Source organism: Atractosteus spatula, chromosome 2 (assembly GCF_055471065.1).
Source record: "Atractosteus spatula isolate fAtrSpa1 chromosome 2, fAtrSpa1.hap1, whole genome shotgun sequence".
NCBI lineage: Eukaryota > Metazoa > Chordata > Actinopteri > Semionotiformes > Lepisosteidae > Atractosteus > Atractosteus spatula.
Genome location: NC_142707.1, coordinates 47730237 through 47984529, shown reverse-complemented (window position 1 = coordinate 47984529; position 254293 = coordinate 47730237). Strand labels below are relative to the sequence as shown.

At 38.1% G+C, this 254293-nt stretch overlaps 3 protein-coding genes across 3 annotated transcripts; 2 read left to right on the top strand and 1 right to left on the bottom strand.

Annotated features, from left to right (window-relative positions):
* Positions 1 to 11060: 11060 nt before the first annotated feature.
* On the top strand, positions 11061 to 178336 carry me1 (malic enzyme 1, NADP(+)-dependent, cytosolic). Its single transcript, XM_088905921.1, has 14 exons — positions 11061 to 11189; positions 72271 to 72404; positions 77445 to 77594; positions 102442 to 102517; positions 104086 to 104247; positions 141611 to 141714; positions 162277 to 162386; positions 164442 to 164539; positions 164916 to 165029; positions 168811 to 168916; positions 169675 to 169817; positions 172593 to 172766; positions 175858 to 175956; positions 177878 to 178336. Exons 1-14 carry the CDS (start codon positions 11061 to 11063, stop codon positions 178043 to 178045), a joined length of 1767 nt encoding a protein of 588 aa, XP_088762047.1. The 3' UTR covers positions 178046 to 178336.
* Positions 178337 to 182522: 4186 nt separating this feature from the next.
* Positions 182523 to 184997, bottom strand: LOC148839781 (RWD domain-containing protein 2A-like). Its single transcript, XM_088939684.1, has 3 exons — positions 184857 to 184997; positions 184175 to 184394; positions 182523 to 183541 (listed from the first exon to the last, which is right to left on the bottom strand). The coding sequence occupies exons 2-3, from the start codon at positions 184373 to 184375 to the stop codon at positions 182867 to 182869; spliced, it is 876 nt and encodes a 291-aa protein (XP_088795810.1). The 5' UTR covers positions 184376 to 184394; positions 184857 to 184997; the 3' UTR covers positions 182523 to 182866.
* Positions 184998 to 206222: 21225 nt separating this feature from the next.
* mchr2a (melanin concentrating hormone receptor 2a) lies at positions 206223 to 217925 on the top strand. The gene is made up of 5 exons (XM_088908402.1): positions 206223 to 206407; positions 206811 to 207020; positions 214622 to 214816; positions 215746 to 215865; positions 217378 to 217925. Exons 1-5 carry the CDS (start codon positions 206223 to 206225, stop codon positions 217700 to 217702), a joined length of 1035 nt encoding a protein of 344 aa, XP_088764528.1. The 3' UTR covers positions 217703 to 217925.
* The last annotated feature ends 36368 nt before the right edge of the window (positions 217926 to 254293 follow it).

Below are 254293 nucleotides of genomic sequence, written 5' to 3'. Positions count from 1 at the left end.
AGTACCACATGGATTTGTACTAGGACCACTGCTTTCCTTGATTTATGTCAACAATCAAGACTTCAGAACAGTTTGTAAACTACTCATTTCTGTAGATGAAACAAATTACAAAGATTGCCAAACACTGTAAAAAGCAGAAAATATTTAGAAAAAATTCAAAACTTGGCAGACACCTGGCAAGCAAGTGCTTTGCAAGCGTTTTGCATGCACATAATAAAAATGAACTATAAATACAAAATGGGAAATACTGAGATAGAGGAGGCTACTTATGTTAAAGACGTCAAATTTTAATGTGACAAAATTGAAGAATTCAATACAAGGAATTTTATGTTAAAATTGTAATAATTCACTCATTAGACCTCCTTTAGAATATTGTGTATGAAAATAAAAACGAAAATTGCTGCTCTGGAATCTGCAGAGAAGAGCAAGCAGCTGTCATTATTCTATCAAAAAGTTGTACATATTTTTTGAAGTGCCTTTATAATAGCTCTGTGGTATACTAAAAAAGCAAAATTGTTAATAATCAGTCTCCGTCTGCACAGTGAAGCACAACTCCTGCCCTTCAGGATTGAAGCCTTGTGTGATTTATTGCTGTAAAGTCTGTGAAAACTCATTAATTAAATTAGGTTGACTCAGGATTTCCCTGAAGAAAATTAAATCTAACCTGGGGAACCAAGTAGTTTTCATAGACCAGTGTTTTCTCTTTTACTTTTGCCTTGTATTCTACAACAGACTCCTTTCTTGTTGCTGTATTTTGCTCCTGAGGATGTGTTTTCTGTAGACAATTGACTTCCTACATAATGGATGACTTTCTGCTTGAAAACTGAACACAAAGCAGGAGAAAAGCCAGCCGCTGAATGGGTAACAAAGCTGAATTCACCAAGTTCAAGAGGCTTGTTTGATTTAGAGGTCAGTGCCAGTGTGAGAATATTAATGACACAATAGAACAAGTAGAGATTAATTTCATGCTGAAAAGTAGAAACATTTTGACGGTAGAGCCCTTTTCAGGTGGCTGAAGGTTGGGTGAAGAAGACATTTCCTTACATAAACATGTCAGTGTTCCACTTGCCTCTAAATCGAACTATTCTGTAACTGGCAACATCACTTTTGTTGAATGGGTTACTGCAACAGAGAACTTTATTTGTGTACACAGATTGACACAGCATGTTTTTCTCAAATTCAGTATTATTCTAAATAAGATTAAAAGTGTCTGTTGTAATACTTAAAATAAATTGGTAATATAAAAAGTATTTTCCCTTGGAGTCATTTGTTTTGTTTCTGTTTCTGACTTTCAAGAAGAGACAGTGTTTGGTTGACAAAAAGGACTGTGTAACGTTTCCTCATTGTTTCAGTGTGATTTAAATGATGTATAATTGGAGTGTCTGTAACACTAGATTATATCAGCCCACATGAAATCTTGATATAATTCAGGGGTGCCATTAAAACATCCCGAAGCAGGTGTTTTCACAGCTTACTATACAATCAGATCTGTGAAAAAATGCTGTAGTCTGATACTATAAATGCCATGTTCAAAATCTAACTAATCCCTTGTAATTTTGGCATCCCTGATCATTTCCTTCTCAAATGTCTAGTCTTCTGCTGTAGTACCCTACAGGACAAAATTAAATGTTGCACTGATAGAATTAAAGTATTTCAAAGGGAACAATAACATTGGTGGTTCTGAACACCTGTCTCAACATAAAATTTGGAGGAATGTAAACCCTTGAATACTTTGGAAATTTCTAAATTACAGGCTTTACTCCTTTTGTAATAGTAAATAGTGTGGAATTTCCTTTTGTTGCAGGCATATCTACAGTTAAATTTAGTTAGATTTAAATGGAGCATATAATATGTTAGCTGTTAGCCTCGAAATGATTGCTATCTATTTAATTATTAGTCAATCTATCTTCTACCTTATCATTTAGTTAAGGCTTTGGGACACACTAGAAATAATTGGTGCCAGGAGTAGTTACAGTATTTTATTTTTCCTGAAGGACATTTGAAAACGTCTTGGTATTTTTCCACTAAATGGGACAATGCACATTAACTGATGAAAGCCATATAATCTATTGGTGTAAGAGCAGCACAAATAAGCACATAACAAATCTTGTTTACAAACAACAGGGGTTGCCTAATACCTCCTTTCCTAACAACTCCTTTCCTAATATATTATTTTGAAACACCTCCTTTCCTAATACATGCTTTCCTAACACGTCCTTTCTCTACTGAGCTGAGTCAGTGCTGTACCTGTACTTACCTATCGTTTACTACTGCAGGTCAGGCACTGTATGTTTATGATGCGCTACACGAGCTGTGGTTTATTCTGAATATTTTGTCTTGACCCTACTGTAAAGATGTAAACTACAACAAAGAGCTGATGGGATTCCATAAGCATCTATTAAGAGAGAAGTGAGAGTAACACTCCAAATGTAATTTCTTACTTTACTACCGAAGTTCCTTAACCAACCAGTACTACTTTTTAACCAACACAGCACCTCTGAAGGACATTCAACTTGATTCTAACATCTTGGTTTAACAGATTCTTTATCAATAAGCTACCTCGAACCGAAGTCATAGTTTTCTTGGAACAATCTTGCTTTTTCTTGATGCCAATTATTATTGGTTAGTCTATTTCAGTTAGTTTTTGATTCAGTTTAGCATCTCAATGTTTTTTTCAAGTATTATTGTATTTAAACATTGAAAATAAGTCAGTAAGTAAGCTGTAAAAACCCTACTATATATCACTGTGATCATCACCCTCTTATCTCCATGTTTTCTGTTTCTTCCATTCTTAGTCCAAGTACAGATTGTGCTATCTTAAATGTCTGTTTATTGTTTAGAACAAACTTTATCAAAACTTTCTAAAATCTGTTTTTTATCTTTTATTGCTGTTGCCTTTTCAAAGTACTCTAAGAAAATAATAGAGCAAGATACAGTATACTTTTCATAAAGCCCAGTTTACTATCCCTTAGAATCATATTGGTATAGAGATGATACTCTAGTTTAGCTCGAAGAGTTGTTACCATAGCCTTGAATGTAATAGAAGGAACACTAATTGTCTATAATTTTAGGGTTTACTTTGGTCACCCATTTCATGAATGGATGATACAGTACATAAACAATGCAGTCAATGAGTGTTACCACTGTCTTGAGAGACCATTGGAAGAGTTTTGTTAATGGCCTATAAAATAACACCTCTTGAGTCTTGTGACACTTCTTCATCCTCTATGCTATTCTTTATTTAATACAGAATTTTGTCTTTGCTCGGCCAGAGGCAGGGTGTCTGTTTCTTTCTTGGTTAACACCTGTGCAAAATATTCATTTATTGTATTATTGTTATTTTATTGTATTTGTTTATCCATGTTTCAGTAATTCAAATGACATAATTATTACCTGCTAATGCAGTTAATCTCTGTACTCTTTAAATTTTGTTCTTAATACTCCTATCATTAAGGTATTAACATTTAATCACCTGGTTCTTTGATGCTTTGTTTTTTACCCTTGGGTGCTCTTTTTAAGTCCTATCCCTATGTGGCTCCTTTGCACTTTAAATGTTCTTCGGTTGCCCTGTTGATCCTAGCCTCCGGCTGAGCAGGGCCTGTTTCATTCAGATGTAGCCCATCATGTCGGTACAGATGGCCTTTGCCATAGAAGGCTGAGAAAGCTGTATCTATCTTCAGCACAACGGGTTCTCTGCCACGTGTGGTGTAGATGGATTAATGCTTGCAATTACTTGACTTTTCGTGGTGTAGGCAGAAGCCCTGAGAAGATCTCCCATTTTGCTCCTGTTATTCAGTGTGTTTCCACAGTCTTTGAATTTGTTTTAAGTGAAAAGTGTGCTGTTGATGCTGAAGTCATTTGTCCCGTGCTAGGAACTTGTCTACTCTTTGGTGCTAGCCACCACAGCTCTCGTTAGAGAGCATAATGTTGACTTGGTGTTTTTACTGCATACTTCAATCGCAGTGTTTAAGTCACCTACAGCCAATACTTCTGCACATTAAATGTAATTTGCGTGCTGTATATGTATTATTTAATGGTGTCCTAACAAAAGCATATGAAATCATTTAAACAAATCAAACTTTGAGAAAGGGAAAAAAATAAAACATTGAGGTATTTTCACTTCTTCAGCCCAGCCTCATGCACCCTTTAAAACGTTCATTTCTGTTATTTTTAAGGTAGCCTTTTATATTTATGTTGCCTGTTCTTCTGAGATCTATTGGGAAGAAACAAACATTCTGTTAAATAGTCATCAGTTTCCTTTTTGAGGGCGGGGGGCTGGGGGAGGGGGGACAAAGGGACAGGACCCTGAGAATCCTGGGAACAGGTCTGGTCTTGTCAATGTACGGTCGGGTAACACCGTGACAGGAGCCTGGCAGGGCAGCATTCACGCAGCAGGATTTACAATTGTCAGTCCTTTAGCCTCATTAACAGCATTCACAGACACAACTCTCAACATTATTAATCATTCTGAGTGTAAAATCATTGCCTTCAGAAGTTACTCAAACATAGTTTCACGTTCCCTAGGAAGCTCTGGGTTTGTGGGCACTTAGACAGCACAAGACTGTCAGAGGTCACTCTTCGGCACTAAACGAAAGGTACTTGAGGAACGGGGGTCACTGACCCAGGGCATAATGGATATAGGGAGCTGCACACAACAATGGATTAACCCCTGAGGAAGATGGGCAATTGGCAGAGGATGGAAAGGAAGGAAAAGCAGCTTGCTTTAGGCTGGGCCAAAAAAGGACATTTAACAAAACAGGACCCACTAGCCGAAATTAGTATTAGACAGATAAAGACAGCCTAACATGAGGAGGCCTAACTGAGAGGAGGCCATTAAGGCTCCATAGGTCAATTCATAAGTGTTTTTACGTTCTTAAGAGGCTATAAAGGAACTGAATTTCAGATGAATTTGGAAAGACTTTCCATCAGTGCTGCAGGCAATACTGACAAGTGCTGACACTGCCAAAAGAATTTAACATTCTATAATAGACTTTTTCCAGCAGGATGTTATGTCTAGGTTTCCCAGTGTAATTGTTTTTCATTTAAAGTAGCATTTTCTTTTTTGTGTTTTGTACAATACTGTTACGACCCCAAGTGTCTAGGGGTAAAGGGGTGTAACATTTAGGATAATTCTTTTGGAAGCAGGTGGGTTTTGGTGAGGGACTAGGAAGCGTGATAACAAGGGTAAGGAACTAGAGTGGTGCCAAAGGAAAGAAAATAAAAAACAAAATGGAGCTGGCTAGGACAGTGAGGGAAAGCTAATCTGACTACAAAAGAAAACCTGAAACACACGGTCTTCGGCGTCTTCAACACCCTAGCTAACCTGCACTGACTACCCAAAACCATACAAGACAAACGGCACTCACCCGTACTAAACTAGTGTACTAATACAAAATCAACTAAGTGTGTAAGTATACCCAACAACCTAAACTAACCTTATATACAAAAGTTCACACAAAAACACATGTGAACCAGGAATACAAATAAGGGAAAACAAGAGTAATCAACAGGAGCAGGGTACAAAAGAACACAAAAGTTGAACATGTAACACTGGGGCAAGGTAATGGCAAAACAAGGATGAACACACAAACGAAAGTACAAAGAAACTAACAAAAAAACCAACAAAACAACAAAGCCGAAGCTATACGAAAATACACACACACAAAGCAAAACAAACCAACAAACAAAGCCAAAGCAATAACCAGAAGCGAAGCGAAGCGAAGCGAAGCGAAGCGATAACCAAAACCAAACAGGACCGAAGTCAAACAAAAGGCCTCTCTTTGCTGAAAGCCTCCATGTTATATAGTGAATAAAATGTGTTCTGATTGGCTGAGGGCTGATTGATGATGACATCATATTGAAACAGTGGTGTGATGGTTGGCCAATGGGGAAGGGAGAACAATCAAGGGTCAGCAATGTGGACATAACAGAAAAAACACACACAGAACACACACTGGGACGTAACAATTACAAAAAGACAATTTTCCTCAAATGCATCCAGAGAAAGGACGCTCCTTACTGTTGTGTCGATCACACAGCTTTAAACGGGATCGTTAGTTTGTCATTGATGTGGGGGGTTCGCTTCAGACTGTATAATGTTTCAATAGCAGATAGGATATAAGGCAAGAGAAAGCTGTGAAAAAGAGAGAAGGATGGATTTTTTTATTTTACAACAATACAGTTCTAACTTCTAAATAGTTTGAAAAATGCAAACACTGAATAAATAAAACGATTTAGGTCCAAGTCCTGGAAATCATACAGTTAGGAAAGTAAACATCTTACACAGCTGTCATTATGGGCTATTCAGAATCAAAAGTAAAACACAAAGCAGAGGACACAAGTGGGAAAATGTACTTAAATATGAGTAAAAATAGGTATTTTCTTACTCAAAGGTGTTGTGGGAGACTGGAACAAGCCACTCAACTTTTGTTGATGCCGACACCCAGGCTTATTTCAAGAAATGACTGATTAAAGATCAGCTTCATTCTTTTCTACCCCCAAAATATGTACTTGTCTGTTACTTTAATGTCATTGAATCACGCATGCAAGGACATCACCTGTAATTTATCACCACATTCTCTGACCTTTTAACACTACAAAATCCCTCTACACAGATTGAGTAGTGGCAGAGTTTTTTTTTTCTATTACTTCCTGGATGCTTACACAGAGAGAAATCCACCTTGAGCTTAGCACTGTACTTAAATTGTAGAAATACCATAAAGGATATTCAATCTGTTATTTCCGTTATTGTGAATAAATGTATATATGTATGCACATGTCTACACAGATGAATTAAACTCATTTGACTTGACTGTCACTTAATTATGTGAACATGTGAGACTGAATTGTATTAAGAAGTCAGTAGACAAGGACAATATAAACCCATGCATATTTTTGGAATTTGAAGAAATGACATGCAACCAGAATCAAGCTTTACTGAAGAGATGGGTCAGGCCTTTAGCCAACCACTGCTTTGCCACCTGTGGGGTGAGTGTCAGTCAGTATTCTGCGTGGCTGGTAGTACAAGCTGAAGGACAAACTGTGACCTAGCATAACACTTACACCAAGGCCTGTCTAATATGTCTATCGCCGCTCTTATGTAACTACAGGAACAAGGGAGTGTCTGTCTGAATGTTCATGTTTGCCTGGTGAAATACTTTACTTTTTATAATACTGTACCAACATTTGAATGAAACCCATTCATTACCTTAGATGTATTCTTCTGCTCTTTGTTGTTGGCAATGAAATGGTTGTACTTGGGTTTTTTTAAAAACCAGAACTCCTGAAGCCAATTCTCTAAGATGCCACACACTGTCCAATCCTGTATGTCCTGATACACATACTGTATTGGCATATAGGAAGTCAATATACAAGGCTTTTATTAGTGAATATCATCAGTTGGATTACTCACTGACATTATTTTAATAGCCATTTTATAAAGTATTCAGCTATTGTAATTAAATCACCATTAGTCATGGATGCCAGTATTCAGTTATTCTTTTCACCTGTCAGCATGCACTACTTGTGTGGGAGCTTGATTCATAGCAAAAATGACCTTGTATTTTGTACTCGAAAGGCTTGGCTCTTAACTTCATAGTGCATTGACTCAGACACAAAGCATATTCTGTAGTAATATTAAAGAAATGCATAGGGACCCCGAAATGGGACAAACCTGTGAGAATTTTTCTTGTTTTCAATAATTGATTTGTAGAAGAGTGTTAGTTCTGTCTTCCTTAAAGTAGCTGAGTTTCCTAAGTAAATACTGTAAGTCTCTATTGGCCTTTTTTTTAATAAATGGTGTCAGAACATTTGTCCCATCTTAGATTTTTGTCTATGACCAATCCCAAGTACTAGTAGTCATTTAGAACCTTTTTAATCTGACAATTAATTACAGTGGCTTGGAGGGGTGTTGCATGTTTGCTAAAATCAATGATTAGTTATTTTATTTTCAAAACATTTCATATCAAACAGAACTCAACACACATTACTCCTATCCTGGAGTCCTTGCAATGGCTTCCTATCATGTTTCATGTTGACCTCAAAATCCTGATGCTCATTTATAAGGCTCTGCATGGCTTGGCACCTCTGTACCTGTACCTGTTTAATTCTGGTCTCCTGTCTGTCCCCCAAGCACGTCTAAACTCTTTGGGTGACCGGGCCTTCTCCTGCTGCGCCCCAGAGCTCTGGAATTCTATCCCTAAAGATATCAGAGAGTCACCTTCCCTGAACACTTTCAAATCTAGACTCAAAACCTTCTTTAGAAAGGATTTTATTTAACTGGTTCTCTGTCTGCTCCTTTATTTTCCTACTGTATTCCAAACCCTCATTGTAACTGTAGTTCTGCTCTGCCTTTTTCTCTGTAAAACATGTCGAGAAGCCACTTTTAAAGATGCTGTATGAAAATAAAATTTATTATTATTTAGTAAAATAATTAAGAATGGGCCGAAGCCAGCAGCCATATCACCCTGCAACTCAAAACTAGCAACCCACTGAAGCTAAGCAGGTGTGAGCCTGGTCAGTACCTGGATCGGAGACCTGCTGGGAAAAACTAAGGTTGCTGCTGGAAGAGGTGTTAGTGAGGCCAGCAGGGGGCGCTCACCCTGTGGTCCAGGTGGGTCCTAATGCTCCAGTATAGTGACGGGGACACTATACTGTATATAAGCGCCGTCATTCGGATGAGATGTAAAACCGAGGTCCTGACTCTCTGTGGTCATTAAAAATCCCAGGGTGTTTCTCGAAAAGAGTAGGGGTGTAACCCTGGCGTCCTGGCCAAATTTCCCATCCCTCCTAATAATCCCCCTCTATGAATTGGCTACATTACTTTGTTCTCCTCCCCCCCCCCCCCTCCCACTCCGACGGCAGGCGGAGCGACGCGCTGGTTGGAGTATTTCTCGGTTGCAGTTAATGGCAACGTCAGCTCAAAGATTTGGTTCAAACCACCAAATGGAGACGGGCGTGCCGACAAGCTGACCCTGCAGCTGCAGGATTAACGATAGGAAAGAGAGAATTAAGAATGGGCCAGTGATGATTTGCTGAATCTTTAAAAAAGCTGTCCAGTGCTGTGCCTGTTTGTAAGTTTGCACATAGAAGCATTACTGTACAAATTGTACAAATAATGAGGACAAGACACAACCCTGTGTGATCCAGTAGAAGTGTAGTGCATATCAGGTAACCATTTACCCACTTACCACTCTAGAAGCCATCTTATCAGGTTATTTTTTAATAAGATGTTCTTTAAGAGTTTCTGTGCAAGCATCTGTGTTTGTATTGTATTAAAAGCAGAGGAAAAATAAAAATATAAGATACAAATATATATATATATTATAGGATTACAAATATATTTGCTTGGTCAAGATGCTGATAGTCCAGATTTAACAATGTGAGTATTGTGCCGTCTACTCCCCTCCCTTCTCTGTAGGCAAACTGCAGGGGGTCAGTAAGGTTCTGTGTGCTCTTTGTAATGTGTTGCTTCACTATTCTCTCCAGAGCAACTGGCCTGTACTGTAGCTTTTAAGCTCATTTGGCCCAGCAGATTTGGAGACTTGTATAATGATACTGCAGATTTCTTCCTTAGAAAGAGGATGATTTGTAAATTTAAGATCAACTGAAAAAGCAGACAAAAAATATCACATAGCTGATCTGCACAAGATTGCAGAACTTGTTGTTATTACTCGGCAAATCTTGTTGCCGAACTCATGATAATTACTCATATGCAGATGTTTTAACATACTGTTTATGCTGTACATGAAGCTATGCAACCCTATCAGTCTTAGTGTTATGCATATAGTGTACGTATAAAAACCCACATACTGTATTGATAACATCAAACCATAGAGGGGGATTCTGTTTGACAAGGTACACATATGGATAAAAATCTTTTTTAAAATGACTACTGGAGTGCCAGAGATTGGAAGAGTATCCGAGTTTGGGGGATGTGACACACATCTGATCTGAAAGCTGTGAAATATTACACAGAGCTTCTGAACAGCCGACTCTGCCTCTGCATATCTGCTGATCTTTCAACACAGCATTGTCACATATCTGTAGCCTTGAGCTCTGTTGGCTGTAGTCCCAAATACCTCAGCAAAGCACTATGCACGTGTTGCAGCCTTTTTATTTCTCAGATGCTAATATGAAATGTTACTAAACAGTATCGTGAAGCTCAAATAAGTCGGTTGTTTGCCATTTTAAATGTGCAGTATAATACTGTAAATGGTTGATCGTATGAACCAGTTTTTAGTATACAGTAACAATTTTAAAATGTGACTTAAGTGTGATTTCTTACATCCTCTTCCTGGTGAAGTAGCAAACGTCCCATTAGCCTTGAACATCTTTGAGATTGATGTCACAGTCAAAACTGGGATCTTCTGGATTTCTTTATACTGTAGCTCTTACTGGAGCTGTTGATGTTTGATTGACTAAATCAGGGGGCTGCTGTACAGTGTAAAAACCTTACACTGTACAGCACTGTACATATAAATGCTGGTATGTGTAACTCCACATACAGTTTCTTGAAAAACATCTTCAGATTGCTACTGTAACTGCTAATTATTTCACACAGAGAAAACGAAATAGTTTCATATACAGTATCTTAAAGTAGGGCTTAGGCATAACTAAAATGAGTGGACGACACTGTCTTTGCTCCAGGTAATATTTTAGAGACCTTTAAAAAACGCGGGTTTTTAAAGTTTCCCAAGATCATTGAGGTTAAACATTCTACGTATTTTAACGGTCGGGTAATTATTTTTAAATTAACGGTTAAAATCACATAATCATCGAAAATGAAAAAAAACACCGATTTTGTTAATACTTAATTCGTCTTTATATATTTCCTGTTAATTATTAACAGGCTCAATTTCAACAAGCAACCTTAATACCCCTGATCCGGTATATTGCCAATTTGCACATTCAGCTGTATATAAGTTAGCTAATCTGGTTGCTTTTTGCACAATCATCACTTTGCCAGTTTGCTTATCTAGGACAAACCAGCGCCTTCCTGGTTACAAACTATCAAAAGAGATACATTTTTCTTTAAACTACTGTCAAAATAACAACAAAAAATGTCACACGGATCAGTAAAGCAAGAGTCTGTCTGTTGGGAAACGCAGGAATCGGAAGATCATACTAAAACCTTCATTTATACGAAGAAAAGGGGCTATGAAATTATACGCAACTCGCACCTGAATAAGGTAACGCCTTTCGCATATCGTTTGAATTTTAATCGTTTTATTTTGACTTGCTCTTCCTTTGATATAATTGAGTCACTATACACGTATCGAAATTGTGACTTGTTTTTAAACGTGGATCAAAACGATCACCGCTTAGATACAGCCACAAAGCGTCGTTTGTGGGAGGGAGGTGGTGGGGGATATAAACTTTTCATCCTTGCAGTCTGTTTACATAGCATTTGTATACTAAGGGCTTTTTCTTTAAAATGCTGGATTTAACGCACAAGGAGTTCTGTATCAAATAAGCTTTAAAATCTCTTAAATATCATAAAATGGATTCTGAAGATGCACCTTAATTTTACCTTGCTTTTATTTTGCTGTGTTTTAGAATATCCCTTTTCTCCTTGATAGTCAAGTATCATCCTATATACAGTAATCACGAAGCTCTATTTTGTTGTATTCAAATACAGCCGTGAGATTAATTGCGAGGTGAAGTTCGTAGCCAGTGCTGTATTTGTAACCAGAAACACAATACAAAGTTACACTCTCTTGCTTTTCAGTCCATTCACCCTGAAGAATTGCATCTTCAATTGTTGATTGTATTATGAACCATGTACTATACTTTGAACAAGTTATTAAAAAAAATACAGTTGCAGCAACGGGTTCAGTATTTCTGAATTTATCCCACGACACCTGCAGGTTACTTTTTTTTACGCCCCTCCCTCTCCCTTACAAAGGGCAACGTGCAAATGACAAAAGTATAGCTTCCGTTTGTCAATTAGGATAGCACTCGCCTAGCCTATAAAGCGTTTTTTGAAAACCCAACCACCTCATTATTTTTCGGAGTTAAAACTCCAATTCCAAATCCCACCTAATACGTTTTCTTTTAAAACGTGTTTATCATAACCTATTGTGTATTGCACCTATTTTTCTATTGAGCCCAACGTTGGAGATTTGATCCCAACAATATTCCACTCACATAAGTAATGATTTACAATCTGAAAGTTTTAACAGGCAATATTTCTCATGTGCGTAAGTGGGGAAAGTTCTGTCTTGTTGCTGCTGTGTTATTACGATTGTCAACTCTGCAATGGCTAACACCTTGCTTAATTTGGGAGGGGACTCTCCAACCCTGGTCCTCGAGATCTCCAATCCAGTAAGTCAGATGTTTTTAAAGATGTCACATAATTTTATGAGTCACCTGTTTAAGGGTGACCCGGCTCCCCTCAAACCTGTTGAATTGGGGTTCTCCAGGAGCAGGGTAGAAGGTCCCTGTTTTAAATAGGCAGCAAAATGTAGTACCTTTTTTGCTGAGAACTCTCCATGGTGCTGGCCCTTCACTGATAATCCAGAAAGGGGCACTTACCTGCATCTCTTCCACATGACTGTTCAAATGCAAGTTGCAGTCAGGGGTTGGGGGAAGGACTTGGTATGTACCAAGACCTTGTAACTCAATAGTTTCTGCAGTGGAGTCAATACTTTGAGAAAAGCTGTGTTATGTTTTAAAGTATTAAGGTGGGGGGGTCATTTGCTCTGTATTAGACTTGAGTCTCTCCTGAAACTGGGGCAAACATCATGGGTTTCTGCAAGGCCAGTTTCCGTTTATTAACGGTGAACACTTCTTGGTGTTCAGCAAAGAGGAGGTGAAAAGAGAGTACAGAAGAAACCCAAGTGGAACAGGAGATAGCTCACAGTAAGGGGATTGCTACAAAAGGGTCCCAGGTGTGTAATTCTTGTTACTTTTTTTGCTTGTCCTACCCATGTACTGTGATTGCTGAACTTGTTGCATGTAAAGCAAGGTAGTAGGAAGCTTGGAACGGGTGCAGAGAATTATTTTACTAAGGGTTGCTATAGAAATCTAATAATTCTATAAATAACTACACTTGGTAAAAATGAGCCTTTTACCTTACCAAAATATGACTAGTTAACTATTGCACTAAAATTCTTAAAAAATGCTGTTGGCATCCACCCCTATTCAAATAGGTGGGGTGGAATTGAATAGTCATTTTATAATAAATCAAAGTATCCTCTTGTGTTTATGATCCAGTGATCATGTGCAAATATTTCTAGAAGGATTAAAGCATATTTCTTGGAATAGCATGGATGGAATAGCAGGCCTTGAGCTCTTAGACTAAAGTTGGGATGAACTTTATACATTGTTATAATCCTTGTTTCCACTTGTGCCCTCATCTCCTTATTTCACAACTGGTCCCTTCCCCCCCCCCCCCCCCCCCGTCTTGGCAGTAGTAGATTGTTTTTTTTTTTGCCAAGTTGGTGTATGTAGACCTACAATTGATCTTTGAGTTGGGGTTCATTTTAATTTCTAATTCATCTTCCATTTGAGAGATGTAATGTATCTCATGTCTGATTAGAAGTTTACAAAAATTCAGTTTGGTGAGTTCTTGGGGGGGGGGGGGTGGAAGTTAATGAGTAAACTGCATGTTAAATACGTATTGATAACAGATGTGATTGGTGCTTTTGGTTTGAAGTAAAAAAAAAAAAAAAGGAGGGGGGTGGTGGATCAATTAGCCTGTTTATCCCATAAAGAGCTATAATAGCTAGACATTTGTTGGTGGGAGACAAACTTATTAAAAACTTAAAATGCGTGACTTGTCATTTAGAAATAAACCACTTGGGCAGCCTTCTTGCTTGACCCTTTCTGTGTACAGTATATATAAGTTTTGCAGTCTTTGGGACTCATTGTGAAGAAACCTTATTTAAATATGAATGGGTACTTCCTCCTGAGACTTCTAGAGGAGTTTCAAATGATTGCAATCAGGATTTCTGCAAGTGTTGGGGAAAAATTGAGAAATGATCAACAGTGGTGCATTTAATAGTCATTGTGTGAAAAGTACAGAATAGGAGAAGCCATGCTAGCTCTACAGTGTTAACTTGCTTATAATGATGGGTTAAATTCCTGAGTGTCCTGCCCAGCTGCTGGATAAGTTTGATGGATGACATGGCAGCCAATGTCCAATTAATCTTGAAGGGCCTTCAATCCTGCCGTGAGGTTACAAAATGGGACCTGAAATTGGAATAGTCTGATCAGAGAATGCGTAGCTTGTTGTGTGACTGTATATAGTCTTACATCTAAACACATGCAGAGAATGATGGTGTGATATTTTCCAAACCTGATCTGTGTTAGTTAATGTAGTGGTTGGTAAACAATCATTTAAGGATTCAATTAAAATAACAAAAACTGAGCTTCTCTGAAATGAAAAGCTGGTATCCTTAGGAACACCGCTTACTGAACAAGGACCTAAGTGGATGCTGCCCATTGATCCTACTGTACATCAAGCGATTGGGGCATAATCTTGCGGTCTCTTGACTTCCCATAATTCTGGATTTAAAAGCAGTCTGGTCCTTGACAGGGATTGTATGTGTATAATCGGCAAATGCTCAGCCGTTTTATTGACTGCCTGTCTGTTTTTAAAGTAATAGTGTAGAAAGAAAGGCCCAAAACATTTTTTTTTTTTTACTCTTTTGGAATTCAGTCCATCTACTGCTTAACATCTTGTTTTACTGCAATACTTAAATCCAAAATGTTGCATTACATAAATGTATGTATGTAGCTGGTTACAGAAATTGCAATTCTGGCTTTTAACGGTTGCACAATTCTGTACTACACAACCACTATTTCTAATTGGCTGATAACTCTCATGCATATATATATATAATCCAACAGGGAAACCAATCACATGATTTTTTTTTTAGGGAATTTTGTACTTAATTTAAAATTACTTCAAATCATTTACCATTGTTCGATGTTGATTATGGCTTGATCTGCTTTACTATTGGCTCCATTTGTAGTCGCTACTGTTGTGAGCCTGCTTTGCCTTTATTCGTGTTTCTATTGAATCCTTATTTTCCTTTTATTTCAATAATGCTCTTTATCCACAGTGACTTGCATTTAAACCCGTTTATCGATCTGTGGGGTGGGAAGTTACTTTAGGATATTGTTGCAACATCCTGTTAAAACATTGTAATTTCCAGAATTGTAGAGTGCAGAGTCTGCATCTACTCCACATTGTATTTGTAATGTAGTTACACACTGTATCAATTTCACTGGGTTATTAAATTTTTTTACTGTAAACATAGCCACTATGCACTATGATAGTGTATCCTTGTCAATGCACTATACTGTATAATATATGGGAGGGAAAATCTTCAAATGGATCTGATGTGTATGGGAACTGCTGCAAAAAGTAACTTATGCAGTCCTAAATGTGGGGACAACAAATTTCATTCAATAGTCCCCAATTTTGGTTTTGCTGGAACAAGGAAATTGGAGGGGAGAGTAGGAAATAACTGTAAACTTACTCCACTAGTACATACAGTTGTGCTCCTGTATTTAAAAAATGGTATATTGTCTATGTAAATGGGCTTGAAAATGTACTAAAGAGATGTCAAGCTTATAGCATGGCCCTAGCTTTAACCAAGCTTTTTTCTTCAGACAACAAACTAATAGATTTCACTTAAACCAGCTGTGTACACATGAAAATTCTGAACAACCAAGTGTTTTCATTCATTCATTTTGACCTTTCTTTGATACTGTAAGTATATCAGTATTTTAGGTCTAAGTTTACTTGACTTTTCACGAGACAGATTTTGTCCTTACAGTTTTAAGAACTGTCGTAGACAGGATATTATAGGTGTGCTTTGTAAACACCCCTCCCCCCCCAATACATTTAGAACAAAACAAAGAGGCTTCTATCAACTCGACTCAAGAGGTGTTGGCTACCTCTTTCAGGGCTCTAGTGTCCCTTCTCTTGCATTAATGAGTTGCCCATCTGGAAATTGACTTCCACAGTCTGTATGGACTTGGTACACATGACTTCAAACATCTGAAAAGACGACTATCAATGTTGAGTAAAATATTGAAAATTGTATACATTCACTTTATGAATGGAGACCAAGAACTCAAAATTAAGCCTCAATCATCCACTGTATTTCATCAGCCTTGTACTTAATGAATATGGCCTCTTTTAGACACAAACTATGAAGCTTTCCTAATTTTTATAATTGTGCTAAATGTCCAGCGGTTAAGTCGCTCCCCCCCTCCCAAATAACTTCTGCTTTGCCCACAATTACAAGAACACCCATTAATCATTCCACATTGGAAGTTCCCAATGCTACTGAATGATGCTGAAAAGTTATTCTATCTTAACCCGAGAAAGGACACTCCAAGTTGCCTAAATCTGAAAGAAGAATACTTACTCTTGAAGGTAGAGTAAGAGTACATGTGATTTGGAGTATAGTATATTGCTACTTTTTTGTTTGGAACATGTCAGTAGTTGAAAAGTCTCAGCTATATCTTGGCTGTCACCAGTTTTGTTTTGGGATAGTTGTGGCAGAATTATTTGTTCTAATTGGATAAAGAGGCAAGACTGAGTTGAAATGATTGCATTTTACAACCCATATAGCACATATTCTACATGCACTTGATGCTGATAGGGCTGTGTTTTTAAAGGAACAGGATGGCTTCAATTCTGTGTCGCACAAACCCTTTAAGCTGTCACCATTTTTAAACTGGAAGCAATCGGCTTCATCTTGAACATCTTCAGTGCTGGCAGTTTTGTTTTATTTGCAACTTTTTTTCCAGTTTCCCTTAAGCTGTTCCAATAAGATGCCGAAAGGGAAAATGTTTTTACTCTTAACCCTTGACATCTCGTTCCCATATAACAATGCTTTTGCCTTTTAAGTCTTTGTTAGTAACTGGCAACATTTTCCAAAAGCAGTTCTAAGAGTTCTTTCAAATTAACTTGAAGTTTTTTAATCAGCATGGCAATTTCTTTAGTGGAAGTAGGCTCCAGTTGTAGTAGGACAACTGAAACTAGGCACCTACATTTATCCACTCATACAGTAAGTTGGACAGGTATACTTTCCTGGTTATACAAGTCTGGCATTTTATTGGGGGAGAAAAACATACAAAACAATACTCCCCCTTGAACTGTTATAATACTACTAATTCCTTACACTTGTATAGTGCTTTTCTGGATGATGTGACCGCAGCTACTGTATAGTGCACCAGTGTGCTCACCACACGCCAGCTATTAGTGGTGAGGAGAATAAAGTAATGAAGCCAGTTCATAGATGGGGATTATAAAGAGGCCATGATTGGTAAGGGCCAATGGGGAATTTGGCCAGGACACCAGGGTTACACCTCTACTCTTTTCAAGAAACACTGGGATTTTAATGAGTCAGGATCTTGGTTTTATGATGACAGTTTTTTTTAACACTACAGTGCCCCTGTCACTATACTGGGGCATTAGGACCCACACAGACCATGGGGTGTGTGCCCCCTGCTGGCCCCACTAACACCTATTTGAGCAGCAGCCTTGGTTTTTCCCAGGAGGTCTTCTATCCAGGTACTGACCAGGCTCACACCTGCTGAGCTTCAGTGGATTGCCAGTTCTGAGTTGCAGGGTGACATGGCTGCTGGCCTACAGGTATAATTCTGTAAATGTATAGTTAAACTGACTGTTGTGCCTGATGGGTAAAGCTGTTCATTTCACTATTCCACTGAATTAGTGATGCATCGTCAATAAGGCTTGGACCTCCCATAGAGGGATATTGTCCCAGGTATGATGTTGCAAAACCTGTTGATAAATAGAAAGCCGGTCCATGCAGCTTGTGGTTTAGAATTCCATGTAACACAAATGAGAATGGCTTTACCGTCACTTTTCCGTTTAATCCCTATTTAAAATACTGGAGAAATGCCGTTGAATACAAATTACTATTGGCACTAATAGTATTTGAGCTTTTAATGCCTCTCTGTACAAATTTCTCCTCTAATGCCTATAGTGGTGAGTTAGGATTGAACTCAACTGAGATAATCTCCATAACCCAGTAAAGGATAATAAATCATTACATGCACTTTGTTCAATTTTTCTGAAATGAAATTACTGTACAAGTCAAAATGTGAGAGTGCTGTCCTCACAAGTGCATCCTCTTGGAAGGGTACAGTCCCATGGTGTGTGGCCCTTGGGTGTCATATCAATCACTACCCTAGGCAGGCTCCAGGCAGGAGGTGTTAAGAGCTCTTCTTGACTGATGGATTGTAAAGTCTAACATAAACTTCATGGAGGGGTGGAGAATCGCCATACATCACTGTCAAACAAATATGCAGCTGACAGTCAGAGTAGAGGGGTGAAATGTAAGGTGCTTTTGCTTTCTGACAGCTGCTGTGGCCCACTATTCAAATGTAGTACTTGTTTTGTTACCTTTTACTTTTCCTGATGTATCGTTTATTTCTACTTTTTGATGGAGATGCAGTGCATGTTTTTTCCCCCCACACCTCCATGTCCTTGTACTAAAAGATGGGGTGGGAGGGGGGCTTCCAGTTGTAATGATGTCATTTTATTTATTTTTCACCTGGTCTTAATTTCACCCTAGATTGTTGAAGCAGCTAATTCATCTGGAAATCCTGATAAGATAGTAACTAAACTCTTCATACATTGTCACTGAGTTATTATACACCTCTTAAATTATTTTACTGTGAATTTTACTATCCAGATATAACAAATTTTGACTCAAGCTGCTAAAAGGTATTTCTGATCTAAGCACAGCTGGTTTTGCTTAAGCATTGCTGTGGGAGGTTAATATGTGAACCACTTCATATGATAAGTGCTTCTGTCATGTATAGATGCAGAGTTTAAGCTGTAAAATGTTCCATTTATAACCAATGCAGAGATTGATCTCCCCCTCCCCTTCATGAATCCATAATTACAAGGAAATTGATGTTGAACTTTAAGTAAACAGTCTTGGAATTTCCACTGCAATATTTTAAGGTTATTTTTCCTAAAGACTGACACCACTGCAGAGGGATTGAAGCTTGTAAAGTGAATAATGAGTGTCAATTTCAGAATGCATTCCTTGAGGAAACCACTGTGCTAGCTGCATGTTGACTTATGAGTTCTCAAGAGGGCATGAGAAATTCTGTTGAATGGGTGTACTGTATTGCTAAAGTAGTTATTGATGGGTCATATTGTATTTTTAAACTTACACGGTATTAAAACTTCTCAATGAGTAAGGCATATTGTTTGACAAAATTGCAGGAACAGTTTAACACCTTTCATAATTAACGAGGCCAACAGGCACTGCAGATCACATTATAATTAAGACATTTAAAGAGTAAATGTCTTTTGGAAAGTAACTTTACAGGTTGGCTTCAGCTATTAATATATCCCCAGTGGACATCCGTTTTTAAACAATGTAATATAGCCTGGAGATTTGTTTCTAAGCTCTTAAATCTAGAAAAGTAAATTGATCTTTCAGAGCTTTGATCATTCAGCATTTTGAGCATGTGCAAAAGCCTTGTACAATCACTGGTATGGTAGTTTTATTTTTTTACTTCTTGTAACCAAGTTGCATAGAATATGCTTTTTGTATTCCTCCTCTCCTTCAAAGTGCAGGCCTATAGAAGCAGAATAAAAACTATTGCTTTCTGGTTTTTGTACCATGCATTTCCTCCCAGATTTGTTTAATTCTGGGATCAAATCGGGGAATTTTATCAATTTTGAAGGCACAGAATGTACAGTATATACAACATTTCTTGTGATTACAAAAAGGTTAAACTACTGTATGTGGTTTATCTTGCACATTATATACTATAGGATGCCAAAAGTTTTTCGTTAGAGGTGGGATTTCTCCCTACCTAAAAATAATTAAAATGTTACTGTAAATCTTGCTGACTTGAAATGAGTAATCTTAAATCTTTTCTTAGTGCATTTAATTTCTTTTATGTACAGTATGGACATTCTTAAAATGTGTTGGTACCAAAACTGAACAAAGAAAAGCTGAGATGGTTAAAATTAGCCGATTCGAATGTGCTCTCTCAAAAAGTTTTAGGAAAAACATTAACCAGGATTTTATAAAGCTCTTACATTTTCATTTGTCAGGATTGGTCAGCTCCCCATGCAAACTGGTTGCCAAGCAGTATTAATCTTCCTAATCGGTGTTTTTTTTTTATTGATGCAAGTGGTTTAGTCACTGTGCACTTACAAGGTCAGATTTAAACTTAATACATAAGCTTGATAATCTAAAGCACAGCTATAAAGCTATGTGGAGCTCTATGGAAGCTAAAGGTTTTAAATTGCGGTGTTTAAGATTCTAAAAACTGGAAGTTGGTGGAAATACATTTGTATTCTTTTAATATTGTTGCAACCTACTGTAGCAGGGCTGTGCAAAAATAACCTGAACATTGTGTAAAGGATAAGGCACGTATTTCTTCTCCAGCACAGTTCTGATGAAACCCAAATAGATCCATCTATTAGTTTAAGACAAATAAACCACACAATAACAATAACATCTTGCAGACTTAGACATGCGGAATTCTACCTCAAATAAAAAGGAACACCATGAAATACCTTAACATGTTAAATACAGAAAGAAAGCTGCATCTTAATAAATCAATCCAAAGCATCATTAAATCTTCCTTCCTACAATTTTGATTCCCATTCACCTTAGGGCATGCATTTTCCTATTCTACAAATGCATTTCCAAACAAAGAGAGAATGGGTTCATTCTGGGAATTCCATAACAAAAAAAAAAAAAACTCCCTTTAATGTTTCTATGACATTGTACTCTTCAAGGGTTCCTGAATAAGGCCTTGAGTAGTACAGTCAAGATGTGAAATGCAAATGTAGCTAAACTGATGCAAAGCTTGGATACACCAATATTGAGTAATCAGACTAGGCTTTTTTATTTAGTTTGTTCTTAATGGTGGGGAAAATATGAAATCCAGCAAGCCATTTTTTTTTCTTGTCAGTGTAACATGAAGCAACCTTCCCTGCAGTTTAGCTGCTTTTCAGAACACTGGATCAGCAAACTAGTTTTCTGTGTGTTTTTTTGCATGTTTTATTGAGGTAGATGCAGACATAGCTGTTTTACTTCAGCTTACAGATTTCTGTGTATTTGGTTACTCATGCTGCTAAGAATTTACATTGAAGGCATGATTCAGAGCTTTTTGTCTGTAATGTTCATCTTGGATCTTCAAAATTACTGGTCTAAAGTCACTTATTTCTGGGGTGAAACCAATGATTAGCTCAATCTCAACATTTGTAGTGGTTTTTAATTTTTGGTTTCCCTTTACTAAATTACTTTTATAGTTCCCAGAATTGAATGATAGCTGTATTGAGAACATATATTTAAGAGATCCAATGTGGCAATGAAGTGTAAAACTTTTTTTTTTGTTGTATGTAGGACTAAGTGTGGTTCTTGTGTGGAATACGAAGGAGATCTTACAAATATTCTGAAGTTGGCCCTTTCAGTGGCTTGAATGACCAGCATGATGTTTGCATGTGACTATTAATTGGTTGGGCAATAAATTACTCCTTTTAAAGGAGTCTGATCCAGTAGCCCCAGTCTGTTGTCTTTAAGATTAGCCAACTTGAACAAAAAATGTAAATGTGCTGTAAGCCTATGTATTCGCTAAGAACATCAGTTCTTATCCTGATCAGTGTTTTTTTAAGTAAAAGGTTATTTTCTGTGAAGCAAAATGAATGTAAAGTTGAACACGTTAATGACAAAGAATCCCTAAAAATTAGTTCATTAGACTTCATTGGTACACAAGATGGACTAGTTACTGCAGTATGTCACATTGGTTCTTTTCCTAAGGCTATAGATTACCTGGAATGGTTGATTGTTTTAAAGAATCTTGTGAGATTCCTAAATCTGTTTCTTCTTGCACAAACTAAAATGTATTAAGTTATAATAGAAAACACTAGCACATCCTTGGCTATAAGGATCAGTTTAATCATACTTAATCAGTTCTTATGCTCCATCTTAAACACACATGCCCTGCTTTACTGAAGTCTCATAAACCACTACTTGGCAATATGCTATTTGCATCTCCAACCATGCCCTTGTTACCATAATTCCAGTCCCGGAAACATGTTCATGCTACTCTGCATGCAAATCATTCCACGGAGCTTTATGGGGCTTATATACTGTAGCTAAAAAAGCAAATTTTTAAAATGCTTGCCATTAATCCCTGATGTACTTGGAAGAATTTTCATCTGAGTAATGGCCTATTCCGACGCTCCAAATGGTTTTGTTATAACCACATACTGTAACATTTCCATGAACTGAGAGATGAGGAAATCTTTGCATACTGCTGATGCAGAGCACAACACTTCTGTAATCTGACCTAGAATCTAAATGTTGATTGGTCTTTTGCACTTTGACTTCTATGCCTTAGGAAAGTTTTTTTTTTTTTTTTTTTTTTCCCCCGCTGGAATTTTTTTCCATCATAGCCGTAAGATGTTTAGACACTGAGGCCTGTTATAGGACTTTGGATGATGCCTGCTGCCATGAATTTTTTATTTATCTATATCAGTGCAATAAAGCGGAAGTGCAGTTTTTGGTCATTTCTGTCGAAGGTATAATATATCTGGTCCTGCAACTTGGCAAAAAGCAGCATTGAAATTTGGTGAATCCTGGGAGTCTTGTATTTCTCCAAACACCTGTGTTTTTAGCAACATAAATCGGCAAATTATCCATTTCGTTATCACTCTAGCTTTCAATTTAATACTGCTTGACAACAGTTGAGCAACACAATTGAATTGAATAATTGAAACGCAACACAATAGCAAAAACTTGGATGAGTACTAGAAAGCTAGAGGGATACAATTATCTTGGACCATGTAAACGGTGAGCTGGTTATTAAGATGTGCAGGTCCTTGTGGCATAATTAATCATTATGGTCTTGGCACATTGAAATGGCAATGGAGAAACTACTGCATTTGATTCACAAATGGATGAGCTACACAGGCCTGGGAGACATCTGAAAGGAAAGCTGGTGTTAAAACTCAATGTCCATATACCCTCTTGCTAGTAATTTCAAGTTTGGTAAAATGCTTCACTTGTTAAAAATGTGGCTCCTTTTTTTTGCACCACATGGTGTAGTTTAGGTAAAACCAGCTAATTTACAAAAACTAACACGGTTATTTACAATAAGTGTATAACGAAGCAGTCTTGGGTTGGGGGGGGGGAAACGGACTTAATCACCTGGATCTCTAATAAATGGATTCCAATTGCACCCAAAATAGACGCATAAAGCATTCTCTTAAAATAAAAGACCTTGGCTTTGGATGAAACTGCTCTCTTACCCTGAGGGATCCTTTCTCTACAGTATATTAATAAATGCATCAAAATGGGACTTGATACCAGCTTTCTAGGCAAGCAAATAGTAAAGATTAGTGAGTTTGATGTACTGTAGAACATGGTATGGCACCACTTGATAAAGTAATAAGGCCCAAGCTTCTATAGAGTAAATTAACATGCAACAACCATTGCACTACAGAAATATATTTACAAGGTTAGGCTCTGGACCTGTAGAGAACTACAAAATCCAAAAGATACTGTCCTTCTCTTGCAGTGGTTTTGTGATTCCTTGCTTCCCTTTTATCCACTCATCTGTTCCTGTACGTACTGTATACTGGGGTCCATTCCTATGGAGGCTGGATTAAAGACCTTTAGGAATGGGCCAAACACTGCTGAATATTTTTGATATTGCGGTCTTAATTATTTAACAGTGAAGTCGGTTATTCTGTGAAAAACATTAGCATTCAATTTGATCTGTATTTGCCTTATTTACTTGTCTCAAGGCCCTGTTAACTATTGTTTAAATACAGGAAATATCCTTTGTTGCAGACTTTCAAAATAAGGCAGTCCATCCAACAACTGGGATTACCTTGTTTGCAGTTCAAGTTTGGCTGCCCACCTTTCCACAGCGGTTTTAAGGGTGTGCTATGGCGCATGGCTTAAAATCTGCGGACAACCACAGCAACCTTGCAATACAGCATCTGGTTTAGTCAACTAGAAAGCTATCTGGATTCTTTAAGGCTTTATGAAATATTTTGTCACTTAAAACCCTGCACTTAAGGTTTTTCAAGCTGGCATTTAATTGCATATGTGTGACTTAATCTTTACGTTTGATATACAGTATTTAAGAATTGTGACAGCCATCACAGTTTTGAAACCTGTTGGGTCGTGGGCTCTGGATTAGAGCACCTGAGCTCTAGACAAAGTTGACCTTAGTTTCCGTGCATTTAGGCAAAAGTACAAATTGCTAGAAAACTTGAAGACCTTTCTTATAGCCGTTGGCAATGATAAATTCATCAATATCATCCATCCTTACCCATAATGATTAGCACTTCAAATATCAGTAGGACTCCTTATTTATTGGAGATGCCACTACTTACTGTAAGTGATAGTTTTAGCACAAATGCTTGTGCTAATTTTCAATTTTCTTTTTTTCTTAAAAAAGAATGGTTTGAGTATATGCAGTTGCCTTGAATTAAGAATTTAAAATCAGTTTTTTAACAATCATTTATTAGTCTCTCGTTTTATTTTGTTCCGTTAATGAAACTGAAATTTATGGCTCTGTTCCAGGGTGCACTTATTTCTTATTATATAGAAGAGGTGAGCTCTCAAACACAACTGATATTTCCAAAATAACACATTCTAATTTTTTATTAATGACAAGTTAGATCAGCCTGTGGAAATTACATTCCAAGCCTGTTACCTGAAACTTTTTGCACTGGACTGATATGTTCTTGAAAGTTCCTCAAGCAAAGCGAACACATTTTTAATCAAGCATATTTAAATTTCTGTGCTTTTTGATGTACATAATACTACAATAATGCGGCCTTTTAATTGTAGTAAGTTATTACATTTGGCATCTGTAATAGAAATGGTATTTACAGCTGTTTCTTTTAACTTTATCTTCCAGTTACAAACTCCTAGTAAAGGCCCACCCAGACTGCAGCCTTTTTAGCACCAGCACAAAATGTTAATTCTGGCATGATTTGTTTGTTGGAGAACACTTTTTTTACTAATAACACAGGAATACAAATTCACCACCACCTTGTGTAATATTCCACCTGATACATTTGGGTTGGTTACAGTGAGTAGGTGAATTTGGTCTTCTGTCTGCTTTTTGTAAACCTGACAAAATGCATTAATCCTGTAATTAAACTTAAGCTAATGGTTTAATTGAGAAGGACCAATCATTCAATGTATGAGCAAAAAAATCTATACATACTGTAGTAATAGGTTCAGATAGCAGGTGCATATCTTGTAACACTTAAACACCAAAGCCAGAGTATTATGGGCAATATTATCTGCCCTTAATTGGTATGATGAACACTTTAGATCTAGCAGAAAAGAAATTAGATCCGAACTTTTATTTCCTGATCCTGGGACAAATCTCCAACTTATTTTACTTCTATGAAAACTTCCACTCCCTTTTTAAAAACTGCCTTCTCAATTAAACCTTTTCTGAGGCTTTTAATTGTTTGTGTTACAGAAGGAAGTAAATATAGTTGAAGTGATGTGCAGTACATCGGTGGTAATTGCACTTTTTTTACATGTTCAGCAAACAAATATTGAACTTTTTTTTTAGATGAGTTTCTACCCTTGGCTCACTTTTGCCTTAACCAGAATAGAGTCCTTACTCGGCACTATTTACGGTCCAGCTGCATCTCATCTGATAGGTTTGATTCATCGCTGTTCTTGGATCACAATGCTGCATGAATAATTCTTTTTGTTGTAATACAAACAATTCACGAGGTATATTTGTTCTGTTAAACTGTGGGGAAACTTTGAAAACCCAACTGCAAGAACAGATTGTATTGTATGCTGTCTAGAAAAGATGTGCTGTACAGTTAGCCCAGTTAACAAGAAAATCAGTAGAGCTGGTAACCTAAACTTGCATATGGAAAGACTTGACTTTTCAGAGTTTTTTTTTTTTATGGTCAAGGCAGTGGGTAGCTGCATCAGCATGCATAGGCTGCAAAGGAACAAGTAATAGGTTTATTCCATGCTGGGGGAAAAAAAGAAAGAAAATGCAACGTTTTGGCCGTGGAGCCTTCTTCAGGTGGTCCTTCAAAATTGGTCTAGTCTGATGTTATTCTTGCTTCATTATACAGTACTTATTAAATGTTGAATAGTTAATCATAATCTCCAGTGTAACCTACAGTAATTATAATGGTAGTCATGGGCTTCTTTTTCTGGAACTTTGATTTTGAGCATTGATGATACTGGACACCATCCTTTCCGGTGTGTTATAAGGGAGAATCGGAAACAATAGTTTTAAATTATATTGATAGCTTTGTGTAGCTCATGCTAGTGTTATATCAAATATGAATGCTTACAGTGCCCTGTAGACTAGCATGGACTCTTGAACAGTTCTCGCACTTTGCTGTAAAGCTTGCTGTTGTGACTTTTTAATTATATACATACAATCTACATTTATTTAATTTTGAATATGAAAGAAATGGGAAAAGAGACCCTTAGGGACCCCGAAGAGTAGTGTTGGGCCAACCTAAATTTAAGTGCACAACCATCATAATGAGACAGGGTTTGAGTGTACTCTTTGTGCAATATTAGGCACTTATTCCAAGATTGTGAACCGTGATCTTTAAGGGTTCTTAGTCAAACAAAGATCAAGGACCTTTCAATGAAAGTCAGGGGATAAAGTTATTTAAAAGCATAGATCAGGAGAAGAGTACAAATAACCTGGGCTTTCACAGACTCTCAAGAAATGGAAGTTGCATTGTACTTGGAGCAGGCTGTCCCTCCAAACTGAGTAGCTGGGCAAGGGGGCAAATGAGATGCCACCATGAGGACAAAGAATTGGATATTAATTTTAAAAACTGTATGCATCTTGTACAGTATTTTCACACAATGGAATTTGAATACTTTTGCATGGCATTTTTCATTGAAACAAGGTTGCACTTCATGTAGGATTACAACTTTTAATCCACAACCAATTTTAAATGGAAAAATATTAGTTAGAAGTTGCATCACAAACTTTGTGGCATATCAAATGATAAAGATGTCATGTGCTGTGATTTGCAAACGTTTAGGAAGCACTGACCTAGATAATAAGTACTTTGAGTATTGTGGGAGTGACTAATGTTTATATTTCTGCTGACTCCTTGCATAATTGAAAAATCTGGAGTTTTCCCAAGAACTTTGAGTACATGTCTTTGCGTTCTTTAATCTGATGCAGACCTATAGTTTGGCAATAGCGGTCTTATTTCTCCAAACACTGGTCATTTCAAGTATCTTTTTCTGTATAAATATTACACGATTTGATTAACATACCTGAAGAAAATCCACTTGTGTTTTTGCATTTGCTTAGTTTTCTAGAAAATATTAGAACTTTACAACTTAATGTGCTTTCACGACAACCAACCAGATAATCATAGTTACATTCCAAGTCAATATATCAACCTGTTTGCCACTTTTACAATATAACATTTTTACTTTATGCCACTTTAGCGGTTTGTATTGTCATAACCTTTCTGAGCATTATATCCCTGAACAGCTTCACCGGACTGTCCTGTACTCTGACTTGTGGATGTCCCTAACGGATCATGTTTCCTGGTTTGTTCTAATAGTCTGAATGTGGACATGGAACTTTCCACACTGGGGAATTTTTCAGGTGGCTGTCTTTTTATTAAACTGATGGGAATCAAGTGGCCATTTTGTTAGTGACGTATGGTTCTACATTTCTCTATGCTTGTCAACTGACTTGTTTTGGAATATCTGTTCAGATTAATCAATGCTAAGCTGCTTCTTATTTAAAATATCCAAAATTTATTTACATGACCTAAAATACTGAATGACAAAAACAATTTTGTTGTACATTATACTCAGACTAAATTAAATCAAGTATATCAAAGAATATCTGAAGTTCCTCTTCTCTTGCATGGTAGATTACCCCTTCCCTGGCCTTTATTCATACTAGTAATGTTCCTTAATCTTTCCCAGTTCAGCAGGGTACCTACAACTGGTCCTTTCTCCCCTCATTTGCTGTTACTGTCAAGACTTCTACTTGCTCTTCAACTACCCCAATGCTGGGGGTGCAGGAGCAGTGGACATCTACTTGGTTCAATTCTTCATGCTCTTCCTATTGTAGAGTTTCTCTTTATACATAGAGCATAGAGACTAAAGAAAATCGCTACATACCATGTGGTCAGTTTGCAGCGTATTGGTACCAACAAGTAAAAAATATCGGTATCAAGGAGTTAGTGTTTGTACTGTGACCAACTGCATTAGATATCAAGAACTATTTCTACTGTTAAAGCAAAGTTTAGTATTTTGAGCTCAAACCCTCTCTGAACAAAGTATTAAAAATTTTAATAGGATCATGCATTTGCTACAGACATTGGTAAACTCATTGTGGAAAAATCCCACGATACATTAACAACTTCTTAATCATTTTGGCTACATAAATTTTAATAAAAGTTCTTAACAGACATTGTACACCTTTTAATATTGTGATGGAGATTTTTATGGATTCCCCATATCTAAATCACATGATAATATTGTATCCATCTCTTTTTGGTTTTTGTATGGATCAGCTTATAAACATGGATCCAATGCAGTGAAATGAGTGTAGAATAAACTCCTGATTTAGGAATCATGGCTTTGAATAGTTTTTTTTTCTATTCCTAGAGTTGCTGGCAGTATTCCAGTAAAATGCTTTCCCACAGCAAAGTAATGTTATTGCCTCATACTTTCTAAACTTTTTAAAAAGTGTACAGGACAAGTAAAAAGCAAAAGTTGTCAGAGTAACTGACTCTTGCATGAAGCGATAGGAAAAACAAAAAAATCCTCCAGTTAAAGATGTTCATTATAACCTAGGATAGTAACAAAACTAAACAAAGAGAAAACATTTATCATAGTTTGAGTCAAGGGCATGCTTTGGAAAACATTAATACATTTGTTCTTAAGTCTTGACTTCTTTAACTGTCTAGTGATTTATTGCAGAATTTTGTAATATTTCTTAGCTGTGTGACATTTGATTAAATTGGACAAATACTTTGGACTAGCTTGAGGAATAGCAGATATAAATGAGGGTGAAGGTGTATCAGTTGAAATTCTTTCTGAATTACTTAATTCATTCATTGAGGGCAAGAGTCAAAACTGATTTTAGCATGTTTAGAGAGGAAGGCTATATTGCCTTGTAGTCAAGATAAGTTCTTAATTTCTCTTGGCTAGAAATAAGCTTAGCCATGCTAAAATTGAAATAATGGTCTTAATTAAGAACAAATGCTGACATGCACAATTGTTTTTAGTCTTTCCTTAGATCTGTTACTTGACCATAAACTTAAAGTAGTAAATGGATCATGGGTATAAAAAAAACTCATAAGTGACCCTCTAAAAGGATGACTTTATTTTGAAGTAAATGCCAAGTAGTCTAAATTATACATGACTACCAACTAAAGATTAAATGGATTTCTGCTGCAGAAGAAAATCTCCAGAGCAGTCTTTCACAGTCTAGTAAGTGGCTGCATAGTTGTATTGTAATGGAGAGGTGACAAATTTCAACTAGCACAAAGTTGGAAGTGTTTTTATGATGAAGGCTACATGCAATCTGTTTATCCAGTTATAGTTTGCTTGACCTGGTGATGTTACTGGTTTGATGCCCTTTCAGTTGTAGTGAAATCGGGCCATTTAAGAAATAGTCCTAATTTAATAATTGGTAGTGTATGGATTTGCCTTTTCTTGAACTAAGGCTCCTGTTTAGCTGGTTTTGCTGCACCAATATTGCCAATATGGATACTAGTCCCATAGGTCTTCAGTCCTGCATCTTTTCTCCAAGTTTGCTACACCAATCCAACCTTGGGTCAACTGTCTCTTGAATCAACCTACTGTATATACAAGAGCCACTGTGATGGCCCATTCTGAGGTCATCCCACTTGCTTGGGCACTGCCATGACCATAAGGCCAGGTACCTCCTACTTTCAATCTGTTACTCCAAAGAATGGTTCCTTCCATGGCTCCTGAGGAAGGGAAAGAGAGGATCTGGGAAAGTAAAGCATCCTGCCCAACCCAGTCATGCCTTCAGTCCCACCAATGTATTCCGTATTCACATACTCCGTCAGTTCAATTCAGGGTGCAATCATTAAGTTGGTCTCTGTCACAAAACCAGAGACCTTAACCTCCACTCCGCCCTGAACTATTTGTTGTTACCTGCATTAGTAAGAACTTCTCAACAGTACAATCTTTCCGATTCTTTTCTGGTTTGTTGTCCTTTTGTTCGGGTCAAAAGACAAACACTTTGTCATATGGACATTTTACCTGTAATTGCTTTATGTAGCATTTGGGGAAGTGCAGCCAGCTTCGGATTCAAATTGGTCAGCTTTTCAAAGATTGTAGCATCTCTCTGACCCTTTGCTCATGTATGAGCAATTTTTTTTTTTTTTGGCTGGATCTTGTTGCTAAAAAGATAAAAGGCAACTCATTAGCAAGTGCCAGTTTGGACTCTTGTGAAGCTCGTTCAGGACTGCTATTGGCCTGTTTTCTATTTCTCATTTTTGTTCACTACAGGATAGCTCCCTTTGAAACAAACCACAAGAAGTCTGGTAAAGTTTTTTTTTTCCCTCTAAAATCTTCATTGCCAGGATCTATGGTACTGCTTATTTTCAATATTGTGTAACTATTTGTGTTGAATACCTGGTTTATGTTGTGGTTAAACACATGGCTCACAAATTTTCTATTGCCTTGAAGTTATGCTCAACCCTAGTCTAGAACTTTTTTGGGGTGCACAGGCAAAAACCAGTTTTATCTGGTACCGTACATCTATAAGCTTTGGACCTAGAGCAGAGGGGAGAAAATGGTTTGAGGCACTTTGGCCACACATTTAAATCTTTTGGGATTTCTCTGTAGGTTTTTTTTTAACTGTACCATATTGTTGCAATTCTTCAAAGCATCTTTGATAATGACTGTAGTACACAAGAGAAATCTAAATGACTCCTTAACCCAGGTTTCACCTGCAACCAATTCACAATTTGCACTGCTCATTCTGTTACTCTGAACAATATTCAGAAGTATAATTATCCAGTCTCCATTCTTCCACACAACTAGATGGTGATTCCTTCTGTCCTTTTATCTCTCTAAATTTTCACTTCCAACATTCATTTGCTGTACTTTTCTCCTTACCTGTTGCATATCCATTCTAATAGTCTCCTTTTACTGACAACCCTATGGCTACTGGCTGTCTTTTGGAGTACTTTGAAGTTACAGCCTTTAATTCGTGTTACAATTGCCTGCCATTTCAGAGAAAATAACCCAAATCAGGCAAGACGTGCTTATTCTATGAATTAGTCACTAGTTCTCCCCTTTTCGTAGGCCACTAAAGTCTTCTTAGTGCCATATCCTTATCTAGTCATTCCTTTTGGATTGGCTCGGCATCCTCTGACGCTTAACCTGGATTCCTTGATACTATAAGAAGTTTCTTGAAGCCTATCAGATGTGCATTGGACTATATCCGATCTACTGTACCGAAGACACTCTAAAACCTGCAACTGAATACTGTATTGAGGTTATGGGATTCTGACGACTTGGTTGACGGAAAGGAAACCTGTCAAGCAAAGTCGGCAAAACTAGGTTTTAATTCAGCCCACTGGGCAAAGCCTAAACTTTAACCATCACATGTAGCAAACTGGCATGCTCTTGAATGAATGTATTGGCTCATTTTATTTGAAGTGAGCCGCATTTAGACTGCAAGATCAACACCAGTCTTTCATTTTTGTTTCTTAATGCATTTTTGTAATGAAGTGTATAGTCTTCACTACAGATTTTAACCAATGTCATTTGTGGCAGTGCATTAGTTTATTTACAATGAAGATTCCCTTGAAAGGTCTTGTCACTGACTTGACATTTAACATTGCTGCTTTCGGGCTCTTGGGTCCTAGACCAGGAAGCCTTTGGTTTCGGTTTGGATTTTTCACTTCTACACTTTCTCAGGATGCTAGGTTTTCCTAAGACATGCTGGCTAAGTTGATTATCTGTCAAGTGATTGGCTGAAGTCCCATCCACCATGTAGTCTTCCCTTGTGCTCGGCTCTCTGGGTTGCCATAAACCTTGCTGGTTTAAGCTACTTTCTGATAATGGATAGGAAAAAACCTAAAGTTTAGGTTAAGTACACAACTGCTTTCCCTTAATGTTACTAACCTGTCGTGACATTGATAATGATATGCCCAAGTTAACTCTTAATTGATGTATACAGTCTTGCTGAGACTGGGAAGCAAATTACTATACAATGTACATCCACTTAAAGGAAGTAATGGATTTAAAGGGTTTTGTTTCCAAGGCAATTTACAGACTGTAAATGAAAAACAGATGGAACAGCTGTTTGTAGCTGAATGCTGACAAGCTTAAGTTTTCTTCCGATGTTTCACCAAAGCAAGCAGATGTGCTTACTTGACAAACATTTCCTGTATATTGTGCGTCTCTCATTTTCTATGGGATGGGAACAACTAAAATAACCCTAGGGTTGTTTTTATAAAATTAAAATTTAATGAGCATCCACTCTGCTAAACTTTTTGCTGGCTTTAAGTTGAAGAATAATATTTATGCTTTTCCATAAGCTCAATGGTCAAAGGAACTCTAAAAATTTCTCTCCCATAAAAACAGAAGACCTACAGTAACACTTCTAGATAGTGATGTTATTTATAAAAAATCCTGATCAAACTCTACAGTAGTTTGATTCCTCTTTGAAAATGAGAACTCTTAACTACAGCAATGCTAAAAATCTAATGCTTATGAATTAGGCCAAAAGGTAATTATAATATACCTCTTAATCATCCAGATCGTCTGGTGATTTGATAAAAGGATATTCATTTTGGAAAAATCATCCTTCAAGGGCCAAATGCATAAAAGGACGTGACCTTGTGACTTCTAGTGGAAATGCAACTGACCTAATGATACTCTTTAGAAAAATATATATGGGCTCAATAAAAGTGTCTCGTACTAACCTGTTCACAAATGACAATGTATCCCAAGAGATTGTCAATATGTATTATAATGCATCTGATCCTCGTTTTTTTAACTTGTAATAAATCACTTATTGGTCTATAACTACTTCATACGGTTTCATTACCTTGATTATTGCAGTACTTTGAGCAACCATTGGACTTGAATCAGTGGCTTATGGATAGCATTTCTCATTTCCTTAGGACCTACAAAACTTATACCTTTGTACCCTGGGGATGTATCTATTTTCAGTGACTGTAGTACCTGGTGCTTGCTTCCCTTACATTTATTCTATTAAACTTTGATTTTCCACTGCCTGAGGCTTGACTTTCCTTAGTGAGCACCCATGTGATAAAATTCATTTAGAATGTCACCCATATCTCTCAAAGCTTCTAATTCTCCAAGACTTCATAAAGGATGACTTGGGTGGTTTTCTGTATTTGTACAGAAACTCCATTCTAATTTTAGGAACAAGTAATAGGTTTATTCCATGCTGAAGAGGGGAAATGCAACATTTGTTCTTCTCTTTTCAGTATGGAATAAACCTATTGTTCCTTTGCAGACTACACATGCTGACGCAGCTACCTACAGTACCTGAACCATTCTAATTTTAGTCTTTATTGCAATATCCGTTTCCAATGTCACTTCACTTTTGCTTGTAGTTCTTTAGATTTTTTTTGACAATTATAATCTTTTTAAATCATTAATGGTATAGATCTATGCTTCAAACAATGTTTAAATTTCATGCAGATAGCACTCCAGGCCTGTAATTGAACCCAGGGCCACAGTGATGAGAGACTGCAATGCTAATCAATGTCACCTGCCACTTTTGCCAATCTATCCTATTAAGCTCTTTTAAACTTATTCTGTGCTCAGCAGTTTGTACAACCTACAGAGCACAGAACCCAACTAAGGCCATTGTTTTGTATTGGTGAACAAATTTCTTAATTGTATGTAGGAGTCTCGTGTTCATCTCTGCCTACAATGCTTTCATTTACTGTATAACGTAGTTATGAAATCGAATCAAACTCTAGGTTGTACAAGCTACCACCCCTATAGCATGTTAGTGCTCTGCATCTAGAGTGTAGAGTGGTGAACTCTTACTACACCCTTGCTGGCTTCAGGTAGGTCTATCCTACAGCTTTATGCTGGCAAGGTGGTTTACAGGAAGCTCCTCCGGAAGCGCATCTGCTTTTGCTACTTTGTTGTTGGACAAAGGTCACACAGCAAGCTAAAAATTGGCCTGAAACACTTTGATTACAGTATATACATCAAACTGGGCTACAGGGGGCTCTGCACAGACGCATGAGGTAAAATGTTTAAGTACACCTGCAGTTAGCAGTTTAGCGATCGCCACACAAGAATGTCCTCAAACCATGCCAAATAGGGCTGTGTCCTCAGTCCCAGCTGATGTGCTGTCGAAAGAGCATTGGTAGTACTTCAAATACTTAGGCCCCCTTGGGAGGGAATTAACATGGAGGAAAACCACACATGGATTTTGAACTGAGCCTCTGATGGTCTGAAACTTCTGGGATCTTGGAATGCCTCTCAGGCCAGGTTTGTTCTGATACTGTGAACATCTAAAACTGGATAAGGAAGGGGTGTATTTGTTTAGGATTCAACTGTTATCTTTTTACTTGTTTTGAATTTGATTGTATTCTATACTCAATTTTGTTTGACTGGTGTTTTATTACGGTCTTTGTTGGCCAGTGTCTCTTTAGCAAAAATGCTGAATCCTTAGTTTCTTAGTGTGCATATTCAGTTATAAGATGACTATATGATTTGAGATTAAATTAAAACCTGTTGAAAGTAACTAACTGTACAGTGTAATATTGCTTTAAGGTTTATTGCATGCTACAAAGTTGTGCATTGACCTTTATCACCAGGGTTTTAAATTGTGATTCACACAAAATAATTTTGCTTATATGGTTTAACTTTCTGCCAGCAGCAGTTTCCTGTGCTTTGTTCTATAATAATGCTGACAATGGGGAAATTTTAAGACCTCTCTATTTAATAAAATCTGACTTTTTTTTAAAGTCTTGGGAGGAGTGGAGGTTATATGCAGGATGGTATATGGAACATTAACAAGACAGTCAAACGAATGATGGTCTAAGATACACCAGTAAAGTACAAAACATGTCATTCATTCTATGATCTTACAACAATATTGTGAAATGCCACAGTTTTGCTTGTTTTTGTTGATTTAAACATGGAGATTCAGAAAAGTAACTTTTTATGGTTAAATTTTGATGTGTTTTATAACTTATTTGAGAATAAACTGTCATTGTAAGCAACATTTTGAAATGTGAAATTGAGGGCATCTTTGTCACTGGTAGTGCCTTATGTGGCCTGCAAATGGCAGCTGAAGAACTCGATCACTGTAAGAGCAATAAAAAAATGTTTTGTTTCTAGCAAGTCTGTCAAAAGCTGCCTCAAAGTTGATTTGTCAGAGCTAATATTGCACAAAATCTGGGAGTTAAACATCTTGAAATATAGCAGTTGTGTGTCGTAAAAAAAATGCAAATATCTACAGAATGGTGTGCACCGTACCTGTTTTGGTCTAATAAATTTTAGTGATACTTAACCCAGTTTAGTAATGGTTGTCTAGAGACTTTAGTAGGTTTATCAGGAATTCCTTAATTTTTTAGACTTATTTATGCAGATAAGCAAATTCTAATGTTTTCTCAACACCAGACACCTGTTTTTCCAAACGGATAAACCACGCTTCCCCAAAACTCAATTTGTATCGGTAAACAGAGCCATTGCTGTCTAGGACATCTGCAAGTTTTATATGAATTAATTCTGTGCATGTATGCATTTTTATTTCCCAGTAAATTGCATGTTGACAGCTCTTTGATTACTTTACACTGTAATCGCTTGTTCTTTTCTCCCATTAATGCTTAGGCTTGATAAGTATAACAATTAGTGTCTAGGACTCTAATGCTCAAATATGAATGTTATTGATACAGTAGTTGCATTATTTTTGCTTTGTTGATAACACATTGTAATGCAAACCATGCAGTGCTTTAAACCTTTCAATCCCAGATTCATTGTATTAACTAAAACATTTACTGTACCTGAAATGGTTAAAGGGTTTTAAAGTTTCTTATTCCATCTTCAAATAAGATTCACTTGTGTGCATTTAAATTAATCTATTCTATGAGTTTTGTGGGGTTTTTTCCTGCTATGAGAACACCTTGGAGTAGTAATTTGTGAAACCTACAATATGGGCTGTGCTTGAATTTTCAAACTCGATTTGACACATCTCAATTTGGCATAGATTCATAATCCTTCTGCTGCCATACCCATTCACAGTGAGTCTACTACTAAAAGCTTACTATAAATGCTATGGGTGGACTAGTGCTCATCTCCTTTTCATAAAATTGAATTTGCTTCTGGGTAGCATGGAGGTTAGAACTGTTGTCTCCTGTATCTTGGGTGCTGGGTTTCATTACTTGTCTGTGGCATGTTCAGAGTGATATTACTGTGGTGTTCTTGCAAGAAAACCAGAGCACCCAATCTCAAAGGCATGCTTACTAGTTTTTTAACCGTAGGTGTCTGTTGGTGCCTAGTGATTAACTGGGATCCCATCCATGGAAGAGGTCTTTGAAATCCCCCGTCACATAACCTTTTAAAGTTTGATTGTTCAGGCATGTTTTTGAGCAGCAGTATTCCTAGGATGTTAAGGCCTGGAAAGTCACTTTTTTTTATTCCAGTTTGCTATTTAAGCTAAGTATGTGGTTACTGCTTTAACCAGACATTTAGTAGCTTCTCCCAGTACTTGGAGCAGTTGCTTTAAAGTGACCTTGGGTATCTGTAGATGCATGCATTGGGATAGACCCTGACTGGCTACTTCTGGTCCTGGGGGGCCAGTGTAAGTCCGTCCTTTACTGTAAGGAGGAGCATTGCCCTCATTCATTTTCATGAGCTCCCTAACCACCAGCGCTCTTTGCGTTTTAAGTGGACACCGAAAACAAAGTATAAAGATTTTTCAAAAAATGTTCATAAAATATAGTTTAGTTTGAAGCAGGTATTTTATTGCAATTGGTGAACTAGATTATTGCCTTGTATAAAATGTGTAAATGAATACAAATAGTTGTCTTTTTGTAAAGAGGAGGATCAGGCCTTCCCATGGTTAAAAGGATTTAATAACTTGGCATATGTTATCAATTCAGACTACCAGTTGAGTCACAACAGTACATTCTGGATCGAATAATGTTTATGACCCAGCTGGCTATTTCTTGAACTTGAATTGATATGGTATTGTTGTGAAGGTAAAGCATTATAAGCACACTCTTCCTCTCCCCATCAGCTCTGCAGTGGTCCTGTCTCTAGATTTCAAAGCCTTGGTCTCTGAAGCAGAGAAGGCTTCTCGAATTGAAATAAGCTTTTGCATATAAATTTTAAAGCTAGTCAGCAGGTTAACGCAGTACTTCCCAGTTTTGGAAATTATGCCTAAGAACTGGCATACATCTATAGATTGTGTGCCATAGTGGCCACAGCACCTGTTGTTTTTAGTTACAAATTACATTACACTGTCCCCTGCTCTGTAACGGCAAGTTTATTCAGTTTTTTATTCAGCATTGAACTTGATATCCTCACATTATGAAACCTGCTTTTAATTACTTTTTTCATTTGTGAAGTTCCACTACCGCAGATGTATTAAAATGTTCCGTTACTTTTTTAGCCTCCCATATGATTCTTAAGTATGCAAAAAGAGCCTCCTTTCAAAATGGTTAATTGAAATGTCTTGACTAATTTAAAGTTACAAGTTAATTCCTCCATTTAATTACAATTTCTCTGCAAGATGTAAAGATTAACCTTTATATCATGGAAATTTTTTTTGGTCAAAATGGTGGTGAGTGGTAAGAATATTCAGTTGGGACTACTAATCAAGAACTTTTTTTTTAGCAGGATTGTCTTAATTTTATTGCCATAATTGGTATAACTTTACACATTTTAAAGTAACTCATGATGTGGTAAGTAATGGAGAATTTGACCAAAGTCTCTTGGTTTGGAAGCTTTCTACATAGTTTGTCATTTTGGTCCAGAAAATAAGTACTACTTGAAAGCGCTGATAAAGGTCTCCTTTTATTCCTGGAGAGAGAGAGGTATTAACCTTTAAACCTCCTAATTTATATACATTTTCACAGCAGGATAAAGTTCTGAAAACGTAAGTTTTCTGCAGTGGCAGATCTGCAAAATTTTTATTGGAATTTATTCACTTCCAACACTTTATGCAAAATAAATTTACAAGCAATTTAAACCTCCATCACTTTCAAGTCAATATTTGCTAATGAGGTGATTTTAGTGTTTATCCAACAGTTGCTTGAGTGTCAAGCATGTCTCTGTCAAGCATGATCAATCATAACGCCACAAAACATTTAATCTACATCCAAAATCTGTATGCTTTTAATTATGGGTTTTAATGTCATAATTATGCATACAGCATCATGAATTATTTTTCCTGCATTTGAAACGCGATTCTCATTGCTTTCATAAGTAGTAGAAGTAGCTGTAATAAGTCTGTCATTATCAGTTTTAACTAAAGTGATTCTTTTGAAGTTCACTGCTTCAAGGTTTTTTGGCGAGCTTGTTTTTATTGAAGTAGACAGTATTTAGGATGCATAATTAACATTCCAAGCTTTTGAATTTCTCAAATACACTAGTATGATCTCAGAGTTGTGATGTTGCTTGATAAATGTTTTGGTTTTTCCATGCTGTGACAGGATAAACAACAGTGGGTTGTTTATCATTATCGCTCCTTCCACTGTAGTCTAGTTAACTGCAAGCTTCCTTGTTTTTCCCGTCGGATAATTCTTTGTGTTGTGAAGACGGAATGCTAGTCCTGTCTAATAAGGATAACTGGACAGTCTGCAAACTCAATGGGGCATACCAAAATGAATAATTGTACCTCAGACCCTTTTAATGCACAAATGTCAAATAAAACCTTAAACAGTGTGGTAAAAGAAAATAAGTGATTCTCTGCAGCCATTTTAGCTTGAGAGGTCTGCAATGTAGTGGAACCTCAAGATCAACATTTTAGAAATTATGCAGTTTATATTGTTAAGTCATGTCCATGACTGCATGACCTGTATTTATTCATCCTGTTTATTGTAGTGCACACTGTAATCTGTATGGGACATTTACAGGATAAATGTTTCACAGATCACTTCTCTTTTATATACTGTAGCCTCAACTACAACCCACTGACAATAGTGCATTTTTGTTAATCTTTTTTTTCCCCTAATGCAAAGCATATTCTTGATTTATCCACTTTACCCAGTAGAATAGTTGCCTTTACTTTCAATCTTCAATGTGCCTAACTAGAACCCTAAGTCCAAAATTCTAAACCAAGCCTGGGAACGCAGTACCTCTCCAGTCCATGTGCGTCTGTAGACTGAGGGTGTTTTTAAGTGCTCGGATGTGTAACCCGAGACCCCAGAAGCCAAGCAAGTGGCTCTGTTTACACAGGACTTGGAGGTGCAGGTTGACACAGTAGCAGGCATTCAGAGGAATGGTACAGACCACTTCTGTAGGCCGGAGAATAGTCAAGGGGATGGCAGAGAGTGGTGGAGTGTTTGCCACCAGTGAATGCCAGTTTCTTCATGGATTTGATAGTTCATGTGTGGTGTTGAGGTGAACATTGTACTTTGTTGCCCAGGTCATTAATACTCGGGTTTGGGTTTGAACTTCCTGTAGTCTATAATTCTTTGATCATCTGACTTTTAATTACTGAAAGCCTTCAAATGTAAAATGTAACTGCATTAACATAAGAACCATTCTACTGGTTCTTAATTTGAGTTGCTTCATTTCACCGAGTTCATATGAGCAAGGCTCTACAATGATTACTTATGTCCAAAGAAAGCTACTAAGAACTGTGGCCCTTGCATGTTAAAAGAAATTGAAAATCCAATGCTTTTGTTTTTTTCATTTATTCTTTAAGGCAGCAAGTTTATTGCTTATTGTACCCACCTTTTAATCTCTTCAATCTGATGGTGCTAAACACTATGAATCTTGATTTGTTCAGGGCTTGCACTTTAGTTTTCTACAAGTAATCTGATTTTTTTACAACCGTATGTACTGTAGTCTTTCATCTTTGGGTATAGCGGCTGTAGAATGGAGAATCTTTTTGTTATGACAATAGGTGCATTTAGCTTTGCAGTACTGTCAAGATCCATGCAAGATCTGGAAACTTCTGACAAGCACTTTCACAAGCTCCAGATTTATTCATACTGCTGGAAGTCAAACTTGTCATTTCTGGAAATGACTTACGCTTAAACTACTGTTTTGATAACTTTGATTCATGCACCATTCTCAACTCTAATGAATGGGTCATCATTGGCAACTTGGTCTGGTAATGTTCAGCATCAGAGCTATGTAATTGACAATGGCACTAATCTACCAATGATGCTAAAAGAGCAGTGGGCTCCCTCCAGGTCTTGTTGATCGTAAGCCATCTGTTTTAAATTTCAGAGCTTTAAGTGAAATGCGAATTGGTTCTGCTATTTTGGGGAAACCTAATAGAACAGGTTTTAAAACTGAAGTAAAAGCAGTTGGCACTGTCTCTACAGCTTTAACTGAAATAATTGGCTGAAGAAACTGACTGAAGTGTAATCCAGGCGCATCTGTATTCAAGGCCTAAACTTATTTATAACTTGGCAACACATGAGTATCTTTAATGGATTCAGAAAATAAAATGTAAATGCCAGATTTAACGCATTACCTGGTATTGTGTGTTCAAATGCATTTGTAACTATTTTGTCGGGGTATGGGGCTGGAATGTAAAATTAATTTCCAAGATGTTAAATCAAGACAGTTTATGGATGGGATGCTGTTCTTATGGTAGTTGTATGGTGTTCTTGTGGTAGAAGTTGAAGAATGAAATGTTCTATAAAACATTTAGCACCTTTTAACAGGTGCTTACATGCTTTAAGTGCAGATGTTTAATATGACCTTAGTTGGTCATAAACCGTCCTTTAATAGTCATTATTAGCTCCAGTGAAGGTTCAGGTTTAGCTTTAGCATTCCTTCTAGCTACTGCTTTTTCAGGAATTCTCTTACTATAATGGTGCTGGTCTATCAAACCAGCACCAATATTCAAATAGATTATCTGCATTTATGTACATGAGAAAATGAACAAACATTGAATTCTGACCAGCTGGCATTTCTAGTCCCTTCTGGCTTACTGAACATCCCAATGTCATTTGTTAATTTTTTGGCTTTTACACAAACTAAATAATGCCATGGGAATGATCACCACATACTGTATGTGAATAGATATGGTTTTGTCTGGGATCCAATTTACTCTTAAACATCTATTACTTGATGTACCTAAAATGACCGTGAATCATGCTTGGGTTTTAACTGTGATTGTGATTGCACATCTCCCAATTTCTCCCCTCTGTTACCAGTTTCCCAGAAATCTGACTTACTGGGGCCATTTATGTGCCCCATCTCTAAACTAAATTTAAACCAGAGAGACTGGCTGGGCATTTAATATACTTTCCCCACATTTAGGCAAATTTTATATATTAGGGTATACCACCTCCTTTCTATAAAAGAAAAAACTGGCATATAATTGCACTCTAGCTCAGCTGATTTTTGCAGAATCTGGTTTAGAAAATTTGTAAAATGTAGTAGTAATTTAATGGGTTTTTTTTTGCTGGAGATTGCTCTAGTCCTTTAGATTGCATAAGGTGAAGTTATTGTACCCTCTCATAACTTTGGTATACAGTACAACTCATTGTAAAACTACAACATTATGCCCTTTAGAAAAGAAGCCCGCTGTGATAAATGAATTCTACAGTCTCCATTGTGTAATCAGCTTTAATGTATAGGAAGTGCATTATAGTTAAACTTTGACATGAAGGTGAAAATGAGCCCGTTACATTTTAATTTGGGGGAAAAACAAAAGGTTATTACTCTGCTGGGTACAGAGTATTAGAAAAAATGAGTCAGCCCTTTTAATACAAGTTGTGCAGCTAGTGCTTTAGCCTTAGAATTACTTGCAAAATACCTTGAATAGTAATTAAATGTATTTGTAAACCATTTCTATTAAAGCTTTTGAGAAAATAACTTTTAAATGAACATGAGAAAGGAGGTATTACGATTATTAATAAAACTGTTCTACTGGCTAAACATTTCATGAAAGCCTGCAATGTACTATTCAAACTTAAACTAATCTCTTTCAGCTGGTAATTTTAAAATGCTCAAATTCAGATCTCCAAGTGGAGAGGTGAAATGCCAGTAAGGGATGAACAATTATGGTTAAAGTTTCTCAGACAATGTTATCAGGATAGTCTGTTTTAACTCTTGCCTCCCACTTATTGCTCACTTTTAGTCACTGCTGATTACAGGAGTGCTGGGTGGAGGATTTTCATGTCCATTTTACACAAGCTCATTTATTTTGATGCTGTGGTCAATTTGGCATAGAAGTAGGATCTCCCAGCCAAAGTCTATTCTGGTATATCCTGGTTTTGCTACATTTTTAGAGAAACATGGTCTTGATTCTTGAGTATTTTTAGTTATAACTAAAGGGAGGTGCACTTGTTGTGCACCTACTGTACCTTTAAGGGTCAGTTCATTTTTCTGGTATATCAGCTAATTTCCATAATTCATGCTCTTTGTAAATCCTTCTCTACCATCAATATCTACAAATGTGAGTCCATCTTTCTAATTAAATTGCCCCTTTCTTTATAGGGAAAGATTATTTTAAGTATTTTGTATTGTATGTGGTTTCTCTAATGTTGCTACTATAGATAATTTAAGCAGTGACGGGTGTTTGTGAAATCTAAGAGTAAGCACATTGTAACAGCATGCTGTTTGCAGCAAGCAGCATACAGGCTGATACAGCAAAGGTAAGCACAGGCATGTCTGGTCCAGCTAAACAGTCCAGAGCCTTAAATGGGGACAAACAAAGTTCAAGACCAAGAGACACTGTATAAAGCACCAAAGAAGAATCCAGAAAATGAAGTTGGGTGAAGCAAGGTGCATAGTCCGGGAAGCACCTGGAGGCTCTGTCCGAGTTTGCTATATACAGTAGTATCTCTAGCTTTGCCCAGAGTTCCTGAGTTTTGCGGGACACAGCTTATGTAGTCTTGAATCACCTGAAGTGGGCATGGTCAATAGCCTCCAGGTGGTACAAGACTCCTCTTGAGTTAATTACCATGGTAACCAGCACTGAATGACGGGTATCAGCACCTATGTAAATACCAGCTCGGTCTGACGCTCATTTATGGTGAATTTTCAAGTTGGCTTCATATTGTGAGGTTGTTGGCTTACCAAATCAGTGTTGTGAATTGTTTGTTCGGCACGGGTTTTAATTGCCAAAGAATTGACTGAAAGAAATGGCAATTCATGGGGAAAACTGAGAATTCAGGTCATCTGCTTGAATTAGAATTTCTAACAGTTTTTTCTATTCTTTAATTTTGCTTACAAACATTTCACCTGAAGGAAAGATTAAACAGAGCAATGTTCTAATGGAAAACCAAAATGAGCTGGATTCCTTACTCAGTCTTCTGATGTTTGTTCTTTTACTTGTGTGCAGCTTGTTCAGTTTCCTTTGAATTCTTTTTTTAGACAGCCATTAATCTGAGTTTTATTATTCTCTGGCATCACATTTTGGTTGCTTAATGAAAGTAACAAACTGCAAAACATTTCACTCTTCTTTTAAATGGGGAAATGTTAGCTTCATCTAGGGTTATAAGCATTTTAGTCTGGTTACGCCTTCTCAACCAGAAACCATAAAGTTAATAACTTCTGCCCAACTTAAACACTGAAAATTTTATGTGAGTTTATACTTTAAAGTATAATGCATTCAGGTGAGTAAACTGTAGGATTTGCTTTTAACCCAGCTAGTCTTCCTTATAGGTTAATACGAATCTGAGAGTGGTTGCAGTGTATTAATTGGTTCTTGGAGTAATATAAAAACCAAAGAGATCTGATGAGCGATTGTCTATTGTCTATCTGATGCCTATAGGTGTACCAACAGGAATATGTGGTGATGGAATTTATAGATGAACTCTTTGAGTAGTAGTCAGTAACAGGTTATGTTACTGACTACTACTCAAAGAGTTCAAGGCCCCAACAGGCTATTTTCTAGAGTGAGATTATATGATCTTGGGGGTAAGATCCATTTGGGGAATACTATAAAAAGTTTCAATTACTCTGTTAAAGCAATGTCAAAACTTACTTTAAGCATTCCAAAATGGAATCCACTGGGTGAAACTTCCAGTGCCTCTCAGTACTGGTTTTATGTGCAAGTCCTCTGTGATGCTGCAATCACAGAGGGGGGCAGGGGGTGTCATGTCACATCTGGTGGCAACGGTGGGGGTCCTCTTATTTGAACTTTTGGTTCCAGATGTTACCCTTTCTGGTTAAAGCTATGCGGGTGGCTACAATGACACTAATTTTAGGCTGTTACTGTGCAATGGGAAAGATCCAAGATGAAACAGGAGTAGCCCTGATGGAAACTACCAGGGTCTTCCAAAACCGATGTGGCTAGCTTTTAGTCCTGGGGTGAGAGGGGGACGGAATTTACTTTTTGGACGTCCAGTGCATATCATACAAAATGACCACAGACAATGTCAAAGACAATTTAGAGGTGTGTGAGTATACTGTGGGGAGACAGGGTTGGGAAGAGATCAGTGAGGATATCTCGTAGCCCCACTTTTGATTAGTGCTACTCAGAAAACATCTTGATCTAGAAGCTTCTGATGCATCCCATCTTTTGAAATGTGAGATCTTGGCTGGAATGGGCATCACTAGTTGTGTAATGGCATGATGGTTTTGTGAATGGAAATGGAGACCTGGTGTCTCATCCTCCTCTCAAATGTTTGATTTGATTCATCTAGCTAAATGGCTTCAACTCCAAAAATAATTCAGCAGTTAAAATTGCAAATTTAAAGTAGAATTTCTGTTATTGGATATGTACTGTATCTCCCCAGTCTTCCAGCTGACTTGAGACAGTGTAGGACAAGATGCCCCTCAGAATGTCGATTTTTGTGTCACTGGTAGAAAGACCTCCCAGGGTACATCAAGGCACATCAGGAGTTCCCAATCCTGCTCCTGGATGCCCACACACCTGTTGGTTTCATTCCCCCAGAGCTGAATTACTTAATTGAGCCCACAATTTGCTTGATGGGAATGCTGGCAATTTTTTTTTATACTCTACACTTTTTTTGCATTTTATTTGCATTATGAAATGCACAGTTAAGCATGCTGGAGGTTAAGTGTTGAACTGTTAAGCAGTTTGAATAATTCCAGTTAGGTCATTTAAGGATTTAATTTCTGTTCTGTGACAGAGCTAGGCTGGATCAATAATCAGCAGATACTGCCTTCCTCCAGGGCTAGGATTAGGAACCCCTGCCATAGAGGTTAGACTTGAGATGCTCAACCAACTGATAGTGTTCAAACATCTTCATCCAGAAAGTCAATCATCCCACAAACCACACCCTGAATGGTCTTTTAATACTATTGTATCAAGTCCCCTTTTCAACCCAGCACAAGAAAAGGGGGAAAGAAATGCAACCCATCTGCCGTCTGCATGGAACAGGCTGAAGAGTGACTCATCCGTGAAGAGGACCTGATGCCACTGCTGACGATTCCATCACAGCCTCTGTCTGGCCCAAGTCAGTCGGGTGTGACGTCTAGGAGGTTTGAGCAGAGGGCCTCTGACAGGTCGCCTTGCTCTAAGGCCAGCAGCATGGCGCTTCACTTTCATGTCACTGATGCCGTCAGATGCAATGCCTGCAGTACGGGTGGCAGATCTGAAATGATCTCAGATGGACCAGTCTAACATGTCATTCCTGCTCTGGTGTGCACAGTCGAGGGCGACAGGATCTTGGATGGTCTGCTGAAACCTTCTCTGCAGTCAGGACACAGTGGAGCAGCTTTCTCCATAGTGTCTGGCAATGCTGGCACATGACATGCCTGCCTGCAGCATGCCAATGGCCCTCTCCCTTGCTTCTGGTGATATTCCAGGCATTATGGAATACACAGAGAATTGACTAAGTGTGGCTTTTTTCTTGTAGTGACCCAAGCTTTGAATTAAGGCCTTTTTAAATGTGGCCTGATCAGGCATTGTTCTACCTGGACCTCATTGGGTAAAAGTGCACCTAACAAACTATCGTGCGATTGGCAAGTTGCAATGCCTCACTGCACAAGTTGTATTGCTGGTCAGAGGGCTTAAAACAAATTGACAACTTTTGGGAAAGTACATATGCTATAACTATAGTGTTCTCATTCTAGAAAATGTCATTTCTTTTTTTCCCCATCAGTATATATTTTGCAGTATGATTGCTTACTTAGTTTAACACTACCTACCTTCCCTAAACATGTGGTCATACAAAGCTAGGTAGTCATTTTCATTGGCTTGTTCATTTAAATTAAGGAAACTTCCAGTCAATGGGTATTAGTCACTCTAGACAGGAATACCTGCTTAACAATAGCATCCATCTCCTTACATGTTTCTTACACCTGTAACACTTCCTTTTCTGTGTGCTTGCTGTTTAATGCAGACCTTTGTTTTGATCAACCTGTGGACATCTACCTCTACCCTTCTACATGTCTAGTTCTTTGTAAACACTGGGGTGAAATATTTAATATTTTAACTACATTGTTGTACTTGGGTTTATTCTCTAAAAATGGCCTAATCAGTTGCTCAGTACACGTTCTGGGAATTGAATGGAACTGATTTGGAAACCAGCAGGGGTAAGGTGAGCTTTTAACCTCCGCATGACTTTATAGATCTTTAATCTCTCTGCTTTACATGATCTGGCGGAGACCAGAGGCAGATGGCTGGAGGTCTTCAGGTGAAGATAAAGGCTAAAGGTTTTTGCTTCTTAATGTGCAAGGAATTTGTTTCTTCCACGTTATTTTCATTGAAACGTGAAGTTATTTCATTGAACTTATGCTTTCTTTTAATGAATTTTAAGTTTTTTTTTAATTGTGATCAAGTTATCATTTGGTTCTAAAATGCCAGTGAGCATGGTGCATAAATCTACAGTCACAGACCAAGTGCCTTTCACAGGCGCATTGTCAATGAGCCCATTGTACACTTTATCAATTTTTAGTTTTTTTATGGGTTTTCTGTATTGCCTAAATGTGCATTTTTAAATATTTGCTGATGTAGTATGTTATATAAAATTTGGAAAATGCAGACTAGATTTTTACTATACTCTTACACATTTTTGGTCTGATATATATGTATAGCATGCATGTACAGTACATGGTTTACTGGTATGGAACACAAGACTTGTAAATTAAAACATTTCCTTGACATCTATAAAAGATGGTGTAATAGTCACATTTATTCAATTTGTCTAGTTTTCTGCACTTGTATATCTTACTTTAAATTACTATCATTATGATCACAATGTTAAATAGCTTATTTCAATACTACTTTTATCACGTCTATTTTTACTCCAAGTACTGCCGATTTTAATCTGAACTTCTAAATTAACTTCAGTCCTGTTAACCAGCAAGACATTTTAGCTTAAAACACCAGCTTTGTAACTCGTTAATAGGCCCTGTTGCCTCTGTATACCTTATAAGATGGATTAAATTTTAAGAAATACTTATTAGCTTTGATGCATACTGTAAATCTTAAATGTCAAAGACCATTTATAAAATGTTTGATAAAAATACAATGTAATTTTCTAATGTGAGAAATCCTAACAAAGTATTAAATAGGCAAATATCCAATTAAAAGACCTTGTTTCCTGTGCTCTCTTTGAAGGATAATTCTGAAATCAATGGGGCACTGAAATTTGTCACCGGGCAACGGAAAGGGTACTTAATTTTATAGGACAATGTGAACATGGCAGTAGTGATGATGGATCTGGACATGTAAAGGATGGAGGTTTTGTATATTGGGTGGGGAACTGTTGTACTATCCTGGTGAAAGATTCTTCAGTGAAATCCCACTACATAAATGGGTATAATAAGTATTTTTGTATTAAAGAACCGGAGAAAATAAGACAATTGTTTCTTCTTGAAGTTTAAGAATGTTGTACATCCTTTAATTACTTAATGCTTTAATACAGTTTAATGGCATTAAACTAATTTATTACCTGCGATTTGGCCAAAAGTTCGTCTTCTGTTTAAATTAATGCCCTATCTTAGAAAGTGGTAGTGTAAAGATCTAGTGAGCCAACGGTTAGATGTTTCAGTACCGCTATCACCTGTCTAGACTTTCGTAATGACTTTGTATTTGACTTTTAACTGAAGCAGTAATGTTCTACTTGTATATTGTCCCCAGGTATTCCACCACAGTTGTGTAAAACACTTGATGTACAATATTGGTAAGAATCGTGCATTAACCTCTGGTTTTATTACTGAAATACTAAAGTACATGTTTATGGAGACCTTAGTGATGTTCATTGCAAAATTGAGTTTCCACATCTGACTATACAGTAACTATGGCTATATTTTAGTAAGCAGAGGTTGCTACAGTTGTTACCAGTTCCTTCCACAATATAATGTGTATTTCTGAGTGTGTGTGTGTGTATGCATATGCACGTGCACAATGAGGCCTTGAAATGCATAATGTGATGAAACTTCAGAAAGTCATCTGTGTATAACTTGTTTATCAAGGGAGTGTTTTCCTCTGTACATCTATATACCCCTCTTATTGCTGTTGACATATTTGAATAGAACTCCTATGGTTCTGAAAAGTCACCAGACAAAGTCCTCTTTCACATTGCATTAATAAAGTGAAGCAGCAAAGTGAGAGGCACCTGGGAACTGTTTACAATCTACATTCCTTCATTAAATCTCAATTACATTGCTAAATGTAAACCCAACCGCCAAGTTAAACACTTTGAAATTACTTCATCAAACACCAATGTTGAGCAAAGAAAGAATGCTGAAAAAGCATGCTGTTATATAGTATAAATATGCTTCAATACAGCACATTGATGTGGAAGTCATTTAGAATTCAGGGTTAATGAATTTCATTTTGTGCGAGGTAGACATGTGGATGCTTCTGAATTTGCTGAAGGGCCAGTGGCATGACCTCCATGTTTCTTGTCAGATGTGCTTGTGCAAGTTGACGGAAAGCAATGAAATTTTGCAGTTTTATATGAACTTTTTAAAGCATCCACCTTGTAGAAGTTCTCAGTTTTATAGATCCTACAGCTTACTTGAGAACGTCTAATGTGGGAGGATGAAAATGGTAATGCATTCCTTACAGCTGTGCGAGTCTGACAAAGGGACCTTTTCCAAATACATGCCATCTGTGTGAATCAGAACATTGAGAGAATGCAGAAGTAAATAAGATCCAGTTTTGGGAAGGGGACCTTGATTTTTTTTTTTTCTGAAGTGTTATAATAAAAATGAGGTTAGTCTAGTTCTGGCTTTTTGTAGTTGCTTGTTCAAAGTGAAATTGAAGAGTATGCATAGCACACAAGTATCAATATTACCTCAAGCAATCAGTGTTTTTATTTTGTCCAATTCTGGAGCTACTGTAGCGATTTTTTTTTTTTTTATGCTTTAAGGATCCCAAATGCCAAAATGTGTACCTTCCTTTATTAGTTTTGGTGTGAATATAAATAAGTCTCAAACCTTTTTGATCTCTGCTGTCATTCATTATAACAAAAATGCTTTATACTGTATATTATGCAGTGTGGACTATTAAAATATAATGATTTATAGTAGGAATAAATTCTGCTTTTCTAATGATTCAATAACCAAAAGTCTGGGTGCTGAAAGCGGGTATCTCACTTGAAGAGGTTAGAGTGGAAAGCTACTTTTGTGTCGGCTTGCACATAAGCAAAGAAGTTAATTCCATGCTGAAATGTTTTGACTCTGGAGCCTTGTTCTAAATAGCATTTAATAGCATTGACCTCTACCAGTTCATGTTACTTTACTTTTCCAACTGCTTGTGCTGGCATTCAACATTGACCCAATTCTGGACTAGTTGGACTGCTTGCTTGAACCCTGAAATTTCATTAAGCTTCACGGTCCCTCTGTTCCATTTGGAGTATTCAGGTATGATGTTAATCAGTGCCATTTGAAGTTATAATGTAGTTATTTGGTAATAAAAAAAACATGCTATTAAAAGTTAAATGGCAGTGGATATTCCTTGGAAATGTAATCTGAAATCCACATTTGTATGTATCAGTTTGAAGATTAAAGATGGCTTACAATGCCATTTCAGCTCAATTCCCTTCTATTTGGTTACCAGAAGCTTTGTTTTCAAAAATGTCTAAATACTTAAGGAACAATACATTTTGCTACACACTAGGCATTTATGGTTTTCAGCAGATGTGGAATTTTTCCTTGTAAACCTACTGTACATTCATACGATATGCTTTGAAATAACATCTTACTTTGTGTCTTCAAAAAAATATATATCCTTATTGTATTCCTTTGCTGATTACCATGCTTATCTTGGCAGACATCTTAGGTCTGTATTATGTCCAAGTAGTGCCTTGAAAATAAGGTTGCAGATCGAAGGGGAAATGTTAGTGGCAGCTGTGAAGTTAAGCAAATTCTCTACTTTTAAAACATTACATTTGGATCAATTTCATAGCACTGCTTTAAAAATGCCCAAAACACTGGCATGCCACACCCTGTTGCTTTTTTTATATAGGTCTTCAGTAGGGATTAGTCTTACAGGTTTGTAACACTTGCCTGCTTTGGAACAGGAAAACAAGTTTGTAAATTAATTTACTTCTAGAAATGTAAATTAATTGGCTTAAGGTTTGCATGCAAATTGATTTTAAATAAGTTGTGATAGTGTAACACTTAAGAATGTCAGGTTATATTACTGCACACTGTTGCTATCCTTCTGGTAACTAGTAGATGAAAATTGTTTCCATGTGTCAGTGGAATCTAGTTAAAAGCATTTGGAGTTGGTATTTATCTGCAGTAGATGGATTAAGCCAAGGTACTCTGACCTTGAAATAGATTGTTTTGGTGTGTTACTGTACATTTTAGGATGAAATTATATATATATAAGGGTGACCAGGTTTTTGTATGTTAAACATTATGGCCAAATTTTATTTTTGATACCATTTTCAGTGTAAATCAAAAAGCCATGTCTAAGACACTGGTAAACTTGGTTTATTATCCACTTGATGAGCAAAGATGTATCTTCTGAATTTCATCTAGGGGTACCTCTGGAGTCTTGCAAACTGGGGTGTTTTAGGAAGATTTTTAGGAGCTTTTAGCAAATGTTGGAGCTAAATGTTCAGGCCAGGAATAAATTTATTGGCTTATGTAAATCCCTTATTTAGCCAGGTTAGTCCATCAGTGAAATTAAGAAAATTCTCACTTACAATTGAATTGGAGACCCAGTTTATACAGTGCACTGTGGCTTTACACATCTGCTTCCCCAAGTGTTTCAATGTAGCTATCCAAAATAGTGAGCTGACACAATTTTTCAATCTGTGCTATGAAAGTAAAAAAAATCCTGATGGTATATATTGAAAAACACTTAAGAGGGAGAAGCTACAAAAGATCTTCAAGTTCACACTTTGCCAAAAATAGAAGACCCTTTTCAGATAAGGAAGAGATCTAAACAAGGCTGTCAATGAGAACTACTGGCTTTGTAAATGGATTTATGTGCAGTTTATCTTCTGTCTAGACATCAATACCACAGTTGATAAAACTAGGTTGGTATGCTGTACAATATGGGAATAAAAAGTAAAAAATAACCTTGGATTATCTTTTTCAATCCTCATTTTAACAGATTCTTCTGTTATTTTTAAATGGGTTTTGCCATGACGTTCCATATGTAAAGTTAGGTGCACTATGAGTCAGTCTTTCCCTCAGCTGTTGTATAATGTGGTTAAATGCTGTCAGTGTTACAGGCTGTTATTATAACACTAAATAGAAAACATGCACAAGTCAGTGCACGGGATGATGAATCCAAACTGTGCATCTATTGGAGCTGGAACATTTCTTAATGTTGAGGGTAGAAACCAAATGGGGCCTGTGAACCTTTAGTGTATTCATATTTTGCTGGCAATCAATTACCAAAACGAGTTCAAGGGATATTTCCTTTTAAATGAATGTAACGGCAAGAATGATGTGGATTTGTTATAGCTATTTGCATAATAGTGTGCCGGGAACTGTACCGTATTGAAAATAGTGGCTGATAATTGAAGTGTGCTGTTGAACCTACTATTTTGAGTGTGTACGGTGTCTAGATGCGCCATACTGTGCAAACCTGCATATTGGGTAACTGGGGGAGTGGTACAGAATAGCAGGTAGAATCTTTAAGCTGTTATACATCTGATCTGGAACATTGAATTGTTTCAGGTCTTGATCCACAGCTACAGTACTTCACATGGGGGAGAATGAGAAAGTGTCAGATCCTGACTTCTAGGCAATACTTGTTTTGCATAATAAGTATACCAGCCCAAAAGCTTATGACTTTTTTTTCCCCTCTGAAAGACCAAATGAATCCTACAGTCAGTTGACTAGGAGTAAAATCTACAGTATATAAACATTTTTGATCTACTAACTCAGTGGGTGTCCTGATCACAAGACACCATACAGTATGTTACTTTTTTCCTTGAGAGAGGTTTTAAAATTCCATTTTCTTCATATGGAAAATCTCAAATGCACACAGTTCAAGTTGCTGAACAACATTGATTAGATAACTTGGAATTAATGTGGGCTAATCATTGCCTGCATGCTCTTGTTTACAGATGGGGGGGGGGGGGAATGCAAACATCAGTTACTTGAATTTTAGGTGAATCCATAATCATTGAGTCACAAAAGGATGTTCTTGTTTGCCACAGTGTCCATAATTTTAGTGGAATTTCTGTGAATCTGAATTTCAGTGCTTTGTTTTATGCATGTGCAATGAATAAACAATTATAAGGGGAAAAATAATTTAATGTGCTTACTCCAAAGCATTAACAAATTACTTGTTTTGCCGAGAAACGCAGCTGTGGAAACACTTGTTGTGGTCTTAAGCTTTTAAACCACACGAGGTCCGCCAGCTTGGAGAGAAGATGATAGTCTAGCTTCAGATGGAAAGCATTCTTTTTGGTGTATTTAATGCACTACTGGAGAAGCATTTCACTTGCATTATTTTGCTTGTTCATAAGATGGCATAAATATATATTTTTAATTATTATTCAGCATTTTGCTTGCAAATTTGTTTTTTGGATCTTGCTTCCAGCATCCTTGGGCTTGGCAAAAGGCTTTTAATCTTCATGCCCAGCCTTGTGTAATGGATTTTAAAAAGAAACTAGAACATGTGGTACATCTCAAGCATTTAGAAGTATTTTATACTGAAGCGTCTGGAACAGAAGGGGAGATGTGCAAACGGAACATGTCAAGGCACTGTTTACATGACTTAAAAAAATCCAGTTTATTTTGTATTTGAAACAGACTGTTTGGAAATGGAATTTCATTTTTATCATGTGATTTTAGACTCATTTTGTTAACTAGGCCTTCAGGTAGCAAATTTAAACTTTTCATGTCACAAATCAAGAGGTCAACTGCAGTAGTGACAAGCATCACTGGTGCCCCAGAAATCACTGCAGCCTGACTTTAGGCTGAACATGGGCACATTTATTGGAACTTCAAGTAAGCAACTTCAGTCACTTGAGTGTTCACCGATTGCAGAGTTCTTCAGTATAAATTAAACCTGTTCCTTCTCAAGAGTCCCGTTTTTTTTACAGACCCAGTTTTTTAAAAAATCTGGTGAAGATACCACCTACCGACTATTTCCAACAGACTTTTAATCCACAGAGTACCAGTTTCATGTCTTCATTTTTACTCTGGCACTAAAGCGTGTGGCAACTACAGCTCCAATACTTATCATGGGGAAGAGATGAGAAAGCCTAGCTACAGTAGGCTAAATATCCTATTTCATCTATTCTGGATGGGAGCAATACCTACTGATTGGAGAAGTAGATGTAACCATAATTTAGAAGGAACTATCGACCAATCACTTATTTCTGTTATAGAGCTAAACTAAGACTAATTGGGGGGAAAAAATCCTGTCATTAAGAAACTGCCCACAGAAATTAGACAATATATCTAAAGCAAACTGTTAAAGTTTCTTTTAAGTTAAAATTCTGATGTAGTAATGCTTCACCAGGGAACGCAATCTCAATAGTGAGTGAACAATCTCAGTAATGCTAATAATGGCTAAAGTATAAAAATAAATCAAACGGCTGCTATTGTCTAGAGTACTTATAGTTGCTCCATGTGTTTCTTTGGAAATTCATGTGAATACATGTGTAAAAGTAAAAAAAAAAAAACTAATTCTGTCCTGCAATTGGTCAGTATTTTGGCCATTTTACATTTTTTGGTATTATCCTAAATTCGTGTTCTTTAACATTTTTATTTACATCTGTTAACGGTTAACATCAACCGTATCCGTTTACTGTACCTTCCAACTACTGTACTTGACTGTATGAGTGCTTGCCTGACTCCCAAGTTGGAAAATGATGAGCAGTGGAAAACTCTACCAGGTCAATCCCATTTAACCCAGTTCACTCCAAACCAGCTAGCTTTTTTACTGGTGGGCTGTTGCTGTCTGCTACTAAAATGTGGTATTAATTTGTTTTTATCCTTTAAATTTGCCATGCTTAATCTCATTAGATCTGTTGTCTCAAAGACACTTGTGAGGGTCTGAATAGACATCCTCTGTCCACCCTGGCCTTTTAAAGGAGAAGATGCAACCAGTTGCTTATTTTCCTCTTAAGAATGAGAGGTTGTGGTATTTAGAAAGTCTCAATGTTGCCCTCTGGCCCAATGCCAAACCCTCAACCCTATTTTCACATCAAGTCTGGTTGCTTGTAACGGGGACATTTAAAACTGCAAATTAGCAGTTCTCCTAGGAATCCAATTTACACTTATTGTTCGTCCCGATCTACAACGTCAATTATGTAAAATTTAGAATCTAGTCACATTTGCTGATAACATTCCTCCAAGTTTGGGGAAATAAGAAAATTATGTAAACTATACATGACACATGGATGATATATGTTAAAGGAATCTGGGTGTTTGTGTAGATCTTCAAGTTCATAAAATAAGCAAGAAACGGAGGAAACAGGATGTTTGGTTAGATAGCAAAGCATTGGATTTAAATCCAGGGAAATCCTTCTTTAAACTTTACAAAATGCTAATAAAACAGATTTAGAATGTGTTCAGGTTTAGTCACAATATTAAAAAAAAGGATATTCTAGTATTGGCAAATTTAAGAGTAGCAAGAAGAGTAGCATTATCAACTACATTATCAAGTAGTTGGGGCCCAAATTGAGGCCCCTTTAAAAAGCAGCAGGAAGTTTTTCACTTGGGTGCTAAATGAATAGAGGAAGATGAGCCAGAAGGTGTGATCTGCATGCTTTCTTGTGTTCTTATACACAGTGATGCATGGAACCTCCCCTGTAACCTCCCTGGTCATCTTAGACAGCCTTAACCTTATGGGGATTTGTGGATCAGCAGTCACTGGTATCCTACAAGAAGGGCCCTTTCTCCATGGCAAGGATACCATGTACTGTACTGTATGTGACCCTTGCTGCATACTGTATGTGGATCAAACCCACCTCCTTTTCCTAGCCTTACCAGGGCCTGCCACAATGTTCAGACCCTTTCAAGAAGCTAGCTTATACAACAACACTGATATACAGTAGGATGATCATTGGAACTCTCAGGAATAAACCATAAAAAGCTTGATAATTAAGAGACATGGTAGTTTTCCATTCTTTCTAAAATGCCAAAGTAAAATGCAGCGTGCAAAAGTCAGTTGTAAGAATTCTGTTATGGTCGTTCAGGGGTTAGCATTGTTACCTTGCATTGCTGGCACCCTGGGTCCAGTCCCTGGGGTACTATCTGCATAGAGGTTATGTTCTCTGTTTTTAGTGTGTACCTCTCTGGGTGCTCTGGTTTCCTCCCCCAGTTAATTAAAAGTAAATTGGCCCTGGTGTGAGCATGTCTGCGTGAGACCCCAACAGACGGATATCCCATCTAGGGTGTATCCTGCCTTGCACCCATTACTTGCCAGGGTAGACTCTGGATCTCCCTGAACTGGGTGAAATAGTTATGCACTGGATGGATGGACTTGGTCAATTTGTAATTTCTCACAAGATTACAGGTATGCTTGTCTTTCTATGAGCAATCCTATGAAGACAATTGTATCTCTACCTTTTTTTTTTTTGTGTGTGTGCAGTCTTGGTACAGACTCTGAACTATTGTCTTTGTATCTTTTTTTTTTAGTCCTCTTTGGTGTGGATTTTCAAAATGCAAAACATCAAATGTTTTATCTTCGGCTTCTAATTAGTTCATTCCTCCCTCACTTCGACTTTTAAAATCTTGAACTGTTTTTGGGTATAAGGGTGGCACCAACTTGCAAAGAAATTACAGGTTGAAATTGACTGTAATATGCAGAGCTCAAGTTCTGTGAAAGTTAATTTATAGTTGTGGGCATTAAAAAAAAAAGCAATGCAAACTAAACAACTCAGATGTGGTATATTCAGATTTCTTGCATATATTGCAGATCCTAAAATAAGTTTAGTTTTATAGAGATCATCCATAGCTTCAGACTTGAAAAAGAACTCTGTGGCAGTATTTACCTGTCTGACTTAATGTAATTACATGTTCAGAAGCTTTTTGTTCATGATGTATTGTAGGATCTTGCAAATAAAACTCTAAATATGCAATATTGAATTTATGTTTCAATATAAAGATGGGTAAAGACCTTGGATTCATTTGAAAACTTCTAGATCATCAATACAATACTCTGCAGAGTGGAGCAGGCAGGAAAACAAATCTTTGCCATTTGATTTCACGATTTACTAACTGTTGCATTTTGAACAGTTCACTGCCTCCAATACTGTGTACTACAAACACTGAAGAACAGCGAGGTGGGATGGCAGTCCAATTTGTATATTGGGTATGTGGGTTTTTTTTCCCTGTTGTATGCTACATTTATGGGGATGACTGGGACAATTTGTTTTTTTTCCCCCATTCGAATCATTGAATTAGTATCCTTTCTGTACCTGTACCTCCCCCCTTTTTTAGGGGAAGGCAACCATTTACGTACATGGAGGACATAAATGTAGAACTGATAACGGCCAAATATTTCATTCTAGTGCTGAGAGCTGTGCAGTTAGGGGATGTGTTGCCTGATTAAATGTTGCTCTAAAATAACTTTTTGGAGGGTATTAACTTTAAAACTGGTAATTGGAGGAAACTACATTGTGCATTGATGGAAAGCATATTAAATATGTAGGGACTCAATGTTGATATCAGACAAACATGCTCCCCAGTTAGAGATTTTCTAGTTGGAATGTCTCAATGCAATGCGAAGGCAGCAGTATGTGTAGTGCACAATGAAAGAGGCAGCTTTCTGTTCACAGATGCAACGGTATTTATCGAAGGATTACGGCAAAGAATGAACAATAATTCTCTCCCAGGCTGTCTGCATGTGAATTGTACTGCAATGTGTAGACATTTTGTTAGTGGAAGTATCTGGTGCTTAATACAACTTCTGTCTGGTTTTGATTCTGGACTTTCTGTATTGTAGTTCAGACATTGTTCTTGGGACGGATTTCTCTAGTTATTCCAGGTTCCTCCCACATTTCAAAGATGCTGACTAAGTAAATGGGTCTTTTAAATTGACAGTTCCCCCTGGGATGGACTTGTAGTCCTGCCTTGCTCCCTGCATGTGCTGGGAGAGCTTCCAGCTATCCTCAAGCCTTTGTGATGAATCAGTTATGGTTGGTGGCTTTAAAACTTTATATACTCCATTAAATCCAAATTGAACCTTTAATCAAAACAGTGCCATTTCTCAAGTTAGTTTTGTGGCTGTTTATTTACAGTTAAACATGTGTTTTACTCATGCAAAGGCCTGAAAAGATAATAGGAGGCAGAGTATTGTGTATTTCTAATCTAAAATTGTCAGGAATGAAAGTCTTAAGCACATTTTACTGAAATCAAATCTGGATAAGCAATGGTTTAGAGGCTGTTTTTTTCCTTTCAGTGCAGATCTGTGAAGTCTTGTTTTTGAAAGTTCTATTGTAGTGACTGAAAAGTAAACTTAAGATACATGCACACACTAGCTACCCCCCCCCCCCCCCCTTCCATGTATTTTGTGAAAGAAAACCCAAAACAAATTCTTCATTGTATTTTGAACTATATTCACCTTTGAGCTGCTTTTAGAGGGGACATCCTCTGTTGAAAGATGCCGATGGAGGTATTTCTGAATGCAGTCCAAACCACTGGCATGAGGTTGCCATCACATAGTCGCATGTTGAGGTTGCCAAGCTGCCCACAAATTCCCACGGCAAAGCTGCCAAAAAAGCCTTAGGTCTTCTGTTGCCCAAACAGTCTGCCTTGTGATCTGAGCAAACATGGGCTTTTTAAATAACAGCCCACACTGCTGCCTCTTTTGTGTGGAAATTCCTAATTGGTTGTTTTCTGCTTGTTTCCATTAGTGTCTCAATTGTATGGATGACAAAGAGTTACATTCTGCATAGCACAATCCTGTGTAAACTCATTTTTAATGAGCTCGTGAGACAAGGACATTTAGACCTGTTATTCTATACCTTATGTCCAGGAGCAGTTAGAACTACATGATGGTTGAAAAGCAAAGATACGATTTCATACTAATATACAGCTCTGAATTTTAGAATGCTAAGGTTTAAAGAATGGGAAAAGTCCTTAAAAGGTGGCCAGTTTTCATTCAACATACCTCATTCACAGAAAGCTGGCAAACTTTCAGTAATCCCACTTGATGGAAAGAATCTGCATTGCATGCAAATCTTAAGCACTCTCTCATACTCCTGAAGCTAATGCCATGTGTAACTTGCATGTGGTACAGTAAATGTGCTTTGCATATAACCACAGCATGGTGTGTCAGGCTGCTGTGGTATACAGTACATACAGTAGGAGCACTGGAAGGTAAAAATAGAAAGCTGAAAAAGAAGGGACTGAGCATTTAGTGCCTATTATGTTAAGCATGTATCCCTTACTACTGAAGTGTACCATTTACAAAAGCAAAGGTAGTTTGCCTTAATGCTGTTGTGGGACTAAGGGTTATGATGAGATTCAGATGGAGAGCTATGTAGGAACCAGCAGAGCGTTATTCAACATTGGCTTTTTCAGCATGGAATTCACTTCTACTTGTTTCTTATGTCTTATATTGGTGCTTATGATGTACTGTATAAGATTTAACCTTATTTCCATGAGCAAACTTGATAACTGGTGTAAAAGAACTTCTATAATTTCAAATGCAGAATGCATGTTGGACCCAATGAATTGTTCTGTAACAACTGAGGAAATGCTGATTTTTAAGCTTTCCAAATGTACTATATATCAGAGTATTACATTGTGGACTTGATGAAAAATTGTCACCACTCCAGGAACAGAGCACATTTAAAAATGGTGAAAACACCAAACCATTAATGGATGATGTTAGGAGCTTTAAAGGTAGAGGTCGAAAAAGCTGCTGGACTTGGGTACCCACACACCTGCTTGTTTTCCTTGTAGCTAAGCTCTTTTTACAATATAATATTGGCTATTGAGGTTTTAATGAATCTAGATACAATGGTTAGATTCTGATGAGCGTAAACATTTGAAGTTCTTGGACACTTCAAAGCAAGAAAGGCACTACTGTAAAGTGTTTAATAATAATTACTTACACTTTTATATAGTGCTTTTCTGAACACTCCACTCAAAGTGCTTTACAGGTAGTGGGGACTCCCCTCCACCACCACCAATGTGCAGCATCCACCTGGATGATGCAACAGCAGCCTTAGTGCGCCAGAACACTCACCACACATTAGCTATCAGTGGGGAGGAGAGCAGAGTGATGAAGCCAATTCATAGACGGGGATTATTAGGAGGCAATGATCGGTAAGGGCCAGTGGGAAATTTGGCCAGGATGCCGGGGTTACACCCCTACTTTTTTCGAGAAACGCCCTGGGATTTTTAATGACCACAGAGTCAGGACCTCGGTTTTATGTCTCATCCAAAGGATGGCGCCTTCTACTTTACTTACCGTAGGATTGCTGTGTGCAAGACCCATTGATCAAAGGTATTGTTTTGGTTTTTACCTTGGTTAATTAAGTTGTGGGTAATTAAGTGTCTTGAACAATCCAGGAATATGGCATAGGAAAGGAGTGCACACACAGGGCAAAGAGGGAGAGAAGGAGGACAGGAAAGAGGGCATGCCAGGCAAGAGCTCCTTTTCCAGATCTGTAAAGACCAGCTTTGTAGTTTTAAATATTTGAACTTTAAGAGAAATTCCTGTTCTATTGGTTTTAGGGAACTCTGATTTCCGTGCAGGGAATCCCTCAGTTTAGTTCCCATTCACCTTGTAATATCTGGGTTTATAAAGGTTTAAATGGTAGCTGTAGGTGGTTTTTATTTGGTAGTCATTTCAGTCCTACATCCTGCCTTGTTTATAAATAACATTCAAGTCTTATTACTCTTTTCTTGTCTGGCACAGATTTGGTAAACTCGGGTGCTTCCATTTATACCAACCACCTACTGTAGGTATATTCTTGGCATATCAGTATAGCTTGGCAGTTATGATTTATATTTTAATTATTGATTAATCCACACAGTCATTTCTGATTTTTTCTTAACCCCCTATTTGTAAAATAATTCTTGCATCAAACTTCAACATATCAGTACGGTTTACTTTCACCACTCCATTGTCACGCCCTCTGCAGAGGGCGCTCCTTCTCTGTCCTGTCCCTAGTTTCCGGTCTGCTGTCCTTCCTGTCCCTCTCTTTCCCTTGGGCTATATATTTCCGGGTCTTGCACTCTGTCCTCGCTCAGCATTGACGTTCGGATGTCCTGAGACCCGCCTAGCACCAGGGCGCCCCACGTCTGCTCCCTGAGGGCATAGGTTTCTATACGCCAATCCTGAACTCTTTGCACTATGAGCCCGGGCCTTTTTCCCGTCTCGCCGCTACGCATATGGGTCTTTTTCCGCTCTCCTGCTCCCCACGGTTAGTCCCTTTTGGACGTCCGTGACAGAATGCTGAGCCACTTACTGACCCCGCGAGCGGCACTTTTTGTTTTGCCGCAGTTTTTTCTTTTTCTCTGGGCTGTTTTTTTTTTTTTCAGTTCCTCTATTCTAATCGCTGGATATCACTCCGATCTTCCGTGCCTGTGAGCGGGTCCTGCACCTGGCTTTCCTCGGGTAGATCACTCCGATATCAGTGATTGAATGTTGAGCTGGCTTTCTTATTCTTATTACTGGATATCACTCCGAGCTTCTGTGTCTGGAGCGGGTTTTCGTGCCTGGCTCTTCCTGGTCTTGCTCACTCCGATATCAGTGATAGAATGGTAAGCTTTCTGCCGTTCCTCCATTCTTTTCGCTGGATATCACTCCGGGCATCTGTCTGTGAGCGGACTTCGGTCTGGCTTTCCTCAGGTTGTCCACTCCGATATCAGCGTTAGAATGTGAACGTGCCTATTGCCCAGTCTGCGGTATTTTTCCCCGGGGTTTTTTGCTGTTTTTTCTTGTTTTTTGCCTTTTGTTTTGATTTTTTTTTCTTCCTGGTTTCCCCTCCTTTTTGTTCCCCCCTGCTCCCTGTGCCTCAGAACTTGTTTTTGGGTCCTATCTGTTTTGTGTGGTTTGTCTCCTTGGTCTTTCCCAGGTTTTTGTCTGTTGTGTTTGTGCTTGTGTACTTTTTTGTTTAAGTCTCCGGAGCTCTTCTCTCCCTTTCCCTTGGGCTATATATTTCCGGGTCTTGCACTCTGTCCTCGCTCAGCATTGACGTTCGGATGTCCTGAGACCCACCTAGCACCAGGGCGCCCCACGTCTGCTCCCTGAGGGCATAGGTTTCTATACGGCAATCCTGAACTCTTTGCACTATGAGCCCGGGCCTTTTTCCCGTCTCGCCGCTACGCATATGGGTCTTTTTCTGCTCTCCTGCTCCCCACGGTTAGTCCCTTTTGGACGTCCGTGACATCCATATTACGCACTGTAGGATTTATTTCATACCACTCCTGCAGGAATCCACACCACTTCACCAGAACCCTGTTGTAGGAATGAATCCTTAACTGAATCAACACGGTAAACTTAACTCGTTCTGTTGAGGGTTGAGAGCTCAAGTATATGGGTGCTAAAGTCAGACAAAAACCAGGAGGGTTGTGGGTCCTCAGGACAAAGATTGGGAATCCCGGTCCTAAAAATGCAAATTATCCTGCAGCACAGCAGTGGAAATAAATAGTTGATGGAACCTTCATATTGCATAAGCCTTGTAATATTGCTGGATAACATCCTGATTTAGTTTCAAAACAGTTTAATGGAATAGGGTGAATTTTTGCTTGCATTGTTTATCGCCCCTCTATGCTTATTCTATGGTAATTCAATTACTGGACTGTTTAAATGTTATGCCCTTGCATATTTTAAAAGTAACATGCTGCAGTGGAACATGTAACTCTTTCCTCACTTTCAAACGTGAACCGTGTATGTATACACAGTGGGGAAATCTTCCACTAGAAAATTTTGTATATGAAAATCATGCATCTCCATGAATCTGTCCCCTACACTGACCATGTCTTCCTGGATTGAAATTTTCTCTATTTAAAGCTTTTTTTTTAAGTGAAAAGATGTTTGCTTTTACACAATGAGGCCAACAGGCTGGAGGTACATGCTCTACTGGAGTCTTCCTATTTAGTTCTTAGACTTTTTTTTTCCTCCAAGTTTCTCTACCTAGTATTTGTATCCCTTAATTTTACTCTGCATTGAAACGCCATGAATTTTAGCACCTATTGGCAAACGCTTCTTATGTTGCACATTTCCCTGGGCTAGAAATGACTATTCAAAATTTGCATGCCTTAGAAGTTATTATTCTATATGTAAGTGACTTAAACATGGAACAACATGGTAATTATCACATTACTGTGTTCTGCGAGAAGAAATCCTTGAAAATTCTCAACACTGATGCTTGTTTTTTGCTCACAGTTCATTTTAGTATTATAGGAGTTTCATAACTTAAACATCTACAGTATAAAGCCAAGAACAAATGTTAACATTTTAGTCTTTTTATAGCCAAAAGTCTTTTGAATGGAATCAGTTTTCCTTTGTTACTGTATGATTGAATGAAAGCCAAAAGATAAACCCACAATAGCCGACTTAACATTTTCCAATCTGTTTACAAATTCCAGCTGAATGAGGGCCATGTAAACACTGTTCTAAGGATAAATTTATATTTAAACCTTTCTAGCTGAACCAAGCTAAACTACAGGGTGTGGTAAAAGCTACTGTCATCATCAAACACTTGTGGCTGCATGATCATAAAAGTCAGATGCAAGTACTTTTCTAAAAAAAGTACATGCACTAGTCTTAAAATCTGCTTGTTTGTTCCTTTTGTGATTTTAACTTCTACTGTTAAAAGTGATTGTTTTTTCAATCATGAAATGAAAATTAAAATAAGGTTCTGTTCAGGTTTGAAAATCGGCCAAAATGTTGACACTTTTCAGTGTGAAATGTAACCTCTGTTTATTCCTTTGCAGCTTGCACTCTGATACATTCCCTCAGTCAGACCTTTTATAGAATCTAACAGTGGGATTGCGCTTTTGTCCAGTGTCATTTGCGATTTGCACAGAACAGCAACAGTCTTGGTTTTCTTCAAGTCTTATTAGCATGTCTGAAGTTTTATAATTGAATGGAATGATCTTTGGAACTTGGCAGATTCTTCCTGCACCGTGTAATGCAGTCCTAGTCCTGGAGGGCTGTCATGTCTTGTTTTTTGTTCCAGTCTGGACTTGATTTGAATCGGCTGGTTACTTAATTGGTCTAGATTGCCATTATTGCCAGAGCTTTACTTATTGAGGATTATAAATCCTGATGGGCTGCAGCCGTCTAAGACCAGAAGTGAAGCCATTTAAAGTGCACAGAGATGCAACAAAACCACAGTTTCACAGAAATTAAGATTTCATGAAGGTTCATAATGGAAATGCACTGATTGTTGATCACTCCTGTGAACAGAGGACAAAATCACAGTCTGCTTTGGTTAAAAACTGGAAATATGGAGGTGGTTTTGGCTTGGAAAGGTGAGGAATTTTGTTCCTCAAGTCAGGTGTGCATTGACTGCTACAGAAATTCTGGCAAAAGAATTGGAAATGCATTTCAAGTGTCTGAAGCAGTGACACTGGCGTTCCTTCAGAAGATTTTATTAATTTTTGTCCTAGACTAGTGGGATTCTTAGAATTAAGGAAAAAATTGCCCTCTCTGCCACCTCAAATATTTTCAGGGGTCTTAAGGTTAATTGGATGAATAAATCAAAATTGGTATATTTCAGAGGGATTTAGGTTAAAATGCAAGCAGTCCTGCTTGTGCTCTAAGTATTAATACTTCAAGGTAGAGTTTTTAAAGCAGTAGACTTATACAATTTTAAAAATGCTTTTTTCCCCCCCTTGTAAATGCCAGTTCCCCTTGATTAGTCTAGAGACTATTCAGGATCTTCTCTTGGAGTACATCTGGGATATGGAGATGTGGGTGATATGTACAAGATGGCTAAGGGTGCTGCCTTAAGCAAATAAAAGCTTAGAACCTTGTGACGGGTGTCTTGGCATCTGGCACCCTTACTAAAGGTGCACCATAAACGGGTGGCTAAAACCCATCTGAGGTTATTGTAGACTGGTCTCCAATAATATTGCATGATGGTTAATCAGAAAACACCCCACAACACTTAGTATATGGTAAGGGAGCCTTGTCTGAAGATCAACGCCCATCCATGATGTTTGAGTTGGTGAAATTTAGTCAGGATGCCAAGGTTAATTCTCATACTCTCACAAATAGTGGGATCTTTAGTGACAAAGCAGTCAGGACCTTGGTTTAACTTCTGAAGAGTGTCACCTGCTGTATCACCAAAAATTGAAAATTGTGATTAGTGGGAAGAAAGCAAGACAAGTTCCACTTGGATGGCAGAAATGGGAGAAATAAGCAATCAAACGGAGATGGAACTCAATTACACCATAGCTAACATTTCATTAACATTCCTTATACAGGAAGACATTTTTTCAATTCAATTTTTATATAGCACCTTTCACAACATGTTTGCCCCAAGGCATGTAACAAAGCTGTGTGACAGTACATGACATTACAATACAGAAAGAGAAAAAGCCAGAAGACAATGGAGGAGAGGAACCAAAAACTCCTCTGGGCATGCTAACATACATTATTAGTATTCTAAATAAATATGGAGTATGTGGGGTATTAAGTCTTCCATGTCCTTCTGTGTGCCAGTACTCTATGCAGTTCTCTGTAGACCAGCAAATCATCCTAAATGATGGCTGTATTAGCAATGTCCCTCTTGCATCAATGCCATGGATCCAGCATCCAACTTGGATGGTGCTCAGCTCAGGCTCCATCCGGACATGTGTGGAGGGAGAATAGGATAGTTTGGTCAGAACAGGAAGGCTGACAGATGCACTATGGCTGCTGGTGCTGCTGTACATGCCATTGTTGCGACGACTTAGGATGTAAGGTGTGAGTAGGCTAGGATGAAGTAATTTTTGAGTAATATACCCATCATTTAATCACTTATTTAGTAAGTTCTTTGTGTTTATATTGACTGTTTTCCTAGAGCCCAAGTAGAGTGTTTAGCAACTGTTTCAGTCTTTCCTTAACTTAAATGTATTCATCTCACAGCAATTTTCCCTATTTTGTTGCTACCTGTATCAGAAATGTATATTTACTCTTGACCAATGTAATCCAAACTAATAAAACTAAAGTGATGTATAAAAGTTACCTTTTTTTAAAGAAAATAAGGTTCTCAATTACCCAAGTATTCAACCCTTTGCTATTGCAAGCCTAAATTGTTTCCTGGTTTTTCATTGTTGGCTTAGTTTGAAAAGTCACACTGGTCTTTGTATTCAAAGTGGTTTAACTTCATAGTGATCACATTTATCTATAAGATCCTGCAGATGCATATTTGACTTTCAAACCATCACATACAATACACAAGTTGTATTAGTAATCAGCCATTCTGACCCAATGAGACTTCATGTTGGGGATGAAGTGGTAGAGAGGCACAGATCAGGAGAAGATTGCATGTCCATAAGGTCACACATGCAGGGAAGTCCATTATATATTAATGGAATAACATCACTTTATTAACCCTTTATGATTTTTTGCATTAGGAATACTTTTCGCATATCCCAGCTTGCTCTCCATGAGACACACAGACAGGGAGAGAGCCTAGGGTCAGAGCGCAGGGTCTGCCATTGTACAGCGCCCCTGGAGCAGCTGGGGTTAAGGGCCTTGCTCGGGGGCCCAACGGAGTAGGATTCCTCTTCCAGCTGTGGGGTTTGAACTGGCAACCTTCCAGCTACAGGCGCAGATCCTTAGCCACAAAGCCACCACTCTGCCCTGAATTATGAATGTGCATCATAATGCCCAGAAACATCCTATATTGGACCCCTCTTGAAAGGGGCAAGCGGGATTTGACTAGGGATGTTGCTGAGAAGTCAACTGACATGCAATAATGAGCTCGCCACTCATTCCTATAGGCTAGCTTTGTGTAGGGATGGAGATAAGTTTGCTGAAAGTGCTCATTTATGAGGATAAATGGCCCTTGTCTGACCATAAAATCATCTCCTTTGTTTGCAGTACATCTTAAGATATTGATAATGGACATGATTTTATGGTCAGACAAGGGCCTCCAATTTGATTTTGAATGAAAAGTGTTATGTCTGCTCTAAGCTCAACACATCCTTCAGTCTGTGCCATCCTAACTGTCACATTCATGTTATGGGGTTGCCTCTCCTCAGCAGAGACCTGTGAAGCTTCTTTGAATTCAGGGAAGAACGGATGGTGTACGTGTCTTCTACAAGAAGACCTGCTTGAGACATCCAAAAAAAACTTCATTTCAGCAGGATTGTGACTTGAAGTCCAAACCACTTCAGTTTGGCTTTAGGCTGGTACTTTAACTTGAATCCCATAGAAAATGTGGTAAGGCTTGACGATTACGGTCCAGCTGTCCTCCACAAACTGTCAGTTTAGCCAGGACAAATGGGCAAAATTATAGTATCTCACTGTACAAAACTGGTGAACGCCTATCCAAAAATACTGATGGCTGTACTTGCTGCTAGAGTTACTTCCATGTGCTGGCATAAAGGGGCCTAAATGCTTCTAAAAGTTGAAATTCACTGTTTTGTAGGTTTTGACAACATTGTAGCCTCTATCAAATTGTTCAATTTGGTCATTCATTTTGAATACATTCACTAGAAATGTATCTATTTTCCGAGTAATTCTTCAAAATTGGATAATTGAAGGAGGTGGCTTTTGCAAGATGCTGCACACATTGTTCAACAGCAGCATTATACAGTTTGTACAGCAAATATTAGCTGAGGATTTAACCTGTATCTGAGTGGTAAGGAGGAGGCTCTCAATAAGAGAGCCAATTACAATAAACTATAGTTGTACTGTTTAAAAGCATTACACCTATTTTATAACTCTGGCAGTGGCCGCTGTTTATTTAGGCAATGGGATGTTTGATGGGTGAAATGTATTTGGAATGGATCTCTGGGTCAATTTTTTTTCCCTCAACACATTTCTGTTAACAACATGTCTTTGACAGCATTTTTATGTGCTTTTATACCCTTAGTCATTTTTTAAAGAGGACTGAGAAAAGGGCCAGTCAGGGAGTGAGTCGAGACTTCTGATATTGAACCTATTTCAAAACTATGCTGTGAATAGTGAATTACAGTAGCATTTAACACAGTTCAAGGAACAGTTTGTTTACTTCATTCAGTTAGTGGTTTATGAGGTAGATTTTTGTGCGTTATCCCCCCCAGAAATCCACTATTATATGGTGTTCTCAAAACATACCTGAGTACCTTTCCATAACTCCTCTGTATTTAATGGAAACATTTTCTTTATAAAATCCAAACTTCCAATATGTAATGGATATCGTACATTATTTAGAGGCTTAAAGCAGCTGATATGTAGTGGCACAGTAGTGTGCCTTCAGACCTTAACGGGTGTGCTGGAACATTTTGGAACCCTCAAATTAGGAAAATGAAAAAATTATGTAAATTTGTTTTGTAGAGTAACAAATGTGTACACATGAGAGAACATGGGAGTTGTGTGGTAAGAACTTGATGTAAAAACGTAGAGAATGTCTGAGAGCTATTGTTCCTGCTGGGATAACATGACTACACTTCAAAGTAAACTCGGATCAACCACTGGGAAGATTTTTAGTGTGCTTGGTGTGAACATTAATTTCCCTGTCCTTTGTGCAAAATGCCTGGTGGTGAATCAATCTTTGATTATATCTGTATTCATCTGCTGTTGTCAATCTGCCATGTACTATTCAGTATGAAACTGAATACAGTTTTGACCGTATTTATTATGATGAACATCAAAATGTTGGTCTTTTTTTAGCTGTAGTCCTGTCCAGTAAACTTATGGTTAAATAGAAAAATAGATGCTTGCTTGCAATTAGAAGACTAAAATGTAGGATTGGCTTAAGACAGATTTGTTGCCCATTTTTGAAAACCTTTGCCAATACAAAATGATCAGATTCCTAAAATATAGATGCATCTTAAGATGCACAAAGATGAACTTTACAACTTATGGTTGATTTTAAGAGTGCTTTGTCCAATCTCACCATTCTCAGTGTACAGTATGTGACTTGAGACAACACTTAAACAGGTTAGTACAGGCTGTGAAGCAGTAACAACACCATGCACTCTCCTCACTTTTAATAAGAGTTTGCTCCATTATTTTGGATTGACCAGTTCTTAGTAGTTATATTATTGAATAACAGACACAGGTGCAAATGACTTTTTAAAATGTTGCAAAATTGTCATCCTGGCACAGAGATCTGTATCAGAGAGCAAATGTTTAATCCCAGCCCAGGATGAAGAAAGCATAGCAGCAGATGTAGATTCTAAATTCTCCATGGTAATCAAAAAGCTTTAATCTTTAAAATAAATTAAAATTCTGATTTGCATGGTTCTTTGTACTGAAAGCCTTTCATTCTGCATCATATGCCCTACCTTACTGCCTCCTGAGATTTGGTTTTGGAGCCCTTTTACAGAAATATTGCTGTTGAGTATTAATAAATCCGGTTATTCATTGGGAGACTTAATTGTAGAAATTCATAGCAGTGGCAGGATGTAGATGGAGAATTGGAAAGGTCTAAATAGCAATTTTAAACTTTTTTTTTACACGTCTTGTGGGGAAATTAAGCTTTCAAGTGATACCTTTAGTTGGCCCACAGATGAAAACACTGGAGTTTGTCTGGACTGACAGGAGTGCTTTATTTTTTTCTGCAGAAAAGGTTGTTAATAGTGCAGTGTTTTTTTTTGCATTCCACTACCAACAAGCATATGTTTATAAAAACAAACACAAAAATGTGACATGGCAAGTGTATTTGAAATGTCCTTAAATGTCAAAACTTAAAGATATAAGTTGTTTTTTTAATCACTTGGAATTTCTGACATTTTAATGTCTGAAGAATGAGTGGGAAATTATTTTGTTTGGGAAGTTGTAGAAAGAACTGCATGCAGGTCATGTGTGTTTTGGCAATCTTAAGCCTTGCCTCGAGAAACTTTTCCAGTGAAAAAGGACTACATTTCCTGATGGATTCACTTTTTTTGTCTGTTTAGCCCTATTTTACCTTATGCACAGCCCCAAATAATTTACAGGTATATCTGTGGAAATCAATCCCCAAATCTCCAATTGTTTTACTGGCTTCATTTTTCTAAACATTTCTTCAGGGTCATCTTAGGCACTTAAGAATAAGATACACATCTGATTTTTTTTCTCTTTAAAAGCATGTCAGAAATGACTACTTGCCAGTGTTTCACTTCCTGCTTAAATGTGGTCCCACACTGGGAAAAGAAAAATGTAATTTCTTTTTTAAATACCTCTTGTTGAAAATCTTTCAGTATTCATCCATTTAAGTAAATGTAAAAGTATGGTAATACATAGTGTTTAAGCTACAGTACCAAGGGGCAAATTTCCTGGTTGGAGTAGAATGTTTTAATACTGGTGCTTTTTGTATTCCTACTATAGGCACTTAATTCAAATTGTATTGGAGGGTTAACACTGAGACAATCATACAGTAAAGAGATTTCGTAGTATGCTTGCATTCCAATTTCTAAGCTTCAGAAATTGAAATTTGAACATGTGATATTCCCCCCTAGACATAAATAAGTACTACCACTAGAGATTCTTAGTCTGTGCCCATATAGCTAAAAGGAAATTTTAGGATTTGCTAGACCTTATGGCGCTGTAGTGTTCAGCAGTGGTGCTTAGTGTTTGCTTAGGTGAGGGCGAGTAATTAGTTGTATCAAAATGATCTAGTAAAAACTGTTCACCTTTTTAAAATAACCATGGTGTACCCAATTTCTCAGTTTCCCATCTGATTGTAAGATACTGTATATACCCATTTTTACAATACAATATCCATTTAATATCTGAACATTTTAGTGTGTGTGTATATATACTGTAGTACTAACTATAATAGATTATCGATAGACTAGACTAATGCATTTTCGTCCTGGGTTTAGTGTGTTGGTTTCACTTCAGTTTTAATCTGATAGTTGATTACTAATCCTTGTATCCCCTTTTTCAGTCCTTTTAATTTCCAAGGCATAGTTTAAAATTGGATTCCCTTGTGAATTGGTTTCCGTATGCATAATTTAACTATATAGTAAACTGACCTTCAGTGGAAACAGGAGAATGTTGTCACCTCTTAAAGTATTGTTACTACACAGGGCCCTGGATTGGAAATTGTCTAGAGGGCAAAGTAGACCAGTAGGTGGTACCACAGCCATTTAAAGCTGCTTTCTGATTTTTTTTTCTTGCATCCCAGTAGTAACCAGGTCTTACTTTAAAAACCCCGTTTTGAAGACAACTTGTTAAGACTTTCTTGATTCACTAAGTCAAATGTTTTAACTCTTTTGAGGCACTTGTTTTCTCTAATTCATTAAGTGTTATTGGGTTACAGTCTTGCTTTTGGAGATGCTTGTATACAGTATAGTTTTTCTAGGACTCTTCCTTTGAGTGTGCCTTAGCTAGTCCTGTTGCAAAGGGATTCTAATTGCTATCAATTTGTGTAGCTTGACTTGGAGCTTTATGGAATCACTGTTCCCCTATTTTCTTACACATGAGGTTATTTGCATATTTAGTGTTTTGTCTCTGCATAATTAGGACAGCATGTAAATGTCATTCCTGTCGGCTCTGTGGTTGTGGTGAAGAATGACTGCTTTTCCTCTTTGCATATCAACATTAACAATGTTCCAATTACATATTGCTTTAAGGAATGTAAAAAATGCATGTTCTGCTACATTTTCTTTAGTTTTTCATGGTCTTAGCTCACTTTCAACAAAGTAACATTTTTGAAGAGCACTTCATAAATGCATGAAGGTTTTCTGCATCTTGTGCTTTCACTGTATGAGGTGCACAAAAATGTATTACAGTATAAATAGTTTTTTGCTCTTAACATTGATTACAATTGTAGGGACATGAACTGTACCTAGTCTACCGAATAGGATAGCGATCAGTGCGGACCCGCAAGACCTAACATTGCATTTATCATGCTTTTGCTGAGTAACGTCAAAAGGGAAAATGACTGGCCTTAGAATTATTGAAATCTGTAAGTTGTGCTGTGGGCATCTTATCGATATTCATTTTTATTTTACTTTTATCAACTTTAAATAACTCTTGTGATGCAAACCAAGCTGGCAATTACAAATGTGTACAAAAAGCTATGGAAATTGGAATGTGAGACTCAAGAGAGGATTATTTTACACTGGAAAAAAATATTGCAAAATGAAGCTTGCAATTCAGCCAGTTACTAATTCCTTTTTGGATGATAGCATACTGTACCTACTTACCCACACCCCTAATGTTTCTTTTTGGATATTAATATGAAATTGCACGTTTTATTCAGTCTGATTAAAAAAAAAACATTCAGATGGAAGGAAGCAGCTGTTTCAAAGTATTCACATGAATCCGATAAAATATCCTATTAAGTTCTGATGTGCATAAGCTTTTTTTCCTGACTTGAGGTGATTGTACATATGAGGTGCCATTAGGCCATTATTCGAACTTTACCTCTCATACACACAAAATGCTCTCACATTCATTAGTTTTACCTCTCACATTCGCACAAAATGCACTCGCATTCACTATTTTGCCTCTCACATTCATTGTATGTACAGTACATATGAGAGGTTAAACAAGTGAATGTGAGGTTTTTGTGTGTATGGAGAGTGTGAGCAACTTATGCACGTATGAGAGGTAAAGTTTGAAGAATGGCCTAAATGGCATTTCATACACATACTGTAGGCTCGATTACTATGCCAACCAGAATTTGTTTTGCTGCTTTGAGTGTAGACTATTTCTTGACTGTGATTGTGGATTGTTTTGTAGGGAATGGCTTTCACCTTGGAGGAGAGGCTGCAGTTGGGAATCCATGGCCTCCTTCCACCCTGTTTCCTTAGTCAGGATGTGCAAGTGCTGAGAGTACTGAGGAATTATGACATGAAGAAGGATGACTTGGATAGGTGAGTGTGATTGACGACTTAAAACACCATGGTGGTAATTAAACTCATTTTTATTTAATCCCAGGGCACCCTGAATCTAAGTGACTTGACTGGCCTAAGAGTATAATGAATGTCTCATTGTTCATCCTTTCATAATATGCTTCCCATGAACATGAACTAATGAACCCCAAAGCAAAAAAAAAATCTCTGCTCTAGGCTGGGGAGATGTTATTATTTGTGAGTAGTTCAGGTGGGTAGCTGCATTGGCATGCGTAGGCTGCAAAGGAACAAGTAATAGGTTTATTCCATGCTGAAAAGAGAAGAAAGCAAATGCAACGTTTTGGCTGTGGAGCCTTCTTTGGGTAACACCCGAAGAAGGAATACTAATATTTGTTTACAATATTTTGTTTGTTTTTATTTTTGTAAATTTGTTCTATATTTATAATTAATTATTTTTGAAGATGTTTATTTGTGGGGAAAGTAATGCCTGTAACATTTTTCAAGATGTTTGTGCTTATCCTCAATGTTTACTTTCATGCGATGCTCCTCTTATTCCGGTGTGCTCTACAGTACATTGATTGGCTGCCCAAATGAGGTGACCTCACGGTACTTTTGCAGTGCAACAGGAGATTTGGAACCATGATGAAAAGTTGACGGAATCGTGTAATTAGTCACCCCCTGCGATTCCTAGTCGCATAATTTGACACCCTCTAGGACAAAAAAGGCAGCGAGATTCAGCAACTGCAGTCATTCAATTTGACATGCTCTCCGGCTAGAAGTCGTGTCGAGTCCTGTAGTGTGATGCCGGCTTAACTGTTTTACAGTACATCCCACATTAAGGAAATAGTTTAAAGCCTCCTTAAATTCTCTGCCTCTGCCTTTTATATTACATTTTTGGTATCATTTAATGCATAAATGCACGGATGTACAGTATAATACAATAGCTGCTTCTTGAAGTAGTCACATGCTGACTAGAAATACTGTTTTTAAACTTTTTTTGCCAGGACGAAGTTTAATGTGGAACACTCCCTCTTAAGGAAACAAATACTGTACGTCTAGGTAATGTTTGAATCCCTGGGTTTTTATTTTGGCACATTAAGAACCAGGGGATAAATTTTGCAAACAGCCTTTTTTGATTTAGAAGTGGATAAGTAGTTAAGAGTTCATACATCTCCTCCAGTCTTACTGTGGGATTCACATGTGATGGAGTGAAATGGAATATGATTCAGTGAAACAAGTGGGTGTGCAGTTTTTCTTGCCTCATGAGTTACTTTTAGACCAAGATGAATAACTGTTGCTATACCATTCTTCCAAAACAGTAACTAACATTTTAAGGTTTTCTGATGTGAATCTTTTGTGGGCAGTGTTCCCATACCCTGGAAAAGTTAGTGAATGAGCATCTTCAAATACTGTAATTTTAACAGCAACAAAGTCTCCCCTGTCTTACTTTTCAATCTTCCAGCACCAAATGTTTTTGATCCATGTGGAAGCAAGATGGACATTTGGTTCGCTTACAGTACATTTTAAATTATACCCGAAAAAAAGCAAAATGCCTCACATGTGAAGTCGGCAAAAATAACTTAAGGATTATACTGAATTAGAGTATTTGTGGTGTTTTGAAACTCATTTAAAGTGCAATACCTTAAATCATTGTGGAGCAGAAACCACACAAATGTAATCATTGCATGTTACTCTGTAGACCTACCTTAGGACACTGTACTTAGGAAAATACGCGTTACGTGTTTTCCAAGTGTTTGTCAAGTGTTCAATTGTTAAATTGTGAATTGTTTTTTTTGAGTTCAATATTGCCCAGAACGGGTAAGCTGAGACACTCCTTGGAGGCAGGGGACATTCATTGTTTATAAATGAAACAGGTGTTTTAAAATATCAGTAGATGTGCTTTGTACTCCTTGTTGAATTTCTGCATGTAACTCTCGTTTGAGGTTAGAGCTTCTAGGTTTTTTTGCTGTGTAGTGCTAAATCACTTTTTAGTGCTTGAATGGGTTAAGAATAATGAAGTACAATTTTTAAATTTAAATAACATAATGTCTGCTTTAATTCAAACTCCACAAAATGGCAACACAGCCATTTTTAGACTTGGGGTATTTTAGGTCCCTTGATTTCTTGTACACCCCAAGTGTGTCTGGTTTGAAGCCCCCAAATACCTACTATCCAGAATGTCTCAAATTTGCAGCATAGACATAGTAATGTCCTGAATGATGAACAAGGGCCCAAGACCTTTTTAATGGTTTGTTTGATCTCACCCCACCTACCAAGAAACATGTTTACTCCAATACTTTACCATAGCAAGGAAAGTAATATTCCTAAACTGGAAGAATATAAAAACATCATGTGATCAGTGGCTCAGTTTATTACTGCAACATTTTTAATATGTAATTCAATACTTTGTGTATTAAAATTGGTGAATGCCATTTTCAATTAGAATCCAAATAAAGACATATAAACAAATGTTAGAATTCGCTCACACATCTGAGGAAGCTTTAAGATTAGAATTACTGTTTCATTACTCTTTGTCTCTTTCTCTTGGCTGTGAAAAGCTGTAGCAAAACAAGCAATGTTCCTTGATAAATAGCTGTTTTGTTAATACCGAGATTCATTCATTCAGCTTTTAAATGCAACTGGCACATTGGCAACCAGTGTATCCTGTTTGACCTTGAGGACTAAATTCCTCAACTCCATGACAAACCCGTGTCAAACAGATACTGAAGATTAGCTGTGGCAGGGAATGACTTAGCCATGATAAGGCCTCCTCACCTCCTTCATTTGATTACAATGATAACCATTCAGTATTCAGCATGGCTGAAAAACGCCTTTGCAAACGACTTCCCAGGAGACTGCTCTGCACCTGTGTGAGTGAAGGGGGGTGCATAAAGAGGAGGCTTCATACACTTTGTGGGGAGTGGGAAATGATTGGCATTTGTTTTTCTAATCATGAAGTGGAACAAAAGATTGACTTTGGGTTTCAAGGTTGCCGTTTGGAAGAGCGATACTGAGAACTGCAAATATTTTAAGCCTTCCTAAGAATATATGTCTGTGTATGGTTTAACAGTTGTATCAGAACTTGTAAATGTAGTGCATTGTTATATACTAATGCAAGACATTTTTCTTAATACAAAGGAGTTCCAATTTCAACTCAACTTGAAATCCAAGGAAACATCTGTTGTACAAGATTCCTTCTTTACTGAACGATCTAAAAGGGCTCATACTAGAGTACTTTCAGTGTTGGAGAAAATGGGTCAATACTGAGATTTTGTCATTTTCTTTGTGGATTCTAACCAATAGGGGAGTTAAAGCTATAGATGTAATACACAAGTTCAAGTAGTACAGTGTATTAAACAGCCGTCATTTATTGACCTGGTGTAATTTTAAGGAGTCCTAAGAGAAGGCATAAATCACAGCTTACTCGCCTAACAAGCCATTATACGTATTAGGTTTTCTACATGTAGTCTTTCATACAGAGCACTGCTCACAGAACTGCAGCTAGAAATACCACTACTTAATAATTTAGGATTAAGTAACTTAAACACTTATTCAGCAGATGTCTGCTTTGTGTTGCCTTGTGATGATGATGAAGATATTAAATGGGTTAAGTCAAACATTTTAAATTTGTGACCACTTAATCACAATAGGGACATTTTTGTCTTGTACAGTATGGAACTAAAATACAACCAAGTACAGTATCTTAATTTTAATGGTCTTACAAGTTAGTTGCAGTCCATCTTGGCTTGTTTGCACTTCTTAAAACCTTGTCTGATTCAACTGCCTGTTATTTTTACAGCTGAGCAAAATCTTGGTCTCCTGGCACCTTCTGACCCACAGGCATTTCATTACAGCTGTATCACCTTCTCAGTTTTGCCAGTTGTCCAAAGACTATGAAATTCACTTTTTCCTGGAAGACCGCAGTTGAAAACAATTGCTGTTTTCAGATGTCCATAAATAAAACAATTGCAAAGATGAAGTTATGTGCTCTATGAAAATCTGCATAAATGTAATGCCAATGGGTATTGCATAAGATTTTATATTTTGAGTTTCAGGTTGAATCAACATTTTCCATACAAATTTCTTTGCTAAAGTAATTTAGCTTTCATTCATCCTGCTAAAGAATCCTCTTGTTTTTTAGTATTTTTGTTCTAGCACTGCTAAAACAAGTCTGTGAAAGTGGGCCATTGTATGCTTGCTACTATATGATTAAAGGATAATTTGGAAATAACTGGTTAGCTCAGCATTTGAAAAGCCTGGGGACAAAGGACAAAAAGCCAAATTGGGTTTTGATAATGAATATTGTACTGCATTAGAATTCTATAATGAAGTTTCATTTTCAGCTTTCTTGCAACCTAGTTATTTCAATGGGGTTGTATTTTTACCTATGACACTGACAAACTGTATAGATACAATTATACTGCACACACATTTGTCTGTACAAATCTTTCCCTCTACATGAGGCTGAGCTTTGACTGCTTGGAGGTATCTCTTCTAGATCTTTAATACTGGATAGGATATTATCAGACATGCACAGAAGTGCTGGAATTTTTAAGAGGCTGTTAACACCTTGTATATGATGAAGAATTTGGTTTTCATTACTTTAGAAGGGCAGGGAAGTACAGTAGTATCCTGTTTTATGGGAATTTATGCAACCTATACAATTCCTGTGAATTTAAAAATGATTCTTTATAAATCAACAGTTTGATTATATAGGGGATCACTTTCATTTTTAGAGGCCTTATACAGTATGTGCCTTGTATGTGTGGGTTTATAATTGCATTACATGGCAGTTGAAAAGGAATGTTTTGTAGGACACGTGGAACCAGAAATAAACAGAAATGCAGCGTTTTGATCTGAAAGTCGATTTAACTTTGAGATCTTTAGGTACTTTAATCTCCTGTCAAGAGCTTTACGGTTAAATTTGAAGACCTATATACAGTAACGGTGTTTCTCTTAAAAGCCAGAGAAATTTAGACTGCAAAGCCCTTAGTCAATATACATGGTATGAACATTTTTAGGCATATGTACATTTTATAAAATTTTTTTTTTGTTTTGCAGATATGTACTTTTAATGGCCCTGCAGGACCGGAATGAGAAACTCTTTTACAGAGTTCTCACTTCTGACACACAAAGATTTATGCCAATTGTTTATACTCCCACGGTTGGTCTGGCCTGCCAGCAGTATGGTTTGACGTTCCGAAGACCACGGTAAGAAGCTGTATTGCTATCAAATTTAATTGCATAGCGTTTTCCTGTCCGAATTTCATCTGGGCAGCTAAGGGGAATTTTGGAGGTTTGGATTACAAGCATGATCATTTTAAATGGGTCACTTTCTTTTATTTTGCTTTTCACATTCAGAAATGTCTAATGCATATTATAGCATACTGTTTTGTTGCTTGCATAAAACAAATGCCAAAGTAGTGTTTAAATCCACAAAAGTAATCCTTTTAACCAGAACTTGTGTATTGTGAAACTACCAAGCGAAAAGTTTGTTTTCTGCATGCTGGAGCTGGTACAGTATGTCTTGAATTAATAAAGTAGATGAAATGGAAATTGTGGGGGATTTAAACCAGAATGTAATGTACTCACCAAAAGCACACCACCCACACCAGTCAGTGGAGTGTCCAGATGTAGTTCAGCAGGTTTCTTGCTGGATTTTGTTTTCTAGCAAGTTCTACTGAACAGTATATCCTACACACAGTATATCCGACACACCTGAAGAAGGCTCCACGGCCGAAACGTTGTGTTCTTTCTTTTTTTCAGCATGGAATAAACCTATTACTTGTTCCAGTATATCCCATACAGTATATTTAAATACTAACACTTACCCATTCATTCATTGAATAATAGGACTATTTTGATGCCCTTTTACTTTGTACCTTGTTTAATAATTAAGAAATGCGTCTTGCACCCCATTGCTTGCCGGGATAGGTTTGGTCTCCCTAAAAAGTGGATAGGTGGATTAAGAAATACAAAACTGTCTGAAACCTGGAGAAGGCACACTGAAGCTGCTTTTACCTGCCTCAAGTGCAATGCACATTAATTTTATCCTTCCTTTTCACTGTGCAAAAGACTGAATCTATACAGTACATTACCATTTTTACAAGTCGCTTGTAAGCTACATTGCTGCTTTATTACTTATTTGTGAAACATTAGTGAGCATTCTGTAAGTAGCTAGTCTTTATACAGGGGTTGTTCTGTAAATACAGTTTATACTGTAGGTGACCCCTAAAGTAGGTTTTCTAGATATTAATATATGTACAGTATTTGGATTAAAGCAGGCTTTCAAATGTTCTATGTGCAGAAATCTTCCTAGTTTGACTGAATTATTTGAAGTAATAAGCATCACTATAGTCCATTAGGATTCAATTTTTCCTGACCTGCTGCAGCAAGATGCTTTTGAACTATTAAACAAACCTTTCTAATCTAAAAGTGAAGATCTAACGCAGTTACTGTACACAAATTTACTGCTGTTGTGTGGTGTGATCTGCCAAGTGTCTGCTTAAATGAAGTCATGATCTAGGTTTTAAATCTGGACGAGTCTGCATGCGCATTGCTTCTACTGCCGTTTGTGTCTCCTTGCCATTCTTCAAAATAAGTTGGACAGCATGATAAGCTTAAAGGCATGATGAATGCAATAACATGGGGAGAGACCAGGGCACTTGAGTGCTTCTTGTAGAGGAGATGTAGCATTTCAGATTCATGAGTCACTCGGAGATACAGCTGTAAACAGTAAGCATCCCAAACTATGCAGCAAAAAAATCAATTCCGTTTTGCATGATCACTGTGGTTTTTCTGCTTCTATGATGCTATGAAAACTATTTTAACCCTGATTTATTCATTCTTGCTACAGAATACAAACTGTTCTTACATTTTGTTTAAGCAATTTAACAAAATGTGAATTCTGCTGAATAGAGTAGTATTGGTTTTGTACAATAGTTTTGCATTTTCTTTCCCATTTGACCTCCATATCCTCCTGTATGGGCTTTATGTGCAAAGGGGGACTTATATTAATTGTTTTGATTTCTGTTTTGGGAAACTCTTATGCATTTAAATAGAAATTATAATTTACTTAGCTGGTTTTTATTAACAGAAAGGTTTGCCAGTGGGCACAGGAATGTATAACTCAAGTGAAAATTACTTGGCTCACTGAGTAAAACTCCTATAAACATTTTATACTATGTCAGTAATGGTGGTAAACTATTTTGGCACTACTATGAATTGCTTGTAAATTTTCAGTATCATTTGGTTTTATTAGATATGTTGTAGAATCAGGCAATAGGTGCATTTCCATAAACAAATATGACTCGTTAATTTTTAACATTTCAACAATTTCTTAGCCTGTACCTTCCCCAGTTGTGTAGTTTAAAAGATTTTGGCTGTCAATAAACCTAGGAGACATTTTGACATCAATATCTATTATAAGAGTTGATCTCTTCAGAGAACAGAGAGGTCATTTCAATTTTAAATGACCTTTTATTAAACGGACTCTGGCTCTAGCTCTCTATTGGTCTGTATTGGATCTACTGTGTATTAGTTCTTACAGCGATGTTCAATGCTGTGGACTATCTCGCATTCTGTTACTGTAAATTGCCTTAAATCTTATGCATATGTGACAACTGTCAAACTGGGGACAATTTGTAGCACTTAAGTCCAGTATTGTCCCACTCTCTTCAGGTGTCCCTTAGGTCCCTATCCTAGAACCTATTCTGTTTTTAATCTCTTTACTCACATTAGGTAGTCTTATTGGGGGAAAAGGGGTCTGCTTTCTTTTTTATGCAAAAGACATTCAGCCTTACATCTCCATCTCATCTGATCTTCCATGCGACATCTAGATTGTGTCAAACTGAGTGAAATTCAGGCATGGTCTCAATTTTCCTCTATTTAAATAAGACAAAAACTGAAGTAAATCCTATGGAAGATGCATCCAATGTATTAAATTCAGCTTGGAAATGGTGGCCTCAAATTACACCCTACTATGAGACATCTGGGGGGTCTTGTTTGATCCTGAGCTCTGTTATGATGCACAAATTAAAGACGCTGGTCAAGTCTTACTTTCACCTGAGAAAACATTGCCTGAATTTGGTCTTTTCTTGATTGCACTGCTGATACTTGCCTTCACTTTGGCTAAATTACTGTAATAGCCTTTATATTGGTCTTAAATGAGAATTCTCTGGAATTAATCTTCAATCCTTTAAGAAGTTTTCCTTCAGGAAAATGAAAGGTTTATGGTGGCTATCAAAAGTATTTCACTGCTCTTATACTTTTGCATCTTGTATATTACAATATGTGAATTGTAATGTATTTAATTGTTTTTGTTTTTTGCCAGTGATCAATGCACTCTGTAATGTCAAAGTGAAAACTGAATTCTGCAGATTTATTGGTTTTCCAACTTCTTTATCCAATGCAGTGTCATGGGGGAGCAGCCTATCCCAGCAAGTCCACTGCATGGCACACAGACACTTGGATAAGTCTTTTCCAGCTTGGCACATCTGGACACTAATCTTTGCCCATTCTTCTTTGCAAAATTGCTCTAGCTCCCTCAAGTTGGAAGCGGGCCACTGGTGAATGGTGATTTTCAACTCCTGCCACAGATTAAGTGGGTTGAGGTCTGGGCTTTGACTGGGTTACTCCAGTACTGTACATTGACTTTTTAAGCCACTGCAATGTGGCTTAGGCTATTGTTTTGGGTCATTGTCCTGCTGGAAGATAATTCTCATCCTAAGTCCCAGATATCTTGCAGTTTTGCGGTAGGTTTTTCACCAGAATTTCTTTACTTTGCTGCACCCATTTTCCCTTCCATCCTCACATCTTCTAGGCCATAACACAGTGAAGCATCCCCATAGTGTGATGCTGCCGTCGCCATGCTTCACGCCAAGGATGGTGCTCTCTCGATGTAGTTTTGGCACAAGCATAACCTTACACTGAAACCTTTTTGGCCTAAAGGCCAAGTACTACAGTCTCCCACATGCCATCTGGCAAACAGACTTTGAGGCTTGGTGCAAGTTATTTAATCAACAGCATTCGTATTACCACCCTCCGGTGAAACCCACAATTGTAAAGCACTTGGACAGTTGTAAATATAGTTTCTTCCATTTCAGCCGGGGAAGACTAGAGTGCCTTTAGAGTTGTCATAGACTTCCTGGTGGCCTTCCTTAGTTTTGCCCTTCTTGCTTGGATAATGTTTTTGAGGATGCCCTGTTTCGCACAGTCAAAGTTGTACCATGTTTTCTGCTTTTCTTTAATGGTCTTTACTGTGCTTTGAGGGATATGTAATGCCTTGGACATTTTTCATGTATCCTTCCCATAATTGGTACTTTTCAATAGCCCTACCCCAGATTTACAGTACTTTGAAAGTTTCAGTGTTGCACTAAACTGGACTTCCCAGAGATGGGAACTCATGAAACACCTTCGTTGCAAACAGGTGGACTTCAATTAATTGTCTTCTAAAGGCAACTGGTTGCACCAGAGCCTATTTGAGTGGGTCAAAACACAGGAGTTGAAAACTGTTTTATATTTATTAATTTAGGGTTATCTGTAGAATATTTATTTTGCTTTGATATATGGAGTGTTTTGCCAATCGATGGCAAAAAATCCCAGTTAAATACTTTGATTCCATATTACAATAAAATTTGAAGTTTCAAGGGCAGTGAATACTTTTGATAGCTAATGTATACACTTATGAAGTTAGTGTTCTACAAGATTCATTAAAATTACAATAAATTGGATAATCAAATGTCAAGTGTCCATTTTTGCCTTTTCATTTATTTTTTAAATATAATGTAAAAATGTAGAATCCTGTTTTTGTCTGATGGCAAAACTTGGTAAATATTGCTGCTAATGTTTTGAGCTGCCAGCACTGATGTACTGTATATAAAGGAAACTTTATTCAAGTCTTATAAACTGTTAGACAAAGCTTTTGTTGTATGGTACCTAGCATTTCTGTCTGTTTGAGTTAACATTCTATTATTTTGGCTTATGTTACTGTAAAACCAATTTTTTTCTGAAATGAAAATAAATGGCAGTGAAAACATGGAAATATTACGTTTGTTACAATTTTACTTTTGATTAGTGGTCGAGTAAGCTGTTCATGTGGATTATAGATATTACTTAATGTACAGTACTTACAGGGATGTCCCCTTCCTGGGCTGCAATTTCATACTTATTAGCTATGCAGGTGATGGGGCTCAGAGGTGAGCCTGTGACTACACAATTTCAGATTCAGGTGGTGATTTCATGATTATATGCTATAGTTCTGTTGCTCTTTAGGGTGAATGGCAGATGGGGGGGAAAGAATGCCAATTAAAATGTACAGCTTGTACCCAGTAGCTATTTATATTGTTGCTCTTTTGTAATGCTCCTACTGTATATCAGCTTGTACTGCTTTTATTTAGCAACAAATTGAAGCTGATGCAGTGTCTGCCCTACTGGGATTAATAAAAGCATTGCAACATTGAGTGGTTTTGCTTTTGTATGTGAAAGCCTTAATTCTTGAGCCCAAAAGCAATCTGGGGCGTGAGTGCATCTTCCTAGTTTTATATTGGGTCCAAGGTTGAGGATTAATCAGTTCAAGATGTGGTGTAATACAATGAGAAGTATGATTGGTCCCTCTCTAATCTGCTCTGCAATTAACCAAATGTTTTGTCCTGGTAAACCTGTGCTACTTTGTAGTAGTAAATATCATTGATCTATAAAAAAGTAAGACTATGGTTTTAGTTTGTAATTTTTTGGACAGGATCTCTAGGTACTGTACCTACTAAAAATGTGAAACCTCTTACATATGCGCACACACCATGAAAGACCTGTAATGAATCACTTATTTGTTCATCTGCTGGACCACCTAGGTTGTAAAACGGGATTGGCCATTATTAGGCTAATCAGTAGCTCTCAGGTACAAAGAAAACCTTGTGCAGAAGGTACTTTCTTGGCCTTAAAAGGTTTTACAGCCTGTAATCTGCTTTACACATATTAACTAGAACCATACTTTTGCTGTAAGTGGGAGATCAAAGGTTAAACGCACTCCCTCAAGGCATGAAAGTTTTTGGATAAAGTGAAATGTAGTCTGTAATATTTTTATTATGCTTCAATGTAGAATTGACAATAAGTAATAAGTAATGCTGTTCTGTAAAATTAAACTGGAAATTCATCTGATTTTATGATGTACAGTGAGACAGTCAAATTCTCTTATTAAAATTAACTTAATCAGTGATAGAAATTTAAAATGCTTTATTTCATCTGAAGTGGCACCTGTAGCAATACTGAACGAATAGAAAATGTCTTTTTGTGATCAAGATGGCAAAGAAACGAAAGTGTTTTTGAAGAGGCCACACACAGAGCTAGTTGCATGTAAGATGAGAATGTACAATTCAGTGCAAGAACACTGCAAGCAGAAAATTACTCACTGGAATTTGATGCTGTGCATACAATAGCTTCACTATCAGTACAGGTTTCACTACCAGAATATGCTTAGGAATGTCTGCTTTCAAGTACCAGAGGTAGGTTGGAATTTGACCAGAGGATAGCATTTCAAATAAACTAAATTGCAAATTAAGAAGGATATCTGTGCAAGCTAAATTAATTTGATTATATTAAGACCAAAATGTTGATAATTTGATAGCAGAAACTAAAAATGCAGTAATCAAGAAACTGCAGTTTGTACTGCATATAAATTTCCAAGTTGGTTTTTGTTTCATGAAACTTAACTTCACTAAGAAACAAATCTTAAACATAACTTGATTCAACAAAGCACTTTAGAGAAATGCAAAAGTATTTTACACTTTGCTTTTTTCCTCCGAAAACAAATGTCAGAAAAGGTCACGAGGATTGCCGATACCGCATACAAAGAAAGCTTCAGCACAAAAGAGAAAAGCTGTTTAAACTTAATCATAGTAGTTCTCTTGGATTGGTACTGTATTTGTGTATTGTTTGTTGGAAATTACCATACATACAAAAGAAAAACTGTTAGCCTTCTATTGATTATTTAAACCTCAATCATACTTGTGTCCCTTTTTCGCTAACCTACAGTTAGTCTGAACTTTTCTTTTGTTGAAATATTGGCTTAACTGTATTTTACTCGATCAACACTCTTCAAAATATTACATCCTCCCCACCCCACCCCTTTAAACACATAATGTATACCAAACCTTAAAAGAAACATAAAACTGTAAAATTCACAAATTTATCAGGAAAATAACACTATCTGGAGTGTAGATACACTAGCATCTTGTCAGACATCACATTAACGTTAAATAAACATATTGAAGGGGTGGAGCGGTGGCACTGTGGCTAAGGATCTGTGCCTGGGGGTGGAAGGTTGCCGGTTCAATTCCCATGGCCAGCAGAGGAATCCTACTCCATTGGGCCCCTGAGCAAGGCCCTTAACCCCAACTGCTCCAGGGGTGCCGTATAAATGGCTGACCCTATGCTCTGATTCTAAGCTGCTCTCTCCCTGTCTGTGTGCTTGTATGTCTCATGGAGAGCAAGCTGGGGTATGTAAAGACAAATTCCTAATGCAAGAAATTGTATATGGCCAATAAAGGGATCTTGACTCTTGAAGCCTTTTACCTGTCATCAACAGGAGTTGATTGACAGGTGACCTACACTAAAAGTCAAATGCCAAGTAGCATTCGTATTGCTTCTAGTGGTGGCCACAAACCTATACATCTGCGACACCAGATTACAGATGTTATCTTGTGGATTGTCCTATTCCTCTTATGGAACCTGGGAAAGTGTGTGGCCGTTAACTAGTCTCTGCCCCATATACTCCCAACTCCTCACAAATGTTCAATGGGGATCAAGTCAGGCAAGACTTCTATTAATCACTAAAGGTGGAGTTCTGTAGTACTACAGTAGATTCACCTGCCCAGACCAGTATGCTTGGACCTTCCCTGTAATTGTTCTGTTGGATACAACAATTATAAAACTATTCTGCAGGTCTGCTACACACATTGTAGATGCCACTCCACCTGAAGTACTTAGTCCAACCTCCAACACACTGATGGCACAAAATATTATTCTCTTTTTACATGGAGCATATTAGTTTTAGTTCCTTTGTTTCTTTCATCTCCATCTCCCATGCCGATATGAATCGGTGAGCCACATTGACTAACAAAGTTCAGTCAACAAAATTGCAGTATACCAAAAACAATTAAGAAAAGAGTTTATAACTGGGGCAGGGGACATCTCTTCTAATTTCAGATTTCCACTAATCTCCTGAAAACTAGAGCAATCAATTCAGTATGCTTTTTTTTTACCTACAGTATATCTGAATACCGTGTTTTCTGGCACAAATTAATTACAGTTTAGCTTTTTGAAATGCAATGTAAATTTTCACATAAAAGCACAAGTTCATTTTAAATCCTACGCTTTTATGTTGGGCTGAGTGCATTCACATTCTCATTACCTCTTCATAACATTTTATTTTATCATAATCTCCTGTGTCGTGCAGTTTTTGATGACCGATTGGATGAAGCAACCCCTTTGATCTAGATTAATCCTCTCCAACAAATTGTCTAAATTTCAGAAAAACTCATTCACTTAAAATGAAACAAATTGTCTTCTGGTGTTTTCTCATCTTGATTTCCAACAAAACGCATAAAATCACATTTAAAAAAAACCTTCAAACATCACAAGTGAAATGCAGTACTTGCTATGCATGGGAAGGTGTTTTGTATTGCCTCATGTACTGGAATACACAGCAAATGCAAAATTAACAAGTTGCAGGGTCCTAGTATGAAATGTTGATGTACCATCATTAGATGGCCTAGTGCTGTTTGATAGTTATCAGAATTGGAAAAAAATTGAGTCCACGTGGCAATTTACATCTGTTTCTCCATCTGGATATCCTGGTCATATGTTTTGAATATCCCAAAACCCACTTTAGCAGCACAGGAAAGTTGTTTAGAACAAATGTGAATACTAGTGAAGTATTACAGTTTGGGCCACATTCAAAATCATAGGTATCTGTGCTCCCAAACATCTAACTATAAAGTTACACAAAAAAAGGAAATGTTATGCAGAGCTTCCAAGATTCCTTGGCATTCTTTGCAGTACAGCCACGGTCAATCATAGGGAAGTGCAAGCAAACAAGTAAAATGACACTCCCCAATTCTGAGAGATCATGAGAAATGCCTATGAAAGTAGCTAGACGGCTTTGAAAACTATCTAGCAGGGAGTAGTGGAAGATCAAGATGAATCATGTCAAGATGTACTCGGGGGGCGGTGGGCGAAGTTGAGCTTTGTATGATATTGTAAGCTTTTTTTTCCAGTACTTGGAAATGGTGAAGAAAGGTCTCGAACTTGACACCTCTTTTCATAACAAATGTAAAGCGTTGTGCCTTTCCACTTAATCTCTTCAGTTGCTACAGATTTCACAACATCAGGTTTCTATCAATTTCATGTTTCACCATGACTGCTCTGCACAACCAAATCAACAAGCATAACTACCAGAGTGAAGGTCAGGTTGCTGGAGTGGTCGTTAGTGTCCCATCCCTTAAAGCTGCCTTCTTTATTAAAGATGGATATGATGCATTAATAGAAATTCCTGATGATTGTGGGGTTGAAACTACAGTATGTAAATTGAAAAGTGCAGTAAAATTTAATAGAACAAAAGCAGACAAAGCTACAAAAATGCATGCTTCTGGAAACGGCAGCTAAATGAGGACATAATACTCACTAAGGGCCAGGTACAAGAGTTACAGTATGCCTGTTTTATGAGTTATAATTCTTCTTTCACAACAGGGTTGCCCCAAGGCACTTAAAGCTGTGTAACAGCACATGATGTTACAATACAGAAAGGAAAAAAAGCCAAAAGACAACGGAAGAGAGGAACCAAAAACTCCTCAGTAAGGAAAAAAAATAACCTCTAAGGGTCCAAGGTCAACTGGCCCCTCTGGGCATGCTAACATCATACAATTAAAAAAAACTACAAAGTGTGAAGTAATAAGCCTTCCATCATGTCCTTCTGTGTGCCAGTACTCCATACAGATCTCTGTAGACCAGCAAGTCCTCCTAAACAATAGCTGTATTCAGTGTCCTTCTTGGATCCATGGCAGTGAAGTAACAGTTTACAGATACTGTAAATGTATCGCATATTTGACATTGCAATATTACCACTTAATCACGTTGTGGAAGGTGTTGCTGGGGTCTGTTAATTTTAGCTTTCAACAAAAGTTATGCCACGATGCAGTAAAGCTGACTTGCTTTAGCAGCCCCAGTGTTTTAACGCTGCATAACAGAAGACAGGACCGACACCCATAAACATACCATAAACAGGATAAAGCAGATCAATGCCTGCTGCATAACAAAGGCAGCATCCAACTCGGATGGGGCCCAGCTTGGGCACCATCCGGACATGTGGGGAGGAGACTAGGATAGTTTGGTCAGAACACATGTATCCACCTGGCAGGCCATCACAGAGATGTGCAATGGGATGTATAGCAGCACCAGCAGCCATAGTTGCAACGGGCTATGATGTATGGTGCGAGTAGACTAGGCTGAAGTAATAGGTTTCCGATCTGAATTAAAATCCTGAGAATGACTTGGCATCCCGTACATAGCCTGGCAGACTGCCCCATAAACTAGGGGTCCTGTAGCTAATGGCTTTTATGGCCAACCATTTTATTTTATTAATATGTGGAATATGAAGAAGACTTAAGTGGGCGACTTGGATTGTATACGTTAATCAGCTCCATTAAATAAACAGGTTGCTGACCTCTGAGACCCTTAAAATTTTTTAAGTCTGCCTGGTACCTAACAGGAAGCCATGGAGAGAGAGCGAAGTACAGGTACAGTAGGTGTTATGTGATGTGGTCGTACTTTCTACTCCCAGTAACGATTCTAACTGCCACGTTTTGAATTTCCTGTAAGGTGTTGAAAGTGCGATAGGTGCTCCCTGATGGTAGGGTATTACAGTAATCTAATTTGCTGTATGCAAAAGCATGTATTAGTTCCTGTCTTGTAGAATTAGTAGTATTGTATGCTTTACTAAACAAATGCGATATTTACAAGGTTATAAGAAACATCTTGAAGTAAGTCATTTGCAGCCAATCCTTGGATGACTAATTCTGGATATTCCTGCAAGATGTTGCAAAGTAGGGTGGAGGTTGTACAAATGTTCCTTCTGTATTTGTTTTTTCCCCAATTACACTGAATGAGCAACCTTAGAGATGCAGGTGTATTTTGTGAAATTAATGGAACTATTATTGCACATTAAACAATGCAATCAACATTTTGGCTTTTGAATTTTTTTTGCCGATTTTTAGCTTTTCACATGTGGATGTTTAGTATGACCATTAATTTTGATTTAAAAGTATACATTAGTGTCTCCCTTTCAGTATATGAAGATCAAATTAGGAGCAGGTAGTGTAGGATCAAAAAGGAATTTACCTGGGATGTTTCAATTAGGCAAGCCATTCCATCCTGGCAATGGTGAAATTATTACACTGTGCCAGAGGCCGTCTGCATTGTGCTCTCATATCAATACAGCTTTACGTTTAACTGCCAAATTATTTTTTCCCCCCAAAAAAGCCAATTTTGGTACTTCTGATTTCCCCAACCTTTTGGGAACCATAGATTGCATGTGCCACTTAATACTTTCTCAGAGATATGTGAAATACCTGTTCTGCGACTGCTGGTAGTGTTTAAACTTAATTACAAATGTCAAGTATCCTAGGTTAGTTTGCCACTTTTACACCTAAGAATAGCCACTTTTATAAACCATGTACAACAGAATTAACAAGTTCCCTAATGTAACAGGAAAGATGTTATACCAAACTTCAGAGGCGAGTACTTCATGGTAATGAGTGTTTTAAAGATACGTATTGTATATGAGGAGGATCAAGTCCTATTCTATTTACACTAATAGGGCAAAATAGCACAATTCAATGTGCTTTGACTGACTTACCTGACCAAGCTTCAGTCTCACTGTATTTGGATATGTGAGGAATCACTGTACAGGATTCAGAGTTTCTTGCAGCCAAAAACTTTCTGTACTGATAAATGTCCAACAGAAGACATCGGAGGTAGATAACAGAATATCTGTAAACTTGGAAATAAAATGCTAACAACCAAGTGTAAAAAATCTGCACTTATTTTGTTTTCAGAATGGAGTTTCTTGAAGCCTTTAGATTAATTGACCTTATGAGAAGAATCACTTGTAATTTAAGTCATTCTAGGCACTAGAGAAGCTTTTCTGATGAGGTTTAAAATACACAGTATAATGTTAATGCCTAAAAATAGCTCGGGGTGACATGAACGTAAGTTTTATCTGTAGGCCAATGTTTGATTTTTGTCTACAGTTTTTGATTTTGGGAAGATGATTCTTTACCGCTTCATTGAAATAAATGAACCGTAACAGAAGGGTGTAATGGTGTCTGTTTAGACTATATAACGGATTATCTCATTGTCATGTGTGCTACTTTTTATTGTATGATATTTAAAGACGCTTTTTTCTATTGAGTTATGAGGTAATATATTTAAAAAGCAGGGGAAAGTACAGAAAATATTTTTTTATTTCATGCCTGAAGCTTATAATGCAAGGTAACCAAGAGGACTCCAGATGTTGGGCATTTTAGAGTGTTGTCTTAGGAAGCACTCCAAAGTATTTCATATTACTGAAATGTTCTGTAGTTTAGGCTACAGTGAGTCCACTACTCCTATACATTTAACTACAATCTGATCTGGTGACCATCAAGGTGCATACTGTATAACCATGCACGGGAAGGTGACGGACCACAAAATTGCAACAGCTCCTCCTCAGAACTTTTCTGCAACCACATTGACACATTTATTGGTTGCGGAAACATGTTTAATAGATTTGAAAATGCAGTTTATACTGAAATATTGATTGTGACCATTAAAGTGCACACATGTAATGCTTAAGTAGATGGGGGGGGATTAATCATGTTATGAGTGTTATGCAGCAAATGGTATTAATTTAGAAATTTTGGACTGCAATGAAGTTTAAACAAAACACTCTTGGTGATCTATGTACAATTCTTCATGTCAATGATGTTTTTCAATGTCGATGGAGTGAAACATGACCCATTGGACATTAACATAAACTAAAAAGAATTGCTTTTAAGGCTCAAGGTTAGATGCTCCTTTACATAAATAGGTGTAGGCGTATGTAACAAGTTACCTTGTCACAATGTTGAAGCCTATACCTTGGCTTCTTTCAAGTAAAAATTGGAAAAACATCCTCCAATAAAGCAACTGGCCTCTTTTTGTAACCCTTGTTCTTATTCTTAATGCAGTATATTATTCTTCTGTAAAAAAGACTGACCAAAAGCTCCATGAAAGTATTAGCAATTTAAATTCTAAAGGAACTTGAACGTGAAGCTGCTTAAATTGATCACAACTTCTGGTTCCATTTAAGGACTGGAGAATTAACTAGTCTATTGTTAAATTTTTATGCTAGATCTTTCCACAGTACAATGAAAATTTGTAAAATAGGTTTTTGTCAGCAAAGCTGTTAAAAAATAGTGGGAGCACTGCTCACAGTGAGCACCCTTTACACAGTTCTTGTAAGGATAATTGTAATGATCTGGAAGTTACGGTAAACTTAAGCATGCTGTTATTCTGTAGTCTCATTCTCAGACTATTATTGTAAGAGTTATACCTTAGTAAATGTTGTACAAAATGAGGCGGTTTTACAATATCTGTTTATAAAGCGTTATTTGGACTTTGTAGTTGTATACAGTTCAAGTGAAATGAAATACTCATCTGACATATAGTAATCTTTTGCTCCATTTGTCACTGTTTTGGTACTTACAAACCCACAAGTTTCACCTTTTCAACAATAATGTGTAGGGCGCGATTGACACTGTGCTTGATGGACCCTGCATTAGGAATGGAAAGCTGATCCCGAGCAGCTGTGGGGAAAAAATTACGAGCTTTATGGCTTTTCAGTCTGAGGAGAATCTGGCAGGTAGTTTCTGCCTTTTTTTTTTAAAAGACATCAGCAAGAATGCATTGCTTACAGCCAAAAGTCAGTACCCAATGTGTGCTCCTTTCCGTCCAGCACTCACGGTCTTGCAAAGCTCAATGTCAGGCAAATGATCTGTTCTGTCGGACACGAGGTGGGAAAATGAATCCAGAAAGTGCTGCAACAATCTTATGCAATTTTCTAGTAATTGGTTTTCAATCATGTATATGTATAACTTTTTTTCCCCATCAAAGATGACATCCTTATACTTACCAATTCCTACCCAGTTTTTTTTTTGCATGTAATTCAGGGCTTTTTTCCCCCTCTGGAGATTCATTGGTTATTAAATTAATACGGTAAGTACTTTCCAAATATTCCCAATATTTATACAGTATATCTTATACGTACATTTTGAGCGAAGAGTGATTTCCTATCCACTGCACAAATATGAACAAGCACAGGTGATAAGACATTTCTCTGGGGAGTAATAACAGGGTTGCAGCATTTTGAGTGATGCTTCTGATCAAATATCAGGAACTGTGTTGCCTAAATAAGAAGGGTCTCTTCCACTGCAAGACATCTTTGTTGTAGGATTGGAGCTTTTAAGCCTCTTAAAACCTTTTAAAGGTATAATATATTTTTTTGCTATAAAAAATTATATAATTCCACTTGAACAGTAATCTGAACTCATACCTCATTTCACTATTCCAGTCTGTAAAACATGCCCTTATTGTTTAGTTTGCTGCATCATGGTAAAAACAGTATAGTAAAGCATGCTACGATAAAGTATATTCAACTGAAATGTTGAAATGTGTGGAACTCCTGGTTGTTCTTTCCAATGAATTCTTCTGAATTTTTTTTTAAATTCAAGTAGTAGAATTGTGCAAGTACTATTTTTTTTAGTTTGGGGATTTAATGAAAATGGTCTTATGAACAATGTGTTGGGTATTTGAATAAATGAGAGAGAATTTGTTTTTGTAACACTTCATAGTATAAATGATTTTTGAAGATGTACTAAGCTTAAGGCTGTTTCATTTTTATGCCCTTTTGTAATAAGGTCCTAATTTGTTGCTCTTTATTTATTCAGATCATATAAATTCTATATTCATATAGTTTCATTGCTATGAGAGCATTATCGGATATATGAAGGTTATGTGTATCTTGTGTATAAGCTGTACTTAATCTGTAAATCACGAGTACAGGAACACTTTACTGTGACATGAGCATCACATAAACAGTACATGTAACTAACATAACATGCTAAGAAGGTAATGTATACCATTTTAATCAGTAACTTAAAATATGATCATTCTTTTAGGCCTGCTATGTTTTGAAGACTTTCTACTCTAAAGAACCTGTTTTCAGGTCCCTAGGTGTTTCAGAACCCACTATAGGATCTACTGCTAACCTGTACTGTATATAGCTCATGAGTAACCATATTGTCAAAAATTGATTTTATCCTTAGTGTATTACTTTCCCTTCCATTCATAAAACCTGATTTAAAGGCATTTTGTTTACAAAAAAGGTACAAGCGGGTATGGAACACAGTGAAAGCTTGGTTTTATTCACACTACTTTCCTCATTTAATTTTAGGAAGACTTTTGAGTGGCATCAAACAGTTTTCAACTGGTTTTCAAAGCAATGTTGAAGATTTGAGCATGCAACTTTGGAATACAAAATCTGTCCCATCTCTGTTCCTGACAATTCTACAGTAACAGTAATATTCTGTTGACTTATACTAAATCTGTTTACGTATTCACAAGTAATTCTAGTCCCCAGCACATTCTCAATCAAGTCTTTGGTGCGGGGTGCAGGACAGTGCATCTGGTATCTGCTGTTCATTACTCCTAGCCATGTATAAAGAATGTAGAAGACTGTTATTGTTGAAGAAATCCAGCATTGTCTGAAATCTGCAAGTTTGGCCTTTGGCCATTTGAGCAGGTGTTTTGAAAATTATGCCATTAAAAGAGTGCAAATGGATAGTTTACCTTGCCAGCATTCCTAACATATTGTATGAGACTGAAACATAGACAACATACTGTACAGAAGATTAAAAGTACTGGAGTCATGTCACCAATGTGATCTGCAGAAGAATTTAAGAATCAAGTGTTAAGGCCAATGCAATAGTATGCATTCTTACCCTACCAGACACCTGAATTATGGAAGCTATGATCATTACACCATCCTGCTTGGGCATGTCATACAGATGCCTGACTGTATTCCAGAGGTTTTTTGTCTCCCAAATTAGCCAAAGAAATCATTTTGGGATAGGCCAGAAAAGCATTTTCTGGGTAAATTATGGTAATACAGACATTGATGCCAAACCCTGGAGACTGAACCGGATGGAGGGATCATATCTGGAAAGGAGATCAGCACTTTCAGAATTGCTTATCAAGAGCAAGAAAGCTGAACATGACTGGATTGTGCAGTATACTGTACATCTGGCTACTGTAAATTCTGAAAGCTTTCTCAAAAATCAGACTGTGTAGTGATGCAGTATTAGTCTTATTAGTCATCTTTGGATTCATGAAAAACCATCTGAGTGCAAGGGATAAATAACATTTTAAAGTACAAGAACTAATATTTGCTAAGTAGGTTAATTACAATGCTGTATAAAGTATTGTAAAAAGTATATGTGGGGGCAGATGCTGCTTTAAGGCAACAACAATACTTGTTTACTTGGTTATTTCAGCAAATACATGAGAAAATCATGCAAGTATGGTAATGAGTTCATCTATAATCGGGGCAATACCATCTTTGTTTCTTATTGAGCAAAAATCATAGACAGTGGGTTAACAATCACAATGCAACAAACGTGTTGATGCTGATTATTTTACTAGAATCTTGGATTTTCCTGAGATTGCTCAGTTATTTTGTATTCATGTATTCCAAGATTTTTAGATTAACTTCTTTTGTGTAGCAATAACTAGTAATTGTGCATTTTATGAATAGAATATATTGTACTTTCGTTTAACTAAAAAGTACTTAAACACCATATTTCAAGACTTTGCTATTGTGGAGATTAAAACAGTACAAATTTTAAATATCTTTGTCTTAACCATTTCAATTAAACTTGATCACATAGAGCTTAAATATTGTAGCACTGTGGTCTAGGAGACAATTGAGAGGTCATTTGGAACAATCGGAAATGATGGTTCAGATTAGATAGGAGGACTTTATCTAGACCACATTCCCCAGTACATTGGTGAATGAGTTAAAGGCTTCTTACCTATCTATCTTCCGGCACCTTGTCAGGTATCTGGAAGACTGGTAACCAGGAAACAGTTTGGTTGATCTTGTCCGTGAAAAGCAAGTCAATCCTCTGTCTTCATCAGAGGGGAAGGAAGTGACTGACCAAGTGGCTGACACTGAGAGACTTAACCTCAGAGGGAGGCTGCAGTGTAGAAATAGAATTACTTTGTTGATGGTCCTGGTGAGATGGTTGATTTGAGGCCAGTAAGCAGCTTAGTTGCCTGCTTATGTAAGAGACTTGAAGTCGTAAGTAGTTAAAGGTTCAAAAAAGTTTAGACTTGTTTTGGCATTTTATTTTCCCTGTGCTGTAAACAAACTAGACTATTTTATACCTTAAGGTATTGTCCTTTCCCTTGGGCTCACCTGATATAAAAACGCCATTATGGCATGCACAGCTGGGTTGTCACACAATGCCTTAAGTCCTCAAGGGTCCCGTGTCCCATTCATTGATACTTCCTCAATTGAACAATTACTTTAACAAATATACCTAATCTTTATCTGATAAGTAGTGATTTAGGGTCACCTATAAAAAATTGGATGGGTGGATAATGAAGATTAACAAAGATGCAGGAGAATAAGGATTCCTCTGGTTTGCAGTCTGTCAAAATGTGTATTTAATATCTGAGAACAGAGCTAAAAAGGACAGGTTTTGCAGTGTGCATTTGGATTTGTGATTGGTGAATTAAGGGAAGATGATTGAAAAGGCTTGGCTTCCATCACATGAAGGTTTAACAGACTGATACAAATGTACATTTTCAGGCCAGGCCCCCATCTTTCTTTCATAATTTAGTCTAATAAATGTAACCGCTTTTAAATGCTGGTACATCAGCCATTGCTACTGACTATATATTCCTCTAAATTTTCTAATACAACTGAATAAGAGCGATTGTAGAAGATATTTCCACCTTTTAATATCATTGCTGATCAATTGCAGGACCTTGATTATGCAGTGAAGCCAAATTAATTCCAATTTTATTCTGTATTTAGTTCCAAAATAAGTATACATTTGGCTTTAGATATTTCTTATAAGCTTATTTAGTCTTTCTTTATATTAGACATGCTGTTGGTAGCACTTTAATGTAATGAGAATGCTTGATTTGATGTGGAATGACGGTACCGTTGCTGCTAGCTTCCTCTTTTGTAAGCTTATCTTGTTTTTTTAGATCATTAGGAAGTTCACAAGGAATGTTTTATTTTGGAAATACTAAAATGGTGAAATTCAGTAAACCAATACTTTCAGTGGATTCTGAGAAGGACTGGTTTTTCATAAATTAGTCCATGAACATGGGAGGTGGGAATGGTGTGTATGTGTTGGCAGGGGGGTGTCCTGTGTGCAGGAGAGAGCCTACTGGGATGTACTCCCCTGACATTCTGCACCTCTTGCTTTGGGTATTATGGTACTGCTGTGTGCTCACCCATCCTGCTCTAGAGCTCATGGATGGGACAGTTTGCAATAGCAATGTTGCCCTGAACCATCCCATATCAACTCCTGACAACTTTGTCCAAAACTATTCTTAGGTTTGAGTTATAGCCTCTTTGCAAGTTGAAAATGACATACTGCAGATCCACTTTGTACCAGACGTGAGACTCACTCCACGTTTTTAGGATGTAGCACCCAGGGCTCAAGGACCAGTGAACATGCACATACTCATCAAGACTGAGAGAGGAATGGGGCAGAAATGCCCAAGATGGCACCTGCAACTGATGTAAAGCATGCTTTGCATATAGTATACTGTACATTCATATATATTATATTGCTTCCTGCTGTTTGCTAAACACTCTACTCTCCAGTGACTTCCAGCATATGTTGTCTGTTCCATAAATGGTCAGTGCACCTACAATAGTACTTCAAAAAATGTTTCCCAACTTTGCAATTTTTTTAAGGTGACTTTCTTTTGATTCTTATGATAATATAGATTTTTTATTTGTATTGTCTAAGATTGTATGTAATGGGATACTCCTGTATGTAGAATAAGTAACAAGTATCCATTATTTATGAATAACATTCATTATCCATTGTTTTCTTCATTTGGAAGAAACCTTTTGTGTAAACATTTCAGCTACATGTCAAAGTATCTATTAGAAAATATGAATTGTAACTGTTCTGCTTGTGAAACACACAGGTTGAACGTTTTTTCCCTCGATTCATTATATTGCTACTGCTATCAAAAAATTATGTACTTCCCATGTTCACTGAATTATCTTTGAAAGAACTCTGTTCAAAGGAGAAGTATTTGATGCACAGGTTCCGTCTCTCAAAGATTGTTCTTGTGCCAAGGGATTTTGTTTGCAAAGAATGATTTCTTTTTAGAGAACCTCCACAGAATAATTATTGATGATTGATTATTATTGTTATTGATGAAAACTGTCAACATAAAGCTCTGTTTCTCTGGATAATACTTGATTCCACAGTTTATTCCAGTCTTGGTAGTATCTGATTTGCGTTGAATGTGTTTGAACCTCTGGTTTTCCACTCCATTTAGTTTAAATACATATTTTGAAAATATTAGTTTTCTCTCTTGTACTACCTAAATGTACTTTTATTTCATAACTATACAGGCCCAGATTGCAGATTTTAGAATCACATATGTTTTCTTAATGGACAATTTATTTGAAAAGTTTATTCAATTTTTTAAATATCAAACTATTAATTGACATTGCCAAGATGAGTTTGTTTTCCAAGGTAAAGTATGGTTTGATGTCTGCCGATTTTAAAATTCACCAAATATGAATACATATATAGGTAAAAGATTTCTTATACAAACATTTTCATTGTCATTAGTCTCACAAAATGGGTGCAATATTTGTAGTGAAGTAGAAAAAAACTCCATAAGCCATTACTGGCTTATCTGAAGTTTTAGCCTGTAAGTCAGTTGTACCATCTTGAGATAAAGAACATGGAGTGATGAGAAGGAGAGAAACTCAAGCTTGACCTGTTCATTGATTGCCATGTTTGCATTAGGCCAAGTGTACTTAGTCCACATAACACAAGAGGAAGCTGAATTTGTGGAAATAAAAATGGTGGTGTTAGTTTTTGAACATTTTTTTTGTCGTGCTTAATAAAGCATTGGCCAACCTGCAGATGTTCTAACTGCAATTCTGGTCTCTATTTCACTTTATGGCAAATAGTTTTGTTTAGATAAAAGCCAAAAACAGCACAAAATCAATACTGTGGCATATACAGTAAGTCTGAGAGGTGATGGATTGATTATAATTCTGGTTCTTTTAATTTGTGTGATTATGATGCATAACGTGACTGTGGCGGGAGAAGAACTTAACATTTAAAATTTTTCAAAGACAGTATCTAATAGATGGAATGTAGCTGTTCACTCAATATGAATAAAGTGCTGTTGAATGAATACAGTACATTTACTACAGCATTGATCTTAAAATGCAAACAAAAAGGCTTTCTAGCAGCAACAAGCCAATTTGCTGTTCTTAATGTACTAATTTGCTCACAAATGCCCTAAATATAGGAAACAGCAGAAAAATTAAACCACACTATCTCATATTTAAAATATGACATTGCCCATCATTTCTGGTGCCATGTTGTGGTAAATATTACTATAGAGCCATATAAACTAGTATGCCTCAAGCTGTAACACATGTACCTTGAGGCTGTGTAATGACGTAGCTTAGAATGTTTTTTGGTTTTATTTAACTGTACAGTGTCTAAAATATTACTTTCTCAGACTGTCTGGCTCTTTAATTGCCAGCTGGCCACTGACCGGATTTTCCGATCTTACAAAAGCAGGGTAATCCTTCACAAAATGAAACTGGTATTCTAGAGGAGCAGTCTTGCATGCTAGCTGCCTGTACTAATTAGACTGCCACTGCCAATTATACCCTCCAAGCATTACTAAAGACTGCATTCTGGAAGCAAGTAATTTATATTACTAAATACCATGCAATGCTCTTTCTAGTTAAATACCATAGGACTAATATGAACCATTTCTGACCAAATGCATTAGAAATGGAGGTGAAATGCTCATTTTAAAACCTTACAGTTCCCTTAAAATCACACATGCTTTCAATGACATGATTAAAAATCTTTTTTTAAGGTTGTACATTTGTAAAACCATGTTTTTCTTTGCTGTTATGGAATGGTTGTGCTACCCTCTTATCTTTGTACAAAAAGATCCATCAGTTTAATCGAGGTACTAACAGGATAAATGAAATTTAAACAACTGTGGACATATAGTAATTACATTGTATAAAAGGACATTCATACAGTAAGTGGTGAAGTGGCTGAAATGTTTTGTGTTAGACAATGCAAGAGAAGTCATGTGGAAAATATGAATCTTTCCAAAAATTAAGTTTGGCTTGTCATGAAATGGCAAAGGGTGCAGTTTCCTCTTAGTGTTATAATACCCTGCCTATTTTACATTCTAATATTACTAACTTTAGATTTAAATTTTCCAGCTCAAAATTCCCTTCAAACATTTTTTTAAAGTACAGGTTAAAATATAGTAATGCTATACACAGATCTTTGAATCAATGGCTTATTAGAGTTAAGGTTCCCAAAGGAAATTTGGACCATTTGGCTAAAATATGCCAAATATGTAAAGTTCAAGTTTGCCGTTACGTGAATTCCAGGTGTATGGAATGAACCTGAAAAACTTAGCCCAGCCTTTCGAAATGATGGTAAATGAAACGAATTTGCATTTACTACTGTATATCCCTCGTATAAAGTGACTGGAAAAGAGATGCATGTTTTAATTATATTTGGAAACTGAGGTGTAATTTGAAAGAATTTGCAATAAGCTGTGGCTTAAAGGTATAATATAATAAGTTGTGGCTTAGTAGCTTTAGTACTGGAAATTCCTCTCTACATTGGAGCACAAATGTCTTGTTACTAATCACATTTGTGAGCTGTAAATACTCCTTTTGTATAAGAGCTCATATATTGTGAAGACAAGTTTGTCACAGAGGATCCTTTGAGTTTTCAGCCGGCTGTGCCTTGGAATGTCTGAACCATTTTGTATTTGTCTGAAACGAAGGATTCCACTGGGGCACCAGACGGCACTCAAGAGGTACAATCATTCTGATAAAGACGGAGGAGATAAAGCCGCCCCGAGGACTTCAAAGGCAAAACTGATGGGGCCCACTTTTCTCTCTTCCATTCTGATCTTCATTTATGTATTAAGTGTTAACTTAAACGTCTCCTTTATCAACTAAGGAGACGGACGTACTGTAGCACTTAAAATTCTCAAGACATGGTTGAATATAACATCATTTACAGCTTGATTATAAGGACAGCCATTTTGTCTGCAAAAGGAAAACGTTTTAATGGCAGACTTAACTTTTATTTAAACCATATTGGCCAAAAGTGTCCCTTTTATTTCTAGCCTTTCATGTTCCTATGTTAAGAAAAAAACGGCCCTTATTTTTGCTTGACGTATAGTAATGGGGGAAAAGTTATGAATGTTGACCAACCTGAATTTTCATTCAGATCTTGAATGTTAGTTCCCCTTATTTCAAGGAAGAAGGATTTCTCAACTTGTACAAAAGATCTGCTACAGTATGTTGTGAGACTGGGCATGGCTACTGCATGTCACCGGTATGGGTGCTGCACTTCAGTGGTGGATGAAGTGAGTTAATTCCCATAAGTAAAGCACTTTAGGATCTTTGTGATGACAAGTATTCTATAAATGCAGTTACAGTACATACAATAATTCCATAATGATGCAGTTTTGTAATGTCAAGTTTTGATAACTTAAATTATCACTGAAATACAGTATCTTAAAATATTAAGCTGACAATACTACAAATAAAACAACCTTTTATCTGTTTAATTCTGGGCACTATAGTAATGCCACTCCACCCATTATTTATTTTTCCTGGAAGAGGTGAACTCTGTCGACTTGTCACCTCTGCTGACAGTAACAGCTGAATTTACCTCTGAAAGCTGCTTCTGCTGCTTCGTCTCTGAAAGAACACTCACTGATTGCTCTCCCACTGAGCCTGTAGTCAAGGAACGCTTTCAGAAAATCTTTCAATGTGTTCTATCTTGCAGCACTTTGAGCTGAACATCCCCAGCTTTCAAAGAAAATGGGCATTTTGAAGTTTTTGGTAACTACATACTTGACATTGTTTTTGTAGTATATATTGAGAACCTTTTTGTACCCTACAAATTTCTATAAAAATTCCAGTACTTGAAGTGGAATTTGGGATCCATGGAAGCTTTTCTTAATGTTTTAATAGTGTTCAATTATCAGAACAGGTAATCACACCTGGATCCTAATTAAGTGATCCCATTTGTAAAAGCTGTGCTAAGTTTATTTTAGTGTTCTTTTTCCAGTATTTCCTGTGAAAGGACAATTCCCTTGACAACTTAGCACTGTAAAGTGCATGCTCCAAATCTAATTTAAACTGAAAACCTGACAATGTAAAACTTAATGTTTGGGGAATTTCATGGTCAGTATTTAGTGTGTCTGGGCTAATTATTAATAATACATTTAAAAAAATTGTATTAACTGTGTACATTAATCTTTTATATTATAAAGTGCTTGCCAAAAACATTAAGGTACATCCATATCGGATAATATAAGTGTTTTTATAAGAATTTTAGCTTGAGTATTACTATAAAATTAGTGGAAACAAATCTGAACAAGCGAAATAAATTCTAAACACCTCAGTCTGGGCTTATTGTCCAGTACAGGACTTGGGCAGTGCAAGAGGATCAGTTAAGTGTTTGTGACTCGACAGCAAGACGGCAGTTCTGTGGGGTTACACGGAGTTATTGCTGGATGAGTTTTGATAATGGATAGCAGTCATGATGCTGCAGCAGCCCCACTGCATGGCAGAAAAGTAAATTTCTTTCCCACATGACTAAAGGGATACCTTTCTTGATTGAGCCCAGAATGGACTGTAGACACTGCAATCCAAACATTTTCAACGCAAAGCTTGGTTAAAGAATTAGATGTCTAGTACACCAAATCCACTAAACTTCCATTAACGAAAAGGGTGACATCAAACAAACCAAGTAGATACAGACCACTGTCTTCTATTACATTATGAAACAAACTTGGAGATCACTTACAGTATATGGAAAGAATTCTAGAGTTCTGGTTTTTTTCGTATGCATTTTGTAATCTCGTGTAATGTTTGACTTAAATAGTACCAGTTGTCATGGACCAAGCTACTAGACCACATTCATGAAAATTACAACTGGTCCTGAATTAGCTTATCCAGTTAAATATTTATATACAGCATATTCAGATTTAATAGGTTCTAAGTTTACCTCCCATTTCTATAATGTTCCTAATTTTTTAAATGTATGAATTAGCTATATTTTATCAATATAGCTTATATTGATACATTTATAGGAACGTTTTATGTAAAGAGAATTGATTTCAAACATGTTTTATAACTGAACTGCTTGTGTAAGGATGGTAAGTTTAAGCAGTCATAGTGGTGCAAATCTTACATTAGTAGATTGTAATCATTATAAATCTTGTCTAAAGCTGACTTAGGGTTAAGACGTAATGAATATATCATAAAAGGAAGCCTTCTGTTCACCCAGCACATATGGAAGTGATACTCAAGACCATATCATAACCATATGTCGCTACATGACTGATAGAATACCATACCTACCACAGTCACATTGCTTTTGTGAACGAATATTAACACTATAGGTGTGAAAATCAAATGTAATTAAAAATACTATAAAAACTTTGCAATGAGAAACTGATTAAATTGTGTAACTAATGTAGAGTTCTACGTTTGTTAAAGATTGTTACATACTGTATTTTAGTTTGTTTTAAGAGATATGAAAGTCATTCAACTTGCAAGTTATGTGCAAAACAGGCAAATCTCATTGCAGGAATTTTTGAGTTCAATGATAAATATCCATTTGATGTTTTCTTGTTTTAGGGGTCTGTTCATTACAATTCATGATCGATTCCACATCTCAACATTGCTTAAAAGTTGGCCTGAAAACGATATTCGGGTGAGTTCTAAACCTGTGTGCCTAAGCAGAATTGTTAAACATCAAGCTTGATTATGAAAATGTTATGTAAACTACATAAAATTTGTCAATTGTCTGTTGGTAATTTGTCACAGCTTGCTTCTGGTAGATCACAAATTTCACATGAAATTTACTGTACTGTATGTAAATCTAAGTCCGTCTTGATCTCCCTGATTCTGCCTAGGAATAAAGTTTTGCTGATTAGCCAAAAGTGGAGGAGGGAGGTGCATAACAGGCAATCGGTATGAAAACATCACCCCAGATACTTCCCTCCCCAAATAATTCAATGTAGCATAACAATGTTTAACATAGACTGTGAAACCTTGATATACAACTTAAGACTAATTGCTAAAGCAGGGGGTTTGTCTTGGCAGAATTCAGTGTTTATTTAAAAGTTGTCCTAAAATTTCAAATAATTGATTCCACCGGTGATGAAACATTTGAGTTCTGAGTGATTTTCTGTAGACTTTTTTTTTAGATGGGTATTGTAAAGGGCTTTTCATAACTTTTTTGTGCATGAATCATATAGCAAAGTATCAAAATGAATTAGCCTTCTGAAAGTTTGAAGGGCCAACAAAATACCATTCAGGGCTCAGGGAATGGTGTTTAATGAAAAGTATTATAAAAACAAAGAACAGCCTCAAAAGAAAACAATCCCCTTTGTGTTACAAAGCTATACTTCCTGTATCCTTACAAGAACCAAATTTTAGATTTAGCAACAAGTTAAAAAATGGCCTTTTGCATTGATTTATGCAAGAATGCTGAAATAAAAACTAAAACCATTTGCAATAACTGTGATTCTAGATAATCAAATATCTGTTACAGTAAGTCTTCTCTAGATTTTTGTATACTACATCTAAAATCTAGCTGTTTCAATACAATTTAAGCACATCGTCCCAAATATAAGGCAAAGTGTCCTTACAGTATGAGGACCTTTTGCAGTAACTCTATTGTACTGTATATACTTCTTACTATGTGGTCCCCAGAACTGAATACAATAGTTGTGTAAACAATCTTAAAACTTGATTACTACCTGTGTTAAATACCAAAACAATGTTACAGCATGCTGAAAACATTAAATGTACACTACGTGTCTGAAATAACTTCACACCAAAGCTTAGATGTCGATGCTGAATACTGTTTAGGGTTTGTCCACATTTTGAAAGTAAACAAAAGTGAATGGGAACAATTCATTGTACAGCACACTTTTTAGAAAATGTCAAGAATTGAAAAGGGACTTCTCATATGCTATAATATGTGCCTTGTGCAAATGTCTGAAAATTTGTACCCTGACTGTGTTTTGGCAGGGAGACCTAAAGTAAACAGCTCTATCATTTTGCAGTTTTTTTTAATCAAACAGCTGTTATTTTGGGGAATTACAGTTTATACATTTGTTGCTAGCATACACTGTACATCGGGATCTCTGGAACAGTACTGGCTGCACATCATTAAGACCTTAAATATGGGACATTCATTAAGGTTATGATATTGTGCCCAGCTTGATATTAAGGACAATTGAATAACATGAAGTTAAATTTGTTCCCCTACAGGCTATTGTTGTGACTGATGGCGAACGTATTCTTGGTCTTGGGGATCTTGGCTGCTATGGAATGGGCATACCTGTTGGGAAGCTGGCACTTTATACTGCATGTGGTGGAGTGAAACCTCACCAGTGTCTGCCGGTGATGCTGGATGTGGGCACAAATAATGAGGTATCTACTGCTTGCAGTACTGCAAGGTTTTTCCACAAATTCTTTGTTAATTCTTAATTGCTTACACTTATATAGTGCTTTTCTGGACAGTCCACCCAAGCTGCTTTACAGGTAATGGGGACTCCCCTCCGCCACCACCAATGTGCGGCACACCTGGATGATGCAACAGCAGCCATAGTGTGCCAGAACACCCATCACACATCAGCTGTTAGTGGGGAGGAGAACAGAGTAATGAAGCCAACTCATAGATGGGGATTATTAGGAGGCCATGATTGGTAAGGGCCAATGGGAAATTTGGCCAGGACACCGGGGTTACAGCCCTACTCTTTTCGAGAAACACCCTTGGTTTTTAATGACCACAGAGTCAGGACCTCAGTTTTACGTCTCATCTAATGGATGGTGCCTTTTTACAGTATGGTGTCCCTGTCACTATATTGGGGCATTAGGACCCACATAGACTGCAGGGTGAGCCTCCTGCTGATCCCACTAACACCTCTTCCAGTAGCAACCCTAGTTTTATCCCAGCAGGTCTCCCATCCAGGTACCGACCAGGCTCACACCTGCTGAGCTTCAGTAAGCTAAGCTGTTGGCTCCATAGTGGTGAGGAGAAAAAACTGTCCACTGTGGGATCATTAAGTGTGTATTAATCCTCACACTGGTGCTTAATATGGCTTTTTAAATATGCACTATCTTCATTTCTAAAAATTGGGATTCTGTATTTTTTACATAAAGCATGAAGTCCTTTCTTTGCTGCAATGCATCTGTTCAGGGTGTGTCTGCTTTACCAGGTCAAACCACACAGACATCTGAAATCTTCCTAGAACTTTCTGGATTATTTCTCCTGTGTCTCAGCTGCTTTGGGGTTTTTAATTACTGGTAGGATGGTCTGCCAGGTTTTAGTTGAAAGGCAATACTGGCAACGTAGATGTGCTACCATTTAATTCTAATGGTTATGATGCCAAGTTTTGAAGAGAAAGCCCAGTGGCTTTCAAGAGCAGCTTTAGTTACTGTATTTAGACTTCAGGCAGCAGTTTGTTCAACTTTAGATGCATTGAAACAAGTCTTATGATTGAATGTAGTTATTAACAAAAGAAAATGTAATCCTTACATAGTTTATCACTCATGCAATGACTTTATTTTTGTGTATCCCTTTTTTTTAATGTCATGTTATCTGTTAAGACAAACTATTGCTTTGTGTAGTTTCATATTTTTCAGAGAAAAAGCTGTTTTTTTAAAGCTCTAATGTGTTGGAATATTAAGCTGTTCCTGGTTAACAGTTTCCTGAATTAAACTTTTCCTTGACTGTTACTTGCAAACACTGCCCTGTCTAGTGGAACACAGATGTTTTAAATGTTACTGTTATTTATAGCTGTTAGTTTAGTGGTAAGAAGCACTAAATTGCAAAAGGCAAAATTTGTTCTGCTAATGACATACCTCAAGAAATTTGAATGTCAAATGCAAAGAGCTAAATGTAGGAAATGTGTAAAGATCACGTTTTGGTTTAAAAATTAGTCTATAATCTAAGATTACGAAGTTTTAAATTTGCCAACAGTAAAGATTTTGCAAGAGGGGGGCGTCTATTTCTCACCTAGATATTTTTGTGGTAAAGTGATGTGAAATTCTACTTAATTATAACACACAGTAGAAGTACTATAATGTAATGCAAAATACAAGTTTCAAGATTACTTTTTAAACCACTTCTAAGGATTTATATAAGCAATATGACTAGGGCAGTATTAGACCATCACCATGCAAATGGAATAAAGGAAATGAACCCAAGACTAAATTCAAAGTTATGCCACAAGTAATTGATGACATTAGACATTTTCCTTTACATGTGTTATTGCTTTTAATGCATTATTATTTGCTTAATGGTTTTTAGTTTAGGGTACTGAAAAGCACTAAAAACAAAATATACTATTTGTTCAAGTACTTTTTATTACCTCTCTGTATATACAAGGTTAATACTGTATTGACTTCCTGGTTTGGAACAGTAAGTGACTCTCTCTGGTCTAGACAGTGATCCACTAGGAAGATGAGAGACTGCAGAAGGAGGTACTGTAGTAGTAATGTTAACCCCAGTATTCTGGATTTGTACCATCTTGTTTTCCAAAAGAATCCCCCTTAATTCAGTTGAACCATTTCTCACTTCACCTGACCTGCTGCTAAAGCATAAAGGGTGCACATCACTGAGCTGAGTGGTCCACTACAGTGGATGAAATAAAGTGTAATGTGACTTTTTTGGGGGGTGAAAAGTGCTATATACTACAAATGCAAGAAAGTTTGTGAAATATTGCCCATTACAGTACTATGTAATGTTAGATGGTCTCCCTTTTGGCCCATGTGTTGCTTTACAAAAATTAGACCAATTTTCTTCACTATACTGCAGTGTATCGGTGTTCTCTAGTTGCAACAGCAGTACACAGCTGTTGTAAGCTTTGTACTTCTGTTCAGTGTCAGAATCATTATTCTTAAATCCCTTTGGCGTAGCAGTTTTATTCGGAGGTAACAAATAAGTCACTGGTACGGCTAGAAGTTAAATATAAAGGCAGATTGCACTGAGTTATTCCAAATACTCTGTTGCCCTGGCATTATTCTTGGCATAAGATCTAAGAAAATATGCACAGAAATGAAACCCCCAGACAATGGCATGTAACTACACAACTACAGAGAACATCTGAGATGTGGTATTAATGACATCATACATTTATCAGGCAACTACAGTTTACCAGATTAATTCACCATATGGGTGTAAAAGTAAAGCTGCAGAGAGTTTTCTTTAATATAGTAGTGTTAGATAGATCTCCCTGTAACTGCTTTTTTTATACGAGTTTGAACTATGCTTTACTGTGCTGTGGGGGGAACAGCACTCCCAGATGTAAACTATTCAAATTTGTGTACTGAAAAAACCATGGGCTCCTAGGATCTACTGGTCTTGATTATCATAGAAGTGAGAGCCCAGGCTGAGTAAACTTGTCCTAGGTTCATGTTTGTTACTTGCTCCTTCCTTGTCTTGCTCTAATAATTGCTCTAATTTAGATTTGCATGATTGTGACTTCTTAAAAACTGTTGAACACGGCTTTTATTTATCCATTTTTTATTTATTTTATTTTTATTTATCTTTTATTTTATTTATTTAGTCCCTGACCCTGGGAAGACATTAGGGATATTGGGAACATCAGAAAGTTTGCAAGCAAGTGAAAGCCTTTTAGGATAGCTCGCTTGTTTAGTTTTTTGGTATCTTAGTGATCTAAGAATCTCCTATAGGCCTCAGGACAAGGGAGTGACCTGAAACACACTCAAGTAAATCTCATCTGAGATGACTCACCCTAGAAAAAACGCACATTAAAAATAAAGTGTGGAAACATACAGAGATCTAATAAGTGCATCCTACGTGCTTCATCTTGGGTGGAACTCAATATCAGAAGTGACCAACTCGTAGGTCTGGTGGAGAATTGCACATAGACTGTGGGTAATGTAACGTTTAACTTGCATGAATCTGGATATACATAAAGCCACAACAAATTAAGTTGTGTAATAAATAAACAAGAACTCCTTACATCACTTAGTTAACTATTGTCTGCTATGTAATACACAAATATTTTTTATTTATGAAGTTGGTTTAATCCACAAATTACTGTATGTTTTGTTGATTTTATTCCAGAATACAGGGTATTACAAAATGTTTGTGGACTAAACAATGCACAGTTTAGCTAGAAAGCTACTACTTTTGAAGTCTAAAATATTCAATGAGCATAAGGCTCATAAATCGGACTTCTGTAAAAAAAAAAGTAAATGGAATTATGATTTTGAAAACAGTTTCTGGAACCAAACTCTCATGAAAATCGGCCTGCACAGTATGTCAGCTAGTTGTGAAAAAAACTTGCTAGATTAACATGCAGCTAGCCTCATCTGTTAATGACTGCTGCCATGTCAAGTTTTTTCCACTATCCCACTATTCAAAATGTCACATACAACACACTCTGCTTCTCCTAGTGAAATTCAGCCCATCTTATTCTGTGAATCTTTCTTCAAACCAAGATATTTTTGAAGAGGCATTAAAATGCAACAAATGACGCTGGTTCCAATTGCATAGGAACCTCATTTAGCAATTGCAATTGTGGCATGATGCAGGGGCGTGTTCAGTGTGGAGGCGGAGCCCTGGATTAAGGGTGGTGCGTTGCCGTAGCCACCACAACTGCCCTGGCTAATTAAGAACGAACCTCAGCTGTGGGAACCCTTTAAGACTGAGAAACTGCCAGAGGGACAAGCAGACCCCCTCAAGGGGAGAGCCTTCCAGTGATGGTCGCAGAAGGGACTGGGATGTGAGCATAAGACTGTAGTTTTTCCTTTCTTTTTTCTCCTGTCCTGCTGTGCATCTCCCACCGGGGTAGACTGAGTTTTGGCCTCACGCTCCTTTTCTTGCAGTTTAGATACTGCTGTGCCAAGCAATTTTTTCCCCAGGCTGGATGCCACTGTGCAAAGCAGTGTATTTATTTTTTCCTTTTTGTTTTTGTTAATCTCACACCAGTGCCTCCGTCCCCTCAGTTGAGGCATTGACTCTCACCAGTGTTTGCCAAGGGACTATAAAAATGTAATTTCACTTGACTGTACTTCCATATTGTTCTCCAGCTTCAAACTTGCATTATTAAAAAACATAAGGTGTATTTAACTACATACAGTCATAGACATAATCCCTGAAATATTATTCAAAGTGTAAAAAAACAAATGATGAAAATTAGTCTACAAAATGAGTATCAAAACTGATGGAGAAACAAACTTAATACTGCCACTGTTAAACTGTTTTATCTCTGCATTTGATAGTGTTATCCTGGGGGGAATGTCATTCAGCTACAGTAAAGTGGTGCTCCTGTCTCAGCTAAGATAACTGATAAATGGGTGCCGTTCTGAGCATTCAATCTGCTCAGGGTTGACTCCATGCAGCCGATCACCTTAAGTGAGAATGATACCAAATGTAACTGATTGATAGATGAAAACTGTTCTACTGTGTAAACCAAGATGGTGACATGAACAGCAAGCTCAAATCATTCTTTTTCAGAACCAGTAAACCGTTTAATTTGAAACTTGACAAATACCAGCAGCATCTACTGTACCCCAGCTCTTTAATGTGGCTCAGCAAAATATGCAACAAAAGAAATCTATATGAAATCAATCTAAAATGGGAGCATAGGTTTATTGGGACATTGTCACAAATGAAAACTGCTTCTGATCAAAATTAACTTGGCCAGTAAAACCAAAGTTTAACATGCATCATCCTGGGGTAACTGCAATTCAAATGTAATGTTACAGTATGTGAAATGGTGCTTTTACATTAAAAGCTGAAAGAAAAGTGCAGTATACACTTATGCTGTTGACCTTTCCTCAGGTGTGTGGAGAGTAGTAAAAGAAATAAGGACAAGGCTGAAGAAAAAGTAGGAGAAGGCAGTAATTAAAAGGCCACTGTTAAAGGCAGAAGTCTTTAAATGAAAAGATTTAGTGATTAGTTGGTTGAGTACCAGCGGTAGGAATGAATTCAGTTTGGAAATTACATTTCTGATGTTTTCGATTTGAATTCCTATGAAAGAATGTGAACAGATGGCAGTGTAGTCATGACTGCATGAAGCAAATGTTGGGCCTTGAGGATTGTGTGTTCCTGACCAATCTCACATGTTCATGGTGCACCTCCCCATTTTAAATTACAGTAGTTTGGTTTAAGTTGTAAATTCCCAAATTTTGTAGGTGTCATCCGTACACTGATTAAAATTACATAACTAATGGCTGAAATGAAATTGATCAATGTGTAAACATCAGATTGCAGCAGATGGGGAAACTGTGTAACCAATTAACACCAGATGTGATAGATATGGATGGAAGGTCATTGCGATTTAAATGTATAAATGGAGTTTCTACATTTTCTCACATTACAACACTCGTTCTCATAACCTATTGCAGTGTTGAACACGATAGAATTACATAAGTAATCAGTGCCCTCTTGTGGTTATTGAATTGGAATATGCTGGGTTTCAAAATAAAAACAGAACACATTTCTCTCCTGGTCAACATTTTTTAAAACCAAAATATCTATTTACATGCTCCATAGTATAATGGTTTCTTCAGCAAAATTCTGACTCATTTTAATTTACTTTGGCTAATGCAGTTAATTTTTACAGTGGATCAGTTAGTGTTCTTGGCTATAAGCAGACCCATGTTTCTCACTAGAACTTTTTCAGATTTCAATTTTAAAGCTAGTTCAAAGTACAGATAAATTAAATACCTTTGTTTGTTACTTGAGACTCATTGTTTTGGTTTATCTTATCTTGGCTAACCTGTTTGGTAGTTAGCAGTTGACATCCTTGGATCTATTTAGAAGTTTCTTGAAAGAAGCCAAGATAGCAGCATCAACAACATGGCTGGATAGCTAGTTCCATACTCCCACAAACCTTTTGGTTAGGTGCCTCCTGTTCTCATTTTTAAGCACCTTTTTGAGTAGTTTCCATTTGTGCCCTCTAGTTTGCTTTTCACTGTTCATTTTGAAAAAAATCCCTCAGCTTGAATCCACCTTCATTCATCTTTGTCGAAGACTAAAAGGTTCAATTCCTTCAGCCTGTCAGTGTAGGACATTGCTTTTAGGAGTGGAATGATTTGGTTCCTCTGCTCTGGACTTTGAGCAGCAGTCTTCCTGAGTAAATATCCATTCTATACAAAACTGCTGTACCATATTGCTTCACCACAGTATATAACCTTTTCTGGTGTCTATCTTCTGGTGAAATTCTTATACTTTTGTTTGCTTTTAACATGCACTCTATAACCTTACTGCCATATTACGTGTGTTGATGTTAATTTGAAATGGTTAAACTCATTAGTGGTTATCTAGTTTTTATTAAACAGTGCTTGGCTTTTTAGAATTTTATGGTTAAAATCTGTTTTGTACTGCTACTTGATATCCTTTTCATTTACAACAAATGTTTTCAGTTCTATAGACATTTCTTAAATTGCATCATTCATATCCTATCTGTTTTTATGTGCGGCCTTTATAGCTGTTTTTAACATTTAATGAGAAAACTTGGTTCTGAAAGCCATTGGTATCCATTTTCTAATGTATTTTTGAATGCTTATGTAGTGTTTCATAGCCGTTCAGGGACGCCAAATAAATAATCATAGTGGCTCTCTGAAGGCACCAGTTCTGTAGGGTTTGGGCATTTACTGAGACAATTTTCAATTGTAGCAGTAAATCACAAAGTTGATTCTTTTGATGGCTTTAGAATCCAACCACGCGACATAACTCAAACAACGCGCACACACAGGTACTAATACACGAGGATAAATTTATTAATACATAGAATATGCATATAAACCTAACAGATCTTATCGAGAGGGTTATCAGAATACAAAGATATATATTCAATCAGTTACGAAGTGTTACACATATCAAGAGGACATACGTTCAGTATATCATTCATTAAGACCGTTTCGTAAAGTGAACTTGGTTACAACTTCTACATTAGATACTCAAAACAAGTACATAACTCTTAGGAATTAAATTGATATCAACTGGTTGGGATAACAATTGAATTCTCGAGCTGTAATGCATTGAAGTTGAATACTCATCCAATTTCTGGGGATTCAGATCTCCTGCAGACACAAAGAAACAGTTGCAGGCTTGTTGCTGTCCAATCCGCGCTCTCTGGCTCCGTGCCAGGCTGTGCTGTGCGGCTTGCGACGGTGCGCTGCAGATGCTCACTGACCGGCTAGTTAGTGTTGGCTTTAACTAGCAAAGTTTGTGCACAGGAGAAAAGATGACTGTGGGTCCCAGCAAGTCAGGAAGAGGACTGGTTCGTTCCTGATGAAGAGCTAGTTCTGAATGGTGATTCAGCTGTCCACAGTTCTGACCTGTTCACGAGGCCTGCTGCTGGTTACTCTCTGGCAACCTCCACTCTAGACTCTTAGAACAAAGGAAAGTTCTGGCACTCGGACACACTGGCCGTTCCGTGGTTGTCCGGGCTGAGTCTCGGGATGGTCAGGAGGCGCGCTGCGAGAATGTCCTGCCCTTGGGAGCCTTCTGCTCCTGGGCCGTCCTGCCCTGGAATTCTCCTTTGAATTCCCTTTAGAACAGTCCACAGAATCCTCTCCAGAATCTTACCGAATCTCCCGAATCTGAATCTTGTTGAATCTGAATCTCCAGGCCTGTGTTGCCTGTTTTTACCTGGAGGAACTTCAGCTTGTTGATTGGCTGAAAGTTCCATGGGCATCAGAGTCCCACGTGGGTTACTCAGCCCTACCAGTCCCTGATTGGTTGATCAAGGTGAGATATGAGTCACTTAGTCCTGACACTTAGTAATGCAGTCCAGATGTCCATCCGGCACTCCCTAGACTGATAGGCGCCAGTGGATGACCATTGATCATGATAGCCAGACTTAGCTAAGTGCATCCCCCTTTGGGAGCTGTCCTAGGAAACCTTAAATCATCTTGCATGAATAGTTTCTCTGTGGCTGCACCACAGAGATGAACAGAGAAATGGGGCCTCATTTGGGAAGCTCAGAAACACTTAATTCTGCCTTATTATTAAGCCTCGCCGCTACATATCCCCCCTTTTTGAAGGTCACGAGGTCCTGAGGCGTTGTTGCCTTCAAAACAAAACAGAGTTAAGTGATGTCCCTTGCCATTAGAACATTAATCTTAAATGTCTACATTACTCCTCGAGAATTCATACCGGAACCAGCATTGGATACAAACAGGATGAATAACATCTGGAGTATGTATAAACACGGTAGGAGACATTATCTAAGTCTAGGAATTACACATCAGGAAGTTCACTGTCAATATCTGATACCTCTGTGGTAGATATTTGGGGAGAAGTCACTTCCTTTCTTTTGGCATGCTACCTTTGACTCATTCATGCTACCCGGAGTACATCTTGATGTAAGAGTACATCATTCAGAGTACACTGTCAGTCATGATCCAGCTACCCGGCAGCAGTGTTACAATAACACCAGTTCCTGTTCCCAGCCCCCCGATAAACCACAACACCTGTGTTGGGTATCTGCTAGGGTGGTTTGGAGGTTTGTTCCATTAAAGCAAACTAACTACCTGTACCTCTTCAGGGCTTACTGTTTCTTGGATTTCTATCCAATTCCTTAGTGTGGCACCTGAAGGCATCCATGACCTCAAGTTTGGTCTTATGTTGTCTGGTTCTAGACCGTACAGTGTTAAGTTACCATGCTGTACTATGGCCTCCTCAGGAACTTAAAGGAACTGTTTTATTAGGTAGCTGCATCATGCCTGTCACAAGTCACAGTGTCAGTTAAACGTGGTGTGCTGACCAGCCATTTACTTCCCACCTGCTCTTCATGGGGTTCATTAACCTCCCTCTGCCCATTAGTAGCTTTACACCCTTCATTGGTGAATCGTTTAGACACAGCCAATGGATAGCTTTGGTAGCCATACCCATCTCAAGATTTGGAACCGAATTCAATCTTGGATTGCCTTCTGGGTGAGCTATGAGCGATGGGGTTAATGTCACATACTCCTCTACTGAGAAGAGTGGGATCAAGTGGGTTGGGATTTGTGCCATGGCTAGACTGGCTACAGTGGCACTAAACTCCCTTAACAGGTCTTGTGTCAACATTCTGGCCTGTTGCACACAAGCATAAACCCACTGTATAACACCAACAATCATGTCCACTGGTTGGGGAATAAGGTTTAACCCTGTTGCATAGGAAATTGCCTGTAGGGTTTTCCCTAAGCTTTCCAACTTTTGCTGCTGTCGATACAGTCTGTCACTACCCTCTGGTATCTCTGACACCTGCCTTCTTGGGGCAGTCAGGGTGAGAGTGCCAGTAGCACACAAACCTACCAGAAAAAGCAAACGTGCAACAGTGGCGGCAGCGATCAGTCCTCCCAAAAGTCTTTTCGGGTGGCTGATCCCAGTCATCTCCTTCTGAGTGACTGTCGCCTTTCTAAGCTGGCGCAGCGTGTACATGGTGTCTTTCTCAGTATGCCATGTGGCATCTTGGGCACCAACATCCTGGAAATCTGAGGAGATCTGACGCAGCTGCTGATGCTGCTCCTCCTTTTCCAGGGCATCTGCTTTTTCGATTTGTTCATGCCTGTGCTCTAGGAACCCTGCAGGGGGCGGTGCAGCGGTGGAGCATACCTGACCCTCGGCTGAGTGGTCATCTGGAGCACCTGAGTGATCTGGGATTGTTATCCCATTCTCACTGTTCAGGTCCACCCTGCACACTTCCTGATTGAGGAATCCCTCTATCGGCATGTTTACAATCGTTCGCTGGGCGTGGGTGTAGGACACCTGCTCGCTCCCCCCTTCCCTCGCTAGGGGTTCAGGGAGCTGCCCCAGCACTGGGATAGCTAGTTCACTGTCTTCGAACTCGCTATCACCCACCAGGCCCATGTCAGTGCAGGCGGGGATTCTGACACCCCTCTTTGCGATGTCCTGCACTGGCAGGCGGGTGACTTGACCATCCAGCTCCAGTCTGGCTGAACCACTGTTGGTCAGACTCAGACTGACAGACTGAGCTGGTGGCTGTAAGAAAACCGGCTCGGCTTTCATTCCCTGTCCCTTCTGGGGGACTGGGTGTGTTGGCAACCCTGCCGTTGAGGCAGGAACAATCAGGTCAGTCTCACTCACTACCTGGTAGTTGTGAGAAATAATGTTACCTGACTGCAGGTTCCCTGGGTCACAGCAGAGGGAATCGGCATCTGGGATCAGGTGTGTCCACAGCGCAGTAGTCTCAGCGTCCAGCTGGACCTCCTGTCTAACCTGTGAATGTTGCACCAGGGGCACCTGGCGGTGGCCCTGTGACAGCTGCTCAAGCAGATCCTCACTAATAGAGGACCTCTCAGGGCTAAGGGTGAGGGCTACATCGCCAACCTGCTCTCCTGCCATCTGGATCCCTTCCACCACTGCAGGGTGGTGTTCCTGACCCCTCTTGGGTGCCAGGGTGCACAGGGAAAGCTCCTTTTCATCGCCAGGTGGGGAGATCTGCTCCTCTTTAGGGATGTAAAAGGGGTGTGCTTTACCTGGTGGATCAGGCGGCTGCTTGGAGCACCGCTCCTGTGGCAGGGAGGCTGTTGGGACCTCAGCCGGGACACGACTTCCCTGTATATCCGGGGAACAAGAAAATATTTTTATTTCTTGTCCAGAGGGAACAGAAGGAATCTCCACATAGGCTTCTGTGTTCGGTGGGCACTGTGTGAGCAGTCTGCCTCTTGGCCCCCCTTTCCTTCTGTACAGAAGGCTTAGGAGCCTTGACCTGTTTCCACACTTTGCCTTTCTGGTGATCCACCAAAGGTTCCACTCTGAGTCGCATACCCTTTTCTTTTTCTACCCGTTTGAGCTTGCCGTGTGACATCAAACACCTTTCAACCTCAGTGTCAATCAGTGTCTCACTGGGTAAGACATCTCCCATGGCAGCCTTGAGGTAAAAGCTTCGTGCTTTTCCTCTGTGTTTTACTGCCTGCTCTGTGACTTCAGGGGTGGAGTCAGCACTCACTTGGGAGTGGCTGACCTCATCCAGGCAGGAACCCTTCCGCTCAATCAGATAGACTGAGGGAGGGAGAGGGGGCGGGTCTCCGCCTCCTCCAGTGGAGAGTATCAGCTCATTCACGCTTCCGGCAGCCTTGGGGAGCGGTTGTCCCTGTCCTAATAAAGTTTGTTCAAGCCTGGCCAGGCGGGTGGCTACTGAATCCTTTTGTTCAGCTTTATCTAGCCCTTTTCCTCCCCCGGTGTTCTCATGGCACTTAGGACGCTGGGTGCGGTCCTGTGTGCATGCTTTGGAACGGGGCTTAGCCAGCTCAGGAGCCTGTGCTCCTTCGAGCAGGAGGGAATTAACCCTGCTGGCTCTGACGGCGAACACAGTCGCTTTAACAGCTTTTTGCTCAGAGCGACTTTGGACATCATACTCCCAGGCTTTCTGCGCGAATCTCCTAATATCAGTCATTTTCATGGTCTGTGCATCTGTATGCATTAAGATCATCTTTCTGACTGATGGGTGGAGATTCGCAATGAATAAACCCTTGAAATGTGTGTTCTCTTCGCAACCCTCATTTCGCCCTGCAAAATAAGTTCGTCTAAGTCTCTCGTAATATTCGCGAGGGGACTCTGCTCTCTCGTGCTTAATGTTAAGGGCGGCGGCTATCGCGGCAGTCGGGTCAATAAACGCACTGTATTCTTCGATAAGTGCTTGACATAGCTGCTCAAAGTCATTACAGACTTCTTTCATCTGCCTAGCCATCCACTCATGTACAGCTCTGCTGGTAGTTTTCCTGACCAGAAACACTTTCTCCTGTTCTGTGGCGTTTGGCAGGTACTGCAGGGTATACCTGAGGTCCTGAATATAACTCTCGATATTATTCTCTGACACTGCGGGGTCAAATCTCTCTATGTCCTTCGCTAGCTCTCTCAGAGAATGGAGATTTATCCTTCTAGCTTCTCCGCTGACGGAGATATGGAAGAGATCGTGGTCAGACTTGCCGCTGCTAGAGAGAGTGCTTAATAGCGACTCGAATTCAGACCTTTTAGCAACCATCGTTAAACTTAAAGAGTATTACTTTTAAGTACGAAGTCACAGTTTTACCACAGAAAACCACAAGATCAAGTATGCAATCAACCCGGTAGATTGCAAAAGATCACAAAACAATCAAGCACTGCTTAAAGAGCAAGGGGAACTTTTTTCCTTTCGGCTTTCAGCACACTGTATTGTCGTGTATGAAACCCGCGGCGTTTTATATGAATTATTCCGCTTGGTTGATTCATTTCAGTCTTGCCACGCCCACCCAGGGACGCCATAAATGTAGTGTTTCATAGCCGTTCAGGGACGCCAAATAAATAATCATAGTGGCTCTCTGAAGGCACCAGTTCTGTAGGGTTTGGGCATTTACTGAGACAATTTTCAATTGTAGCAGTAAATCACAAAGTTGATTCTTTTGATGGCTTTAGAATCCAACCACGCGACATAACTCAAACAACGCGCACACACAGGTACTAATACACGAGGATAAATTTATTAATACATAGAATATGCATATAAACCTAACAGATCTTATCGAGAGGGTTATCAGAATACAAAGATATATATTCAATCAGTTACGAAGTGTTACACATATCAAGAGGACATACGTTCAGTATATCATTCATTAAGACCGTTTCGTAAAGTGAACTTGGTTTCAACTTCTACATTAGATACTCAAAACAAGTACATAACTCTTAGGAATTAAATTGATATCAACTGGTTGGGATAACAATTGAATTCTCGAGCTGTAATGCATTGAAGTTGAATACTCATCCAATTTCTGGGGATTCAGATCTCCTGCAGACACAAAGAAACAGTTGCAGGCTTGTTGCTGTCCAATCCGCGCTCTCTGGCTCCGTGCCAGGCTGTGCTGTGCGGCTTGCGACGGTGCGCTGCAGATGCTCACTGACCGGCTAGTTAGTGTTGGCTTTAACTAGCAAAGTTTGTGCACAGGAGAAAAGATGACTGTGGGTCCCAGCAAGTCAGGAAGAGGACTGGTTCGTTCCTGATGAAGAGCTAGTTCTGAATGGTGATTCAGCTGTCCACAGTTCTGACCTGTTCACGAGGCCTGCTGCTGGTTACTCTCTGGCAACCTCCACTCTAGACTCTTAGAACAAAGGAAAGTTCTGGCACTCGGACACACTGGCCGTTCCGTGGTTGTCCGGGCTGAGTCTCGGGATGGTCAGGAGGCGCGCTGCGAGAATGTCCTGCCCTTGGGAGCCTTCTGCTCCTGGGCCGTCCTGCCCTGGAATTCTCCTTTGAATTCCCTTTAGAACAGTCCACAGAATCCTCTCCAGAATCTTACCAAATCTCCCGAATCTGAATCTTGTTGAATCTGAATCTTGTTGAATCTGAATCTCCAGGCCTGTGTTGCCTGTTTTTACCTGGAGGAACTTCAGCTTGTTGATTGGCTGAAAGTTCCATGGGCATCAGAGTCCCACGTGGGTTACTCAGCCCTACCAGTCCCTGATTGGTTGATCAAGGTGAGATATGAGTCACTTAGTCCTGACACTTAGTAATGCAGTCCAGATGTCCATCCGGCACTCCCTAGACTGATAGGCGCCAGTGGATGACCATTGATCATGATAGCCAGACTTAGCTAAGTGCATCCCCCTTTGGGAGCTGTCCTAGGAAACCTTAAATCATCTTGCATGAATAGTTTCTCTGTGGCTGCACCACAGAGATGAACAGAGAAATGGGGCCTCATTTGGGAAGCTCAGAAACACTTAATTCTGCCTTATTATTAAGCCTCGCCGCTACACTTAGTTATACAAAATCATAATGCACTTGTATAGCCAATTTTACCTCAAATGCCAGTGAAACACTTGGACTTTTTGAGAAATTGCATGATTTCAGGTCAGATTTTTCTAATCCCAAGCAATAGTGCTATTGTATTAATCTTCTGCTCAGTTGCACTTGCAAATAACATTGTCATTATGGCTTATAAACTATTGATGTAGAATATAAACTTGTGTTTTCATTGGACATCTGTATATAAACTTAAATATATGCTATTATCCAGAATTGAAATGGGGTTTGCTTTGGAAACCATCCAGTCAATGTGTTTGTTTGATAAGCTGTCTACAGTAAATTTATGAAACATGTCTGTAGGAGTACATTATTATGTCCTTGCTTTGTTTTCAGGGCAGTAGTAAGGCTCTTGGCCTGTACAGCATATGATCCAAGACTACAACAGGATGGTATCATGGTGGTATTCTTCTTCCAAAAATCTTTTTAGTTTTATATATATATTTTACAGTTTTTTGCTATTGTTTAGAGTTTGTTGCAAAAACAAAACTTACCCCTTCTCAATTATTAACATAAGAAGGTTGGAGAGAATTCCTGGCAGCAATACACAAATTTGTAGCTTTTCTTGGTGCAATTCTGGTGGGTAAATGGATAATCCAGTTATGAGATCTGCATAATTTCTACTGGATTTCACACTGGGTGGTGGGCTCATTGTCTTTGCTCCTCTGTCCCAGTTTCAGGCTGTTGGGAATCAACTAAAAATGAGTTATTTCCTGTTTGGAACCTCTTGTGTTATATGCAGTGCTGTAGGAATAGATATTTTCAAGCTGTTTCCATATAAGCCAGAACATTGTAAATACCAAAGAGCATGGGATATTTCTTTGTAAGATTTCAGTGAACAAATATTTGACATGCCTATTATAGTAACTATAAATGCATGGGATTAGTGTATATAATGCTTTGTTTCAAAGGATCCTAAAATGTTTTACATATAGGAGGCACGGTGCTAACTGGGGGTTAGCTATTGTGCATCAAAAACATCTCCTTTACAATAAGTTAGAACGGATCAGGTAGAGAAGTCAGAAACTGCTTCATTAATGTAAGTGGAACAGATTGTTCAAGTACAGTTTGAATTTAGCTGACAGTGGGGTTAACACTCCTACTCTTAAGGACAGTGCCATGGGATTCTTAATGATCAAGTAGTCAAGACCTCTGTTTAAAGTCTCAGCTGAAGGATGACACCTACTTCAGCACAGTGTCAACTGTTGGTTTGGAAAAAAGTGGTCCTGCAGACTACTGTATGTACCTTGGCTTATTATATGCACTGAATTTGGTATGGAGCCCTAGAAGCAATCTGGACCATTTTACAAATACCAGACTTTTTTTCCCTAAAATAGAATAATTGTAGATGTCATTTTTTATAGCTGTTACAGTATTGCCAGGAAAGAACGAGCTAAGTAGAAACATCAGGATTTATCTTTTAAGAGTTTTTAAAATCTCTAATAACTAGACTACCCATCTTAAATGAAAATGTATTGACTTTCTAGAAATTTAAAGTGTTCCTGGCTTTTAGTTCAGGATGCATGAATTTAATGGTTGTTTTGATGCAATAACCAGTGAAGTTTGTATTTTTTAGTTAGTTTTTGTCTTTAAAGATCTTTATTCCATAATATTTTTTTTACATTTTTAAATTGGAGAGTTGGCAAATCTGGCTGCTGATGAAGACTATAATTTTTCATGAGTAGTGTAGACTGAGTAGAGGCAACCTACAAATTTTCACTTTATTTTTACAGCGAATCTTGTCTGTAGAAAACTTGGATGGTGTTACTGTAAAGTTGGCTTTGTAAGATTGAAAAGAAAATGTATTTTTATTTGTTTAATGTCTAGAAATGTTTTTGTAAAGTCAAGAAGGTTCTCTGAAATGGGGAAGATCTTTCTAAAAGCTCTATTTTGCAATTAACATTTATACTTTAATGGGGTATATTGAACAGGGACTATAGAAAGGAAAATTCTGATCGGTTTGTAAAATTATTGCAGGGAGGATTCAGTGTTAAGATACCACCCAACTGAGATTCAGTGAAATGGTGCCTTTTAAGGATTAGTGTCATTTTGAAATGGAGGTACTATGATGATTTCCCACCACCATGCTCATGGTGAAACATTGCTGATGTGCAGCCTTGAGGAAGAATCTCATTGTAGGCGAGTTCTAATCCCTACTCTAAATTCTCACTAATCCTTGCCAGTGATATCATCCATGAATTTCTGCTTTACAGCTTGCACTCCTGCTAAAACAAACCTAAAACTCTACCAGCTTCTATAATACGGTATAGAGCCCTAAAGCAAGAATCTTTTGATCAAATACTAATTAACTTATTACTTATTGGCAATTCTAATGATGCATGTGTAGAAAACATTCCTTTGCTTACATCTTTTTAGCTTAGTGATAAACCCATTAGGTTTTAATGTAGAACTACTATAGATTGTTTGAATATCAAAAGGCAACATAGACCTTCATGCCATAAATTTTCCTTATTTATAGACCTTCATTGCTGAGGGAAAAAAAAATTAAATAAGCTGTGGCTCAATTTAAAGAGAAACAATTTTGTAGCATGCTCAGTTTCTGATGCCCAGGATTTTTTTTTGTGTAATGGTAAATGTTAGATATTTTGTACAGACTGGGCTTACTGGTTAGAGATGGGTCATTTCTAAGAATACTGGAAATGCCAGATGTGAGTTTCTATCAGCGGCTCTTGTGTTCTGCAATGCCTCGTTCTCACTCACCATGCTTCTTTTGTCCTTTTGACCTCATTGAGTTGAGACTTCCTAATTAGGCACCAGTGACTATGAATGGTGATGGACATTTTATTTGTACGATGAGCTCCATAGAGAACATGGGATCAAACCCCTCAGTTCAGATAGGCTCAAAATGCCATTTGCTCAGTCAAGGTCAAATGCAGAAGCTGGGATTCTTGGTTTAATGGAAATGCTCACAGAGGACGCAATCATGCGGTTACCCCTTTTTATAAATTCAGTCTAAAGAAAAAGCGGCTTTAAAATAGCTTGTACTCCACCATAATCTTTTCTTTTGTCTTCACAAATGACAGTTAGCCTAGAATAACGGTTCTTTTTAATGTCTTTTTTGTAGACATAAAAGGATTATAAAGCAGTTCAGCATGTCCTCGGTGCACCTTTTCCAATTTGCAATGATCTGGAGAGTTTGTGGCCTGGATGTGCCACTATGGGCAGACAGGAACAGTGTTGATCACAAGGTGGGGGGGGGGGGATAAAAGGTGTTGTGTAACAGGCAGACCAGACCTTCTAACGTTATGTTTTTGACCACCCCCTTCTTATTCCCAAAATCCCGTTTTCTTTCACTTCTTTGCCTAAGTGATACATCCTTTAAACTATGGCACTGGTCTAGTAAATATGGAAGACTCATTCCTTCCTGGTCAAGTAGCATAGTTTACTAGAGCATAAAGTTAACAAATATATAGTGAATTTAGTAAACTATATATAGTAACTAATGCAACAATTGGGCTGTGGAGTCTTCTTTGGGTGTAAGAAAGGACAGTCAGCAAATATAGTTCTATATACCGCAAACAAAGATTTTTTTTTTCTTAAACCAGCATTTTGCACTGTTTTTTCCAGTGAAGTGGCAATTACGAAAATATTGCTGTGGAACCTGGGAAGAAAAGGTTCATGACAATCGGGTAGAAATATCACACTTACAGTACCTAGTGAACACATTTCTGCCTGCCATATTTAGCAGCAGATGCAGTAAATATAGCAGGCGGAACCAGTACTTCTGATAAGAGAAGCGGCCCAGACACCTCATAAGTGATGTTAAGTATCTCAACTCTTTACAATCTTGTGATTAAATGCCATCTAATAGATAGCCTGCAAACATGCTTGCTGCAGAAACAGGTTTTACTGTTACTGTAGAAAAGGAGCACAACTTTGCTCAGTCCAAAAAAGTTAATGTGGATGTGTTGCTGCCCAAGAGCTTTTGATGACAAAATCACTAAATTAAAAAGGCTTAGATGGAAGTGAAATACCTGTACAGGGTTGACAAACCTGGAAAAGTACATTGAGTTTGAATTGTTAGGCAATAGTAAATTACAATTTGTTCAAAGGCCAGCTGAGGGGGGTTAAACTGCTTTTGATATGGTTTAGTTCATATTAGCTGTTGCAGCTTTCCTGAAACTCTGGATTCATCTTCAAAACTTTAGTTACTTGAAAACCAATTGAAAGCAAACATTTAGTATTGGATGTTTTTTTACCATGCGTTTCCAGCAAATTTATTTTTTCTTTGAAACAAATTGTCTAATTACTACTTGGAGTTACAAATTCAATTTTGAAACTTGATGAAGTTGTCAAATTTATTAAGGTGTTAGTTTTGTTGAGTCCTAATGTAATTTAGCAATTTCATCTTGTCTGCTCTGACCTTGAATTATTGTCTGCAGTCTCAATTGAACTAATTTGTTTTATTGGATATTTAGGTATTACTAACTTACTATAATTATAATTTATAAGGATTCAAACATGAACACCAAGGCACTTTCAAAACAGTTCTGGGATAGAGTGGTATAAAGGACAGGAGAAGGGAATAAAACCATTTCAAAATCCTTAAGTTCTCTGACCATGATGAAACTGATTATTTAAAAAGTGGAAAACTGCATCTATTTATCCTTAATTAAAGAACCATCCTTAATCAGTTACCTTCTTGCCCAGCTACTCATTCAGGCCAATGGTGACTTTCAAAGAGTTACCAGAGTTCAGTGGTGGGGATGGAAGAAAATGTCCAGGAGTCAACATCTCAATGACTCCACAAGAGGGGCTTGTTTGAACAAAGAAAACCAGATCAAAGTCTACAACAAAGCATCTGATACTGCAAATGTGACAAGGTTTTGTGATCAGATGATACCAGATTGGAACTTTTTGGTCTAAATGCAAAGTGTTAAATCTGTTAATCCAATTCCATCAAGCCTGGTGGTGGCAGGATTGTTATAGGCTTGTAGTACAAATATTGGAGCATGGACAGCTTCAGATGTAAAACTGGGACAAAAAGTCACCTTTGACCAGCATAGTGATCCAAACCACAAGGCTAAACCTGCACTCCTGTGGCTTAATACTAATGATGATAAAGGCATTGCGTGGCTCCAAGTCCTGACTTGAATCCTATTGACAATCCATTGAAAGATTTCAAAACTGCTGTCCATAACTGATCCCCAAGCAACCTGAGCTTGAGCAAATGTGCCAAGAAGAATTATGTAAAAATAGTATCAAGCCAATAAGAAAAGTTGGTGAAAGTCTTCAATCTGTAAGTCTGCAAAAGGTGCTTCCACCAAATAGATAAATGTGGAATCCATGAGCTCTATTTAGTTTTTGCTGACATTTGTTGTAATGTATCTTACACTTAGTCTTAATTTTGAGCATCCCGATTTCAAATAAAATTAAAGTATGCCTCCTTTTGCCATTTCACAAAATGGTGTACTATAGGAAGAGTCTGACTACTTTTCTAAGGCACTATGCCTGTGGAGATTGCCAAGTTTTTTTTAAGAACTGTAAAGCAATTAAGCAAATTATTAGTTTATTAAAGGGTTTATGTGAACCCAACAGACCATTGTACACTAGCATCTAAATCTTTGGCATTGTATCATGGTTTTTATCTTCTATCAGTGGGTTAGTGAGCTTTAATACAAGACAGTCTGGGGCATTCCATGTCTACTTTAGTGTGTGCTTGGCACAACACCCACATTTCTTCTTGGATAAACAGACTTGACTTGGGTATTTGAAATAAAAATAAACTTCTTAGGTTCAAACACTAACAATGGTATCCCGTTTAGGATTCACTGGTATCTGAATATAATATTTACTTGTATCAAGTCGCATACAAATTTAATTTAAATATAGAATGCTTTGTTTTTTCCATCTGTACTTTATAGCTCATGAAACAAATGCTAAATTCTGAAATTTAGCAGCTGTTACTGCTACTGCGTCTTTAATCAAACACTAAGTGATTTAACTCAATTTTCATTTTAATTGATATTTTTCATTGTGCAGCTGAAAATACAAAATTAATTTGTTTTTCTTTCCCATGGCATTCTGGGAGGAATGAATTACATCATCTTTCTTCTTTGGAGTGTTTTTTTTCTACTAAATCACACCACACTTTCAAGATTCTTTAATGTTAGGCCCTCTTCTGTTTGTGAGCCAAAGGCTTTCTTTTAGCAATAGACTTTCACACGAAACGGGATAAATGTTTCTCAGATTAGGCAACTCAAAACTCGAGCCATAATATTATAAGCAGAAAGCATTCTATTTAAAAAAAAAACCTTGAGTACGTTTGGTAGTTTCTTGAAAACTAAAGTAAATTGCCCTGTAGAAAACATGTGGCATGATGAATTAAAAGTGGTTTCCCACAGAAAGAACAAATTATTCATATCCTATATAATATTACTCCGTTGAAGAGAACACAAATAGTCTACTATGATTAAAGCAATAATGAATGACAGGAAGCTTTCTGGCCCTGAAAGATCTAGCTGAAGCCCCCTAAGGGCTTCTTTTCCAGATGGAATTTATTAGTAGTACAATTCAGATTTCTAACCTTTTTTTATTCTTATGCTCTTCTGTCTTGCAATATTTTAGCTGTGCTTCTATGGTATTGTCAGGCAAAGGCCATTGAAAATGGATCAACTAAATGGAGATTGTTTTGCTTCTTTAGGAAACTTACATTTTATATTTATTGATCCTTTTTTTAAATGAGAAACCCTGAAGATTATTATAGGTATTATAAATGAGTACAGTACATTTAGAGTTTACATAATAGTATAAAATTGTACAGGAATATGATTTATCCCCACATGTTTAAGAATACCAAACTCCAGCTTTGTTGTGGAAGTCCACACCTGAAGAAGGCCCCCACAGCCAAAACTTTTTCTATTTATCATGGAATAAACCTTTACCTGTTCCTTCGCAGTCTAAGCATGCTGATACAGCTCCATACTTGAACTTCTCAGACATTCTCATTTAGAACAATAGATTCTTACACCATGAATATTAATACATATGTGACTTATATGCAGGCCAGGTGTAGTTCAGATGAAGTTCGATAATTCCACTGGGAAAGTGGATTCTGGGTTTCAGGTCACAGGTCTTGAGCTGGCTGTGTGAATGTCCCATGGAGCGGCCAATGGAAAGGATACATTGCTAGTGTCATGCTGAGATTGGCTTTTCTAGAATATGTGATCAGGAAGGAGTTAGGATTCTTATCCAGCTGCAAGCTAAGACTTGGGCAAATGGACTTTGGGTTTTCCGCAGCCTGTGGTCGTACCTGCTACGCTGAATATCTGCTGTTAGTGGTGCAACTGTTATTTTGGACTTACAAATCAGGTGATTACTATCTGCGAGCTTGTCACAAATCGTCTTTCATTCCAGCAGTTACACCACCTGTAAACATTCATTGTGGTGTCCGTCTTCACTGCTGAATCGTCCCAGCCCTGCCACTGGGTTATTGACAGTGACCCCCAGCTAAGGAACTGAATCCAGATGGGCCTGTCATAGAGATGCAGACAAGGAGTAGCCAATGTAAACGCCTCATCACTGGAAGTGTAAAATAGGACCCAATTTATGGTTTGTATCCATAATCCAGCATGTCTTCCTTATCAAGGGCCCATCTTACCAGCAATCCTAATAAAATTGGATAATAAAATGACTCATGTGAGCTAAACTATGCCAGGTTCATTTTCAGTACAAGGGAAAAGATCGAATTAAGCGTTCAGAAAGTTTTTAATAATCTAAGAGTATGCACCCATTGCCTGAAAATTGTCTCCAACTCGGCATAACCCTGTAATGAACTAAGCAATAACTGGAAACAGATGGGTCAATTAATGGCATAAAGAAGTTTAAACGCAATTAGTTTAGATAAACTATCTCGCATATCTGGTGTGGAGGCATATATGATTAGTTTTTGTGGCATCATATTTCTTTTTCCCTTAAATTTCATTTTGAAAAATTCTCTAACCAGTTATCAAACATTTCGTCTTGGTTATTATAAACCGCATTTTGTAAAATTGCTTGGGTGTTTCACTCTGAAGTTAATCTAAGTCCTAGGAATTTCTATTGTTTTGTAGCATTATTTGTACAATTATTCCTGAAAGCCATGAAGTAACAATAGATGAAATAAATTACTCTTCAGGCATGGGGCCAGTGGTTATTTTCTCAGACTCAATTCACAGTGGGAGTGGCAGGATTTTTTGACCTGAATAACAGGATAATATGATTAAGAAGCTGATTTTGTTCTTCCATGGATCATCCTGAATAGGAAAGCAGGAACAATAGTTTGCCACTTGCAGTTCTGAAAGAACCATTTTTTTTAAGCAATGGGCTTTCTTTCAAGCTCTCCTTTTTAATATTCACAATACTGAATTCATGCAAAGAATGACAGTACAAAATATGTACAGTGAACTGTTGGCAGTGAACTTTTAAATACCTGCTTTTTGAAAAAATTGTGAAAGATCAACACCAGGTTATTACTAGCTAAATGAATCATTACGTTAAATGTAATTTCAGTTAAAGATAATGCTTATTAAGGCAAGATTTACTGTTGCTTTGAGTTGATGTAGTATTCATCCTTTCAGATTTTTTATGACAAATTACAGTACACTTTATTAATCCCCAAGGGGGAAACTGAGGCTAAACATCTGGAACATCAGTTGTAAAATCAAGTCTATACTTGCATTATTTGACTTGACAGAATAAAACCCTTTCAGGTTATGGTGTTTCACTGTCAGATTTGAAGAATAGGTGTGTTAACACTTAAAAGCTACAGTGCTCTCAAAGTATTGGATCTGCAAAGTCAAAACTGCTTTATAATATGATGCAGACTGCATTACTCTGTAAAACTGCCAAGTGGCACAGTGAAAACTTGACGTACCACAGTCTGTCTAATCTGTACAGTATTAACAAGTTTTCCTGTACTTCCATACAGATGCAGCCATTCAAAATGTGTGGTAAAACCCAGTACTGTGCTAAATTACCTGCAGATAGCGCATTATATCGCAGTATGTGATTGTCTGGCCAAATTGACCAACAAGCGGCACTCGTGGTGCATTGATCATTAGTGAAACAATTGCTTTATTTAATCTCTTTACTGTGCATGTTTAAATTCACTTAATATTGAATATTAATAAGGAATTTTACAACTAAAGGGAAATTTTGGTTGCTGAGCACAAAAAAATAACAGGAGCATAATGTCTCTGAATGTCATAAATGATATTAATTTAGAAATATAAAAATATTATGTAAGCTGTACAGTATATGGCTTACACCCTGCTGTGTAATGTTATGTAAAATAGACAATTCTGCCAGTTCTGGGGGATGGGAAGGAATTTTCAGTAGCATGCTCTGTTGCTATTGTTGCTGTTTAACATAAGGCAACCAGCAATCAAATGTCCTGTTTTTTCTTCATTGTTTTTCCATACTGTACTTTTAAAACTTGAACAAAGATGTGCCATGTGCAAACAGCGATCTTGTATAGTTTTAAAGCCACTACAGTATAGCTTGTGGGAAATACATTTATTTGTACTGCATCAAAGCTTAACTTGTTCAGAGCGCCCGACATTACAAACTCCGAGCTAAAAGGAACATTTCAAAATTTTTCCAAAATCCAAAGTTAATGAGTTGAGGGATTCGATGATAAAGAAATCATAACAATAACCCAGAGTTGTTTCATACTAATCATGCAATCCAACTGAAAGAAGGACACTTAAATCAACATGAAAAGACTATATACAATATATATACAGTATATAAATCAGTTAACACTTTATGCAAGAAAAACGGGTGTTTTTTCTTCTGCACAATCAACAAGTCTTTATGTAAGCTGTAAATTCCTTTTTCTTAATTAAACATTTTAAACACTAATTTTGTAAACGCAACACATTCTGTACAGAAATAAAATAGCTTTCTACAGATGTTAAGCAGATTAGCGGGTCACTGACAAAATAGCGCACTGCCCACTAACCGTTAAGACCATTCTACAGCTTCTATGTTTTAAAAACATTTACGAAAGTTTCATCTATACAAATACCACAGACTATTCTCAATTGTTTTTTCTGAATATCGCACTTAGTTCAATATTTTATTTGCATCTAAATGAAAGTCAGGTGTTGGCATAAACTATTAGTAATCAATAATAAAATTCACAATTTAATTTGTTGCACTTCTTCCACATCTTGTAAAAACATTAATTTACAAGAATTTGTTCAAATATGTTGAGTCTGACTATCAGAAATAAATACTAATTTATAAAGTGAAAAAATGAAGGTAAAATATCATTTGAAATTAAGATGGGGTACACTTTTTTTTTCCAGTGTTTCTTCCTACTCTCTCTCTCTCTCCTGCTTTGATTCAGACACAGAATGATGAAAAATGGGAGGGAATGTTTCGTGCCAGTCGCACATTATCATCTCGCATCAGAGGGAAGGGAAAAGGCTGGTAGTGCTTGTCATTTATTTCAGTCTTGTCACTCTGCCTAATGATATAACTTTTATATAAACAAGATCAAGTAGTTTTCAACTGCAGCAGCCACAAACATTTCTCCTGATGGTAACTGTAATTGTCACATTTCACATCCTTGTGAAATAATCATGACATTCTCATCCAATCAAAGGTATGCTTTTTATTTTGAAACTGATTTTGAAATGGAGGTGTGAAGTAGAGTTAACAGCTTCAGATTTAAAAGGTTATTAATATCTTCTGTGTCATATTAACATTGGAATGTTCTTACAAGTCTAAAAAGAGGAGATGCACAACGTGTCTCCTCTAGAACTCTTCAGTTTACAGAGAAATTCCACCAGAGCCCCACAACATTGTCCAATAACTCGTGTCTTTTCCAGGGAGTAACCCTGTTATACAAGGGAACAGTGCATCAGTCCTTGACTATGGTTAAACAGTATATATGATGTCTGGTGGAGTTTCAGCATTTACTTTTCTGTAATATGTACAGAACCATGACATCATCAATGTTTGGTACCAATAAACAGTGAGGCTTAACAGACTTCCTTTGCTGCACTCCAGTAAATATATAGCTTATCACCTTCTGCAATGCTCCTAGATTAGAAGGATTTGTGCGATAAGCACAATGTTTAAGGGGTATGACATTACCCACGTCGCAAAACCTTCACTTAATTTATCCAGATAAATTAAACAAGCTATACTACTAGACTATTTTTATGTATTCACTATATAAGAAACAAACCGAAAGTAATATTCTGATCGCGCTTTAAACCATTGGGTGCAGTGCTTTGTCTATTACCACTACAAGGACAAATGTTAAAGTCAAAATGTTTACGAAATGTCCACCTGTGATATTTTAGCTGCTTAGTTACACAATTCCATATTCATATAACTATCAGGTGATGTTAAATCACTACAACATTTCTTTACAATAACAAGAAGTGTTCTTACAACGCATTCTTAGAAAAGGATAAAACAACTTTTTAAGAAGTACACAATATAGGCTTAATGTTAAAACCAGAATCCCCTGCAAGTCACCAAGTTAAAGACTTTGATGCATAAAATATCCATAATTAAATTTATGATGAAGGTTGTGTACTTTTGTCCAACTGAGCAATCTTGCTTTTATAAAATATATACCGACTTTAATGTTTAAAATGCTTTAATACACAGTTTAAAATTATTTTAAAAGTCTAAACAGTATACAACTTATTTTTTTAGTTGGAAAAAGATTGTCCCTCAGCAGTGACAGGGATTCAAAACTGAGCGTTTTTCTGGCGACGACTCAAATGCTGTACATAAGATGTTAAACTGTCTCCAACTGGCGGTTTTACAAGGTACCATCATCATATTTAAAAAAACATGCGATATGTTGCGCAAGGTCCACCGGGGTTTAACGCAGTGCATCTCGCTCATTTTCAATGGCTGGATCTGTATGTTGTAGAACATGAGTTGTGGGAGGAGGCATTTGGGAATGTCAATTAACCTAGATTAGACTTCAGCTTTTAGTTTATACACAGTTATGCATAGGCTAGAATACAGTGGAATCGCAGTGTACATGGGTTCATAGTGCTAAATTACTGTTAGTAATTAAACCTACTGTTCAGTTTAGGTATTTTTGCCAAGTACCTGCATATAACCATATAAAGCAGAAAACCACCAACTAGAATAGGTGGATAAATGTGACTTGGTCTTGGATTAAACCTTTCTTTGATTAAAGAAAAAAACGTTTATATAGTGCAATTTTGTATCCGCTACAATGCAACTTATAGTAAATAACCATCAAAGTCATTGAAATTACAACTCAAAACGTTTTTTAATCTATTTGTATTTGCTTTTAAATATGATGTGCTTTTAAAGCCACTATGTATACATTTTTAATCAAAAATAACATTTTAAAATTGCTAGTTATACAGAGTTACAAATAAGTCTGTATACTGTAAGGAATTAAATTATACTGTATTTCACTTAGTTTTATTACAACTACAAATATAGTACTGTACAGTGTTTAATTTTTACACGACTGGGAAAAACCTGAAATGGTAGAGTGCGGACATTAACTATACAGACTTCTAAATTTTCTTAAAATAGTTTTGTTTTTAAGCAAACAGTACAAAAATGTACAGAAATAGACTCCTTTGAGGAGAGAAAAACAACACATTGTTCCATATACAGATGCAGCCATTCAAAATGAGTGAGGTATTTCGCGGCATACCCCGGTGGGCGTGTCGCAGTATCACGCGGTATGACGCAGTTAACGTGGTGTCACGTGACTAACTATCCGGCGTCGCCTTGTAAAACCGCCAGGGGGAGCTTAACCTCTCATGTACAGCATTTGAGCCTTTAATTTTGAACTGTGTATTACAGCATGTTAATCATCAGTCATTAAAATGTTGGTATATTTTATGAAAGCAAGATTGCTCAGTTGGACAAAAGTACACAACCTACCTTTATCAGAAATATTTATGCATCAAAGCCTTTACTGAAGATATTACTAATAGTATTAATAATGGATGACTTTGGACAAGCTGTATACTCAAAGTATAATTTCTTTAGCACATTTGTACAAGCACTTGGAATCTGTCCAAGCCATACTTTGTCAGGCATTTTGTTTTACTTCGACGGGCATAAAAACTTCCTTGCTTTTAACAGGGCGTTTCATAATTTCTAACTACGAAAATGATTTAAAATGCGACACCTATCATTCAACTAGAGCTTAAAATATCACAAGGAAAAATACACACCGGTATTCCATTTCTCCCTAAACATTGTAAGCTTCGAAGTCTTTAACTAACGTGATACCGGAGTCAACAAGCATACTTTTAGAATTTGATTAAAAGGGAATATAATATGGAATCGCGTATCTCAAGAAATTAATAACGGTATGATTATATCCGTGTACTGCGGCAGGGCTGTGTAGGGCTGTTTCGCCTGCCTGTTCATGCGAGCTGTCTTGTAGCCTACTGGTCTAGGTGCGTGACTACCAACTGGCAGGTTGTGTGTTCAAATCCAGCTGGTGCTGGACCTTCCAGTTTTATTTATTTATTTTTTAATCACGTAACATAAACATATTACCGTATGCAAACTGTACTGTATACAATATGTATATGTATATTTAATGTCTTAACTGTGCCCGTTTAAGTATTGAATATTCATATCTAATTTTACCACTGAAGGGAAATCTTAACATAAACATACAGTATATGACTGGTCTCGGTACTTTAAAGAAAAAAATACACACCAGTATTCCATTTCTCCCTAAACATTGTAAGCTTCGAAGTCTTTAACTAACGTGATACCGGAGTCAACAAGCATACTTTTAGAATTTGATTAAAAAGGAATATAATATGGAATCGCGTATCTCAAGAAATTAATAACGATATAATTATATTCATGTTGCAAAAGAACTGCAACGGACATAAAAACTCCCTTGCTTTTAACAGAGCGTTCCATAATTTCTAACTACGAAAATGCCAGGTGAAAGGATTTGTAAACATATTTTGTTAAAGCAAGTCAGTTTTTTCTGCAACACATAAAATACATTTTTCCAAGAAAGTTTAGCCTTTGTCACTAATGAAACCACTAAATAAAGACATAAATATAGAAATCTTAAGATTTGTTTTATTTAATGTTGGTAGCAGGATGAACTGTCAGAGTGTATATTTTGTCGCAAAGTTGCTGCAAGATGTTAACAGTGAAAAAGGTATTTAGAAATGAGTTATTTCAAGATGAAAAAGAAAACATATACGAAACATGGTTTCATTACGACCAGAATCGGTCTTGAGATATTTTTAACTTGATTTACAGTATTTGAGAGGTATGTCTTAACACCGATACTACAGTGCTTAAGTACTGCTCACGTATATGTTTCTAGGTTTATATTATGCATTTCATACGGTCAAATTACTTTTGAGCAACTAATAAGAAGCGCGAAACGGTATGCGTTTTACTTTCGTTTTGTGCTGGGACCCGTGGATTGATTAGAGATATCAAGTACATACAAGTCATTTTTTAAATGTTGTAGTTCGTCTTGAAAAAATGTTACGAGTACATCATCTATCAACAATCACACAGGTTCTGTTTCCATATTGCGGATTTTGGTTAGGTATTATCAAATCCAGTGGCGCTGTTAGTTTACCGAGTCCCATGTCACATGGTCTGTGATTGAAACCTGTAAAACCGGTTTAATTCGTCACAGCCAGCACTCTTCAGGTGTGAGGGTCTTCTGCTCAGAATGAAACGCTAAAATGTTTGTGTATATTCTAATGGTAGTGGGGGCAGGGTGTGTGGGAACAGGTTTGGTTGAAATTGCATTGGAGATCTATGTTCTTCACACCTGAAACATTTTCTCTGAAAGCATTTTCTTCGCAGTTTAACCGATCTTGTTACAGCATGTTACAGTTTACTATTATTAACCATATTAATTTTAAGTGCTTAATGTAAAATCTTGTAAAAATATATTTTCATTGTTCAAATATACATTAAGTCTGACTATCATATAATAAGTTAAATACAAAACTAAAGAAAAAATAGGGTTAAATATAATTCAAAATATTTTGCTAACAATGTTAACTGTTTATGAATAATAAAATGTATTAACTAAGGAGTAGGATGGCACAGTTGTTAGTATGTTTTTTGTTTTGTTTCTTTTTCATAAATACAACAGTAGTACCTGATGTCTCAGTGGCTTTCAAAATTAAATTATGCATGCAAACCTGTGAACTAGAAAGATAACTAAGATATCCATCCATTATATTCCATAATATCCATGAAATATATGGCGCTGAAATACAGTATGTGTGACGCAGTGGTGGCCTGACACGGTGAGGTGCCCTGGCAGCTGTGTGATGCAGTGGTGGTCGGGTATGTAGAGGTGCACTGGCAGCTGTGTGTTGTGACGCAGTGGTGGCCTGGCACGGTGAGGTGCGCTGGCAGCTGTGTGGTGTGACGCAGTGGTGGCCTGGCACGGTGAGGTGCGCTGGCAGCTGTGTGATGCAGTGGTGGTCGGGTATGTAGAGGTGCACTGGCAACTGCGTGTTGTGACGCAGTGGTGGCCTGGCACGGTGAGGTGCGCTGGCAGCTGTGTGGTGTGACGCAGTGGTGGCCTGGCACGGTGAGGTGCGCTGGCAGCTGTGTGATGCAGTGGTGGTCGGGTATGTAGAGGTGCACGCAGCTGTGTGTTGTGACGCAGTGGTGGCCTGGCACGGTGAGGTGCGCTGGCAGCTGTGTGATGCAGTGGTGGTCGGGTATGTAGAGGTGCACTGGCAGCTGTGTGTTGTGACGCAGTGGTGGCCTGGCACGGTGAGGTGCGCTGGCAGCTGTGTGATGCAGTGGTGGTCGGGTATGTAGAGGTGCACTGGCAGCTGTGTGTTGTGACGCAGTGGTGGCCTGGCACGGTGAGGTGCGCTGGCAGCTGTGTGGTGTGACGCAGTGGTGGCCTGGCACGGTGAGGTGCGCTGGCAGCTGTGTGGTGTGACGCTGTGGTGGCCTGGCACGGTGAGGTGCGCTGGCAGCTGTGTGATGCAGTGGTGGCCTGGCACGGTGAGGTGCGCTGGCAGCTGTGTGGTGTGACGCAGTGGTGGAAATGTTCACCATGTTTCACCATGCTGAAAATGTTTGTACCAGACTTTTTTGAGGCCTGTTTAATTGTGTCTGAAGTCTGATGTTGTAAATTTTATTGTTAAAAAGATCCATGAAAATGTCACTACTAAAGTTAGCTGGTACTGTTGGTATTGTAAGTGGCAAGTAGAGCTCATATTTTAGATTTTGTGTAGTTGCTAGCGTTGAACTGTGTGTTGGATGCACATGAATATATTCATTATATGCCAGCGCACCTCACCATGCCAGGCCATCACTGCGTCACACCACACAGCTGCCAGCGCATGTAACCGTGCCAGGCCACCACTGCGTCACACCACACAGCTGCCAGCGCACCTCACTGTACCAGGCCACCACTGCGTCACACCACACAGCTGCCAGCGCACCTCACCGTGCCAGGCCACCACTGCGTGACAACACACAGCTGCCAGTGCACCTCTACATACCCGACCACCACTGCATCACACAGCTGCCAGCGCACCTCACCGTGCCAGGCCACCACTGCGTCACATAGCTGCAAGCGCACCTCACCGTGCCAGGCCACCACTGCATCATACAGCTGCCAGCCCACCTCACCGTGTCAGGCCATCACTGCGTCACACCACATAGCTGCCAGCGCATGTAACCGTGCCAGGCCACCACAGCGTCACACCACACAGCTGCCAGCGCACCTCACTGTACCAGGCCACCACTGCGTCACACCACACAGCTGCCAGCGCACCTCACCGTGCCAGGCCACCACTGCGTCACAACACACAGCTGCCAGTGCACCTCTACATACCCAACCACCACTGCATCACACAGCTGCCAGCGCACCTCACCGTGCCAGGCCACCACTGCGTCACATAGCTGCAAGCGCACCTCACCGTGCCAGGCCACCACTGCATCATACAGCTGCCAGCCCACCTCACCGTGTCAGGCCACCACTGCGTCACACCACACAGCTGCCAGCGCACCTCACTGTACCAGGCCACCACTGCGTCACACCACACAGCTGCCAGCGCACCTCACCGTGCCAGGCCACCACTGCGTCACAACACACAGCTGCCAGTGCACCTCTACATACCCGACCACCACTGCATCACACAGCTGCCAGCGCACCTCACCGTGCCAGGCCACCACTGCATCACATAGCTGCAAGCGCACCTCACCGTGCCAGGCCACCACTGCATCATACAGCTGCCAGGGCACCTCACCGTGTCAGGCCACCACTGCGTCACACCACACAGCTGCCAGCGCACCTCACTGTACCAGGCCACCACTGCGTCACACCACACAGCTGCCAGCGCACCTCACCGTGCCAGGCCACCACTGCGTCACAACACACAGCTGCCAGTGCACCTCTACATACCCGACCACCTCTGCATCACACATCTGCCAGCGCACCTCACCGTGCCAGGCCACCACTGCGTCACATAGCTGCAAGCGCACCTCACCGTGCCAGGCCACCACTGCGTCACAACACACAGCTGCCAGCGCACCTCACCGTGCCAGGCCACCACTGCGTCACAACACACAGCTGCCAGTGCACCTCTACATACCCGACCACCACTGCATCACATAGCTGCCAGCGCACCTCACCGTGCCAGGCCACCACTGCGTCACATAGCTGCAAGCGCACCTCACCGTGCCAGGCCACCACTGCATCATACAGCTGCCAGCGCACCTCACCGTGCCAGGCCACCACTGCGTCACACCACACAGCTGCCAGCGCACCTCACCGTGCCAGGCCACCACTGCGTCACAACACACAGCTGCCAGTGCACCTCTACATACCCGACCACCACTGCATCACACAGCTGCCAGGGCACCTCACCGTGTCAGGCCACCACTGCGTCACACATACTGTATTTCAGCACCATATATTTCATGGATATTATGGAATATAATGGATGGATATCTTAGTTATCTTTCTAGTTCACAGGTTTGCATGCATAATTTAATTTTGAAAGCCACTGAGACATCAGGTACTACTGTTGTATTTATGAAAAAGAAACAAAACAAAAAACATACTAACAACTGTGCCATCCTACTCCTTAGTTAATACATTTTATTATTCATAAACAGTTAACATTGTTAGCAAAATATTTTGAATTATATTTAACCCTATTTTTTCTTTAGTTTTGTATTTAACTTAGTATATGATAGTCAGACTTAATGTATATTTGAACAATGAAAATATATTTTTACAAGATTTTACATTAAGCACTTAAAATTAATATGGTTAATAATAGTAAACTGTAACATGCTGTAACAAGATCAGTTAAACTGCGAAGAAAATGCTTTCAGAGAAAATGTTTCAGGTGTGAAGAACATGGATCTCCAATGCAATTTCAACCAAACCTGTTCCCACACACCCTGCCCCCACTACCATTAGAATATACACAAACATTTTAGCGTTTCATTCTGAGCAGAAGACCCTCACACCTGAAGAGTGCTGGCTGTGACGAATTAAACCGGTTTTACAGGTTTCAATCACAGACCATGTGACATGGGACTCGGTAAACTAACAGCGCCACTGGATTTGATAATACCTAACCAAAATCCGCAATATGGAAACAGAACCTGTGTGATTGTTGATAGATGATGTACTCGTAACATTTTTTCAAGACGAACTACAACATTTAAAAAATGACTTGTATGTACTTGATATCTCTAATCAATCCACGGGTCCCAGCACAAAACGAAAGTAAAACGCATACCGTTTCGCGCTTCTTATTAGTTGCTCAAAAGTAATTTGACCGTATGAAATGCATAATATAAACCTAGAAACATATACGTGAGCAGTACTTAAGCACTGTAGTATCGGTGTTAAGACATACCTCTCAAATACTGTAAATCAAGTTAAAAATATCTCAAGACCGATTCTGGTCGTAATGAAACCATGTTTCGTGTATGTTTTCTTTTTCATCTTGAAATAACTCATTTCTAAATACCTTTTTCACTGTTAACATCTTGCAGCAACTTTGCGACAAAATATACACTCTGACAGTTCATCCTGCTACCAACATTAAATAAAACAAATCTTAAGATTTCTATATTTATGTCTTTATTTAGTGGTTTCATTAGTGACAAAGGCTAAACTTTCTTGGAAAAATGTATTTTATGTGTTGCAGAAAAAACTGACTTGCTTTAACAAAATATGTTTACAAATCCTTTCACCTGGCATTTTCGTAGTTAGAAATTATGGAACGCTCTGTTAAAAGCAAGGGAGTTTTTATGTCCGTTGCAGTTCTTTTGCAACATGAATATAATTATATCGTTATTAATTTCTTGAGATACGCGATTCCATATTATATTCCTTTTTAATCAAATTCTAAAAGTATGCTTGTTGACTCCGGTATCACGTTAGTTAAAGACTTCGAAGCTTACAATGTTTAGGGAGAAATGGAATACTGGTGTGTATTTTTTTCTTTAAAGTACCGAGACCAGCCATATACTGTATGTTTATGTTAAGATTTCCCTTCAGTGGTAAAATTAGATATGAATATTCAATACTTAAACGGGCACAGTTAAGACATTAAATATACATATACATATTGTATACAGTACAGTTTGCATACGGTAATATGTTTATGTTACGTGATTAAAAAATAAATAAATAAAACTGGAAGGTCCAGCACCAGCTGGATTTGAACACACAACCTGCCAGTTGGTAGTCACGCACCTAGACCAGTAGGCTACAAGACAGCTCGCATGAACAGGCAGGCGAAACAGCCCTACACAGCCCTGCCGCAGTACACGGATATAATCATACCGTTATTAATTTCTTGAGATACGCGATTCCATATTATATTCCCTTTTAATCAAATTCTAAAAGTATGCTTGTTGACTCCGGTATCACGTTAGTTAAAGACTTCGAAGCTTACAATGTTTAGGGAGAAATGGAATACCGGTGTGTATTTTTTTCTTTAAAGTACCAAGACCAGCTATATACTGTATGTTTACGTTCCAAAATTAATATCGTTTATGGCCTTCACACGCGTTACAGTATGCTCCTATTCTTTTTATGCTCAGCTACTAAGATTTCCCTTCAGTGGTAAAATTCAATATCTACAACGGGCACAGTAAAGACGTTTACAGTAAGTCTTTCTACGACAGACCAACGGACCACGAGTGCGCCTGTCGGTCAACCAATCACGCACCGCGGTACCCCGTGTCATCTTACCTGCGGTACGTGTCTGTACCGCTCACTTTGAATGGCTGCATCTGTATCATGGCAATTCCCCCTTTACCCTTGCAGAGACGGGATGTTTCACAAAGAGATTACTTAGTTATCTGGATAACTTTAGTAAACATGTTGACAAAAGTCTGGATTTTTGGTTTCACAGAGCAATTGTATCTGGTTGAGTAACTATAACAGCATATCCTCTTTTCTTAACCTTATCTGGGGCAGGTTGAGTCAAACTTAGCCTGACTTGGTAAGTTGAGCTCATAACTATAAACCAATCAATCCTCCACAAAAAAAATCCCTTATCTCAGGGATCCTGCTGACATTTGAGCTTTGCAGAGAGAATGAAAGTTTAGGGTTTGCCAAAATCCTTTACAATTCACTGATACATTTTCAAAGATTGTTTGGTAAATGGGGTATATATTTACATTAATGATCTCTTAAGCCCATACATTGCTAATACTGCTTGTCATAGCTCAACATTAGAAACTGTTCAAAGGGCTGAGATTCCTTGTGACTGGTGCAGTTGTTTACTGTGTTGGTGTGTCTGAGTGCTTCAGTGGAGACCATTTGTCGTGCAATGAGGAAAGTGGTGTTTGCACTAAAACCGTTTTTGCATGCAGTCTGAGCCATACATTACCATCAAACAGGGTAATAGCTAGAAATATTCTCATATATAATTTCATCCACCGTAAATGTAGGTTCTGTTACCTTTAGCTGTGCACCATTTAAAAATTTTGAAATTTCAATTGTTTATTTTTAATTTAAACCTTGTAAGTGTTTATGGGAAATGTAGTCAAAACAAGCACATCAGAACTTTCCCAAAATAACCACAGCAAGTGATCGAGTTAAAGAATTTGATACAGAAAATGTTTATTAAGAAGGTGGAATACCTTCTATACATCAGCTTTATAAATATATGAATACATTTTTGAATGTTGGTATACTTGGATTATTTTTATGTTCAGGTACTGAAATTTTATTTTAATTACATGATTCCAAATTAACATTCCTTATTAAGTGGTACTTCAGATTAAATGAAGTTAATCTTGTAAGTGCCACCTACAGTATGGATCTTTGGACATACCAAAACACATCACAGTAGACTGCACTTTACTCACCGCTAATGTAAGTTTTGATGTGCATTTTTGATGGCTGCATTTATACATACAAACTGTTCAAGGCAAAATGTACCCCATATAGAAGTATTATACTGTACGTTGAATTTTCTACTGTTAAGGCTAATAGTTATTTATACAAATGTGTAAGTAAACATTGGTAAGAAAATGTTTTCGGAGGCACAAGAGCTACATAGACAGCAATTTGTTATAGGACTGAAAATGGAAAAAAAAAAGGATTGTAATAGAAATGGCAAGGTAAATTACATCAAATGAGCGTAAATTAGCTTCCATTCCATTGCTAAGATGGGGAAAAAACAAAACATGTAGTGTTCTCTACAAATGTGGATGGAAAGGGGACCTATTTAAATAGTACATTCGGAGTCGATTCTCCTTTAATTTACGGTCAGTTCTGACTTGTTTTTTTTTTATTACTGTCCTCGAGAGGGTGTTCATTAATGGGCAGTCTCATTGTGTCCTTTTTATTAGGCAGAAATTTGGAAGTACAATGACTTCTATTAATTAGCTTGCACCTCATGATTTACTTTGATTTTTTTTAAAATCTCTTTAATATAATAACCATACTTTTGATAGCTCCATAATCTTTTATTTTTTGGTGGATTAACTGAACTGAAAACATGCTTGTGATATAACTGCTGTCTGAAACTGACGGCTTAACCATTTTGTCCCATAGTGGTGAGGTTTTATTTATTTCATTGTGTGCTACTGCAGTATAGTTCTGGTCACTGAATTACATTTAAAGCCAACCTTTCATCAAATATTCCCTATTGTGGGATTTCTGCTTTTTAGAGATCATAACAGAAAACATTAGTACATGCTTTTCCAAAATGTGAACATTGCAATTTTGTTTTAGGGTTTCACACATTTAGTTCAAACTGCGTATATGCCACATGCTTTTTGTCTTTTTCATTGTACTTGGCAGTTGGGACCAGTTCCCATTATCACCTAGCCTTGTGCTGAAATGAGTAATTTCAACATGGATTACCAGAACAAATTAAATAAAATATCAAAGCTATTTTAAACAAAATAATATTGAACCATTAATTTTAAATTGATTTTGTGCCGAAAGAACACAGTTGGAGATATGAATGTGGCTTAGTGCCTTTTGTCTCCCTAAACAGCTTTGCACCTGTGCCATTGTTTCTCTGGCATTTTACCTTCACAAAGAATTTCAACTTTAGAGTTGAAGTGAAAAGGAAATCATAATACTTAAACTTGACATTCCAGATTTCTGGCAAGGAGGTGCATTTGTCTGCTTAGCATTCAGATACCCAGTTGACAATTCATTAGGTTATTTTAATGGCAAATTACAACCTGAACTGTATGTAATTTTTTTTAACTGGAAATTGCAGAGGAAAATTTTACATTTTGTAAAGGCAAGAACACTAGGAATATAGTTCCATGGAAACTTTTTTTGACGTATTGCCTGTTAGTCCTTTATGCATTATTATTCTTTAGTACAAAAAATGTTCTGTATACGTAAAAAAATCAGAAATTGCAGCTTCCTTTTCAGTCTAATGCCTGTCGTGAATAATGTACTGTAGAAAGCCTAACTTTAAGAAAATACATTACATGTTAAAGTTTTTTATTAAAAAACCCATGTAATTTACGGTTATTAATGTGATTGTATAAAGTTTCTTTCTACAAAATTATTTTTTCAGGAGCTGCTGAAAGACCCATTGTATATTGGATTACGACACAAAAGAGTAAGAGACCAGGCTTATGATGACCTTTTGGATGAGTTTATGCAAGCTGTGACAGACAGGTATGTAAGAACAGAAGACATTTGAGAGCTGCATCAGTCAGTTCATTCCAAAACTTAAGATTTCATGTTAGGCATGCTATTCAGAATGTACATTTTAATTAAATGAAACAATCAACCGAGTTTGTGAAAGTCATAATGTAAGAACTTAATTGAATTACTCTGTCAGATTCAATGCAGAATAGAAATCAGCTTTTATAATTAAATCTGTGAACTAAAGCTTTTGTATCCCCAAACATGATTACAGTATGTGAGGAAAAAATGAATCTTCAATAGAAACGATCTATGGCTGTTTGTAATTTTATCACACTACATCACATCAAAACATCTTAGCTATAGGTTATTGCTATATTTGGTTTAATTGTTCTAGTGTTTTCACAAATGTTTAGAATATCTAGAAATGTTTAACATTTGGCTACAGATAAGTATTTGCTTAACTGAAGCAGAATAGTATGGAAGGAATTGAATTTTATGATCTTCATATTTTTACTTTTCACTGTCAGAACCTGAAGTCATGCAAGTGTACATGGAATTTATGAAAAGTCTGTTTACCATGAACATTCTAGCTACATTATTTTTAACTGCATTTTGAACAACATTGTTGGTTAGCATCAATATCAGTTAACTTACTGTGTTGTCAGACATAGCTTCTATTTTTTAGCTTCACACACATCATAAAAGTACAGTAATATTAATGGTTATCTGTATCATCCTTTATTTAGTCAGATAAGACAAATTGAACACATTCTCTTTAACAGTGTTGACCAGGCAAGTAGACTTAAATCATTGCTGTGCAGAAGAGAAAATGGTGAAGAAAGAACAATCACATTTCCCAACACTAAAAAATTACCAAATACTGTCTTTTTTTTTAACTGTAGGACAGTAGTCCTAATGTAGTTTGGTACCCTGCAGTAAATGTAACTGTCTTTTCCCAATTAAAAAAAGTGAGGTATTTGTTTAGAAATCAGAAATGCGAAAAAGAATAAGGGTTACAATGATGAGTGTGGTAGGGAGGATCAGTGTGGAGTCTTGCAGCAGAATTATGTGAAGATCTCTGGTTTCTCGGTAGCAGTTCCAGAAACTGTTGCTGTAGTGGAAAATGGGAATTATAGGCATTTGGACTAGTGTAAACCTCCAGAAGCCGTCTAAAACAAGATTAGTCGCAATAAATGAAACCAAATCTAGATTTGATATAAATTTAGAATGTATTCATACTGGTTTTGTATAGCACAGGGGTGAAGATATGTCAAATGGATAATATAAATGGAGAAATTCGTAGAGCCCAGGACATAACCTTATCTTAAAGTTTCAAAAGATGTTTTTTAAAATAATTCAGTACTACACATTTTTCAGAAATGGTGAATCCACAGTATGAATGCCCTAGATAACATCAATGAAGGAAGCCACACAAGTGTGTTTTTGATGAGAACCTTTATGATATTAAGAGAGCTTTCAAAGATGTAACGCATCCAGTCATAGAGCAATAAAAGACTGTGTATCAGATAAAATATAAATAGTTGCTGTCTAAAGAAGCTTTATTTCTTTTTTTTTACATGATCTCCAAAGAGTTTTTCCATGATCTTGAGCAAGGAATGAATACAGTATGTCTATAACCATTAGGGTCCGACTTATTACTCCCCTTAAATGGGCGCGGAGTTCCAGTCTACTGGGACCTCAGCTATTTAAAAAGATTGAACAAGTAAGTCTGCAAAGAGGATATTAAATGAGCAGGAAGTCTTTTTTTTTTAACTTGACCAGAAAACTTGTTACTGTTTTTACAATGCTCAGTTTGTTTTTAATTCAGTAACTGTCTGCATCACAGACTGGGGGGATTCTGACCACATTGAACTCAAGTGAATAAGCCCTGCTGTTAAGTTACAATCTATCAAAGGCAGAACTGGCCATAATAAAATCCTTTGGACGGATTAGCCATTTATTTTCTAAATATAGTGAAATATTGTGAATATGGTGAATGACAACATGATTTGCTCTCCATTTTATTGGAGTTAATACATTTCTTAGGATTGTTTAGAAGCTTAGAGCATTGATGGCTGCAATAGATAATTTTAGAACTTCTAAGGGCTTGTACAGTATGCACGTTTTTCTACATCGTCAGAAGTCCAACCAGTGAAATTCATACAGACCCTAGCATTTCAACTTGCCGGCTTCTATTGCTTATTTGAAGTTGACATTTTCAATTTTGACTCTAAAACTAGTTGGTGGGTTCTTGTTCATATTGCTGAAGCAATTTTTTAAAAATCACAATATCTTGGGATGAGAAAATCTTCCATCTTTATTAAATCCAGATTTAATTAAAAATTGTAAGAGCTTCATATAGTCGGAGGCGGAATATTTTGCAAGCTGCATGTTAAGCCTGTAACACATTACCAAACAATTATCACTAAGATTCTACAGAATACAGACCAGTGCTACTTGGCGGGAGCGCTTGTAAGTATGATGTCATTATTGAAGTCAGAATGGCAGGAGAGGGTGATCTACAGCAACGTATGACTGTCGGTGCTTATTTTTGGGAAATTTGGATTTCCAAATGAATCTACTTGGATGTTTGTTTAGATTAAACAAATACTTAGAGCACTGTAAATGGTCTTTAAAATAAATGGCAACCTCACTTTTATAAATAATATTATACATATTTTACACATCACATTTTTTTAACAAAGACTCCAAAATTAGCACATCTGAGGAAGAGCTGAAGTCCATACTTTGTTTCAAACCTTGTGTATTGAAAATGAATTAAACCTAGACTTTCAAAGTTATAGAATTTGTTAGAATATTGACCAGATTAAACTTTACAACTTGAGTTAGCTATTTGTGATGATTCCAGAATTTGATTCTACTACAGTATACAGTTGCATTGCCAGACAACTGTAAGAATAAAATAATCAAGCATCATGAAAGAGCTGTACTGAAAGCTCTGGTAGAATTTCTGGTGTTGCAGACAGGATAGACATTTAGGTTTTGGGGGGGGAAAAATGTCAACTTTTCACCCAATGTCAGCCAAATGTGAGCCAGTATTACATTTTGATATTGCAAATGATCTTTTTTTATTCAAAACTTTATCAGACTAACTGCTTACTTTATGTGAAGGAAGCTTAATGGTAGCTGCAAATCTGCAAAGGCCATGCACAAAGTGAAATTTTCATTGTTCAAGTATTCAACTGCACCTTCTTGCGGCATGTACAGTAATTGGTTTTAGGTCTCCAACAGCTTTGCACAGCAAGACAATGTAATTCTGTCTATTCTTCCTATAATGTTTGTTGGGAATAGTGGATGACCAGCGATTTTTCAAGCCTTGCCATAACTATTCAGCTGAATTCAAGTCAGGACTCAGTCACTCAGGGATAGCCGCTCTCTTCTTGTGTGGCTTTGGTCTTATGGTTTAGATCATTGTTCTACTGAAATGTAACTTAACAATTTCCGATTCTTGGATGACTAAGATATCATCATCTATTTTTTCCCCTTTATACTGAGAATCTTGCTATGAGAATTCTCATAACATACTGACAATTATGCTTGACAGTTGGGAAGATTCTGACTAGGTGATGCACAGTATATTGAAGTAAATTTAATTCTATGAGATTTGAGAAGTGTTTTTCAACAAGGGCTTTTTTGTGTCATTCAGCCTTACTGGCTAGCTTTGTGTAGGGGCTGGGATGTTATTGAGTTACAGGATGCACTGTGGCTCTAATCTCAGACAGAACTTTGCAAGTCTTTTTAAAGTCACTGTTGGCATCACAGAGGCATCCCTAAGGAGTCACTAGCTTGCTCTTCTGCTGAGTTTCGAAGGGCAGCCTAATGTAGTTAGTGTCTGGGTGCAAGATGTATATTTCACTTAATGATAAACATTGTGTTCAAAGGGACAAGACGTGTTCTGCTGATATGTGCCTCCCTACCACTCTATTCCCAATTTCAAACACTCCTTGATCTACATGCTCATTTTGTTGTATCGGTGTGTGCGCTGAAGCTTGAAATTCGATATCTATGAGAAATGAACTTGGATATTGATGCATTTACTCTGAAGTGATACACACTCTGTTAAACTAATTGTGTGACCTTTCAAAGCCTCTTGTACTTGAACTGATTTAAGGTTACCATAGCAAAGAGGTTGGATACTTATGTAATTGAGAATTGTTTTTTTTTTCAGCTTGGAGTAGATTGTGAGGATTCTGAATATAAAGTCCTGTTTGAAACAGTCATGTTTGACTCAGGGAAACCTTGTAGGGAGGTGAACACAAGGTGCTGTTTGTGTAATATTAGGTTCTTATTGTGGCAGTTGGCAGCTGTGCAATACAAATGCCTTTTTTGTATCTGTGATCGTTCCAGAATTTGATTTTTACTGCTTCACAATTACTTGGTCTATTGTTATGGGAGAGCAGTTAACAATAAGAATTGTGAAGGAAACGCATTTTACAAAAAAATTTCAATGGTATTTTCTATTTTATTAGGACAAGTACAGGTTACAAGGTGACCTTTTTTTCCTTATTAATTTTTCTAACCATCCTGAATTCAGTATATAGAAATACAGTAACCTGTTGCTGATTTGTACTGTATACATTTACTTAAATTGCCATAAATGAGGTAATATTAGCAGTATGACCCTTAATTATTAGGGGGTGTGCTTTCAGGCCATTCTAAAAATTGGAGAAGGAGCCCTTGCATCCATGCTTAATGCACAATTATTTTTTTTAATTCATGCTACAAATGGCTTTCAGCAGCCTTTAGGGAGGAACTCCTTTTCACTCCACACTTACGGTTACGGTCACTGTGAGATGCCAAGTATGATGAAGTGGGATTTTTTTATAGCCATTGTGGACTGACTTATAACGGTTGTCTTTTAAAGTAGTTATTTATAAAGTGCTGGCTTTCATCACACTTGGATTTATTTACAGGCAAAAGACAGATTTCATAAAATGAAAAGTATATTATTTTTGCCCAGCTGGCATAAAATGTGACCTTGTAATAGTGGAGTGGCTTCAAAACTATTGGGATTGTCAGCATTTTTGTGCTTGAAAGGGCATGATTGGTAGAAAGCTACCAGCTGTAGTTAAATGTTATATAAAGCAAATTAAAGAAAACTTGTGTATTATGTACAAAATGTATTAAGCACTCCAGGACATGAGTGCAATCCCAGACAATATTATGAATAGTTTAATATAAATGTTCAAAGTACTTTTGATAGGCACTGTGGAAATATTCAGACAAATGAGATGTATACACAAATTAAAACCAAAAAATCAAAAACTAAAATATGAATAGTACTAAATCTTATTCTGAGGATATACAGTATATGTTCATGCATAACAAACATATAAACTAATCTTTTATAATTGACTGAAAACTGTGAAGTGGAGTTCTAAGCAAGCTGGAATGTTGCAGTTTGGATACATTAATGAAAATTGCATTTCAGTAGTCAGACAAATGTACCCATAAGGATTTTGTGCAATAGACTATATTGTTACAATGATGAAAGTCACTTACAACACTGCACACATGAGCTTCAAATGCAAGCCTCAACTCAAATTGACTTTACGCCTCCTTGGCTTGTACCTGGTCTCCCAGAGCAAGTCAAACTAAGGTCTAGAAATTTTCATAGTTCTGTTCAATCAACATAACTTTTCAGATGTAACATGTAATGTTTTTTTTGCATCCAATTTTTAACATCTACACACTGTGAAGTTAGTGCTTGCTCAACATCCAATTTCATGCAATACTATACATTGATTTAAATCCTGACTTAAAAGGTTAATACCGCTATAATTGTAGATAAGTCACCTTGTAACTGAATGCCAACAGCCTGTATTAGAACCTTTGAAAAAAATCTTTCTACTTACCAATGCATTTGTGTGGGTACTTTACATTTGCCTGTCATTACCAAATAGGATTCTTTTGTTATATAATTTTAATATGCAGTCAAATCAATTTTACTCATTTTTAATACAATATTTTGGGGTTCTGAGATATTCAGAAAAATCCCCTAGAAATGCTCTTTAAAAATTGAGTTAATTTGTAGTGGAAGAAGGGGGTGAAAGTTTCCAAATAAAATTCCTAAGACATTACTTATTGTGACTTATCTATATATACAGTATACTGTATGCACGCCTCACTTTATTTTATGCATTGCAGTAATGTTAAAGGGGACACTTGTTGTGTATTTACCCTTCATAGTTCCATGAAAGGAATTACAAGACTATAACATAGGTTGGAGTGGAGAATACAAGCAAAAGATTAAATAATAGAATAGTTGCAATATAAACCAACAGGGAAGCAGGAAAGAGAATTTTCTTTGTCTATTTGAAAGTAATTATTTAACTACTGATGTTACTGCTGGTTTCAGCTTCACATCAAATCTCTTCATATCAAGCAAACTGAAAAATGGTCAGATGTTTAGTTCCCATAGACTGAAAGAAATGGGAGAAAAAGAACAGCTGAAATAATGCATAACATCTCGGCACCACAAGAAACTGAAATGAAAAGCGTGTGAAAGGGTTGTCAGCATGTCGTATAGTGTATATAACAAAGCATGGTGGCAGTTTTGTGGGGGGTTTTTGCTGGTGCACAAACTTTTATTTAGTAAAAATAAAAGTATCTTGCTGATCTCTTGATTATTTCCTCAGGAAGGCGATGTGTGGGGAAAAGTTCTTTTTCAACATGACAATGACCCCAATCTTCCTGCAAGCATTCTGGTATTTCAAACAACCATTTAATGCAATATACACAAACATTTAGCTGGACAGATGTATTTTATGTACATACTACTTATTATAAACAGATTTAAAAAGCTTTAGCATGACATGGTTTGTATGGTTGTGGGGATCAAAACTTTCTGAAACAGCTGGTAGTTGTTTTAATAGAACTGCAGTGTCTGCCAGATGGGGCTGGGTGAAATTGATCAGCAGTGATAGACTAAGGCCAGTGATTAGTTAGAGTGAAGTGAAAGAGGGTAGATCATTGTCTGCAATGTGGATAATTTTGGATCAAACTGATGGAATCATAGATTGCTCTCCAGGACAGGAATTTGGGGACACATTAGATCTGTATTCTATGGTATCAAACGAACTTAAGCAGTTAATTACTCAAGGGTTTAGATGTTTTAGAGGCAGAGTCACAAGCGTGAATATGATAAGGGAAGTTTTTAAGGTGACAGCCTTGGTCAGATTCTGTTTCTGTTATGCATCTCTGGATGTGGAATTCCTAATCTGAGTTGCAGTTTTTTTTGGACTGTGGAATTCTTATTAACATGTGCTTGATTTAAGCAGAACAAATGACCAAAAACAGAACCATTATCGAGAGGTGTCAGAAGAACTGAAAATGTATGTATATTGAATTTTTAGGTGGAGCTGCAGAAACAGACTTGATAAAACCTGCAGAAACGGTCTCTGATATTTGAGCAGTATTTCAGTAACGTTTTACCGAAACAGACAAATCTGCAGTCAACAAAACTCCCTAGGTAAACACTTAAATGGTCATTAATTATGCTCACTGTGGTAATTAATTATATTGCAAATGCAACATAAATCTTAACAGTGCAGGATAAAGATATATAACCTATTTCAGAATCTTAATCGTGCACATGGGACAGTGGCTTAATTTTAGCATTATGCTACATGAATACATTCAGATAATTTTATTCCCAGAAGGATATTTTGTTCATTGGCATTTTTCTAAATCTAAAATATTTTAAAGTGCAAATAACAGTAGTATTTACACCATGCATTCATGTACTGATACATTTGTCTACAAAACTCAAAACCTAAATTAGTATATTTAATGTACATGTACAATACCAGTCAAACGTTTGAGTACACTTGCTTTTCAGGCATTAACAATGGTTTCTTTGCAGCAGTTCTTCCTGGTAGGCTAGCTACACAACCTCATCTAAATGGTTGATGTTGAAACATCTGTACTTCTAGTTGCATTGAGCTCAGCTTGTATTTCAGGAGCAGTTAGTCGCTGGTTTCACAAACGTGTTGTAACTCAACACGTTTTCTGATTCTGAGGTCACCTTGGGTCTGCCTGAACTTTTTCGGTCCTCATGAGTGCCAGTTTCTTCATATCGTTTGATAGTCTTGGCCACAGCAGTTACTGACACTTGCAAAGTTCTTGCAGTTTGTCTTTAAGATTGACCTTAATTTCTTAAAGTAATTATAGACTCTTTTTTTTTGGTACTTAACTGAGCAAATTTTGCCATTTTCATTCAGGAATTACAAACTTTTGCCCATGCTCCCTATATTTATAGTAATTGTGGACCCTCACCTGTTTACCAATAATTGGTGACAAAAGGTAATGAGGTAACATGCTAGTTAACTGTGAGAACATCTAACAAAATTTTAAACTTTTCGTGTTCTGACACCATGTAATACACGTTTGACTTTTAATTCACCTGGGCTTCAGACTGAAATCCGTTTGCTTTGGGTGTTCATTTTATTGAAAATGAAAATTTAACATTTTCAATGTAGTTCACTTACTGCAAGATTATTAGTACACATATGTAATTAAATAAAGTGTTTAAAGACACGTTTTTATACAGTTTAAAGCACAGATAATCATGAAAAATCTGGTTTCAAGCAGGTGTACTCAAGCTTTTGACTAGTACTGTATACGGTAGTTTAGTAAGAAATGCTGAATTTGTTGAAGATGTGTATGAGAACATGTATTTTTGAACATGTATGGATCCTATAGAATACCTTATGATAAATGTATTTAAGGGTATTAGCACAGAATAAATTTGAATGTCATCAATATGATCTTCAGTGTCAATTAAAGAAGAAACCGCAAGGCATAAAAATAAAATCAATGGCAATATTACAGAGGAACAGTATATCGTATTATAATTTTGTGGTTTACAGAAATCTTATTACTTTTCAGTACATATTTTTCACATTTTTCAATACCAATGAATTCCGCCATGAAAATATTTTTCAAATATTTATAGACATTACTGTATGTTTTAAGGAAGGTTGTATTTTCCCTCTGTCACTGACTCGGGCTGTAACAGCAGTCAAGTGCAAAGTCCTCCAGACATCACAGCTGTGTTTGGGCAAAAAGCATTCTTCTGTGACCTTGGGTATGAAGGTTGCTAGCTCTTTGGTATGCATGGTGAAAAGGGCCCTCTCATGCATTTTCAGATTTTTGTTTAAAAAAGACTTCTGATATATTTTACAGGACAGGTCAAATTTCATTAAACTTCAGATGTGAGCCATGTGTGATGTGCCTGTATAATCTATTGGAAATGGTATTATAATCAAGAGGGAAGACTTAAGATCCTTTTGTATTGAGATCAGATATGTGGAACTGTCTGAGCGATTTAACATTTGTGAAGTCCATGGTTTGTTCTGAGGTTGCTGTAATGCATTTTCTAAATTCAAAATGCACATTTTAGGGTTTCAGCAGACTTGTAGCCTTCTGTAAAATTCTTGTCTGTACAGAAGACTGAAAGTCCTTGATCCATTTATAATATAATTCTAAAGTATGCATCTGATAATAGAAGGCAAAAGGAAATGTTAAAAGAGAACTCTAGCAGCTCAACCAATAAAAGTATTTGATATCATTAAATATATTCAAGTATCATTCTACAGTATAATGCGAGAATATATCATTTTAAATAAAAATAAAAAGCTCTATTTTTCTGATGTTACTGGTTCAAGTCTGGACCGTTGTCACCATCAAGCTTTGACTGTCAGTCTGTGGTAGTAAATGATTGGCAGAGAACTACTGGCACATGCAGAGTGAAGACCCAGTTCTCTCAGCTTTCTGGAAAACCTGAGTTATCAGTGGGATCTGTAAGCTTACATGGACGTTGGTGAGGTGCGCGATGCTCCTCCAGATAGCACTAATCCACATGTGGGCTCCACATTGCTTTACAACTTGTCAGATGATGGATGTTACGCCACTGTTAAAATGATTACTTAAAACAATCTTTGCATGACAAGACTGTAATACAAATTATTTTTATTCCTTTTGTTATTTTCTTTTCCAAGTACAGTATGTCAATGGGCTTAGACAATAGATTTGCTCTAAAACAGAGCTTTAAGGAGGTGTTGACAATCACTTTAGTTTTCTAAACGGGGGACTGAAATGTATTTAATTCACTTGTAAATTGAGGGGTTCCCACTTACTACAGTATACATACAGTATACAGTATAGTGTTGACACTCGAAGAAGGCTCCACCGCTGAAACATGTTCCTTTCTTCTCTTTTCAGCATGGAATAAACCTTTAACTTGTTCCTATGCATGCTGACACAGCTCATATACAGTATATACTATCTGGGTGTTTGCTTTTGTAGAAGTCATCGTAATGGTAATTTTGATATTTTGCAATTTGTGCTCATTTTAAGTCGGTTTTATTCATGCTAATTCCCTGCAGTGGTCAATCTTACCATACTTTATTTCTTGCTAAACCAATCACAGTATGGTTACACTGAGTTTAACAGTTGGGGCAAAAATATAGCGTACTATCAGTACTACACTACTGTATATTTCTGTAATAGATCCATATAAGTAAATTTAAGAGTAAGTTGTCACATTTTCCAAATCTGGCTCTCAGAAGTATTTTGAGAGGTGTACACTACATTTGTACCGCAAAAGCTGCCTTTTTCTTCTACATAAACTATAAAAATTCCTTGTGATTGTAACAGTTTATATTGTTGGTTCTTTTTGTTACACTTTAATCGTACTAAAAAGGATCCATATTTTGTATTTTATTTTAAATCGACTCTTTCCTGATTAAGGATGGCATACTGTATATACATTGTATTTAATCATTTTCTGTTATTTTAAAATTATTTTATATGACCTATGAATTTAATTCATCCTCTATTGTGTTGGTTTTGTACACAGTAAAGTATGGGGGGGGGGGGGCGGGAGTTAAAGTAAATTGACACTTCAGGTTTCATTCTGAATGTTTCAACAGCATAGCAAAATATAGTAATTTTTAATACCATAAGTGTTTAATTTCAGAAGTATTGCTGTAAGCTGACAGTAGGCAGCAACTTAAAACTCAGGCAGCATACAGGTAGTCAATCATTAGTAAGCCTGGGAAACGTACTATATAAGCAAGCAATTTACAGTGGGCCAGACTTTGACTAGACCACCAGAAGTACTTTTTTATTGAGGTTTCACAGAAATAGTTGTCTCGCAGAAACCACATTTAATAATCAACTTCACTAAGCAATTGACACTAACATACAGAATTAGTCCATACTGCATAATTGGCTGAGCATACAGCATATACAGCCTTTAGTAACTGTGACTGGGTGTCATTGTTTCTGATAAGGCTTCAGCTGAGTTTACATGACATAAATTCTTATTACAACATGTAGCATGATGTAATATCCATTATAAGCTAGTTTATCAGCTTCTGGAAATGTACTTTTTCATTGTATGGGGAAAAGCGCCTGCTTTTCTGCATGCAAAAAACATCCTCTTCAAGCTAATGGAAAATTCACTAGAAGAACAAATTAATACCATTTGTAGAGTGATTCAGAAAACTCAATTATCAGCACTGTTTTTGTCCTGAGTCGTTATTTGGCACTTACAGAAGTTTGAAAATATGATTTTCATTTGTTGACTCCCAAATTACAGTAAAAAAATATATTTCCTGTTTCATATTTCAGTGTAAATTCTGAAGAAGTGCAGTGAGTTGATTTGATCAATTACCTTGAGCTTTTTGAGTACTTGATCCAGATTTCCTTGTAGAGTGTTCTGTACTTGCCTCAGCAAAAAAACATTTTTAAAGTGGGCCAAATATTTTGAATCGAGAACATATCTACTTCTGAAAGTAGCCAGGGTATAACTTGTTCAAAGATCACACAACCCTTTGTCATAAATTCTCCTGATCTTAGTTCCAAAATGTATTTTTCCACTTGGCTCCTCAGGTTCATGCTTCACTGTTGATCCTGAAGATTTTAAGTGTTTAATTTGGGTTCCCTTGTTGTCTTTAAGCCTAGCAAAGTAAATCATTCATTTAACCCTGATAATGCATCTGCTCAATGGTCAAGCAATATACTTTTGTAACAGGGTGAACAAAGAATTGTGCACCGTGTTCTAAATGTCTTGCAAGGTTTTTTCATTTTAAAACAACTCTTAATTTTAGTTGTACTTTTAACTTAATATCCTAACATTTTTCCTTTCTTTATCGATTCCTTGCAATGAATAGAAGACAAATGATGCATTAACTTTGAGACTAAATGAGCTGTACAGTATATAGAAAAGATTTGTGCATCAGTGTTACCCATTTAATCTTAGTTTTGCTACCTGTGAGTAATATAACCTATGTATAATATACAGTATATACACTTATCTACATTAAATATATGCCAGGTGTTTGCCCAGTCTTGAATTCTTTCTTTTCCAGCTTCTATCGTTTTAGTGAATCCTCCCATGTTTGTATCACTTGTGAACTTGACTAGTTACTGCAGGTGCAATGAGTTTTGATTGGTCAAGAAGAGTAGTTGTCTTAACATCTCTGTATTGGCATTCGACTCGGTAAAGGTGGCTGACTGAGCAAAATAGTCTGGCAGAGCAATACAGTCACAAATGGGAAGAGAATTTAACAAAACAAAAAAGACTTTAGTTACTTCCCCAAATGAAGAGATCTACAGTATGCACCAAAATATCTTCAATGTACAAAATAAAATCAGTATTGAAGTACGACTTGTACCTTTTCTGGACAAACTGAGAGATGATCCTTCCATGTGAAACCTGGTGCTGTTTAAGCTAAATATCAATCTAATTGTGACCACGAACTGATCAGAGGAGAGCATGTTTAAACTGCATTGCTGTTCTGAACGAATAACAAATAACCAAAGTGAATTACATAAAAGCTGAATCTGTTGCATAATTATGCAACTTAAAATGTTCATGTGCAGCAGTGTTTGTTTTTAGGACTTGTTCAATTACATTTAACCAATGTGTTTTTGTCTTGAGTATTTGGCACTGACAGAAGTTAATTTAGGTTTTGATATGCTCTTGAGAGAGGAAAGACTGTGTGTGTGTATATATATGTAATTCTATATAATTTAAAAACAAATTATAGGAACTGCTGAAATGGTGGGAACAAGATATTACTTAAATTATAGTGAAATTGTGGATATTTGCAGCTATGTCTGCTTTGCTTGCATACAGTAAAGGAATAAATAGTTCTTATTTGATGTGAGTAATAAAATGGAACATTTTACAAGGTTTATCCAATTAATTTAACCTTGCTGACTGTAAAGTATAAATTCTTTAGTCACTATTGAATTCAGTCATTTCATAAATTAATAATTGAAAGAATCTTCTTTACAAGGTATTTAGTTAAAAGGTAGTCTGAAAAGCATCACAGTTCTCATTTATTAGTTCAGATATTCCTTGGATTCTTGGCACATTTAAAAATTGAGTACTCAGCTTATTATAGCATGACTGTGGCATGTAGTAGCACTTGTAACTGTGCAAGCACAAACAATGGTATTCACATTGGTTGTCTTACTGTACATTACTTGCTTGTCTTTTATCTGTGCTATAGGCTTGATAACCTTTGATGTTGGTTTTGTTCTGAGGCTATTTTGCGTTTTCCCCCCTTTTTACATGACCACTTTTAAATTCTGTACTTTATTTTATCTGTACCCAATCCCAGAAGAGTGTTGGCTTTTAGATTTACTCTTTTGTGATAAATGGTTCATTTATCACAAAACCCTACCCCTAACCCTAAATGGTTCTCTGTACATATCAATTATGAAAATGGAAGAATCAAAAGAATCCAGTTAACCAATTGCAAGCAGAGGTAAAAAAGGTAATAAGGCAGAGAGAAATTGAAAGGAATATTGCAACAGAGGCTAAATTTTTTTTTTTAGTATCACAATAACATGAAGCATTAAGGATGAAGTAAAATGCACCTGTGACAAAAATGGGAAACGTATAGACAATAAAAGGAAAATGGTTGATGTACTAAATGAGTATTTCACTCAGGTGTTAAGAAGTTAATATTCCAAAGTGTTAAGTAGTAATATTGAAGACCTTGATATGTGCAGTACTTGTCAAACTTCAAGTAGGTTCTCAAACACAAGATTTCTCCTGTTGCAGAAAGAATATCTTGAGCAGAATTATGCTTTTTACTGGCCTAGTGTCTTGGGGGGAAAAAGTTAAAACTGGTCTGCTTGCAGTTTTGTGGTTGGTGAAATCAGATTGCCAGTTCAATTGGAGAGAGAAGATAAGAGCTGAGTTAACCAAAAAAGTAAGTTGGGTGCTAGCTTTTATGGTATATCACAATTAGTGATTGGTTAGGATGTTATCAGGTGTATTCCTGTTATCCACTCTGCAGGTCCCTCATTGGTGGATTGTTTCTGGGTGATGAACAGTGACCTCTGGCCCATTGTCTTGAGCAGAGGAGAACAGTATACTGTTTGGAGGTACAGATTTATGATGTGCATAGTTGCTTTTATTGTCCAGGATGGGGAAATTTTTATGCAGCCAGGTGAAAGACAACACAAAACACTGTTTAACAATATGAGACATACATGTATGAGGAGAGAAAAATATATACAATATACAGTATATTGTGGAGATGTGGTGTGTTCTGCAGAGAGTGGGTGCTCTCAACACTGTGACTGCAATGTTCGCAAGCCAAGAGCCCAGAGGTCTGTGACTGTGGTGCCACGTGTCCTGGAGCTCCGTTAAGGGGACCACGTACATCACCACTCTTTGAGGAGAGTGTGTACATAAGTGCAAGGTTGTAAATAACCTTTACAACCGGCAAGCTGGGAGTGGTGTGACCTTCGCTCTGGACATGCCTGCTTGTGCCCATGGTGGCCACTGTTGTGGCAATGCAAAATACAGTATATAAAGTAAAATATACAATCAATTATCCAAATTAAGCAGGTTAATATCAGTGGGAATAAAAGTAACTTGGTTCTATTGTATTTGAATCTAGGCAGTTAAGGCAAATAACCATATGGATGGAAAATAGTTGCACTATTCTGCACTAATTGCTTAATGTAGATGTGTGAAAGCTGTAGTTGTTGTGTACCAATACATTTTCTAGCAGTTTTTATGCACTTTAAGGTTACCAAACCAGGCTAGCGCAGGGAATGTTAGGACAGATTTAATTTCATTTCTATTAGTCATTGTTGTAGTGCATATTAAAAACCGTTTTCTTAGGAAGAACAATTGCTGTTGGTTCTTACATGTGGCATTTTTTTCCTAAGGTAAGTTGGTTATCAACAATAGTAACAAGATAGTTCAAGTAGGCAGCTGTGTCAGCATTGGAACAAGTAAAAGGTCTATTCCATGCTGAAAAGAAGAAAGGAAACAACGTTTCAGCTATGGAGCCTTTGGGTCCTCACAGCTGAACAAGGCTCCACAGCTGAAATGTTTCCTTTCTTCTCTTTTCAGCATGGAATAAACCTTTTACTTGTTCCATAGTAACAAGATATTTGTGACCGTGAACAATTTCAATTTCTTGTTCCTCAATAACTGCTGGTTTTACAGCTGGTGGTTGCTTTCTGTTATTTTGACATAAGTTGAAAGAAGGAGTTGTTGCATCACTCAACAAAATGATCCATGATCAATGTCTACAACCTGGTGGAAACTGACAATGAAAGTCATCAGCAAACAAAAATGATGCTTCTGTCCTCAAAAGATATCCTGTGTTCCAGGCCAGGATATCTTTTTTTTTTATCAGATGTGGTCACTTTAGCTGCATTCCTGTTTATACATGAGGCCCAAACTGTTTGGTCAAGTCAATTAAAAGATTTCTAATCTTTAACTCTTGACTCTTAGTGGAATAATATGCCTTGATGCTACATAGTTAAAGGGACTAATTTCTTCAGTTTTTTTTTTATTTTGGTATAAAATCATGAGATGGTCTTTTTAGATTATAATAAGAAACTACAAAATTCCTAGAAGACTTTTTCAATGGAAAACATTATTTTGAATTTGGTTAGCTGCATCAGCATGAAATCCACAAGGAAACAATTACTGTTTATTTCCACGCTGAAAAGTAAAAAGGCAATGGTTTTTTCTACTTTTCAGCATGGAATGAATGTCTAATTGCTCCATTGATGCTGGCGTTTTGCTTTCATTCACATTACAAGCCGCACCATCTGTTTTTGGGGAAAAAAGATTTATCTTTAATTGCAGCAGAATTATTCAACAAACTTTTCTGATACCACAATTAATGCAACTGGAGCTATTAAACCTCTGATTATAATCAACTCATTTTTGGAAAACAGCCAGACTGTTGAGAACACTTTGAAGACAATGGGTCTTGTCAAGAATAAAGTAGGTCAAATAATACTTTTAGTGAGCCGAACACTACTGTACTCCTGGTGTTGCTGGTTTCATTTTGTCCATTTAACTGGTTCCACAGGATAAAAGACACAATCATTACAAATGGGGGGGGGAAAAAAACTCCATTTTAAGATTTGTGTTAAAGGACATCCCATATTCTATGTACTGTACATAAAAGTTTTCAAACTGCTTTTTTCAATAAAGGATTGTGGATGAGCTAGAGCCTATCTTGGCAACAAACGGGCACAAGGCAGGTACACTCTGGACAGGACGCCTGTCCATTGCAGGGCAGACAGACAAATATGCACACACTCATGCCTAGGGCAAATTTTTCTAACCTACTGTATCAACATGTCTTTCGAATGTGAAAGGAAACGGGAGCACCTGGAGGAAACCTGCACAAACATGGGGAGAACATACAAACTCCACACAGAAAGCAACCCAGGTCTGGAGTCAAATCTCAGTGCTGCAAGGCTGTAATGCTAACCACTGTGTCATCATGACACCCCATACATCCATCCATTATTTTAAAATCTTTTAGATGGGACAGATGTGGAGAATGACTGATCCACCGTTATTTACAACCTTGAGACCGCATAACTCAAATTTAATTTTAGCAAGAACAAAAATGCAAGTAAGCTTTCAGGATTTGTTGCATAAACTGAGCACTTATAACTGCAGTAAACCCACAATTATCAGGAAAATGATAATCAATATAACAAGCGCACTGACATTTTATTGAACAGACATACAGTAAGTAAATTCATTTTGCTGATGAACTTTTGCCACTAAGAGCACTGATCAACAATGGGTGAATTATGAAAGTCACAGGCTAATAGCAATATACTGTATCCTATACACCTTCAACACAATGCACCAAATTGCAGATACTACCCTACTGTATGTGTCCTTTTCTGCTGTATAGTATCATGCACTCAGGTCACTTACATTATAAACATCAATATCTCAACATCAAGCAACAGTTCTGATGGTACTGGTGGTTCAGATGACCTTATCAATCTCAGATCAATGGAAGGGTTCCATGACAGTGTAACAAGAAAACTATTAACTTGTCCATGGGCAACCAATTGACTTGAAAGTCATTTGGTACCAAATTATGTGGTTGGTTGGAACACAAAACTGGACTGACTCAACAGGAATATAATTAGGACATAAAGGTAAAGCTAATTTTGAATGAGATTACCATCCCATCTGTCAAGAATAGTAGTAGATTTACTGTTTTATGGCTTTATTTGCATCCGGTGTACTGGTACTCTTGTTAACATTGGGCAGATGGATTCCAAAGTAATCCAGGATATTCTATCCTAAAACCTGATTTTCTCTGCTAAGAAGCTCAAGCCCAGTCACAAATGTACTTTCCAGCAGAGTAGAATGACTTGTGTCATACCTTCATGTAGTTGAGAGCATAATATTTAATAGAGAGCATTAATATTACAATATCTACTGTAGACCTCAATGCAACAGATTTTGGTTTGCATTAACTAAGTAATTTACAAGCTCAAGCCATTTACTCTGAATGTACTGGATGATTCCTACATGCAGAAATCATTTGAAATCTTTACCAGATTTTAAGTAGTGCAACTTCAGAGAAATATGCAATTACTTTGGACATTTTTGGCGTTTTGTGATTTTCACTGCCTCGCTAAAGCCACCTTTTAATTTAGCTTGCATCCTGTTATTGAATACATATGGGTGCCAACTGTATGTAAAGAGGATCTCTACTATATGTACAGTATGTCAATGCAGCGGTCTTTTACTAGAAAAGTGTAAAGCTGGAGAAAGTGTGCGAGACATATCAACCCGAGTTTCATGCGCATCAAATACATTGTGCTGTTTTGCAGAATTCCAACCTTTTGAAAAGTACTGTAAATATTTGCTTATGTATATAATCCAAAGTATTTATGTGCCTAATACAGGTAAAAAGTAATTGGTCTACCCATGGCTGGTTATTTTATCCATGTGGTAATGGTTTCCTACTTTACTGGGCAATATAAAGTTTATATCTGTAGTGTGAGTTACTGCCTTGAGACAGTTATAGAGTGCTAGCACCCTCTGCAGGAGGAAATTAAGTGAACTGTAGTCTAGATCCAGGCCATCCCAGTTCTCCCTAATTCAAACACTACCTTATCTAATAAAGGATTGCATTTTTCACTTTGAGTGCAGTTTACCAACCGAGTGCGTCTTAAACTAAAAACCTGCTAAACATAATGGCGATAAGGGCATCGTTCCTTTTATTGAAATGGTGTGTGGACAGTACTTAAATCTAAAGTTGTCTTTTCTAGTCTTAAACCACAATATCCATTATCTTACACAAGTAAGATCCTGTACATAGTAGCAGTTCAGACACTTCAAACAACACTTTATTTTAAATGAAGGGGTTGAAAGCAGTTCACAAATACTGGTACTCAAGCATGGGAATCTTGTTAATCTATGGAAATGTTCAATTTACAGTAGATTATAAATGTGTTTCTCAAAGTCCATTACATTAAGAGCAATTACACAAAACAGGGGTGCTGAACATCAGTGTTGTGGCATATCTGTTGGCCAAAATGAAGAAATGACACTTCAATTAAATGTAATTAAAAATTCCTAAGTGCTCCAGTCATGGAGCTTATGCTTTGTTCCAAACACACTTGCATGTATAGTGTGTATAATAGGGTCATTAAGTAACTGTTTACTGATTGGTTGAAAGATGAAAGATGAAACCACTACCACATTTAATGTACCAATAAGAAGCGAAGAACAAAGGCAAAAAGATGCTTATAGGACTGAAACTGACTTTATTAGAATGTTATATTTAGTGTATGTGCTTTTGTTTGGAAGGAGAAGACTTGATACCGACCATGAATATTAAACCATGATGAAATAGTTTGTTGTTTAAGCAATGCTATTACAGCAGCATATGGTCACAGTAAGTAAAATGAATGAAACTAATGTTTCTATTCTTGAAAGTATTTCTTGGATTTCATAATTGGGGTACAAAACCCAAAATCCCTCAAATCCCTTGATCTTCTGTTTTATATTTAATAAGGTTTTAAATTTCTACTCTATAATAAGTATGTTCCCTGATGTCTACAGTAAAGAGTATCAGTAGATCAGGTGTAGATGTGCTAGTTCAGTAGTTTGAGCTTGGGTTATATGACATCCTGACTGAGACTGCAATTCTAAAGCATTTGTGCACAAATGCCTAAATAGTGTCCAGTCAGGACTGGATTTAGTCATGCAGGTTCTTTTAGTACAATAGGGACTCCTGTAAATTGCTTAGCATCTACAGAATTGCAGTGACATCACTAATATCCTCAATTCCATACTAACTCGACATCAGTTAGGAATGGCTCTGATGGTGGGGGATGTCAGAAGAGAATGCCTGTCTATTGAAATGGTTGAGGGAGTTGTTGCTGGTAAATCAACTCTTTAAACAGATTGGCAGCTCCAGTTAGAGTAAGTAAATGTCATATTGTAATTTTAGTAGCAGTGCATAGAGTAAAGTCCAATTTGTCATAAATAATGATAGCCTTTTACTCAGCCCAGAAAACACAAGGGTTATATTATTCACACTGAATTAGAAGATTACAACACTATTGATTTAAATTGCATTCATTTTCTCCAGTGAAAGTGAAATTAAAAACAAATCTTTGGACAAAACAAGACTGACAACTGAAGAATGCTAGAGAGATATAAACTGACTAAATTTCAGAATGGTTCCTTTCTTTAAAGGAATACAATTATTATTGACTGTGTGATTAATTAATATTCAGACACTAAACCAATGATTTACCAGAAAGGATATTTTTCTGATACATCCAATAAAAAAAACTTAGATAAAAGAAATCAGACATGCACTTCCACTTAAAAAAAAAATAGTGGTAATTTTGTGTTGTTACTCTTTGACAAAGTAATAAGTGGCTATCCTCCTGAAAGATACTATGTAAATGCTTTAAAACTTGCCAATAACTTCACTGTTGGTCTTCTAATTCATTACCTTTGCTAAACATACCACACAAAAGGCTCTAATCAACACTGGAATGTAACATTTTACAATTGATGTACAATGGTACTACAGAAAAGGGAGCTTATTCATACAGTTAATTAGAAAACCACGCACAGGGAATAGGAGATCTTCAGACATGCAATTCTGCATTCTGAGTTTTTATTGTATCTATGAAATTTAAATTCCTCTTTTTATGCAAATAGTGACTTAAACCATGTGTGGCTGGACTAGTAATGATTTAACCATGAGCTGGTTGCATTTTCTGTAGGTATGGACTGAACTGTCTCATTCAGTTTGAAGACTTCGCCAATACCAATGCCTTCCGCCTCCTCAACAAGTACCGTAACAAATACTGCACCTTTAATGATGACATACAAGGTATTGTACCGAGTTCATTGCATGCTTATTGTTTGCAAGAAAATAGATACATATCCAAACTACTACACATTACATTTTGCACAAAATCTAAAAGTGTTCTCACATTTTCAGAGTTTGGTATTTTTAAGTCAAGTACTTCATAAACGGTTTTTAAACTAATCTGTGACTCTTAGTTCTGTAAATTGACCACACACTTTTTTAAAAACTCACATTATTGGTAATGCAGTTTAGTTTCACCAGAATGGATGGCAAATGCTGAAAAGCTTTCAGCTGTGTGTTCATTAAAATCCAAGCCAAAGCCAAGCCTTCGTGACGTCAATGAAAAAATACCATCTAAGAAGGAACATTTTTATTCCATTAAATGTTGGATTTTGCTTAAAGACCTAACTTTGCACACCATAAAATGCATTTAGGGTACTGTTTGCCAGTGGAATATTGAATTTGTTTTTAATGACAGAAACAAAGAAGTCCAATTTCATTCTTGTGCAAAGAGGTGTACAGTATGAATACCCAGTTCACTGCTTATCTTGAAAGTCTATTTAAGCCACTGCATCACACCCTCATCTGTCATTGTGACATGGGGTCTGTACATCTTGATGAGTTCACTACGTTTCAGGCAATGTTGTACCTTTGCATGCAGAAATCATTTCTAGCTATGCACCTCAGTGTTTGATCATATTCATACAATGTCATTCATATTTATATTAATGCTCAAAATTACAACTAAATTTTTGTACTGCAGTGAGCTCGTGACAAAGCAGATGATGGATCTGCAGCACTACAGTATGTATTTAAATTCACAGTAGTAACTACAGTATGGAGAGGTAGAGGTTGTAACCTTAAATATTGAAATGTTCTCATATAGGTCCTCTGCTTACAGAAGTAAAGTACTGGTTGATATATCCTACTCAATGTTTTTGCAGTTGTCCTTCTTTATAGTACATTCTTTATAACTCCATTCGAACACATCCTTTGGGGTGCTGTACCTGTCCAATATCTGATGGTTTGTGGAAGGAGGATTTTCTCATTCAGATGCATGCTTTCATTTAATGTTATTGAAAGGCTAATGTTCATCCTAAATGTTCAAATGTTCAGTCTTTAATTTGTTTTTATGGCATAAGTATATTTTTCTTACAAATAATTTCACTCTTACACTATTTCAAAATTGGGGATGTTCTCAAATTCTTAGCTTTGAAGATTACTGAGCGTCCTAATGTGGATGCAGCTTTGTCTGCATGGGTTGAATCTATTTTTCCCCTGAGCTACTACTCACTTAATGTTCCCACATACGGTTGGGAAGATCCTCTTTTGGTTTTGCCATAAAACTGAGTTCTAAGAAAATCTCACTGCTGAGAAGCAGTTCACTAGAAAAAAAAAACTGAGAAGATATGCCATGGTATTGAAATAAATTAATAATTGAATGGCTACACTCCCCCACTTCTTTTTACAATCACCATCAATAAAACTCCCTGAACTCTAACCCAGAACAATGAGCTTCCATCATGAACAAGTAGTATTAATTAATATGAAGACATGCTATATAATCTCAATTTTCAAGTCTCTTATTCATATTTCAATTGAAATTAGAAATTCCATTATTACAGGTAGTCTGCTAATTTTCTGCTGCTTCTGTAAAAATAGGGTCATGATGCATAGAATCTAAATCATAATATTGCCTGAGCATTGTTCATTTAGAAACAAAAGAAAGGTCAGTTTCTCCAATAGGAAGACAACTGCCTATTTAAAGCTGAAGGAACATACTGTGAATGTTTCTGTTTGAGGAAAAATATGACCAAATTGGTAATGCAAGTCTTATACCAGCTATGATGACTCTTAAAACAACTTGCAAAGAAAGTGGTTCCTAATTACGGTAGCACAGTAATTTGAAAAGGGTAATTTGAACCAGATTTGATGCTTGATTATTCTAACCAAATGTTTGCAATAACTGGATGTACTGTATATAGATTTAAAAAACGATCACAGACAGATTTGTAAAAATACACTTTCATCTAATTGTGAAATGTAAAAGGAAATGTACCCATTTTTGTCTTGTAGGGACTGCTGCTGTAGCAGTAGCGGGTCTCCTGGCCTCACTGCGAGTCACAGGGAGCAAACTGTCTGATCAAAAGATATTATTCCAAGGAGCTGGTGAGGTAATTATCCTTATTCATAGGAAAGCAATGTGAAACTCTTTGTTTTATGTGGAAACCCTTAAAATTTGTTCAGTTCTATAGCCGAATGATTGCACATAATTACAGCAGAAATAGCACAAAACAATGAGCTCAATCCATTTTCACTCAACATCTTAATACAGTGTCATTAGACTTTCCTTGTAAAACAAAACCACTGCTATAAAATATAACTATCTTGAGATATTGTAGCTCCAATCAGTCCGTTCTTGAATGTAACCTGATTTTTTTTTCCAGTTCAAATTGTAAAACAAACATTTCACCACTAGAACTGGGAAAACTATGCATAATTCTTGAGCTGTGGTTTTCATTTAATTGACCAGTGTTTTCTTGTATTCAGGCAGCAATGGGGATTGCAGATCTGATCATAATGGCAATGCAAAAGGAAGGAATTCCCAAAGAAGAGTGCCTTAACAAGATTTGGATGGTTGACTCTAAAGGCCTTATTGTCAAGGTATAGTAATGTTATCATCCATTATAAATATACAGTATACATTTACTCTCACTAGTAGGATGATATACATTATTAAATTTCAACAGGTTGCTCAAATTTACTGGGCATCAGTGAAAATGTATCACTTATGTGCAAAATATTCACAAAGTTACCAGGAAATTTAAACTTTTGTTTAAAGCAGGTGTGCTAAACACTTAAACAGCATGTCCATTCAGTGATGTATAGTTATTTCATTATTATGATCAGGGGCGCTGTTCTGTAGTGCCTAGCTGTATGTCTTTTGTCCACCCTTGTTGTCATACTTGTTCATGAATGTTTTTAAAAACATTTAATGCCTGTATTAGTACAGGATGATCGGCGACGACATGAAAAACAGTTAAATGTTTTTGAAAAAGGCACTGGTTATTGACTTTAAGAAATGTACAACACTGCCCCAACCTACTTTAACAGTATTTATACCTACTCCCATCCAAGAGATACCTCTGTGTCCCCCAGGTTTTAAAATAATAGATCTTTCATCCCTGCTGTAATATCTGTCTCAATGTAAAACAACTATCTATCTCCTGAAACACTACTGTATCATCTTCTCTGTTGGTAATGTTTGTCTTGCTTGTTATATTGTTGTATTGGACTGTGCTGTAAAAAAGATTTCCCCCAGAGGATAAGACTTGAATTGAATTGAACAGGCTTGATTAACAGTGGCCACAGCTGGAAGCAATATACAGTACAGTGTCTTTGTGTTGTGCATCTGTGACACGCGCTTTGCCCCTAATTGCAGATGCTGCTTTGAGCGATTTCTGTCCTATTCCTTTCTCAGTCTGGTCATCATTTCTTTTCACTGCTCTCTGAAGTCTATCATACCATCTCATCCCACAAATGTTCAACAAGGCTCAGGTATGGTGAGAAGGACACCTAACTGTCATTCTCATCTCCCAAACGAAAGCTAGTGTGGTCCCGTCAGCATGATCCCACAGTAATGGCAGCAGGTGAGGTCCTAGGACGAATGCACTCTGCATTCATGAACAAAACCTCAATTCATCACTGAAGAAGACCATAGGGTCCACTGCAGGCATGTCTGCCTGATGTGGTTTATTTTAGCCTTTAACATTCTGATGGTATGAAGGCATAGTTCTCTTGAGAAGCATTACATATTGGTCCTTTCTGTTCTTCTTGATTTTCTCCATGTTTGATCTTCTACAGATTTTGGATATTAAAAAAGGTTTTTCTAAAAAATCATAAAGTGATGTATTTCTTTTTACATTCAATGCATTTGTTTTCTGTTACAGATGATCAAACTGGAAAAAATTCTCGTCCCTTTTTGAGATAATTAAATTGTGGTTATGCAGTATCCTCACGTTTTTTAAAGAACTAGTTTATAAAACAAGATTGCATTTTACATTTTATGCTTGAGCTCACTTTCACCTGCATTTTCTACTTGCAAATCTCAGTAACTGTAGCAGTAGCAATATACTGTAGTTTGAAACACGAGTGACACTTGAATCATGGGACATATTTATTATACTACACACTATATATAAAGGATTTTTTTTCTTTTTTAAATCCAGGAAATAGCAGGGCTGCTGTATAATTCTATTTATATCTGATGCATTGTTTAAAACTTTATCTAATTTATGCTGACTTGGGCTTTATGAATGAAGCAAATACAATTCTGTTACATAACTGTAGTCCTAATTTACCACACAATGGGATCTGAGGGACTGAAGAATAGTAGTATTCTATTAGTATTAGTAACCTATTTTAGTGTAGCTCCATAATTTTCTGTGCTGCCGTACATCTCCATAAACCAAGTTGTAATTATCAGCAGTAAAGAACATTTAATTACTATTTCTTTAGCTCGGTTATTCAGTAATTTCCTTTAGTCGGAGTAGGCAACCAAGAATGTCTCTAAATGTAACTACAGAATAAACTTTAAAGGACTATAAATGATTAACTGCATAGACTGCATCTCTGTAGGGAGAAACAAAATAGAACACTCACATTGAGAAACAAAAACGGAACACTCACATTACTCACATTATGAATTGATATAATTTAATAAGTGAAGTAATTGAGCTTTCAATGTGAATTTAGGGAATGTTTGTCGTTTCCTCACATGTATGGCTTTATTCATATGAAATGTGCCAGCAGTTATAAAGTGAATAATGTCAAATGTTTACAAATATACAGCACATTAATATAATACTGTAGATACACTACAAGTCTGCTGCACATCAGCTTTCTACCTAATAGAAAAATAAAACAAACTGCTTTTAAATTAACTATTTTTAAGTAATGTTTTATAATGATGCCTGATGACTTTAGTACAATAATGAGGTTATCCTTGGCAGATGTGTTTACCAACATGTAACATTTACAAAGCAAAAATGAAAGGAATACATATGACCATGTTAGAATGTAGTAACATAGGGCATGCGTAAAGGTACAAATATACCATACCTTGTTATAAAATAACCTTGTCAGTGTTGCCCACTCCTGGCCAAAATATGCGTGTAATTACATCCTCTAGCTTCTTCACAGCTGCTGTTTTAGCTACTCATGGAAGCATCTCAAGTTTCATATAAAACTAAATCATTAAAACTCAATATGTGAAAGTGTTCCAAAGACCATGGACCAAGCCAGTACTATGTTATTGGCCACCATCCTGGAATTATTGATTCAGAATTATCTGATTTAGGCTTTGATGAACAAGTGAGAATTTGACTTTCTTCCTTTCACTGATTTATAGGTATCCACAAAAATGGTCAGCAGTAGCTTTTCTATCCAAAGGCAATTGTTACCTAGAAAACACATTCCAATATGAGGTTTTCAGTTACAGATTGTTGATACAGAGAATTTTAGTTGATATCCCTGAGAACTGTCACTTCTGGCTATTAATCAATTGCTAATCCATGTAAATACCTTTTATAGAGGTGCCAGCCTTTCTCTTTTGCTGCTTATCCTCATTTACTAAACACATCCTCTAAACAATTTTCACAACACCCAAGCATTGGTGCTTAAGGACAGATGTACTTAGAGCAGCCAGTTAAATATTTTAAACAATTGTCTCCCATTCTTTACACAGACATTTTTGCCTCTTGCACATGCAAGCATGTGTGTGTAGCAGATTTATTTGAAGGGCAGTTTGGCAATTCCTGTATTATAATACAGGTTGTTTTGCTATTGTGTTGCTGGTAAAAGATGAGCTCTTAGAATAAAACATTTAATTTTTAAATGCATTTTATTAGCCATCAACACCTACTGCCTCATGTGGGAGTACGTTTCTAATGCTGTGATTAATGAATAATGTCATTAATGCGTACAGTATTCTGTAGAATATCTCTTGAAAGAATTAATCACTGGTTTTAGAACCCCCCCCCAACAGCATATAGAGTAGATAGTATGATAGTATATACTGTGCATACTCTTGTTTAGAAATATTTGAACTGGGGGCAAAAATAAATCTGAAGCTTCTGTACTTGTACTATGCTTGCAGAAAGATTTACATATCAAATGTAATATGCAGAACAAAACTGTTGGAATATTCCCATCTGTGATGCTCTGTTGGGACTCCATAATGAAGTGAATTCCAGTAGAAAATATAACTTTCATTCCACATGCAGAATGTGTGATAACAAATCAGGAGATAAAATTAATGTTTCATGTGAACTGGCAAAATGAATGATTCAGCACACGTATCTTTTATTTCATTAGCTGACATTTTTTAATTTGTCAAGAGTATCATTAGGTTCAACATGAAAATGAGTTTTTTTCTCGTCCTAAGGGAAGAGACAATCTGACCCATGAAAAATTGAGATTTGCTCAAGATCACCCTGAAATGAAGATCCTAGAGGAAATCATCCAGAAAATCAAGCCAACTGCAATAATAGGTAATTGTGTTAAGTCTTTTTTCATGGTGATTATTTACTTGTGTTAGCAATCTCAGTTGTTAAGGGACAGCACCATGCAAAGTATTCTTAAATTACAACTAAAACCAGAACATATTAGTACAATAAGTTCAAATAAGTAATTCAGAACTTGTGGAACAGAATATACGATGCTCAACATTCTAAAACCAAGTATACTGTAAAACCTGGTCTTAATTCTGTACTTTAATCAAATGGATGCATCCAGAATCAATATTTAACTTGAGAAATTTTCATTTTGGGTTTCAGAAAGTGTTTTAGAAAGTGTAAATTTCAAAACCAAAATAGACATGTACAGTATAACTCAATCTAAGCATAAAAACAAACTCCATAAATGGAGTTTATAGCAGAATCCTGCCTAACCAAAATGATTTTATCATTTCCAGAGTTCCAAACTGCTGTTAGTTTTAATCCTGCCATTGCTGAGATATTAAAATAAGATCAGCTTGCTTAAAATAAAGAAAATTCCAATAGGCAATTCTAGATCTCAGGAACAGTAGTGTAGAATCAAGGCCGTCGCATTCAGTACTTAAATTGATTGAATCGTTTTAAATAACTTCTTATGGAAATCTGGAAATCATTTAGCTCTGTTTTCCTAAGAAATGTGATTCCATTTTTTTTAAGTAATACAACACTATTAACTAACCTTTTCTGATGTACAGTTTACAGGCACAATCAGAGCTTTTCAATGGAATTATGAGTGCTGTTTGATTCACTTTCAGGTGTTGCAGCAATAGCTGGGGCCTTTACAGAGCAAATTATAAAAGACATGGCATCTTTCAATGAGCATCCAGTCATCTTTGCCCTAAGCAATCCAACCAGCAAAGCAGAATGTACTGCAGAGCAATGTTATCGCCTGACAGAGGTACTGTACTTCATCCACCAATAGAACATGCTTGAATTTAGTTAACAACATCCTAAAAAATCAAATCTTTATTATCTAAATAGTGAAGGTGATACTTTTGCATTAATTGGATGCTTTTTAAATGAATTTTACTGGTCACTAAAATCTATAACAGCTGGTGACAGAGATTCTGTTGTCTGCTGTCATTAAATTTTGGTCTCAACTCAGAGCACCCTCTCTCACTGTGTATAGAGAAACACCTTACATAATTGTCATGAGAAGTCATCACATGAATGCGTGCACCTTGTATGTAACTATTCTGTAGACCACCATGGAAAGAAATATATGTTAATCTCTATCAGTTATTCAATTAATTGACACAAACAAGGCTGGAGCAAAACAAAGATTTTGGTAAAAAAATAGTGTTACTTCCACGGAGTTACATGTTTGTTTTTGCTTTTCTAAGACAGGCAAAATAAAATAATTGCTTACACTTATATAGTGCTTTTCTGGACACTCCACTCAAAGCGCTTTACAGGTAATGGGGACCCCCGTCCATCACCACCAATGTGTAGTATCCACCTGGATGATGCGACGGCAGCCATAGTGCGCCAGAACGCTCACCACATACCAGCTCTCAGTGGGGAGGAGAGCAGAATGATGAAGCCAGTTCATAGATGGGGATTATTATGATTGGTAAGGGCCAATGGGGAAATTTGGCCAGGACGCCGGGCTTACACCCCTACTCTTTTCGAGAAAAGCCCTGGGACTTTTAATGACCACAGAGAGTCAGGACCTCGGTTTTACATCTCATCCGAAGGACGGCGCTTATTTACAGTATAGTGTCCCTGTCACTATACTGGGGCATTAGGACACCCACATGGACCGCAGGGTGAGTGCCCCCTGCTGGCCCCACTAACACCTCTTCCAGCAGCAACCTTAGTTTTTACCAGGAGGTCTCCCATCCAGGTACTGACCAGGCTCACACCTGCTTGGCTTCAGTGGGTTGCCAGTTGTGGGTTGCAGAGTGTTATGGCTGCTGGCTGAATACTTTGGCTAGCTTTAAAAAAAGAGCACACCACCTGTCCCATCTAGTTCCCTTGGTAGTTAATTGGTTCAAGAATCTTATCCAGCCATTTCTTAAAAGAAGCCAGGGAATCAGTTTCAGCATTATGGGTGTGTAGCTCGTTCTATAGTCCCATCACCTTTTGTTTCATTTTTAAATGCACTTTCACATTTGGATTTAATAAGCACATTTAGATTTGAAATCCAACATAGGTTAAATTTTAGAAATTTCAGCAACATTCCTAAGAAAGTGGTTCAAATGAGTAAAACAATTTCTTTTCAGTTCAAGGAAAGACATTACATACAGTATGTGATTTTACAGTATTATTTTCTTTGGATGAAAAGCACATAGCATCTGATTTACTTTGTACATTTACAAGAAAAGATGGAACAGTTACAGTAAACTATAGATATAGAAGTTAGTTTCTAATCCAAAAACACATGTCCCTGTAAGTCTACTGCCTGTAATTTGTGAAATCAAAACCCTTCTGAAAATCTAATATTGTTGTATATGGTCTATACATCTATCAATGATGTTACTTGTTTAAAGTACTCTACCTAATACTGACCTTTTCATAGGATCTTATTTACACATACTGTATGTGATCCAATATGTCTTAGTGTTTAATTAACCTTATATGAAATAGGACTCAGTGGTATTGTTTATTCACATGCTTATTTGTTTTGTCACCCTTTATATGGATTGATACTACACTAGCAACATTTCTGTCAATGGGAGGATTTACCTCAATATCCAATGAATAATCTCTTGTTCCAAAAGCAAAATTGCTACAATACTGTACCATCAAGTTGAAATTTGAATCAACAAATGTCACTGTCTCTTGTATGCTAATAGTTTTCTTTCCAATGCTTGATACTTATTCATTTCTTCCTTGGTAAACTCCTAAATTAAATATTCATTTAGTAAAGTAACCTTAAAGTATTGGGAGAACACAATCAAAATTTTTTAACAGTGGAGCAATGTATTGTTCATATTTATCACCACAAATACACAATTTTTGAATAATCCCGTACATACATTTGAATAGTTTTAGGACAAAAAAGTACTTTTTTTCAAATCGGTGATTTCTGCAACACATTGAACTCATTTACCTTGTGAAATCATTTGAGATGCTTTTCTGCAGTCTCTTTGAGTTCCTGCTTATTCTTGGTGTATTCTGGCTTCATGTTTTTATTCAGCATGTACAGTACAATGTTTGCCCAGCGGGATTTAAATCTTATCAGAGATTTTTCCACTGCTTTCCTCTTTATGAACATGCATTGGCTGCATGAAAACTGCAGAATTCATTCTTTGGTGTCATTTAAGATGAGCGAGTCCGTTCCAGAGGTGGCTATACATATTCAAGGCATTATAATACCTCCTCTATGCCTCAGAATTTGTTTGGTAATTCAGAATATACTGGGAATATTTTGGGAAAAGTTTTATGAGCCAGTAAGACTATTGCTTGGAGAAGAAATGGGAATCATCCAGGTGGATGTTGCACATTGGTGGTGGTGGAGGGGAGTCCCCATTATCTGTAAAGCGCTTTATAAAAAGTGCTATATACTGTAAGTGTAAGCTATTATTATTATTATTATAATAATTACCCCTAAAATAGTGTCTAGTCTCAAGGTCAGAGATGAACAGCTCCTCTCTCATGGTTTGGGTGTGTAAAATTAAAATAGTTTTCCATGTTTGTAATTGGTCTTGTGTTTTACATAATTCTTTAGGGTCGAGGAATATTTGCCAGCGGCAGTCCTTTTGATCCCGTTACACTTCCTGATGGCCGAAGGTTCCACCCTGGCCAAGGGAACAATGCTTATGTTTTCCCTGGAGTTGCTCTTGGTGTTATTGCGTGCGGAGTCCGACATGTCACCGATGAGATTTTTCTTACCACTGCTGAGGTAATGCCTTTTAATTCACTACAGAATCTTAATTTCTAGGGTAACAGCTCTCAAGTGGTGTGCCATGGGGAAATTAGTGTGCTTTTAGAATTTTATCAGGTGTGCGTAGAATTTTGGAAAGTCACACAAAGTCAACAAACTGACAGATATTCGAAGAAAACATTGTACAATTTTGTAATACACTACTGTATATTCTTTGAATCTGTGTGTAAGCATTGACAAAAATTACCATTTGCCATCCACAAAGAACCAAGAGTTGCTGGTTAGTCAAATATACTGGTTAGTCAAAAAAGATTCATCAATTAATACTGACCTTTCTCACAGCCAAACCAGTCATAGCTTGCCAGAAATTACCCACACACTTACAATTTTTATTATGGTACCACAATACAGAATTACAGTATACTCTTATATTTTAGTAGTGTATATTACTGAAGTCCATCTATCTTCTAACCACTTTATCCAATTCAGAGTTCTGGGGGAGCCAGAGCTTATCCCAGCAAGCAACAGGCACAAGGCAGGATACATCCTGGATGGGACACCAGTCCATCACAGGGTACACCCATTCACACCAAGGCCAATTTTACCAGAAACGAATTAACCTACTAGTCTGTCTTTGGACTGTAGACGGAAACCAGAGCACTCAGAGAAAACCCACATGAACACAGGAAAAACATACATATTCCACACAGATAGCAACCCAGGAGCTGAACCCAGTGCTGCTCTGGTACTATAGTAAGAAAAAAACTAATTCAAGCAAAGAGTATTACAAAAAATGATAACACAGAACTTCACATGCCTTAATTCCTAGTATTTGTTTTTCACATTAGTCGTGACTAAAAGGTCACAAATGATTCCAGATTATGCACACAAGAAAAGATTTAAACAAGAAGCAATGAGAGATGAAACTAGGTAAAAATGTATACACTCTGTCTGCGCTGTGGCAGACATTCATAGTAACTGAGCACATTGAAGGATGGTAATGATGTGAGATGTCATTAGACATAGTAGAACCAGAAATTTTACCAGATAGTAAAGGCTGAAGGTGCATGGGCTTGTTGATGAATATGCTGAATTGTACAGCATTCGATGTAGTAAAGCTTTTATTGTACTATTAATCAAAACAAGAATGTGTATGCAAGAGATAATAGAGTTAAATATGTTGCCTAGAAGGTTTGGTCAGCCTCGTAATAAACTCATAACAAAGATAATACTAACTGAAATTACTTGTCTTTAGAGCAGTTATAAATGTTGATGTTTAGCAAGCTTTCACTTGTTTCATATGATTGTTTAATTCTCAAGTATAAACCTGTGAACATTTAAAAATGAACAGAATTCAGAATGCTTGGCAAGACATAATTCTGGTGAGGCCTTACAAGTCCCAAGGGGTGAGGAACAGCTATGGATTAGGGAAAGTCTCAGGGACTAGCAATGCACTGAAGTCAGGTCTTTCACTTGTATGTATAGCTTTTGGACTTGGGACGTTAGCCAAAAGTTGAGGCTTAGAAAGGGGAAAAAAAAGTCTTCAAGCCTGTGTTTTATAGCTGCTAACCTGAATATTTGTTAGTATTCAGTTGTCAACAAATGTCAAACTGTATTTCAATTATCAGGCAAAATTACAATTGGCAGCTCATGGTGCTGAGGAAACTTGGGCAGATTTGTAGTTGACATATTCTCAGCCCAATACTGTAGTTGCTTTCTGATAGGTTTTATTCTTGTTTTGACATTAGTGGTTGCAGTCTTTGAGCTGCAAACTGAGAGGTGGTGATTTAGACGCTTCAATTCTGATAGTGTCAGGAAGGGCCAAATTTATTCTGGTGTAGTTGGGCAGTGGAGAACCGGGACATCCTATTTATCAGAGACCCATTTCAGCAACATTACTAAGAAGCTGCCTCAAAGGAGTAGAACAGAATTTCTTTTCAGTGGAAGGAAACAGATTACTATTATCATTCTGAACACTTAATTCTATTCATAGTCTCTACTGTGTGAACAGGGGGAGCTGCATGCTGCAAAATTTTAGATTTACAGTAGGAACGGTAACTGTCCTATGGAAAGGAAAAGGTTGAGAGACACTATTCTAAGTAAATATTCTACTAGTATAAAACTGGTTCTTATTTTGGGACCTTTTTAACTGTTCTATTATTGTTCTGTTATATTAACACATTGTTTGTATTACTGCAGTAGCAATACAAACAGTTAAAAAAATGTGTGCTTCTGTTCCTTGGCATGTATGCAGAAAAAAACTAACATCAATCAGTCAATTAATGAAGAAAGACCTTATAGAACTTAGACTAATTTGCAAAACTAGTACTGTATAGAACAGAAGAGATGAAACAAAGCTCATACTGTCCAAAAGTGAGTCTAAATTCTGTGATGTTACAATCCAGTAGAGAGATTAAAATGTTTTGGGATTTTGGGAGTTAGCATTTTTTCAATAGAGGTACAGTATATGATGTCTTTTACCTGACAGCCAATTGAGCCACGTACTTTTACATAAAAGAGAAGCTTTCACTACCTGAAATTATTTGTATGCTTTTGTTTTGTTGTGTAACATCCTTCCCACATACACTATCCTTAGTTTTATATATTCAAAAGTATACCAGATACCACTGGATACATAATGCAGGGTTTGATGTAATGTGGCACAATCTGATGGCCTGACAAATAACATGTAGAATGTCAATATAATGCCACATTTGGTAGCAATTAATCTATTATGTAATTTGATGTTTTTTATGTTTCCATAATGTTTTTCAATACGTATATGTCCTAATCTTTAGTTGATCTTTTCCCAAAAGAGGGATATGTCAACAAACACCTAAATCTGATTTGTTTAATTTCTCATTTTATATTGATCAATCAATATCTTCAACATCAACAGTTTTAATTAAGTGTCATCTGCCAAATGTTGCAGTTCTGAATATGGTCTTTTTGTATTTCCATGCTGCTTCCTTTGCTTCATTTTACTTTTCTTATTTTGTTTTCATCTGACAAAATGGATACTATAATCTGGATCCAAGGTTTTCATGGAGTTTAAAAAGTTTTCTATTTTCAATTAACTTTTTTTTATTGTTACTCTTTCATGAACAAGACAATAGCCACATTAGTGAAGGATGAAGATTTGGCTGAAGGACGCTTGTATCCTCCGCTGAACAACATTAGGGATGTTTCCTTCAAGCTGGCAGTGACGGTAATCATTGACATTTTATTAAATGGCTTTTAATCTTCTGAAACTTCAAATAATGTATACCTATACTGTGAGATAAGAACACAATTTTATGAGTGACAACATTATACAGTATGACTTCATGAAGGATTAATAGATTGCTTGTTTCAACAATGTCAAAAGTCCTGCAACAGTCCTGACACCCATAGATGTTGCTGTCAGACACCCCCCTTATCAGTTGATGATGAAAGCTAGTCTAACACTTGAAGATTGTGCTCACAAAGGGAAGTTTCTTTGTGGGGGCAAGCATTGCTGTTTTGGTTGCACAGTTGAAGGAGGTCTGGTCATAATAGATATCCAAATGGCACTGTGCACTAAAACTATCCTGTATGACAACGGGTTCTGGCTGGAATTTAGCATTAGATGCTCCCCCCACAACACAAACACGCTTTGCCAGTTAACAACTCTGTGCAACTCTTTCCTTGGCATCAATCAATATGGAGCTGTCCGTGAAAGGTCAGAGAAAAGCAGGTCTTTTCAGAGGAAATAACTTCTCATTTCTGTATGAAAGGTTATTTCTGGCCAGTTCAATGTTGACAAGTAAGGATTTGGTATGGCCTTCAGAATCACAAATCTTTGTCAGATGTCTTTGGGCTGTTCAGTCAGTCTGTGTCTCTTGCAAATCCCAATGACGGCATTTGCTGCAATAGAATCGTGTCAATAAAAACTTGTTGCAAAGGTGCTGAAGATGGATTGTCTGATCCTGTCTTGCGGTGTTCAAGTGCAGTACTAGGGAAGATATGCTAATAAACGCTATCAGTTATCTGAAAATGCTCAGACAAGAAACTGATGTTTCATTGACATTAAAATGACATAAAACCAACTGCTGTGACAATCTAATGTTCATAAGTCCAGATGTCCAAGACCACTCTGGAACTTAGTTGTGGAATCTTGCAAAATGATAGAACCCATAAATGCCTATTCTGAAACAACCTTTTCACCTGAGCCATTAATTATCTGAAGCATGCAGAGATTTTAAAAGAACTATACTATAAAGCCTTCTATACAGCAACCCGTGAAGTTTAGAATTGAGAACTTCCGTTCTAAAATAAAATTAAATGTTTAGATTTAATTATGAACATTAAAAACTGCCAATAGGAATATGGATATTGGTGTGGAGCAGTTGTTAGTTGACATCCAGAACCATCAAAGACTGGCTACAACATCCAGTTTAGACACTGCTGTTGCTTTAGTAAGATACTTGACCCAAATTGCTCCAGTAAATTACCCAAGAGTCTAAATAGGTGAAAATGTACTGTAAGTGCAGCCAAATAAAATTAGAAATCAGATTGGTCACTAAAGTGACCTGACTATGATAGTATTTCACTTACGATGATTTCATTGCGTTTTGTAGTTTGTCAAAATACCTAAGACTTACATGTGATTAAAGGGATTTTTTTAAACTTTACACTGATTTATCATGATCCTTGATAAAATGTTAGTTTTGTGTTTACATGACAATCTCTGCAAAATTTTAAAATTATATAGTGCTCAACATCCAAATACGTTTCTGTCCACACACTTTATTGTAGCATGCTGTACATCTTAGGTCTACTGTATATACTGGTTATCTGGACATTTTTTTGGTATTCATCTGACATAACATTTTGTGGGGTGATTTCAAATAAAGTACTGTATTTGAGATCCTATGTGTTTATTTTTGAAAAGTTATTTTTTTGCCTGCTTTGTGGGAAAGGGTTATTAATAACTTGTTTCTAGCATCATTGTAAATTTGGTACTCGTGATCTCTGAACCATACTAATTCAATCACTGTGCTGTACAGTATATCAGAAAATTTTTTAAATGATAAATGTTATTTATAAGTGCATGTATGACATTACTTTTCTAACCATTGTTAACATTGAATGTTTTTTTTAATCAACAGATTGTAGAATATGCCTACAAAAACAACCTGGCTAGTGTTCACCCAGAACCAAGCAATAAGGAAGAATTTGTGCGTTCCTACATGTACAGCACCGACTATGACCAGTTTGCTGTTGACTCCTATTCTTGGCCTAATGAGGCCATGACAATACAGACTGTAAAACTGTAGCAATGCCTGCAATATAATTGAATATGTATAAATGGCCCTGGAGAGCATTCCTTGTCAGTTGCTGTGCACAATCTATTAAAGAATCTAACATTTTCAATAGCTCGCTCACGCAACATCTTTGTTTTGATTTCATTGCCATTTATATAGTGTATGCAATTAACATTGGCTGCAGTGCTTGCAATTTAAAATGGAATACTTGTAACTTCTTTCAGTCATCCTCAGAGTTCCTAATTAATATCTGCTGCACATAATTGTGGTTCTACTGTAATCTCTGTTCTTTAATTGAATGGAAATGGCATTTTTCACTTATGTGAACAGCCTCAGAATGGTATACTACTAATTGCTATAGAATTTGTGAGAACGCTATTTGATTCATCATTGTTGGAAAATCACTTTAAAAGATGTATAATAAATGTAAAATTTGAGTGAAACTGAAACTTGGCTGTTTTTCTTATATGCTTCTAAATAATGTCACTGTCATGAAGTGGGGAGGTTAATAAACTGGATTTTTTTTCTACTGCAGATAGAGAATTGAGAATTACCAAGTACTAATTAATAGCATTTTAAAAAATAGAAGTAAGATCGATTATATAGAAGTTGAATGTTAACTACTGTTAAAAAATAAAAGCATATGAAGTAAAAAATAATACACATTTGCTCCAAATCTGAACTGGGGACATGTTTCAGGGACAGAAAAATAAAAATATTAGTAAGGTAAACACATCAGCAAACATTTTCCTACAGTACAGTATATAACATTTTTGAAAAAATCTGAACTAATAAGTTTGAGAACAAGAAATAAGAATAAACAATTAATTGGTTCAAGTAAGTCATTTAGATTTGGAAAAAATACCAGAACACCTTACATTATTTTAAAAGCAGGGTTGCAGAGCACAGCTCTAAATCAAGCATTCACTCATTTACGTTTAAGTTAACCCCTTATTATTAATTTAATTATTATTAATTTTAGATATATGCATTACAGATTTCTTTAAAAGTAAACTTCTCTAAGTTAAGGTATGAAAAAGAAATGGGCTAATATTTCTTTAAAAGGTAGGGTAAGCACATTTTATTTTCAAAATAGATGTTAGGCATAGGCAATTCCCTAGGACTGAAACATTTAGCCAGAGAACTGCAAAACTATGGAAAAAATGAGGAGAGCAGAAGAGAAGCATTAGAGAGGTGCCATGTCAGTCATGTGTTAAGTGGTCATTTTTAATTTTCTAATAAAACATTTAACTTGAAATGTTTGTTTTGATTGTCCATGCAATTAGAATCAAGCTGTAATCTATGCAAATAAAAAGACTTGTGTTGACTTCTCTACTGGTGAAGCATGCACGATACTGTATTTGCGGAAGTTTCCGGTTCACAAAATAGGATTGCTCCCAAAAGAGTGAAAATAGCCATAGAAGTGTAAAACTATAAAAAATGAAGAGGAGAGTAGAAAAGAAGCGTTAGAGAACCGCACAATGTCAACTTTCTGGTACTTGAATTGGCATTAGACTGTTTTCTGTGGAGCTTAGAATTAATCTGTCCTTTATGATTCGCTAAATATGGGAACTCTGGCAGAGGAAGCACTAATAGGCTATGATTTACAAGGGATACCAAAAAACTTGTAAATGCCATTCAGAAGTACAGTACTTCTCTATTGTTGTAGATTCTAGCCCCAATATCATTAATGTAAACAATCTAGATTGCCCAGCAGGGCTATGCCAACAAATCCCTACCACTTTGTGGTCATATTAATGAATATATGGCAAAAACCATGTGTGTCATGTCTCTTTGACCTGAGGAACCGTCATGGGCTAACGAGCTACGATAATGCCAACAACTTACCATCCTGAAAACTTACCAGACTTCCACTAAGGTCTTAAAAAGGAAGAACTTTGGCTGTCCTTGTTCTGTGCTCTGCGCATTCTCTAAATTTTGTTGAATCATGTAGGGAAGAATGTTGTCTAGAAACCAGTACATTTTTTTTTTTACCTTCAGAGTCCAGACCATTTCTTCTGTGCTTCAACTGAACAGTGGAAGATGCACATATCCCCATCTCGATTGTGATCAGTCCGACGCTGAAAAGCCTCTCTTCCATAAGATGGTCAGCACGATTGACCTGACCAGGGCTTTAAGAAATGGTTATGAAGCCAAGCAGGATGCTTTAACAGAGATTTGTTGATGATGGAAATCCCAAAGTAGCTCTCACTGTATTAGTCGTGAAAAGTCATGCTTTTGCTACTCCAGATCAAGGTTCCAAAATGCAGACATTAACAAGGAGTATGGAAGTACAAGAAGCTAAGAGTATTTCCCTAATGCGCACGTACTGTATGCCTTTAATGGTACTAAGCTACTGTATACTGTACCATTTTCTAATTGCTATGGAGAAAGGTCGCTCTTTGTTGTAATTATTGAAGAGCTTTCTAGGGGAAAAGAAAGAAAGGTGCTTTAAAGGTGATTACAAAGACAGTTTCTAAGCCAACTGTTTTGCAGTGAGCGTACAGTCGATTTTACAGTGCATAACAATTATTAACCAAAAATGTAAATCTTGCAGGGGGGTGAATGTCTGAGCCTGCAATCATGATACTTTAAAATCTTTACAATCATATCCAAATCGATAAAATGGAAAGTTTGTAAGAGTAAATACATCAAATAAGTTCCCTTGGGTAGTGAACTTCAAAACGCAACCTAGTGCTATGATAAATCAAGCATGAATACCAAGCATTTGAAACAAGCTAGGGATGAAGTGGTAGAGGCACTAATAAGGAGGAATTTACATATCCCTGAAGTATGGTGAAGTCAGTCATTAAGAAATGAAATGTACATCATACCACCCAGACATGAAAGGCAAGCAGGAATTCTGGTTACAGATACCACTATGAAGCCAATAGTGACTTTAGTGAAATTTTGTACAGTTCTGTATCTGATGCAGGAGTCACTGTACTGTACAGTAAATCAATATACTGTTGCCTCTACTGAGATGTGCCTGTTGGTCTACATGCAAAGCATTGCATCTTCTGCAACCCAATACAGCACCATCCCAGCTGTTGACACCATCCAGTTCTGGATGAGTGGGATAATCTGGCTGCTGCACCTCTTGCCAGTGTTTCCAGTTTTTTTATCTCTGTCTCTCCTGTTTCTTTCCTACTTACACAAGCATTGCCATCTTCTGCACCCTAACATGGCACATCACATACTGTTGACAGCATCATGTTGAGAGGAAGCTTCATTAGGGAATGAACTACAGTATGTGAAGCATCTGGACCTGACTGCTGACTGAGCAAAACCATGAAGGAGGCAAAGTACAGGTGAATCCTAGAGGTAAACCTGCTTCAGTCACCAAATAATCTAAACCAGGCCTGAAATGTAATATGAAGGTCAATGATTTGAGACAAGATACGAAAGGGCAAGTCAAAGTCCTGACATGAATCCAATATTAAATTCAGGGCCAGATTGTAGGATGCCTATTCAACAAAAAGCCCCAACACCCTTGTCAGACCTTGGAGCAATTTTGGCTGGAAGGCTGGGTAGAAGTTACATTTTTATACTATACAAAACTGTTAGGCACTTATCCAAAAAGACAGAGCAATATTTGCTGCCAAAAGTACTCTGCAAAGCACTGACCTAGGGGACAGGATACTTATGCAATCAATTAATGTCACTTTTTATATCTAGGTTGCCGGTTTTGCCGACATTCAGGCTCCTTCACTTACCATGTTAAATTTGATCACTACAACTTTGAATAAAAACGATTTCATTTAAGACCTTACTTGTAATTACTCCAAATGTGATATTATTTGCACATTTTATTTTACTAACACTCACCTACAGCATTGCTTTAGCACCGGTCAAGTGTACTGTAAATAATTTTAATTCCAGAACAAATTTTTAAAAGAGATAATTATCTATAGGGTCTAACATGTTTGTTTGTATAGCTACATATGTATATCAAGGAGGGAGAGTCCAACGTACAGTACTTGTTCGTTTAGGGCCAAACAACGGGTAATCCTGCACAGTTCTTAAAGGCCTCCTAACAGCCTGGATTAGGATATCACTAGGTTATTCTGTGCAGAACTCTATTCATTTAAATAATCTGTGGCATTTTTCTGTGTAATGATAAAGAGAGACAGATGGGAAACCATAATAAAAAATGTTTAGGTGAAGAAAAGATGTTTATAATGTGTGCTATTCAAAATATTTTTCTAAGTTCTAACTCCATAACAGAATATGTTAAATTAATGTTAAATTAAATATTAAATTAGAAAAAAAGTCATAGCAAGGACAAATGAGCCAAGGCAAGGACAGTAAATTAGATAAGAACCTAGCAAGTCACCTTAGCGAGGAACCTCGGTGATCGTTTTGTGGGCGGACATTTTTGTAACATTTTAAGGATCATAGTATATTTGTTCTAACAGTCATCAACTGTTTGCATGCTTACATGTGTAAAAGCAGGATAACGCTATAGGAAAAAATAAATAAATCATGCTTTGTTTCAAAAGTCGCATTCATTTAATCAGACATGGCAACTTGTACCCTGCTGAACATTTTCAGTTTCTCATTTGAATTGTCAATAGCTATTCAATAGGCTAATTAATATATGAATTTTCTGTGTCAACACAACACTAGATAGTACCTCTCCTCATTGCAGTGTCTTAAGTTTTGCAACAAACTAACATGGAATTCAGTTTCTGTAACAATTCTTTCACCAGAATTCTTAAAAATACTCTGAAGTAAAGACATTCTACAGCAATAAACTGCACACTACCATAGTGAACAGGAGAACAAGACTTTTAATTCTGTCAGGGGTTGGCATGGTATAAGTAAAAATAATTACAAGTCAGTTTTTCCATCAATCCCAAATAGTATCTGAAATATATGTTCGCTTTTATGTTCCTTAAGATACTCTAAGAACTGCCCTAAATCCATGTGGTAATCATTTCGCAATCCATAATCACCGTGTGCTTCAAATGTCAGTTCTTCAAAAGCTGAGAACAAACGGCATTCATCAATATTGTTTACTTCTGATATTGTTTCTGCATGTTTGCAGGAAATGTGCTTCCAATTGGGATACCTAATGTCATGCCAGAACTCTTCACAATCATCCTTTGCTCCTTCAACACAAATAACCCCAGGCTTTCCAGTTAAGCAAAATCCTGTCAAGTGCAGCTTTTTTGCATAGTTGAGAATTTTCTTTCTCAGTTCCTGACGATATATATGGTGACTGTAAATCCACATTCTATGAAATACAGAGTTGACTTCTTGGGTTCTCCCAGCAGGTTCTGGAGGTAATTTACAGTTTTTTAAGAAAACATTGCTGTGGTCTTGTACCCACTGAACAGCCAGGGTAATGCAGAGCTCTTCTCGGTCTAAGGCACTGATGTACGAAGACAGATTGTCATTGAACAGCTTCTGCTGCTGTCTATCCAGAGAAGAACATCTCGTAAATAGTACTGGTGCAACTTGGGGGTAGGAATGAGGCAAGGATACATGTAGATCTACTGTAACCTAAAATATAAAGCAAGACAAAAAAATATGCTTTTAATGACCGCATCCTGTAATTTGAAAATATTAATCACTGGGTTCTTCTGAGACTCATATTCGTAAAAATTTCCAATAAGCTTTAGAAATCTATTTATGCACTAATGAAAGACTAAATTAAGAGTGAAATCATCCTAGAGAACACAAATGTAAAATAAACTTTGACATGCACAAATCTTTTTAGCATATGAAAAATATGTCATGTATTATATACTGTATAATGTGTGTATTATATACACTGTATGTATATACCGTATAGTGTAAGTACACACATTATGTAAGCAGTGAATTATAAATGCAGGATATATCCTGCCTATCCTGCCTTCAAAGATTAAAGTAGAATTAAAATACCACAGCTTACATTAAAGTAATCTTCAACAGTGCCTATAGAATTAACAGTTTCATCCATTAAATATGTTAACTGACATACAGTAACTCAAGTTAAAAGTTATCAAGCGTTAGTCAGAGTTACTATGACTGAAAACCAGAAAATGTTTTTGTTTTTTGAGTACAAAAATGAAATGACCCTTTTACCAGGACCTTTTTCGTGTGTGTCAAAAGTATACAAGAGAATGGGCGCTTCGAAACTCCAAGTCGTACCTGGGGGTCGTCAATTTTTACTTCGATACAAAATTCGATACGAGGAGGCAAAGACTCTCGTACACCCTCCAGGTATCTCCTCACATGAAGCAAGGCACACGCGTCTTCGAGTCTGATGTCGCCTTCACCAGGAAACATAGAAAACAGCATTTCCATCTCAGAAACCTGCATCTCCAGATTTTCTTTCACTGAATCAGCCATGATATTCCAGCTAACGGGCCTGAAAGAGAGTTCATCCGGTACAGTCCCATCACTTTCGGAGAATTTTCACGAAGAGAAAGATTGCAAGAGACACTCCGAAACAACAAATGATGTTCCTGCCACTCACAGTTTACAGATCCACGGCTAAAATCCAATTAACGTCAATTTATGGTTCATGTAGAACATGAGACTTGTTTCCGAACTAAACTAAACCAGTATTATGTATAGAACACATACAACGGAAAATACAGTAAATCAAATAATAAAAATGTAACATAAAAGTTATTCTATTTGATATTATTTGAATATAAACTTATACAGCGGTATAAGAAAACTGTAATATACAATGTTACTATGTAGCTCTTTACGTTGCTAGCGTGGTACCATTATAAAATAAAAAACGTTGTAGTGCATTATGTACAACAGCATATGAAACGGCATTTTTTCCGGTTTCAAATAACATAGAACGTGACGTACTAACCTTTTAAAGATTAAGCAATACAAGTAAAAAAAATAAGCAAACAGATGTACAACTGAATCTCATCTATAATCTAAAAAACAATTCGCTACTGCTTTAACTTGGCATTTTGTTGGTGACGTTGACAATCTTAAACTCGCTTAAATCCATTATAGCGACATCTGCTGTATAGGGGGAGAATATCACGTTAGTACCTTCATGTACAGTTGCTGCCTCAAGGGAAAATCGATTGGAGAATTATTTTAACAGAGAACAGACGTAACTAAATAGATGCCCACCTTAATAAAACTTTCCTATTTTGGCATCATGCAGGACCTACAAAAGGGGCTAATATTTTGTGGTGAAAGCTATTGGCTTATGTAGAGCAGTGTTATCACACCAAATCTCCATAGATGTCTGTCTGTAAAAAGATGGATGTAATTCAACAACAACTAACCTAGCTCTGAATCGAGATAGAGGTGGCAGCGAATTGTCTGAGGTGATATTTCTGAATCTAAAGTGTATATTCCAACCAGTGCTTCAGCATGAGCGCATTATCCAGGAAAGCAGTGGCCTTCAGCAATGCGACAGTGGTAGATGCACCAACAATAATACCTCTTGTGACCCCAATTACAGTAGTTTGCAAATGTATTAACCTCTTAACAATATTGTCAGATTTTGTTGAGTTGCAAATCCAAACACAGCATTGACCTACTTGTTGCGGATTAGGTGCTTAAATGATGTGATTTGATTCATTTATTAGCTTTGTATACTGAAGGCAGCTGTGTGATCCTGGATGATTCTAGTGTTTGAAGTGTATGTTCTTTGGTTTCTATAGAAAAAAACCTTAAAATTCTTATTTATCACTTTTTTAGGACAGTATGCTCATATTACACTGTCTGAGGAATGCACCTGTTAACTTTTGTATTTATTTTGATATGAAAATCAGCTTTATTTTCAACAGAGACTTTAGTAACAGTCAGTATCAGAAATTAATCAATCAAGTGTAATTATAGCATCTTGCATAATCATTTTCAATGGAAAATGTTTTATTGCTGTGGGCACCATTGTGGTGCAATGGTTAGCACTGCTGCCTCGCAGTGCTTGGGCCCTGGGTTCAGTCCTGGATTGCTATCTACAGTTCGTATCTACTGTTAGTTGTTATGTTCTCCCTAAATTCCTGTAGCTCCTCCACATTCCTATGTCTGTCCAAAGACATATGGTGGGTTGATTGGTTTCTGGGGATCTTTATCCTGGTGTGAGTGTGTGCATATTTGTGTCCATGTGTGCCCTGCAATGGACTGGAGTTCCATTCAGGAGGTATCCTGCCTCGTGCCCACTGGTTGCTGAGATAGGCTTTGGCTCTCCCACTGTCTTGTATGGGATAAAAGGTTAGAAAATGGATGGTTTGATTTCTTACATATGTGTAACTAATGGAGGTGAAGGTCTGAGTTGTATATGATGCCAAAGTGGCCTGTCTAAGACCAGTACAAGATTTGCACACTCTCTGGCAGGCTGAATAGGAGCTGTCTCTGGAGATACCAGGTGTGCACCTGTCTCAGGAGCCAGTTTTGACTCCAGTGGAGTGTGTTATTTAACACCCTATGTGGATGGGTCTATCCGTAAAAGACGACAGAGGAAGGTACAACTGGGTTAGGAGGGGTTGACAAGACAGGAGGCAGTGACTGTAGTGAGCAGGTGCACGGGGGAAATGCGGAAGCAACCAAGTCCAAGGAAATCCGAAAGGAAAGTCAGGGCGCAGTCCGTAATCCAAGAGCCGGGAGATCTATCCAAGACAAAGAGTTAAAAACGGGAACCGGGTCAGAACCGGCACAGGAACAGGAACTCAAAACATAACGGGACCAGGTACTCTGAATCCCGGACCCAGGCGGTCAGGATGCTGAGGAAAAGGCCTGCCTTCGGAGAATCCGGAAAATAGGCAAGCCTTGTGGCGTCCATCTTCCAATACTGAGCCAGGAACTGCAGAGACGCTAGGCTTTTAACCAAAAAGCAAACGAGACCCACCAGGAAATAATAGAAATTAATTTAACCGAAAGGGGTAGGAGCCCCCTCTTGATGATTGATGTGGAACATTACGCCACCATGGTTATGACAAGCTCTTAGATCTTTTTGTCTCAAAGTGCTGGGCTCCTTCCCAGATGAACTCCCTCCATCTGGTTTGGTCAAGGGTCATAATTTAACAATTTGATATTGTTGCATTTCTTCAATTTTGCTTTCCTTGTATCTTCTTCTGGCTTCCTTTTGGTGTAGTTGTCTTGGCTAAGCAGGGAGTGTCATACTCGGAGCACCATGGAGTAAGCTAATTTGTAATTAGTAAGCTAATTTGTTACCGCAGCAGCCAGCCACACTCCTACTCACTTGTCAGTCAGTGTCAGTTGCCATGGCCACATAAGCAGACAGGAAGCCTATTTCACCCGTGCTTAGTAAGAACCTCCCCCCTCTCAGGTGGAGCAGGCAATGAGGTCTGATCTGACAATGCACTGGGCTCTGTGATAGTGTTTGCTCAGAACCTCTCAAATTCTACAATTCTCTAAATCTCTAGTTCCCTGTCTTGTGCTTCACTTGGATTCTTGTCCCTGCTTTGTTTTGACCTTGGCTCCTGGACATTCCTTTTGTGCTTTTGAACTGTTATTTGTTTTGTAATGAACTTTGCTTGCTGGCCACAACCCCTTTTGTCGTGTTTCCTCATGTGCTCTTACCCCGTATCAACTGGCTTTGAACCCTTTTTGCCACAACTATGAATCTGGACAGTGTTTAGCCTGTTTTCCCCACCTGTCTAATACAGTATACTCACCTGTTGCTGGCCTGTTCGCCTGTGTTTCCCTTGCCTCCTATGGGGTTCAGCTCATGATCCTCAAACTGCTACTCCAGCATAAGCAACAGCCATTACAAGCAGAAGACAACTTTCTCTGTGACCCTTGAGTCTGGCGATTGGACAACATAAGCTAACCAACTGAGCAATAGCTTCAATGCTTGTGGTGCATAATGCAAAAAGGAATCAATATTTGACCGCTCACATTTTTGTAGTAGATTGTATTAACATATCTGTGGAGCTCACTGACTTTTCAAACACTCATCCTGTGCTTTTGTCGTTGCAATTAAAGTGGAAACTTGATTCTAATTTGCAATATTTCTGGTTACCACTGGTTACTTGAATTTAGAAACCTCTTAGAGGTAAAGATTGTTTTTTGTGAACTTTAAGTTGTTTTGTTAGGGGGAGCAGCATTTATTTAAATGAATTTAGGCCCCGTATATCACTGATTTTGAGGCAAATCTCCACTCTTATGAGTAACTGTAGAGCGGTACTGTAGATCTTTAAATTTTCTTTTTCATTTTTTTACAGAAAATGCAGCACTTTAGGATTTCTCCACTGAACTGACAGGATGTTGTTTAATGGTCTTTTCTTTTTGGAAAGGTTATTGTGCATCTTGCTGTAATGATACAGCAATTTCCTCTGTTCCATACTTTATCATTGTTTTGTATGACTTTTGAGTGTAGCAAGTCGTTCTTTTCAAAATAGTTTTTGCCATTTGTGTTTCTTACACTCACATCTCTGTTTGCGTTTCTTTGTATATATTTGATAATGGTCTTCAAAGCAAAGCTTTAGAAAGCCTTGTGATTTTCTCAGCCTAATCAACCATATTTCTGGCTGTAAAAACAAATGTAATGACAGTTGTAAAAGCTGATAAAAGATGATAGAGATCATTTTGAAGAAAAATGTCAACATTTTTGTAAGGAATATAAAAAAAGAATAATAGCTCTCCTTCTCCATAAAAAATAATACAAATATAAAGGTGATGGTGGGTCACTGTGGTAATCCACTGAAAGGAGAATGGGCCACCACCCTTGTTGGACATTCTGCAGTATTTGCTGCAATTGGAGCAGCACCTAAAAAATAGTATTACCAAAGTATCACCAAACCTTTTAAAATAAGTCACTAAAGCAGAATATACAGAACACATTTTCCCCATAGCCTAGCAAAACAATTGCTACTGCAACCGCAAGACAGCAAGTTAAACAATATCTCCTAAAATTACAAACACCTAAAGCAAAATTGATGAAATGGGATTTCCTAATTTCTCAATGAAGAAGAGTACAAAGGTAAAAATGAAGCAGTAATATTTATTCCATGCATTTTATCATTTTCAATGAGAGATCTGAGAATGTATTAAAAAAATACATTGTCATGCCAGCCAAGTTGTGGAATGCAGATGGATGGAGCTTCTCCTTGAGAAGCATGTGTTTCAGCATGACCGCAGCTATAGGAAGTATGTGATTCAATGAGCTACAGCTGTGGGCGGTATTCCAAGTACAGACTGTGTACTTCCCTGATTGAGAGAGCAAGCCAGGGTGTCAACCTGAACTATTCTCAGTACTGAAGGGATTGTACCCCTAAGTAGTATGTACTGTAATTTGTAGGCAGAAAACCTGGCCGAGTCAGAGTGAGTGAAGTGATGGAGTGTATGTACTGTATTTACAGTATGTGTCTGCTTGTCTTATGCGGAGGCATGACAATGAGACTGGCTAGGCTGAAGCTGAGAGAGAGCGAGTCTGTGCTGGTCTGTGTGAGACAGCACCTTTCGAGTCGGGTCTGTTGTAAATGTACAGGTCTCACGGTGGAGCAGCCACTTATTCAGCAGGAGGTTAGCCGTTACTGTAACTGTTGGTGTCTGAGTTGTGAGCAAACCGTTCTGCAGAATGTAAGAGCAGACGGGTGTATGGTGTGAGTGAGCTGGTCAGCATTGTGAGAGTGGAAACGGCTGTGTGTGTAACAGCCACGTGTTCAACAGGAAATTGGCGGCTTTGTGAGTGTTATTGTATGGGAAACCAGCGGACTGCAACTTTCCCTGGAAGAAGAATGAGTAAGAGCAAGGATCCTGGAGGGATTTCATCCGCAAACTCTGAGTAACAGCCTGTTAAGGATGAGTGCCAAACGAACAGAGCTGGTGAGGCCATACAGTATATCTGAGGTAATGTCCTTTTGTGAATGTGAGTTAAAGGTCAATGGGTGAGTTGGTGTAATGTAATATGTTTGAGTAAAGAATAAATAAGTTTGTGAGTGAAGTCCAGAGAGCAGGGGAGTGGCCTGACTCCTCCTCTACAAGGTAAGTACAGAGTTTCGGAAGGGCCTGACTAGCTGCTGACCTCTGGCAACATGTGAGAACCAGAAAGTAAGGGTGTGGTAGACGCCTTCACCCTGCCCATGAAATACAGGATGGCGAAAGGGTTCTGTCTAGCAACTGGCTTTTGATTTGACTCTAAGGGTGAATTTTCCTTGATATAATTTTAACAAAATTTTGATAAATGTTCGATATAAATGTTTATGCTTTGCCATGATATGCGCATGCGCACAAAATACTGTGCGAGTGCGTGTTGCAGACCGGGCAGCTAACATGGTGTTGTTTTCCCACACGGTAGTGGCTGACAGGATTGTAGTTAGAGTGGAGAAATGAGCGACACTGAAGCAAATGTAGTGCTGCCAACGACTAGCTCGAAGGACGATGATATCGTCGACAGAAAAGGTCATTCAACTTCGGTAATTTGAAGATATTTGGGCTTTTTACGTTCAGACATAAAACAGAGCACTTTAAACTTTGCAGTCTGTCTGAGCCATCTTCTATGTGTGTGTTATCACACTGCAGTATTTAATTTTTCTATTAAGATATTTATTATGTAAATTTTACTCATGCATATTTTGACATAAAAAAGACTTGAATACTCTACCTCAGATTTGTTTAATGTTTCTGCTGTTTGGCAAGTGTTTGTTGTGTTCTTAAAATAAAGAGTTGTTTAATTTACCAATTAACTGTCTGGTTTCTTCAACTTTCACTCAGGAGAAAAAATCTGCCATTAAACTTGAAAGAAATAATGATTTGACATTTATCGTGATAATTATCGATATCGACTGATATGAAAATTGTTATAGTGATAATGTTTTTGGCCATATCGTCCAGCAATACTTATACTAGGGTTGAGAGTTAGGAGCACACACTGGCGTAATATAAGGTGAGCCAGTAACTCCGAGTCATGTGTGAGGGTATGACGGAAAGGTTTGCCATCAGCTGTGAGTGGACAAGGCACCAGGAGCTGTGAGTTGTGCTGAGGCAGGGGTGCAAGGTTGAGGTGACCGTGGTGATTAGTTGTGTATTATACTGTAAGGTTTATGTGTGTGACGCAGTCTGAATTGGAGGCTGCAGGTGGACATGAAGTCCAAGGGCTGTCTGACGGAATAGGGACACTCACAGTACCTCAGTAAGGCTACAGTTGAGATGAAAACGATCCTAAGATTTTCTTACCTGAGTGTAATACAACTCGTGTCCTAGAGTTACCCTGATGAGGGGACAAGAGACATCACTTTTCTCGGAGGATGTGAAGTGAAAGCGAAAGAAATGCAAGAAGTTTCCCAACGAGCTTTCACAGGCCTGTCAGTCATCGTGGACACGCCCAGAGAATACCCTTAGTGTTGTTGCCCGGTGTGGCCTCACATCATGAACAGCCTGATTTTATATTTGGACAACATGTTCATATAGTGAATTAAATATGGAGCATGCAGTTGACTGTAATCACTGTTAAACCAAAGGGAAAATAAAATGAAAATGAGTAACATTTTTCTTCTTTGGAAAAAAACATGGGTAAAACATTATGCACAAACGTTTGGGAGATTTTTCTAAGAAGGCAGCAATAATATCTGCAAATGTCTATCTCATCCTTATTATATGTGCATTAAAATGTTCCAAAAGTATGTTTCATATTTCCTGAATGTCTGCTTTTAATTATATTGTCTAATTCCTTACTGGAGTTTTTTTATTTTCAGAAGAAATTCATAGCTGAACATCTTCAGTGCTGTTTTACCTCCTCCTGTTTTTCTGTTTAATAAATGATGAGAGTTGTGTGCCTGCCATTTAGTGATTAATTTCAATAATTTCCCCGGGCTCCAAGATATACAGTAAGTTCAGTAGGGCTGCACATTTATTTATAGCATCTAAGACATTTATTAAGGGGACAAAATGGGAGACAAGATTCATCCAACCTAAATGAATTCCAAAATAAATGAAATCTAAGATCTTAAAATGAAATGGAAAAGAAAATTGCATATTCCTAGATTCATAATTATTAATTTTAAAAGGACTTCAAATTGGGTTGTGGAACCCCAGTTCCCATGGTTATAAAAAATTGTGATGATTAGGATTTCTAAATGAGTGTCGGAGAACAGGAAAAGGAATGGCCGGAAAAGTGTTTGATGCTGAAGACAGCTTTAAATGGACGTGTGCAAGACGTGTCACCGTACCAGTGGTGAATAACGGATCTGTCGATTTTCATCTATAAACTGTGCGCCAGACACTTCTTGTTCCTGTTCCGGATCCCGTTCCGGATTTTAACCCTGTCTTGTCTAGGATGGATCACCCGGTTTTTGGACTTTGGACTGCACCCCGGATTTCCCGTTTTGGACTTCCCTGGACTAGTTGCCTTCGCCACGCCCCCTGTCTGTCAACCCGTCCTAATCCTGCTGTTCCTTCCCCTGATGTCCTTCTCCACTTAAATCCAGATTATACTGTCTGCATAGGGTCCCAAACTAAGCTTCACTGGAGCCTGGACCGGCTCCCGTTACACATAAGGATAATTGGTAGGAGGAATAGGGCAGTACAAAAGGAATGATTGAGGTGTCTAATTTGAAGTACTGTAATAAATGAGTAGAGAGTTCAGGGTATTCTGATATTCTGAAGATAAGCGTTTCACGAGAAGGTGATGCAGGGGAACAGAGAAAAGATACTGGAATTTAACTTCTGAATAGGGATGAATGAGCAGACTCAATCAGTGCTGCATGTGCTTCCAGAGGTTTGAAATCAGAAATTATAGAATAAGTCCACAATCTGGTTTGAGTTACTGGGAATATGTGAAGTTGCAAAATACTGTATGAATTAGTTACAGTTAAAAACACCTGAGAAGGTTCAGGATATGCTGAGATTTAGAGTGCCATTTATTTATAACATGTGCTATAGATACAGTATACCGTTTGAGATGATAAAAATGGTGAAACCTCAAAGAAGACCTCCAATGACAATAGCGTAGAGATCGCAATGCAATGCAATGAAATCCAAAGCAGGAATTTGAGTTAATAAGGTCAGGGGGTCTGGCATCATAATCCTCTATAAATAAGCACCAAAGTCTATGGAGGGTGCGGCGTTTCTGAAAGGCTGGAAGCATTTGCTATATAAAAAAATTAAGGCATTCCATTATTCCGGGAGCAAGTGCTAACAATCTGTACTTTGCCTTGCAGTTCGCATTCAGCATATCATGGGACCAGAGATGCTCCAGAAGAAGCAAGGTGGAGAAGAGGCCTGTCAGCAGCTGGGACGCTGTGGGGGACAAGCCAGCTGGCTGACTGGCAGGGAAGCAGCAGCTCTGAAAACCATATTAAATGAAGGAGCACATTTGAGGGATGATGTGTATTTTAGGTGACCGAGGAGGGATTACAGCTTGGGTTTTGAACAAGAGCAAGAGAGAAGGAAAGTGGTGAAAAGTTGTTTGTGACAATGATTCACATAAAGCAGTGGTTCTCAAACTGTGGTACGCGTACCGGCAGTGGTACGTGGAGTGCCGCCAAGTGGTACGCCAAATGACCCTGGAACTGTGTCGTGTGTGCTGAAAAATCGGGACGGGTTTTCATATTTTGTATTTTAATACGTGTCGAATACGCAGCCTACGTACTACGATACAGTGCGCGCTAATACTTCAGTGGACACAAGAGATACTCTGTAATTCTATACCACTCTATAGGAATGCGTGCTATGGATGCAAGTGACCAATTGTATTTAAGAAAAGCTACTGTATCTCCAGCAAATAGGGAGAAAGGAGAATGTGCGTGATTTTGGAACAATGCCAACATTGTTAACACAGGAATGCATAGAAATACGTGCTACGAACGCAGGTAATCTTGTGAGCACACGAAAGCGTGATAACAGAAAAATATTCAAGAACTGTTCTAATTTGAGAAAAATACACCGAGCGTCTCTGTGTTTCGCTCCCATGCGCATGAAATAAAAACTTTAAATAAATAGGGAAATAAAAACGGAAACGCGGAAAAATGCAAGCTTGAGTATTGCTAAAGCAGGTAAGCTACACTATTTTTGAAGAACCTTATTTACCGTTGGCAAAAGAGCTGACACATATTATGTGTAGTGAAAAAGCTGCTAAACAGCTCGACCTGCTGCCCCCCCCGAAAGACACAGTCATTCATAGAATTATTGAAATGAAGGATTATATCAAAAGTACACTGATAGAGCGCGTTAAGATGAGTTTTTCACTGCAATTAGATGAGTCTGTAGTCGATTTGGCCAATTTGCTCATTAACGTTAGATACGAGTTTGAGGGCATGTCCCATGAAGACTTTCTGTTCTGTAAACCGCTACCAACAGGAACTACAGGAGAGCACATATTTCAGCTTCTGAATGAATTTATCGTAGAGAATGGCCTCGACTGGATAAAATGCGTCTGAGTTTGTACAGACGGTACTAGAGCAATGACAAGCCGACATAACGGTGTAGTTGCACGAATTAGATAGGTTGCTCCAGAAATTAATGTACGCATTACAACATCCACCACGAGACCTTTGCCGTCAAGAAAATGCCTGACGATTTAAAATCTGTTAGACTCTGTTGTGAATTGTATCAAGGCTCGAAAAATTAATTCACATCTGCTTTGCTCAACTAAACAGGCTCACCACTCTCACTGAAATGGTGCTTTTTTATTAGTTGTTGTTAATGTTTTTTTTCTGTAAAACACTTTGAGAAGCCACCTTTAAAGGTGCTATATCAAATAAAGTTTATTATTATAATATTTATTATATGTGTGTGTGTGAGTGTGTGTGCACGCACACTCATGTTGGTCATTGAGAATTTCTGGGGTTCCTATGAGATGATGACTTGTAGGTGGTACTTGGATGCTTTGGTTGGATTAGGGGTGGTACTTGGTCCAAAAAGTTTGAGAACCACTGACATAAAGCATTAGAATCAAGGACTATTCACAGAAACTTGATGAAAATGGCAGGACCTAAAGATTTCTTTGCACTGAATGTAACTCCAAAGTTCGACAAAGCAGGGGGCGTGAAGAAAGTGTCGATGGGAAGAAAGGAGGAAAGGAGGAGAACACAGAGGGCCTTGTTAGGGATTCGGTATGAGAGACCGAACCAGTGAGTGAACCCACTTGCAGGAGCGAACAAAGCCAAGCCGTAATCCGAAAGCAAGCCGTAATCGTAGGAACGAGCCGAGAGTCCAGGGGAAGCCAGATATCCGAAAGGGAACGAGTACCGAAGCCGAAGCGTGATCTGAAGTCGTAGTCAGTAGAGCAATCCGATAATCCAGGGGTAGCCAGTGATCCGAAACAGAGCGAAAGTAACCAAGCCAAACCGAGATCCGAAAAGCCGAAGTCCAAAGGGAAAAAAACGCAAACCGAAAGCCAAGACGAACACAGAGTAGAAGTAGCGCAACCAGGAAGCTCGAACGGAAAAACCAATACTGAGCAACGAGGTAGGGAAGGACAGGTGTTTAAGTAGGATGAGACGGGGGTGTGGTGGTGAATGGGAAAACTAATACAGTAGGTGAACAGATGGATAGGGGCTATGCCTACTTCTGCCTCCTCCGTTGCCGGGAGGCAGGGATCGTAACATTACCCCCCCCCTCTACGGGCGGCTCCTGACGCCCTAACGGGACGATCCGGGAAGTTAAGGTGGAAGTCTTGGATGAGGTTGGGGTCCAGAATATCCTTCTCCGAAACCCATGAGCGCTCCTCCGGACCGTAGCCTTCCCAATCGACGAGATATTGTAGGGATCCACGAGACCATCGGGAATCCAGGATTTTATTGACCGTGTAAGCAGGGAGTCCATCAATTACTCGAGGCGGTGGGGGTTTTTGTTGCGGTTTAGACAGGGTGGATCTGTGAAAGGGTTTAAGGAGGGAAACATGGAAAGTAGGGTGGATCCGAAGGGTAGGAGGCAAGGCCAGCCGGTAAGTTACTGGGGTAATCTGGGCGAGGACACGAAAAGGACCAATGTACCTGGGAGCAAGCTTGCCAGAAGGTTGCTTAAGAGGAAGGTTACGAGTAGATAACCAAACAAACTGACCACGTCGAAGTCTGGGTGGGATACGACGGCGCCGATCAGTTACCTTCTTCTGCTGAGCTGAGGTGCGAAGAAGGGTGGCTTTGGCCTTCCTCCAGAAGGTCTTCAGGTTAGAGATGTAGTCCTGAACCGAAGGTACCTCTGTGTTGGGGTGGGAGTCAGGGATCAGAGGAGGCTGATAACCTAAGGCACACTTAAAGGGAGACATGCCAGTAGATGTGGTATACAAACTGAGGGCCCCTATCTGAAACAATATCCTTAGGGATGCCATGCAGTCGGAAGATATGCTGTACAAACAATTCTGCTAGTTCTCGAGCTGTAGGTAAAGATGGTAGGGGAATAAAATGAGCAGATTTGGAGAAACGGTCTACCACTACCATAATAGTCGTGTGTCCATGGCTGGGTGGAAGGTCAGTAACAAAATCTACTGAGAGGTGGGTCCAAGGACGATCCGGGATGGGTAAGGGTTGAAGTAGGCCCGCTGCCCTCATCCGGGAAGACTTCATTTGGGAACAGATAGAGCAGGCCTGGACATACTCCTTGATATCCTTAGCCATAGTTGGCCACCAGAAGTCTCTGGAGATGAAATCCAAGGTATGGTGGACTCCAGGGTGTCCAGCGAAGCGGGAGTCATGACCCCATTGTAAAACTGCCGATTGGACGGGATGAGAGACAAATAACTTGTCCTGAGGACACTGAGGAGGTACCGTCTGCCCAACCAAGGCTCGTCGGACAATCACCTCAATGTCCCATCTTACCGCAGCCAGGAACTTACCAGACGGAATGATGGGTTCTGGAATCAATTCGGCCTCAGGGGGTCATGGATCCGTGAGAGGGCGTCTGCTTTTTCTTAGAACCTGGAGTGTAGGTGATCAAGAAATTAAACCTGGAAAAAAAAAGGGACCACCTAGCCTGGCGAGGACAAAGACGTTTGGCCGACTGCAGGTACTCCAGGTTTTTGTGATCTGTGTAAATCAAAAAAGGGTGATGAGCACCCTCTAACCAGTGCCTCCATTCCTCCAATGCCAGCTTAATGGCCAAGAGCTCACGGTTACCCACGTCATAGTTCATTTGGGCAGGGGATAACTTCTTAGAGAAGAAGGCACAGGGATGAAGAATCTGTTTTTCTCCATGACGTTGAGAGAGAACAGCCCCCACCCCATGGCCAGAGGCATCCACTTCGACTACAAAAGGCAAAGTTGGATCAGGGTGTCTTAGGATGGGGGCTGTTGTGAACAGGTGTTTCAGACGCTGAAATGCTTCTTCGGCTTGAGGGGTCCATTTGCCTTGTCTTGGTCCTTTACGGGTCAAGGAGGTTATGGGAGTGACCACCGAGCTGAAGTTTCGAATAAACTTCCTGTAAAAATTAGCAAAGCCGAGAAATCGTCGAATGTGTTTGAGGTTCTTGGGTGTGGGCCAATCAGTAATCGCCGAGACTTTACTCGAATCCATTTCCACACCCTCTGGAGAGATGACGTAACCTAAAAAATGAAACCTCGAAGCATGGAAGGTACACTTCTCCAGTTTGACATATAGTTTATTCTTGATGAGCCGGGAGAGTACTTCTCTGACATGGAGAACATGATCCTGGAAGGAATCAGAAAAAAATAGAATGTCATCTAGATAGACCAAGACAAATCTTTGTAGGAGATCACGAAAGATGTCATTAATAAAAGACTGAAACACCGCTGGGGCATTAACCAAACCAAAGGGCATGACCAAATATTCGTAATGTCCATGGGTCGTCATGAAGGCCGTCTTCCACTCGTCCCCTTCCCGAATGCGGATTAGATTATAGGCCCCTTTTAAATCCAGTTTAGTGAAGACTTTGGCTCCATGCACCGACTCAAGTGCTGCTGGAATTAGAGGCAAAGGGTACCGATTCTTGATTGTGATCTCATTGAGGCCACGATAGTCGATGCAGGGACGAAGCCCACCATCCTTCTTTTCCACGAAAAAAAAAACTGGCACATGCTGGTGAAGTGGATGGACGTATAAGTCCAGCCTTCAGAGAATCCTGTATGTAGACTTTCAGGGCCTCAGACTCAGAATTGGAGAGCGGAAAAATACGACCTTTAGGAGGGATAGTACCTGGCAAAAGGTCAATGGCACAATCATAAGGTCGATGAGGTGGGAGGGCCAAGGCCTCCTGCTCATTAAAGGCTTCCTGTAGATCGGAATATTGAGGGGGTATGGTAGGAACCCCTGAAGGGGACATCGCCGTGAGTGCAATTCGTACTGGTAGACGACAGCAATCTTTAATACATCTGGGTCCCCAAGCTAAAATTTCTTTTCGGGACCAAGAAATGTTAGGGTCATGCTGTTGTAGCCACGGAAAGCCTAGCACCAGAGGATGTGTTGGGGTCTCAAGGAGATAAAACCAGTTGTCTTCCACATGGGTGGCGCCAATCTGCAAGCTTATAATTTCAGTTTGCCATCTAATAAGTCCTGGAGATACGGGGGAGCCGTCGATCGATTGAACACGAAGTGGTGTAGTCACCGGGGTCAAGGGTAATTTCCAAGTTCGAGCGATGGAGGCGTCAATAAAGTTTCCTGCCTTTCATTACCCCAGAATAGTGTAGAACGAATAAAAAATCCAGAGGAAAACTGAGGGGATTGAGAAATCTCACTCACCTTAGGAACTTGAGAAGGTGAGCTGCGCCTCAAGGATGAGTATGAGGCAGGGCAGGCCGCTTTAAAGTGTCCTAATTTCCCACAGTACATGCAGCGACCCTCTCGTTGGCGCCTCTCTCGTTCTTCAGGGGTTAACTGGGTGCGGGCTACTTCCATAGGTTGATCTGAGTCGAAAGATCTGATAGGAGATAGCCGAGGAGCCTTTAATATTGGGGTCCGAGATCTTTCAGCACTCCTTTGACGAATTCTGATATCCAATTCCAACATTTGTGAAATTACTTCCTCCAAGGTACTGCCCAATTGCGGCATATTTACCAGACGGTCCTTTATTTCTTCACTGAGTCCTTGACGGAAAAGAAAAATAAGGACCTCGTCGTTCCAGTGAGTCTCCGCTGCTGCTACTTGAAAATCTATAGCATAGTCTTGTACAGACCGGCGGCCCTGGTGGATGGAGGAGAGGCGGAAGGCAGAGTCTTGACCAACTACGGGATGACAAAAAACCCCCTTTAATTTTCCTAAAAAGAGATCATAATCCTGAATTTCAGGAGCCCCGCGATCAAGCAGAGCAGTAGCCCATTCCAAAGCGCGGCCTGTTAGCAGTGAAACTATGAAGGCGATCTTGTCCTGAGGAGAAAAAAAAGTTTCCGGATGGAGCCTGAAAACCAGCGCACACTGTGCTAAGAAGCCCCGACATTTCGTAGGGTTGCCGTCAAACCTGTCAGGTGGAGTTAGTGGAAGAGGCCGAGGGGCAGGTGTAGGAGCTGGCGGGGGCGGAGCCGAAGCGGCAGCTCCAGCGTTGCTTCCTCTATTGCCGATGGGCGGCATTGCAGACAGGTTCGCAGAGATCTGTTGGACAGAAGCCTGGAGCTGGAGTAAGGCTTGTCCGTGCTGATCCAGAGCCGAGCGAATCTCCTCTTGCTCCGCTGGGTCCATGTTAAATGGCTCAGTATTCTGTTAGGGATTCGGTACGAGGGACCGAACCAGTGAGTGAACCCACTTGCAGGAGCGAACAAAGCCAAGCCGTAATCCGAAAGCAAGCCGTAATCGTAGGAACGAGCCGAGAGTCCAGGGGAAGCCAGATATCCGAAAGGGAACGAGTACCGAAGCCGAAGCGTGATCCGAAGTCGTAGTCAGTAGAGCAATCCGATAATCCAGGGGTAGCCAGTGATCCGAAACAGAGCGAAAGTAACCAAGCCAAACCGAGATCCGAAAAGCCGAAGTCCAAAGGGAAAAAAACGCAAACCGAAAGCCAAGACGAACACAGAGTAGAAGTAGCGCAACCAGGAAGCTCGAACGGAAAAACCAATACTGAGCAACGAGGTAGGGAAGGACAGGTGTTTAAGTAGGATGAGACGGGGGTGTGGTGGTGAATGGGAAAACTAATAGGTGAACAGATGGATAGGGGCTACGCCTACTTCTGCCTCCTCCGTTGCCGGGAGGCAGGGATCGTAACAGGCCTCTGACATTGTAATCAAAGGTTGTGTGCTTCCATGACAGTCAAATGTAAGACAAATTGTGAAATAATATTTATTTCACCAGCACACCATAATGAGGTAACAGAGGTTAGGTTTGATAGGCATAATATTAGTGATGCTGGCTTTTCATCATCTTGTGGCTTCGATCAGGCATTTATCGTGTTTAATGGTTGCATAGTATAGAGAATTGTTTAGACTCAAGGGGTGCAGATAAGGGCATTCTGTGTTTGGCACTGGCTCTTCCATGACCCTATATTGAATTAAGCAGTTAGAAAATAGATATACTGTATGGATGGATAAGGGTGTTCTGAGGTGGTGTAAGAGGAACTGCCGAGTTCAGCATAAAGTATGAGGATGAGGAAGAAGGAATAGTAGTGGAGGCACTTGTAAATAAGGTTCCTGGACACATTGTGGATTTATTCTGCTGACCCACTGTGTCCAAATAAATAGGGTGTAGGACAACAAGAGAAAATTAGAAGATATGAGAAGAAGAAAGAATTTAGCTGGTTAGGACAATGAAAAGGGGGAGGAAGGGTTAAAGAAAGAATATAAAGGATGAGCATAAAACGCAGGATGTGGGGAGGACCTGCAGGCGTGGAGTTAATTGTGATTTGAAGGTGAATTGCCATGCCATAGGTAAATGGTGTGGCAGGAGCAGGGTGAGTGGTTGGAGGAGCCATGGGTGTTATGGTATGTTAATGAGTGTATGCAACTCATTCGGCCAGTCCTAAAAGAGGGATCGCCCCTGTTGTTCTGTTGTATACAGTAGTTGTCAATAAAGTTCTGTTCATGTTCCTCCACACCAGGGGAATGTGCTTGCTCCCACATGAAACACAACATGTTGTCAGGAGTAGCTTGACCTGCTTTCAGCCAACTGTCATCAGAAGCATATGTCAAAGGAGATACTAGGAGAAGACAGAATTAAATACTGTTCTTTTTTCTCACTCTTTAAAAAAGTTACTGAGAGCTAACGGTCCAGTACCATCTAGAACCTGAATGCAGCTGCTAGTCAATGCAGGTAGGCTGCACCCATATTGATACTTCGTAAGTTATTAAGGGACCAGAGTGTAGGAAATGGTACAGAATCCCAGACAAACCACTAAAAAAAAGAGAAAAAGCACTCAGAGACATAAGGAAACAATAAGCACATTTAAAAACAATTAAAATGAAGCAATTTCCTGCATCCACAAATCAAATTAGACCTCCAGAGATATCTGAATTTGCAAAGCTTGTGGAATTTGAGAGATAGCTTAGATGCTATCAAACAGAAGTAACAAATAACTTAGCTTAGGACACTCATTAAGAAAACAAAACTCATACGCTGGATGTGTGACAGAACTGATTACATTCTGTGTGTACTAGGCCTGACTGAGGACCAGAGGAAAGAGTATAACACAGTATAGTGCAAATTCAAGGGATACCTTGCAGGACCAAGAAATGGCATTTACAAGAGAGCCAAATTCAACTGCAGAAAACAGGAACCAGGGAACCCAGTAAATTCATTGCTTCATTGTATTCTCTATCAGAGCATTGTGACAATGAAAATTTGAGAGATGACCTTATAAAAGACAGAATTGTGGTGGGGCTTCAGGACACTAAGCTGTCAGAGTGCCTTCAGCTGCTTGCCACTCTAAACCTGGAGAAAGCCATTGCTATGAGCAGACAGAGTGGGAGCACTTGCTAACAGCAGGGAGAGCTCTGGCAGCTGGAGGAGGGTTCTGAATTCAAGCTGAAAGCTGTACAGAGAGATAAGTACAGACAGGCCATCATTTGAAAAAATGCTGAAACAGATAATAGCAGAGCTCCCTTAAAACAAAGCAAGCAGCTCAAAAAAACTAAAAACCCATCCAGCTGCATGAGTCATGTAAAATCTCCATTCCATTGTAAGGAACACTGCTCACGCTGAGTGGGCCACATGTTATCACTGAAACAGAACTGGTCATTTCAAGTGTAAGATAAAAGATGACCGTGCTTTAGATGAGACGAAAACATTCCTTTATCCTCTGGGTTCCAAAATACAAAGACGATGTACACCTGTTCTGCTACACTGGACCAGATGTTACAGCCATTCCTGCGGCAGTGTACAGACAACTGTGGCACCAGACCTACCCACAATGATAATTTATCTGAGACTGAAACACTGCTGACAGCAACAACAACAACACAGTTTCAGTCCATAATTCCAAGACCTCCAAAAACATATACAAGATCAGGATAGCAATGTAGTGATCTAACTGGCAGAACAACCCACTCACTTTCCAGGAGTGCTCAGGTTTTCCCAGTCTATGTGAGGAAAACAAAACACTCCCATGATAACTTCTTTTTTTACATGTTTCAGATCTCATTATTAAGTACATTACAATTGATATCTGTATTTGGTTGACTGTATTCCTAACACTGCATCTTTTGAATGCTATTTAATAAAAATAATCAGCCCCTTCCAATGATGTCCCGTTTAGTTTAATTGGAATTATGTATATACATTTTTTAATTAAAACATGCATGTTGAAACTGAACTTCTATAGGTGTAAATTAAATCTCAGCAAAATGTGCAATGAACAATGAAAAACTAAAATGTACTGTACTTGTCACAAATCGCATCACCACATACCCACGCGCACTCCGCACCGCACATACTCATGTACTAATTGATACCACACTCCTTCCTATTTAAACCCTGTCTCCTAAATCCGTCCTCGCTCACCACTGAGACTTTCCTCAGCTCGAGCTACTCTACCCTTCAATCCTGATTTCTATTTCTCTCTCGGCCTTTGCTTTACGTCCTAGACTTCGCTCTTGACAAACGATCTGGATACCTTTGCTTTGTTTCGGATTTTCGTCCAACCACCTCTCTGGCCACGCACAGGGTCCAGCTACTTAACCTAAGTTTGGGCATTACTGACAGTACTGACTGTAAAGGTACTGTATTCACTTACTTTCCTGTGGCAAACTAAAATTAGGTTGGTGCACAATTACTTTGACAAGTCTTACAGTTAGTTAAATGGCCTCCAACTGTGTGTAATTATAAAGGGTCAGATGATCTCAGAACAATACACCTGTCTAATGTTCCGTTGTTATTCTTATGAATGCACAGTGACTCTGCATTTAACATTAACATTTAAAATTAATATTGATACAAAATATAAGAATTTGATTATATGAAATGTTAATACAGTTATTGCTTGCAGGATAAATATGTATAGAAAGTATTTCTGGAATCACAAGATTACAAATCGTGCTAGACACAATTAACTCATTAAGCATTCAAAAGCAGTACCTTAGCTTCAACACGATTTCATTCACTGATTTCAGAGGAATACAGGATTCTCCTAGGACTACAAACGACAGCTAAAACGTTTGAAAATTATGAAGACAGAGAAAAAACAAGCATATTAAATTGCTTATCATTCATGGACATGCATGCAAACACTCAGATCACAGGTAGAGACTTGGGGGGAAATGGCACAGTATCCCTTTTTTGTCATCTTCCATTTGCAGAGTTTATAGATAGTCTTGCTTTACTATGTGTTATAAATAAATAAGGCTTGATTAAGTACTGTACACAGTTGCTACCTTACCTAGAATAAAATAATATAGAAGTAGTAGGGATTAAGGTAACCACCTTCTTCTGAGTTTAAACAGATCATAGACAAAACCAATACTGAACCCTGATCCATCTATCCATCCAAATTGACGTCTTTATTTAAAATTAATTTCGCTGAAAACTACTGAACTCTGCAGAAAACTGTGGAAATTGTAGAGTGGTACAGAAATTGTTTAGATTTAGGTAAGATTATAAAGTAAGCAAAACAATGCACAATCTAGCGATTATAGGAAATTGGATTAAGTACTGTATTACAATACATACTACTGAAACACACTACAAAATTAAAAATATATAAATAAGAAGCGTCAGATATCCGTTTTTCCATAGCGGACTCCTGAAGCAGAACGAATGTCATTTATTCTTTGTATTTGGCCTTTTTTGCAAATATATGTGGTGTCTACCAAATAAGGGAAAACATTTCCCATGCCATTACATTACACAAAAATGTCATATATCTGTTAAGTGAAAAGATTCTCTGCTTTCTCCAGTATTATTGTTAAAACAATTTTTTTTCCAGAGGCTCTACGTGCTCTCCCTACAGTGTACAGTATAACTATCAGAGACCACACTGCAATTTAGACTATTAGTTTGCTTCAGATTGGGGAATTTTAACTACAAGATCTGTTTATGCGCTATTAGTAAGAGAAAAATATTAAATATATTTTATGGAGAAAGGTGCAAAAAGGACATCTTTAGGTTAAAGTAATTAATTTCTCTAGACTTCCAATAGTACAATTTTCTTTAAAATGCCATGCTACGCACATTGTGTCGAATTGATCATGTTAAGAAGAGGAAAAATGACACAGGATTGGTTAGTAACACTTCAGTAGGATCAGAAATGTGAGGATCAGAAAGCCAATGCGATCTATCCACCTATAGCGATTCAGTCATTAGCGAGAGAATCGTTCAAGAGGTCTTATGCAGTTCACCTTTAACGAAAATGCACCGAAAACTGAATCTACAGTATACTAATACTAATGTGATGTGCTGATTTATTGGATTTACCGATGCACAGATAATTTGAGTAACTGGTGAGTTCGTACTTTTGTCGTTTTTCTCAATTTGTGTTCATTAAGTAAACATTACTGATAATATTAAAACCAACGGGATAGTCTACAACAGATCGATAACGACACTCCGCGATACATTTTGGAATAACACATTTGAGTGATACCGCTCACCTATTGTATGAAGAACTTGCTGCAGTAGGAATAACCTTGTCACCCAATTGATTCTGATGCACACGTCTGTCCAAACACTGACGTTACAGGATTCAGTTAGATGAACATTACTGTGGCGATTACTGGTAGCCGCTTTATCACTCTTTAAAACAACTTAACCGACTGCAAAAAAATACATTATCGAGAAAAACTAAATGTTTAGTTTGCGTGTTCTGTGCGTTAGGATAGGACAATACGTTTTCGTGCGCGTCTTTTCTGCGTTTCAAACTCTCCTGGCTGTTCAAATACCAAAAAGGTGCCGAAGACGACCGAGACCTGTTAAACATTTTAGGCTTTCGGTGAGTTGACATAGCTTTTCTTAATCTTGGCATTGTGTGCGACAAATTGAGCAGAATTAATAACGTAAATAAGATAAGCAATGCAATTTAAACTTTCCACAAAGTGGAGCTGTCCTCCATGAAGACCTTATAAAGGTTTGGTGCGGACAACGTACTGTACATGAAGTACTGTACACATAGTAGTAAACAATCTGTGGTCTGTATACGGTACGTACTGTATAACAACTATTTTAAAAATAATGGTAGTGCATATTCATATTTCGACTCGCGATTAATTAATTTAATATAAGGACTGTATTTTAATCACTGGACCTACTGTGTGTTGATTTAATTTGTGTGGGTGTATCTAATGATGATTGAGATCAGTTTAATATTTTCTCTGTTCGGTTTATTTTATTATAGGTATTCAATTTATAACAACAATAACTTCTTGTCATTCTGCACACAAAAAAAAGCTGATCTGGCCTGTAGCTAAAAGGGTTAAACACCTACCGAATTACATCACTAACAGCAGCATGTAAAGATTGCTCTGTTTTTCCTAAATTAGATTCACACATTACCATGTATTGTCATGTTATTGTTCTTCAATTTAAGTTGTATTTTAGTGGAATGGAAATATTGGCATACCAGCTAAAAAATAATTGAGTATCAGCAGGAAGAAAATTAACTGGTGTGGGAAAGCTGGAATATAGCTCACCTTAGCAGACATTTCTATTAAGGCTATTTTGTGTCTTTTAATCTCTGTATGGACCTTTCTTAATTTGTTCATTTTCACTTGGAAATATTTATCTCATTTACTATACCACGTTAGAATGAAAGAAATGGCAAACTTGAAAGCCTAAAGATGAAAAACATGCCGTAGTAGAATATGACAGGTTTCGTGACAGGATTCATGACAGATTTATGAATCTGGCATACTGTATGTTTTCCAGTGATTGTTATTATTTCAATATTGTTATTTTGTTGTTATACTTTATTTCTTTTTCTATTTAAAAGACAATAATATCTTTATGAAAAATGAATGAGCCTGACAGCCCATGCTGGAACAACTCGAACAAAAGCTTGAACAGTGCTTGGCAGACTGGAGCGGGTGACTATGGCTTTCATCATGCTGCAGAGACCATAGTTCTGCCTTCCTTCATTGGAGTGATATGTTGTGCTGGACTAGTTGGAAACATTTTCATCTTGGTCACAATCACAAGGTATGGAAAGCAATACTCAGAAACCTGCCATTCTACATCAGTATGTAGAATTTATGCAATTGATGCATTTCTCATTATCAGACATAGAAATACAATTCAGAAACTATACATATACTGTATTACTCTCTATGAAAAGACTATCAATTCTTCTCATGTACATCAAGAGAGCTTCTATTCCAGAAATGACCCAGTTACTGGCTGATGAAATGCCAGTGCATTGTATTTGTTGTTGTTTGGTCAACATCCTTCAGTTTACTGTTATATGCATAGTTGCAGTTGTACAGTACAGTATATGTTAGTGCTTGATGTTGTGGGGAGAAATCTGATTTTTTTAGAGGCTGCTGATGACTATCCTCATTTACTGTAATAGTTTCTAATCGTTATTTACCTGTGGTTCATTCAGGTCAACAAAAAAGACAATCCCAGATGTGTACATCTGTAACCTGGCAGTGGCCGATCTTGTTCATGTGGTTGTGATGCCCTTCTTGATTCACCAGTGGGCACGTGGAGGACAGTGGGTGTTTGGCAGTGCTCTGTGCACAATTATTACATCACTAGACACCTGCAACCAGATGACATGCAGTGCAATCATGACAGCTATGAGCTTGGACAGGTAAGAAATTAATTTGACATATTAATTGATTCAGGACTCTGAAACACTTGAAAGGATTCTGCCTTTAACTTTCCTAAATATGGGTTTCCATGAATTTGACTCTACTATCTTGAATCTGTTCAGTGGAGCACTATCTAATAATTACCTTATAAAACGAGGACCTGGCTTGCTGTTGCCGACAGCCACGTCTCACAGATGGGCAGGGAATCCAATTGCAGGTGCTTGGTGATTTGCGGCGGCTGTCGGAGTTTAGCTGAGGAGATACTGGGAATGGCTGACTGAACAGGAACTGGAACTACACAAAAATAGGCAGGGAAAGATGCCACAATAAAGGTGATGGCTGAACAGGCTGCAAGCCGGGTTTGGGTCTCAGGTCTCAAGGTCCGGGTTTCTTGGTTCGTTGGTTAGCACATCTACTGTAGCAGAGCAGAGCGTTGCACTGGCTCAGCTAACTCAATGACAGAGCACCTTTCCAGTGGCGTTTCAGGGGTTTTATAGAAAAGGCTGTGTTTGAATAATTGGTAAATTGTGTTTGTGATTGATAGGGGAGGGACAAATAGACAGATGGCCGGTACGTATTCGAATAGGAGCCCCTGGAGGAATGTGATCACTCGTGGGAATACTGTGATCTGCAGCGTGACATATATAATTTATAATGCTGCAAAAAGTCTTATATTGCAAGATTAGAAGATGTTCTTGAGGAGGAAAAAGCTATGGAGGTTTGTTTTAAAACGAGTGCCAGTTATAATTGTTGTCTAACACTCAAAATAGCATGGCAGGTAAATAAACATCAGGCAATTTTCAGTCTTTATTTTAAGTTATTTCAAATGAAATTCTTCATCTTTAAGTGTCTAGTTGTGTTCAAATAGTAGATCTTACTTTACTGTCACTGGTTAAATTTAGAAACAAGGTATTTACAATCCAGCTTTATCTGAAAAAGATACTTCTATTTTCATATTGTTACAAAATTAGGCACGTTCCAACTCTGATTGTAATTAATTAAATAGGTACAGTGCAGGGTGTTTGCTTAAATATAAATGTTAAACAATACTACATACATACTGTAGCATGACTCCTGTGGTATGGAGTGAAAAACAACTAAGTGGATCATTTGATTTCTGTTTTCCTGGCATTGTGGCAAGGAGAAGAACTGAGAAGGCACAGACCTCCACAGACAGATAAATATTCATTTACAATACAAACACACACACTACAATTATCAAATTATTTGTATTGTTAATTATCTAACTAAAGCTGAATTCTGAACAATAAAACTGTAAAACTGTACTGAAAAGAAGAGACAGTTTTTGTCTTCCTCTTTCCCAATTAAGAAAGAATTGGAATAGTCTGATTTTGCTAAATTAGCTAAAATGGCTGATCTGCTTCCACAGTCACTGAACTAGTATAGCAGCTTTGTAAAACTGAGTTGGTTGTGGTGAGCTCATTAATGGATCTGACAGGTACAGACGTACTGTAAACATGTCAACAACAGACTTCGAAACTGGACTTGATCTTGGGTGGGCAAAAGGGACAGAAGAAGGTTCTGAACACACACTTCACTGACTGAAGCTGGAGGGTCTGGGATCATGGTGATTGAGTGGGAGGATTCTTCCATCTGAACACTGGCATAGTGGGAGTGCCAGAGGAAATGGAGTAGGATAATCCCGTCAGAAAAGAACCCTTTTGGGGTGGGTTCCAACTTTGGAATAGAGGGACTAGGGAAGGGGAGAAGGCAAACAATAAATGATGACAACTCAGCCAGAGGCCACATCAACCCCAGTGTTTATTTTCAGACTCATTGAACTCATTCCTATAATGTGGAAAATATAATTGGGAAAAGACAATTCATAGCTGTTTTCTATGATCAGACCCCCTTTCATGTCTTCTGATATTAGTCAAATGGGTATTTTTACAAGGCTAGCTCTTTAATATACTTTATTGTACAGCACAGACTAATTCCTCCATATTACCACCCCTGGCAACACTGGATCCACAGGACCATGCAGCTATTACTTCAAGGGGATATGCAACCAAATACTGCAATTTACTGTATGAAATGTATTTAAAGTGAATGTATCACTTATGGTTACTTGAAATCACTGGGTTGAACACAAAGTACTACTGTATATCACTTATGGTTACTTGAAATCACTGGGTTGAACACAAAGTACTAATGTGGATAGACTAGTTCTAATGTTATCAAATGTATTCATGGAATTGCTCAAAAGTAAAATGTTTAATATATTGTACATAAGATGCATATTAATCTCATAATTACATACAAATTTAATCATAACAAATAGAAATTGCTTGCCTTCAAAGCAAAAATAACAGTTTATTCTATACTTTGGGGGGCACTGTATATGAATAACTTCTTATTTCTTTAGTATTTACTAAATAATAAAGTATATTTTTGCCATTTTTTGATTACCTGATATGATGGACACGAAAAGTGAGTTTTTCTTTTGACAATATTTAAATAAAAAAAAAATTAAATAAATTTGAAAAATTGATAGAATGAAAAAAAATCGTCTTCTGTTCTAGGCTGCAGCTAAAGTTGTGCATCAGCCACTGGCAACTGCAGGAATCGGTGACTGTTTTTTTATAACATCAAGCTCTGATGTCATTTCCTTTACTTTATTATTGCCATAACGTTGTGCTAATCTGGGGTGTGCAGCAGCCGAAGGATGGCAGAACGAACCCAACGGCTGAGATCAGAGTGATCAGCAAGCGGCAGGCACAAGAGAAACTGAAAGCACCACACTGGTCGCTGGGCGCGGTGAAACACAGGTCATAGTTAAGACGAAGATCCAGAAACTGTGGTCAATGAGGAAGCAAGGGTCTTAGTGAGGAACATGGGGGACCGACAAGCTGTAGGGAATCCAAGAACAAGGTCAAGGCTGCAAGCGAAGGACGGCACACAAGTGCTCGAAGCAGGAAAATAAACTGAAGTTGCAAGCGAAGCTTGGGAGAGCTCAAGGAAAGGAAGGCAGTGCCAGGGAGCATGACAGAGACTCAGGAGGATGAACCAGATGACTGAACACTGAGCAGGGAGTGAAGCATGGCTTAAATAATGGAGGAATAATAATGTAAGTACCTACTGTATTAATTAGAGGCATGGGGCACTGACAATCGCCCATACCATGTAAAGATACAGTAGGTCCGGGAGCTGCTTCAGCCCTCATGCAGCCGCAGCTAATTGCTGTAGCAAGGTGGGGGTGCAAGCTGAACTTTGCACAGGTATCACAATTATAGGTAATTTTTAAAAATACAAACCATGTGATTTTACAGTATACCTTACATTTTTAGTGCATTAAAAGCACATGGTGGCTGATTTACTTTCTCATTTCTTGTACTTTCCCAAGAAATGAGAGAACGGTTAAATTATAGTATTTTACTAAGATAGAGGTTAGTGGTTATCGGTGGATAGAGCCATGAGTGCTGACACTGAAGATGAAATTGATTGCAATTAAGCATGTCTTAATTTGCAATGTGTCTGGATGAAAATTGTGAAACGTGATTTTTCTGATAAAACTGCTTAGATATATAATGAATAAGATTCTCCCTGTAAATGAAAACTGTTTCCTTAAAGAGGAATTTGTTAAATTTAACTTTAAAATATTCCTTTCAGTGGGATGGCAGTAATTTTAACAGAAATATGTTAAACAATGTGTTAAGGCTGTTTTATCAATAATTCAATAAAAAAATGAGGTATTCTAGTATTACTTATGTAATATTCAGTCAGAATTCATTAACAGTTTGTAATATGATAAGTTGTTACCAACTTGTCCTTGTTGCTGATTGGAAGCCAAAAGCTATGATTTGCAGAATTAAGTGGCTCAGAACATTAAACAGATGTAAAAATCTGAGTGTTCTTTACCTTTAGTAGTATTTTTCCCCTTGAACATACAAAAGTCGTTGTAATTGTAAGTACTGTAGCAAGACATCTCACAGTACAGAGCAAATTACTCAGGTGGATTTGAGTAAGTGTAACGATATAATACCATAATAATAATGCTTGTTTTGTAAGTAGACCATAGACTCATGCCACTGGTTTGGGGCAAAACTAAGTTCCTGTTTAAATATGACTGGCCTTTTGTGCAATGTAGGTCGAACACTGAGGTGCATGATTCACTTTCCGTGTACAAAACCAGCTGAAACGCATCAACTCATGGAGGTGTATGTACTGCATGCCACATTACAGAAACACGTTTGCAAAGGCGGAAAGCCTTTGATGAAAACAAAATGGATGTTCAAGATGAGCAGAAACCTGGGTGTTTTCCTCTATTGAAAATTGTGAATAAATAAGGCAGATACATCATGCTTGTCATTGCACGCAAACTCAGTCCTACCTTGGTACTGTAATGTTTAAGACTGGTTGGAACATTGTACAGTACGTGTGCAGCTGACTGATGTGATTTTTTCTCCCAGAGGAGAATCTCTCCGGTCCATCCGACATTAATGACAGGCCGCACACTGACGACCACACCTGTGAACACTTATAGGACTATGGGAAAGGGGTGCAGGACCACCCACCTCACAACCCTGATGTGAATTCCACATCTTTCAATCTCTTGATGAAGCACCTATCCAGCAAGTGGTTTCCAACCAACCGTGACCTACAGTATAGCAAGTACTTAAGCTGGAGCTTGACAAATTTCAGCACACTGGTTTCCTTCTGGATATACTGTATGAAACAAATAGGTTTACAGACAATATACAAATGTGATGTGTTCCATTTTTTTTACTTTACTTTTACTTTTTACTTGGATATACTGCACCCATAGCTCCTGTATTTATGAATAAATTAATGATCATTGGAGCTTCACATTTTTGGTTATCACTTGATATTGAAAATGTGGAGCAAGGCTTGCAAATGAAAAATTCAACGTTCATCTGGAAAGATAAACATCCAGTTGTTTCTAACACCAAATGCATAGCTTTTTAATGAAAAATATCAGTGTAATTGGCTCATTGTGGCCATTGAAAATTCAGCTTATGTTTACATGTATTTTTAATTCAACAAATAACATTTGGGGAAATACAAGAGTGAAGGAGAACATGGTGAATAATGTTTAGTCCCTGTGTTGATCAAGGCTAGTGGGATTGTACGTGTATTTATTTTTCACATACCCTTTACAGTGTCTTACAAAAGTATTCAGTCCATTGCTCAATTTTCACAATTCGTTGCTTTAAAGCTTGCGTTCATGACACTTTAAAGTAGCAATTAATATTTGTTACATACACCACCTACTCCATACTTTCAAGACTAAAAAAAGACATAAATGTGTAATCAATATGAAAGAAAAATGGAAACATTTTTGTTGCTTTGGTACTCAAACCCTTTGCTGTGGCAAACATACTGTAAATTAATTTAGATCCACAGCCTTGTGCTAAAGAGCCATAAAATTAGTTGAGTGGCCTCTGTCTGTGTGCAATAGTCATGGTTCTTTTGATTCCATTATAAATACTGTCTTTGTAAGGTCTTTCAGTCAGTGATTTTCAAGAAAAGACATAACCATAAAGACTAAGAAGCTTTTAAAACCACTCAATGTATAGAAAATTTAAATACTGAATATCCTTTTGAGCACGTTGGACATTAAGGAATGGTAAGTGTATTGTACTAACCAGACACTGCATAGTTCGTGCTGTCCCTGCAAATATCTGCGTAAGGAGGAAGCAGGTTAGGGATGCCACCGTGAAGCCAACAGTGACTTTGAAAAAGCTACAGATTTCAATGGCTGGGATGGGAGTCCACGACTTGGTATAGCAGAGTGGTAAGAAAGAACTAACAACTGCAAAAAAACAAACATCTCATAACAAGCAATGAGTTTCCAACTACATATTTAAGTTATACTGCAAACTTGTGGCAAAAAATATTTTGTGTAGAGATGAGGCAAAATTGGAATATTTAGGTCTAAATGCAAAATTGTTTACCTTTTAGCAAACTAATGACCCAAAGCACGAGACCAAATCATCACTGAACTGGCTATATATGAAACTGCAGGTCCTTGAGTGGCCCAGTCAAAGTTCTAGCTCAAATCCTGTTGAAAATCTATGGAAAGACTTGAAAACTCTTGTCCGCTAAAGCAACATGAAATAGATTGATCAAACTTGGCAAGAAGAATGGACAAAATGTACGACCCATGCTGTGCTAAGTTGGTTGGTACTTACCCCAAAAAACTAACAGCTGTAATTGGTACCAAAGGTACTTCCACCAAATATTGAGCTCATGGGTTTGAATAGCTGTGTGTTATTTTTTCCTTTAGTTTCTGCTGACATTTACTGTAACTTATCTTACTGTTAGAAGTTTTGATTTTAAGTATTCAGGTTTTGAGTAAAATATTACTTTTAACAGAACTAAAATGTGCCATTTTGTAATTTCAGAAAATGGAACACCATAGGAAGGGGCTGAATACTTTTACATGGCACTGTAGGTATTTTATTTATCAGAAATGTCCAGTGCAGGTATACAATCTTTATTGATCCCTCAGATCATCAATATACAACCACAAAAGCATGTTGGCTGACTATGGGTTTATAACTGCAGATCTTTTAAAAGAAAATCCTTGATGTCTATTGATTATTCTTGCATACACTTTACAGACTTTGGATCTGAAATCTAAAATGTTTTCTCTAAAATATTTTTCTGTATAAAATAAAATGTTTAGGCTTTTGAAATATAATTTTCTTCTGCTAATTCTTAAAATACATAAAATCATCCCTGCAGAACAAAAAACTGAATATCTTTAGTGATCTGTTTCATAACATCTTATTTTTCTGGACAATATTTTGTGTCAAGTTCTACAGCTTTGTACAGTTAATAATAAGAGGTATTTGCTGTGCGATGTACAGTACTATAGAATTTAGAATTACAGAGCTGTACAATAATATATGATTTTTATTGATAGTTATATTTTCTTTCAGCAAACAGGCCTTTTTGCACGGCCCTTTATGGGCTCCAGGTTAGTGAGGGCTTCTATTGTCAACTTCATGAAAGCAAGTTCTGGATTTCAATGTGACAGACACCGAAGAAGAGATTGAAAGTCACTCTTCAAATCAGCTGCTTACCTCTCAGCTGCAGAAGATAATCTTTCAAAATAATTGAAAAGTTTATCTCTTACAGTAGCAAAGCCCACTTGTAAGAAAGAGTAAGAAAAAGTAAAAAAAATCTGTTTTTCACCCATAAAACACCTTTTGTGTGACTTAGAAAGCAAAAGAGGTTGTACTTTTGACAGTTTTGAACTTCAGAAGGGATTATCTCAGTAGTTATATCACATTTTGGTAACTAATTTGAGGCACATTGTTCAACCATTGGAAATCTCTGAATCCATAAATCTCAGTGGGATGTGCTTATGAGCAGGTTCACGCATAAAAACAATGGATAATCGAGAGTGGGTTTAAAAACAATGTAAATCAAGATCTGGTTTATCTTGTGGACAAGAACATTCCTGATTTAGTTGACAGCACCACAAGTGGAAAATGTTATGTGGAAAATCCTGAGAAAATCTATAGCCAATATTGTTATACAGGAGAATCCCAGTACAAATGGTTTCTGTACTGTACATAATGTCAGAAAATGTGTTTTCTCTGCTGCACAGGTACCTTGCTCTGGTTCATCCATTCCGTCTGATGAGTCTGAGAACAAAGTCAAAGACTATTCGGATAAATTTGTGCATCTGGGCAGTTTCCTTCATCCTGGTTCTTCCTACCTGGGTCTACTCCAAGGTTATCCGATTCAGAGATGGATTAGAAAGCTGTGCTTTTGATTTAGCCTCACCTCATGATGTACTGGGGTATGTTTCAAATTCGGCCAATCATTTCTGCGCAGACAATAATACATAAGACTAGCAACTATTGTCCACTGGGGTATTAACTGGTGAAACTGTATTGTTATAACACTGTGCATGAGAAAACCCCTGTCAGTATGTCAGCTGAGAAGAGGTTGCCTCTTCTCTGTTTGCAGAGCGAGAGCCAGCAGCAGACAAAAACAATAACAGAAACAAAAAGAAAAATCTTCACCTGGGACAGCTTCCATGTACGGAATTAACTAAAATATGCCGCCAAAATAATAATAAAGATTAAAAACATTAGTAAGGGAAAAAGTGACGTTTTTAGCCCCTTTCATCACTTGATCACTTCGTTACAGCATTTCCAGTGCCCTGTAGCTGTACTGTATCTGTCAGTTCCTCCCACTGCCCACTAGGGTGGGAAAAGCCAAATTTGTATGTATTCTTCCTTATTAGCCCAGAATGTTTCCCAACTACACTAATGAGCTGACACCAGCAGGGTCTGCATCTGCTCCTCTACCTGCCTCTTGCCTCAGTGGGTAATTGTCAATCATTCTTTATCCCCATTTTGTAATGATGTGCTGTTGTAGTAGAAATTACAGATAGATAAGCCCGAATTATCAGATGTCATGTTAATATTTCACATATCGGAAAGATGTAGTATTGTATCGAATTTTGAAAATGTACTTTGCACTTGCAAAACATACATTACATTTACAAATTGCTGTTCCTGATCAAATTACATCATGATAAATTATAACATCTACTAGTGTGAAAAGCTGCTGTATTGTAGTAAAAGATCAGAGAAATAGTAGCAGTGAGCTCTAAGTCCTTACCTTAGTATGACACGACAGTGCATTCAGTTTGAAGGCATTTGCCATGTATTCATTTTTTATTCCTAACAAATTTTGATATATTTCTCCTACTTTTGACAGGTACACACTATATCAGACCATTACATCTTTCTTCTTACCACTGCCTTTGATTAGTCTGTCTTACATTCTGATCCTTTGCTACACCTGGAAGATGTATAAACAGAATAAGAAAACACGACGGTAAGTGTACTTTCCAATGTTAAAGTGTTCACCTTTTGTTAGACGATGTTTGATCAGATAATCAGAGAATGAGATTAACTTGGTACCTTATGAATTTTAGTGTTAAATGATGTTGGACTATATTACTTCATAACATCAAATACTGTATATCAATTATTTAATAAGACACATTCTATTATTTTCCCCTTGTGATTTACTTTTAAAAAATATTTCATGAATGTTTTTCTACTGTAAGTCTTCTAAGCATTGGCAGAATGTAGAAAACCTTGAAAGTGACTTGACAAACCTGAAAAAGTCATCTGTCTGCTTTAATAAGTCATGTTTCCTTTTAAGATAAAAGAATGCAATGTTAGACTCAAACAGTAAGGTGAATAGAGCTTTATTATTAGCTCAGGATTAAAAATTTAAACACTGATGCTGAAACAAATGATTTAACACATGATCATCACACTTGAAGCCAGGGCAAGTGTTTTTTTTTCCTGCACTAGCGACAGCGGTCTTAACAGTAACTTTTGAAGAATGGGCTTGTTAACATTTTTTATGAAGTGATTTCGAGGGTGCAGAGCATTTTAGCACTTTGAATTTGTATTTTAAAATACTGCAGGAACAGAAATATTCAAAATCAAGAACAAAAGAAGCAGATAAACATAAAATGTACATATACAAAATATTACACGTGGATTGTGTGTGCATGTATTTACATTTTACTGTAATTTAGATATACATGTACACTGTAGTGTGGGAAAAGAACTAAATATTCAATCATGATTAACCTTACGTTTTAGGGATTAGGTTTGGATCACTGAGAAAAGCAGCAAACACTAGGGCGAATGTCTTAATGTAAGATAATCAATCTGAGGTTCAGAAGAGTTTTCCACTGCAACGTGATTATGGAACCATGCTTTGCACGAGGGATCAGCAACTTGAGCTAGAAACAGTAGTCACTACAACTTTTAAAGCATGGACTCATTGACACGTGTGTGAAGCGATTTTGATGATGAAAAATGTCAGTGATGAACCAGCAAATGCCCAACAAAGTCTAAAACTTTAACCCATAACGTCTTGTGGGTCCTCATAAATTTATACTGTACATCAGGTTCATTCTGGCCCAATGAGGGAAGCCATTATGGGGCAAATGATTTGGAGCCAGCACTTTCCTGATGTGCAAATCAGTGTGGGGCTGGCAAGGGCTGCCAGTTATGAGTCAGTATTACTTGCCAATGCAACCACACCACAATACCAGAACATGTTTCCAAAATATTAATGGAAAAAGAAAAATTTTAGAAACAACATCCATCACCAGTTGAAATCTCTAAGGGTGGTGGGCGTTTGTTGAAATAATATAAGAACGTATGGAAAAGAAAGAAAGGGACACAGTTGTGTGGAATCTGCCAATAAGATTTTGGCTGCTTTGCTCATTAATCTTTTTTTTCTGATGGAAAAAAATCGTATTCATAAAAAAGGGAAAATGACATATTGCAATAATATTTGGAACTTGTATGTGTTTTTCAGGTACAATACTACCATCCCGAGAGAGAGGGTTATTCGACTGACCAAAATGGTCCTAGTGCTGGTTGGGGTTTTCCTTATAAGTGTGGCTCCTTATCATGTGATCCAGCTGGTGAATCTTCACGTCACTAAGCCAACAATGACATACTCTATCTGTTACTACATTTTTATCTGCCTCAGTTATGTTAGCAGCAGCATTAACCCTTTCCTTTACATTCTACTGAGTGGAAATTTCCGTAAGAGACTTACAGGATGTACAAGCATGAGGATGAGGAGTACTGACAAGGATACCACCAACTTTGAAAATACCCTAAAGTCCAGTTTTTAAAGTTGGCTTCACAACACTGAAGGGTGTTACATTTCAAAAGGAGGCTGAAAGGGCCAGTACAATTATAATATCCAAATACATTTAGTATCAGTGTTATACATATGTAATTATACAGGTGAGAAAGAGGAGTTAGAAAGTGTAAAGGCAAGAACATCTTCTGTGTGAACCACAAATCTCTCGTGACAAATTGTTTGTTTAATTAACAAGGGTGCAATACCATTCTTAGCCTACTAACAATAGAGCATCCAGAGCTTATTCTACATCTAGGCAATATACAGTACTGTAAGGCCAACTCAAAGTATGTCAGTCTAGTTCAAGAGACTCCAAAGAGAGGTTGGGTGTGTACCTGAGATCTTTTCTAGGTGTACAGTACAGTATATGCTTGGCTCAGGAGGCAAGGGTGTGAAGTGACAATGCTGTGTTTGGAATTATGAGTGACGCGTCTAAGCTGGAATCCCAACTAATAGGTCCTTTTTAACATAACACAGGGAAAGGGTTGAGGAGCCCCCCACTGCAACAACCCTGATGTAATCTCTTCTGATTATCCTCTCAAGAAGAAAGCTGTTAACATCTGGTTTACCTAATAAACTGTTGTTGAACATATCACTCAAACCATACTTTCACCGTGAACCTTCCCTATGCCTTAAGAAAAAGGGGGTCTGGTTACCCCAAGTTATAGCTATTTATAAGAGCAGAGTTAGCTGCTGTTTGTTAGCTATGTTACAAGGTGTTGAAAGTACATGGGGTTTACATGCAAGAGTCATTGTAACTCAGAGATTACATGAAACACAGTATGTTACAGAAATATATCAAACAAAAATGAATATGTACTGTACCATGTTTGCTATTTGAGAGCCCTTTGATTTACAGTATATACAGTAGAGCATGCTGTTTTGTTCTCAAGTACCCACATGATTTACAAATGTATAACGGTGAAATGCCGTCTTAATATCCCGTAGCCCTTTGCACAATTCATTGTTGGTGTTTAGTTGCTCAGTCTCTTATAGATACTGCAGCCATATCACCCTGCAACTCACAACTGGCAACTCACTGAAGCTAAGCAGGTGTGAGCCTCATCAGTACCTGGATGGGAGACCTCGGCTTGTGCTGCTGCTGGAAGAGGTGTTAGTGGGGCCAGCAGGGGGTGCTCACCCTGCGGTCCACGTGGGTCCTAATGCCCCAGTATAGTGATGGGGACACTATACTGTAAACAGGCGCTGTCCTTCAGATGAGACGTAAAACCGAGGTCCTGCACCATAATGATTGTAAGGTACACCTCATTGCAATTACTGCATCTAAAAAGGGAATTACATCCTAGAAAAATCTACCTTTGAGTATAGCTGGGATATTGGGATTTTGTGACCCACACGATAGCTGCATCCACTGCAGCTCAAGACACAGATTTCTGATTACCTATTCTGGCTGTTATGGTACTTGTGTTTCAGCACCAGGTTACTAAAATGTCCCGCTCTGACACACACTATAATAATCTACACTAACTTGTGCATCTGGAACACACTCTGCTTCTCGGCAAACCCCATGGCTCACTGAGACTGGCCAAATCAGTCTTATTCGATCATCTGATTAAGACTGATTAACATCTCAACTTTAACATCAAGGCTGTCTTTTAACGACTTCATCAAAGACAAAAAACTTGATTTTCTGTGCTTGACTGAAACCTGGCACAGATACAATGACGGTCTCCTGTTTAAAAAGATTGTCCCTCCAGGTTATGGTTTATTTAAGCAATTTTGCTCCTTTAGTTGTGATTGGGGCCTGATAGTTATTCATAAGCTCCTTTTCTGTGTGTGTTTGGTTTATGTACCTCTGCATCTTTCTTTTAGTGTCTTGTTTTAAATGTTTTACAATCATTGTTCCATATTCTGCATTCATTGTTACAGTTTAAAGACCCACCCAAGCATAATGATGCATTTTTAGTTTGCAGATTTACTTTCACTGTTATGCTTCTGTTTTAAAAAGATCCTTATTTTTGGTGATTTTAATATTCACATTGATTCACAGCTTTAAAATTTAACAAAATATTCTCTAGCTTTCTTCGAATACTTTGCAAATTACTCCTTTGTTTCCCACTTATCTTGAACTAGGCCTTTCTGATCACTTGGCTGTTCTCTTTGATGTACTGTAGATTTTCCTGTCACACACTCTTCACACTTACAGTATGCTCTGTACATTTTTGCAACTGGTGGACCACACTACACTACATGGGTTTGCTGATTCTGCTCCTTCCTTCTTTCTTGCTTTTCTAACTCTAGAAGACAAGGTACAAATATTTTATTAGCTCATTTTATCTACTCTTGATACCTAAGCACCTCTTAAAACTTGAACCATCTCGTATACTTTCCCTGCCCCTTGGTGTACTGACCAGTTGCGCTCAATGAAGGCCATCTTCCACAAACCAGAACATACTGTAGGTGGCATCTTTGTTGCTTGAATGTACATCTCCAGTCTTGGAAGGAGCACCTGATTGAATACAAGGATGCAATGGAGTCTGCTAGATCCAGCTACTTTTCCCACATCATTAAAAACACCCATAACAATCCTAGAATCTGTACCTGTTCTCGGGGGATAGACTGCTTGAGCCAGATTGTCCTATTACTTTATCTGCTTCATCCCAACTTTCTTGGAGTTTATTCCTTCTGAAATTGATAACACCCAGCATCACATTTTCTCCACCACTCTTGTTACTACCATATCTCCTCCCTGCATGCCTATTTTTGATGGCTCTCCTCTTTCTTCTTTTTCTCTGTGTTGTTTATTAAATATTACAGAGTAGTGGTTCTCCTCTTTCACATTTCTCTCCACTTGACGCATCCTACCTTACTAAACTGGTATGACTTATGACTTGCAGGGTGACATGGCTGCTGGCTGTAGTAAAAAATAAAAAGTAGTCTTTTCTTTAAACATAAGATCCATAGTTTTAAGTTTTTCAAAGAGCAAAAACAAAAAGACCATTAGAAAGTATTACATTTCTGCAGTGATATAATGTCTAAGGTTCTTTTTTTAATTTTCAACTTTAACAATGAGTCTTCTTCAACCTCCTTGACCCTCCTTGAATGATAGTAAACTCAGTGACACATCTGTACTGTTTGTGGCTGGGTGGAGGGGCTGAGTTTCAGCACAGCTGGCAAAGATTGCAATTCTAATGTTGATTGCCTTACTGACTAGGTTTGAAACAATGGGTTTTGTGTAGCAATATGTATGTAGGTGTTCTTGTGCCAGGAGGCAAGTGAACATGAATGATACTGATGGCCAAAAAGAGTCCCAACACTGCTATTACTCAGGTTAATGCACATCACTGCAAATCATAGACCACAATATGAAACTACTCAACAGTAATAGGGCCATTCCAAATGAGGTCATTAAGCCAATTTCCTTAGGAATGGACCACAGCATAGATACAGGAACAAACAGGAGAGAGAAGAAATGGACAGAACAGAAATAAGAGCAGGCATCATTGATCATCATTGATCATCCACCTCTTCATCCAAAGCTTGTGCTGTGAGAGAGAGCCTCCTTGAAATTAAACTTGAAATCAGATTTTGCCAGTGGAATCTGAACTCTGAACACTGTATTCTGATGTTTATTATATAAGAGAGCTTGCTTTCATATATACTGGGAAATTCTCATTTCTGTTGTTGTGGAATCTGCAGGCTTAAGACATATCTCTTATTTAAGTGAGCATTCATTTAGAGAGGTAGATTAGTCCTGATTAGGGTCCATCATTTTTTAATTTGGATGCAGGTTCTCTTCCTTTAGCATGCTGAGGTGTTTTGCTGTATTTACTGTAGATTATTTTGGAAATTTTGGGATATTCTATGTCTATAAAAGGTAAGCCTCTTAAACTCACAGATCTGTAAATATCTGTTCATCTGTCCTAGTCTTTTCACATTGTGTAATGTTGTGTAGTATAGTTGTGTGATTTATTGTTAATAAATATTTGTCTACATCTGGACTTGATTGTTATTCTGTTGTCATGCTGTTCCAGAGAACAGTATCATGTAACACACAGTATTCCTGAATTTAAGGGGCAACATGAATCTTTATCATGTGGCTGCATATTATGGTGTCAAAGCCTGATTTTATTGATTTTATAACCTCAGTATTCATTAATTTTATCACATCCCTGATTTGTCACAACATCGGTGTGTTGAACACTGGACATATATGAAGGAATTGCACAATGCTGTTGGCAGAGTGAACAAACTGCATACTGAGCCAGCAAGACACTTCGCATTCAAACAATAAACCAAGTGAGTTTGGGCTCTATTTACAAATTAAAGAGTTTACATTCAGTGAACTAGCTGAGGTTTCCTCTGGGTTCAGCTGGACAGTAGGAACTGAAGACACCTATAAGTTGGAAGACCTGTGTAAACAGGCCTGCTTTTATTGTAAAAAAATGTCGACAAGGAAATAATCAAGTCATAAAATGGTTGATTGGAAAACAACAGACAATACCCAACAAGATGAAAGGATCAACTAGGCAATTTCTGGGCAGGCAGTCTTGGTTCTCTTTAATGCAAATAAAGGGAATGATCCATGTGTGCTAAAATGGAAACTGATAGTCTAGACTTTATTTTAGATGTTAAAATCAAGAAGTACATTTTTTAGATTAGCTCTTATTAATAATTTACAGTGCACTGCCACTTTTGATCATGGAGTAATATAATCAAAACATCTGGTTCTGATCAAAGCCACTAAGTTACTGATAGAAAATAAAATATATGCAGTAAGTCCACTGTATGTGGATTTTTCTTCAGTATTTAATTGTATTCAGCTGTATTTACTGGCAACTAAACTATTGTCTAATTTTGGTCTTGATCTTAATCTTGCCAGCTGGGTTACTGATTTCTTCACAGATGCTGTAGGACTCAGAGGGTAAGAGTCAACAATGCTAACAGGCTGTATTCCTCCAATGGCTCCTCCAAATGGATTTGTATTGTCTACACTTTGTCCTACTGTACATTCATGGAAGAGTTATCACCTCTCAAGATGCTTTATTAATTTTGTAACAATATAATTATTAATCATTTACATTTGTACAGTATTTGCAAACAGATGAGTTGGGCCATGGGCCAGTTGGAGATGGGTTTGCCACTTGGTGTGAACATAACAATTTGAAACTAGATGTCTCTAAGATCAAACAAATGGCAAGTGATTTGAGAAAGAACCCTCAACCCCCCAGTCATATCTGCATCAGGGGACAACCAGTGAAAATGGTGGACGAATATTAGTATTTAGGGACTGTTCTGGACTTAAATTTTATGGCAAATGCTACTTCTATTTTTTTTTAAAAGCCAACAGCATGTATTTATCTAAGGAAGCTTAACCATTTTAAAGTTGATAAATTGTGGTTATGATGTTTTATTAGTCTTTTATTGAATCTGCTTTAACTTTCATATCCTGATCTGCTGGCATGGGAATCTGAATCTGAAGAGTAAGTACGAACGGGTTTTTTTTTTGTCAAACTCTGTCAGAAAGTCATTGGTACTGACTTCTCCACGTCTATCAGTTAGGAGTTTTGCATAAAGCATATTCCATCCTAGAGGACTCTTAATACTTCTTGTTTGTTTCCAATCACTCCCCTCAGAATGCAGATTCAGATTTTCCATTTAAAAACAGTTTCAAGTTCTCATTAGTTCTTCACACTTGTGGCCATAACCTTATTTAACAGATTATTCCCTTCTGCATGTATATGTGTATTGTTTGTTTGTGTTTTCTTTATATTGTTTGCTGCTTTAAAACAAACTGCCCCTTGGGGATAATAAAGAATCTCTCTCTGTATTTATTCCACAAGCTTTATTAGCATGACCGATTGATGACAATGTTGCCAAAGCCTATACAAATAATCTCATTCTCCTTAATCTCTCATCCTAACCTGAGATCAATGGGCATTTCTTGTGATATTCCTACAGTACAGGTCATCACATAGTCGTCTTGAGTAGTAACCCATCTATAAGGAAACTGATTATTTTCCACACCACAGCCTGATGATAGACACTGGACACAGGCAGACCTGGCTTAGAGGACACGACCTGGCTGTCTAGAGAGGACAAGCTCAGTGACCGCAGCCTGACCATGGACACTGGACACAGGCAGACCTGGCTGTCCAGAGAGGACAAGCTCAGTGACCGCAGGCTGACAATGGACACTGGACACAGGCAGACCTGGCTGTCCAGAGAGGACAAGCTCAGTGACCGCAGCCTGACCATGGACACTGGACCCAGGCAGACCTGGCTGTCCAGAGAGGACACGCTTAGTGATCGCAGCCTGACCATGGACACTGGACACAGGCAGACCTGGCTGTCCAGAGAGGACAAGCTCAGTGACCACAGCCTGGCTATAGAACCTGGGCAACACAGGCAAACCTGGCTGTACAGAGAGGACAAGCTCAGTGACCACAGCCTGGCCGTAGAACCTGGGCGACACAGGCAGACCTGGCTGCCTGTCAGGGGCCAGCAGGCCAACTGAGTAGTTGGACCCTATGTGGTGTTCTTTGTAGTCGAAGACGAGTGGGTGAATAGGAAGGGGAGAAGGTTAAGAAGTCTCTTATCCGAAAGGGACTAGGCTGTAGACGTGGTCGAAGGCAAGATCCAAGGTTGAAATCCAAAAAGACTAGAGGACTTGGAAGAGAAGGCGAGGTGAGGAGCTCCAAAAGGAGAGACCAGTACCAGACAGTGAACAGAGGGTAATGCGGGTTTAAGTATTACCGGAGATGGAAGGTGCGGTGATTAGTGAAGTGCCGTGGTTGGTTGATTAGCCAGAGAAATGTTGTTTTCTAGAAGTGCTCAGGGCTGGAGTGAAATTAGGGTGATGACGTTTCCGCGTTTGAATCTGGTTAGTTGTGGGCATGACACTGTCCAGAGAGTGTTCCCACTGCGAGGAGAAAGAAGCAGAGACAGAGGTGCAGTTTCTACTGCACTGTGAGAAATACTCTGGCATTAGACAAAGATTCTTCCCTAGAATAACAAATCTAACCCCAGAATCCCCAAACCTGCCAGAATCAGAACAGCTTCCAGTCTTACTGAGAGAGGGAGGAAGAAGCTCAGTAATGCTGGCAGCTCAGTATGTGACCTCCTCTCACAGCCTAAAGAACAGACAGTGTGTCTCTCAATAATGTTCTATGTTTTATGTATATACTGTAAATATCCAATAATATTTATGTACGATAAATAAGGTGTTATTTGTGTTTTTAATAAGTGTCTTTTCCCCAGTCCCACATCTCTATAACTCTTCAAACATCATCTGGAATTAGTGCCTTCCAGAGTTTGGGTCATCCTTTAAAACTCTTTGCTGTACAGTATGTGCAGCTGACATAGAATCCTTACTGAGCTGGTCCTCTCTGGACTGTCACGAGTATAGTCCCTCCTCCTTAAGGGTGCTCCAGCCCTTTCACTTCAGACTTAATTCTGTGCACCTGACCCCCTTTTCCCAGCCCACCTTAAAAGCCAGGCGTTGACGTTCATCCTGACTCTGCATCTGGTTTCTGCACCGTGCGAGTCCGGGACCTGGAAGCGCCGGGTCCCGTTAAGGTTTTAACCTCTGTTCCTGTTCCTGTTCCTGTTCCTGTTCCTGTTCCTTGTCCGCCGGTTCCGACCCGGTTCCGACCCGGTTCGTGTTTTTAATTCCTTGTTTGGATGGATCTCCTGGCTATGGACTTTCTTGCGTTTTTGGATTCCCTCTATGGATTACTTTTGGATTGTTTGCCTCGGCCACACCTCCCCCGTGCACCAGCGCACTTTGGACACGCACCCCCCCCTGTTTTCAGCCCCGTATTCCTGCATGACTTTTTCCTAGTGTTTCCCCACTTCTTCGGATTGTGTCGTCCGCATACGGTCCGGAAAGAACTGTTCGTTACATGGACAGCCAGGTCTGCCTGTGTCCAGTTTCTATGACCAGGCTGTGGACACTGAATCCTCATTTTCATTTTCAAGAGATACTATTTCTGTTGATTTTGAGCCAAACACATGACTCTTTTCCCTTTGCAGGTTCTATGGAGTGATGGAGCTCCTCTCTGTACCACATAATAATTCCCTCAGAATCTCTGTCCTGAGTGATTTGGGGTTTTTAAACAGAAGGAACTACTATCTCCTTATGGGGGCAGTGGGTGATGTGTTCCCAGCACCATGCCTCTTGCAGTATCATGATGTATATCCCCTTTATATTCTCAATTAATCAGGATCTGTACTCTTCAGCTTGAATGCTGAGGAGCCCAGGCCCTGAATGTTTCAGATGCTGATCGAGACTGATCTCATTCTCTGTGTTGGAATTTACAATTATTATTATTGTTTCGGGGACTTAGATCAATCAATGCAGAACATTAACATCATCAGCAAAGTATATAGATATCTCTCTATAATTGAGATATATTTCTCATACAGAAAATACTGATCGATCTCTAATCTAATGAGCAATAGAGTGGTTACTAGGAGAAATAATAACGAATAAATAAAAGTTATTAATTGATAATTGCAGGTTACCAATGAATATATATAAGTCATTATCTTTTACTCTTGCTACTACCACAACCTTCTCTGTGAAATAGTTGACATTTTTACTCTTTTGGCTTATAAATGTACTTAAAGCGCCCTCTGGTGGCAAATAAGATTTTGGAAATGTTAAGGCAACTCTGTCAGCAATTCTTTTGGGTCTTGTTTTCTGTTTATGAACCTAGTCAAGAGCTGCAGAAGCAACTTTTGTTCCTTCTTCTGTTCACCCCATATTTGCTTAATCCACATGACACCTTTCTCACTGACCTGCCTGGAAGTGAAAGATTGTATAGAAGACAATGTAGGACAGACACTTTTCTTCAGCTTAGAAATTTGCTCATGGATCTACATCTCTCATTCAAGAACAGAGATCGAACATAAATGTATATTAAAGCTAAGAGAAAGTGGTGGCATTTGATATAGTGTATTTAAGTAGTTACTTTTAAAATAGTAGTTACTTTTAATGTTATAACCAAAGGACCATAATCCTTGAAAGGTCTATGTAAGAACCTGAGAAGCTTTCACCACATAAATTTTCTTTCATGATAGAATGAAGGGTATCACAACGTTTTCACAAGATCATTAACAATTCATGCTGTGTCATAAGCAGCACAAATATTAATAATCGCACCTGGATTCTGGTAGAATTGCTGCCTTGCAGCACTGGAGTCCTGGTTCAATCCAGGACCTGGACTGCTTATCCATGTGGAGTTTGTTCTCCCCGTTCGCATGAGTTTCCTCTGAGTGCTCTGGCTTCCTCCTACAGACTGAAGCCATACTGGAAAGTTAATTACTGGGGGAAATTACTGGGCCAGGTGTGAGTGTGTGCACATCTGTGTCTGTGTGTGCCCTGTGACGGACGATCCATCCCGGGTGTTTCCCACTTCGCACATAGGACCCTCAAAACTAACTCTAGGGGACAATTTGGTCACAGTGGTATTTCACAGATCTTTACATACAAATGAAAAACGTGCTTTGTATTGAGTAAAGTGCCATTCTGTTGTGTTATGTACAGTACATGTTAATTTCCTGTTATTCAGGTTGAAAGTACCTTTCTTGTTAATTCTGTGTATTTTGAAGCTGACAGTCTGAAAATTCAGATGGGAAATTGTGAGCACTTAAAGAAATATCTGGAATTTTCTTCACAGTTATTTAACATCGGTATGGGTTTCTGCGTTGAGTCTTACATGGTTGTGGTTTGTTGTGATGAAATGTTAAAATATTGAAATATATAAATATTTTTGTTTCTTTCTTGCTCCCTCCTATCTGGAACTGATTTAGACATCTTCAAGTTCAAGTTCAAGTTTATTGTCATTATACTCATATACAGGTATATGGTATAACGAAATGCTATTCTCCACTCTTCTCCTGCCTATCTTTACCTCAAACCCTCCTTGAACTTCAGGCATCTTCCTTTTTTACATTGTGTAATAAAAGCATCTCAATAACATCTAGAAAAGCATAATCATTAAAAACTCCTTAATTGTATCATTGCTCATTGAATTCATATAGCATTCCTTCTCCCAAAGGACAAAGCACTTAACATATAGGACGGGACTCACTACATCCACCACTGAAGAGCAGAACCTCCCTGTGTGATACACAGTAGCCATTATGCACCCACCCAGAACACTGTGGTTAATACTACTCTTTTGAAAACTGCTGTATCTTTAATGACAAAGTAGTCAGGAACCTGGTTTAACATGTTGTGCAAAGGAGGGCACCTCCTACAGTAGAACACAGTGTCCCCAATCACCATATTGAGGTATTTGTTTGGGGTTCTGGAGGGAAGAGTAACACATACTGGTCCACCAGCTACACTTACAGCAGCAACCTGCAAGAGGCTCATGTACATTTCAATAATAATTACATTGTAATCTCTACATATAAACATATAAACAAAACATCACCTCAAACTATAGTAGTCATGTTGTCATGTCAGAACAGATCCTAGCATATACAGAAAGTAAAAGCAATCAGGTTTCAAATTAAATAAAATGAGCTTAGTAATATACAGTAAATGTTAAATCTATAATTAGAGTAGTCACATTTTGTGTTTTCTACACCCACATTTGTAAAAAAAATGTATTACGTTTCACTTAAAACTTCATTTAAATGCATTGCTATGGTAGCTGAAATTAAAAGACTTTTTTAATACATATATTTGAATGAAAAAGATTTTGAAAGATTGTTTCTGGTGCGTTAAATTCCCTACAGGTTCCATGAATGAGACTGCAGCACTGTTGGCACCTGGCATTATTTGGCCTTATTTTTTGGTCTTTATTATAATTTTGCTTAATTTGTGCTTCTACAGCACCCGCATTTCTGCTGTTTATCCCACTTCTGTGTGACCCAGACAAGCATTCAAATCCATTGAAGGGTGTCGTAGTTCAAAACAACACCTCTTTTGTTCTCATAATTCCACTACCCGGCTTATCAGCTACAACTGATATCTAATATCTTAAAAGAAAAGGGCAAAAAGGCCCTTTCCCCTGAGGAAAGCCACGGTCTGTTAGAATTGAGACGTTGAGAACTGAGATTTGGTTTGTTAGAATGTTATACTGTACATACAGTTTTTAAGTTAATGTGTTTATACTATATTTTTCAGTACATTTTTGTATTACTGTTGTAGCATGTCAGTCTAATCTGATAAAATGAATTAAAAAAATAAATACATTTAAAATCTTAGCAAATGGAACTAATTAACAGGCATGCAGAATAAACAGTAGGTGGCGCCATATGACCATTCATTGCTCCATTGAGCTACATCATGACATCCTTGTATAGTGGTTTAAAAACCCAGACACTCAAATCTGAGTACGTATTTCTGAGCCAAATCGCACCTATGTCAAGCATACTGTAATAGTTCCTCAGGATTTCACAGAACGCAGTGTGAAATTCTGACTCATAACCAGAATTAGCAAAGACACATAGGGATATAGACAACATATTTGGAAAAGTATAGGCAGATCTTAGACTAAAAGATGATGTTCTTCTTACAGCTAAAATGACGTGCTCATCTAAAAAAATGGATCTAGTGCTGTTTTATTTTTTCATTTCAAAAACATTCTGTCTTAAAACACCTCAGTCGAGGACAGGTAACTTCCCCCTGTATTTATCTTTCTTGTTCATATGATTAAATTGCTTTTCAAATAAATATTGATGTCAATGTACACATATAACAGTAATACAGTCGCCGCTGTTCTGAAACAACAATTTAATGAAATATCATAGTGTTCGATTATCAAAACTTCCAGATATGTAAGATGAACATTTGGTCCTTCATGCACATTTGGTTCATGATCAATACTGGTCCTTCTGGAAACATGTCCCGACAACTGAAAAGGGACAGTTTAGAGAAGCCAATCAAACATACTCTCTGTGTCCTTCAGAGGAACAGAAGGAGGACACCAGCGCAATCAGCAGATTCCCACAAGGACACAGGAAAAACAACAACAACTTCCACACAGAAAGGCACAGAATCCAGAACTATTCCAAAGAGCCTGGAGGTGTGAGGCAGCAGTGATAACCACCACACCGTTCTGGTAGACAGGAAACTAAACACACAAATCTATTCACATTCCTCAGCATTGTGCTGGCTTGCAATCTTCCAGGTTACTTAAAGAGCACTGAATCTAACTAACATTAGATGATGGAAGGTTTGTTCAATTATTAAAACACAGAGATCGTACGTACTGTATGTTAGGATGTGTATGTGTACAGTATAACAGTATGTTAGGATGGTGTCCTAAGGTTACAGTAAACAGAGCTATCGCTGCTAGCCATTTTTTACTCTTTATTGCTGTCCCCTTCATCTTTTTTATTTAATGTTGTTGATCCATTGATGATGGTAATAATGTGAAAAAAGGCTATAGATTTGTTACTAATAAGACTGTTAGATTTTGCTGTGCCACAAGAGTATTAACTGAAACAAGATCTCTGCAAAGGACAGCCTTGTCTGGACCGCATTCCCCAGAAGCCTTTGGGGAATGAGCCGCTGCTGCCCTCAGTCACCTGACCAGTCAGAAGAAGGCGATTGGTCAGGAGAGTATTTATAAGGCAGAAGGTGAAGGCTTCCTGGAAAAGTCAGTCACCGAGTGATCTTGGATGTCTGGAGACAGAAGACAGAGCTGCTGTGTAAACAGTCACTAGAAACGAGAAGGACTGAGCAGTAATGGGAGGAACTTTGGATCTACAGAACAAAAAACTATGAGTGTTTAATTTTTGAAAGTATGTGTGAAAAGCCCCAGCTAGAGACTGCAGTCTTTGTCTCAAAAAAGGAATTGGACTTCTGTTTGTTTTGAGGCTAATATGCAGCTTAGCCACCCAATACGATAGGCAGGAAACTGAAGACTAAGAGCTTGGCTCTTGTTTGTTTTATTATTTTGTTTTGGAGTGGCTGTTTTTTGTTTCCCCTACTTTAAAATAAAGAGCACTATTTTTTAATCTTACAGCTGTGTGTTGGTGTGTCTGTTGTCCTGGACCTGCCTACTTTAGACAATTGTTACACCCCCTTCCTTTTTGTGAACCACACTGTTATGTGGCAACACCCCTTATCTGTAGAAAATTAAATAAAAGGTACCTTAATTGTATTATAAAATAGTTTTCAAATGTGTATAATGGGGACTGAGGTTGAAGAATTGGCTGGTATAATTTAAAACTAACATTTCAGGTAGAAAAATATTTTTGTTTTAGTTTATATCCCTGCTGTGTTGGATCCAGGTTATGTAAACACAAGGCCAAATAGTGTTGTAAATTCACATCTAGAAGCCTAGCCAGGATCAGTGCTGCAACTCACCTGTTTCATGTGATTTTGGGTGCAGATACTGTATGAATGCTGTCATGAATGATATACTTGAAGGATCAAAACTGAACAAGGTAAATACAAAATGTTTCTTTGCCAGTGCTGAAAATCTGTATGCCTAATCTGGGTGTAGTAGATATGTTTTAAATGCCTCAGACAAAGAATATAGTATTTTGAAGATAGACATGCATTGTACTTCAGGGCTGGTCATAGTTTTCCTTCCCAAGCTCTCGTTTTATTTGGGACACAATGCTAAATACTACTAATATGGCTATCAGATCACCACGACAATATCTTCTGATTAATCAGTGATCCTCACATGCCCACTACTGACATTTTAATACCATGCATGGTTCAGCTGATGACTACATATTTTTTATTACTGTTCTTGTATTATAATTGTATAATTCTGATATTAGTAAAATTATTGAATTGAAATGCAAGTTCGCTTTTCTATAACATACTCAGTAACTCCCTTTTTGCTGTTTATACATTGTGCCAAATTACTTATACTGTACAGAAATAATTATTACATTATTGGCAGTAAACCTAGGCACCATATATCTTTGAGACTTCTCAGTAGCAATCTCTTGTCATTAGTTTGTCACAGGAGCATTAATATCAAACAAATAAACTCTTTCTCCTCTTACTCTACATGATATATGTAGTTCGTACATTCAATATAAACTGGGAAGAAGTGTAAATGTTCTTCTAATTTACCTGGTCTTTCTCCTGCGGAGTACTGAAAGCAACTATGTCCTTGGCTGAGGTTAAGGTGGCAGGTCAGGAAATGACAAAGGTTAAAAGTCCTGGCACTGATAGCATCCCTCCTTAATAGCATCTGCCCCCCAATTACTATATAGATTCATTCCTGCTAAAAATTATAGTCATTGTCATGGAGAAAGTTTAATAGTCCCCATCACTTTGATAGTCTCTTATGCTAAGATGTTAGCTACAGTGCTATTATGGTAACTGGAGGCCTAGATGTCCAAATTGGTTCATCATGATCAGAAAGGCTTTATTAAAGGGCATCTGGCATCTTGTAACATTCACTGCCTCCCCCACTTCCAGTTTGTTTATCCTTTCTTTATGTTTATGTACTGTATCTGTAAACCACAAATAATGAAATTTGTAAAAGGTGTTTCATTAGCCAGAAGTTGTTAATTTACAGTATGTCTATTATGAAGCATTCTAGGACTAACGTATTATTAACAGTTACATGTTTTTGACTGTAAAAAATCTAACTATACATATGATAATGTGTTTATTTATAGGTTTAGGTCACAGTTATCTTGGATTTAGATCCCATTTAAGATTTTTCTGCCTATCTGCCTGGAATTTGTTATAATATATAATTAGACATTGTCAGCCAGGAAATTTGTCCTTTTTTCAAAGCTGCACAGGTTTTTGCCCAACAGGCAATGGTGGGCACAGGTTGCCAACAGCCTGTTGTTTCTCCAACGGGTACCATTAGATGGAAATTAGCAGAGAAGGGGAGCTTGACAAGTTATGAATAATTAGACAGCGCTTTGCTCGGTGTGACCATGTTATTCAAAGCAAAAGCAGTGAAAATTCAAGATGACATGTGTGTTCTTCAAAAGAAAGTCTTATTTAATTTATTATAGTCTTAGTGGAAGATTTACTCTAAGTCCACAGTGAAGAAAATTATAGTTGTTTCCATTCCAAAAATGGCCTTTTGTTGTAATAAAGTTAAAGTACTGTACATCATTTATATACCATGTATATATAGATGTTCTGTTTCATCATAATCCTAACTAATTTATCAATATAAAAAGGAGTGTGTAAAAAACCACTGAATTAATTTATTTTAAATTCCAAAGCTCAAGTTCTTACCTAAAGATTTACTATTTAGCTTTAAATATTCAAGTGGACTTTTTTCTCTGAGTGAGCAAAAACAGTCCTGGCCTCTTAATACTCAATTCTAATAAGAGTTTGTTGTGAAGGCAATCATTTATGTGTGCAGAACGTGAAATTCAACAGTAAAATACATCTGTAAAAAACTGTATTTGCTGTACCTTTAAACGTGAAAATTCATCCCTTTGCAATAATCATTAATGCTTTACTGTAATTCTGCAAAACGTTTTCTTAACACGTACTAAAGTGAATTTCAGGAATAGAATCCATAGAATTATGGAAAAAACTAGAGCTTTTTACCCCTACTGTTCATATTGTATTTATTTATTTTTATTTAAATGTTTTTATAATATGAAGAATAGTAAGAGGTTAAGTACACACTGCCTCGGTCTGTGACTTGTACAGTATTTGTGAAGCAGGGATCTCAGAAATGTGAGACAGAACCTATATATTCAGTAAGTCAATAAACAATTGTGTATAAACATTACATAAGCATGTTGGTGTAGTGGTTAGCATTGCTGCCCCGGACTTAATTGCAGACTTGGAATACTATCTGGATGGAGTTTGCATGTTCTCCCCGTGTTTGCATGAATTTCCTCAAGGTGCTCCAGTTTCCTCCCACAGTCTAAACACATACTTGCTAGGTTAATTGGCTCCTGGGAAAATTATCTGTGTGTGAGGTTTGCACTCCAGGTCCCCTACAACCCTGTATTAGATAATGTTTTTAGAAAATGAATGGATAGATGGTTTGGCTAGATTTTCACTCCCCAACGTCTCTATCTCTCCATTAGTCTTTCCCCAAGAAAGACAACCATTCTCTGTTTCACAAGGTTTATATAGCAGTTAGGCCTATTTATCCCTGCCTACAGCTGTACCCAATTAATGGGCAACTACATTTGTTTCACAGATGAGCCAAAATGGCTACTTCTTATGGAAGCCTCCTATGGATTCCTCAACTGCATTGTCTACTCATGTAGACTCCCTCACAATTCCCAATATTATCCCAAAAATACTTTCATCTGTGACGTTCAGTCCCTATTTCAGATTGCAACCATTAATAAGAGCTCAGTTAAAAAAATAAATAAACATTTGTTTTGTCATCTGAAGTCAAACAGATTTCCTATTGTAGCATAGAACATCTTGCCCCCCAGTGAACATAAGTACAGAAAAAAGAAGAGCCAGGAACCTCTGTTGAAATTGCAAGTCCTAGATCAAGTGAAGAATATTCTCATGGAAAATATTTGCTAGAATATTAATTCTTTCGTCACTCCAGTGTGGAAAGAAGGAAAAGTTCATTTCCTGTAAGGCGATTATGATTATGAATAGACATGTTTCATATTCTATTATTTGGTTGGTCTTTCTATACAATATTGAAGTGTAATTTGGTTATGCCAAATTAATGCCAAATCTGAACTGTGTAATTATGGGGCCAAAACACAATCTGCAATATCCCAGAATCTTAATGGCAAGACCAGACATTCTTCCAGTGCACCCTAAGATACAGAAATGTCAGGGTTACGCCAAGCAGACAATGGATGCAAAACAACAGCAGAGAAATCAAATAGAACGTAAGGTCTCCTGCGTTGTTTTCACAGTGTGGAGTGGATACATTAAAATGTCTCTTCCCTTTCCATATGAATGTTGATATTCTAGAATGCAATCTGTCCTAAAAGCTTAATGTAGGAGGAGGCAGAATAATTAAAAAAACAACAATGAATCACATTCATCATTTCTTAAAGAGACACAATGCATATTTAGAAATCCAATTAAATGTTTGCTTTTTGCTCTTTTCTGAATAATGTGAAGAGTTGGTATATTTAGAGATTCTAGACAAATGTGGAGAGCTAGAATGACAATAGTAAAGTCCTTAATCATGATTTTTAACAGACTACAAGTGCCACCATCTCTTTCTTCTTATCCCAAAGAAAAGGAGTCTTATCTACAGAGAAAACACTTCCTAGGAAGAGAGGAAGAGAGGGAACACAATATAGACACTCTATCTCCTCCTTCCCCTCCTCTTGTGGAATTGGTGTTATTAACACAATCATGACACAATGCCACCGGTTTCTTTAGTAAACTCCCAACAATCCAATCAATAAATAGCACAAGTCCCATATTCAAGAAAAATAAACATTTCATACCTACACTTACACATCAATAGCCGTCAAAGAAAAATACAACATCAAAGAAAAAAAGTCCTCCTTATTTAATTTAAGGTAGTGGACAATCCTTTTCATATTTGATTAATTCTGTTGTGTCCTGCAGAAATGCGAACAGAATCTGTATGCCAGCAAGGAGGGCCTTTAGCACTGCAGGGTATTGAAAGGACAGAATCCCTGCTTCCCACGGTGATCTTCTTATGCATACATCTCAGCTGGTCAGTCACTGGACTTCAATCCAGGTAGAAGCACAGTAAATATCCCTCCACTGTGTGAACTGGGCTTTGGCTGCCAGATGTCTTTCCTGCACAGCTGTGTGTAGTGAAAAAACTTGAAAATAACACCCAAGGCCTGTCACAACCTCCAGAAGAGTGATCTCCATATATTCTATGTATCCTCCCAATACACAAGTACCACTTGTAAACTACTTACAGATCATTTTGCTCAGGAATATAACTGGACCATGATTTTTTGAGCAAATCAACAATTTGAATATTAATTTGTCTCAAGCATTCTTCAAAATTACCTTGCTCTCTAGACTAGACCTTTTGTTTTGTGGACATTCAATAACTTTATTTGCATCTGTTGTTTGTGTGAAAGAAACCAATATTTAAATAGCAATCATCTACTCACAGCAATGCAGTTTCTGCCACGTTTCTGCCACTTTCAGGTTTCAGGTTTCTGTCAATGCCACTTCCACATTCCCTACTTTCACTGTTTGCCGATCCATAGAAATATCTTTAATTTTTCTTGCAAGTAGGAGACAGGATTAGTCTTTTCCAGGTCCCTGTTGGTCATGGACCAGACTCAAAAAATAAATAAAATCTAGAAGTGGGCAAAAGAAATTAGAGTGTCTTTAGCGGAAGCTCTAGCATTGGTCAGCATTGGGTTGTCATGGCAGCAAACCTGTCATGTGATCTCCAGTTTTTTCCTAATTTTTTTTCATTACAACCCTATGACCCAGAACCACGGGCCCAAAAAAGTACTCTACACTGCACTTGCTGTCAGGCAAATTGCTGTCAGGCTCAAATATTAGAAAATATTCACTGCTAAAAAACAATATATTATATCATTTCAGCTGGCAGAAAAGTGAGAGCTAATTTTCTAAACCATTGTGTCATTGATTTTGTTCTGGAGGACAGACAATACCAGAAAGTGTGGCTGTGCCTGCTTTTTGCTTAGCTATGGTGAATGAATCCTTATTCATCTGACCATCCTGTGGGTGGACGGGTTAGATGAGGAACTCAGGCATATTGATAAGGTTCGGCCATGAATGAAAATCCCTCTGATTGTCAACATCACAATGCAGTTTAGAGCACGTTAAAGGGGTGGTAGGGTGGGATTTTGGGGAGATTGTTGTTGACTGCAGTCTGATCAACTACATTACAAAATGCAATGAAGATACATAGTACAATAAATACATTCCCACACAGTCAAACTAAGTCATTATACTGTTTTGGTTCATAACAACATTGCCATTAATGAAAACAATGTTAGTTTAAACAGTTCTGTAATTAAAAAGGGTGATAGTGGAAGGAAGCAATTTGTCCTAGCAGTTAGACATGATGAGCTACGGTGTCTGACTTACACAAATGAAAATATATCATCACTCAAATGCAAACATGAATAATTGCTTGCCAATGGAGTATTCTTGCTGAACCTAGGTGGTTTCTATTGTACATTCATTAGTGTCATTTACTGATGCAGAGCTGTGTTCCTGAATAATAACAGTTCGCCAGTGTTATGCATTTTAAGTTAATCAAAAGCACATGTATTTAAAACAATAGCATGGCTTTATTGTCCCTTCCCTTGTTTCTTCATTAATTCTGAACCTGTAATTGTCTGTGATATAAAAATACATCTGCTATGCTTTGTGAACATCAAACAGTTTAAAAAACACAAACCCCATTAAATTAACATGCATATTGAACCTTATGTCCAATAACATCCTTAATGAACTGGAGCAGCTTGAAAATAAAGAGACAACATTTATGGTAAAATAAAATGTTAAAAATAGTTCCCTGCTTATTGTTAATCAGATGGGCTGAGTGTGTGATGGAAATGTACAGTGTAGTGCACTTTAGTCTCAATTAATAGCCAGGTCTGCTTTCATCTCGCTGTTTTATGCAAGGTGGCTTCTTTCTCTAACTCACTTGTGGCATGTAAATGCCTTGTGCATTTTATCTCTTTACCTGCTTAAGGGCCCATGAAAATGTGCTATCTGTGCTCTGCTCTGATTGTGAATCATGATTTTATAAATGAGAAATTAGTGCTCCTGAGAGGCACTCTGGTATATTTGCAAAATGTTTGATGCACAAACCAGAATTTACATACTTCCAGGTGAGTACTGGAAAAAAGAGCAAAGTATCCAAAAGGATTAATGAGTTTGGAGTAGAGAGCTGAATCAGTGTGTGGACTACAAAGGAACAACTGGAGGTTAATTCCACATTAAAAAGCAGGAAAAAACACAGTTGAGCTGTCGAACCTTCTTCAAGTGTGAGGGAGAGAAAGAAAAGTTGCAATAATAAAGCAAAGAACACTGAAAGAAATAGCATGTAAGAATTTCCACCACAATAAAATGTTTTATTTCATTCTGCTTTTCGGAGTAGGAATAACCTCTTCTTGTACATTCAAAAATATTTCTTAAGTAAGCAAATTATTTACATTAATGTTTTACAAACTTACAGTTTTTGAGCAAAAATATAATTTAACTTATGGGGGAGTATTTAGATTTATACAGTGACTTGTTAAAGTATCTGGACCCTTCCTCGAAACCCAGGAAGAACCTGGGTTCCTGGAGACATTTCCTGTGAAATTATAAAATGGATACACATTTTTTAAAACTTAATATTTAAACTTAATATAACTGACTGCATAATTATTCAGAACCTTGAACTCAGTATTTGGCAGAAACACCTTTGTCAAGCAGTTACAGCTGCAAGTATTTTGGTGAAAGTTTCTACTAACTTTGCTTGGTGCAGTTTTTGCCCATTCTTCTTGTTGGATTTGCTCAAGCTCTTTCAAATTGATTGGCAATCATTTGTGGATAGTTTTCAAGTCTTTCCAAAGATTCTCTATAGGATTCATGTCAGGGTTTTGAACTACTCAAGGACATTTGCTTTCTTATTCTTGAAGTACTTCGATGTAGCTTTGGTTTTGTACTTTGGATTACTGCCCTTCTGAAAGAGAAATGTTTGTTCCAGTTTTTTTCTTGAATTCTAACAAGCTTTCCAGTCGCTCCTGAGGAGAAGACGCTGCCGCCACCATGCTCGGTGTTACGGAGCGGATTAAATGGGTGGTGTGATATACTGAGTGTGAGGCAGATGTGACACTTTGCACTTAGACCAAAACAGCCTAATTTGGTCTTGTCTGGCCTCAAAACCTTTAGTCACAAGTCTGCACTATCACTTAAATTCTGTGATGCAGTTATGGCTTTCTTCTCCTGCCCTACAGGATATTTTGTGAAGTGTTCTGGATATTGGTGACTGATACACATTTTCTCCCATCTTAGGTGGGTAGCTCACACCTGAAGAAGGCTCCACGGCCGAAACGTTGTGTTTTCTTTCTTCTTTTTTTTCAGCATGGAATAAACCTATTACTTGTTCCTTTCTCCCATCTCAGCCTTTGAACTCCGTAGTTCTTATAAAGTTGTCTTTTGTCTCTCAGTGGCATCCTTTGCTATTCCTTGCACTTGCCAGCTTTCTCCTTGCTCGGTGGCTCAGTTTTGAAGGATGCCCTGATCTAGTACTGTCGATGTCTGGGTGGTATGATGCACCTTCCACTTCTTGATGATTGAGTGGACTGTGCTCACTGGGATTTTGAGACACTTTGATTTTTTTTTTTTACCCTTTCTACTCCTGTTCTGCGCTTTTATGACTTTTTCTCTGACTTGCTTTGAAATCTCCTTAGTCTTCAAGGTGGAAACGGTGCTTTAAATTCACCATCTGACCATGAAACAGCACAAAGTATCCAAAAAAAATAATGAGTTTGGAGTTTGGAGCTGAATCTGTGTGTGGACTGCAAACGAAGTAGAGATTAATTCCACACTGAAAAGCAAGAAAATACAGTTCAGCTGCTGAACCTTCTTGAAGTGTGAGGAGGTCTTACTTGCACACTGTTATTGCACACTGAGTCCACTACATACAGGTATGTGGCTCCTTAGGGTAATTGTGTGCACCTACAGTAAATAAATCTAGTTTTGCCACAGGAAACGTGTAAGCAGTGCTGCAAGGTAGTAATGCTAACCAATGTGGCACCGTGCTGCCCACTAGCAACGTATGTACTCTATACAGAAGGTCAATTCAATAGTATGCAGTTATGACTCTTTTACTTTTCTTTCATATGATCTATTTACAAGTTTCTCTTTTTTTTGCTTTGAATTGGTAGAGTATACTGCATATATAACAAATACTAATTGCTACTTCAAAGTGCCATGACTGCAAGCTTTAAAACAACAAAAGGTAAAAACTGTGCAAGGTTCCAAATACTGTACGTTGCAAGGCAGTGTTTATGATATGAAAGCACAAGGCTTTACAAGGAAGTAAGAGATACAAGGGCATTGTTTTATCTCTTACACAGTGTTAGTGAAAGCAGTAAAAGCTGTGAATATGTTATGCTTATGCTTATACTAGAATACAGTGATTTCAAAAGTTATGCTCTATCCACTTCAAATAATTACAGTACAGATCAGTAGAGTATCTCATAAATGCTGACAGTATCATCTCAAACATGAAGGTATTGGAACACATGTATAGAAAACAGAGGTACAAAAGAAGGAATGCCCCCATCTTAACCTGTGATGTAACACATTTATGTCTTAAAAGTTATAAGTCATGACAGGAAATTGCATATGTATTAACTGGCCCAGATTTCAACCTCCAATGAATTTAAGACATGGGCTTGAATTAAACCAAATGTTGACCTTTCAGCCAGTCACAAACACAAACCTTGTATTTTACATTAGGTTTCCATCAGGCTAAAGGAAATATCCTCAGAAAGATGACCACCTCATATCAGGTACATACAAGTATGACTATCCATCTTCAAACCACTTAATCTAAACAGGGTCATGGGGGAGCCAGAGCCTATCCCAGCAAGCAACAGGTGCAATGCAGGATACACTCTGCATGGGACACCAGGCAAACACAAACAAACACACTCACACCAGGGCCAATTAACTTACCAGTCTGTCTTTGGATTGTGGAAGGAAACTGGAGTACCTGGAAGAAACCCCACACACACGTGAGGAGAAGATACAAACTCCACTCAGATAGCTCTTGAGGTTTGACATTGAACCCAGGACTCCAGTGCTGCCAGGCAGCAAATCACTGTGCTACTGTGATGCCCACTTGCAACATACAATATGTACTGTGTACTGTAGGTCAATAGTCTAGATTAAATCTGGACAGTTGATAAATGTTTTTACAGGTGCTTAAAATGAAATAATTCACAGTTTTTATCAACCCTGATCTTTTGGCATTACCAGTCTTATGGTAAAATTAACAAATAATTAAGTCATAAATCCATAACACTCTTCCAGCTTGACGAATGTTAATTCCAGTGTCTCTGTGTTGGGGGTTTTGTGTACACGATGTTGTACACAATGTCATGTAATATGAAATATAATATATTGTAGCGTTTGCAGGTTCTTTTCAGAACAAGGACGAGTGGAGACGCAATTAACAAACAAGCACTAGCTTTATTCGTTTTCAACCACACAAAACCAAACACAGGATCTACACACACATGAGGAGACTGACGGAACGCGGTTGCGGAACACGTCCACCGGTGTTCGCATTTCCCGGCCCAGCATGAGCGAGGCCGGGGTGCACCCGGTGGATTCCTGGACCGCGGTCCTGTACACCCAGAGCGCAAGGGGGAGGTGGCGGTCTCAGTCCCGTTGGTGCCGGGACACCAGGGTGGCCAGCTGGGTGGCGAGCGTCCGATTAAACCGCTCCACCAACCCGTCGCTCTGGGGATGCAGCGGTGTGGTCCGCGTCTTAGTGATCCCCAGGCGCTGGCACACTCTGGCGAAGACCTGGGACTCAAAGTTACACCCCTGGTCACTGTGTAACTCCTCCGGCACCCCCAGCCTGGCAAACATCCCCTCCAGCAGTGCATCGGCCACCGTGGGGGCACTCTGGTCCGGGAGGGCGTAGGCCTCCGGCCACTTCGTAAAATAATCCATGGCCACCAAGACGTAGCGGTTCCCGGCCTCGGTGCGCGGAAACGGGCCCAAAACGTCCACCCCCACCCGCTCCATAGGAGCCCCCACCTGGTGTTGTTGGAGGGGGGCCCGGGAGCGCTCGGGGGGACCCTTCTGCGCCACGCACACCGCACACGTTCGGCAGTACCGCTCCACGTCCCGGTGGCAAAGACCCCAATAAAAATGGCCTCGGAGACGCTGCAGGGTTTTTTTACCGCCGAAGTGCCCCACGCCCGGCTGGCCGTGCACCGCTCGGAGCACCGCCCCGCGGAGCGACCGAGGCACCACCAGCTGCCACCGTACCTCGCCACTGGAGGGTACCCGCCACCCCCGGTGCAGCACCCCGTCCTTTACCTCCAAGGCCTCCCACAGGGCGCAGAGGGCCTTGACGGACTTTGGGTGCGGAGCGAGCTCCTCTCGCGTAGGCCGCACTCCTGCTGCCCTCCAGCGGAGCACCGGCCCCACGTCAGGATCAGCTGCCTGACGCTGCGCCAGGTCTGGCAGGCTCACCCCCAGCGGCCCCTCCTGGGCCGTGGCCGCGGTGCTCACCCCCGCCACGGTGCGGACAGCCTCCTCACGCTGCTCCCGCCTCTTTTTCTCCCGGCTCCGGCAAGCCCGCGTCCCTCGGCCTTCGCCGGGCCTGCCCTCCACCAGGTGAAGTCGCTCCCCCTGCCACACCAACTCCTGCCGGCTCAAGTCCAAACTGGCCCCCACTCGCTGCAGTACGTCCAGCCCCAGAATGCAGTCCTCCTGGATGGGTGCGAGGCAGCAGGGGTGGCGCACCGTCGCTGCACCTAGACAGAAGGCAAGCACCTGTTTCCCCCGGACTGCAGCGAGCTGTCCTGTCACGGTCCTTAGCCGCAGGCTGGAGGCCTCCCATCCTGGGGGGTTGGTGCCCTCGGTGTCAGGGAGGACGCCCGGCCGGAGTAGGGTTACCGATGAACCGGTGTCGAGTAGGGCCAGGCAGGGTTGGTCCTCGATTTTGCAGTGGAGGTACAGGCCCCGGCTACAGCCGACTCGCCCCACGGTGGCGTGAGGGGCGCCGGTCTTAACAGCGCTCTCCGGAGCGGGGGTTGAGGTGTTCGAGGGGCGGCTTTCCCCACGCTGAGCCGCCCCGTTCCCGTTTCCCGACGCCGATCGAGGAGTGCGAGGTTCGGGTGCCCGGCAGAACCGGGCTCGGTGTCCCCTCTTCCCGCAGCGGTTGCAAATCAGCGTGCGGGGCTGTTCCGCGGGGGTCGCTGCCCGGGCTGGCTCCTCTTCCCCCTCGCTGGATCCCTCCGTCGCCGTCTCGGTCAGCCGGCAGGGCGCACTGCGTCTGCTGGCGCTTCCAGCCACCCCGAACACCGCCTCAGCCCGTGTGGCAAGGGCCAAGGCCTGCTCCAGCGATGTTGGCGCGGCCAGCTGCACGTGGCGCCGCAGCTCCTCGGGTGAGAGGGCCTTGAGAAAGGCCTGGAGAGCCATCTCCCGCTGCGCCTCCCGGGGGAAAGTTGGGTATCCTCGGCGGGCGAGGAACGCGACATCAGCGGCAACCGGGCCCAGTCGCTCTCCTGGTTGGCGCCGCCGCAGGGCCAGCCTCTCCCGCATCAAGTCCGGCGCCTCCTCCACACCGAAGCACAGCTGGAGAGCCGCTGCCAGCGCCATGTATTCGCCTCTGTCCTCCTCCGGGACGTCCAGGAGCGCCTGGCAGGCCGCTCCTTCCAGCGCCGCCGCCAGGTGGCCGACCATCTCCGCCCGGCTCCAGCCATTCGTCCGGGCCGCGAGCTGGAACTGCGCCTCGTAGATTTCCCACGGCGCTTCCCCATTGTAGCGACCTGGTCTCACCCGCGCCGATGGGTGTGGGAATCGCTGATCGGCTCCGGCAGGGAGAGTATCCTCTATCTGGGGTGCTCGCTGACCAGGAGTAGCGGCCGGTCGCCCCAATTCTACCGGCGGGACCACTATTGAATAGCCCTGGTAAGGGCTGTGGCCACCTGTCGCACCCAGGAGTTGCTCAGGCTCCCTATGTGCGCTGCCGATGGGTTCTGTTTCTTCCAGCGTCAGCCGGCGCTTAATAGAATCGGGTACTGTCTGCCACGAGTTGTCCATTCATCCCACTGCTGACACCAATGTAACGCAACGGGGGCTCAGGCGGGCGCCCTTGCCGCATCAGGTCGACCCCACACTGTCCGGGGCTCGAACCCGGGACTTCCGCGTCTCTCTGCAGCGACCTAGCCCCGTGAGCTAAAGAGAGATCTCTCTACAGCCCAGTAGCTGTAGTCCTGCTATCACAGGGAAGGGCGGTGACGTCACCTGCTCTGGTACGCCGGCTCTTACACAGTACCTGTCAGCCGTAAGCGTTACACTCTCCCCCGCTTAAATCGCCGTCCTTGGCTAAGGGCTATCCCATCCCACTCCTGACACCAATGTAGCGCTTGCAGGTTCTTTTCAGAACAAGGATGAGTGGAGACGCAATTAACAAACAAGCACTAGCTTTATTCGTTTTCAACCACACAAAACCAAACACAGGATCTACACACACATGAGGAGACTGATGGAACACGTACACATATTTAGGGTGGTAATTACCTAACAACACACTACACTTTTACAGGACTACACAGGGCACTAGAATTACTAGGACATTATTTACACAGGTAGGGTCAGCCGCTGGTCATCGTGCTGACCCTCAGACTCTCCCCGGCTACCACTCCCAGCATGCCCAGCGGTACTACGAGCGCCTAGGGGCGCTTCCTCCTCACCACCAGGCGAGGGCGTTACAATATGTATAATAAGACAGATTTAACTTTAATATCAGGACTTAATTTTAATGATTCCCCTGAAAGCAAAAAAAGAAGAGGGAAACTAACGTAAATAAGATTTATGAAAAGTCTAGGACAGAATGGTGAAAAGCAGATGGTGCTAGACATCTAAGGGTCAATCCTACTTGTTAGTGGAGAGATTACTCTCAACTTTTAATGGAGAGTGTAATATTATAAGTTGGTTCTTGGACATTTGACCAACAGAACATAAAGAGTGAGGGTAAATGGTCTTCTACAGTATCAGTGCAGCTTTGTTCTTCCACTGGGTCTCCTCATGACTGAGCACTGCCCCCCATCCTGCACATTCTGTATACAGACAGCTGGGCACTATTCTTAGTTACAGTACAATTCCAATATCCTTTGAGGAAAACTCAGCTGCCATGTGAAAAGAAGAGCCCACAGCAATCATTCTTCCCCCGAAAACTCTGAACTATCTTGTGCATAGTTCAATGATGACTTTATTCTATAGAACTTTTACTGATTGTGACCTAACAGATTCACTGCAGTATCCTTAGAAGGATAGTGAAGGGAGCCAGCAAAAGCAACTAAATCTTGCACAGTGAATCTGGGCTCCTTCCATCGATTTATATATCCAGATTCAAGTGTGATGGAACCAAGATACAGTATCTTTTTCCCACTGCTATTAACCTGCTTAATTTGGACAATTGATTGTGTATTTTACTTTATATAGTAACACATATATTACTTATTTGTAAATGGATGTTGTATTAAATGTACAGTATTAGACTGGTGTATTGTGTTGTCTTTTACCTGCCTGCAAAGCAAATTCCCCATCTGGGACAATAAAGGAAATGAAGTTGTCTGACCAGAGTAATTACAGATCTGTAAAAAATGACAAATTAAGGGATTTAGTGGTATCTGTTAACAGATCTTTGCTGTCCCTTAAGAGCTCTGAAAATCAGTAATTATTTGACAGATGCTCTGTTTTTATTTGTGTGCCATCTAAATGTATATTCTTCTGGATCTCTGTAGTTCCAAAACACAAATTCTGACTCATAACTTAAACTTATGTTGTTTTGTGATAATGCATAAAGTCAGGTGGGTAATGCTTTTCAGCTGAATGTCATACTAAGATTTTTGAATCGAAACAATAATATGGCTAGCTTTAAGGCTTATTAGTTACAGAAAACAAACAACTGATGGCAGTTATTATTGTAACAGAAATAACACGTGTCTTTTGATCCATTCTAAAAAGGAAACAATGTTATCAGTTTGAAAGATGTGTAAACTAATATATATCAGTTATGCTTTTGTGTTCCACATCATTATCATGTTTAGGTAAGAAGATTCATATGTTGTACCTTTGAGTCCTGACCTCTGTTATTCTTTTCCAAGTGCTTCAGGGTGTCAAGATTGTACTAACGAGTTTTGATCTGTACCTTCCATCAGAAACACTAGCTTTGAATTGCAAATAGCTTTCAGGGATTACTGTAGAGCTCCTTTCATGTTCGGAATTAAAAATAAAAAATATTCTCGGGGGCTTGTAATCTGACATATATCAAATTTTGTAAAGGTTAAATTTTATTTGAATATTTTTTACTTTATTTTGCTTTGCTTCTTTATGTACTGATTATATATTTGAATAAATATTTATCACATAATTTTATACAGATATACAAATGTTAGTTAAGTAAATTTAAGAATTATTAACTGAATATTTTTCATGGGCAGGGAAGATTGATTTTTCAGCCTAGTCATCATGTACCTTCATCCTTGTAATTTGATTTGTAAAATGGTTCGAGTTGCTTGCAAGCCATTTCTCGTGCCACCACTTAAACCTACTGTAATTGAAGCTTCAACTTCGGAAGTCTTCTAAAATCAGGTCAACCTGCTATTTTGTAGTTAAATATTTTACTTTTCTGAGTTAAAAAGTGAATATAGCAACATAAGAAAGGTTACAAACAAAGGGAGGCATTTTCAGCCCATCTATTCCATTTGATAATTAATAATAATTGCTTACACTTATACAGTATAGTGCTTTTCTAGACACTCCACTCAAAGCTTTTTACAGGTAATAGGGACTCCCCCCTCCACCACCAATGCGCAGCATCCATCTGGATGATGCGACAGCAGCCATAGTGCGCCAGAACACTCACCACACATCAGCTATCATTATTATTATTAGGAGGCTATGATTGGTAAGGGCCAATGGGAAATTTGGCCTGGACGCCGGGGTTACACCCCTACTCTTTTCGAGAAACGCCCTGGGATTTTTAATGACCTCAGAGAGTTTGTACCTTGGTTTTACGTCTAATCCGAAGGATGGCGCCTTTTCACAGTATAGTGTCCCCGTCACTATACTGGGGCATTAGGACCCACATAGACCCCAAGGTGAGCGCCCCCCGCTGGCCCCACTAACACCTCTTCCAGCAGCAACCTTCATTTTTCCCAGGAGGTCGCCCATCCTGGTACTGCCCAGGCTCACACCTGGTTAGCTTCAGTGGGTTGTTAGTTGTGAGTAGCAGGGAGATATGGCTGCTGGCCAAGTTAATTAATAGTAGTTAATTAATCCAAGGACTTCATACAAGTGTTACGAGAAAGAAAGCAAGGTATTGGTTTCAACAACATGGATGTATAGTTTGTTCTGTTGTTTCACAACACAAATGACAATGAGACCATTTTGAAAGTTTTATGTTCTCTATATCTAAAAATTCCCAGCTGAGGATTAGAGCTTACTGGGTTCTCAGTGCCTCAACTGAACTAATGTTGTCAAGAAACTGACAGCCATTTAGAGAGTGATGAACATTTTAGATCAAAGCAAAGTTGTCAAGCAAGGGGTTCAGAGGTAACTCAAATCTATAAAATATTATCTGTCCACCTTGCTTCCTTCACTTTCCTAATTTGAAGAATAAAAGTCATTTAATTTCTTTGCTCTTTTTCCTTTTGCTAGTGCTTAAGAAGGATAAATGACAGAAGATAGGAGAAACGACAAATGGTCAGAGGACACAGAGTTACAAAAGAAAGAGAGCTAAGACTTGAAAATAAAGACTGATATATCTATGGCTTTTTAGCTTTTCACTAAGAAAATGGGTCTACATATGCTTGTGAAAATACACTCGTATTAGCCACATTACATTAATTATTCTCTAACACTTCGATGGATCATTAAAAAATAAAGATGGAATTTGTTTTACCAAACGTAATTGTACTGTGTTTATTCAATCTGTTGATTACAACACAAAAGTTTATTTTATCGAGCTCAAATAATCAAACATTAGTTTTTTGGGGATGAAAACATTTGAATGAGTGTACTGTAATTATTTATACTACATACAGCCTAGCTCTCCCTTTTGGGATTTATTGTCTGTAATAGTAATTTCCTTTCATCATTTGGAAAGATTCACTAAAGATTTCTATAACATGTATAGATTTGGAAATATAATTTTAGTTCAAAAAGTGCTCATTTCCTTAAAATTCACAGTACCAATACAAGAACAATTTTTTGGCCATTGTTTCACCGAAAGTGAACAGAACAGAAAATGTTGGAGGATCACAGCTACTGTATGACAGATGATATCCCCTGATCTTGTGCTGCACTCTGAAGGTGTGTTCCGATACTAAATGTGTTTTCACGGCTGCCATGTACTAGGAATAAGAATATTCTTTTAGACTAGAACTCACCGCGTTTCTCACTTTCTTTGTTGTACAGTTGAATAACAGTGACTTTCACTACATTTTTTGTTATAAACTAGAAAAAGTGAAAAATGTACAGCTTTCTGCAAACACTATTAAAGAACTTGCACTTAACCATGTTTTTATGCAGGCCCAAGCAAAGGGTCCTGCATCTTGGATTATTGTACGCACTCTATTAGCTTTGAATTTTAGTTGTTCTGTGTGTGTCATCTGTTGTGGAATGACGGAGTCTGTCGTGCAAGGAAGTGCTAGAATGAAATTAAAACATAAGAGAGGTAGGATAGGATAGATTTGAGGATCCTAAAGTTTATACACTTAATTAATGAAGGATAATGCAAATGTATAAATTTTATCTGATAATTCAATGGTTATCCCCTTGAGCAACTGTTAAACCAATTTGTCACTTTACTCAAAATAAAAGCACATATTTCCTTAAACCCAATTCACTGTCTGTAAAAACACAGTTTCTTAGCATGGTATGCATGGAATGTAAAGATGACTTTCTAGGACATATTTTCGAAGCTATTTCGGTATTTTATTTTCCTGTGCAATACTGTTGAACACTGACCAATGTCGTTCACAAGGATAATTCTGAATTTACAATGTACAGTAACTGAGCCAGATGTCCGCCCTGATGCATGTTAGGGCTTCATAGATCAGTGCTCAGAGGTATGCTTTAGATGGCAACTAAAATCTTGGATTTAAATGTATCCATCAGACAAAGAAATACCAAGAACAAAAAAATGTTTTATGGTAGGGTTTTTTTACAGAGACCTTTTCGCTGAGAAATCTCCATCTAATCTTCCCTGCAGAGTGTCATGCATGTTTTAATGATTGAAACAGTTATTTACTTGCACATAATTATAAAAAAGAACAAGTAAAGGTCAATTCCATGCAGCAAATAGAAAGAAGAAACACAACACAACTACTGAGCCTTCTTCAGGTGTGAGAGATTTAAATTGTACTTGTTTCTATACAACCTATGCATGCTGACACAGGTCCCCACTTGAATCAATTTAAAAAAAACTTAATATTGCCACAATGACACCTCTTAATGTATAAAGACGGAATGTCAACTCTTTTCTTACACAACATGAATGAACATATTTTCCCTTATTAGGTGAGACCTGAAAACAGTTCCTTATTTAGTGAATCAGTGAATATATATGAAGTTTACTTTATGGTTCACTCTTGGTTTGAGAACAGTTGTTTATCTCTTGACCTTAGTTGAATTGCTTTAAATTTACATTTCAAAACTGAAGAAAAATGTCACTCTGGGTTATTTGATGTTTAAATGGAAAGAGACTTCAAAGAAGAGAGGAAGCTAGGACTAAATTTACAGTTCTCTGTATCCGAGTGCAAAATGATTAGACCTCTGATTGCTTCGGCTTATTGTACTATCAGTCTTATCCACAGCTTTGTTGAGATTAATCATTGTCTTTTGTTGACTAGTACAATAGCATAGAGGGCCTGTTATATGTATATAACAGGCACACACAATACCTGTAAATAGCCAGTCTAATTGAAACCCAGACCAAACATACCAGACTTTTGTAATGAAGAAACATATGAATAGAAGAATAAAAACGCTATCAATGGCTGGATGTGTATTGTTACTTTGAAGTTGTTCCCAGCCACTACCATCATAAACCCCGAATAGAAGCTGATGCCTACTGATTTCAATGATTAGTGGATTTGTGTAATTATTCCCATTAACTCAACAGGATCCTCCCCACTTCATATTACAATTGGATTTCTGTTATTGCTAAAAAGCAGGGTTTGGTGTAATGGTGGGTTTTCTTTTTATATAAAAAAATCTCAATTCAAAACCTCACAAAACTTAATAATTTGTTTAAAAAAACATGCAAATTGCATTTTGATGCATAGAAATGCATAGAAAATGTGAATGAGATTATAAAAACAGCTGCTTGTACTGTCATAGTGCACATACTACTTGAAAGTGGGATTCAATGTGCCATAAGTAAAATTAAATATGTTTTAATATCACAAATGCCACATTGCTCTTTGTCACAGATGTGTAAATTGTTGACAAAATCACGCCCCATTCATGACATTAGCATCGTTTTTATTTACTGGAGGGGGCCAGCTGGGATAAACCTGATATAAACCTCCAGAAATGAAATGGGTCCCAGAATGGAGAGGAACCTAAGAAACCATGGTTTAAACCATGCAGTCACAAGCCCCTCCAGGAATCACACCTGAAGATTAAGGATCAATTAAGGACAACTTATAAGGTAAACTGTGAATACTGTGGGGATTGTTTTTTTTTTAAATCTGATCCCTAACCTAAAGCACGGATTGGTTGTGTTTCCCATTTTGCTTTTGTGGCTCAGGAAAAAAAACAGCTTTGTTGTTTGGATTTTGGAGTGTAATACCACAAGGAGGGTGTTTTCTTTGTTTGGTAATGCTATGTAACTAATCAAGACTTTTGTTTAATATTTTGATATACAGTAACACTTGAGAAGAAGAGCTCTGTTTTAGAAGAAATACCATGTTGTTGTTCATAGTACTGCATCATACAATGGACCATTCTACATTTCACAAAACTAAAGATGTTTTAATGGAAGCACTGTGAGCAGGTAGTAAAAATGATCGCAAACCTCTTCAGAATTGTACAAAAATTTTACAATTATTGTAGTGGTGATTTGTGTAGACTCAGATTTGGAAATAAGAATCTAATGATATATTTACATTAGCTATTTGTCACCCCAAAAACACTGGAATAAGATATGTGATAATGATATTACACTATTAATTCATGTTGAGCTCTTTGGATGTACAGGCTAGATTTCCATCATATGACCAGGAGAAACAACAGATTAGTGCCAGTTCAAGTCAAAATACATTAATATCGTACACGTTCACAGTTCACTGTAAATTTCCTCACCATCCTGGAAATAAAGTATTAAATGAATGCTGTGCAGTTATTGACAAGCCCACTGTTGAGGTGCATGTTGACCTCATTCCATAAAAGAAGATTACTGGGCATAGTTATGCAGCACAAAGCAAAGAAATACCTATTTTTCTTTCCCTTGGAAAGAATGTGTGTGACTCCCGATACATGATAACATCACAGCACTCCACACGTTGCAACAGCTACACAAGTTGATGTCAAGGAATGCCTCTCCAAAAGAACATCTGCATCCTACCCAATTTCCCAAAACAGACAATAAGAGAATTTCCCAAAGGGAATGGGGCTCTCAGTGGAAAGCATTCTGAGGAGGATGATAAGCTACAGGGGCAAGTGTAACTGTACCTCACTGGACTGAAGCATTGCAGATCATCTGAAAATGTCTCTATTAACAAGTATTACTGGTACAAAATCTTAAATATTTTTTCTTAAATTTTTACCTTGGAAATTGGACCTTTCAAACATTAACTTCATAGCTTCATGGCTTTGCTTGTCAGCAGATAAACATTTATGCTTTTGTTTACTGATCTGCATAGCGTCAGCCAATTTTTGAGAGCCTGCACCGTATTCAACATTGGCAAATGTAATTTTACACCAAGTAGCACTTAGGAATAGGAATACCTAATTTGTTATCATGCATCATTTAAACAAGATGTGGCAGGTTTTGTGGTTAACAGCACAGAAACACATCAGAACAAGAACATGGCATCAGATAGTAAACAGTTTGCATGGAGGCACAATGAATTATGTTTGACCAAATCCCACATGCTGCCTAGAAATTGCTTTGCTTTCATAAGTGTTTAAAATTACACAGAACAAAATCTGGCTTAATAAGCACATGGTATTTCCCAACATTTTATTTAAAGGAGAAATATTCTGAGGGTTACTATTGTAGTGGTGTGAGGATTTTTAAAGTATTGACTGTAACAATTAGAAATTGATAAGTAAATTGTGAGAGTACATGACAACTTTTTCAATTTAATTAAAACTATTTAATTAAAAATTAAATATTTTTTAATTATTATTATTATGTTTGATTATTATTATTAATAATTAATTCCCTACACTTACAGTATATAGTGCTTTTCTGGACACTCCACTCAAAGCACTTTACAGGTAATGGGGACTCCCCTCCACTACCACCAATGTGCAGCCCCGCCTGGATGATCCGACAGCACACTCACCACACATCAGCTATCAGTGGGGAGGGGAACAGATGAAACCAATGGTAAGGGCCAATGGGAAATTTGGCCAGAACGCCAGGGTTACACCCCTACTCTTTTCAAGTAACTCACTGAGATTTTTATTGAGCACGGAGAGTCAGGACCTCAGTTTTACGTCTCATCTGAAGGGGTGCCTTTTTACAGTATAGTGTCCCCGTCACTATACTGGGGCATTAGGACCCACATAGACCACAGGGTGAGCACCACCTGCTGGCTCCACCAACACCACTTTCAGCAGGAACCTTAGTTTTCCCGGGAGGTCTCCCATCCAGGTATTGACCAGGCTCACACCTGCTTAGCCTCTTTGGGTGTCAGTTTTGAGATGCAGGGTGATATGACTGTTGGCCATAAATAATAATTTAGGGTCTCACAGATGGATTCTAAGTATACAATATACAATTTATCGATATAACACCAAAACATGCACAACAAACAACATACGTAATAGAGTATATTTGTGAAACAATCTGATGTGGAACGAAATGCTGATAGTTCACTTGGGGATTACAGAGATCAGCGTTAATAACCAGAGCTAAAATACATTGACTGTAACATGTTACATCAAATGTCAAATGTGTTTGGTATAATAGTACAATTCTGCAAGACCAACAAAAAAAGAGACGGGTTCTAGCTTTTAAGGTGTGACAACACAGTTGTTGATTGGTCAAGGATGTTATCAGGTTTTAGTATTCTAGCTGCAGGTCCCTCATTGGTAGACCTTCCTTTGGTTGATAAACAGTGAACTTTGGCCTGTGGTCTTGGGAAGAAACAATCATCTGACTCAATGGATCTCATTTACACTATATGTCATTAGATGGTTCAGCATTGGATACAGCTTTACAATGTCTCTTACTAGTGGGGCCTCTTAGCCACATTCCTCTGAATGTACGGTAGGCATCAAGCCGATTGGTCAAGGCAACATAAAGGTTATTAAAATATTTAAGAAGACTAGATTTTAAGTGTAACGGTATGCCTTTCCACTTTAAAAAAGAAGGAAAAAAAACGTTTTTTTAATCACACAATATTGTTTTGTGATTCGATCACATTCTAATTAACTCAACAAGACAATGAACATAAAGGGATAGTGTTCATTGTCACTTGGCTAAGAAAACCTCTCTCACTTCTAAGGAATAAACCAGGGAGACTGCTGCAAGGGTGAAGATGAGGTGGAGGGAGTAAGAAAGTATGTACACATGTGTGAGAGAGTGGAAATACAACCATTTCCAGATGTTTGTCATTGAGCAGTCATAATGGCTGACTGAGAAAAGAGCAGATAGAAATAAAGAAAGAGACACACATAAAGCTAATAAGGGAATCAGACCTGAATGTGAATGGCCTGAACCAGTTGGCACCTCCCAAAAAGAAAAATAGCAACTAAAGTGATGGTAATGAATGGAAATAGGAGTCAGGAATGTTTGACTCCTGTGGATGGAGGTTTGGAGGGAGTGAGGGTAAGAACCGCATAAGTTGTACACCAGCAAATGGGGGTAAAAGGTTTGGTGACCCTTAATCATTTCAAATTGGGCCACTACTATAACTGAACATTGAAATAATGAAACAAGAACTATATGCAGAGACCATAGGTAGTGTAGGCTGGATACCTGCCCACAAACAGAGAGAAAGGTGGAGAAGAAGTGGAAGAGAGCCAAGTAAGTGGGGATTGTGAAAAAAGGGGGGAAGAGGAAGCAGCTGTGGTTGTTCTGGACGTGAGGGGTGACAACACCAGGAGAACCTGAAGAAAAGAGCAAACGGAGATTGAGATCAAAGAGCTGCTTCTCAAAATTGTGTGAGAAAGTGACTCCTGTCCTGGCCTGAAGCAGGCAAGCTGTTGAGTCTAACGGTGCTAGTAAGGCCAGCGAGCGTGAGGAGATGATGAAGTGGAAAAGCTGAAGGAGTGAGGTCAAGTGCAAGACCAAAATCCCAAATGAGAGAAAATATGTGTACAGTATGTGCAAGAGGCAAAATATTAATGCATGAGAGAACAGAAGTAAAAAATACAATTTGACTTCCTCTCAAACAACTGTTTAACAACTCCATGATGAGGATTAAACTCATAAAAAGGACTGAAAAAAATTCTGGTTGTTTTTTATATAGTGCAAATTGATCAATCTACATCCCTCCATTTTCTAACTGCTTCTTGCAATGAAGGGCTGCAGGCGAGCTGGAGCCTTTCTTTGCAAGCAATGGGTACACCCTGGTGAGATGCCAGTCCATTGCAGGGCTCATACAGACATGTACACACTCACACCTAGGGCCAGTTTTACCAGAAGCCAATTAACCTACCAGTATAATTTTGGACTGTGGGAGAAAACCAGAGCACCCAGAGGAAACCCACTTGAAACGTGGGAGAACATACAAACTTCATACAGGGAGCACACAGGCTGAACCCGGGGCTCCACAGCTGAGAGACAGTAATACTGACCACTGCACCACT

What these genes read in the sequence shown, in the direction of transcription:
- mchr2a (XM_088908402.1), top strand. Translation starts at nt 206,223, where the DNA reads ATGAATGAGCCTGACAGCCCATGCTGGAACAACTCGAACAAAAGCTTG. An exon ending in TCACCTCATGATGTACTGGG is followed by an intron (nt 214,817 to 215,745) that starts GTATGTTTCAAA and finishes TACTTTTGACAG; the next exon opens with GTACACACTATATCAGACCA. An exon ending in CAGAATAAGAAAACACGACG is followed by an intron (nt 215,866 to 217,377) that starts GTAAGTGTACTT and finishes TGTGTTTTTCAG; the next exon opens with GTACAATACTACCATCCCGA.
- LOC148839781 (XM_088939684.1), bottom strand. Translation starts at nt 184,375, where the DNA reads ATGGCTGATTCAGTGAAAGAAAATCTGGAGATGCAGGTTTCTGAGATG. An exon ending in TAAAAATTGACGACCCCCAG is followed by an intron (nt 183,542 to 184,174) that starts GTACGACTTGGA and finishes TTTATATTTTAG; the next exon opens with GTTACAGTAGATCTACATGT.
- me1 (XM_088905921.1), top strand. Translation starts at nt 11,061, where the DNA reads ATGTCACACGGATCAGTAAAGCAAGAGTCTGTCTGTTGGGAAACGCAG. An exon ending in CAAGCCAACTGCAATAATAG is followed by an intron (nt 168,917 to 169,674) that starts GTAATTGTGTTA and finishes ATTCACTTTCAG; the next exon opens with GTGTTGCAGCAATAGCTGGG. An exon ending in CCTTCAAGCTGGCAGTGACG is followed by an intron (nt 175,957 to 177,877) that starts GTAATCATTGAC and finishes TTTAATCAACAG; the next exon opens with ATTGTAGAATATGCCTACAA.